The sequence below is a fragment of the Sarcophilus harrisii genome, chromosome 4 (assembly GCF_902635505.1).
Source record: "Sarcophilus harrisii chromosome 4, mSarHar1.11, whole genome shotgun sequence".
NCBI classification, from domain to species: Eukaryota; Metazoa; Chordata; class Mammalia; order Dasyuromorphia; family Dasyuridae; genus Sarcophilus; species Sarcophilus harrisii.
This window is the reverse complement of record NC_045429.1, coordinates 24414213-24682363: the sequence shown is the minus strand read 5'-3', so window position 1 is coordinate 24682363 and position 268151 is coordinate 24414213. Positions and strand designations below refer to the sequence as shown.

The following is a 268151-nucleotide window of genomic DNA, read 5'->3' as shown; positions in this document are numbered from 1 at the left end:
GCCAGGCTCTCCTCAGAACAAAGCAGCTCTCTTCATCAGGGATGCTCTAAGTAGGACACATTCTGGGAAACTGGAAGCTGCAAGTAATTAGGCTAAGAGTTTGGGGAACAGGAGAATTCCTACCTTTGTGTTGTAGCTTCTGTTTTTTTCAGGTTATGAAAAACTCAACCTCCTAAGGATCCTACCTGCTCTTTTTAATCACTCTGCCTCCCTGAGAGCATGTATTTCTACCCCCATCTGTGTCTGTGCCCATGCACAAAAATACAAAGCTTCCCCTTCCAAACCATGCCCCAGTTCTTTATGCCCCCCCTTCCTAACCTTTGCAGTCTGTCAGAGCAGAGCAGGGTTCAAGTAGATTTTGCCCCCTGAGCTTCAGGGAAGCTTGTTCCGTGGCCTAGCTCCAATATTCCCCGAGCATCAGTGACTGGTTACCAGTGCTTTCCTCCCCAAGGCAGGTCACGGCACTTCTGTGTGCAACAACCACCTCCTGAATTTCCCGACTCCTCTTAAAGATTTCACCCCTTTTCCCTTCTCTCAGCTTCATAATGTTGAGATAATTCTCAGTGTCTCACTTTCACCTCAAATAGCCAATCAACTGCCTGTCTTCTGTCTCTATTCCTACCACTACTTCTCTTCCTGTAAAAGACCAAGGTTTCCCACAGCATCCCAGGACCATTTCTAGTCATCCTAAGTTATATTTGGCCCCGGAGGAGAAAGTGAGGCTGGTGACTGAGTACAGCCCTCCCTCACTTCAGTCCAATTCACATACAAGTCATGGCATCATCTCCCAGATGCTCAGTCCTCTTCAAGAATAAAGGACAAACAACCTAACAATAAATTCCCATTCTAGATCAGGTTCTCATCATCTCCCATCAGGGCTATTGTGACAGTCCCCTCATTGATCTGTCTGCCACATGTTTCCTCTCACCTTAGCACACAGTCATTAAAGTGACGTTCCTAAAGTACAGGCCTGATCATGTCATAGTCCTACTCAATAAACTGCAGTAGTTTATCTCTAGGATCGAATACAGGCTGATCTGTTTGTCCAAAGAAAGCCCCAATGTTAAGGGACAGGTCAGTTGTCCAGGAACCTCCACAACTTTGGATCATAACATCTGAAGGAGTTGCAGGGCAGCCTTTGCCGACATAGGTGTTGCGGACTGGGAGTGAGATAAATTGGAGGCAGAGGAAGAGATGGGAGGTCAGATAATACAACGGCCTCTCGGTCAGAGAGGTCCGAGAAAAGCAACTGCCTCCCAGTCTCCTTGTATCATCCTCTCACAAGAGGAGATCCATTCTGCAGGTCTGGGTTGGGTCTCCAGCAGCCACTGTCAGGTGGCTCCCGTGTATTACAACACCCCAACATACCTTTCTATCCTACTCCCCTCCACCCACGCTGAGGTACAGCCGAACTAACCTCCCTGCTATTACCTCATACGTGGATCTTTTGCCTCCATTGGTCTTCTATGCTGGGAATGTATTCTCTCCTCACCTCCATGTTTCAGAATCCCTAGTTTTCTTTCTGGGTCACCTTCCATGAGATCTTTCTTGACACCTTCAATTGTCAGAATTTCCCCTTAAATCACCTTGTATTCATTTTATTAATCAATATACATGTACACACATATAGTATGTGTGTGTGTTTATGTATATGTGTGTGTGTGTGTGTGGTCTCCCACATTAGAATGTAATTTGGGGTGCAGCTAGGGGGTGCAGTGGATAGAGCACTAGCCCTGAAGTCAGGAGGAGCTGAGTTCAAATCCGACCTTAGACACTTCCTAGCTATGTGACCCTGGGCAAGTCACTTAACCCTAATTGCCTCAACAACAATAACAAAAAAATGTAATTTTGTCTTGGTATCTCCTCCAACCCCAATTCAAAACAGATGATTGGGAAATGTTCATTGATTGATGAATTAATTAGCAGACAGTTTCATTGACTTACTGGAGCCCAAAAAGCTCATCCTTAGGTGGGGGTCTCTCTGGGAGAGTTCAAGCTGGTCCTCAATCAATCCACAACCCTACTAGCTATGTACTAAGCAATGGGCATGGGAATCCAGAGTCAAAAATGAATCCGTCCTTGCCTTCAAGGCTTGTAGTCTAGAAGGGAAAGAATAGAAGAGAGGGCCAATTAGCAACTGGGGACTCCTCAGACACATAGTATGTCACTGGGGCCATATTGGGAGCCTTTCCAGCTTGAAGAGATAAACAGCCGTTACCGTTTGTGGTTTTCAAGTATCCAAGACTACCTTCCCACTAAAATTAGGCATCTGAGCAGAGCTCAGTGAAAGAACTCGGTTTGTAGGAGGATTTTTATTCCCTGGGTTAGTGAGGGGAAAATTAGGGAGGTGGATGGTTCATCCATCCACTGGCCCCAATCTGGGAATCTGGAAATATTAAGATCTTAGGAAGGATCTTAGGAAGAAATCTGAGGGGCTTTTTAAAGTATCTGTTTCATGCCTGGCAAAGGAGATAAAAGAAAGAACAAAACAATGAACTTACAAACAATAACCAAAGCATTTCCTCTGCCGGAGACACAGAGACAGAAAGGCAAACAAGCCCCAGCCCTCTACGTGGTACAGAGAAATTGTGCCGGACCTGATGCCCTACCTGCCCCCACCCTTTCTGCCCCACTATTCCTCGGGCCTAGAAGGCTAGCCCTCCTCACTTCTGTCTTCCAGAATTCCTGGTTTTCTTCCAAAGTTGGCTCCAATAAAGTCTTTGCTAATCTTCCCCCTCTTCCCAAAGGCTGGAGCTCCTTCCCTGAATCACTTTGTGTTCATTTTGTAGAAATTATGGATCTGTTTAGATCTGTACACATATTGCCTCCCTTTAGATTGTAAGCTCCTTGAAGGCAAGAATTGTCCTTTTAGTTTTGTATCCTCAGCATCTTAACACTATTTAAATGTAAAAAAAATAATATTTTAGTTTCTTATTTAATGTGGAAGAGGTTCAACATCTCAGGGCATTTCAGAGTTGGAAAGTACTTCAGAAGTGCCTCGTGTGAGCAATTGGGAAATGGCTGAATAAGTTAAGGTATATTATGTATACCTTATAATATTATATTATATATATATATATGTTATATATAATAACAATATTATATTATAAAGATATAATAAGGAATATTATGGCTCTATAAGAAATGGTGAACTGATTTCAGAAAAGCCTGGAAAGATTTATAGAAATGGATGCTGAGTGAAGTGAGCAGAACCAAGAGAATATTGCACACAGCAGCAACAAGATTCCGAGATGATCTCCTGGCATGGACTTGGTTCTTCTCAGCAATTCAGGGATTCATAGCAAATCCAATAGGGTGGGAATAGAAAATGCCATCTGCAACCTGAGAGAGAATTATGGAGGCTGAATGTGGATCGAAACATAGTATTTTCATCTTTTTGTTTGTTTTTTTCTTTTTCATAATTTTCCCCCTTTGGTATGATTTTTCTCATATAACATGACAAATATGGAAATATGTTTAAAAGAATTGCACATATTTAACCTATATCAGATTACTTGCTGTCTTGGGGAGGAGAAAGATAAGGGCGGGGGAGAAAATTTGAAACAAAGTCTTACAAAAACAAATGTTGAAAATAACTATGTATATTTGGAAAATAAAATACTGTTGATATTCTTTTAAATGAAAATAAAAAAAGAAGTATCTAATATATCTTTTTTTTTTTTGAGGCAATCAAATAATTTTCCTGGTATCACACAGCTAGTATGTGACTCCTGACTGAAAATAACTATGTATATTTGGAAAATAAAATACTATTGATATTCTTTTAAATGAAAATTTAAAAAAAAGAAGTATCTAATATATCTTTTTTTTTTGAGGCAATCAAATAACTTGCCCAATGTCATATAGCTAGGATGTGACTCCTGACTCCTGGGCTGATGCTCTATTCACCATATCACCTGCCGGACTTTAGTGTATTTTTTGTGCCTAAAATGATGTCACTTCTCACCTTAATATTCTCACCAAATGGTTATCCAGCCTTTTTTGGAAGACCACCAATGAGGTCAATAAGTCAGTGAATAAGCCTTTATTTAGTGATTATGCTCCCTTCATCCCAAGAAAGTCCATTCTCTCTGGGGCTGGTTCTAAGAGTTGTGAGAAAACTGTTCCAAATGTCTAGATGATTTCAGGGTTCCTGGAGGGCCTATAGGGAGGCTGACATGTGGCCCTTTAAGACAGACCACTGTCTCCTAAGGCGGGCTTTTTCCAGGGCCTCCTCAAAACTCCCTTAGTGTCAGCCCCAGGTCAGGGGCCTTAAGCCTTTGGTCCAGGGAGACCTCTGTTGCTCACCTTTGTACCCCTCTCCTCCACCCTTTTCCCACTCCCTCTTGATAAAAAGATTCCAAGTAAGTCTCCTCAGTTCTCAGATGTTCATTTGTTATAAACTGGTGCCTGTTTTCAGTGTTTTGCCTTCAAGATCCAGCCTAAACTCAGCCTCCTGGAAGCTGTCGGTTCCTGCAGGCTTCCCAAGGCTTTTTCTCCCTCGATTTCTAAAAGCCACATCTCACATCCAGGTCCCGTGGATCTTACCCCCTCCTCAGCCCCTCAGGGTCAGGCCCTCAGACAGACTCAGCTGGGGCTGGGAGCTGCAAGCCCATCTTGACCCGGTTCATCAGACATGCAGTAAAAAGCCAGAGTCAGTTGCCATGGAGATGGAGGCAGGAGGGGATACCTGTTCCGGGAGGTCAGGTTGCTCCCTCCAGAGTCTTGCCCAGCATCCTGCTCCGCGGCAGGTTCAGCAGGATCTTCCCCAGTCATGGATCACTACCTTGTGGGTTTGCACCAAATCTGAAGTGCACCTTCCTCTCCCATCCTCCCCTCCCACCCAGCTATATGACCCCAGTAAATCACTGAAACTTTCTGTACCTCAGTTTCCTTATTTGTAAAAATGAAGAGCTTGGACTTGATAAGGGGCAAACAAGGTGATGTAGTGTATAGAGGACTGAACCTGGGTCTAAAAGAACTGAATTCAGATCCTGACTCATGTGACATAATCCCAGGCAAATCACTTAAAATCTTTGTTTACCTCAGTTTATTCAATTCTAAAATGGGGATAATAAAAACATCTATCTCTCAGGGTTGTGAGTTGCCTTCAATGAAACATTTATTTTTTATAAAAGTTTTTATTTTCAAAACACATGCATAGATAGTTTTCAACATTCACTCTTGCAAAACCTTGTGTTCTAAAACTTTTTCTTCCTCTCTTCCTCCCCCCAAGACGGCAAGTAATCCAATATATGTAAACATGTGCAATTCTTCTGTACATCTTTCCACAATTATCATGCTGAACAAGAAAAATCAGATGAAAAAGGAAAACAAAACGAAAAAGAAAACAAAATGCAAGCCAACAAGAAAAAGGGAAAATACTCTGTTGTGACCCACACTCAGTCCTCCCTCTGGGTACAGATGACTCTCTTCAACGCAAGACCATTGGGACTATCTTGAATCACCTCCCTGCTGAAAAGAGGCAAGTCCCATCAGAACTGATCATTGTATAATCTTGTCTACAATGTTCTTTCTCTTGGTTCTACTCACTTCCCTCAGCATCAGTTCCTGTAAGTCTTTTCAGGTCTCTCTGAAATCCTCCTGCTGGTCGTTTCTTATAGAACAATAATATTCCATAATATCATCTACTGTAACTTATTCAGCCATTCCCCCAACTGATGGGCATCCACTAAGTTTCCAGTTTCTTGCCACTACAAAAAGGACCACCACTAATACTTTTGCACATGGGTCCTTTTCCCTTTTTTATGACCCAATGAGACATTCATAAAGTGCTTAACACCATCTCTGCCACATAGTAGGTACTTAATAAATGCCTGTTTCCTTCCTTTTTTACTCTGAAGCTGCCTTCCATAATTGTTGGAGTATAAAACTAAATTCTCACTTTATTTATTGAGTACACCCAGAGAACACCCACAGAAAGAAGACTCCGATCCTGATTAAGGATTTAGTCCCTGCCTAAAAATAAATAAATAAATAGTCATCAGTATTGAAAGCTCTCCACCCATACTAAAGAAACCAAAGTCCAAGGAGACACCAACCCGGCCTTGAGTCATCCTTCACGCTGTGGGGTGATTGGCCAATTCGGAAATTCTCTGGTTCCTAAAGCTGACTTGTGTTTAAAGGTGACAGAATTGGTTTGGTTTAATCCCAGAGGAGCTCCCCCACACCTGTGATTTCTCAGGTGTGGACAAAGAAGCTGTTATTTAGTCAGCCTGGCAAGACCAAGCAGCCAATGCCTATCCCTGGACACCAGGAGGCGGGGCAAGGATTCTGCCACTGAACTCAACCAGCGTAAAAATGTCAGGTTGGCTAGACCAAGGCTCTGGTCCTCCCGGACCGGCATTGAGCTGTGCCTGCTTCCTGGGTATGGGCAGCACCGGGCACCAGACCCAAGGTTGTGACAGTAATAGGGAACAACAATAATATTACAGCATCCCTGAGTCAGAGAGACACGGGATGGGCTGGATTTGAAGCTCCTGCTCCTGCTCCATTTTCAGTGGCTCCCCGGCACTTGTAGTATAAATTATAACCCCTTCATTTATAGTCATCCACCAGCTGGGCTCCCACCTACTTTGCCAGTCTTATTTCATATAAGCAGCTAGGTAGAACAATGGTTAGAGCAGCAAGACCTGAATTCAGATCCAGCCTCGAACACTTACTAGTTGTGTGATCCTGGGCAAGCCACCTAACCAATCCTGCTTGCCTCAGTTTCCCCATCTGTAAAATGAGCTGGAGAAGGAAAGGGCAAACCACTTCAAGTATCTCTGGCCAGGAAAACACCAAATGAGGTAATGAAGAATTAGACATGATTAAAATGACTCAACAGCAAACCAGGTAGAACAGTGGTTAAAGTAATGGGACTGTGGGAAGTTCTGAGTTCCAATCTATCTGCAGACATTTCCTAGCTGTGAGAACCTGGGCAAGTCCCATAGCTTCTGTTTGCCTCAGTTCCTCAACTATAAAACTGAGGCTACTAATAGCAGCCACTTCTTAGGGTTATCACAATGAAATATGTCAAGAGCCACACAAGTGGGCACTATTGTTATTCCATTACCTCCCTTCTTCAGCTCTCCATTCCAGCCAAAACTGGGCTGCCAGAAATGGCTATGGGAGCCCTGCCAGCTCCCACCGGGACCTTTGCACAAGTGCCTGCAATGCTGGTCTTCCGACATCCTCGTTTCCCCCTGGAAGATAACCCACGGCCCCCCTCCTGCCCCAACGTCTCCCAATTCCCCCAGTAATTAGTATTCTACTCCCGCACTTTGGATTATCTCACGATTGCCATTATATTGACCTAGTTGTAGCCAGGAGAAATCCCTAGTAGAATGTCAGCTCTATAAGGGCAGGGGCTGTTTGGGTTTGTAGCTGAAAAATATTCCTTTTTTCCATCCCCTTGGTCTTTTAAAGTCTCTCCCTTCCTTCAAGGATGGCTAGGTGGAGCCATAGTTGATCCAGTGCTGCCCTGGACCCAGGAAGACTCACCTTCTGAGCTCAAATATGGCCTCAGACACACTCACTACTGGTGAGCAGGTCACGTCGCCCAGCCTGCCTCAGTTTCCCTCTCTGTAAAATGAGATAGAGAAGGAAATGGCAAACCCCTCTAGTATCTTTGCCAAGAAAACTGCAAATGGGCTCACAAAGAGTTGGGCACAACCAAAAAATGATGAAATAATAATAACCATCTTTCCTTCCTCTGAGACTCCACTCAGATGCCATTTTATAGCACATACCCCCCAAACTGCAGCACCCCCTCCAACACCAGCGGACAGTGAGCGTGATCTGCCCTGCTTCCTATTTCTTCTAAGCCTTCATCTAGATCAGGGGTCCTCAAACTTTTTAAATAGGGGGCCATTTCACTGTCCCTCAGACTGTTGGAGGGCTGGACTATGGTAAAAAGAAAAACTTTGTTTTGTGGGCCTTTAAATAAAGAAACTTCATAGCCCTGGGTGAGGGAGATAAACGTCCTCAGCTGCCGCATCTGGCCGGAGGGCCGTAGTTTGAGGACTCCTGATCTAGATCCCCATTTTATATTCACCTCAGTTTTCTTCATATAAAACAGAGGGATGCCATGGATCTTAGTGGAGGGTTCCTGCCTGCTTTGGAGGTCCACCAGGGCAGCTAGGGCTATCAGAAGGAGCTGCCAGACACCATGATCTCCTGCACTTGGATAGTATCAGGAGGTACAAAAGAAAAGAGAGGAAAATTTTAGGGGAAGAAATAAGAGAAAGTATGAGGGAAAAAGTGGGGGAAGAAGTTCTGTGAATAAAGTTCTACTAGTTCATGAGCTCCTAGAGGGCAAGGGTTGACTTTGTTTCCTTTTGTATCCCAGTGCTTAACACAGGGTTCAGCACACAGTAGGTACTTAATCAGTATTTGGTGATTGACTGGTGGTATTAGATGTGTTTTGCTGAGTAGGAGATGCTACTCTTTATCTGGCATTTGGGGGGATTGAATTCTTTGAAATCCCTTGGGTGCCAAGGGATAATTTGTCCACATTGTTCACTGTGTTTTCCTTTCAGGGAAATGGGAAACAGAAAATGATTCTACTACTTTATTTCCTCTTATCACTTACATTATGTTTTTGTTTGAAATAATTTTGCTGTTGGATTTTTAGCTTTTGCGTGGTCTAAATAATAATTATTTGTAAGATCACAGATTTAGAGCTAGAAGAGACTTTAGCCAAAGGAAGGAAAAAAGGAATGAAGGAAAAAAGGAAGGAAGCAAGAAGCATTAAGTACCTACTGTGTGCACTGGGCTAAATTTTATTAATTTATTGTTATTATTTTATTTGTTAAATAAAATGAATTTTATTTCTTTTGATCCTTGCAACAACCCTATTATCACTCAATTTCACAGTTGAAGAAACTGAGGCATAAAGTGATTAAATGAATCATCTAATGTCACAAAGCAATTGTCTGAGACAGAATTTGAACGCAGACCTTCCTAACTCCAAATTCAGTGACATAAGCTATAATGTTAAATTCAAATAGAAAGAGATCTTTATGAGTAGCATGTTAACTTAAAAAAAACACAAATTAACACTAGGGAGTTTTGCAACCAATGAGTTTTATACCTCTGGTCTACCCTAAACCGAAGAAAAATAGCCAGGACTAGTTTTATCCAAAGCAACGGTTGCTAGAGTTTTCGGGAGCCCAGAGATCCACTTTTTAATCAGGATGGTGCCTTTGCCCAAGTGGAGAACAGATCTTTGGATCTTCAGCCCCCACCCCAGCTTATGGAAAATGGTGGGCACTTAATAAACTTGAACTACAATGGGTTCTCATGAATTCCCTTCAGCTGACCTTCCCTGGTTCTCCCTGTCACCCAGTCAGTTTCCTCATGTCAGCATCCAACATCTTGGTCTGACCAGAAGGTTAGGGCTATTTCATTGCCTTAGCCACTGAGCACACTGGAGGCAGTTCTGGCCCTTCTGGAAGGGCTCTATCAGCCATTTTTGATCTTTTTTTTTTTTTGCTGAGGCAATTGGGGTTAAGTGACTTGCCCAGGATCATACATCTGGGCAATATAAAGTGTCTGAAACCGGATTTGAACTCAGATCTTCCTGACTTCAGGGCTGGCACTCTATCCACTGCGCCACTTGGCTGCCCCTATTTTTGATTATTCTTGAGGCAATAAAAGAAAAAAAGGAACTGATAAAGAAGCAGATATTTCAGCATCCCTGGTGGGAATGGGACCTTAGTCTGCCATCTGCAATCAAAACCATCCAAAAGCCAGCTCTGGGGTCTGGCAGCAGCTTGGACATACTGCCACCTAGTGGTGGCCTGTGTGTCATCCCCTGGACAGAACCAAGTTCCAGAAATGGACTCTGGAGGCCCAGGGCAATGAGACCCCCAGTCAGGGTCACCTGAACGGCAAAGTTTCAACTCAGTGGGACCAAATCAGAGCCTCCTCGGCCTCCCTTCCCTTAAAGCCGAACATTTGGGAAACATTCACTTTAACAGACTGGGAGTGCTATAGCCCCTGTTGTCACCAGTTCTCTTACTGCTTCCCCCAAGATTAGAAGGAAAGTGCAAGGAGGAAGGGCACTGGCACTAGCACGGTGCCAGATGTGGCGGCCTTGGACAGCCGATAGACCCTAGGAGGGCTGCAATTGTGCCTTATCATTTGGGGGAAGCCCTTCCCATTCTGTCTGGCCCCTACCCAACTTTCTGCTCCTTCTTCCGTGGCTGAGCCCTGAGGGTGGAGGTCACACACACTCGCCACTGGAGCTTCATGTTATCTGACTTCCACTGCAGGGTCGTTGAAGGCTCCCTTCTGACTGGTTGTCAGGTTCCTCTACCTTTCTCGTTCCTCATCCCACCGACTCTCCCCAGAGAACTCTGCCTCCTCCATTTCTGGGAAGTCCAGCCCGTCTGTTGTGAGTTCCCCCATCCCCTCGCACCATTCCTCAACATTATCCCCTTTCTCTTCCTCCTTTGCTCCAGTTTCTGTGGAATAAGTGGCCCCTCTAATCGCCCCGTCTTGTGCCCTCAATCATCCCACTGCTTCTCATGTTTCTAGAAATGTGATTCTTCCACTACTCCCTTTTGCTTCTCACTGTGGATCCCTGTCCATTAGCAGGCCTGTAAATGCACCTGGGACCCCATCACCCTTAAAAACCTTTCCCTTGACCAAACCAATTAGAGAACAACGCCTTCTTTGTCTCCTGCCCTCCCTCCTCTTCACTCTACAGTTCCTTTCTCAGTGACCTGTTTCAACTCAAGATAGTCTGAATAAAAGTGACTAATTCTTATATCTAACCCTAACCTCTCCCCCAAGCTCTGGGTCTGCCCTACCAGCTTCCTGCTGTCTGAGGTGTCCATCATGGTGGGGCTACTGGGCTTTAGGGGAGGGTCTTCTCCCTCAGATGCTCTGCTGCAAAACCTGTGGAGTCTACTCTAGCCTCATGACTGCCCAAATGTGGAACATGTTCTCCGACTGTCGCCAACTGCATGCAGTTCTTGGTGATGGGGCACTGTGGGAGTGGGTGGGTCTTTCAGGCAAGATGCTCAGGCAGTACATCTCCTCTGTAGGCTCTGGGTAACTTCAGGAGCGGCAAGATGTTCACAGCACAAAGGCCCAGATTGGGGATGACAGGGCTCTGGCCGGTGTGACCTCTATTTGTCCTTCTCTCGACAAGTGCACCTTCAGCTCCGGCTCAAACATTTTCACAGCATGAAGCTAGAACAAAGTGCCCAACTCTACCTAGACAGAACTCAGGCCTTTGGAGTCCAAGCACCATATTCCATTTTCTCCACCTTATTGTCCCTAATCTGGCCGTTCGTATTCTGAAATGCATCGTGTGTAGGAAAAACAGCCCCCAGTCGCATCATTCTGGAAAGTGAATCACAATTGTGGGTAATTTGGTGCCCTTTCTAGGGCTGAGAAAAACTTTTCTAAAGTCCAAAGACTACCGGGCAATACAAGAATGTGCTTAAGTCCACCCAAGAGTTAAATAAAAGTCAGGACGTCAACATTTCTAAGAAAATGCCTGGCCCTTCCAGTTTACATCATCTTTTCTACTTTTGTCGTCACATGGAAGAGAAATTAGATTTGTTCAGTCCAGATGGCAGATGTAGGAGAAAGGGCAGAAGTCACAAAATTTGGGTTTAATGTCAGGAAAAGCTTCCTGATCACAGAGAGCTGTCCCAGAGGAGAATGAGCGGCCCATGGAGATGATGTGCTCTTCCTTCCTGGAGGTCTCTGAGGACTCTTTGTCAAAAAAGTAGACACTTGAAGAGGTATGGCCTGGACTAGGTGATCGTTGAGGTTCTTTCTAACTCTTAAGCTACTCTGGGATTCCTTATTTGTAGTCCTTGATAGGCTGGGCAAAGGTTAGGAGTCAGGAATGACATGTGGTACCTATGGCCTAGTCGGGGGCACCTTCTTCCCACCAAGGGGTCCCAGTTCTGGCTCCATGTGAACTAAGTTTAGTCCTAGGGGAGCCCGACTTCTAAAAATGGGAAGCGAGGGACTGAGATTCTTCTTGAAGGTCATAGTTCATTATTCCTTCAACCCAGAGTAGAATCCTCCTCAAAGTTTGTCAATTCAACAGTCTCATGTTTCAGGGTTTTAAGTATCAACTAGGTCTTGGATATACAAAGAAAAGATTGTAAAGATCTCTGCCCTTTAGAGTTTATATTCTAAATGTGAAGATAACACACATCTAAATCAGTTCCTACCAGGCAAAGGGAAAGCACTAGACTTTGGGGGAACCAAGAAAGGCCTCTTGGAGGAAGTGGCCTCTGAGCTGAGTCTTAAGGGAAACGAGAGATTTCATGAGGCAGATAAAAGCAGGAAGAATATTACCCTCCTACGAGAATATAACAAGAGATACAGATTATGATGTTGTATTTTAAGTTTTTGTGCATGAGTTTTTGTGTAGTTAGCATTTTTAAGTGAAAAATGAGATTTCATTACTATATTTATTCCTCCAATGAGGTCACTGATAAGAAGGAAGCTCCTATAGATAGCAAAATATTTTGATTTTAGAATTAGAATTAAGAATTAGAAACAAGGGGCAGCTAGGTAGAACAGTGGATAGAGCACCAGCCCTGAAATCAGCAGGATCTGAATTCAAATCTAGCCTCAGATACTTAACACTTCCTAGTTGTATGACCCTGAGCAAGTCACTTGACCCCAATAGCTTCAGAGAGAGAGAGAGAGAGAGAGAGAGAGAATTAGAAACAAAGTTGATATCTATCAGTCAAGGAATGACTAAAGGAATTGGAGTACATATATGTAATAAAATATTACTGTGGGATAAGAAATGATGTGTGTTAAGTGTGATAAGGACAAAGAAGCATGGAAAGATCTCTCTGAAATGGTGCAGAATAAAGGGGAGTCAAGAAAACAATATACACAGTAACTACAATAATGTCGATGAAAGAACAACCACACTCCCACAAAATTAAAAGTGAATATTGCAGAATGAAAATCGTCTTGTTCCCCTTTGCAGAGGAAGAAGGTCCACAAGTGATAAACATTGCACATATTATCAGCCATTTTTAAAGTACTAATCAGTCATCCTGATTTTTCCCTTTTTTTGTCTTTAAACGAGATGGCCCTGTAACAGCAGTGGGGGGGGGGGGGAAGGAGAAAGATGCTGAGGAAAACTATAATGATGTAAAAAATAAAGAGGCATCAATAAAAACTTGATCTTCAAAGCCCTCCGTCCTGTGCCCTGGGCTGAGGAATCCATTAAGTAACATTTGGAAAGAACTCTGTACTGGTCAAAGACAGAATGTAGCTCTCAGCTCCAGGGGGGTGGGTGTGTATGGGGGGCAGGGATGAGGAGGCTGCTGACTGGCATAAAGACTGACTTCATACACAACGTGGAGCTGAAATGACCCTCTCTCCCTACCCCATCCCCCAATTTTAAAATTCAGAAATGAAATCACATGGGCTTATAAAGTGAAAAAGAAATCAAAAGACTTACCCAAAGATTCTTTCCTTTATTGTTGGACACTTGGTGGTAAAAATTTAAATAATTGAACAAAAAAATGTATTTGAATCAAAGGTCTCATGTACCATTTGTGGCCAGAAGGAACCCGGAAGCACAAGTCAAGAGCACAAGCCCACTCTTTACTTGGTTGTCCTTAACTTCCTGGCACAGCACCCAGTGTCGGCCAAGGACTGTTTTTTGCCCATGCATTTCATGAGTGATATGTCAACAGTACATCCAAGGAGGACCACAGGGAGTAAGACTTTCTTAGACCATACAAGCTTCTTGAAGGCAAGTACCACCCCCTGCACTTAGCCCTGACTGCATACTCTCGGAGCATAATACATGTTTGTGGCCTTTGTGTTTGAATTGTTTTTAGTGTCCTACCAAGCCTAATTAACAATGGCCCATTACCTACTGACTATGAGTTACTAAGGCCACTACGATTATAATTCATCCTTTATGTCTGCCCTAGTGGTCCCATTCCCTCCTCTTGTCTCGTCTTCTTCTTCCTTCAGTTCTTTTTCTTTTTCCGGTTCAGACTGGTCGGCAAACTCTTCCTCCTCCTCCTCATCATCCGCCTCTTCCTCTATTGCATATTTCTTCTCTTCTTCATCATCAGCTTCCATCTTTTTTTTGGTCTCTTCTAGCTGTTTTCTCTTTTCCTCTTCTTCAAAGGCTTCCCTCCATATCCTTTCTGGGTCCTGTTTTAAATATGTAATTTCCACATAATTTAGAGGTGACATAAACTCTGGACACCTCTAATTTCCCCCTCCCCCCATCCCTGACCTTTGAGAAGTGACCCAGCTTTTAAGGTCAGGTTCAAGAAGCTTTCACTCTTCCCTCCTCCCCCAGATCAGAAGTGATCTCCTCAGACCTGGCATAGATCTTGTTTCTCTCTGGTTCTTTTGGTCTATATTGCATTAGAGTTGTTGTAAAATTATGTTCTACTATATTCTATGACTGCATTATTTCCCTTCTCCCCTTCCCCCACTATACATGCCATAAGGCCAAAAACTGTCTTAACTATCTTAAACTCTCCCCATACCTAGCACAATGCTTCCACATAGTAGATACTAGAACAAGTGGATTATTTAATAAATCAATGAACGAATGAATGACTCTAGATAATCCTGTAGGAGAAATTTTTACTCCTTGGCTCCATTTTATTTTTTATTTGTTGTTTTTATTTTTCAAGAAAAAGCAAAATAGAAAGACAGAAAAGGAAAATAAAACAAAACAAAATATTGTCATGTGTCCATCATTGCCTTATTACTTAACCTCCCCCCATCCGTGGACCCCTCCCTTATCTTCTTCCCTCACCCTTTCCTTCTTTCTTTATCCCATGCCTATTCATCTACACACCTTATCCCATTCCTGTTAAACACTCTTCTGAACCCCATATTGTCCTATGACATCCTTTCCTCTCTTTCCCATTAATCTGCCCTCCCTGTCCCATTCCCATCACTCTACACATCCTTCTATATCCCACCTTATCCTTTATCTCTTGCCCTTTGATCTACATACCTTGTCCCATTGCCATAAAGCTACACATTCTTCTACACCCCACCTTATCTTATTCCCTCCCCCTTATTTCTTTATAGATTGTGGAGGGTGCTATACCCTTCCTGATGTGTGCATGTTTATATAGTATTCCCTATTTAATTCATTCCCACTATCAGTAGATTTTTAGAATTATGAGCCCTCCTATCCCCCTCTAATGCCTTTGTGTCAGTTCTTCTGCACCTCATTCATATAATATAATTTCTAGTTTTATCTTTTCCTAGATAGTATTGTTTTTCAGAATTAGATCATACTCAATTCTTCCCCAATCTTTCTTTTGAGCTACCCAATTATTGATGTCAATTTTAAATATATGGTATACATTTCCATGTACAGCGCAAAAATAATTTGTCCATTTTGAGTTCCTCGAAAATAATCTTTGATATTAGCTTTTACTTGTTAAATGTTCTATTAAATTCGGGTTAGGTCAAGACAAAGTCCTGAAAATCTGCAAGTTCATTGAATGTCCATTTTTTTCTTTTGTTCAATATTATGGATATAATGTCTTTTATTGTGGCTGTTGATAAGTCCTGTATAATTCTACTGTCACTCCGCAGATTTGAATTGTTTTTTTGTTTGTTTCTTGGAACTTTTTCTCTGATGTGGGAGGTTTCGAAATTTGATAATGATTTTCCACAAAGGATCTTTTTGAGGTGGTGATTGGTGGGTTTTCTCTATTTTTATTCTCCCCTCACGTTCTATCACTCGAGGACAATTTTCTTTGATTATTTCTTGCATTGTTGTGTCAAGATTTTTTTTTTGTCACAACTTTCAGGTAGTCCAATTATTTTTATATTTTTCCTTCTTGATCTGTTCTCCATATCTGTTGTTTTTCTTATGTTTCACATTTTGTTTTATTTTTTCATTCTTTTCATTTTGTTTTGTTATTTTTTGGTCTTTCATAGCTTTACTGGTTTCCCTTTGCCCAATTCTAATTTTCAAATAATTATTTTCTTCTTTAAGATTCTGTGTTCTTTTTTAGTTGGTTAACTTTTTTTTTCATAATCTTATTTTCCTCAGATGGTTTTTGTCTTTTAGTTTTCCCTCAGTGTCTTTCACTTGATTTTAAAAGTCTTTTTTGAGTTCTTCTAAAAATTCTTTCTCAGGAGGTAGCCATTTAATGTTACTCTTTGGGGTAGAAGAGGCTTTTTTAAGTTTCAATGGCCATTCTTTGAAAAGATCCAGTTTTTTCAAATCCTGTATTAGCTTCGTATACTCGGAGTCATTGTCCTCTTCCTGTTTCTTTTTTTTTTCGTTCTCTTCTTGTTCCCTTTTTTTTTCATTCTCTTCTTGTTCCTTTTTTTTTTTTTTTTTTTAAATAAGAACTATTAGTATAAGTACCTCTAATCCTGATGTGGGAGGGGAAGGGAAGGATGCCTTGGCTACATTCTAAAGGGTCTGCACAACGTATTCATTTTGGAGAGGTTGGGGGAGTTGAAAGAAATCAGCCACAGGTGGCTCCAGGGGACAGTAATCTTTCCTTTATCATATTTCTTATAAAACTTACTGAAAATTCCTTTTCTATCTATCTCTTCTTCCCTTGTAGTCTATTATTATTATTTATTTGTCCTTCCCCTTATAAGTTCCTTGAGAGAAGAACTTGTATCCCTAGCACTTAACACAATGCATTTTATGTACCAGGCATAAGACAGTTTTTTAGTGAGTTGAATTGAGGTATCATTGATCACAAATTATCCACCAAGAGAGGATACGTTCATTCATTGTTGGAGAAATTGTAAACTACTAGAATCTTTTTGGAGGGCAAGTCGGCTTTCTACACACAGTTACAAATAAAAGTTATGGAAAAGTTTTGAAAGTAATGACATTTTTGACCTAGTGATTCCTTTGTTGGTAGTAGACTTTGAAAATGTAGCCAAAATAAGCAAAAATAAAAAACAGAACTATTCATAACAAGCATCCTAAATCATTATTTAAAAAAATTTCCAGAGCACAATAACCTGGAAATATCCTACATGTCCAAGGATAGGGAAATGGTTGAATAAATATGGTCAGTTAATGGAACAGAATAATGAAATATAACAGGATAATAAAATTCAAATAAGACCAACAGATGTGAGGAAAAGGAAGAAGTCCAGAAAGATTTAATTAAAACGATGCAAAACAAAACCAACAACAATAATGACACACACATAGGAAAGAGAGAGAGACAGAGACAGACAGAGAGAGAGAGATGGAGACAGAGAGAAACAGAAACAGAGAGAGACAGAGAAAGAGAGGCAGAGAGAGAGAGTCAGAGGGAGAGGCAGAAAAAGAGAGAGGGGGGGGGAAGAGAGAGAAGGAAGGAAGGAAGGAAGGAAGGAAGGAAGGAAGGAAGGAAGGAAGGATGGAAGGAAGGAAGGAAGGAAGAAAGAAGGAAGGAAGGAAGGAAGAGAGAGAAAGAAAAAGAGAGAGAAAGGAAGAAAAAGGGGGGAAGAAAGAAAGAAAGAGGAGGGAGAAAGAAAGGAAGGAAGGAAGTAAGAAGGAAAGAGAGATTAGCTGGCACAATAATTATTGAATATGAATGAGTGAACAAACTAAGAATTTTACTGAGGACTTAGGGAAAGTGATGGAAAAATTGTCACAATACTTATTGGAATTCATTACTTTGCCACTAACTACCTGACAAAAGACTCGAGACACAAAATGAGATGTGCACTTCTGACTGTAGCCAGTGGGAGCATTTATTCTGCTTGACTGCAGATTTGGGTATAAAGACTGTTTTTCTCCCCTTCCTCCCCAAGGATAGGATGAGGAGTGTGAGGGAGGAGTGAGAGGGAGAGAAAAGAAGTCTGTATCAGTTGAAAACAAAATAAATTCATTTGAATTTTTTAAAGAATCGTGTTAAACATAAATTGATCCTAAGCATATTTGGTTGACCACATTGACTCGATGCTCATCTTTTAATAAAAAATTAAGTGCCCCTTGGCTTACAAGGAAGGCTCTACGGGGGCTTGGAAACCATGCCAGTGGAGTCGAGTGTCTCCCTGGCTCTCCTTAGCCTCGGTGGTCTCACTGCCAACAATTAGTCACCAAACGAAGAATTCTTTGGTTACAACGAAGAATTCCAGGGCCTGGCAAGTGACTAAATTACAATCGGGTGATCCTGCTGGAATTAACCCGCGGCAGAATGAAGGCTCAGCTTACCTTTCTCACTCCCCAGGTCTGATTCCCAACTTTTTCTGCAAATTCCTCATCATTTGTCAGGAGGAAATTGTCAAATATTGATCCGGATTTTACCTGTTGAAAGAAAAGATGCTTGGAATAATTACCGTGAATTGAGAGAAATGGTTTTGTTTCCTTCTAAAGCCAACCTCTCTAGAATCATGGGACGGTGTCTTCGGTAGCTGTGACAGCGGCTCCGGTGCAGAGGACACAGCGTGCTGGACAGCCATGGCCTCTGCACTCAGGGCCCCGGCCAGATGCCCAATGTTGGCCCTCACATGCTCAGCTCCACTGCCCATGTGCCATACCGTAGCCAAACAACGCCATTTTCTTTCTTCTAATCTTTATGTCTTGGAAGACCTTTTCTTTACCGTCTTATCTGAGCTTGTTTTGGGGTCTTCCCTCCCTTCCAGGCCTCCTCGGCTGCTGCCTCTTCCAGAAAGCCTTCCCTGATTCTCTCCCCGAGCCATAAGAATGGCCTTCATTTGATTCTGGGACCCAAGTAGGAGGCACCCTGCAGCTGTCCACAAGGGGACAGCTGGGATGGTGAGACAGGAGATGGGCATCCGAGAGGGAGTTGGCAGAAGGAAGGGAGGGCGTTCATCCTGGAGAAAACAAGACTCAGGGCAACTTGAGACCTGAGAACCTCTTCAAGGATTGTGGGGGAGGGTATGTGGTCTTGTTCTGTTTGGGCCTCAGAGAGAACCAGGAGCAGGGTGTGTGTGCATGTGCATGTGCACATACATGTACCTAAATGCAAGGGTGCAGTGCACATGTGGGTGTCTGTTTGCATGCAAGGATGCATGTGTTGAATGTGGGTGCCTGCATGTGAGGATGCATATACACAGATGTCTAAATGCAAGGGACCACTGCACATGTGGGTACCTGCATATAAGAGTGCACATGCACATCCTGGGTGTCTGTATGTGAAGATGCATATACACAGGTATATTCTTAAATGCAAGGGTGCACCTGCACATGTGGGTGCCTCATGCAAGAGTGCACATGCATATCCTGGGTGCCTGTATGTGAGGGTGCACATGCACATGTGGGTGTCTGCATGTGAGGATGCATCTACAAAGGTGGGCGCCTGCATGCAAGAGTGCACATGCACATCCTGGGTGCCTGCATGTAAAGGTGCATATGCACATGTATGTACCTGCATGCACGGGTGCACTGCACATGTGGGTGCCTTGTGTGTTGTGCACATAGATGTATTGCATGCAGATGCATGCCTGTGTGTGCATGTGTGTATATGTTGTAGATGTGGGGCGGGGAGAGACCCACTTGGACTAGCTGACAAGAACCCATAGTTCCTTACATTATGAGGCTGTGTGATTCTGCAATTGATCTTAACAGTTGGGAGTAAGTATCTTATTCGATAATTGGCTAAGTAACCCTGAGCAGTTTCCTCATCAGACCTGATAGTAACAACACTAATAACATAATCAACATGCCCACCTCGTGATGTTACTGTAAAAATCTAGTAGAAAATGGCAAATTTTAATACACAAGGTAAATGCCAGCGTGGCTAAATGACAATTCATTTCAAAAAGATCTGGGGGTTTCAGTGGAATGCAAGCTCAGTATGAGCCCTTGATGTGTCAGAGCAGCCCCCAAAGCTCGTTGACCATAGGAGAACTCTCTGAGAGCATAGTGCCCAGCGCTGGGAAGGTGAGAGCCCTTCTTCCCCTTGCCCTGGCGAGGTTCAGCTCTGGCCACGGAATTTTCAGAAGGCCTTCGATAAATCGGAGAATGTCTAGAGAGACGGTCAAGAAGGGAAAGGTCTTGGTTGACAGCATATGGTAGACATGGGGGAGAGGGAGAAGATGTGAGTGCTGTCTTCAAGCATTTGAAGGACTGTCCATGGAGGAAGGTTGGCCTTTGTTCCACGTGGCAGATTTAAGCTGGATGGGAGGGGGAAACCCTAGCAATCAGAACGTGAGAGGTAGTGAACTCCCCGTCCTCAGAGTTCTCAGAGGGAGGTTATCAGAGCGATCGGCCAGGGATGGGGTGTCCAACATGGCCTCCGAGGTGTCTGAACGTCTGAAGTTCCAGCACTGATTTCTGGAGTCTATCCCACTGCACACAGTTGCTTTTTAATTTTTTTTAGTCTAATACTGTATTATTTAGAATATTATTATTTACTAACACATTGTGTATATTTTGAATATGTTAGTGAGTTCCTTCTTGGTATTTTAAAAAGAATAGCTCTGCTTATTGTGGGGCTTATTTACAATTCTGCCTCCCCTGCTTTTCCAGTTTTAAGCTTCCTCCTGAGTCAGGGGTGAAGCTGGCTCACAGGCTCTGCTACCAGAGGCTCCTGCGAGGCTGCGAGTGTTAGAGGGAGATGTTCTGTGTCAGCCAAGAACCAGCCTGGTTCCTTTTAGACAGCTCATCACCCTGCAGGCAGTGGGGTCCAGCAGACAGGGCTGGATCTGGATCTGGGGGACCTGGATTTGAATCTCAGCTCAGCCACTTCCTACCTGGGTAAATTTCACCTCCATGTGCTTCAGGTTCCTCAACTGTAAAAATGAGAGAATTACTCAACAGTCGAGAAGGTCTTTTCCCGTTCTAGAGCGAGAATGCTTTGATCCAGTTGGGCCAAAAGGCTTGGATCAGTCCCATCATTCCAGGCTATCCCGATCTTTTGGACTTTCTCCAACTAGAAAGTTGTCTGGGCAGACTTGGGGGCCACAGGTCAGAGATGCTGCAGTGAGGATTCTCCCATCAGCTCCATCAGTGTCTAGTTGTATCTGCAGCAGCCTCCCTGGGCTGACATTCCCACCCACATGGATTGCTCTCTTTGCACAGCTTCTCATCCTGTCCATGTCCATCAATTAATCCATACGCGTTTATTAAGTGCCTATGATATACCAGGCTTTCCAAAGCCTCTGGCCCTCTTGACTTTATTGTCAGCCAATTTTCTTCTCTTCTCATCTCCCATTCTAGTCCATTTTCTCGCCCTTCTCCAGGCTCAGCCCTTCCTTTCCTGATCTCTTACTTTAAAAAAAAATTCTGCCAGAAATGGTCTCGTCACTCATTTCTGCCAAATGAAATCTAACCTAGTCCCCCAAGGCCTAGCTCCATTCCACCTCCTCCAATAAGTCTTTCCTGATCCCTCTTCCCCCCAGCCAAAAATGTCGCCTGCCCCCAGGACTGCTGCCCTCACTGCCTCCTCTTTGAAACCAGTTTGTGTGTCCATGTTTGAACCATCAGAAGAGGAATCACAACCTGTTGACCTTGGATCCCTCCTGCCTCCCAGCACAGAGCTTTCCTTGCTTGTACCAAGAAGGTAATGGAGGGAAATGAATTTTAGAAGGAACCCTGGATTCTTACTTATGAATGTTACCAACTAGCTACGGGAACTTGGTCAAGTCACTGAAATTGTATAAAAGAAGGGTGTTAAGGGTTATCGAGCCTGCTTCACAAGGTTGCCACAAAGAAAGCACTTTGTATACATATCAAAACATATCACTGGAAACATGGGGCCTGTTGTCATTAGGGTTTATTGAGGGCAACAGGGAGGGATTCAGTTGAACAGTAAACAAGAAAGATTTATTATGTACCTCCTATGTGCCAGGATATAAAAACAAAAATAAAACCATTCCTGCCCTCAAGAAGCTTACATTCTACTGGGGAACACAACATAGTAAATTCAAAATTAATTAGAAAACATGAAATATGTACAATATAATTGGGGAAGGAAAGACATTGGTAGTTGGAGAGTTTACTTGAGGCAGACAGAGGGATAATTTCTATGATTTCATTGTTATCATAATTCCCAAGTAAGGAAATTCCTTTTACCAGTGGAAGCACCTTCTCTTCAACTCAATTTAGAGTTTCCTACGGCTACCTATGACTTGCTCAGAGTCATGTAGTCAGTATGTGGCCACAGGCAGAATTTAAACTGTGGCCTTCCTGACTTCAGGGGCTCAAGTCTCTATCCACAATGCTACACTGCCTTTCCACAGAAATGGGCAAATGAAATGAGGTCTTGGTTGCTGGAGCAGTAGTAATATCAATAATGACAATAATCCTTTATATTTGAAACATCTTTTCAACTTATTCACTCTAAAAATCTCATTTTATTATCATATGCAACTAAGAAAGCAAAGAGAACAGATATAATCATTCCATTTTACAGAGGAGAAAACTGAAGCTCAGAGAAGGAAAGAGGCATTTATGGGCAATCCAGATCTGTCTTAAACCTCAGGCTCTTTCTATCTACCCAGAAATCATTAACACCTTGGTCTGTTGCAAGGTTTAGCCTTGTTCTATTTGGCCCCGAAGGGCAGGACCCAGAGCTGGAGGAGGAAGCTACAAAGAGGCAGATCTAGGACCAAAATCAGGAGAAACTATTCAATCCTTCTTGACTTCTAAAAGTGGGACAGGCTGCCTTGATTAGTAAGTAGTCTGTTCTCTACCACTGGGGGCTCAAGTAGCAGAATGGATTCCTACTCATGTTTGATCCCTTTCCACTATAAGGTTCCGTGATCCTAAGTAATTGTCACTTAATTACGATGTGCCAAACGTATATGCATTTAATTACTACATACCTGCCAAATATCCAGGCCCAGGACACTGATGTTGTAATATCTGTAAATATTGGGATCTGGTTTATACTTCGGATTGTCGATTTCTGGATGTACCCACTCACCTTTATAATTCGGGTTATCGATTATTCGACGTTTCCACACACCCTAAAATGAAAATCGGGAATGTTGAACAGGAATAGCTGCATTTTTCCCAGCATTTCTAATTTCAAGCAATAAGATAACCCAAATAATTGAACTCAAATTCTCCTGAAATGTAGATTTGGTCCTAATTGTAGTAGTCTGTTTTTCATTTATTGAATCCTTTGTTGTTTATATTTTATAAATAGCCTTTATTCCAGAGTCCTGTATTGTTCCTGGTGTTTCTCAATTTGAATAAAGGGATGAATGTCAGGATTATCTCCCTGAGCTGAGAAGGCTAGCTTACACTCTAGAAGTTTATCTCAGGAGATAGATAGCAAGATCTTTCTGAGCTTAGAATGTTGGGCTGAATCGAAAGGAATTCACCAAGGGAACAATGTAGAGTCTTAAAGAGTAATGTTACTAAGGTAAACTGATGCTACTCTTGGATGGAAGGCTTTACACAAAATATGTACTGTATAGTGGAAAAGGCACCAGCATGGAGCCAGAGAAGCTCAGCTTGAGTCCCAGTTCAGACTCTTAATGGAGTTGAATTATTTATACTTTTACTCTATCAAACTCTTTTTTTTTTATTGTATCAAACTCTTAAAAGAATTTCCCTTCTTCTTGTCTCATGTCTCCTTGAATCCACGCTCTACTCAACTACCAAAATAATCTTCCTAAGGCAGAAGTCGGACTATATCACCCCTCTGATCAAAAATCTCCCCAGGGCTCCCTATTACCTTTATCTAGCATAAGATGTAGATGATCCCTTAGCTCTGCTCACTCTGATTTCAGACTCCTTTGTCAGCCCTATAGGGAACACCAATCTCTTCTCGTTTCCATTGCTCTGAATCCTTGTCTTCCTTTGAGACAGCTCAGGCATGAGGGAGGGGGATCCCCATCCTGCCTCCCAGCTCAACTGTGATAGTTTTAGGCTTTAGTCTTGAGTAATGAGGGTCTAATTTGATAACAAGGCATTAAACCTACACTAGAAGGCCTTTTTTACAAACCAATTTGATTGCTTTATTTCTCCCAAAATGTCTTTCTTGATCCAGGGTCATTTAGTTTTTGCTTGAATACTTCTAGAGTGGGGAACTCACTACATAACAAACTACTCTATCTTCCTTTGTAGGGCACCTTGGATAGTACATGCTCTCTTAAGCTGAGCCAATCTAAACTTTTTTAACTTCCTAAGGGGTGGATTCTATCTTACAGGCTATGCTAGAGGAGTGTGGATAATAATAAAGTGGTACTATGAATAATAATCAAAGCTGTGGTAGTTGTAGGGGTAATAGTAGTGGTGGTTATCATAATGTCATAACAATGATAATTAGTATTTATATTACACTTTTAAGGTTTACAAAGTGCTTTACCAAGCCTGCTACTAACTTCTCCTGATCTTTATTGGACTTGATCTAGTTGACTTATGGGGGGTGTCCCAAGAGAACATTTTGACTTTTTTCCAGATGAGAGACAGCCTGGTATGGTGGAAAACCCATTGCTTCTGAATTTGGAAAATCCAAGGTTCGAGTCCCTCTTCTGGCACTAAGTAAAGGTATGATCTTGGGCAAGGATCTTAACCTTCCTGAATTTTCATTTCATATGATCATAGAAAGAGAGGAAGAAGGGATGACAGATAGCACCTAGTTTAACCCCCTTGTTTTATAAATGAGAAAATCGAGTCCAGAAAGCTGAACTGCTTTGCCCATGGTTAAACGGATATTAAGTGTTAGAGCGATGATTTCAATGTAGGTGCTCTCACTACAGATGAATGAATGAATGAAAAAAGAATTTAAGTGCTTGTTATATGTTCAGTACTAGGGATACAAAAAAAAAAAAAAAAAAAAAAAAAAAGACAGTTCCTGTTCTTGAGTAGTTTATGTTCTATTGGGTTGTCACTCCATAGAGAAGGTTTCGGTTGCAAGTCAGATGGAAAAGTCCCATGATCCTAAGGGTGCAGCAGCAAAGCAGATGTCATTTCTATAGAGAAGATCTTATCAGTTTCTGATGGTGAACCATGGCACAGTACCAAGGACTTTGGTGGTGAGAAGGGATTTCAGCCTCAAGCTAAAGAGCACAAGCAATTCCACATGATTTTCTCTCTCCCTTTAGAAGAGGCCAAAATTCTTTTTCCATCCCTTCGCAGGAGTCCTCAAACTACAGCCCGTGGGCCAGATGTAATAGCTGAGGACGTTTATCTCCCTCACCCAGGGCTATGAAGTTTCTTTATTTAAAGGCCCACAAAACAAAGTTTTTGTTTTTACTATAGTCGAGCCCCCCAACAATCTGAGGGACAGTGAACTGGCCCCCTATTTAAAAAGTTTGAGGATCCCTTTGAGGATCAGAATATATGTTCCAAAGGGATCACCTCTATTGTAAGTATAAAGGTCGTTGTAAACCTTAGGTATTATTTATTATGGTTACTACTGCAATAATTGAAATCCAGAACCGGAAGAGAATTCATCTAGTTCAACCTAGAACATAAAGCCCTTTAATGTATAAAATGTCTGACAGAAGGTTATCCTTCTTTAGCTATTTGAACATCTTCAGGGACAGGGAGCTCACTGTTCCAGTACTGGACACCTCTCAATGTTCGAACGTTCTTCCTTAACCTTAAGCCAAATTCAGGTTCCCTGCATCTGCTACTTCCTCATTCTCCCCTCTGAAGCCACAGAGATGAATCGTAATCTTTCCTTTATGTGATAGAACTTTAAAAATTGAGAGGATAGAGTCATGTCACCCAGTTCTTTCTCCTACACACTAATCTTCCTCAGTGGCCTCAGCTGTCCCTCAAGGACATGGTTTGGCAAATCTGCCAGCTCAGAATCCCTGGGTCAGTCTCCTCAGTTTGCCTTTTTAAAAAAATTTATTTATTTATTCATTTACAAAGCATATGCATTGGGTAATTTTCCAACATTGGCCCTCGCAAAACCTTTTGTTTTTGTCCCCTAGCTGGCAGGTAGTCCAATACATGTTAAATATGTTGAAATACATGTTAAATCCAGTATATGTGTACATATTTATATAGTTATCTTGCTGCACAAGAAAAATCAGATCAAGAAGGAAGGACCTCAGTTTCCCTTGAGGTCATACAAACAGAAGTATGTTCAGACCAATGTGAGATAAGCCTGGCATCTTTTTTAGCCCGGTGCCCTCCCCAAACACATCTACCAAGTCTCAGAGATACTATTTTATCCATTAGAAGGTCCATCCATTTCTTGTCCTATACTTTGTTCTCTTTGCAAGAGAAAAAAAAATTCCCTTTACCTTATACTTTGGGTTTGGGATCAAAGGAGCTTCCCACTCGCCGTCCATTGCTGTATCCCAGTCATAAGGTTTCTTCACATTTGGATCCGGAATTTTTTCAAAATCTTCCCAGTCCTAAGATAAAATTCACCCACCATAAAGATTCATTAGTGGGTCAGCTAGGTGGTGCAGTGGATAAAGTATTATTAGGTGTCCAACATAGTTTGGTCCCCAGGAATACAAAGACAGGAGCCCCAGAATGAAAGGATTTCCAGATGTATATAAATATCTGCTAAAAGTGAAATAGTGAAAGGGTTATGCTTTCAATGGCTCCTAAGAGTCTTTGTTTCATTAATTAGCATCATTTGTAGATAGGGGACCAGGAACAGAACATGTTTACCTCTGGTTTTTTGTCATCGGGATCCTCAATTTGGAGTCGCTCATCCCACTTTCGAGGCTTCCTTGCATATGGATCTTTGATTTTTTTAGGGGGGAGAAAATCCCAGTCATCTTCTAAGGCCCCCACTATCACCAGTTCATTATCTATCTTGACTCCATAAGTGGAATCTGGACGAAGGATCAGAGTATACAGGTGAGTGTCCTTGTTGATCTGTAGGGAAGGGAGAACGGGAGGGAAAGAGCCAGTTCTGAAGAATTCTGCACCATTATCCTGTCTGACTCCCCTTGCAGGGAGTTTACCTGAGAGAGAACAAGAGGCTTGATTTGGGAATCTGAAGGGTCCCAGATGATGCTGACTCCATAATCCTAATCAAGCCAGCCTAGCATGGCAGAAGATCTGGGAGAATTGCAGAGGAAGAGCTTTCTTCTTGACTCTTTAAACTTTGAAAGGACAGAACCATGTCACCCCAGTTCTCTGTCCTACAGATGAATCCTCCTCAGTGGTCTCAACTTTCCTTAGTGCGGTTGGGTTGTTGTGCTGGGTAGAAGAAGGGCTCAGAGCTCACCTTCAATCAATGAACAGGACAAGGAGAGGAGCGTTACTGATGTCATTATTTAACAACAGTAACCGGACCAGGAGGAAGAGACAATGCATTTATCTGGGAGACATATACTCAAGGACCCACAACGATGTGGAGCAGGAACGTGACCAAGGAAGTTAAGTTCATACATCACCAATTCCATGCACCATTCCTGATTCTCTCTGCACTAGAATCCCTCAAATTACTTTGTGTTTATCTTGTATGTACTTCATACTTACATGTGTGTGTATAATCTCTGTGTATGCATAATATATAGTATATATTTGTGTGTATATATGTATGTTTGTATATATTCCTCTAGATAGACTACAAGCTCCTAAACATTTGAGACTATTTCATTTTTTAATAGTGTTTCCCCTTTTGTAAGTAAATTATCCATTTTATATGTGGCCATTTTATTTACTGAAAGAGACCAGTAAAAGAATATTTGTGTGAGAAAAATAGCTTCAGATAGTTGAGGAACTGAAAAAAGATTTCTCTGATAAATGGACTGAGGGAAAAGGTCTGAAAGTTATTCAGAGGCAGGAATGCTGAATAAAGGTAGGCATGGCTATCTGTCAGTTCTTAACGTATAACCTTATTCTGAGAATTTTGAAGGCTATTAATGAAATGAAATGAAAGAACTTATTGGAAACTATAAACAACTGTACATGGCACATTTGGTAGAACTGTGGGATTTGGGTTCTCCACCTGAGTTATAGATGAGTCACTGTTCATGAAGAAGCCTTGCTATTAGACCTCAGGTGAGTTGGTGAGAAGATGAGAAAACAGAGATCAGCAAGTACATGTGAATCAGCAGATAACAATGATGGAAACAGAGTGGAGGAGAATGTTTTGGAGTTTGGGGCTGAGTTGGCTGAGAATGCTGATTTAAGCCTCTGTGTCACTGGGAGCTCTCTGTTGGAGAGGTCTGTATTTCCATGAAGCTAAATGGAGTAAGTTGAATCCTGCTATGTAAAAAAGCCAACAGTACTTGTTTTTATTTTATTTTATTTATTTTGCAATGCAAATTTTATTTATTTATATTAATATTAATATTATTTATTTGGGGGTTAAGTCCAGGATCACACAGCTAGTAAGTATTAAAAGAATCTGAGTCAGGGTTTGAACTCAGGTTTTCCTGCTCTATCCACTGCACCATCTAAGACTTATTTTTTGCTCTTCAGTGCCATTGACAACCTCAGAGTGGAGAAGCCCCACAAGGGTGTGACTACCCTGCCCTGTATTTTTCTCTTTGATTTGAGAGAGAATTCCTCTGAGCCCAAAGAGCAGATCTAGGGGTATGCTTCTCCCCTAAATAATTTAACAAGGCTTCAGTACCCATCTAAGGGAGCAGACCTGAAAAACTGCAGACCTCAGGTTTAGGATTGCTGTTTCACTGAAGTGATTCTGTATTACTAAGAAGAGTTTAAATCTCCTGCTGCCCAAGAGTAGCAGAAAAGCAGCTTCATCCAGCAGGTCAGCACAGTCTCAGAAGAAGAACAGGTGTATGACTGTTGTCTAAAAGAAACTATTGACATTTACTCCTGCAGTTTAAAAATATGAGCTGACTTGGGCACATGGTTTCCTTACCTGTGAATGTCACTGCTATGTTTCTGGAAACGCTGACCTTCTCTTCCCCCACAATGTGTGTTTTGTTAGAGAATATGAGTCAAGTTTATGGATGAGCTGTTATGTTTTGATTATTATTATTTGGTTTTCTACTGTATAAACATTAAGGTTATTTTTTCTTTTCTCTTCTTGTTTGGTAAATGTTTCATGTTTAAGGGTCAATGGTATCATGAACTGATGCTGAGTGGAGTGAGCAGAACCAGGAGGAACAGCAAGATTGCGTAATGACCAACTATGATAGACTTAGCTCTTCTCAGCAATTCAGTGATCTGTGACAATTCCAATACATTTGAGATGGAAAACACCATCCGCATTCAGAGAAAGAACTATGGAGACTGAATGTCTATTGAAGCATGATGTTTTTACCTTTTGTTTTCCTTTTTCATGATTTTTCCCTTCTGTTTTGATTTTTTTTTCACAACATGGAATATGTTTATTCCATGGACATGGAAATATGTTTAAAATGATTGTACATGTATAACCTATTTCATGTTGTTTGCTCTCTTGGGGAGGGGGAGGAAGAGAAAGGAGGGGAAAAATTTGGAACTCAAAATTTCACACAAGTAATTGGTGAAAACTATCTTTATAAATGGAAATATATTCTACATAATTTCACATGTGTGATTGACATCACATTTCTTGGCTTCTCAGTGGGTAGGGGAGATCAAGAGAAAGGGAGAGATTTTGAGTTCCAACTTAACTATGTGATCCTAAGCAAGTTACTCCAATTACTTCCAAAACTAAAAAAATAAATAAAATGATTTATTCTGTTGCTAATAACACCCCTTAAAAGAGAAAAAAAAGCTCATAATTTCAGCATCAGCAGAATTCCCAAGGGACCATGTAGTCCGAACTGTGTGGTCCTACCATACTTTGTCTCCTACTTTCTATGATATCTGAATGCTGTCTCTGAATTTCTCCCAAACCTCCATGCCCAGGCCTGTGGACTTACCCTGCACTTGATGGTTTTATTAATTTCATGGTTTTTTCCTTTATAATTAAGGATGACATGTACCTTGTTGTTTCCCATTCCACAGATATCTGGGCCTGAAAATTAAAAACCCAATGACATCAGATAAGCTGCAGTATCACTGTTTAGGACCAGAAGCAAAGATGAATCTGCCCCTCGTGGTGTTAGAATCATGCAAGGTGAAGGGTCATCCCACTTTGGCCTGCAAGGGTTAGTAAGGAAGGAGTTTTTCTGTGGGGATCACAGAGTTTAAGCCTGGGGAGGCCATCCAGGCCTGACCAAGAGAGCCCCGCTGCCTGTAAGGGCCACTTCCAACTAGGATTCCAGCACCATCAGACCCTTGGACAGGGCCAGAGACCTTGACCAGAGAACTCACCAAACATGATGTAGTAGGATGAGTTGGAATGCATGTCCTCTTGGTCCAGGTCCTGAGGAAAGAGCTTAACGTAGCCTCCCCCACAATCAATCCCCTGCTCGTGTTTCACTGAGAACTGCAATACCAAACTCTGACCCTCGTTGCTGAAGGGCTCGAATCGGGCCGACAAGGCGTAAAACTTGGCATCTTCACTCGTCTGGAGACCTAAAGGGACAGAAAACACGGGCCTATGAGCTGAAATGGGTCAGCGGCAGAAAACCCCACCCGCCAACCAGAACCCACAGTACGTCAGAGACAGCCACACTGGCCGGCTGGGGGCCGGGGGGCAACAATAAGTGCCCCAAGAGCCAGATTCTGGCACAGAAAAGTATTGTTATTTATTCAACTCAGCTTTGTTGAGAACCAACTATATGCCGGATACTGCTGGGACTGAACAGAGAGGAGCCTCGTGGGGGGAGCCAGCTCCTCATCTCTGCCTCCCCTTCCTGGCTTCCATCAAGTCTCAGCTGAAGTTCCATATTCTTCAAAAGCCTCTCCTCCTTCCCCTTTTTCCTAGTGTCTTCCCAACCCCAATTGTCTCCAATTTATCCTGCATATATATCAGTTGGACAAGGAATAGAGAATTGGGCCTAGAGTCATGTCATGAAGATCTGAATTCAAATTCAGACTTACTCTGTGATCCTAAGCTTTTTTGCCAACTGAAAAAGGGTGATAATAATAGCATCCACCTTACAGAGACTCAAATGACATGATATTTGCAAAAAAAATGCTTAGCAAGTATCTGGCACATAATAACAATATAGAATAATATAAGATGTAAATATTATATTATAATATAATATTTGAATATTTAGTTTTGTTTCCATACCTCATAAAGACATGCTAAGGCACAAAACCAGGGCAGTGACTTTGAACCTACAGAGAGGTCTTTCTTCAAAAAGTCTCAAAAAAAAATAAAAATAAAAAGGACTTTCATTACTCTGCCTGACCTTGCTCCTGTTTCTGGTACTCAAATGACCCCGAAGCCATTTCTTTTACATCTAATCATCAATTACCTTATTTTATGTAACCAGTTTATAGTTTTATATCTTACTCCCTAATATGAGTACAAGTACTTCAAAAAAATAAATTGGCTGCCGAAAGGTAGCATCCTTCTGTCTCATATGACTTTTTCTTTATGAAAAGAGGCAAAGTCAATCCATCTTTCACTCCTGTCTCTATGTAGCCAGAACATGGCTTTCATCACAGCAAATATTTGACCCATAGATAGCTTTTGTGCAGTTCAATATATGATCCAATTATAGTTTTCATTACATTTGACACGTCTAGCACATGATATGCCATGGTCAACATATGGCATGTACATGGTCTTCACCATGAAACATGACCCATAGGCAGCCTTCATTATATGTCAATATATGTTCAGTATTTGACTTTCACCATGGTCAACACATGTTCTACACAAAGCCTTTCCCATGGTCGATACATGACCTTCACCTTGAATAATATGTGACTAGGACACAGCCTTAATCAAAGTCAATGTGTGGCTCACAAGTAGCTTTCATGCCAGTCAATCTATGTCTAGCCCTTAGCTTTTTCCTCTGCAAAATCTATCCAGAGCCTCCATCATGGATGATACGTTGCCATGGTCTTCATCATCTTAAATTCATGGAGCTTTCATCATGGTCAATATGAATCCGGCACTTAGTCTTTGCCACGGTCAACAATGGCACACAAATAGTCTTTACCATAGCCTTTACCATAATCAACACTCAGACATCAAATGAGTTCTAAAATGAAAATCAATGACATTTTATCTTGTTTGACACCAGGGCACTTGGGCTGATTGGGCTGGAATGACATTTTATTGAGGAGTTTTGAGTGAGTCTCATTATACCCAGTTCTCCAACAGCTTCCTATGCAGGGTCCATCCTAAGCACCCCAAAGTCACCACCTTGGTTTTATCTCTCAGCAGGTCTTTATGAGGGACAGAAACAAAACTAAGCAAGATGGAAGCTGTTGTAGTTGGGACATGATGACAAGCAAGATCTCCCTCCCATTTCTAGCCAGCTCTCATTTTCCTTCTTTCCATGAAGCTTTCATAAGGAGGGAGAAATTGAATAAACTCCTCCCAATGACTAATTTTTATTTTTTAACGAGCTCTAAAATTAGATTTTTGACAGTGGACTAGGAGATATGAGAGGGGGCAAAATTAAACAGCAAAATGAATGGGCTCTATTTATAGTGGACAAAGACTTCTTTGGCTCTGAGTGCCCAGGCTGGTGTTCCGATGACAAGGTGCCTTAGAGCATGTTGGCCAGACTTCAGCTGGAAGAGCCCATGGAAATCATCTCATCCTCATTGGGAGGCATCTAGGGGAAACAGTGGGTGAGAGCACTGGGCTTAAGTAAGGAAGAGTTGAGTTTAAATCCTTCCTCAGACACTTATTAGATGTGTAACCTGTGGCAAATATCTTAACCTCTCTCAGTCTCAGTTTCCTCATTTGTAAAATGGGGATAATAATAGTGTTGGTACCAGGATCAAGTGAGATAATGTACTTTGCAAATCTTCAAATATGACATTTATTATCATTATTATATTGATGGAAGAAGAACTGAGGGTCAGAGAAACAATTTTCTCAAAGTCATACCTGTTATGACTAACAGACTTGGGGAATGAAACCCAGAACCTCTCACTCTAAACTGAGCACTCCTTGCCCTAAACTGCTCTCTTAACCAGACAAGTCTCCCCTGCTAGATCACAAGTTTCTTGATGGCAGGCGAGCCTGACTTCTGTGTATCTGTATCTCCCCTGGGCATAGAAGAGAGATCCCCTTCCCACCCTCGTGTCCCCCACCCCTTGGGGGGGCTTCGTAACTATTTAAGAAAGGAAGAATGATTTACAGAAAATGCACAATAAACATAAAATGCCTACTATGTGCCAGGCACTGTGCCGAACAGTGGGAGTACTTGAAGGAAAGAGGCAAACAGTCACTACCCTTAAGGAGCTCATAATCAGTTGTGGAGGCAAGAAAACAAATATGTGCAAATGATATGTAGAATAAATAGTAATTAATAAGCAGAGGGAAAGCACTTGAATTGAGCAGTTAGGAAAGGCTTCCTTTAAAAGGTGGGATTTTAGCTGAGATGTGAAGGAAGTCAGGAGGTGGAGATGAGGAGGGAGAGGATTGTGGGACAGCCAGGGGAAATTCCTGGAGTCAAGACAAGAAGAGTTTTGTTTAGGCAACAACAAAAAGGCCAGCACCCTTATTTCATTCTTTCCATTTATATTGTGGTTGTTGTTGTGCTTCTTGGTTCTGTTTATTTCCCTCTGTGTCAATTCATACAGCTCTTTTCATGCTTCTCTGCATTCATCATATGCCATTTCTTATATCACAGTAATATTCTATTATATTCACATATCATTCTAGCTGTTCCTAAACTGATGGATGAATATCTACTTTTTTCCAATTCTTGGATATCATAAAAAGTGTTGCTATAAAGATTTAGGGAGGTACGAAGACTTTCTTCTTATTAATGGCTTCCTTGGTGGTTAAGCCCAATGGAGTCTCTGGTTCAAAGGGTATAGACATTTGAGTCACTTTATTTGTGTAATTCCAAATTACTTTCCAAAATGGTAGTACCATTTCACAGTTTTGCCAATAATCTGTTAAGGTGCTTATCCTTCCACAACATCTCTATTGAGGAGGACATTGAATGTTGTCATTATGGGGGTCATTTTTTGGCCAATTTAAGTGTGTGAGATGAAACCTCAGGGTCATTTTGATTTGCATTTCTCTTATTAATAGTGATTTAGATCATTCCCAAATATGATTACTAATACTTTGCAGCTGTTCTTTTGAGAACTGTCTGCTCATATCCTTTGATCAATTAATTGATCTACAGGATCCATTAGATCCTTTAATCATATCTACTTGATCTATTATTATTGATAGATCCTAAAAATCTATCAGTTACTTACACACATACACACAAATTACATACACATGTTTCCTGAGGTAATTTGTATTTTCTATTTAGTCAAACAATTCTATTATTTTTGAATCTCAATTATCTAGCCTGTTTTGCTGAACCTTCTCTTTAAGCAATAACAAATGACTTTGATGACTGCTGCTTTATAATACAGTTTGAAGACTGCAAATACTATTCTCCCTTTGTCCCCACTTCTTTTAATTATTTTCCTTGATGCTCTAGATCTTTGACTTTTCCATAGGAATTCCAAAAGTATTCCCTTGGTAATTTTATTGCTATAGCATTAAAAATGTAAATCAGTTTTGGTAGTATTATTCTAAGTAGATTCTTAATAAATATCGGTAGACAAAATAAATTAATTTCACCATAAGAAACTTTCTCAAAACTTAAGATGAATGACTCATTTTTTTCTTAAATATTCATATATATATGTACATAAATCAAATTTTATTAAAGGCAGTATACTAGATTGGAAAGAACACTACATTTAGAATAAGAGGACCTGGATTTAAATTTAAAATTTAAATTAAATAAGTAATAATTTTTAGCTTGAGACCTTGAACAAGTTATTTCCTTTCCTCTGGACCTCAGTTTTCTTGTCTTTAAAGTAAAAGATTTGGGTAAAATAATCTCAAAGATGCCTTCTAATTCTAAGTCTCAGGATTCTTTACTTCAATATTTTTTAAAGACTTGGACTTTCATCAGTGGTGGTTCTCACTCCACTATTGTAGATTATAGTTCTCTTGTAGTAGATTCTATGGTAAAAAAAAAAAATTCATTGTATAATGATCAACATCCTAATGAGTTTTGTGAGGCTGCTCCTGGGATACCACTGAGCACAGCCATCCCTGGATGTGAATTCATTTCAAATTGGAAGTGTTTGGGAGGACCAGCCAAAGGCTGTGCTTGCTAATTGACCCAAGTTTGAGGACTCCAGGCTCCCTCTAGTCCTTGGAGAGGCATCTGAGAAGGAAGGCAGAGAAGGAAATGACACTTTGTGGGATGAACCAATAGGACCATGACTCATGAATAGCAAAGGGACCCAATAATCAGAACTCTCCAGTCCAACCCACTTCCAGGGACAGTAACACTCACCTTTATCCTTCTCCTTGTCTCCATAGAACTTCCCAGCTGTCAGCTGGAATTTACCATATTCTGGCAAGTGTTTAGATTGGACCCACCGTTTTTTCCATCCATCTGTCAGGGAATGAAAGATATATGCAAAATTCCTTACATCTGACCAAGGAAGACCGAATCGAGGTGACAACATGAAATGCTAAGAGGCCACGAAATGCTCCTTGAGAGCAGAGACTGGTCCATTCTGGCTTATGCATTCTGGGTGCCTGGCAGACAGCAGGCATTTAATACTTGGTGAATAAGTGCATGAATACAGGGAAAGGTTACTGAATTTGGATTCGGAGGACCTATGCCAGCTGACATTTGTGGTTTAGAAAGACAGAATAAATATGCCATGAAATTCACTAAAACAAATGTGAGCGGCAGTGTGTCCTAAGGGAGAGATGGGAGGGGTTAGGATGAGCTGAGTCAAGTCTAGCCTCTGGCAAACCCACTAGCTATGTGATCCTGGGCAAGTTACTTATATTCCCATGCCTTAGTTTCCTCATCTATAAAAAGGAGGGTATATAAAAATGTAAAGTTAATACACAAAAAAGTCTAAAGTAGCAAAAATTATAAGGAAAACAATTAACTGGGCACAATTCTTGACAACAAATTTCTTTCTCTTCTTTCAATTCCTCTTCCTCTTCTATTTCCTCCTCCTTTTGATGATGATGATGATGGCTATGTTTCATCCAGGCAACATCTGTAGAAAGCTGATGTTCAGAAATCTCTCCCCTTGTTTGGCCCACAGAGGCAGAATGTACTGGACACAAACTCTGGGTGCAAACCGGGCCACTTCCCCTTCCTTAATCTTCTATCAGACCCTGATTCACAGGACCAAAGGCATTGTATTTCTTTATGTCTATTGCCCCCTGCTGGTGACAATAATCTTCATCTCGCCCACTTTTCTAGTATATTAAGGCTGATAAAGCATATTTTCTCAAAATAACTCTGGGAGGTAGGTTGCTCCAGTATTGACAGATGAGAAAACTAAGGCTAGGAGAGACAAAGTGAATTAGAATTATAGGTTTATTTTGTCTATTTGGGTTTTTTTTTTGAGATAATTAGAATTAAGTGACTTGCCCAGAGTCACACAACTAGTAAATGTCAAGTGACTGAAGCCCAGACGGGCTTGCCTGAGAATCCCCACCCCCAGATTTAGAGATAAAAGGGACCTTAGAGGTGATCAAGTCAAATGCTCTCATTTTACAGATATAGAAACTGAGATAACCTCTTAGCTTTCTATTTATTTCCCAAGAATTGAGAATTAAACTAATATTACCACTGATGCCATAAAAGGTATGATAATCAATTATCCTATGTCAGCCAGTCAATAAATATTTATTAAGTGCCTCCTATGTACCAGGCACTGGTTTAAACCCAGAAGATACCCAAAGAGACAAAAAGGCAGTCCCTGCTCTCAAGAACTCACAATCTAATGGAGGGAGAACAAGCAAACAACTATATACGAACAAGATAAGTAGGAAATAACACAAGGAAGATGTTAACATTGAGAGGTATTAGTAAAGGCTTCCTGTAGGAGGTAGGATTTTAGCTAGAGCTGCTCAGAATCTCTTGGAGCACCCCTCCCTTTCCTGACCACTGTACCCAGCTTCTTCATATCAATCCATGTCAGCTCTATCCCGCTGGTGCCCCCAAATCAAATAAGATAATACTTATTTCTTTTTATTATTAGAATTTAATTTTGGAAATTCTGGAAAAATGCAAATTATTAGTATTTTGCAAAGTGATTAGTATTTTGTTATTTCCATATATTTGCTATTTATTTTTCATTATTTAGTATTTTCTTTTCCCCCAGTTACATGTAAAACAATTTTTAACATTTGTTTTTAAAACTTTGAGTTTCAGATTCTCTCCCTTCCTCCTTCCCATCCCCTCACTGAGAAGGCTTGACTATACTCTTGACTGGATTTCATTGCCTAGTTATTTGACCTAGTTCACCTAATGCTTCTGAGCCTCAGTTTCCCTCTTTTTACAAACCAGTGACTGGTTCACCCACTCTTGATTATATTCACTTTGTGGACTTCTCCTTATCAGCTTCCTTCCCACTCTAGATAAATCTCTACCCTGAGACTGTGTTCTCCTGATTGGGGTTCCCCATTCAAACCACTATTTCAGTAGTGGTCCTTCATCTCACTCTCATAATGTCTCACTGACTACCTCTTGCTCCTCAACAGCTCCATTGCCCCTAAACAAATAATCTTCCCTATTTCTTTATGTTTTTGTCTTTTCCCATTAGAAAGTTAGCTTTTGGAAGATTCATAGTAAACACCCAATAAATATCACATCTCCATCCATAATAATAATAATAGCTAGTATTTACATATGTAGATATATAGAGATATATAGAGAGAGTTCTTTAAGGTTTGCAAGGCACTTATTAAGTATAATTTCATTTTATCTAGCAATCATTTGTCTCCCCAGTGCATCTCTTACAAGGCTGTTGTGGGGATTGAGCAGGAGTCTAGCGGTGAAGTGAGAGTCTGACCCAAGTTGTTATTTCAACAATGTTTATCAAAGATGGTCTCTTGCAGTTAATTCCCTAGGAGATAAATGGTTTTTCTGTTCCCTTCCCAAGGGTGGGTAGTACAGGTTAGGGCATGTTCCACGAGAAGGGAATCTTATAATGGGATAACAAAGAACAAGCCAAAGTAGTCAAGCGCTGCCTCTTCAAGAGGTGGCAGAGATATATAAGCTACTCTATTCCAAAAAGCACTAGGGTGTTGAATGGGGATCCATCCAAGCCCAGGCCTCCAGAACTGTACTTCCTGGACAGGGGACAGGATGTTGTACTCAGTGGAAGACCCTGTGATCTATCTTTAAAACCCCTCTCACATTGATCTCCTTCTCTTCACTCACATAGCCACCACTTCTGTATAAGACCACATAATCTCTCCCAAGAGCCCCCTTTCTGGTCTCCTTGCCTCAAGTCTATCCCAGTCCAGCCCATCCTTTATTCAGTTGCCAAAGTGATTTTTCTAAATCGTGAATCTGACCATATCATTCCCTGCTCACTAAATTCCAGTGGCTCCCTATTGCCTCCAGGATCACCATAAACCCTTCTCTTTGGTGTGTAAAGCTCTTTATTAACTTGTTCTTCCTAACCTTCCTGTCCCTTTACCTAGTTTCCTGCTGTTCAGCCATCCTAGTTTGTTCACTACTCCACACACGTGGTAGTTAATCTTCCTAGTATGCCTTTGCATTAGTTCCAGCTTGGAGTTATCTCCCTTCTCCCCTCTATCTCTCAGAATGCTTGCTTTCATTCAAAATTCAGCCTCCACATGAGATCCCCTTCATCATTCCAGCTTCTAGTGTCCTTATGCCCCAAGAGGCTCTGGGTTTTTTGCATGTTACATGTATGTATTAAGTATGTGTGGATGTTCACATTGTATTTATGAGAATGCAAGTTCCTTTAGGGAAAGATCTGTTACATTTTTTGTAGTTTTATCCCATTTATTTTATTGTACTCATTGCCTGATACTTAATAGGTGCTTAATAAATGCTTTTTGATCAATTTGTAGCTCTAACACTTGCAACTTTTGTAACCATAGTCTAGCCACTTCATCTCACTGAGACTCAATTTTTCCATCTGTAAAATAAAGATGATACAACTGATAATGTCTACCTCACAGGATTGTGTTAGAAAAAAATGTTTTGTGACTTTTAATGCCATGTAAGAGGCAGGTAAATGGTGCAGGGAATAGAGAGTTGGGCTTGGAATCAGGAAGACTTATCTGAGTTCAAATCTGTCTAAGATATTTACTAGCAAGTCACTCAACTCTGATTGACTTAGTTTCCTCATCTGTAAAATGAGCTGGAGAAAGAAATGGCAAATCACTCTAGTATCTCTACCAAGAAAACCCCAAATAGAGTAACAAAAAATTGACTCTGACTGAAATGACTGAACAAGAAAACAAAGACTTTTTGAGTGACCAGCCCTACTAGACAGTATAACATTAGCCGGTGAGTGGTTCAATAGAAAAGATAATTCAGAGTGCTGGATTCAGACTAAATACTTGGGTGTGAATCCAAACTTCATTACTTTTTATGTGTGAAGTCACTGAGTTACTTTCATCATCTGCAACGTAAAGGTATTGGACTAAATTACCTCTGAGAACCCTTCCAGTTCTAGCTAACTAGCTAGAATTTATAAAGTGCTCTGAAGTTTGTAAAACACTTCAAATGTTATTTCACTTGATTCTCACAACTCTGGGAAGTAGGTACTGTTGTTATTCCCATTTTACAGATGAGGAAAATGAGGCAGGCAGTAGTTAAGTGACTTGCCCAGGCTCACACAGCTTGTGTTTGAGGTAGGATTTGAACTCAGGTCTCCCTGACTCCATTTAATGTTCTGTGTATTCTAATTACCTAGATCCATGAACTGGGGGACAATGATTCCTTTCCTACAACAGGTCTATGTTTATAAGGTAGTCCCTCTTGCAAGCTACTTGGTGAAGTGTGGAAACTTCTTAAGTGCCATTTGGTCTTTTCAAACATCCCAGGATGCTAAGCAGCAGAGGAAAGGGGAAAAGAAAATGAAAAGCTGCCTAACTCCTTCAAAAGAGAATTGTTTAATCACTTATCCACAAGTTCTGTAGCATGTTTCAAAGTGAGTTTAGAAAGAGAGGGCCAAACCAGCTTGAAAGCTGATTGCCCTAATTGCTAGCTGTGTAACCTTAGATGTCACTTCCTTTCTCTGAGGCTCTTTTCTTTCTAAAGTTTTGGCATTGAACTAGATCCATCAACTAGCTTTTCTTAAGCACTTACAGTGAGTCAGGTCCTGTGCTAAGTATTGGGGATACAAAGACAAACACAAGGGTCCCATCCTCCAGGAGCTTCCATTCTACAACAGACCTGTAAGTTGTCTCCCAGCCCTGGAGCCTGTATCCTCCTATTTTTATGACTACTTTCATCTCTTCATTCTTTTGTTGGACTCTATCCCCTTAAGGAAGTGGTTGGATAGGATGAATTCCAAGATTCCTTCTAGACTAAATCAGTGAGCCTGAAATATATTCTGTTGACATGCAACTGGATAAGCCATCCAACCACACTGACATCCAGCTGAAAGTGGCCTTTGAATTCATCTCCTCCAACTCCTTTACAAAGGAGACTGACACCCCGAGGAGGGGGAGGGCGGGCTAGTAAGTGACAGAGTTAGAATCCAAATCCAGGGCTTTCCCTGATCCTAGACCCATACTCTTTCTACATCACTCTGTTCCGTCCTGGGATTTATTTGAATGTATGTGTTTCTCACTTTCCAGTAAGGTCACCTAAAGGTGACCAGAGACATTCAGATTATAAATGACCAAGCTGGGATTCAGACCCATCTCCCCCTGATTCCACACCCAGAACTCTTCCCAACCTGCTCCATCATACCAGAAGCTAAGGTCTTCACAGTACCTCCAGGGTGTGGACAGAGTCAAGGGTACCGGGCCCGCTCCTTTTCAAAGAAGGGAACAGAGCAGGAAGGTACCTGGATGTGTCCAGAGTAGAGTTCCTTCTACTAGGGTAGTAGGGAGGAGCTAGGACCTCTTGGGTAGGAGCTAGGACATCTTCAGCTTATTTGTGGGAAGGAGAAAGCTGAACGACTCTCCCTGGAGCCCTTCTGCACCGTCTCCTCCGCTTCTCTCCCCTCTCCCCCACCTCGGGGATCCCAGCTTTGCAATGTGTGAGGCTCATGCTACCCACAGCACTGCCCGCCCACCCAGGCCCGCGGTCACTGCCCCCTTACCGCCGTCTTCGAATTCTTCTCGGAAGTAGACGCGCCTCCTCCACTGCCACGGCTGCCCTGGAAAGGTGGCCGGGCCGTCGCCCCCGACGCCGGCTGTGGCGGTGGCCGGGGCCGGGGAACTCACGCCCTCGGGGTGCGGGGCCTTGGCCGTGGCGCTGCCCCCAAAGCGCTCTCCGCCCACGCTCGTGGGCTTTGTGGCCCGGCTGTTTGCGGCAGTACCATCCGTGCCGTCGGTGACACTGTCGGTGGTGCTGTCGGTGACGGAGCTGTCTGTGGGTCTGGTCTTGCCGCTGTCCGTGGTGCTGCCCGGGACTTTCGGTTTGTCCGCGAGCCCGGGGCTCGGACCCTCCTGGCTCTGGCCGCCTGCTGAGGTGGCCAGGAGCACGGCCACGGCCGCCAGCGTCGACAGCCACCTCATCGCCAGCCTGGCCGCCCCTAGTGCGCCCTCGTCTCTCCAGGTGGCCCCTCTGCCAATGGTTTCCTCTGTTTCGGATTTCGACTTTCACCGAGTGCGCTGGTGGGGCAAGGGGCTGGGGCTCTCCGGCAGCTTTACGTGAGCCCCGCAAGTGGCTGCTTCTCATTCGCCTAGACCCCGGGGTGATTGCGGGGCTGCAGCCAATGGCTAGGGGCACAGCTTGAGTCGGAGGAGATGGTGACCCCGGGGAAGGGAGAGAGCAGATGGAGGGGAGTCGGAGTCCCAGAGCAAGGCCCCAAGAGGAAGGAGGAAACTCTGCCTTCCTGCATCCTCCCCACACCCCCAAGAGACTCTGAAAGGAAGGTGGAGACTGAGGTTAAAGCAAAAAAGGTGGGCACTCTCTCCACTAGCCTACCCAAGCTTCAAAAACCCCTAACATTTGTATAGAATCTATCACGGTGGTAAGCACTTTACAAATATTAACTCATTTGATATAACAACCTGAAGAGAGAAATTGTATTATTATCCCCATTTTACAGATGAGGAAACAGAGGCAAACTGAGGTTAAGTGACTTGCCCAGAGTCACCCAATTAGTGTCTGAGGAAGGATTTGAAGTTAGGTCTGAATCCAGTTCCAGCATTCTATCCACTGAACCAGCTAGCTGCCTTCTGCATATTATTAAATTCTGCATGTTGCAGAGTGGACATTCTGTCTGAAATCAGAGGACCTGGGTTCAAACTCTTGCAACCTGGACATGTCATTTAGCTTCCCTGGGCTTTGGTTTCCCTATTTGTAAAAGGACAGATTCTGAAGTCTATGTCCATGATTCTTAAGAAAGGCTACACTCCACACCTAAGAGCTGCCTCTTTGTCTTTAAGGGTTTCTCTCAACTCTGTGACTTGGCTCAACTTCTCTCCTGATCAGTGGAATATTGGGTGACATCAATAGAAACACAATATGTCCAAACATACTGCCCTGTGCCCAGATCAAGCCACATCTGGAGTGTTAGGCTTATTTCAGGGCACCACATATCAAGGGAGACATTCAGAAGTTGTAGAATGTCCACAATAGGAAAAGGCCTTTAGTTTGTGTCTTATAATAATAAATTATAGATGGGGAGATTAACAGTGATTGGGGTGTTTTTAAGTTCTCTATTCAGAATATCATCCCATGGGCCCGTATGATTATAATGTAGCCTATCATTAGCTGCATTACCAGAGAAAGATGGCAGTTTTAACTAGCAGTCTTATGCTTTCTTACATGTGACTATAATTATTATAGTGTTCATTGACATTAACCACTGTGGGATGAAATCACTTGAAAAACTGACAGGCTACAAGATGCATTCATCACTCATTAAGTCATTGAACCTGCAATTAAATGGATAAAGATATGAAGCCTTTATAAGATTTGTGGGAACATGAGAAAAGAAATGTGGGACCCTCCCTTGGAATCCCTTAGGGATGAGCTCTGGATCAAACATGTTTGCAACTACCTAAAGAGTGATGCTATAGAGCCGATTCATATTCAAATTGAGCCCCAAACTGTCTCAGGAAAACTTGGACTGATTAGTACGGGGAGAAATATGAATTGGGAAGACTAGTTAGGAGGCTATTGCAATAATCCAGGGAGAAATTATGAGAATTTATGTCTGAGAGCAGAGAAAGATGTGAAGATAGAAACCATGAGATTAGACAACAGATAAGATATGGGAGGTAAGTGAGTATGAGGAGTCACGGATGACCCTGGATAATTGGAAAGATTGTAAAACCCTTGACACAAATAGAGAAGTTCAAAAGATCAGAGACTTTGGGGAAGAGGAAGAAGATAATGAATTCTATTTGTACATGATGAATTTAAGGTATTTACAATAACTCCCATGGGAAATGTCCAGAACCACAAGGAAATTAAAACTGTGTTCAATGTGTTTTTAAGTTAAATCAGTATATAAACTTCCTATATGCTCAGGGAAAGGCCATGATATAGCAAAGGAAGAAAGAACTTAAATATTTTCCTTTGGTGAATAATTCACTTAAAAAAACCTTTTTAAAAAAATTTATTGATATTCAAATATCCTCATTTCCAAATGTATTCCTCCCTCTAATAATAAATCCCTTATAACATCCCTGATGACAAATCTATGATTTAGAAAAGATTAAAAAGAGAAGAAAATATCTTACCCAAGCTAATCAATACCCAGACCAAATCTGACTGCATATGCAATACTTCATTCCCATAGTTCTCCACCTCTTCAAAGGAGAGAAGGATGGGCATTTTCTTATATTTCCCTCTGGGCCAAGCTTGATACTTGTGATCATATAGCATTCCATTGCAGTTTTTTATCCTTTCATTTACATTGTTGTAATCAACATGTCTATAATTTTCCTTAATCTATTTACTTCACCTTCATTAGTTCATGTCTTCCCACTTCATCATATTTGTTATTTGTTATCAAAAGTTGTTTAGTCATTTCCCCCAGTCAATGGCATCTACTTAGCAGTTCTTTGCTACCACTAAAAGTACTGTTATCTTTCTTTGTGGCTTCGATCTCCTTGGGATGTATGCTTGGCAGTGCAATCTCTGGGTCAAAGGGGAACATTGTTTACTTTTAACTCATATTTAAATCAATCAATTAACATGCATTTATTAAGTGCTTACTATATGTCAGGAACCATATTAGGGTGATGGAAATGCAAGGACAAAAATGGAACATGGAAGCGTTGGAGGTTTTATAAATTTTAAATCTGCCACAAAAATATATTTTAAAATTTTCATCAATATTAACAAATTCTGATTCTATATATGAAATATACAAAGGCCTAAGTGGATGCTTTCAGACCAATATGAACTCTAATACTAATCTATATTTTGCCTGCTAAGAAAGTACTACCCAAGCAAGAATGAGGGAAGAGGGGACTTTTCTGGCAATTGTAATCATTGTATCTTTAGGAGGAAAATTATTTGCATGCTTAGATCCTTGATTTATTTAGGGACAAAAGGTCCACAAAAGGAAAGAAAGTCTCTTTTGGAGGTTAAAAAATTCAACATAGCAATAGAAGGATTTATTCCCAGGTCATCATCACTACCATCATCATCATCATCACCACTATCAGCATCATCATTTATACAGCATTTTAAGATTTTTAAATGTTCTAAGCATATTATCTCATTTTATTCTCATAAGAATCCCGGAAAGCAGGTGCTGTCATTGTCCCCACTTTACAGATGGGCAAAGCAAGGTGGAGAGAGTTTAAGTGTCCAGGATCACACAACTAAGCATCTGAGGCTGGATTTGAACTCAGGTTTTTCTGACTCCAGGTGCCACCTGCAGAAGGAGGAAGGGACATAGACAAAATAAAAACACATGGGGAAGGATTTCAAATCCCAAAGTGAAATATTTAAAATTCTAGGAATATTTTAACAGCACAAAATAGGTTGAGAATTGAGAAAAGGTCCATATCTTCCAAATGTGACCTAACCATGATATGATGACATCAGAATTAGATGGGTGCTTTGAGATCTTCTAATCCAGCAACATACCCATATCTCCTCTTTGGACAGAACCAGAGCTTTGTAAATTATTTTGGACAATCTGCAAAAGCAGTGGCTGCTGACTTCTAGTCTGTGGACAGATAGCAATATGGAACTAGCTACTTCAATGAAAGCATAATACAGTTCAAAGGTAGGGAATTTAGGAAATTGCAGCCTAGAGCAGGGAAATTCCTAATCTAGAGTGACACAGCCAAAACTCAAATGGAGGGATCTGGTTCCAAATCTTTTCACCTATTTATTTTACCCATGTGCCAGTCATTGTACCCACTGCGCCATCCTGCCCACAATCCTGCCTACAATAGCAGTATTGTTGTGATTAAAATTCCAGAACTAGAAAGCAGGGGGAAGGAAAATGCTTGTGCCTTTATACATTGGTGTATAAATAAATATAAACAAAGTAGCTAGTGAGAAAGGGGTTGGCAATAAAGTAAAGTATGACTGGTAGCAGCCTCTACAGTTGGCCCCATGGGGCATTCATCAATTAGGAATCATGGGAAATCCAGAAGCAGCAAGGTAGTTATTGAGAAGATCAGCAGGAATCCAACTAAGGAACTTAGAAGTCAGGTTCTTCATCATCTAATACAGAATGAGAAATTGCCATTATGCAGCTAGCTTCCCTTTCATTGGTAAAGTGATAAATGAAATGTTATGGCTTCTGTCATGCAAAGGACGAGTGAATAATACTGTCTTGCGCTGAGTTCTGCAACTCTGTAGTTGGAGAAACTCTGCTATTGAGTCCCATTAATAGACATAGGACTGAAGAGATGAGTCCCAGTCAGACTTCTTGCTCAATGATCAATAAAGCAATTTTTATTTGCTTTTCTGAGACAGCCAAGCCATCTGATTTCCAGTCTGCTAAGATGTAGTGGCTGGAGGTAATTGCTACTGCATATAGCTAGTGAAAAATCAGGCAGATTTTTTTTTTCCTTTTCGAATTCTATGATTGAGAAAGGGGAAAGGAGGCAGAGATCAAATCTGTCTGATAGAGATCACGATCCAACTTAGCACTAGACATTCGCAAGAATTTCTGGTAAGGTTATGATGCTTTATTTTTGTGGTTTGAAAAACTTCTCTGATCAACCAAATCATTTCCAATGGAGCAGTAATGAACTGAACCAGCTACGCCCAGAGAAAGAACTCTGGGTGATGACTAAAAACCATTACATTGAATTCCCAATCCCTATATTTATGCCCACCTGCATTTGTGATTTCCTTCGCAAGCTAATTGTACAATATTTCAGAGTCTGATTCTTTTTGTACAGCAAAATAACGGTTTGATCATGTATACTTATTGTGTATCTAATTTATATTTTAATATATTTAACATCTACTGGTATTCCTGCCATCTGGGGGAGGGGGTGGGGGGTAAGAAGTGAAAAATTGGAACAAGAGGTTTGGGAATTGTTAATGCTGTAAAGTTACTCATACATATAACCTGTAAATAAAAGGCTATTAAATAAAAAAAAAGAAAAAGAAAAACTTCTCTGTCCAGGAATAAAAGCAATATAAGTAGCTAGAGAAAGATAGATAGGTAGTGAATACTTACTAAAGGCAACCAAGCTTAATAATGTATAATAAAGGCAGATATACTGTGCTGATGGAGAACAGTGACCTTGCTTCCTTAGTTTACCTTTGGTTCCGGTTCAAATTTATTTGCATTTGTATATGGACATTGACTCTTGTCTGGATTCCTAAGTTCTTTCCATTATGCTGTGCATCAGGAGTCGGGTAAGAGATGTGGCAGATGTGTTGTTTCAATTGTCATGTCCCCTGTCAGCCTCAACTATCCAATTAACATCATAGATGAGGAAATTAAGACAAGTCATGGCAGGTCATGGAGTCATAGGATTTAGAGTTAAAATTTACTTTAGAGATTCACCTACTTGATAATTGATCTGAGGAAAGTTAGGTCCAGAAAAGTGAAGAGAATTAGGGGGAGTGAGTGGGAAAGGTGGTGCTTCATTCCAGGTTTTTTGATTCCCACCCAGATTTAGGGCTCTTCCCAAGCCACTATGTGAGAGTTGGAAATGGAGTTTTGAACATAGAATATCAAAGCCGGGAAGGCTTTTAGGACAGAGAATGTCAGAGATGGGAAGGACATTAAAACATTAGAACTAGAATCTTGGTGTCATACCGGTTCCTCTCTCTTCTTCTTCCCAATATCCAATCAATTGTCAAATCATGTCTCCCCCAAATCTTTCCCATCTGTTCCCTTTTGCATCACTTTTTGCCAGTGTCACTTCTAATCGGTCTCCCTAATTCCCTAAATCAAGTTTGTCTTTCTCTAATACAATCTTCACACAGCTGACAGTTTTTTTTTTCTAAATGACTGAGTCTTTACCATAGTCAATAAACTTCAGTTCTCTCTACTGCCTCTAGGATCAACCACAGATTTCTCTGTTTGCTTCTAAAGCCCTTTACCATCTGACCCTAACCTACTTTTCTGCCCTCACTGTACATGAATCCATCCTGCATTGGTCCAGCCACACTGGCCTTGTTGCTCTGCACAAAAGATTCCATCCAGAATACATGGCAAACATCCTCCCCATCCTTCCATATCTTCTTTCAAGACTCAATTCAAGTACCATCTTCTACACAAGCCTTTTCTTATTTTCCCCCAACAAGATGGGAGCTTTCTGGAATCTACCTTTTGTTTATTCGGTAAATTCTTTGTAAATACTTAGATAACAGAGGGAGTTTCCCTGCCTCTCTCTGTGGATAGAGTCATAGAGTCACACTGCATGAGGTTTTAATGAGCAAACAAGGTGTGTCTATGCCCTGATCCCTTTACAAGGTGGGAATGCTTTTCTTATTTGGTCCAGAAAACAATCAACTAGCTAAGCAAATATGACAGCCACACCACTGGGGGCTTTAAAAGCTCTTGGTGACTGTGTGCAAAAGTGTTTGTGGCAGCCCTTTCTGTAGTGGCAAGAAACTGGAAATTGAGTGGATGCACATCAGCTGGGGAATGGCTGAGTAAGTTGTGCAATATGGATGTTATGGAATATTATTGTTCTGTAAGAAACGACCAGCAGGATGTTTTTACAGAGGCTTGCAGAGACTTACAGGAGCTGATGCTGAGTGAAATGAGGACCAGGAGATCAGTGTACACAAGAACAAGAACAAGATTATATGATGATCAATTCAAATGGACTGTTTCCAACAGCGAGGTGATTCAGGCCAGTTCCAATGACCTTGTGATGAAGAGAGCCATCTACACCCAGAGACAACACTGTGGGAACTGAGGGTGGATCACAACATAGCATTTTCACTCTTTTTATTGTTGTTTGCTGTTACCAGCCAGAATTTGAAACAAGGCACTAAGTGGAATTGAGGAGACAATGGTTAAATTTAGTTTGGCATTGATTTAATCCTACAACAAATAATGGTTTCCTAATGATGTAATGATTGGTGTATACTCAGTGTGGAGCATATAAGCTAGAAGCCTCAGACAGGATTGACAATTCAGACAGAAGACAAAAGACTGGCGGCAGGAGCTCAATCTCTTGGAACCAAGGAGAGAGAGTTAAACCTCTAAGAAAGCTAACGGGGCCCCAGGAAAGGAGATAAAAATTGGAAAGAGATAATAAAGGATTTGGACTTTAACACCTGGCTATACTCGTGTGGTGATTACTGAACTGAAATGAAGGCTGCTCGCAGAGACTCCAAGAAAACCTCAACAGAGAACATTACATTTTTAGAGAGAATATTACAGTTTGCTTGCTTTTTTTCTCATTTTTTCCTTTTTGATCTGGTTTTTCTTGTGCAGCGAGATAATTGCATAAATATGTATGCATCTATTGGATTTAACATATATTTTATCATGTTTAACATATATTGGATTACTTGCTATTTAGGGGAGGGGGTGGGAGGAAGGAGAGGAAATTGGAACACAGGGTTTTGCAAGGGTTAATGTTGAAAAATTATCCATGCATATCTTTTGAAAATTAAAAAGCTTTAATGATTTTTTTAAAGCCCTTGGTGAATTTCAGTTTATAGATTTATGTTCTATACAGGATTCTTTTTTTTTTTTTTTTTTGATTATGCATTAGAAGTTGCTATTGGAGTCAGGAAGACTTTCGTTCAAATCCTGTTTCACATACCTACTAGCCATGTCACTCTGGGCAAGACATATAACCTTTCTTGTGCCTCAGTTTCCTCATCTGTAAAATGGTAATAATAGCATCTATCTCCCAAAAGGTTGGAGAGAGGATCCAAAGAGATGCAAACCTTAAAGATCTTTGCACACCTTAAAGTGTCATACAAATGCTATTGTTATTATCAAATAGTCACTGAAATTCCAACTCTCAAGTCCTGTAATATTTTCTCATTTTTGGAGGGGTAACAATGTGTCTATGACATTTTCAAATCTTATTAGATTTTTTACTTTAATGACCTTAAATATGGATTTTCTCTTGCATGTAGGGAAAGGCAAGTCTGAAACAAGTCTTCCCTGGGGAAGAAACTTGGATGTGTTTGTACTACATATGTATGGATATGTGAGTATATGTAAATGTGTGTGAATATATGTGCGCTTGCATGTGTGTTTATGTGTGTCCACATGTGCATGCATGTGACTGTATGTTGATGGAGAGACACAAACCTCACCATTCCCTCTCCATTCCCTCTCCTCAGACCCCAGGTGGAGGCAGCTTAGGACTCTGCACCTGAACAGCAGAGCCCCATGCTCAGATTACCAACCCTGTCCCTGAAGCCATTATACAGGGGGGGTGACTCTTGTGGCCATGTGACCTGTACTTACCCTTGTTAGGACTACAGGCCCCATCCCGACTGAAGACCCAGAGAAGATGGTTCTTGCCTCCAAAGTTCTTGGTCCTATCACAGAGGCCATCTAGTTTAATTTCCTCATTTTCACAAGTGCAAGAAGGTGAGTTAAATGCTTCAACTTGTATAGGTATTAAATATCAGAAGCCAGATGGGAACATAAGACCTTTGACTTCAGTCTCTAACGCTCTTTCCATTGAAAGCGCCTTGAATCTCTCATAGACTCACAGGAGTCTTTATTTTATACTCGAGTCTGAGACTGTGGTAGTAGAGGCAGGAAGGAGTCAGATTTTGGGGAGATTATGGAAAAGATCAGATTCTGATGCCGACGCTATAGATACAAGCAAGAACCAAAGACTCTGGTTTTTTCCTCATTTGGGGATTTTGTGACCGTAAAGTTTAACCTGATGATCAGGATTCCTGGGAGGTTGGACTTGGTGGCCAGACTTCTGCCCCTCTCTGAAAAAGCACTGAAGTATGAGGGGGAAGAGAGGTGAGCTGCTCCCTCTTTGCTCTGTAAAATTTTAGTCGGTGAGTTCTAGACTGGAGAGGACATGATCACAGAAAACTCTTTCTAGTGACTTTAGAGTGGATGTTAGGAAATGGAGCTCAAAGGGACTCTCAATCTCAATGCCCTCTCTAATCTTTCCCCACATAAGAACCACATTGATATCCCTAAAATACACGTTTGGTTTTGTCACTCTTTAGCTCAAGAAGCTTCAGTTCCTCCTTATCACCACTGGGATCAAAAAACACAAACCCTTCTGCTGGACTTTGAAAGTCCTTTATTACCTGACTCCAATTTACTTTTATAGATACAGACCTTGCTCCTCTTCAAAGCCAGGTACAATACACAGAGAGCTGGACCTGCAATAAGGAAGGCCTGGATTCAAATGTGTCCTCAGACTGGCTGTGTAACCTTTGATGAGTCACAATCTTTATTTGCTTTGATGTTCACATTTGTAAAATGGGGATACTAACAGTTCTTACTTTCCAGGGTTGTTGGGTCAAATGAGACCTTTGTAAAATTTCTCAGGCAAAAAGGGGTCACAAATAGAAAAAATTTAGGAAGCCCCATAGTGCATCCCTCTCAACTTATACGAGATCATAATTAAAATAAATTTCAATAATATTTTATTTTTTATTTTATAATTTTTATTATAGCTTTTTATTTACAAGATATATGCATGGGTAATTTTTCAGCATTGACAATTACAAAACTTAAAATCCTTTAGCAATCCTAGCTCTGATTATTATGGCCTCTTTAGTTCAGCCAAACTAAGTTACTTTTTATCCCTTCCATCTCCTGCAGGTTTCTTGGATACCTCAAGTCCTCCCTTCTCTAAGAGCTCAACTCTTTGTTGCCTCCCAGTTGCTCATCTTTATGTCTTCCTCCTTCAAGACTCACCTCAAGCCTTCCCTCTTACAGAAATCTTTCCTGAACCCTTTGGGCACAAATTGATTTCCTCTCCCTGGCAAATGACTCTGTATTGACTGTGTATGTTTACATATTCTCTCAGGATAGAATGGAAGCTCTGTGATGGCAGGGCCTGTTTCACTCTTGTCCTTCCATTTCTATATATCCTCAGAGTCTAATAACCTTAACACTTGCTAGCATTTCTAGAATATTTTAAGTTTGCAAAGAGCTTTACAAAAATGACCTAATTTAATACCCACAGCAATCTTGGAAAGTAGATGCTGTTATTATCCCCACTTTACAGATGAAGAAACTGAGGAAGCTTAAGGTTGCACTGCTAGTGTCTGAACATGGCTTAATTAATTCAGGTCTTCTTTACTCCATTGCACCACCTAGAGTCTTAACATAGCAAGTGCCATTTAGGAGGCTCTTCATAAATGCTTGTTGATTGCTGTATTCAAAATTCTTAGAAGGCTTGGCCTCTGGGATCAGAACTTAGGGCAGAGAGATCGACTTAGGTTTCCTCGATGGAAAATAATCTGTGATAAAAAGTATCCAAGGGAGACACCGATTATGTACAACTCCCAAGCAATTCAACTACTGAGAGTTACATGAAGATTTTGGTTTAGGCTCAAAGTGAGGCTCATCTGGAGGAAAAGTTAGAGGCCAGAGCCTCCACTTCAGCAAACTCATATAGACCGTGAATACGTGAGCAAGAAGGGTACAGTGGGACTTAACAGAAGGTGGAAGGGCTGATGTTAGAAGGGTGAAAGACAGGGATTCTCCATCAGGAACTAGCTGGTCAAAACCAGAGTCTGAAGCTTGTGACTTGCTAGGGAAGTTGGTGCAGTGGAGGCAGCACACTCTTATCACAGTGGAGACAAGAAGTCTGAGTCACTTTGCTTTCCATGAGTCTTTGTTTTTATCTTTAGGGCAGCCAGAGATAAGACAGAAACTCTCTTGACATAATTCCTAACAAGTGGAGTTGTTCTGCTGGCCTTGGGCAAGCCCCTCGAATTCTATGTGGCTCCATTTCCCCACTTTACAGATGAGATGCTGACGTCCATAGCCCAGCTTCTAAAACTGTGTGTTATAACTCCCTATGGGTCTCACAACTGAATGTGGGGTTGTGAAATTATGATTTATTATCAGTAAATGTTTGATTTGCATATCTGTTTTATATACCTTTATGCCTAAGGTCCTGTAAAAATTTCTCAGGCAAAAAGAGGTCACAAATAGAAAAAGTTTAAAAAGCCCCATAGTACATCCCTCTCAGGATTGTTGTTGGACAACTTATACGAGATTATAATTTAAATAAATTTCAATAGTATTTTATTTTTTTATTATAGCTTTTTATTTACAAGATATATGTATGAGTAATTTCTCAGTATTGACAATGGTCAAACCTTTTGTTCCAATTTTTCCCCTCCTTCTCCCCACCCCTCCCCCAGATGGCAGGTTGACCAATACATGTTAAATATGTTAAAGTATAAGTTAAATACAATATATGTATAGCATTTTATTTTTCAAATTAAATGTAAAGATAGTTTTCAACATTCATTTTTGTAAGATTCTGAGTTCCAAATTTTTTCTCCCTCCCTCCCCTCTAAGACAGCAAGTAATCTGATATGTTATACATGTATAATCATTTTAAAAAATATTTTCATATGAGTCATGTTGGGAAAGAAAAATCAGAACAAAAGGGAAAAACCATGAGAAAAAAAATGCAAACCAAAAAAAAAAAAATGAAAATAGTGTGCTTCAATGTGCACTCAATGAAATCATAAACTTAAGAGTTTCAAGGACCTCCAGAGGTCCATCCATTTTAATCCCTTCACTTTTCAGATAGCGAAACTGAGGATCAAAATGAGAATATAAATTTTCTGAAGTCACACCGGGAGTTATTAGGAGGTATCAGCAGTAATTTGAAGCACCTATGTAGCATGACTCCCAATCCTGGATTATAGCCTATAGGAATTCATGGAAACATGAGTCAATGAGTGACTAAATCAACCAATCAAGAAGCATTTTTAGAGCATTTACTCCATACCCGTCGCATGTGCTAAGTGCTGGGGACACACAGGAAATCCCTGCCTTCACATTCCAATTGGGGGAGGTAACATGCTATGGACTATATCCATGTGTAACCAGTAGCTCAAAGTCCACTTGCATAGTAAGACTTTCCTTCCTAGTGGGGTTTGATTACTCAGTGCTCTGGGAGCTTGAGAAGAGAGAGGAGATCCTGGTCTTTTGTATTCAAGATTTGAAGGAGATTTTTGGTTCTAGATTCTCCTCAAAATAGAGGTCCCTGAAGGGAAAGAAAGACTCTAGAAAGAAGCTTGCCTGTAGGGAAGCTGTACCTTGATCTTGTACCTCCTCCCAGCTTATTAGAAGACATAGCCTGGGAAATTCCTTTTGAGGGAGATCTAGAATTTTCTATCTATGTTGAACTGAGGTATCTTTCTCTCAGTGGGAAAGTCTATGTATTTTTTCTGGCATATATAACTTTTCTGATTTCTGTTTGCTATTAAGACAAATGTGCCTATCTGGAATTATGCCCAAAAAGGTATCAAACTGTGCATACCCTTTGATCCAGCAGTGTTTCTACTGGGCTTATACCCCAAGGAGATACTAAAGAAGGGAAAGGGACCAGTATGTGCCAAAATGTTTGTGGCAGCCCTGTTTGTAGTGGCTAGAAGCTGGAAACTGAGTGGATGCCCATCAATTGGAGAATGGTTGGGTAAACTGTGGTATATGAATGTTATGGAATATTATTGTTCTGTAAGAAATGACCAGCAAGATGAATACAGAGAAGCTTGGAGAGAATTACATGAACTGATGCTAAGTGAAATGAGCAGAACCAAGAGATCATTATATACGTCAACAACGATACTGTATGAAAATGTAATCTGATGGAAGTGGATTTCTTTGACAAAGAGACCTAATTCAGTTTCAATTGATCAATGATGGACAGAAGCAGCTACACCCAAAGAAAAAACACTGGGAAATGAATGTAAACTGTTTGCATTTTTGTTTTTCTTCCCGCGTTATTTCTACCTTCTGAATCCAATTCTCCCTGTGCAACAAGAAAACTGTTTGGATCTGCACACATACATTGTATCTAGGATATACTAGGACATATTCAACATATATAGGACTGCTTGCCATCTAGGGGAGGGGGTGGAAGGTGGGAGGGAAAAATCGGAACAGAAGTGAGTGCAAAGGATAATGTTGTAAAAAAAATTACCCTGGCATGGATTCTGTCAATAAAAAGTTACTATATATAAAAAAAAAGAATAAATAGCATCTCACAAAAAAAAAAAAAAAAAAAAAGACAAATGTGCCTACAGTTACCCAACTGTAACATGGTGATAATAACAGCACCTTACTTCACAGGCTTGTTGGGAAGATCAAATGAAATAATATTTGTAAAAAGTGCCTGGCACATAATAGGCACTAAATCAATGCTTATTCTCTTTCCCCTATGCAGCCCTTCTTAGAATGTTTTCACAGGTTAAAATAAAAGACAAAGGATTAGCCAATTATACTGAAACATATATGTCATTCAACGTAAAATGTCAATGAACATTGAAAGTCTTCATTGTGGAAATGGCATTTGGTGGAAAGAGAGTCAAACTTGGAATACCTAGCTTGGGGAATTCTTTCCCTAGTAGGGAAACTGATCAGGAACTTTCCAACTTTCCCCTTAGACCAGTGGTTCTCAAACTTTTGTTTTCAGTCTCTTTATCCTATTAAAAATGATTGAGGATCTCTCCAAAGAGGTTTTGTTTATCTGGATTATATTTATAGACATTTACCATATTGGAAATAAAAACTATTTTTGAATTTGTAGACCCTCTAAAAGGGTTTCAGAGATACCCAGAATTCTCTAGACCATACTTTGAGAACCACCTCCTTAGACAATATTTAAGCGAATGAATAGATAAGATTCTGGCCCAGTAGTCCCTCTCTGAGGAGAAAATGGTGACCGGCCTCATGGTCTTTACTTTCCTATGGGACAGGCAGGAATCAAAGTCTCTTTTGGAGAAGGGTGGTCAGAAGAGACTTTAGAGACATTTATTCCTGATGACTAGCACCTATCGCGACTGATCCACGTGGGCACCCCATAAATGAACCCGTGTGTCCACATACATCACGGATATTCTACAAATACAAGATATATACAGAGAACATAATGCCGGAGGGAAGGGATTAGGAGTGAGGAGCGGGAGGAATGAGAGAGCCCCACAAAGTATGAAGTTTGGACTCTAAATGGGCCCGCGAGGGGAGAATCCTGGTAGAATCCCTCCCTTTGTGTCCCTTTTTCATTTTGCGTCCCAGCTGATTCTGACTCCAGAGAACCTTGCCCCTACGCCCCGGTCTGGACACCTTCTCCCCTTCTCCCCCACAATCTCCCTTTCAGCTCCCTATTGCACGCTAACTTTCTCAGCTAGACCGCAAGCTTGAGGTCTCGCAGAGTCTTTCCTTTTGCTTGTACTTGTATTCTCAGCACTCAGCACGCATCTGCTACATAGTAAGTACTTCTCCCGGCTGACTTCCGAACCTTGTTTCCTCATCTGTAACAGTATCAATAAGAATCCCTTCCTCGCCGACTTTACGGGGCTCCGCGGTTCTTCCCACGTTAGGGCTTGGGGGGCCTCAGTACAGCCTGAGCAAATTTAGGCCCAGAAAGGTAGTCTGGCCGGCGGGGGCTCAGAGCGGTGCAGGGCACAGGGGGCTGGGCCTGGGGAGAGCCAATCCCCTCGCGCGCGCGGGGGAGGGGGGGAGGGGCTGTGCGGCCTCGGGCCAGTCCCCGCGCCAACTCGCTACAATGTTTCTCGCTGTAAAACGGGCTGCGCTACAAACTCCTTAAGCCCGACGCAAACATTATTGCGGCCCAAGGGTTGGCGCCGGGTCTCCCCTGCTCGCCCCACGTGGCGGCCGCTACAAGACGTCGAGCTGGAAGAGACCTCGAGGCGGGCCATCGCGTGGGTTTCGGAGAGGAAGGAGTAACCTGAGGGACGCCCAAGGTTCTGAAGTTGGAGTCTGAGGCCTTGGTTCGGAACTTTCCATCGCCGTTTGCCAAGTCGGGAAGTCAACTCTAAAAAAGCGTTTCCCAAGATTCTCCTTCTTTCCCAACCTCGCTTCCACCGGGTTTAGGTCCCGCCTTTATCCAATGGCCACGCCTACTCCCCGCCCCCGACCCTAGCCACGCCCCTCCGGTCTCGAGCCTATATAGGCGCGTGACGTCAACTCGTTTGTTGTCATTGGCGGCTCCCAAGATGGCGTCCATCATGGAGGGGCCGCTGAGTAAATGGACCAACGTGATGAAAGGCTGGCAGTATCGCTGGTTCGTGCTGGACTACAACGCGGGGCTGCTCTCCTACTACACGGTGAGGAGGAGGGCGCCCTCCCGGACACGAGGCCCGGATGGGGTCCCGCCCGGGGTGTGGGGGGGGGGTGTTGCTGGGGAGTTGGGGTTGCTATGCTGGGGGCTCGGCGCGAGCCGGGGGGTGGGGCCTAGCGGCAGCCTGCCAATAAAAAAGGGCGACGGAAAGGCGCGACCAATAAGGAGGCAAGGACTTCGAGATTTATGGACCGGGCGTGGGCGTGGGGTGGGGTCCTGAGCCTGCCGGCTTAGGCGGGGCAGAGAGTGGCTTAGGGGGTGGGGGAGCCTGAACTTGGGTGAGGGGAGAGATGCGCGCCCCCTCCCCACTTCACCGGGCCCGCCACCTCCCGGCCACGCCCATCTTCTTCGCTGTAGAAGGTGTACGGGTGGGCTTGAGGGTCCTGGGCCCCCTCCCCGTCCCGATGCGAGGGTCGCGACCCCACCCCCACCCCGCGCTTTTCCGTGCGCTGAGTCTGAGAATCCGAAGATAGGTTCGAGGGCGGGCGCCTAGGTCACCTCGGGAAGCCACGTGGGGGTGGGGTGGGGGCAGCGCTTGACCTTGGACCACCCCGAGGCGATGGCCCCCTTCCCCGAGATGCGCTCCCCCAAGTCGTTGACCCTTTGCCCTTCAGGAACCCTTTCTTTCCCCCAAGAGCTCCTTCCCTTGGGGTCCGAGAACTTGGGTGGGGGGAAATGCCCCCTTTATTTCAGGATACTTGGCTTCCTGCGCAATCTTTTACCCTGTTGAAAGCCCTGTCCAGCAAGGGCTATCCACTTTCCCGCACTGCCAGCGGGTGGGATGAGCCCCCCAGAGGTCACGGAACTTAGTGGAGCGTCACCACCCTTTTTTGTGAATCGAGAGCCTTACTTAACGCTGTGATGTAAGCTTAGAGCTACGTCCTGGAGGACACTCTTCTAGTGACCGCTGTGCTGGCCGTGTGTTTTATGGGTCCTGCTAGGTGGACGCTGGGGATGAGGAGCTCAGTCATCGCTCCCTGCCACCTGGGACTTCTGCTTGGGAAAGGAGAAGTCCTCGGATAAACATATTGCTTAGAGGGGCGGGCTTGAAGTTCCCCTGAATGCTCAGGAAGTTTTGCAATTTTAATTTCTTCTGCCTGTAGGTAATCTGCCAGGAGAAAATGGTGGAGAAAGGTCATGGTTTTGGTTTATGAGTGTCAGGTATGACAGGAGCAGAGAGAGGGGTCTAGACAGAACACTGGTATCATCATCTGGGGGTTCTGACTCAGGCACTGGTTGTGGGGATTCAATTCTCTCCTGGGCCTCAGTTTCCTAAAAGGAGGAGTTTGGACAAGGTGATCTCTCTCGGAGGCCCCCTTTGGCTCTGAAAGTCAGGAAGTGGTCTAAACTTTTTCCAACTGTCTTTGACATGGATTTCTAGCTGTGGGCAAGTCCCTTAATTTCTGTATAATACTTCCTTTTCTAATCCTTCCCACCATTGTTCCAGTTGGTTAGTTGTGCTGGGAAGGAGAGATAATTCCTTCATTCTAAATGGTTCCATTTGTTGGGATTTTGCTCTGATTTTTAGTTTCTAAATACCCTTGAGGTCTTGGAAAGGAAGGGGACCTTGGGTTCTTAAAGACCTAGGAAAAGCTTCAAGAAGCCTGCGAGCCATTACTCTGTTGTCTTTCTCAGCCTAGAGTTCCTCCTGTAAAATGGGGATAATAATAGCACTTACCCCAGAGGGTTATTGTTTGGCTCAAATGAAATAATGCAGGCTGAGTACTTTGCAGACTTCAAAGAGCTCTATAAATGCCTGTGGGGATGTGATGTTATTAAGTTGATTGTCCTATTCAGCAAATCTTGGGCTGCTTTTTCTCTGTTAGGCCTTGGGGATTGAAAAATGAGAAAGACCTCGGGCCCTGTCCAATGAGGATAGGGTAGGTGGGCTAGAAAGACTGGTAGAGAAAGCTAAAAAACTTAAGTTACCTGGAAAGACGGAAAGTTGCAGGCTATGATTTTATTAGTAATAGTGAAATCCTGTTAATGTCATTAACTTGAATTTTAAGCGTGGCAAATCTCATACACCAGACTAAATGTTTCCAGCTCTGTAAAAGAGGCAGTGGGATTCAGTGGGCTAATTTAGAGAGAATTGTGGGTCTGCACTGCCAAATTTCTTCATTGGCAGTTTCTTTCCCGGGAGTTGCCTTTATCTGGGAAAGCCCAGGTCTGTACCAAAGAAGTTTTGCTTAGTGTGGTTCAGGTATCTATGCAACTGAGTCAAGTGAATATTAGGTTTAAAACTTGTCAGTCATAGAGATCAAACCTTTAGGGATCTGCCATCTTGCCAGTATCCTCCTCCAACACAGATTGCAAGCCCTCTGTAACTTAGTAGATGGTTTTTGAGATTTGCTGTGCTTGGAAAACCTCTGCCCTGTGGGTAAGCCTCTTTTTGCTGTGTTTTCCTGTCTATATTTAGCCAGCCACTTCTTGGGCAGCAGGCGTCCTGTCTCGAGGATTGCATAAGGGCCTGGCCAAACCCCGGCTTCCCGTAGATTTTCCCCTGCTAGATGGAACCTAGTCCAGGTTGCTCCCCCTAAGGCCCTGGGGTCGGACTTTAGAATGAAGAATATCCCATAACCCAAAGAAATTATCAGGTGATCTGTGGAAACTCAAGCCTGATGATAATCTGGAAATCCTTCCGAACCTGTCTGACCACTTGTGGGCTTTAAAATCTAGGTAAAGTTTTGGTCATTGTGTCTCCTTGTTGCCTGCTGCTTCCTTGCCTTGCCATCTCAGCAGTCGGGCTGAATAAATGTTTGCTAAACTAATGAGTGAATAAATTGTTTTTAGTAAAGGGCATGGATTGTGGTACTGAAATATTCTTCAGCCCTAGTGTATGCTTCCCGGCAGGCTTTGGCTAAATAGGAGGCCCTTCAGAAGACACTCCCCCCACCCCACCCCCGCTGGGATCTTTGAGATCTGCTTGCCCTGTCTGTGGATTCCAAAGGCCGCCAAATGTGGTGGGGCCCCTTGTCCTTTCTGTCTGTCTGCTACTCATCCTCCTTTCTGGGTTCGGAAGCCACAGGACCACCTTTGCCAAGAGAGAGGCAAGCTCACAGTCTTTATTAAAACCAAGAGAAGTTTTTCTTCCTTTGCAAGTGTTTTCTGCATTAAAATTTGGGTCTGGGGGAGAATGGTTGGAAATGTATTGTACCAATTTACTTTCCACCCCAAGTTACATTGTGCGCTTGTGGAGAGAAGAGGGGTCCGGAGGAGAGGTTGGACGACTTTGGTCAATGTTGAAAGCAACATATTCATGTCACCTCAGAAATGTTAGGCTTTGGGAAGAATCTTGGGCTACTTGTGGGTCTGTTCTGTGGTGCAGGTCTGTCCTGAGAAGGAGGAGGAAAAGGAGGATCTGCCTCAGGTTGGAGAGGAGACATTTGGAGTGGGAGTTGCAAGGCCTGGTTTTGAGCCCTGGCCTAATAAAGTACATGTTGGAGTGTGCTGTTTAATCTCTTTGGGCCTCAAATTTCCCCATTTGTAAAATGAATGAATGAAAAAGTGTTTAGTGATTATTCTGTGGGAGATCCTGGGAATACCAAGAGAGGTCTCAGCCCCCTAGGAGCTCCTTTCTAATATTGGGAAGCGCCTGGGGGGTGGGGGAGGGCTGTACCCTTAAAACATTTCTATAGCTCTGGACAGTTTACAAAGTGCTTTTTTTCAGATAGCCTGGCAGGTTGTATTATACCTACTTCCAGTCCAGTAGTCTTTGGATTGTACCCGTTCTTCTTGTCATATTCATTACTTTCTTAATCTATTCTAGGATATTCCCAGGGATCCAGTCAAGCTCACTTTTTTATAGTTTACAAATCCCATTCTCTTCTTTTTTTTGAAAATCAAGATCTTTGCTGTTTCCCTACAGTCTTTCAAATAAGGCTTATTCTTATTTCTGCCACTTTCTGGACCTGGAGATGTAGTTCATATTAGCCAGATGACTGAAATCCATCCAGACTGACCCCCTGTTTTTGGGTATCAAGTCATCTTGGTTCTGTCATTACTAATGTAAAGCCCATTGTTCTCAGCAGAAAAAATAGAAGCAAGATAAGATTTGGATTTGGACAAAACCAGCTCCTTTTGTTCTCAGCTTCTCCTTCCCAGCCTCAGCTCATTCCGGGTTCTGACAGGCTGATGGCATTCGACGGGCCCTGCCTCTCCCTCCCCCTTTATTCTGATATTCTTCTTATCTCATGTTGTTTTGTGTTCTGTACATTCCTTCTGAAGAACCAAGATAAGAACCTTATCGATCAGTTCCCTGTGTATTAAGATCGATCTCTTTGGTCACCGGAGTTATCTGCCTTTACCTTCAGATTTTCCATCTTGTAAGAAGGAGCTTGGAAGCTCCTTCACTGTTTTCCCCTGAAGACTTTTAGGTCATGGAGTCCTACTGTCCTTTCTTTGGATTCCTTTGGAATCTGCCTTCTCCCAGTCTGGGGGGCAACGGGGATGGGGTGGGGAGTGAACAACCTATGTCCCAGGCACTGTGCCAGCAATTTTAAAGGCTCTGAGGTGGTCCCTCCCCTGCACCCCTCATTCTAGGAGGTGCAGTTAGGGGTGATTTGTGTCTGGGGAGTCACAGAGGTGACAGTGGAGTCCAGGACAGTTGTCGGGCATGATCTTTCCAGGAATGATCACGGGCTTCATTGCTGTTGTCGGGGCAGGAGTGGGAAGGGAAGGCTGGGGTTCATCCTGGTGGCTCCAGATGCTGCTCCCCCTCCGGGAGGGAAGGCTTTGGGCCCAGCATTGGAGTGCCTACTGGGTATGTGGCAGCTCTGCCCACCTTTTTTGCCATATCACAGATTCTGAGATTCAGTTCTCATTTCCCCCAAGGGGTGACCTTGGGCATGGAATCTCCCTCATCTGTAAAGTGAGTGAAGTGGTCCAGATGAAGGCCCTCCCAGGTCCCTGCCCTAGTTTCTGGGATAGATTCAGGCCCTGCCATGGTGGCCAGGTGCCTGCAGTAGAAAGTAATAATTAGGAGAACATGAACACGAGCTTCCCTTCCTGCAGCAAATGGCACTTGTGAGAGAGATGTCATGGATCTAAACACAAATATCTTGGGCCTAGAAAAGAACAGTGTGAAAAGGACAGAGCTTCAGCCTCAGTCCCCCTCGCTGCCCACAGAGAAGATGGCACCATACCTACACCCACGGTCTCGCTTAGTTCCTTTCTCCTTGAAGCAGCTTCAGAGGCTGGCCAAAAGAAGGATTCTCTTACGGGTTTTGACTTGGAGTTTCCTGAATTCTTTGCTCTTTGTCTACATTACAGTATCTAGATTGTTTACAGCTATGCATCTTTTGGAGTTGAATTGGCTTTGGTTTTTATGGTAGCTCTATCTATTTTCTCATTTGTTTAAATATATATGTATATTGGTTTTATTTTTTGTTTTTTTCTTTTGTTGAGACACTTGGGGTTAAGTGACTTGCCCAGGGTCACATAGCTAGGAAGTGTTAAGTGTCTGAGATCAGATTTGAACTCTGGTCCTTCTAACTTAAGGGCTGGTGCTCTATCCACTGTGCTACCTAGCTACCCTTATATGTATATTGTTTTATATATATTTTATATATCTATCTATATATATATATCATAGGATAGAGAGTATAAGGTAGTAGTGCCATAGGGAAGGAAAAAGGAGAGAATTTGGAATTGACAAGATAAATTTGAATTTTAAGAAATTATGGCTCAAAAATCACATAGTAAGGGGTAGCTTATCCAGGGGCACATAGCTAGTGAGTGACGTAGCCAGGCTTGGAATCATATATTTAGTGCAGAAGCAACTGTAGAGGTCATCTGCCTGCAATTGTATCTTTTTACAGATGAGGACAGTGAAATCCTTGATTTGCTCAAGATCATGTCCATGAGAGGTCCAGACTCTCATTCCAGCTCCCTGCCCCCTGTACTTCAAATGTCATTTAGCAGCTATTAAATACCTACTGTGTACTGAACACTGCACTCAGCATTGTAGACAGAAAGAAAGGCCTGACCTGTTGCCAGTGTTGGAAGACCCCCCCTGTCTGTCTTTTTGTGCCCACCAGGACTGGACAAATGGCTCACTGTAAGGTTTTTGACTCTCCTTATTAGGCTTGGCTGTGGAGAACTTTTGTGTAGGGCCATTTAGAGCTGGCAGTAGGGCCCTGCCTGGAGTGATAGTGGTGGCTTCCATCTCTTTGGAGATTTTGAAAGAGGCTGGGGAACTTTTGTTGGGTATAATGGAGCTTAGCACAGTGCCTGGCACTGCTTTGTAAATGCTTTTAAATTAATTAGAATGGGCAGCTCTTTTTTATTTTTCTGGTTTTGGGGGGAGGTTTATATACATATGTATGTGTGCATTCTTCCTTTTTTTATATATTTCTATATGAGTCATATTAGGAGAGAAAAATCAGAACAAAAGGGAAAAACCATGAGAAAGGGAAAAAAAAGGAAGGAAAAGAAAGGTGAGAATAGGATGCTTTGACTTCCATTCTTTCTCCATCGTTCTCTCTGTAGGCAGGTGGCATTTTCCATCCAAAGATTATTGGAATTGCCGTGGATCACTGAATTGCTGAGAAGAGCCAAGTCTGTCACAGTCGATCATCACACGCTCTTGTTGCTTTGTATAGTGCTTTCCTGGTTCTATTTGTTTCCTGCATTAGTTCATGTAAATCTTTCCAGACTTTTGTAAAATCAGAACATTTCTGATTTGTTTGTCATTTCTTATAGAACAATAATATTCCATCACATTCATGGACCCTCATTCTACCATCCCCCACTGAGGGGCATCCCCTCAGTCTCCAGTTCCTTGCCACTACAAAAGGGCCGCCATGAACATTTCTGCACATGGGGGTCCTTTCCCCTCTTTTATGATCTCTTTGGCATACAGGCCCAATAGTGACACACTGGAGCAAAAGGTGTGGACGGTGTAATAGCCCTTTGGGCACAGGGGGGATTCCTTTCTAGATGATGTAAGAGAAGGCAGATACCTTCTAGCTTTTGATTTCTGTGACTCTGTAGAGTGTTGGTGAATGAGCCACTCGGCTTGACCCTAAGTATGCAAAGGCAAAGGCAAAATGAAGTAAGCGTAATGACAATAAAAGCTGACATTTATTTAGCGTCCACTGAATGCCAGATACTCGTTTGATTCTCACAGCCGCCCTGGGACTAGATGCTGTTATTATCCCCATTTCATAGTTGAGGGAACTGAGGCAGAATGCTGTGATTTGTCCGGGCTCATATAACTAATGTCTGAGGCTGGATTTTAATTCAGGTCTTCCTGACTCCAAGCCCAGATTATTTCCACTTTATGCTGTATTTATCTTGTTAATACATAGCTGTTTCTATTGTCTCCCCCATTAGATTGTGAGCTCTTTGAGAACAGGGATTGCTTTTTGCATCTCTTCCTATCCCCAGGACTTAGTGCCTTAATAAGTACATGCTTAATAAATGCTGATTTGAGTGACGGATCAACCCACTCAGCATTTTACAGTGAAAATCACAGCCAGCCCCATAGGAGACTTGTCCCTTGTAGGATGTGCTGGCCTATATGGCTTCTCCAGTCCCTTTCTGCTTTATATTACTGATCCGATTTGAATATTCCCTTTGTCTTTCTCCAACTCCAAGAAAAAGAAAGTCTTGGTTACTTTTCCCTACATTCTTTGGTCAGTAGCCTCGTAAAATGGGGCAGGCGATAGGAGAATTTTAGTTGGGTGAGTTGGAGGCAGAGTAGCATCATCATCTGGTGCCCTGGGAGCCCTGGAGGGCTGACGGTCTGTAGCCCTCCTTGTCTTCCACCCTGGTTGGTGGCTGCCAGGTGCCCTCCTTCCTGCAGAGAGGGTTAGGCGCTCGGGGCAGGGGGATAGTGCCCATTTTCTCTGTCAGCAGTCTGACTGCCATTTGGCACGGGGCCTTGGATCTCGTGCCCCCGGCGTTCCGTAAACATCACCGAGACTGCGCTTGTTCTCTGGAGGCAGCCTTCAGCAGGTCCCTTCCACAGCTTCCTGCCAGTGCTGAGTGCTGCACTGACGGCAGGCGCCAGAGCCGTCCTCTTCGATCCCTGCATCAACCTTTGCCTGTGTTCAGACATTTCACAGGTGCCATATTTTAAGCTTTTTTTCCGGCTGGTGAGGTGATCAGGAAATTGACTTAGAAATTTTCTTTTCCCTGTTTCCATGAGGAACAGAGAATGTCACAGACTCCCCCAGAAATGAAATAGAAAAGGCAAGTGCACCAGGACCCACCCCAGACCCTCCCTGTAAGGCAAGACCATTGGATTTGACCGGATGCTGAGTGTGCTGGCAGTCAGCTGAGGACGGTCCCGAAGTATCCGGACATGGACTCACACGTGGTCTTGTAACTGAACGTGAGGGTCATGAAGTCATGATTTGTTAGCAGAAAATTTGATATGTGAACCTATTTTACACACCTATATGATGGGGTGACAAGGATTCGGGAGTGGAAGAAATTTGAGAACCTCTGATCTCTTCAGACTCCCCTCCTTTCTGAGAATCTGCATCCTCCAGGCCTTGCCTTTGCCTCTTGGCTTTCAGTACCTATCTTTTCTGGGGGATTCTGATTTAGATAGAGGCTTCAGTCAGAACAGTCAGCGCACACTTATTAAGTGCCTACTTGTTTGCAGAACACTATGCTGGTTGAGGAAGGAGACACAAGGGTTAGGTAAGACCTCATCCCCGTCTTCATGGTTCTTAGAATTAGTGATAAGATATCAACATAAATACTTTACCCTCCTATTTTTTAAAGAAAAATTTTTTGAATGAGATCTCCCTTCTTTCCCTCCTGTCCCATTTGAAAGAGCAAGAGCACTCATGGGTCCCTTTTACACAGCATTAGCCAGTTATCTGGGGCGTTGGAGAAGAAAATGGTTTGGACGAGAGGTCCAAGTGGAAGGTTGTTCTTGACAAGGGGACAGCCTTGGGGAGAGCAGAGAAGGCCTGAATATTGTGACCTGACAGGAGTAAGAGTAAAGGCATGGCAACAGGTGAGCAGGGCCAGAGCCAGCCCTTTTCACGGGAGCGCAGGGGACGGGCACAAGGGCGATGGGGGCCAAGGCCAGGGAGTCAAGGAAGGCCTCAGCTGCAGGAACTCGAAGCATCCTTTGCCTCCTAATTCTTCCTTTTTCTTAAAACTCATGCTAATTATTTTAGGAAAACTATTTATGGGAAATCTTCAATTTTGAAGTGAAATTAGAGAGCTTCTGTGTCAGACTGCAAAGCAGTGCCCCTGTCACATAGGGAGAAGCCAGTGTGATTCCTGCCTTTTCTGCTCACTAGTTGTGAGCTAGTGGGCTCATCTTTCAAATGAGACAAATATTTGTTCATAGTATCCACCTCACTGGTTATTTTGAGATAATGATATAAAGTGTTTTGCAAACCTTAAAGTGCTGGGTAAATGGAAGATATTAGCTAGAATAATAAGAACAATAATAATATTTGAAGAACCTTGTCCCATCAATCCTCCAAGCCTTTGAAAGTGCTGAGGGATTCCTTTAAACATCTCCACAAAAGCCGTCCCGTCACTTCCCCAATTAAGCTTTTTTTTAATCAAATCCCTGAAAATAAGCATTTGTTTGTAATGGACTACTCTTGGAGCAACCTTATTCTGCTATTTTTCATTTCTAACAGGCTCTAGTTTCTGAGTTAAAGAGGCTTTTGTGGCCTTTCCTGGTACTCTTGGTAACCCCTTTTGCACTTGAACAAGCTCATTGATTTCCAAAGGACCTTTTTTGAAATTTGGAAGCCACTCACTGGGTTTGGGCTGGAGATAGTAGGGCCAGAATTTAAAACTCCTGTTTCCATCTTGTGCTCTAGTAAACTGGGTCAAGCTGTTCTATTTTGGCTAATGGAACTGCTTGTATAAAGTAAGGGATCTCTCTTTAGCTCTTTAAAAACAAATCCAAAAAAACACTGAAATACCCAGGAGGGTGCTGGGATGATCTTCAGCAACTTGTGTCTTTCTCAACCCATTATGAAGGTCTATACTTTTCCACTTTGATATTTTGCTTTCTGTGGTCGTCTTGTGATTTAGATGATGAAGAAGTCAATTAGAGTTGAAACTAGAATCTATTAGAAATGAAAAATGGCAGAATAAGGTTGCTTCAAGAGTAGTCCATAGCAAACAAATGTTTGAAGCTTTGTTTATGCTGAGTCATATTGGATGAAATAAAATAAATTCATATTTTTGTCTGGCATGGTCCCTGCTCTGCTGGAACCTAGAGTCATACATCCTGTTCTGTTCTTATTTCACGTCTACACATACATTCAAGAGAGAGGGATAGCCTTCTACACCATCTGCTGACATCGAGAAGGAAACGGGGAAGACCCTTGACATGTGACCAGATCATCTCTTTGCTAACAGAGAAGATCTTTTACTCCTGTTATCAGACTTTCTTATTTCTTGTGTACAAACAGTTGGTTCTCTAAGAAACAAGATGCTGAGTGTTGGTGGAATCTGGAATTGGCCACAATGTTTGTAGCCTCTTCCTCTAAATAAACGTGCCTTTTGGCAAAGAGCATGGCCAGGGTGATTTTATCACGTTTATTTGAACCTCGCCATGAGTACTTTCTCTGTCTTTCCCTCTCGTTCTCCTTTGCATTTCTTCCCTTCCCAAAATTTCATTCCAGCTATTGCTCTAATTACCTGCCGGCACTCAGCCTTGTTATTTAGCCAGATTCCAACCCTACCGGCTTCCCACCATTCGGTAGAATGGAACTAACTGGAGCATAATACACATTTTTGTTATCTAACCTCAACCAATCAGGCTTCATTCCTCCGTAACTGATTCCTCATCTGCCCATCCCCAGCCCTTTTCTCTTCAAGCCTTTCACAATCCACTGCATTCTACCTCCTGAGATGAAACTGTTATAAATTGTATGCTCCTTAAGGTACCTCTTTTTCTGTGCTTGGCATACAGTAGGTGCTTGATAAATGTTTATTGGTTAGACCTTTTCTGCCCTTCATCTCCAAGGCCTTGACATCATTCTTCCCTCTCTCCTCCTTTCCTTCAGTCTCTGACAATGAAGTGGCCCTCCTCCTTGCCAAGGCCAACCCCTCAGCCAGTACCCTGGATCCTGTCCTCGCCCTATATTGGTTGGCACACATTGCCCTTTACAAGCCTTGCCACCCCCTCCACCTGTGGTCTTTCCTTTCTCCTGCCCTCGATGGCCATGTCTTATTCAGTCATTCGTTTGTGGGTGACTCTTTGGGACTACGTGTGGGCTTTTCTCCGCAGTTAGGCTGGAGCGGCTCGTTTTTTCCTTCTCCAGTGGATTGTCTGCTGATTTGGCCAGGGTCATATGGCTGCCGGCTGGGGGAGGTTGGGGGAGGCTGGAGGAGGGGAGGGTCGTCCTGACTCCAGACCCAGCGTTGTCTGCCTGCCTCCCCTCACCCGCAGCCCCTTCTGGTCTGGTTTCAGATCTCAGGGTCCCCTCCCGTGGAACCCGCGAGCTCTCGGTTCCCGGATCTCATGGTCTGTCCTTCAGACTGTGTCCTTGGTGACCATCCACCGGTTCCTCCCAGCTGCTCACTGCTTCTGAGTGGGGGCCCTCCCTTTAGCCCTAGGAGTTGACTCAACCCTCACCATGGTGACACCCCAGTTGTTGGCTCCTCTCTCTCCTTGATGAGAGGGGATCCCTCTCATCGGCTGCCATAGGTTTTAATCACTATGGCTACATGGCTCCGGATCTGTTACCTGCCCTTTTCTCTCCTTGGCGCCCACCCCCATCACCAGCTGCCTTGGGATTGCTTCATTCTGGATGCCAAAAGCCGTGGCAAAGTCAAAATGTCCATAACAGGTCGCTGTTTTCTTCTTCCATAGTCACGTGGTGTTTCTGTCTTAGAGGACGCCCATTTTTCCAGTCTCCCCATTTCCTGTCTGACGGCCCCCGTATCTCCTCACTTGGCTTTGGACAATGTCCTCCCATTTGGGCCTCAGTCTGTCTCTTCAGCCTTCTCCGTTACATTTCTCTCTGCTGCTTTTGCCCCTTTCCTCCATCTCCTCAGCTTCATGCTGGTTGTTACATGCGCACTTGCTATGTGCAGTATTGGGGGCTGGGAATAGAAAAGCAGAGACTGTTCCTGTTCTTAGGAGCCCACTTTCTAAAGGGGAAAAGTTCTCAGATGGGGAATAAATAACATGGCCACGTTGCCTACCAGGAACTGGAGCCTTGTTTAATGTTGAACTGCCTTCAGCAATTCTGCCATCTTTTTAGCCACAGCTCTCACCCTCCCTATCAAAGTGTGTTTCTTCTCCGAGTCTTAGTTTCTTCATCTGTAAAATGAAGTTTGTACTAGAGGATTTCTAAGCCCTCTTTAGTCCTAAATCCTATGGCCATATATGTGCCTTCTTTCAGCAAATCTCATAAAATGGAGCTTACAGAATGTTAGAGACAAGTGTTTCCCCAAGAATTCTACAGACCTGCTGATGAAGCCAGAAAAGGATTTTTCTTTTACCTTCTTGCAAGGGCATCTAAGTTAGTGGGCACCAGTAAAATCAATAAGACATGCCTTTTTATGCTCTTTCCTGATTCTCCTTTCCTGGGCATTACAGCCTATCCAGCACGCCTAATTCCTCAGTGTGAGTGTGAATCCCCACCCTTTATTACATTTCCTACCTTATTTCTTATTCTAATTTATGGCTTCCCTCTATAAACCCTTTAGGTTTCAGTTTCATTTCTCTGGATTTCTCTGGAGAAGATGGCAGAGTGGGCCAGGACTATAACTTTACCAAATTCACCTCCAACAACTACAAAGTTTTGGAACTCTGTGGAAACAAAACTCATCCAATTTTCACACAAAATAGACAAATTAAGGGATGATTTTTTGTTTTTCAAAGGGATTTACCTACTTTAAATAGTGAATTTAAAACCTAATTGAATTTGTAATTTAATTGAACAGATATTTATAAACACCTACCATTTGCTGGATGCCAAAAACATACAGATAAATCTTGCCCTCAGGGAACTTGTAAGATGCTAAGAATATAATTCCTTACATTTTGTATACAATCTGTGTCTGTGATGTCAGCAAGCCACAGGTAAGATCCTTTGCTGCTGGGTTTTGACTTAGCCCTTTCAACTTTTCCCCATGTTCCTCCTTTTCTGAAATTTTCCTCAGAAAGTGACTTTGGCCTGTCAGCAGACATGAATTGCTTAGCGTGTATCTGGTACCATCCTGTACTTTTGGGTATAAAGAAAGGCAAACTGTAGCCTCTGCCCTGGAGAATCTCCCATTCTAATGGAGAGACTACAGGCAAGAGCTGTGTGTGCACATGCAAGTTATGCAGTGCGAACAGCTGAATAGCCATAGAAAGGCCACTTGCTGAAGATGGGCTTGCTCTGAGCCCTGCAGGAACACCAAGGAGGAGTTGGCATCTAGAGGAGAACATGGGAGGCACAGAATGGCCAGGACCATCACCATAACTTTAAGGACTGGACCTTCCAGAGCTGGCAAACTTGGATGTGTATCTAAGAGGGAGATGTCCTAGCTGCAAAAAGTGTGATCTGTACTGGATCTAGAAGCTTTAATTTGGGTTTTGTGGCGAAGAAATGGAGTATTCTGAGTTTGTATTCCAGGCACATTAAATGTCCACCCGTCTGCCCAGGGAACTAGCCAGACAAATGAGGGGGTTGTTCGATTCTAGTTAACTGTTGGCTATGACTGGTTGGTATGAGTCCTCGCTTCCTTGTCTCCTGCTTCTTTATGAAGGGTGACTCCTGGGACATTTTGCAGATCTCAAAAGTTGGTTAATTCTTCCCTGAGGTTCTGTTCTCTTTGAAAGTTAATCTCTCTAGATATTTGAGAAATTGCAAACAAAACTTTATAGATTGCTATCGGGGTCCTTGTAGGCCAGTTTCTTTTTTTTAACATTTAGTTCACTCCTTGTATGGTCAAAAGGATCTGGGTGAAAACATTTTATTAGTTCCCAAATAACTTGTGTTATAACTCCTTTTTATGTAACTTTTGCCCGACTTTTAAATTTAGATTAAAAGATATTTTTGAGATATCAAATCTGTTCTCCTTCCTCCCCCCCCCCCTTCCCCTCCTCCCCATTTTTGGCTAATTTTTTCCTAATTGAATTTGAAATATTACTCTGTTCTTTCTCATTTAATATTTGTACATTTGCAAGTACTGTACATAACAAAGGCCTCCACTTGCTCTGGTGCAGTTCTGAGCTTGCATTCTGTTGGATTGAGCTGGGGGTGGGGGTGGGGGGGCAGAGCCCTGCCTTAATAAAGGGAGGCAGCAGGGGTAACCATAAGATGCTGGATGCCCAAATAGTAACACTGGGTTAAATGCTGCTTCTTCCACTTAATATCATCATCATTAAGTATTGAAGAAAACTGAGGTCTGAAAGCATCTTGCAAATCAATCACTTTTCTTCGGATATCCTTGAGAGGAAGATTACTAGGTCAGCATCTCTGTTTTGCAGAGTAGACAAGTTTGGCTTCCTAGTTGTGAGAATTTAGGGAGGTGACGTCTGGAAAACATGCTCTCCAAGCGGCCTGCTGCTGCTTTCACCATCAGTACAAGTTAAGCTGCAATTTGTGCTAGGGATGCTCAGAGAGGAGGCTAGGGCAGGCCGAGAAGCCCTGAAGGAAAGCGGGAAGGTTTTCTATGGGCGGAGACTGGGGCTGCTTCCCTGCCCAACCTTTTGACTCTGAATGAATGAAAAGCATTTATGAAGCCCCTGCTATCTACAAAACCCTGAGGATACTCAGGGATCCTGTCAGGGAACCCCTTGTGTGATGGGGGACGTTTCTGGGGCAGATCCATTGGAAAGGCTCCAGTGGTCCTCAGAGCACCGTGGCAAGGGCTCACCCTCACCACTGTTATTTTTCATGAAGAGCTATCTTTTTCTCATGTTGAGGGTTTCCCACAGCCAGGTTCCTTTTGTTGTGGCTGTTGAGGTGTCAGGGAGGCCTGTGGGGGCAGGTGCCAGTTCTCCTCTGCTTAGACTGTGGTCAGGGTGGCAAACAGCTGTTCTCTCCTTAAGAAAGCCTTTCTCTTTCAGCGAGGTCGACCGCTGCATGGGCGGCAGCTCCTAGTGGCGTTGGGCCTGGTGGGCTCTGGCCTCCTTTGCACAGCAGTTGCTTCCTTTGATAATGGCTTGGGAATTTAGACTGGTAGAAGGCATGCTTCCTTCTGGAGCCCTTGGGCTTACTTTGTCTTCCCATAGTAGTTGGACAGTAACTGGCAATTTTCTTAGCTTAACAAAGTACCTGGTTCATAGTAGGTCCACATTGACTGACTTAATGGTTGAGGACTGTGGTGGTGATTTGCTTCACCTAGTATACAGTCTATTTTAGCTCGTGAAGGTCTCTACAGGAGATGGTGAACCCTTCCAAGTTCTCCCAACATTTCTCTCCCAGCAACTTTAGAATAGCACAGAAAATTGAACTCTGCAGCAGCATAACCAACAAAAGGTTGGAGCTAGATCTTTTTCCAGCCCAGATACACTTAAGAGGTCAAAAAGAAAAGTCTTTGACATTGGGATGGGGCCCTGAGCATATGAGATGCTAGCCCCAGCTGTGAACCTCGGAGGGGGCTACAGCAACCTTGGAAGCTTCTGATGAACATCAGAAAACTGGTCAAAAAGAGATTAGAGGGGCCTCCCGCTTGGGGCCTGGGCGCTGCCAGACAAGGCTCCCTGGACACGGTTCCGGGGTGGAAGTTCTGAGGTGAGTGGGGGTCCTGCTCCCAGTCCTGGGGCAGAGAGGAGCACCGGCACTTGCAGCTGCAGGGGAGCAGATTAGAGCACAGACCAGGGGAGCAGTGACCTCACTTCTCCCCAGATCACACTCCCTGGGAAGCACCAGTAAAGCAAAGAACCCTCCAAAACTAACTGGGAAGACAGCATTGTGAGAAAGCCTGGAGCTTGGGACAGTGCTCCTCATCCCCAGGTCCAGGTCAGCTGAGCCCAGCTTTAACCTAAGTTAAAGTCAAGAAATATCTTGGAGAAATAAATAAATGGCAATAATTACAAAAGAGAATCTGACTGTGAAAAGCTGCCATCAGGAGAGGGAACATCAAGACACAAACTCAAAAGACATGAAAACAAGTACAAGCAAGGTCTTGGCAGGAATTGCTGGAAAAACTAAAGGAAGAGCATAACAGTAATTTTTGATAATCAGATAAGAGTGGTAGAGGAAAAACAGGAAAAAACAAATGCAGTGCAAGAAATTATGAAAAGAAAGCTAACAACTTAGTAAAAAAGAAAAAAACAAAAAACATACTAAAGGATATAACACCTTAAAAACCAGAATTGGCCAAGTGGAAAAAGAGGTACTAAAGCTCATTAAAGAAAATGATTCCTTAATAAATAGAAATGGGCAAGTAGAAAGTAATGACTCCATTGAGCATCAAGAAACAATAAAAGAAAGTCAAAAGAATGGGAAAAAAAGAAGAAAATGTGAAATATTTTTTTAAAAAATATTAGAAAAACAGCTGACCTGGAAAATAGGTCAAAAATGGCAAATTTAATAATTATTGGACTATTGGACCTAAGATGGCAGAGTGGGCCAGGGCTATAACTTTACCAAATTCACCTCCAACAACTACAAAATAACTTTGTACTGAAATGGTGTGGGGAAGGGGGGTCTTGGGGCTGGTGTTACTCTGAGATCTGCCACGGGGATCTGGGCTGAGACCATAGGGGGTGGGGAGAAGGAGGTTCACCTGGGGGGTGGGATCAGGGGAGGAGGCCGAGCTGCCCTGATGCCTGCTATTGCACTGAGACCTCAGGGTTTAGGGTTTAGATATGATGGTGATAATCATAAGCAAATTAGGGGAGCATGAAAAATTTTACCTGTCTGATCTTTGGATAAGGGAAGAGTTAGTTTATGCTTAACCAAAAGGGAAGACCATAGGAAATAAAATGAGTAAATTTTGATCACATGAAATTAAAAAGATTTTATACAAACAAAAACCGATGGAGCCAAGATTAGAAGGAGAGCAGGAAACTAAAAAAATTTTATAGAAATTTTTTTTGATAAGGACCTCATTTCTCAAATATTTATTGAACTGAGTCAAATTTATAAAAATGAGTAATTCCCCAGTTGATAAATGGTCAAATGATATGAACAGGCATTTTTCTGAAGAAGAAATCAAAACTACCTACAATCATATTTTAAAATGCTCTAAATCACTTTTGATTAGAGAAATGCAAATCAAAATAACTCTGAGACACCATTTCACACCTGTCAGATTTGCTAACCTGACCGAAAAAAGAAAATGGCAAGTCCTGGAGGAATATAGAAAAGTGTGATGTACATTTGGTAGGGTTTTGGACTCCATTCATTATGAAGAATTGAAGAGAATTGAAATGGGGAATTGAAATTATGCCCAAAAGGCTATTTAACTGTGATGCAATAATACACCTACTAGATCTGCCATCTCAAAAAGATCAAAGAAAAGGGAAAATATAGAAATATTTGTAGTATCTCTTTTTGTGGTAGTAAAGAATTTAAGGGAATACCCATCCATTGGGGAACGGCTAAACAAGTTGCTATATATAATTGTGATGGAATACTCTCATGCTAGAAGAAATGATGATGAACAAGTTGTTTTTTAGAAAAACCTGGGAGGACCTATATGAATTGATGCAAAGTGAGGTGATTATACACAGTAATAATAACAGTATTGTATAATGAACAAATCTGAAAGACTTAACTGTTCTTATTAATACTGAGCCAAGATAATTCTAGGGACTCATGATAAATTATGCAATCTACTTCTGGACAGATGAACTTTGAGTGCAAATTTAAGCATAACTACTTTTTTTTTTTTTTTTTTGGTAACTTGTTAATGTAGAAATAGTTTTGCATGATTTCCCATGTATAAGTGATTTTAAAATATAAAGTTTAAAAATTTTTTAAAGAATAAAAAACAAATTTATTTTTAAAAAATTATGATCTGCAGGAACTCTTGCCTTATGAATAGAGTCATGTGCATTATAAGATTTCGTCAGATGCCTTGATCCTAAAACTCACCGGAAACTTAGAGACTAATGTGATTCAAATCTGATTTTACAGATAAGGCAATTGAAGCCCAAAGAGATAGTGAATTTACTGAAGTCACATGGGAATTGTTTACATTTATCATTTGCAAAATACCCTTCAGAAGAAGCTTTCCAAATACGGAAATATAAAAATAGATATCCTTCCTCTTTATCTTGTGTTTTGTGCCATCTTTGTTTTTCTTCGTATAGAAAGGCACATACTAAGGGTTAGATCCCTGGCCCTTTAGTAAAAAAAAATGCTGTTTTGATCTGATTTGTTGAGTGTTGTGTAACTTAGAAAAGACACGGTTCCGACTTCCCATTCCTCTCTTGCTCTTCACCATTGTTCCAGATTGTTCTTTCAGTTTTTCATGAATTGCATTGCTCTCTCCATTTCAGTAAAGAAATAGAGAGTTGCATGGGTTGGCAGATTTCATTGTAGTATTTTCTGGTATTGATGACTCAGTAGGAGGGGAAGCTATTTCTCCTCTCTGTTATCACTAGTCTAATTGCCATTATTTCTGAGTAACGCTGCTGTGGGTTTATGTTGCAATAACTCTAAGCTATGCAGTTTTTATTTTAAATTTCTCCTGAAGAAGATAACTTCCCCGACTCGCTTCTTTGCAAGATGTGGGGAAGACAGGTCTGCAAATGTGGAACATGGAACATATGGTCAGGCTTTTTCAATATGCTAATTAGTTGTGTGACTTTTTCTCTCCTTTTTGTTTTAAGGGGAATAGGCAAAGGATTTCAGGGAGTGATTTAGGCAATCTAAAGTTTTTTCATGAATGATAGCTTATGTCGACAAAGCATGTTCAGGTTTACAAAACTCTTTCCTCACAACCTTCTCGGAAGCCTGTGAGCCTTCTCTGCTCCCTTTTACTACTTTAAGTGGTGATCTCATCAGCTCAGGGATTCTGTAAAAGTCAGGTTTTTGCTGCTGATAGTCAGATCTGAGGATCCAGGTCTCTGCTGCCCTGCAGGCTCCTCTCTCCAGCTGCCTCCTGTACAGGACCGAAGGCAGCCTGGACCGTGGAGGGGAACACCACTCTCCAGGTCCCACAGGTCCTCACCCCGGGGTCGTCCGCAGTTTGTCACTGTCTCCTTGCCCAGCTCCGATCCGCCCGGGCAGTGTCCCCTTATTCAGTTCCGGTTTTCCCCCGGACACCGCGGGGGGGGGGGGGGGGGGGGGGTGTCTCATCACCTCCCACCTGCGCTGCTGCCATAGCCTGGCGGCAGCTTGCTCCATGTCACAGCTCTGGCCATGTCAGTCACTCCCTCTCATCACCAGGATCAGATATCAGATCCTCCGCTGGCATTTGAAACCCTCCCAACCTTTCCAGCCTTTTTATGCCTTATCCCCCTCCCCCTAGACTCGGTGACACCGGGCCCAGTCCCAGAGTGCTCCTCCTCCTGCCTCTGCCTCCTGGCTTCCCTGAAGCGCTAGCCCTGCAGTGAGCCTTTCCTCCTCCCTTTCAGTGGGAGCCTTTCCCTCTGCCGGTCATCTGCAGCCCATCCTGGTAGATCTGGTTTCTTAGCGTCCTTGCCTGCTGTCTCCCTTTTCAGCTGTGGTTTCTGGAGAACAGGGACATTTTTTCTTTGTGTTCTCAATGCCTTGCACAAAGTCAGAGCTTAAGGCTACAGGTATTATCCTCCCATTTTGCAGCTGAGGAAAGTGTGGCTCAGAGAGGTTCAGTGACCTTGCCAGGCCTCTGAGGGCAACTCCTGCCCTGTACACGCTCCCTGGACAGATCACTCACTGACTCTTCCCAGTCCGAGTTTCCTCATCGGTCAGACTTTACCTCGCAGTATTTGTTGTGAGGATCAGCTGACACAGTATGAAGTACTTTGTGAACCTTCAACCACCAGATAAGTGTTTGTTATTGCTGTGACAGCTTTTCCTAAATGACTAGTTTCATGAACTTCACTGTGGAAAGGCAGTGTGTGTAAATGTCCAGGCTTTCCCCTTCTGAAGCTTCTCCTCCTCTGTCTTTGTCTCTCAGAGAAAGAAAAGGGAGTGGGAGCGGGAGCGAGAGTGAGAGCAGCCTTCTGCCGTCCTCCGCCTTTAGAGAGCCATGGCCAGTTGGTTTGTCCCTGCACTGACTGGCTTAGTTTCATGGAGTCCACAGGCCTGGAGATTGAGAGGAAGAGGCAGTTTGTTGCCAGGGAGAGAATGCTGGCTTTTGCCCTAGAACCTAGTTTCCTACACAGTGATGAGAAATTCCACCTATGAGGATGTTAGAGAGGAATGGGAAGACCAAATTACTGACTTAGAACCAACAAGCTGGAGCCCATGTTTGGCTGGAAGCACTGAATTCAGCCCACATTCCTTGCCCTGGCGATCCCCAGCCTTTGCAGTCTGACTCTCGCTCCCCTTCCCAGTTGGCCATCCAGCATGAGACCACCCTTCATTTACTCCGTGCTCCCCACCAACCAGGCTACCGAACAGTCCCTCAGCTGTGAGGGATCTTTCCCACCCCGGATCTTGACTCGCTTGGATAATGTCCTATCTTCTGCTGTCTGGCCGGTAGAAACCCTTCCTATCACTCAGAGCTGCTTCTCTGATGCTTTTGTCCCTTAGTGTTCCCTTTTACTCAGAAACTATTTTTTATTTCTTATAGATCTTTACACCTTGTGTATTCTATTTGGGAGAAAGAAGACTTGTATAGAAATAAGCTCCTTGAGTTTAGGGACAATAGTATTTATTTTTATAGACTGTGAGAGTTGCCTAGGAGAGGGTGAATGATTTGCTAAGATGACACAGTTAATATACTTATTAGTGAGACTTGAATTCAGGTCTTGTCTCTTAAGGCCAGCTCTTATCTACTAGGTCAAACTTCATCTTTCATAGTAATATTTGATGAGGTTCGGCGCAGGGCAGAGAGTTGTGGGAACCCCCTCTGGTCGGTCCCCAGGTCCTTCGTAAAAGAACTTGTGAACCCAAAAAATTAGACTGGCCAAAGAAGTTTATTGTTGGAACTGAGAAGCCAGCCTTTGATAGGACAGAGGCAAGGTAAAGTCCTAGCAGAGAAATCCCCACAGAGAGGTAAAGAGGAGTGTGGTCCTGTTAATGAAATAGGTGAGAGAGCTAAAGAGGGATCAACACTGAAAAGAGAATGTCCTCTCAGCAGGCAAAGGGTCCTCAAAGACAGCTATGCAAGAGAGAGGTTCCTTGGCATGATTCCTGCTTTTGGCCCTCTGCAAGGAATGAGTCCCAAGTTGCCCTTTCTTATAATTTGAGACTTTAGCTAGGGCCTGGGTGCAGGTTGTTGAAATCTTGGCAAATTGAATAGAAATTTTCCATTTGAATGAGTGTCTCTATACTAATTTCCAACTCATTAGAGGTCCATAGAAATCTAGATCTCTAGCTCTGGCTAAGTTGGAGTGGTCCTAAACTCAATTAGTCCCACCCAGATAACAGAATGAAACCACTTTATCTTGATTCCCTAGAGCTGGTCTCTCAGGGGAGAGCTTCTCCGAGGGTTCAGGAGTTTCTCAAGTTTCCCCCCAAAGTCAAAAACAGAGAGAGAGAGTGTGTGTGTGTGTTTCAGTGTTCCCCCGTCATATTCAATAGATGTAAAAGAATGAACTTCTACAGATACTAGTTTTATACCCTGAAAAGTTTTGGATTTTCTTGTCTTAGAATTCACTCTCTTTTCTGGCAGGGTGTGTGGAAATCCAGCCCATTGAGATCTGGTTCATTTGAGCTTTGATTGAAATTTTACTATAACGGCATTGTACAAGCCTTAAAATTGTCAGAGATTTTGAGATCTGGACTCCAGCATTGTCCCTGCCTGACACCGGGATCCCTGGACCTGTATTTTCAAGTTTCTGAGCCTTATTAGTTTAGTCCTTTGTAAACTAGGAATCTCACAGGATTGTCACGAGGAAAGAGCCTTGTCATAATCTTAAAATGACTACAAAAAGCATCCCATACTCACAAGAGTAGTTTCAAATCCTAATTTTTAATTTCTTTGTCTTTTGTAAATTTGGTGGGGGAAGGGGGATAGCGATATACAACTCTAAAATCTTGTCTTTTCATCCCAAGATATTTCTAAAATACACTATAGTTAAAAAAAAAAAAAATCTTGCTCATAATAACAAATAGGCCAAATTTTATTTGTAATATAAATATTTTATGGCATGTTTTTGTTTTTCTTTCAGTCCAAGGACAAAATGATGAGAGGTTCCCGAAGAGGCTGTGTTAGACTCAGAGTAAGTAGCTTTCTTTCTCTCATTCTTTCTTTTTTTTTTTCCTGGGAAGGCTATGTTTCAGAGAATGCTAAAAAATGAATGTTTTGGATGCTCTGATTTCAGAGCATTTTGTCAAGTCCTCTCTATCCTTCCCCTCAGAGGCCCCTTCATTGTAGACAGGCCCTCCAGATTGGCTGCAAATGTTTTTCATTCTCACTTTAACATCTGTCATCTGGGTCCATTATACTTTCTCTCATAGCTCTTTCTTTGTTTTTCTTTGCCATCTTCTTTTAGGCTTAGTGTTATATCAGTTTTCGCACAAAGATGCTAGACTATAAGATGAGTACGGTCAGGCAGATGAGACTTCAGATTGGAACCCTTCAGAGGGAGGAAAAAAAAGATGCTTTCAGATATCTTAAAAGAGGTTAACATCCATCTTTGGTGATCGTCATGTGACTCATTGAGACTCCTCAGATGTACCCATGACTTTGAAAGGCTGTTATCCTGGTCATTTCATTCATTCATTGATCTTAATAAACTCTTTTTGTATACAGTAGGTGTTTAATGTTTGTTCACTTAAATGTTTCTTGAAATGTATACCAAATCACCTTGGATGAGAATAAACTTTCCCAAACTTTATGCCGTAGAGGGTGGGAGCATGACCCTTGATCTTGAGATGAATCAGTTACCCAATAAATATCTATTAAGCACCATCTGTATGCCAGGCATTGGGTTAAACTGAGAGTCAAAGATTGGGTTTGAGTTCGGGATCAGCCACTCACCAGCCGTGTGACCGTTGCCAAGCTCCTTCCCTCTGTGGTCATAGTGAGGGTCATAGAGAGTCATAACTCTTCTTGTAGGGTTGGGAAGGAATAATTGTAAAATGAAGTGTTTCAGTGGAGGCCACCTGGTTCTCTCCTTTGGGCTATTGGCAAGGTGAGGAGAGTCTGGAACCTAAGGAGCGGCATAATGTCCCGGGAGTGAGTGCTCGACTCGGATCCCGGAGAACTGGGTTTTCAGCTTTATCACTTACCCTCGCGGGCCTCTGTTTTCTCCCATTTGCTCAGTGATGTAAAGAGGAGGGACTAATGTGGCTTTTAGCTTCCTTGACCTCGTGACCTAGCAAATGAACAAAGAGGGTAAAAGATAGATTATTGGAAGGCAAACTTACTAATATACTGCAAGTGGAGCTTCAAATCGGGCCCTACTGGTTCTAGAAAAGAGTTGTAAATTAGCAGTTCCCTCACAAAATTACTAAAATGTCCTTACCCAAGAAGGTTGCTTTTGTTTCTGTGCTAACAGTCCAGATGGATGAGAAGGCCCCACAACCACCCAGACCTTCCCAGCAGGACTGTCTGTGAGAGCAGAGACCTGGAAACAGTGGAGGCCACTTGGCTGGGAACCAACATGAGGGAATATGGCCATCCTGGAGAAAGCACAGATGCCAGGAATGCAGAGAAACTTGAAAGATTTGTATGAATTAATGAATAGCGATCTGAGAGAGCCAGGAGAGCACCCGGCAGCCATGTCCACAAGAATAAAAGACAGGAATTGAGATCTGTGATGTGACTGCCCTCAATGCCCCTGGAACTTCTCCTGGAAGGAGGCACATGGTTATTGTCTTTAACTGCCCCTTATTCCATGGAGGGGGCAGATGGGGAAAAATCCAAATGACCCTCAAGGCATTTCTGACCCTTTATTTTAAGAGAAAGGTTACAGGAGTAACAATGAGCAGACCCTTAGATCTCAGTAGAATTTGATGAGAGAACTGACCATCTCCTTTGTGGGGCGGTTCTCTCTCCCTAGAATTACTCAGGCAGGGACCAGCCAACCACCCGAGGAGGCTCAGAGGAGGGTTCCTTCGTTAGGTGCCAGGCTGATCTGGATCCCTTCCAAGTGTTCATAGAATACTCGTTTGCCAAGGAGGCCCTTTGGCAGGCAGGTATCAGCTGGAAAGAATCAGGCTCAAGAAGTGGTACCAAAGGGCCTCTCAGGTAGATGGTGCCTGGAAAGGTGATGGGGCAGTGCTGAGAGCAGGAGATGGAGAAGGGCTTGGAGGAGCAAGCCTGAGCTGAGGCGCTGAAGAGGGCTTCCAGCAGACCCTGGGTCTCTGATGCTCACTGCTTACACATTTCCCAAGTTCCTTCTGAGGCTTACGTCCGGCTTTTAAAAAACTTCCTTCGGTGGGATCCCCAGATTCCTAGACACCTGTGGAGATCTAGAAGGGACCTTAGATAGTCCTTGCTCCGTCTCCCCCTTCCCCTAAGGGGTGCATAGGAAAATTGATGGAGGGGAGAAGCCCTAGCTTCTGAGGTCACCTAGCCTCGGCCCTGCATCCTTGGGCGATACCGCTGAATCCCAGATCAATGGGGTGGTTTAGAAAGGGAGAATGTGCAGAGGGAAGAGGCGAACCCACTTTTTCCAACTTCTTGTAAAGGCCTATTTCCTCTGCAGCACACTGCCCTTGCCTCTCTGTGCTCTGCAATGGCTCTGGCTTCTTAAAGACTTTTCCAGGAGTTTGCAAGCTTGGGGAGGTTCTACTCTACCATGGGCACCAGTGGTCCTTAAAGGTCAGCCATCAGCCGATGACCCTTCAAACTGCAGAGATTCAAGATAGAAGCAGAGATTTCCTTCTGTTTCCTTGGGAGGTAGCCCTCATGTTTCCAGATAGGTCTGTATGCTTCAAGAAGAAAGGAAAACTTTGCCTTACCTTAGTATCCCAGGCCTCAGTCTAGTGCCTATGCTTGGAGAATAAATATTTTAAAGAAGTCATTAACTAAATAATATTATTTATTATATTAAGTAAACAGAAGAAATAATGCTGAACAAAATAAAAATTCACAAAAAATTAAACTTTCTCTAATAACTCTTTCTGCTTTGACTTTGGTTTTGCCTGCTTGTTATTCTCCCTTGACCTCTTTAGACTTCAGTTTCCTTGCCTAGAAAATGAGAACAATAACAGTATTTATATTCCCTTTCTTCTGAGAGAGAGTCATAAAAACCCAGGGAGGAAAGACATATCTGCAGGGTCTGGGGCTCCCAAGGCCAGGGGGAAAGAGCCCTCAGAAAAGACCATCAGATTTTATCAGGAGAGACTCTTGCTAACCTGGGAGAGAGCCAGGGTATCCTTAGTAGGAGATGGTTGCAACCATCACTCATCTGGGAACGCCCCTCCTTTTCTGTTGGGAATGTCTTATAAGGCCTTAGCTGAGCTTGACCGTCCTGCCTTCTGCCACTGCTTGTTCAGCAGCTTTGACTTCTGTGCTCCTCCTTTCCTTATAGCTCTCTGCTCAGCAGCGCATGTTTCACCCCCCCCCCCAATAGTATTTTATTTTTCCAGATACATATAAAGAATTTTCAGCATTCATTTTTGTAAGACTTTGTGTTCTAAATGTTTTCCCTGCCTCCCTTATCTCCTCCCATCCAAGAAAGCAAGTAATCTGATATAGATATGTATGTACAGTCCTTTAAAACATATTTCCATATTTGTCTTGCTATACAAGAAAAATCAGAGCAGAAGGGGGAAAAAACCACGAGAAAGAAAACAAACCAAAAAAGTAAAAATACTGTTCTTTGAACCACATTCACTCCTTGTGGTTCTTACTCTGGATGCATTTGGCATTTTCCATTCCAAGTTCCTTGGAACTATCTCGAAGCACGCCATTGTTGAGAAGAGCCAAGTCCATCATGTCATTGGGTACAGTGTGTTCCCAGCTTGGCCTGCTTCACTCAGCATCAGTTCATGTAGGTCTTTCCGGGTTTTTCTGAGGTCAGCCTTGAGCAGCACATTTTCTACCGAGGTCACAGGGAATATGGGAAGGCCCATGTGGCTCAGGCGTGCCCCAGAAACTCCAGCGTTGGCCGTCAGGAGCTGGGGCAGATGATGCCTCTGCTTTCTGGTTCTCAATAATTCTGAGCCCCCTTTTCTCTAGCATTCTGGCATTTACGTGGCCTTCATTTTCAGAACTATTCCTCCCCTTCCTGTCTTCCTAGGGAAACTTCTCTTGAATATAACAAAGGATGAATAAAGGGGGAAGGGGGGAAAGATTCACCAGGACTAACCCAGCAGCCTAGTCTTGTGGTGAGAGAATACAGGAAAAGTCTTTGGAAAAACTTGAAGATTTTCTGCTGTTGTTCTCCTGCTAGTGGTTCAGCCTGGGATAGAGCCTGGGACCTGGAGTCTGGGAGAGGAGTTCGAATTCCGCCTCTCCTGCTTCCTGTGACTGGTACATTGGGCTGGGGGATCCTGGGCAAGATGCTTCACTTCTCTCCGCCTCAGCACTCTCATTTGTAATACGAGGAGAATAACAGCACCGACCTCCCAGGGAGGTAAAATGAGATTATTTGCAGGGTGCTTTGCCAAGTGCTGTCACCTGTGACGGGATCCCTGAGACTTTTCACGTGTTGTCAGTGTCACCCCATCGTCTTGGGCCCCTGCGATGGAGTGCTTGTTAAATGCTGCGCTCCTGGTCCTGTGTTGGGGACAAAGGTGCAGAGAGAAGCCAGACCAAATCGGTTATCCCTGCCCCTCCTCCTAAGGAGCGGACACTCTGATGGGGGAGGGAGCTGACAGTAGTGGGGAGGGAAGAAGGGAGGGAGGCCAGAGCTGGGAGAGAGAAGACACCTGCAGGATGCAACATGAGCAGCCGGGGTCTGACCAAAGGGAGGCTTGGAGGGATCTCCTCTATGGGGAAAAAAAAGGGAGCTTTAGTTTTTATTTCTTTGGGGCCAAAGTTGGTCAATATGGACACCAAAATATTCCTTTTTTTTTTTTTTGGCTGGGGGAGCCGAGGAGGAATTCTTTTCATTTCTTTTGTCCTGTCTTTGGCTGCTGGTTCTGTCAGCTGGCTTCTGCCTCAGTTCACAGGAGTCTTCCCAGAAGCCTCCCTGCCATTGTAGCACTCTTTCTCTTCATTTTATTGTTTCATTACATTCACATGCCACCATTTGTTTAGCTCTTGCCCAGCCACTGTCTCCTAAACCAGGACTTCGTTTTTTTTCCCCACTTGTGACCCTTTTCATCTGAGAAATTTTTATGTGACCTCTGGTATATAGATCTGTAAATTAGGTGTGCAAATCACACTTGTACGAGGATAAATCATAATTTTGGGGCTCCCATGTTCAGTTACAAGATCCCATATGGGGTTGTGACCCTCCGGTTTAAGAAGCTGGCTGCCAGACTGCTGCAGGCCTCTTGGCCTCTCAACTCCTCTCAGTGTATTCCCCTGGCATACTCCCCTGCCAGGGTCAGGACAAATGCCTTTTTGGCATCTAAAGCCCTAACCTGACTCCAGATAGGTGCCCATGTGTGCCCGCTGGCCTTCCAGACTGACACTTCTCGAGAGCCCAACCCCTTTTCCTTCCTTGCTTTTTTTCGCACAATACCCAGTCTCCCCCCTTGGGCCCTCACCCAGACTGCCCCTCCATGCTTGTGCCCTCCTGCTCCTTACCTCCCCATATTACAATCTTAGCATCCATTGAAATGCAGCTTGCACTGCCTCTGAGCGGACTCTCCCTCTTCCTCATTACCTGGCATTTACTGGGTGACTTCTTCCTGTTGTGTGCAGGCCGGTTTCCCTGTTTGGACCTTTCAGGCAAGGACTAGCATTTTTAGCTTTTACAGCCCTGCGGAAACTCCCGTTGACTTACCATTCCAGCTTCTTGGGATGTTACTCCCCCTCTTCCCTCTGCCAGCCATACTGGCCTTCTCTGTTCTCATGCAACGGCAGGCCATCTCTCTTCTACAGGCCTTTGCACTGGCCAGCCTGGTTACGTCATCCTTACTATGCAAAAGCCCCTTCTCTTTTAAGACCCAGGAAGGTAGCTCCAGTGTTCAGAACCCTGGACCTGGGAGCTATGGGACTCTAGTTCAAATCCAGCTGTAGACCCCTAGAAATTCTGTGATCCCCCCAGGCAAGCCAGCTGACTTGTCTGCCTTGGTTTTCTTAACTCTGAAATGGGAATAATCATAATGCTTCCTCCCAAGTTGTTGTGAAAATCAAATGAGATAATTTGTATCAAACTCTTTGTAAACTTTTTTTTTTTTTTTTTTTTTTTTTTTTTGCTGAGGCAATTGGAGTTAAATGATTTGCCCAGGGTCACACAGCCAGGAAGTATTAAGTGTCTGAGGTCAGATTTGAACTCAGGTCAGTCCTCCTGACTTCAGGCTGGGGCTCTAACCACTGTGCCATCTAGCTGCCCTTCTTTACCAACTTTAACGTTAAATATTATTATTGTTACATGAAGCCTTTTCCGATCCCAGCAACTGCTAGTGCCTTCCCTCCTAAACCTTAGGTAACCACTTTTTAGCATTTTTTTTTGTGTGTGTTTGTATACACAAATATATATGTATATGTTTCTGTGTCTGTATATGTATATTTCTACTTCTTGTTTCCCCAGTATAATGTAAAGCCCTTACAAGTAGGTTTTCATTCTTTGTCCAGAATTTCCAATTACAATTTTTAACATCCATTGTTTTGTTTTCTTTTTAAGTTTTGAGCCAGGAACATAGTAGGCACTTAATGGATGCTTGTTTTTCCTTCCATTTAATAGTGTTCTATTTTTTTTCCAATACAAGTAAAGATAGTTTTCAAGATTCATTTTTGTAAGATTGTGAATTGCAGATTTTTCTTCTTCCTGCCCCAAGACAATAAGCACTCCGATATAGGCTTCTCATACAATCATGTTAAGCATATTTCCATATTAATCATGTTGTGAAAGAATCAGAATAAAAGATTTTAGCCACAAGAAAGAAAAAACAGAAAACAGATTTTTTTTAGAAAGTAAAAACAGTATACTTTGATTTGTATTCAAGACTCCATGGTTCTTTTTCTGGATATGGATAGCATTTTCTATCCTAAGTCTGTTGGAATTGTCTTGGATGATTATTGCTGAGAAGAGTTAAGTCGGTCATAATTGATCATCACATAATCTTGGTGTTACTGAGTATAATGTTCTCCTGGGCTCATTTGTGCTCACTTTACTCAGCATCAGTTCACGTGAGTATTTCCAGGTTTTTCTGAAATCTGCCTGCTCATTATTTCTTATAAAACAACAGTGTTCCATTATATTCATACACCGCAATTTGTTCAGCCATTCCTCAATTGATGGACATCCCCTAACTTTCCAATTCTTTACAATCACAAAAACAGCTGCTATAAAATATTTTTGCACATGTGGGTCCTTTCCCTCCTTTAAGATTTCTTTAGGATACAGGCCCAGTAGAGACACTGCTGGATCAAAGGTCATGCGCTGTTTGATAGCCCTTTGGGTAGAGTTCCAAATTGCTTTCCAGAATGGTTGGATCAGTTCACAACTCCATCAGCAGTGCATACGTACCTCAGTTTTCCTACATACATTCCAGCATTTATCATTTCCTTTTTCTGTCTAGATGCTTGTTTGTTGATTGATCAGTAGCTTAGGCCGTCTCTGAGTTGCAGTGGGCCCCGATGACAGAAATCCTGCAAGCTGTGACCAAGCTGGGTGACCAGGATAGTAGAGGTGTGGGGATTCATTCTCTAGGTTGGATGTTGTGACCTATAAACTTTTCTGGGAAATCATTTTGACCTTACAGGCCAGAAAAGCAGTGTATGGCTGGAGGAAGAGAAAACTAAGCAGTCGTCTTTTGGATTGTATCAAAAAGACAATCATGAAGTTATCCAAGCCTGCATTAATCATTACAGGACCACACAGTTGTTTTAAGAAGTCTGTTCTTAACATAAAGTAAAAAATTTCAAAGGAATTAATGGGAACAATGCAAACAAAAATGACCTAGCTGTACCAGATCTAAAACTATTTTATAAAGCAATGGTCATCAAGACCATTTAGAACTGGCTAAGAAATAGAATAGTTAATCAGTGGAGTAGGTTAGGTTCATAAGACATAATAGCCAATGACTATAGTAATCTAGTGTTTTACAAAGCCAAAGAGCCCAGCTTTTGGGATAAGAACTCACTATTTGACAAAAATTGTTGGGAAAATTGGAAATTACTATGGCAGAAACTAGACATTCACCAGTACCTAATATTCTTTATCAAGATAAAGTCGAAATGCTTTCATGATTTGGACATAAAGAGTGATACTATCAGCAAATTAAGAGAACAAGGGACAGTCTACCTCTCATATCTGAAGAAGAAAGGAATTTATGGCCAAAGAAGAACTAGAGAATATTATGAAATGCATGATTCTGATTATATTAAATTTAAAAAAAAATTTTTTGTCCAAATAAAACCAAGCAGCATGATTAGAAGGGAAGTGGAAAACTGGGAGAAAAGATTACATTCAAGTGTTCTGATAAAGTCCTCATTTCTGAAATATAGAGAATTGATTCAAATTTATCAAGAATTCAAACCATTCTCCAGTTAGTAAATGGTCAAAGAATGTGAACAGACAATTTTCAGACAAAATTAAAGCCAATTCTAGTCAGAGGAAAAAATGCTCTAAATCACTAATGATTAGAGAAATGCAAATTAAGACAACTCTGAGGCACCACTATACACCTCTCAGATTGGCTAAGGTGACATGAAAAGATAATGATGAATGTTGGAGGGGGTGTGGGAAAACTGGGACACTAATGCATTGAGGGTGGAGCCCAAAAGGCTATGAAACTGCTTACCCTTTGATCCAGCAGTGTCACATTGGTTCTGTATCTCAAAGAAATTATAAAAAAGGGAAAAGGACCCACATGTGAAAAAATACTTGCAGTAGCCTTTTTATAGTGGCAAGGAACTGGAAATAGAATGGATGCCCAACAGTTGGGAAATGGCCGAATAAGTTATGGTGTAATGAGTGTTATGGAATATTATTGTTCTATAAGAAACCATCATCACGGTGATTTCAGAAAGGCCTGGAAATACTTACAGGAACTAATGCAGAGTGAAATGAGCAGAATCAAGAGAACATTGCACACAGCAACAAAAAGATTATACAATGATCAATTTTGATGAACATGGCTCTTTTCAACAGTGAGGTGATTTAGACCAAATCCAATAGACTTGTGATGGAGAGAACCCTCTGCATCCAGAAAGAGGTCTATGGAGCTTGAATGTGGATCACAATATAGTACTTTCATCTTTTTTGTTTTTGTTTGCTTTTTCTTTTTCTTTTTGATCTGATTTTTCTTGCACAGCATGATAAATGTGGAAATATGTTTAAAAGAATTGCACATGTTTAACTGTATTGGATTATTTGCTGTCTAGGAAAGGGTTAGGATTAACGTTTTACAAGGATGAATGTTGAAAACGATCTTTATGTATTTTGAAAATAAAAAACTATCATCAGAAGAAAAAAAAAGAAGTCTATTCTTAGGTCCATATTTATATCTTACTCTTTTAGCCTTGGGTTTATCATGTCCTTCCAGGATGCTGTGGGAGTGGGTGTGGGGAAAGGGGTCACATCCAAGTTTTGTGATGCTATATGTGTCAAAACAGCTTTTTTTGAAAATTTTTTTCATTTTTCAATTTGTTGTTACACTTTTTTCCTATTTATGTGTCAGAGACCTTTTGTTTTGGTACTGGGATTCTCTCCACTGATGAGTTCAAATAACTTATTCTTTGCCATGTAGCATGTCCATGTCAGAGGTAGGATGGGAACCCAGATTTTCCTCATTTCAACACCAGATGACTACTCTTGCAGTTGTATTTCAGTGTCAGAATTTCTTGTAATTTGAGTTGTAGCCTGAAGGTCATATGTATGTGGATATGCAGAAATCATTTGGTTATGCTATACCATGATACATAGTGCCTTTCACATGAAAAGCACTTGAGAAATGATTGAAATGGTTGAATGAAAATGGTTGAATTAAATTCCTAAATGGTTTTGAATAGAAGTTCTGAAGTTGTGTTCCAAGTTATCAGGTGAATTTTAGATAATTCTGGCCACCTTAGGCTTTGGAGTAGTAAAAAAATTCTGATTTAGTGCATAAAATTGGTTTAAACAGAAATTTCTCTTACACTTTTCTTTTTTTTAAGATTTTAGCTTTGGGGCAGTTTTCCACATGCTCGACTACATTATTCTTCAGTTAGTAGAGATTTGGGCTCCTGTTGTCCTTGACTTTTTCTCAACCCTTGTGAACTCAGCCTACTATGCACTAATTTTTTTCCTCCTGAAAAGTATTAGTTTAATATAAAGCAAAATTACTGAAGCAAGTTCACATCTCTTAAGCATAAAATATCAGCAGAATGGCTGAGTATCTGTTTTACTACTAGAGGAATATGAACTATTTAAAGATGAAGACTGTTTTTCCCTTTTTTCTTTTGAATTTTTCTCCCTTTCCTTTGCTTTCTTCTGGGATTTGTTTCTTTTGTTTTAAGATATCTTCTTCAGTCAAACTAGATGGATAAGACAAGACCTTTTCCTTTTTCAGTTTTTCTGTTATTTAAATTTAAATTTAATTTAATTTAATTTTCTGTTATTTCTTTTCTTCTTCCTCATTTGTATCTGAACTGTCTCTTGAAGGAAGCTAGGGTTCCAAGTGCACCTCACAATATATTATTTTTGGGAAAACACTCCACTCTACCCGCTCTCGGCTCAGCTGCCAGTGATGGGGGTAGCCACAGGACGGCACTGCCCAGCCCCCAGGTTTGGGGTCAGAACCCTTCCCAGCTCGGCTCTTCCCCATGTTTCCAGCCTTTGTAGCTTTAGATTCCTCTCCCTCATGTGATTTCCTACCCTCCCAGCTCGGTGACCTGGGCCTTTTCCCCCGGCAGGCCCTCCTGGCTGGAATGCGTGGCTTCCCTGCCTTTCTTCTGTTCTTGCCCCCCTTTCCTTCTGCAGAGGCCCCTCCAGGGCTCCCCCTTCCCAATGTGTTCCTTCTGAATGCTCCTTCTCCCTACTCTCTGGAAGCAGTTGTTTGCGTCTTGTTGCCCTCCGTAAGCTCCTGGAAGGCAGGGGCCAAGTTTTTTCTCTGTACCCCTGTAACCTATCACAGCCTCAGGCACCCAGTAAATAATAACGGCCTATTAGGGCTCTGAGGTAAGGATGACTCTTGGGTGTAGTGGGGAAAGATAAGATCTGAGATCTCTTGGTTTCAAATCCTCTGATTTCTAGGCTTCCCCAAAGCAGAAGGTGATTGCTCCTACGGGCTCTGCTTGGAGGATGCCCACGTTTGGACTTGTTGGGGAGCGCAGAGGTCACTTCGTCTAGTCCTAGCCAGGAGCCAAAGCCCAGATGTGGGTCACATTTGGGCTTGACCTCCCCCTCGGGCGCTCTGTGCAAGTGAACCGTGGACCACGGATGCCTCCTCTGTAGGAGACGGCCAAGGTGGCCTCCAGGAGGGCCTGCCAGGCCCCTTCCAGCTCCGACAGCTGAGGCATTCTTAAGTTTCTGGGGGACTGAGCCCACGGCAGCAGAGCTGGGGCCTTTGACTCCTAGGACCCCCTTTCTTCCGTCCTGTTTCTCCAGTATGTGTGGGTGCTCCTAGGATTAGTGAAGTTGAGAGTCATTTAGAAGAATGAGTAAATCCAGTCCCGAGTATCCCAATCCTAAATTTGGAGTCCATCGAGTCAGGCCCTCTCGCTTTAGAAATGGGAAACCCCAGTCTTAGATCCCTCCCATAGAAGAGCAGAGCTGGAGATTGCCCCTAAGGTCTTTGAGCCCAAATCTAGAGTTCTTAAACCTGCAGGGATTTGTTCAGATGGAGAGGAAGCCGGGGTAATTTGATGTATTAATTTACTGTTTTTCAAGTAATTGTACTTGCTCCAGGAATACTCTAGGTGGCAGTGATTAGATAGTTTGGGCTTAATGCTCAGGGAAATGGACTTTCTGATCTTAATCTTGTACGTGGCAAACTTTTTTCCTTTTAATTTATTTCTATATTTAGGCTTGGACATAAACCACAGACCTGAAATTATAAACCATAATCTACATATATAATTTGATTATTTAGGAATATAGATTGGTATTATCTAGTCACTAATAGTAACCACAGACCCGTTGTATAGTCTTGCCAAATCTCAAGCAAGTCCCAAACTAGAAAATATGAACAAGATGGTGAAGTAAGTCTGACAACTTTTGGCTCTCCAGAAAAAGACAGAATATTGCCTCAGAGAGAATGTAGAGCAGGCTTTCACCATGTCAGGTGGTCCCAAATCCAAAGAACTTCATAAGAACTTTAAAAATAAGAGAGATTGAGGGAAGATTAGGAGAAAAAAACTGGGAGCAATTCAAGAAAATTATGAAAAAGTCAACCAACTTGAAATAGAGAACCAAGAACTGAAGAAAATAATTCCCTAAAAACTAGAATTGGGCAAAGGGAAACCGATGATGTTCTAAAACACACACAATAAAACACAATCAGAAGAATATGAGAGTTAGGTTAAAGCAGTTCTTCTCCAAAGACTACCTAATACAACCTCTGGAAATACCTGACCTCTGGGGCCCAGATTGGGGCACAGTAAAGGGCAAATGCCTCCAGGCCAACTCTGTGGCATCAACAGCAACCAGCCTGGGGGCAATCTGCTGGGGGAGGCAGCCTCTGCCTTAGAAACTTTCATCTCTGGGACTCTGATGGCAGAGGAGGAAGATTCAAAGACTGGTATGGCCAAGCACAGTTGTGCTGACCAGACCCAGAGCCAGGGGGTAGGGGGTGACTCTAGCTGTGGCATAGCAGTGGAGAGGAGGGCCCAGGATTGCGTCTCAGAACAGACCTCAGAAAATAACAATAAGAAGGACCTGGGGCATTATTCTCTAGACTTTAAGACTGGAACTTGATCATACTAATAGCTGCTAAAAATAAAAATAAAAAATGAGCTAGCAAAGGAGAAAAAACCTAGCCATAGACAGCTACTATGAGATTCGAGAAGATCACTGTTCATATTCACGTGAAAATAATGGAACTAAAAATAACATTCCTTTTCCAATGAGGAATGTCAAATAAGACCCAAAAGATTTCTTAGAAGAACTTTACAAGGATTTTAAAAATCAAATAAGGAAGACTGAGGAAAAATCAGAAAAAGAAAATTTAAAATCAGTCAAGAAAATTATGAAAAGAAAGTCAACCAACTTGAAATAAAGAACCAACAACTTAAGAAATAATTCCTCGAAAACTAGAATTGGGCAAAAGGAAATTCATGATGTTCTAAAACACAAATAATAAAACACAATCAAAAGAATGAGAAAAATAGAAGAGAATGTGAGATCTCATCAGAAAAATAATTGCTCTAGAGAACAGAATTGATGAAGAAAAATAAACCTAAGAATAGTTGAAATTTATGTCTGAAAATTATGATTAAAAAAAGATTCTTGAAACAGTAGTACCATAAATTAATCGATTAAAATTGCCCTGAAGTTCTAGAATGAAAAAGGAAAGCAGATATAGAAAAATCTGCCATTCACCGCCTAAAAAAGATCCCAGGAGCAGGAATTATCATAGCCAAATTTCAAAGCTCCCAGGGTAAGGAGAAATATTGGAAGCAACAAGAAAAAAATTAGTTTAAATATTGTGGAGTTACCATGAGAATTATACAAGACCTAACAGCTACTATGCTGAAGGATCATAGGCCTTAGAATACTATATTTCATAGAGCAAAGGAGCTGGGATTATAACCAATGGTAATCTACCCAGTAAAGTTAAGTATGATCCTGAATGGGAGTGAGGGGAGAAATCATTTAATGAACTGAAAAATTTTCTGGTTTTTGTGACAAAAACAGAACTGAAGGAAAAATCTGACATATTATCTAGGAGAAATATAAATGTTAAAGACCAATTATGAGAGACACAGTATGGTCAAATCATTTATTTCCTATATATGGAAATATCTGTTCTTTTTATGACTATCATTTTTATATGGGTAATTTGAACGAAAGGCTTGGGTTGAGCCGATTAATATGGGATGAGTTTAAAATAAAACTCCAGGGAGAGATAAAAAGGAGAAGTTATTTCATACAAATGAGGCAAAAGGAAAAGTTGATAAAGAATAAGTTAGTAGAGGGGATGGTGGTGTTAAAGCTTTACTTTCACTGGAAATGGGTTAAAAAAGAGCAATATGTATTATATTTATAAGAGTAAAAAAGTTTTCTAAATTCAGAAAAATAAGAGGACAAGGAAATAGCATAGGAGAAGAGGATGAGGGAAGGGATTATTGGAGGGGTAGATAGGTTAAGGAATACGAGGGCAAGGTAAAAATAGAGGAGTGAGAAAGAAAATAGGAAGGAGAGAACTATACAAGGAGCAGTTTAGAATGTGAATGGGATGAATTTATTTGTAAATTTAGTATATTAAAATTTTGAACTCAATATATTGCTTTCAGGAAATGTTATGAAAACAAGAGACATAAAATAAAGATCAGGAATAGAATTTATGATGTAAAAATAGTAGGGGTGGTAATCATGATCTGGGACAAAGTTAAACTAAAATAGATTTAATCAAAAGAGAAAGACGGGGAAACTACACCATATGTTATTCATATTTCTTGGTGTTGTTTTAGACTATTTAAATTGAGAAAAATAGGGAATGATTCGGGGAGGAAGAAGTAGCTAGCCACCTTCAGAAAAACAGGACAACTGAAAATAAGCATGGGATGGTTTTACATGTATGCACATGAATGTATATGCGCATGATTATAGATATCTATATTGTATGCATATGTATGTAGAGATATGTACACACATAGAAGGGTGTGTGTGTGTGTGTGTGTATTACATATATTCACGCTTAATTGTAGCCTTGGGGTGGGTGGGGATGAGAGAAGAAGGGGAGAAAATAAAGTAAAAAATACACAACAGAGAACTTCGAGAAAACAAGGAAGCAAAGAAAAGATGGACAGCTCTGAACACCATGTGCAGTATTTATTACATAGAGACTTTCTTAAAATGGAAATTTTTTGCTTATATTTTGAATCCCTTCATGTTTTGCTGTACACATGACACATTTTTCATTTCAAATTTTGTATTTAAGCTTGAAATTTTATGGGGGCAGCTGGGTAGTACAGTGGATAGAGCACCAGCCCTGAAGTCAGGAGGAACTGAGTTCAAATTTGGCCTCAGACATGTGTAATACATCCTAGCTGTGTGACCCTGGGCAAGTCACTTAACCTCAATTGCCTCGGGGGGAGTTTAAAATTTTAAAAAGATTTTTAAAAAGAAAGAAAATTGAGAACCATCCAAAAATATGAAAAAGATTATTTCCCACAAGAAGGATTTGCATGTTGTGCATATTAATGTAACATATAGTGTCAAAAGACTAAACTCTCTTATGTTTTTAATATATTAAGTTTTAATTATTGTCTTTTACTTTTTTAGGGCATCATAATTTTCCCCAGTATCTCTTCCCCCCCCTCCTACCAAAGAATCATCTCATAACAAAATGGCATTTTTTAAAGACTAGGGGGAAAAAAAAGAGGAAAAAACCTCAGAAAATAAAAATTAGGAAACTGAAGCTCAACAAAATATAGTGCTTTAAGAGGTAAAATGATTTGCTACTAAGTGTCAGAGGGAGAATTTGAGCCCACTTTTCTTCTCGCTCGAGTCCAGAAATCTTTTCTAGTGAATTATCAGAATAAGTATGTAGGTGGAAACTTGTGGATAGTTGAAAACGAAGCTCTGGAATTGAGGGGAGAGAGACCTGGTCTGGCCCAGAAAGGCTGAGGGCCTTGGCCTGGATGCTACAGCCAGGATGAGCAAGTACACTGTGGAGCCCAGGCCTGCTGATGTGGAGCTGGTCCTAGGGAGCTCTGTTTTACCAATGGGGGATCTATGTAACAATGGGGAAGGGCCTGCAGAGGGATTCTGAGAGAAATGGTCCTTTCTGTCCAGTGTTTAGTAACTGCTTATTGAATTGGGACAGCGGTTCCCCTCCTCATTCCTCCTCATTCAGAAATCAGTCCCTGCTGGTGATGCGGGCAGACTTGGGGGTGCTAGGCTGATCCCGAGAGGGAGAATCAGGTTTGGGGAAGTGGGGAAGCATTGAGTGGGTTCTGTGAGGGGTCTTGGGTGGGAAGGAGGAAGCCAAATGACCCTTTTTTTTTTTGCTGAGGCAGGGGGTTAAATGACTTGCCCAGAGTCACACAGCTAGGAAATATTAAACTGGTTTCAGATCAGATTTGAACTCAGGTCCTCCCGACTTCAGGGCTGGTGCTCTATCCACTGTGCCAGTTAGCTGCCCTGACCATTCTATTATTAATACTATGCTAGCATTATTAATAAGAGATTACCCAGAGACTCTCTCCATCATTTTATGTATCATAACTCAAACCCAGGTTTCCTGCTTCTAAGTCCAGTGCCCTCTGGGGGAGAATACAAGAATTGCAAAGGGAGAAATTTGAAGAGAAGTCACCTGATAGATCAGTCTGTCGGTCAGTGGGTAACAGGAGGGGTTCATGGATCAGGAATCATCTGAATTTCTGCTTCTTAAAGGAACAGAAGAATTTCAGGGGCAGCTCGATGGCACAGTGGATAGAGCACCAGTCTGGACTCAGGAGGACCTGAGTTCAAACCCAGCCTCAGACATTTAATACTGCCTAGCTGTGTGATCCTGGGCAAATCACAAAACTCCAGTTGCCTGAGGGGGAAAAAATAGCATTGCAGTGAGGGGAGCAGTGGAGGAAGGGTATTCTAGCAATTGCACAAAGGTAGAAGAAAGTAGTTACAAGGAAGTAGGAACTTAATGTCCCCAAAGACTCGCACATGACCAGAGCAGCACAAGGTGCACAGGCAGGAGGGGGAGGCTGTGGGTAGGATTTGGGGTGATTATGGATTATTATCTGAGTTAGCGAGTTTTCATGAGATCCTTGTGTGCTCGGCCCCAGGGCTACGGAGGCAGAGGAGGCTATGTCAGTGTATATGCGATGCCCAGGTACACAACTACCCATCCACAAGGCGGGGGTGGGTCCAGGTGTGCACACACTGAAGGTCAGAGAGAAGGGGGGGACAGGAGGACCTGGGATCGCGCCTGCCCACGGCCAGAAGGGCCGCCTCTTCCTGGGAAACAAGGGATGCTGAGACTTCAGAGGGAGAGGAGCCAGGGAAGGAGCCCTGGGGAGATTTCTGACCAGTGATGTCCCTCGCTTCTCGAGTCTTCCTCTGAGGGGGACGAGCATTGGCCGGCTTGAGGTTGGACCAGTCTGATGTGGTGAATGAGGACAAAGTGGGGGGCAAGATGCCTTGTGGCAGCCAGGACCCATTTGAGATAGTGGGACAGATTCACAGTCAGCACCTTTTATGGTTTTTCCCCAGATTTATTCAGCACGATAGGTTGAATCCCATGACCTAAAATTCTCTTGAGAAATTCGCTCTCAAGAAGGAAATTCCGAGAACTTGAAGAGAAATCATTTCAGTGGGGAGGGGAGGGGAGAGGAAGGAGACCAGCATTTATTCAGCACCTGCTTTGTGCCAGGCACATATGACCTCGTTTGAACCTCAGTAATCCTGGGGGGTACATCCTGTTTCCATTTTACACTCGAGAAAACCGAGGCAGGGAATATGTGTTTGAGATCAGATTTGAACCCAGACCCGGCTCTGTATTCATTGCCCAGACTCAGTTCTTTTTTCATAGCCATTTAGATGGTTAAGGGGTCTGGGAGCACTTCGCCAATGCAGAATTCAAAAAGGGAGAAAAGGGTCGTTTAGAAGCGTCTAGAAGAGCAGTCCCTGAGAGCAGCGAGCCCTCGCCACATGTGGGTCAGTTTAATTCCGGAGATGGTGACTCAGAGACTCAGTCTGTGGGCCTGTTCTGTGGAAAAGACAATCAGAGGGCCCAGCTAGGGATAGTGGAGGGAAGCTTCCAGAACAGCTGCCAGAGAAGGGCCGAGCGCGTACAACCCCTTTTCCTTGGAGGATTCTAAGCACTTTCTCTTCCTGAGTCATTTAAGCAAGACCAGAGTCAGGGCTGGAGTCTTTGTCTGACCAAGCTCGAAGTGCTCCAAGGGGTCTGCTTCATGGCCATTGGAACAAACTGTTCTCTTCTGCCCTTTCCAGGGATGCTTGGGGTGCACACCCCTAACTCACTGTTGGATCTGAGGCCCTTCAGTTACCCTCAGCATGTTTTGCCAGGACATGTGGCCTGTGCTTAGCCACGGGCAGATGAGCCCACACCAGCGAGGCAAACAACTCATCCTCCTTCTCCCCTAGACTTTCTCAGTGTCTGGATGTTCTCCATCCTTTCAGTCAGAGTAGCATCCTTGTCCCACCCCACCCCCGTCACTTCTGGGGTCTTGTGGCCCTCAGTGGCCAATCACAGGCTCGGCTTAATCATTTCCTCCCCAAGATTGTTCACAAGCATTGTATTCTTTGCAGTTGTGGCCACCACTCTAGGGAGAGAGCTAGCCTTTGTACAGGCCTCCTGGGCAGTGAGCTGGCCCAGTTGGAGAGGGCTGGGCCTGAACTCAGGAAGACTCCTTCTCGTGAGTTCAGATGTGTCTTGAGACATTATCTGTGCGATTCTGGACAAGTCAGTTAACTCCGTGTGCCTCAGTTTCCTCATCTGTACAATGAACCGGAGAAGGAAATGGCCAGCCACTTCAGTATCTTTGTTAAGAAAACCCCAAAGGGATCACTGACTATGACCAAAAAACAGCTGAACCACCAAAAAAATGCTCTGTGCTAAGTTCTACAACTGTGATCTGTTTGGTCCTTGCTACAACCCTGGGAGCTGGGGCTGTTATTAGCCCCTCTTTATAGTTGAGGAAACTGATGCAAACAGATTCGGTGACTTGTCCAGATCCACAGTTAGCAAGTTTCTGAGGCTGAATTTTGAGCCTTCCAGGCCAGCTCTCCCCACTGGGCCAGTTTGCTGCCTCTGGGTTATGTTCTTGAACTCTCGCCTTACTCCCATTTGATTCCCTTTGTATCTAGGCTCTCCAGGCTGTCCTGCCAAACTGATACTCCTCAAGTTTGGGTCTAACCATGTTCTGCAGTAGCCCCAGGCTGGTTTTGTGGGATGAGCTCCTGGCACCCCCCTTTACTCACTTGGTTAAACTCACCTATTTTCTTTTTGCCTTATTCCATCTCCTCCCTCTTTGATTTGGCAGAAGCTGACCTCTGATGTTGAAATGTTTGCATTTCTCCTTTCCACTTGGAACTCAGTATTTATTCTTCAGAGTTCGGCTCAGGAGCAGACAGGAGGGCCTGGGATTGAGCCTGCAGGCGGAAGGGTTTGCCCTGGCCAGAAGGACCTGTTCTTCTGTGAGACAAGGGATGCTGTGACTTCAGAGACAGGAAAGAGCCCGGAGGAAGTTCCTGGCTAGTGATGTCCTTTATTTCTTGAGTCTTCATGTGAAGGACACAAAGCTTGACTGTAGTCTTTGAGGGGAGTGTCCGACTGTGAATGTGCTCTCTGCTGCTGTCCAAACGCTGCAGTCCGCTGACCGCCTCCTGTCCCGCTGGCTCCTCCTAGGAGATGTACCACTGGCTTAGAGCCCTCCAGCTGGCTCTTGGGGTCTCTGGGAGATGTCATTGTGAGGATCAGGGAGTGGAAAGCCCTCTGCAGCTCTTATTTCCAGTGTTATTTCTGGGTCAGCCCCATCATTCACACATGGGCAGCCGCTCTGAGGGCTCTCCCTCTTTTTCTTAGTGACCCCGGTTTCCATGGGCTTGATTATCCTCCGTGTCACCAGCGCGGCGTAGTCAATAAAAAGCTGGCTTCTAACCTGGGAATACCCTGCTTGGCCCTCTATCCCTCCAGTTCAGGCTGGGCAGCCATCACACTGATGTCCCTACGACACAGACCTGACCATCCAGTCCATTTTGATGCTTCTGGGATCAAACAGAAAGCCCTCAGTCGCCATAGACCAGTGCTGTTCCTGGAACCTGACCCCAGATGTTTTCATTGGCTGCTCTCCGTGCTTCAAACTCTCCTGGGCCTGGGCTTTCTTCATGGCTCAGCTGGAGCTCCATGTTCTGCATAAAGCCTTCCCAGTCTAGGCTGTCTGTCTCATTTGTCCACAGTGATTTGCATTTTGCTTTTCCTATTAGGTTGTGAGCTCCTTGAGGGCAAGGGCTGGTTTTGGGTTTTTTTTTTTGTATTTTTGTCACTTAGCATAGTGCCTTCACCTGAGTGGCTGCTCAGTGAACCATAATGGACTGACTGACTGACTGTTTAAGTCTATATATCTCTAACCTCCTGGGCATTAATTCCTAATTCTGTATTTCTTGCCCTTATCTTTCTCCCAAGCCCTGGGCCGGCCTAGCCAAGTGCCCCCTGAACATTTCAGAAGGGATGTCCTGTAGATATTGAGACTTGCACATGTGTAAGATGCCTCTCTCCCAGCTTGCCTTGGGGCATCCCCACTCCTCTGCTTCCCCTATGTGGCCAGGCTGCTGCCCGGTGTTCCATGAGCATCTCTCTCCATGCACACCCCCTATTTCTCCTTATCTGTTGCCTCAACTATTTCAGCTGTTCTGAGGGGTCTCCTGGCCTCGGGGGCGTCTCACCTTCCACATTGCCACCAGCTTTATCATCCTTTTCTAAAGCTCGGTGACCTCAGGGGCTGGTGGTCATCCCCAGGATCCATGCCTTTGAAGCCCTTCCCCACCTGGCTGCAACCTGACTCTCCGTCTGTCACATCGTCCCCCGCTCCATGCACAGATGACCTTCTGGGGGTCCTGCCTGGCCCCTCTCTGTGGCCAGCAGTTGCTCCTACGAGCTTGTAGCACTCTCCAAAGCCCCAGTTTTCTTCAGGGCTCAGATCAGACGCCGCCATCTACATGAAGCTTTCCCTGATGTCCTTAACTGCTAGGGCCATCTCCTCAAGATCACCCATGTCTTAGTAGGCACATCTTGTCTCTCCTTCCCTAAGGGCAGGAATTGTTGTTTTTGTCTTTGTATCCCTAAGAGTTGGCAAACCATGGGTTCCTGATAAATGCTTATTAATTGATTATGGTTGATTTGTCCTTCTTAAAGAATTTATAAAATGTTTCTATTTTATAACTGCATTTTAAGCCATAGAGACTGTAGTTTTGATGGGAAGCGATAAAATTAATTTAGCATCTAGACTGGGCTTATTTGGTTAAGGAAAGAAGGGATTGAGATGCTATTCATAATTCCTTTTTTGGGTGGGGGTAAAATCACTGCCTCTCTTTAAACTTGGCTGATGTTTTACTCTTCTTGTCTCTTTTTTTGCCTTGTTTTTCTTAAGTGCTGCTCATTCTGAATCATTTTCTTTTTGAAATATTTACTGTTCCTCTTCACTCTTGCACTTTTTGTCTCCTGCCTCAGTGACAGGTTTTGCTTGGCTAAAGTTAGCAGAGACTGTTTTTAAGTGCAAAAGAGACCTTAATAAGTTTGAAGCTATGTTGTTGACACCTGTAATTAGTTAATAGTGGTAATTAGATTGCCAGTTAATGACTGATTGAGTGCTGCAGTTTTCAGAATGGATCAGATGGACAAGAATACTGTATTTGATGAACTTTCAGAGATCAGTCTAGCTAATACAGAAATACAGAGTCTGAGAGTTGGAATGGGCCAGGTGTGAAAGAATATTTATTACTTATGTGACAGACAGTTATCTAGTCTCTGCTTGGACCTCCAAGGAAAGGGAGCCGAGTAAACTTTAGGGTAGTTTCATTATGCACTTTTTTCTGACATCAGACCCTTTTTTTTTTTTTTTGGCCATTTTGCAGCTTCTGTTCTTGCCAGGTATTTTTATATAGAAGGCGGTACTTGAGCTGAAACTTGAAGGAAGCTAGGAATTATTCTAATTTTCTTTTGTGTTTGTTATTTTAAATATCATTTAACATATTTTTTGAAGTTCTGAATTCTCCCAACTCTCCTACAACCCATTGAAAAGGCAAGAAATGTGATAGAATTATACATGTGAAATCATGCAAAATATTTCCTCATTAGCCATGTTGTTAAAATAAAGTGAAAAAATTATGTTTTAGTCAGTACTGAGATGCCATCAGTTCTCTGCAGGTGTTTGACCTTTTTCATCTTCAATTCTTTGGAATTGTCTTGAATCGTTGTATTGATCAAAACAGCTAAACCATTTATAGTTTATCACTATACAATGTCACTGTTACTATGTACAGTGGTTCTACTCACTTCATTTTGTGTTACTTCATATAAGTCTTTCCAGGTTTTTTGAAACCGTCCTGGTTGTTATTTCTTATTGCACAATAGTATTGTGCAATAGTATGGAATAATGTTCCATCATGGTCATAAACTATAACTTGTTTAGCTATTTACCAATTTATGGGTATCCTCTCTATTTCTAATTTTTTTGCCACCACAAAAAGATGCTATTAAATGTTTTTGTGCTAATAGACCCTCTTTCCCCATTTTGATCTCTTTAGGTTACAGTAGACGTGGGACCTGGTAGTTGTGGAATCAAAGGGCAGTTTTATAACCCTTTGGACACAATTCCAAATTTTCCTCCAAAATGTTTGGATCAGTTTACAACTCCCCCAGTTCTAGTTTTTCCACATCCCTTTCAAATATTTGTTATTTTTCTTTTCTGTCATATTAGCCAATCTGATAGGTATTAGATGGTACCTCAGAGTTTTCAATTTTCATTCCTTTAATCAGTAATAACGAGGAACATTTTTTATATGACTATAGATGTCTTTCTTCATTGAAAATCTGCCTGTTCATGTTGACCATTTATCAGTTGGGAATGGCTTGTATTTTTATAACTTTGACTTAGTGTTCTATATATTTGAGAAATAAGGCCTTTATCAGAGAAACTACCTATAATTTTTTTTCTCCCACTTTCCTGTTTTTCTAATCTTGGCTTCATTAGTTTTGTTTGTGCAAAAAGTTTTAAAATTTAGTGTAGTCAAAATTATGCATTTTACTACTTGTGATCCTCTCTGTCTCTTGTTTAGTCACAAATTCTTCCCTTGGCCATAAATCTGACAGATAAAGATTTTCATGCTCCCCCAATTTGCTTATGATATCACCCATTTTGCCTATCTTGTATGTGGTGTGAGATGTTGGTCCATAGCTAGTTTCTGCCAAATTTCTTTCCAGTTATTTTTGTTAGATGATGAGTTCTTGTCCCAAAAGCTTAAATCTTTGCATTTATCAAACGTTTGATTGCTATTTATTTACTTCTGTGTATTGTGTACCATATCTATCCCACTGATCCACCAGTGTGTTTCTTAGCCAGTACCAGACTGTTTTTAGGATTGCTGCTCTGTAGTACAGGAAGCTAGGGATTCTCAGAAGCGGAAGTGCAGTGGAAGTGGGTCCTGGGTGTCTGGGACAGCCAGTGCAAAGGCACTGAAGTGGAAAGTGGAGTAGCCTAGCCACAAGACTGCCAGTTTGGTTGGACGTGATGGAGCAGAGCCTCCAGGTTGTAAAGGTCCTTAAAGCCCCACAAAGGAAGCCGCGGGTATGTGGGAGAGACACGGTTGGGTGTATGACATCAGGAAGATCCTTGGGTTGTGGTAAGGGTCCTAGCTGTGGGAATGGAGAGACAGGTCACATATGAGAGATGCAAAGATAGAAACACCATGTTTGGGCTGTGAGCTGGAGTAGGTGATCAGGAAGGAGGCACCAAGGGCGACATGGAAGTGGCAAGCCCGGGTGACCAAGGATGAGGGTGCCTTTGACACAAACAGAGCAGTTCCGAAACGGAGGGTGAATTCAAGGGAAAGAAAATGTGCTGTTTCCGTGTGGCTTGACATCCAGTAGGCACTGGTGTGGATGAGAATCCCCTCAGTTTCTAATTTTTTCCCACCATAAAGAGAGGCCGTTAAATGTTTTTGTACTAACAGGCCCCTTTCCCCACTTTGATCTCTTTGGGTTACAGACCTAGGATCTAGGAGCCGTATTGTAGAATCAAAGGTAGGCAGTTTTATAGCCCTTTGGGCACAATCCCACATTGTTCTCCAAAAAAGTTGGATCAGTTTACAACTGCACTAGAAGACGAAGTAGGGTTGGATATACTTGCTAAATGGGGGCATTTGCCATGGTGGAGATGGTGATTAAACCGGTGGGAGTGGTGCTTGGTGTGGTGATGGGGTGATGATTCCAGGCCATAGTTAAAGGACTAGATTCTCTTCTTAATTCTGCCACTAACGAGGTGCCTAGGCCTTCGAGGGGTGACGTATGGCCCCTCGGGACTGAGGAGGACGAGTCAGGCAGTTATGGAGACTGAGACAGTGCATTTCGAAGTGACTGAGAACTATTAAAAGTGTTGTCTGAGGAAATGTCCTTTGTGCATCCAGTGTGTCCTCCCTGCGCCCCCTCGGGGTGCGGGAGCTGAGGGTCCAAAGGCCTTTCCCAGGGGACTGTGCAGGCACCACTTCAGCCTCCCTTCCCCCTTGGGCCTCACTCTCTCTTCTCCCTCCCAGCCCCAGGGGAGAAAGCCCCAGTAGGACATTCTGCCTTTCCCTTTTTTGAAAAACATGCCATGGTCTGGCTGGTGTGCTGTCCCTGCGGCAGGGTGCTTGGCGTAGGGGTCGTGCTGAGACGGTGTTTGTTTTGTTCTGCAGTCAGGCTCCTGCCAGCCTCATTGCTCCCTTGCTGCCTCCGGGGACTCTCCCCTTCCCGGGGGGCCTCCTTCCTGGCTCCCTCTGCCTTTCCCGCAGTAAGTCACCGGGGTTGAGCAGCGAAGGCTGGAGACGTGGCGTGTTCCTGGGCCTCCCCTCCCCTCCCTGTCAGGCCGGGGGAGCAGTTCCGCTCGCTGACACAAAGCCAGGGCTCGGCTTACGGGCGGCAGAGGCTCCGCTGCTCCCCGTCTCGCCGCTTAGCATTCCCGGGGTGTCGTGGCTGGGGAGGTTGCTGATGTCACTGCCTGCCTTATCAGGATTTTGCTCTTTGTTTCACAGGGAGCTGTGATTGGTATAGACGATGAGGACGACAGCACCTTCACAATAACTGTTGATCAGAAAACCTTCCATTTCCAGGGTGAGCTGAAAGAAGAGATTCTTTCTTTTTGCGGTCGCCTCTGCAGGGATCTTCTCGCTGGGGGTGGTGCTGGCTGGATGCCCCAGATGGCGCGTGAAGGTTGAGCCCGGGGCGGGGGGAGCCCCGGTGAGAGGGGGCTGCTGCTGCTGCAGGGTAGGCTGGCTTCTCTGCCATGGCGGCACACGTAGGTATCTGAGGAGGCTGTGGCTCTGCGGGCAGCGAGGGCTGATTAAAAATTAAAGCCCGAGACAAGTCTGGGGAGAGAATGACGGACTGCCAGGGGGCCACCTCCTTCCTCGGAGGGGGCGGGCTGAGGCTGCCGAGGCAGCTCCTGCCCAAATTTGAGGCATTGCTGTTTGGGGGTCTCGCCTGGCTCCAAGGGGGCGCTTTGCTTCACGGACTCCCAGCTTGCCCTCGCCACCTGTGTCTTGTCCGCCAGCCGTCCTTTCTCTGCTCCTAGCCCTGACCCCTTCCCTTAAGCCAGTGCCCTCTGCCCCTGCCATGGTCTGGCATTGCATGCTTTGGCTCTCGGGTAGGAAGGGTGAGGTTCCATGTGTCCCTGAGCCCTGGGGACCAGCCCTCCCGACCTGGCGGCTTCAGGCTGCTGTGGGAGCGAGGCTTGGCCGGCCCTCTGCCCTGGTCCCAGAGCCGGGAGGAGCCTCACTTGGGGGGCTGTGTGACCACTTTTCTGGCAGGAGCAGAGTCCCAAAGGGGCTCTTCTGGGGAATTGATCCCGAGTTGTGTTTTTTATTGTGAAAATGCTGTGGTGATTGTGGAGGAGCAGCAGTCCTAGTTGTTCTTGGTCAGATTGAAGGGAGTGTCCCGATGCCCATTGTGTTCTAGGAAGGGGGAGCTGCGGGTTCTCCCTGGACTGGGCACAGTCTGGGCTCTGGGATTGTGTGAATACAAGGCTACAGCCTGCCACCAGGCTGAGCCCCCTGAATCCTCATTTTTTTTCCTCTGCTGAATCTTTTCTGAAAGAAATAAGAAAGAATAAATGTTGAATGCCCGTGCTGAGCATTTGTTGCCAGAAGGCTTGAGCTGATTCAAGCTGGACGCTCCAGCGGCTCCTGAGTGCAGGTGTGGATGCAGGTGAGGACTGCCAGACTGCAGTGTGGAGGGTGCCGCTCTGCAGTCACTCGGGCAACTCCCCTTCTGCGGCTCTCCCCTGTGGGGTTCTGGGCTTGTGTCAGGAGGAGCAGGCCCCCAGAGGACCTTTGGCTGTTAGATGGAAGGCCTTTCCCCTCCCCACTGCCAGCCTCGGCCTGTTCCCGTGGCTTCTGGTGACAGGGCAGCTTAGGAAGTGTGACGGCTGTAAGAATCGTTCGGACTTGGGACCTCCCAGAGGCTCGGAAGGTCCCGCCGTCTCCCTTCAGCAAAGAGACGGGACTGCGTAATTGAAGTTTTGTCCCCGGTGGCTGGGATTCGAGAGCAGCTGGCTAGGCAGATGGGAGGGAGTGGTGGGGATTTTCTTATTAAGGATGGTGCTTGCATCCAATCAGAAATCTCTGCGTATTTGAGAAAAAACAGTTGAGATGCCCAACACATTTTTTGTTTTTGGTTTGTAATATGGTTTTTGGGTCCAAAGGTCCCAGTGGGAAGGCCCCTGGTTTTATGGATGGGGAAACTGAGGCCCAGACCCCCCCCAGGTCCTGTCAGAGGTGCATCCAAACCCAGACCTTCTGACTCCAGAGCTGGGACTCTTTCCCCTTTACTCCAGTTGTTCTGAATTTGTGTGTACATTAATGAGCCTCACGTTGTTAAATGTCCTGTCCTTGTCTTTTTGAACAAGACGCATTGTGGTGTAGTAGGATTTGCCCTGGTCTTTGAGTGAAAAGACCTGGCTTGAATGTTGACTTGGAGGCCTAGGATGCTTACTGGTAAAGGAAGGACAAGAGCACCAGGTGAATGTCCTTCCCCAGCAGGGCTGGAGTATCAGCAGGAAAACAGTAGTGGGTGTTTGCTGTAGAACCCTGAGCCAGGGTGATTTAAAACCAGCCCAGACTGCCAGGGAGTAAAAGTCAGCTTCACCTTCAGGCTCCTGCCAGATGTCCTGAGCCAGCCGGGCCTGCAAGGCACTGATTACTTTCATCAGTGTTCCTCCTCCTCCTCCTCAGCTGTCAGAGAGATAGTGCAAAGGGGTGGCCCAAGCCCCCAGGAATCCCCTTTCACATGTCCCGACTAGGGCTCCGAGGTGTCAGACAGGTGCCAGTGCCCTGATAGAGGGAATCGGCTCCGTCTGCTCGAGAAGTCAGGTCCAGACCAAAACATCCTGACCACTTCCGTTAATAATTAGTCATCCCCAAGTGTGGAGTGGAAACAGGCAGGCAAGACACTTCCTCCTTTGGGGCTCCCATGTTCCCCTCCATAAATCTGGGAACTGCAGTAGGTGGATGGCCCCAGAGGGCCGAGCTTTCCTCTCAGCCATTTCTTTGTAGAGAAGGAGAACATTGGTTCTGACTGGTAGAGGCAACCTTGGGCCTTTGAATCTGGACCTACATTCCAGCTCTGTTCTCTGAGTGGCCTTGGACAAAGCCCTGCAGCTTCTCTATCCAGATGGGCAGTAGGACTTGTAGCACCTACCCACAAGGACTGTTTTGAAGAAAATGCTTTGTAGCCCTTCAGGTGCCAGATAAATCATTATCTGCAGATTTTACTGAGACACTAAAACTGAAATGCTGTCCCTCTCGTGCATAAGTATTTCACATTTTCAAAGGACTTTGATTCCCAGTCCTGCTTGTGAACTCTCCCAGGATCCTCAGAATCTTAGAGACTTCAGGTGAGAGGAAAGGGACTTTGAGAGATGAGATCATCTAGTTCAGCCTTCTCATTTTTCAGAGAAGCAGAGATGGAGTAACTATCCCGGTGTTGCACAGACTATCCTGAGAGGCTTGAGTGATGTCATGTTAAAATCACCTTAATTATATAGAATTACAGAATCTAGAGGTATCTAGTGTAATCAAGTCTGGCTGAAGAGGCCTTTCGAGACCCAATACTAAAAGCAGCCATTCAGGTGTGAATTGAAGGGCTCTCGTGCATGGGAGCCCATTCTCCCTGAAGCAGCTCACGGCACTCTTGGAAAGCTCTAAATGCTGAGAGCTTCTTTTCTCTCCTTGCTTTATAGCATGGAATGCTCCTCTTTAGAAGGAGCCTAGAATGGAGCCAAAACTCGTACCCCTATCAAGAAGAAAAAGTCCAGTTCTTCAGATACTTGAAATGAATGGGAAAAAATGAAATTGGGGGGAATAGGGTTAATGAAGGGAAGGTAGGACTTCTGAAAGGGTGGAAATCACTGTTGTGGTTCATCCTTTTTTGATGTGAAGTGGGAGCACTCGGGTGAGTGTGGGTTGTGGTAGGCAGAGAAAGATCCAGCTTCCTGGGATGGAGGAGCTTGGCAGTTGTATTCAGAGACATTAAGATGTAATAGAATGAGGACTTTATAAAAGACACATTTTAAAAGTGTGGTCATTTAATAATACATAAGATTCTTTTTAATCTTCCTGATGTTGTGTACATGTTCATTTTATAGCTTATTAGTTTAGAATTTTTTTTACTTTTAGTAGTATCAGTGACAACTCACATTTTTACAATATTTGCTTAACATCACAAAGGGCAGCGGCCCCTCCCCTTTAAAAAAAAACTTTGTCATAACAGGCAGGCAGGACAGTTATTCCCATCGTATAGAGAAGGAAACTGAAGCCCAGAGCAGGCAAGCAGCTTACTTGGAGCCACATGGGTAGCACATGACAGAGTGAGAATTCAGACCCAGGGATTTTATCCCCCCAACCCCTGATCAGTGTTTGCTCCATCCCATCGAGCTTTTGAAAATGTTTTCAAGAACCATACTCCTCTCCCCCAAATCTTTGGTTATTGTGTAATAGCAGAACCTTGAAACTCAACTTCTCAAAATGTTTGTTTAGGAAGAGCCATTTTCAATCAGTGTGTTCTTGGGTTGAGTTTTAAAGGTGGGGTTAGGTTTAATTTTAGAAAGATAAATCAAGAAACTACTGTCAGTATCATTGAAGTAACTTTTTAAGGCCTTGGAATAATGCTGGGCCAGTGTAAGCCTGAGCATTTTCCATCGAAAAAGAAACAGCTCAGTATTAGCAGAAATCATCAGGTTGCTTTGTTTTTCTGGCTTCCGAGTTTGCCATCATTCTCAAATTCAATTTCATTGACATCTTTTTTCCCCATTATTTATAAAATAATTTGATGTATCGTGTAAAATAATTTTAAACATTTCTGAGTTCTGGATTATCTTCTTTCCTCCCTCCTCCCCTTCCTCCCCTCGAAAAGCCACATGTGAAATTAGGCAAAATACACAGACATCTTTTTTTAATTGGCTTCTTGCGACCTCATACTCCTAGTTTTTTTGAATGTCTTGAAAACCTGAACATGCATAAAGACATACCCCGCTTGAAATCAGCCCAAGGAAATAGAAATAAATTTTGGAAATCGTTCAGCAAATACTCCTTGAGTGTCTTATGTGGGATAAATGGTGTGAGCTATAATTTGGCATATTCTTCCGTAATATTTGGGACCCCTGGGAATGAGTATTAACTACAGAGAAAATGGAGGAGCGTGTGAATAAATAGAACGACAACATCCGAGGAGCTCAGAGTAAAGAAAAATGTCATTTGGGGAATCTCCCCCAGAAAAAGAGGATGGGCTGGCTTCAGTGTCAGGGTGGGGGATGTTATGGATGAACCACCCGGGTGCTCCACTAGTTGGTACCCTGGAGATGTCAGAAAGAACAGAGGAAGATCTCCATCTACTATGCTGGGTTCCCCAGGCCTCTGGGAGCAAACTCTAAGGGGCAAACAGGGCTTGGCAGGCTTGGGCGGGCTGCGAGAGGCGCCCGTGGAAGCCACGCGCAGATTTGTGTGATCCCAGAGGCGTTGGAGCAGTGAATGTGTGAGACAGACAGTGCAGGTCCTGCCCCCTCCCCGAGCCTCTTATAAAATGGCAACAAACATGTTTGTACCCTCCCCAGGGCTGTTGTGAGGAAAGGGTTTTGTAAAGCTACAATTAGAGACTCCGTTTCAAAAGCATGTGTTCAGTACTCGGTGTCCCAGTTTTGGATGCTGTGCTAGACACACAAAGAAGAAAAGCAGCGTCTGACCCTCAAGGGGCTTGCGTGTAGTGGTCACAGCTAGAGAGTTCAGGAGAGGCTCCAGGGAGGCCGGCGGGGGGCCTGAAACTCCGAGGCCGAGGTCAGGAAGGGGTGTGCTCTGCCAGCAAAGTGGCAAGAGAGGAGTCGCCCGTGGGTTGGAGCAGGTGGCCCGGGAGCCTCGCTGCTGGGGTGCCAGAAGGGCTGGAGTCCCCTGAGCACCGGCAGGGCCCTCCTGGGCCAGAGCTCCCCGGCTCCTTGGTTTCGGTAAAGGTGCCTTTCGGAAATAAGAGCCTGGCCAGGCGCCTCTGACATTTACTCAGCATCTGGCTTTCCCACTGGCGGGGCTGTCGTCCTTCTTTGTGGCTGCCTCAGTTGTGGTCCTGTTGGGTTCAGGGAGTAAGAGGATGGAAAAAAAGGGCAGATATTTCCCATTCCTTCACTTTGCCTCCCCCCTGGCCTCCTGCAGATTCTGTCTGCTCTCCCCTCTTTCCCCTCGTTCTCCTTGATCTCCCTTGAGCTGCTGGGCCATCCCGTCCAATGGCCTTCCTGACTTCTGCACCATGTGAGGGTTTTATTCCTGTGACCTCTCCCATGCATCTCATGTCAGTTTATCTGATTCCTGTACCTAAATCACATCTGCTAACTGCCCCTGGCCCTTTGACCTGCTTGCCAGGCCAACTTGGACCTCTTTGGGGAGGATTCCAGGGGCAGCCGGATGCTGCAGTGGTCAGAGCGCTGGGTCTCTCCTTTGTCCCATAGAACCCCAGCCCTGCTAAGCTTTGCACCCGAGACCTTTCCTGATTTCACAGCTGCTGATGGTGTCTTCCCTGGAGACCGTCAGCTTCTGGAGAGCAGGGCCTGTCTCACTTTAGTTTTTGTGTCCCCAGTGCCTGGCACATGGTGGGCATTGAATAAATGGTGGGGGACTGATTGAAGAGCCCCCTAACTGGATTTCTTCTCCAGTCCTCCCCTCCAACCTACCATGTAGATAACCAGCCAGTCCACAAATATGTATAATTTATAATATTTATAAATTAATACTTACTGTGGGATACAAGGACAAAAGGGAGTCAGCTCCTGCCTTTGAGTAGCTTATGTTCTACTGGAGATAAGGCCCTTGATGCTAGATAGAGTAGATACATGATAAATACAAAATAATCGTGTACTTATTGAATGGAAATAGCACCTGGAGCAATTGGGAGGTGACACTGAAACTGAGCTCTGATGGGAGTGGAGAGAAGCAAGAGTGAAGGCAGAACACCCCAGGAATGGGTACTCAGGGGTGAGGGAAAGCATGTTATGTAGGAAAAGCAGACTGAGGTATAGAATGAGTGAAAGGGAAAGAAAGACATATACTCAGGATGATGGAGCCAGATTGTGAAGGGCTTTAGGTGCCTGAAGAATATGGGTTTCAACCCGAGGAAGTGGGGAGTCACTGAAGCTTTTTGAGCAGAAGTGTGGCTGATTAAGAGGAATATCATCCTCCTAAAACGCTGCATTTGTCCATTCCAATCCAACAGATGATTTCCTGAGCACCTACAATGTGTGCACCATTGTGTCTTGTGTCAATTCTTAGCTATTTGATGTTCATTTGCCTTAGCTTTAGAATCAAGTGTACTTTTCTCAGCCTGGAAGAGGAAGATAACCAGCTATTACCCCCAACTCCTAAGCATCAATCAGTCATTAAGCATTTTGTAATTGTGAGGAAGGCATGATAGAGAGGCCTGAATGAGACTTCTGTATAATTTCTAAGTAATTCGTCATATATTAAATGTAGCTTCAGAGATATTCATGTTTTAAATTTTGACATCTGAAGCAACTTTCCAGTCATTTTGCTGCATATATATATATATATATATATATATATATACACATATATGTAATTAGCCTGCAAGACACTCTTGCTGATTTTTCTTTAATAAAAATGTGCATAAGAAGAAAACTTTAATCCCTTTTTAATTCTGTGAAAATAATTTTTCTTAATTGTGTTTCCATTAATTTGTCCATCATCAAAAGCTGTTTCATTTTATCTCCATCGCTTAGCACAGTACCTGGCACATCTAACAAATGCTATTGTTTGAAAAGTGTCAGAGTCCTGACAGGTGTGCAGAGTGTTTACGAACCTTGGTAAAACTGCATTTTATCATCCATAAGTTATTACAGAATGTTGCTCATATTTTGAGTTACATATAAATTACAGTCTGTGAAACTTGTAGCTGTGGATTTGCAGCTGTCAGTGAACTGGTATTTATTTAGCAACCTACTGTGTGTTAGTAGTGTGCTAAATACTGTTTATAAAGACCGGCACAAGACGGCCGTCCCTGCTCTCAAGATGGTGAAATATTTGGAAGAATAGCCTGGAACCAGTTTAATTCAATCAATTTAAGAATCATGTGGGACACTGTGTTTGGGGGTTCTTAAAGCTGGGGATACAGAAACGAGGCAAACGACAAGCCCTTCCTTCAAGGAACTTAAAGTCTAATGGGGGAAATGATGTGCAAACATATACACAAGCAAGGTATATACAGGATAAGTAGGAAGTAATCAACAGGGAAAGCACTGGAAGTACGAGGGGATGGAGAAGGCTTCCTGGAGAAGGTGAGGTTTTAATTGGGATTAAAGAAGGTCATTACTCAAAGCAGAGAAGAGAGAGCATTCCAGGCATGGTAGAAAGCCAGAAAAAAATGCCCAGAATCGAGATCCTCTATTACAAAGATCTAGAAAAAGCATCGGAACAAATTCTTATCAGGAATCTAAGAAAAAGTCACATTGAGGCATTTTTCTGGCCAAGATTGGTTTAGGGAGACAGAGAGGTCTAGGGACACTGGCAGGAGCTTGCCACATCGTATGCATTTCAGTACCCAGAGTCTGGCAGAGGGCTGGGCCTGGACACCAGGACGAGAAGCACTGAGACAAGAAAAGATCCTAAGAGCTATCTGGACTAGCACAGCATGCGGGACAGGTGGTTCTATTGTTTACTATGCAGTTCTGGATCACATATCCGGGATGGACTGAGGAGGAGACCTGTACTCAAGAATGGTGGAGAGGAGGAGTAGCAGTGACTTGCCCAGGGTTACACAGCCAGGAAGTATTAAGTGTCTGAGGGCAGATTTGAACTCGGGTCCTCCTGACTTCAGGGCTCCACCTAGCTGCCCCTATTTAAATAGTTTTGATCATGAGATCAGATAGAGATCTCAAACCCAGTCTGAAGCTTTCAATGGAATAATCAGGCTGAGAATTCCAGACCAAAATGTGCATAAATGCAAAGTCAGGAACTAAACTGGCAGAGTGAACAAGCAAAAAAGGTATTCCATTGTACAGAGATATTATGATGACAGGGAAGCTAAAGGCAACAATGCTCCCCGCCGCACTCCCCCTCTCCCCCATAATGACTTAGAAATATCTCTAAGTGAAACCTCAAAACAAAGCCTAACTTGGACACAGATCCAACTAGAATTCCCAAAAGAGATATAAGAAGGACTTTTAAAAAAGTACTAACGAGTATTTATACACACACACACACACACACATACAAATAAGAGTGATAGAGGGGGAAAATGGGAAAAGAAATGAGAGCCATAGAAGAAAGATATATATAAAAAAGAACTAATAGCTGGGAACAAAATATTACTTTAAAAAAATTCCTTGAAAATTAGAATTGACCAAATAGAAACTAAACAACCCAGATCTTAATTGAACCAGAGATCAGTGGAAATAAAAGAATCCACTGGTCACCTCCTAGAAGGAATCTTAAAGTGGAAACTCTCATAAATATTATAGCCAAAATCCAGAGTTCATAATATATTGCAAGCAGTTAGAAGGAAAGAATTCAAGCACTGAGGAGCCAGGCAGCATCACATGGGATTTAGCAACAACCAAGTAGAAGGAACAGAGAGCTTGGAAAGTGATGTTACAGAAAGCAAAAGATCTAGACTTACAGCCAAGAATTGCTTATACAGCAAAACTGAATGTAATATTTCAAAATTAAAAAAAAAAAAGTGAAAATAGAGGGTTTCAAAGCATTGTTGATGAAAAGACCCAAATTGATAGAAAATTTAACATAGAAAGGAGTCAGAAGCAAATGCTTATTTCCTTTGCTTTCTCCTTGGTGCTGGAGTGCATGCCCTTCTAATAGTCTCTTGACATAACAATAATTAGCATTTTAAAAAGCCTATTCCTGCCCCACACTGGGCTAAGTACACTACAAACATGATCTCATTTGATCCTCACAACTCTGGGAGTTGGGTGCTATTAGTATGTCCCATTTACCTTGGAGGAAACAGATAGGTAATGGTTTGCTCAGGGTTGCAGGTCTAAGGTTAGATTTGAGCTTCCTGACTTGCGGCCCATTGCTCTCTGCACCCCCCACTCAGGCACCCCAATCCTCATCCCTCCACAGTTCATCTCTTGCTCCATGTTCTGCCCCCTTACCTGCTGGTAGCTGCCCCTTCTCCGCCATGTACCTCTGTATTTGCCTGTTTCTTTCCCTGTTAGAAGGTGAGTTCCTTGAGGGCTGGAGATGTTTCCCATATGTCTCTGATCATCCCTGGCATGTTTTCTGGTACGTTGTCCCAGCTTAGGAATGATGGGCAAGTCCTAGAACCGCTCTGGGCCTCAGTTCCCCGAGTGTAAAGTGAAGAAGGGATTAGATGTGGTGTTGTAAGGTCTTGTCCAAGATGTGAGTCCTTAATCTGATGATTTCCAGGGCTCTCCTCTTTCCTCTCAATTTCTCTGATCTAGTCCAGGATTTCCCTTTAGGCCCCATTACTAGGTCCCCTCACACAGGCTACCTCCTGCTCTCCTACCTCAAGGGAAAGCTCAGTCATCCTTTAAACACTCTGGTCTCCACAGAACTTTGAGCTTCCAAAAGGGTCTCCCCAATGGCCCCCTGAGAAGAAACACGAGACACAGATGAAGCAGTGAGGCTCTCAGGATTTGCTTACGGCCAAACACAGCCTCTGGATTTACTGAATCTGGGGCCCAGACTGGGGCCAACGCAGTGCTCATCGCACTCTCCCAGTAGTTCCCTCTCCAGATGTGGCTCTGCCCTTCACTTATCCTAGGGCATTAGGGTCATCATGGCTACTCTTACCGAGATGAAAACACAGAGGAGCTGGAACCAGAGACAGGAAGCCCGGGGTTAAATCCTGCCTCAGACCCGGACTAGTGCAGCCTGGGCACTTCACTTCCTCACCTGTCAAACAGGGTTCATTATAGCCCCTCCCTCCCAGGTTGTGATGAGGATCAATTAAGATGCTATTTGTGATACCCTTTGTAAATTTAAAGATGAGCAGTGCCATGAAAACATTAGCTTGTTTCCTTTGTAATAACAGGAGTTAAATTTGGGATGTCTGATTAACTGTTGGTGGAATTAGGGAGATTATTGCATATACAGTTTGATTTAGGATTGTATGAACCCTCAGCGAATTGCTTTGGACCAAACAAGTTAACACCTTAAATCTCACTTGAACAGAATGCTTCGTCTTGTCTGGGCAGCACCCAGTTGCCCAACCCCTTGTTTACTCTCTGATCGGAAGGAGCACAGTTACTTCAGAGAGAAAAGCAGAAGTTTTCTGGGAGAACTTGTCTCGTAAATATTTGTTCACAATCACCAGATAAGTTTTGGTTGCAGTCCAGTAGCAGATCATCAATGATGAAAGAAACCAATGTCTCAAAGAGTCTGTAGATGAATAAAAAAAAGCCTCCATTTGCTAACTGGTAAAAGGATATAAACTGGATGTTCTCACAGGAAAAATCCCAAGTTGTCGGTAGCCACGTAAGAAATAATGGCTGGCATTTATAAAGTACTTTAAGGTTTGCCAGACACTTTACAAATATCTCATCTTAAATTTATAACCACCTTGAGAGGTAGATGATGATGTTATTCCCATATATCTATATCTTATTTATAGATGAGGAACGTGAGTCAGATGGTAGTTAAGTGATTTGGCCAGAGTCACATAGCTAGTGTCTGAGCTGGCTTTTGAACTCAAGTGATCTTGACTATTAAGTCCAGTGTCATTCTGGAAAGCATTGGAACCATGTTCCCAAAGTCACTGATCTTTGATCCAGCCATACCACCACTAGGCCTCTCTACCCCAGAGTGATCCAAGAAAAAGGGAAAGATAAAAATATTCTTTTAGTGCCGATAAAAACCTGGAAATTAGCTATGGTCCAGGAATAGGTTGGGAAGTTTATTATTCTGCAAAGGATGATGAAGAGAATGGTCTCAGAGAAACCTGGGAAAACTTGTATAAATTTATGAAGGGAACAGAACTAAGAGAGCGATGTTTATAACCAGCAACATTGTAAAGATAAACAAATTTGAAAGACCCAGGTGATAATGTAATGATCTGCCACAGTTCAGAGAATAATGATGAAATGTGCCGTCAGCTTCCTGCCAGAGAGGGGATGTACTACAGATGCAGAATGAGAGGCACATTTTTGGACATGACCAATGTAGAAATTTGTTTTGCTTGACTATGTATATATTTTTTAACAAGAGTTTTTGTCTTATTTTCTTTTTTTTTTCCATTGAAGGGGAAATCGAAGGGAGAGAAAAATACTTAATTGAAGATAAACTAACATAAATTTTTTAAAGTAAACAGGTGACCATTGTTAATAGGAAACTATTAACAAGTACCATAACTGTTAGCTCATTATTCAAGTAGCAATTTGATATCTTATTTCCTTGATCAAAATAATTATTATAAAACTACAAAGATAAATGTCACCCTTGCTACCTGATAATGTTGCCTCTAGGTCATGTGGCAGCCATCGATCACTGGATTATCATTCAGACTTGATTTCTAAGGTTTCTTATAACCCTTAAAATTAGGTTATTGTCAGAACTTTGGACAAGTAAAGATCAAAGCAGCTTACCCCCCTCATCTGAAACTCTTGCCCCTCATATACCATATGTGTCCCTCAAATTGGATTCCTCCTTTTGGATTTTTATTCTTTTCTCATTCCATTCCTTGTGACTTAAACACTTTCCCTCCCAGAGGAATAAATGAACCTAAACAACAATGACAAGGACCCTCCCAATCAAATTTTCCTGTGGAAGTACCACAGCTGCTTCTCCAACTCCAGGTGCTTGGCTCCATTTCCTTCTGTGACTTCTTGGAGTGCCTCACTCTTAGCCCTTCTATCAATCCATTGTGTTGGTCTATGTGGCAGCGTGTCTGTGGGCACATTGCCTTGTGAGCCGCCCTGCCCCTTAGAGTAGGGCCATTCTGGTTATCATTGGCTCTTCTGCAGCCCACAGAATACTTTCAGGCCTGTTGACTCAATGGGTGATTGAAAATGCCCCAGGCCGGATGCAGTCTACCCCCCCAACCCACCCCCCACCCCCTTATCTGCCGTTACTGCTACTGCTATCACTACAACTACTATCACTACTACTACTACTACTACTACTACTACTACTATCCCCTACCATGTATACAGTGCCAGGCACTGTGCTAAGTATTTCAAAATTATTCTCTTATTTAATCCTTACTACAACCCTGAGAGGAAGATGCTATTATTATCCCCGTTTTACAGATGAGGAAACTGAGGCAGAGAGCTTAAGCCCCTTGCCCAAGGTCACACAGGGAGGAAGCATCTGAGGCATTATTCAGATTTAGGAGTTCCAGGCCTAGCATTTTATCCATTATGCTATGTAACATAATATTGCTTAAGATTAGAACATAACAAATGCTTATTAACTGACTAGGCAATGATAGCTGAGGGGGCAAGTCACTTTACCTCTTCCTACATGAGTTTCTTCTGCTATAAAATGGGGATAAAAATGATAATACTTGCTTTGTAGGGTTGTTATGAGTGCGTAGCCCTTCTTCCCTTCTTCCCCTTCCTCCATGCTTTTTTCCCTCAAAAATTAAGTTATCGTCAAGTTTAGGGATTTGACATCCTATTTGGGGGAGCTTACATGTATACTTATGAATACAAATGATGTGCAAACTCAGTGCAGGAGATCCTGGCTGTGGCTGAGGTTCTAACTGCTAGAGGGAGACTCTCCCCGAGTTTTGGAGGCCTTTGAGGTGAGCTTCGAAGGACGCCATGGCTTCCGAGGGAGTTGGAGACAAAGCCAGGGGGTGGGGGATGGAACACTTGGTTGGGCTGCTGGAAAAGGGGGGTGAAGAAAAATCAAGGCTGGAAGAGGAGGCTGGGATCCAGGGCTTGGTTTTCCTTCCAAACAATGGCAGCTCTAGAACGTCACCTTCACCATGTTTGTTTTAAGTCTTCAGGCTTATCACTGCAATATATGCCTAAGATTTCAAAGCTGAGCTTATGAATTTCAAAATCACATTTTAAAAACGTCATTGCTTCTTGTATCTCTGTGAGGTGGGACTGATATTTAGGTCCCCAGATACGTTCAATGCTGTCTTCATTTTGGGGACTGTGAACTTCCCCCAAGATCGGACCTGAATATGAAAAACAAGCCTGCTTGTAGCTGAGGTTTATTTCTTTCTTTTAACTTCTGGAAAGTCTGACACTTGGGACCATGGGCCTCTGGGAATCTCCTTGATCCTTGGGAAGGTATAATTTTTTGCTTCTCTTCCCTGCCTCCACTGGTGCCATTTCTTCTTCCCTAGGTTCACACCAGTTTGGGATGTTGCTAGGACAGTGAGTCCAGACAAGGGGGCGGTTTCACGGGGTTTGTGTTGGGTTTCTGGACACAAGTCCGGGCTCCTGAGGCAGCTGTGGTCGCTTGACTTGCCCTTCCCACTCCCCAAATTCCTCAGCGGCTAGTTGGAGCTGATTCCAGGCAAGTTTCTGGGGCCCAGGGTTTGAGCAGTATTGCACCCTGAACTTGTGTCACACACTTTGTCTCCTTCTCCTACTGAATAGTCCTGAGGCTGTGGATAAATGTGCTTTCCATTTGCCCTTTGAACTTTTCTCCTGTCCTATCCTCTGTTCTGCCTCAAATTACCAGTATGCCTCAGGAAGGCCTTGGTCAAAGGCCCAGAAAGAGGAGTGGGAAGGGAACCTCGGCCGAGATCCTGCTCCAGAGCGAACAATCCCCAGTGTGGGAAGACCAACAAAACCAGGCTCCCCTAGGCCCTGAGCTGCGACTCCCACCCCCGCCCTTCCTGTAGCAGGGAATCAGGGCATCCCCACGCCCCCCCCTTCTCCCCCCCCCCCTTGCCCCTCGTAGAGTGTGACAGTCTGTTGGGCTGTTGTCATGGCCATCTGGCCGCCACAGCACCTGGCCATTCTGGGGCCTGATGAGGAAGCCCCTTCCAGAAGGGCCATTGGAAGGTGGACCAAGCCCTTGGATGGGGCGGGGAGGCGTTATCCACTTGGGGTGAGCTCTCTATGGCAGCTGAAGAGTCAGTGCCTAGAGGCAGGAGCCACCTCTTATTCTCCCTGGCACCTACTGCCCCGTCTTGTAATTTGTTCAGGTGTCGAAATTCCCAGGATGGAGACTTTCTTCTTGGGGAAATTGGCGGCTCCTCTGATGTTCGGCCTCAGGGAGCTGCCAGGCCACCGGGAGGTGTGCCCTTGGTCACATGGTTAATGGGTCAGCGCTCTTCTTCCTTAGCTCTCATACTGGTGGCTTAATAGGCATTTGTCAAATGAGTAGCTCCCCTTAACAGAGCAGAACAGTGAGCCAAGTCTCTGAAAGGCCAGACTGTCGTAGTAAGTATAAATCCCATGCTTTTGGCTTAGGATGATCACACTTAGAATTGGAAGACTGGACGGACTCGGCTGGAAAAAAAAAAACAGGACTTTCAGTGGAAAAAACAGTATTCTCACAAAATCTGAGCAAAAGGGACGTCAGGGGAACTCATTTAATTCAGTCCCTAGGAACCCTTTCTCCACGTGCCTGCCCAAGAGCTCCCCTGGCTTCTGAGATGGCCCTCCCACTGTTCCTGGGGTTGCCCTTGGGGGCCAAGCAGGATTCTTCTCCTTCCCAGGATAAGCATCCTCTGTCTTTATCTGTCTCCATCATTAACCAACCATCAATTAAAGAACATTTTGCATTTGGAATGTAGCAGGAACTAATTGGTACCTTTGATGGCTCGGCATCCTTATCACTCTTCTCCCCTCTCCCTGTCATTGGCCCTCCTCTCTCTCTAGTCTCTCAGTTGTGTCCTCTTGAGCTTTGTTATCTTTAATTAACATCTTTCTACAGAAGACTCTCAGATCTGTGTATAACTGAGCTGGTCTCTATGTCTCTCCTTCCTCTCCTCTTTAGTCCAGCATCACCTACCACCCAGAGGACTTTTCATTCCAGTCATTCCAGGTATTCCAAAGTAATCTCAAACTCAAGATTTCTGAAACAGAATTCATCATCTTTCTCTAAAAACCCATCTCCTTATTAACTGGCCTATTTATGGTGCAAGTGTCAAAATCCACTCCCAGTTTCCTTCCTTAAGCAATAAATTGCCACCAATTAAGGTCCCGAGGGAGGGGTGCATTTTAGGAAGGGCATTGGTTAGATAGAGTGTCCTGAAGGATGGTGGCTAGGTGTAATGTCTGGGCTAGCTCTCTGGAGGACCTTGGGATCATCCAGAGTCCTTGGTCTTAGGGTGGAGAAGTGAAGGAGGCAGGAGAGCCACCACGTGGCTAGTCAGAGATGGAGACTGGAGTCTGGAGCCTGAAGTCTTCTCTGGCTGAGAACTCTGTGTCCCTCCCCGAGCCCTTAAAGCCTTCAGTACAATTACCTCACTACATTACATTGAGCATGTGCAGCCATAAGCACCAGGTTGGGATTCAAGTATACCTTTTCAGAGTTCCAGCCGCTACAGCTGGGGTAGTAAAGGATCTGAAGATCATGGCATATGAAAGAATCTACCCCAAGCCTAGAATGAGAAGACTTACAAGTGTTAAGATAGCAGTCTTCACATATACAAGGGGCTCTCATGTGGAAGAGGTTGATTTCATTTTGTCCCACAGGGTAGAACTAGGAGCCCTAGAGGCCGATTTTTGTTTAATAGAAAGCGCTGCTTGCTGATTATTTAGGCTCCTTTTCATTTTCAGTCTGCCAGTGCAGGTTGGATGGCCACTGTTGGTGTGGGGGATAGGGTGGTATAGAATGGTACTTGTAAGGTTCTCTAGTTGACCATTTTACAGCTGTTTCTTCCTAAGGCTAGTAGGCAAACAGGGAGGTTGGAAAAGAGCTTTTTCCTTTTTCTGTCTCCGTGGTACTTGGATAACCATGATTGATGAGTTGGAGGGAATGATGTGTGACTTAGGGCCGGGTTTATAGAAAATCAAGATCTAGGCTTCCAGAGGTGGCAGGGAATCATTCTTTGGTCCTTTTTTTATAGTTATTAGTTAAATTTTATAAAATCAGATCATATACCTTCAGAGAGGTGGGTTCATTTGATTCCAGTGAAGGGAATACTTACTAGGATGAGATCACACCTGCAATATTGAAGGAAAGGAAACAAATAGAAATGATTGTTGTAGAAGAGACTGTAAACTTCTTGAGGGTTTGGACTTTTAATTTTTGTCTTGGTATTCTTTATAGAATGCCTGGCACAGAGTATGTGTTTAATAAATGTTGATTGATAGATTGTGCATAAGACAAAAAGAGGTGATTTCTTAAAATTTTAGTCATCTTATCCAGAAACTGGTCCATGAACTGACAGTGGCTTACTGCAGGTTTTGGATTGTTTTAATTAATTCACAAAACTCTTCCTCTCTTTTAAAAGGTTTGTATTTTGGGGCCACTGGGTAGCTCAGTAGAAAGAGCATTGAACCTGGAGTTGGGAGGATCTGAGTTCAAGTCCAATCTCAGATACTTAACTCTTCCTAGCTATGTGATTCTGGGCATTATTTATTTAACCCCAATTGCTTCCAAATTTTTTTTTAATTTTTAAAAATATTTTATTGGTATATAATTTTCCCAATTACAAATAAAGATGGTTTTCAATATTCATTTTTATAAGATTCTGAGTTTCTTCTTCTCTTACTTCCCTTATCCCCAAAATAGCAAGCAAACTGATATAGGTTATATGTCACAAAACTCTCTTTACCAAAGGTCCTTAACTTCTGAAAACCTATCAGCTGAAAACATCTCTTCTCTCTGCATTCTGTTCTTTTGCTCCCTGACTCCTTCTTTGCCTTTGCTTCTGCTTCCTAAGATTACTTCCCCATTACTTTGAGCCTTAAAAGAAACTAGGATATTCTAGGAGTCAGACATAAAAGAGTATGTGTGGTGGCTTTGCAAAGGTTTGCAGGTGGGAGATTAAGTAGTGAGTTCCAGAAGTGTAAAGGCGAGCTCAGAGAATACCTCAGTGGAGTGATACGAAGTCTGGAAAAGCCAGAGCTAAACTGAGAGCCATTGATGATTCTTGAGCCCAACCAATATGCTTTAAGAGTGTCAGTTTGGCAACTGTTTGTAGGATGGATCGAGAACCTAATTAGGAGGCTGTTGCACTAATCCATCTGAGAATTGATGAGGACCTCGACCACACACAGCTTTGTGCCTGGGGAGAAGGGGAGATACGTGGGAGAAATGTGGTAGATGTGTATTAGTGACCCACTCACTGATTGCACACTGGTGAATGACAAAAACTAAGAATAACTTCTGTGTGACTAGAGTAATGATGGAGTATCCTCAAGAGAAACTGAAAAACTTCTAAAAGGGAGGGAAGTATAAAGGAAAAGAGAATTTGAGTTCAAATTCAGTTTTGGACATGTTGGATTTAACAAGACCTAATAGGACATTCGGGCAGAGAAATTCATATGGGATGAGAAGGGTGATTGGGCTAGATTTGGAGAGCTGCATACTTGGAGACATGAGTTGAACCCCTGGGAGCTAATGAAATAACCACCAAAATAGAGAGAGAAGTTGAGAGGACGCAGGCCAGAACTGAGGAATTGGGATAGGTGTAAAGGGGATGTCTAGCTTTTAGGAAGAGAACTGAGATGTGTCAAAAAAAAAAAAAAAAAAACTGGGAGAAGGAGAGCTTGCTCAGCAGCATCACATTGTTACAGAGAAGTTGAGAGGGATGAAAACTGAGGGGCAGAGGGGAAAAATGTTGGATTAAACAATAAAGAAAGTCATTGGTGACCTTGGGGGGAGTAGTCTTGAGTGAGTAGCAAGTCAGTTGGACCATGAAAGAAAGGGGAGATCTAGGGCAACAACTTGAGTGGATTTCAGTGTTCAGTAAAAATGTTTACAAGATAGGAGTGATCTGGGCTTGTTTGGAGGCAGCAAGACTTGGCAACTGATTCACTAAGGGAAAGGGAGAGTGGGAAAGGTAGAGCAAAGAGAGGAGAAAGAATTCCAGTTTGTGGATCTGTTATGGGCAGGATCTGGACAGAAATAACAAATGGATTGGGGCAGGGGCGGGAGATAATGAGTTTTATTTTGGATATGTTGAATTTAAGATGGCAGTGTTTTATCCAGTTTGAAATGTCCACTACACATCTGTACTGAGGTCTGAGAGTCAGCTGTCATGGAGTGGAAGGAATCATCATTGGAAAGAAGATGGAGAGAAAAAAGCAGAAGGCCCAGACCAGAGCTGGCTAGGGTCAGGGGTGGGAACTGAACCAAGATGAAGCTGATATTAAGGGTCAAGAATGCACAAGTTAAAAAATGAGACTGGAGCTGGAGTAATGGGACCAAGAGAGCAGGGGAGATGCGAAATGAATGAATGTTGTGGAGGAAGATCATTGCACCCTTGATTCCAGGGTGTGAGGGAGCCTCAGTTTGAAGCTCAAAGAAGTTGTGACTAGCACAAAGAAGTGGTTTACTGTTCTGTAGAGGACTGAAACGCTTGAGTCTATGCACTGAGGTCAGGACAGCCGAGCACTTGAGGCTAATTACCAGTTGGACAATATTCTATGGGCATGTGCTTGGGGAATGGCCCTTCCCACTATCCTAGTGCTGGATTGATGATTGGTGTATACAGAGGATTGTAGGAGGGACTGGGGGGGTGGAGTAAGACTAGCAGAGTCACTTTGGCCAGGGACTTGGAAGAAGGTGGTTGCGGAGATCCTACTTCCATCCCCCTTTACTTCTACCCCTAAAGACCAAGAATAAAGACTAAGGACTTTTGCTTATCCTGACTCCAGCTGATTCTAAGGTATCCAGGGGGCTAACGTGGTCGGCACACTCTTCTCTCCACTTCTCTGCTGCCCTCTGCACTCTGGCTTCTAAAGGCAGATATCAATACCTTCTGCTCTTCCTTCCAGTTAAACATCCCACTTCTCCTGATTCACCATATAATATTATTCCTAAACAAACCCTTCACCATTCTGGGGCTTTCCCTCCCATTTAAAAAATATAGTATTTTATTAAATTTATTAATTATAGCATTTTATTAAAAATAGCATTTTGCATTTTTCCAATTATGTGTAAAGTCAATTTTTAATATTCTTTTTTCAAAAATAACAATTTTGAGTTCCAAATTCTTTTCTTTCTTTCTCCCCTGCCTAAGACAGTAAGCAGTCTAATATAAATTATTTTGTGAAAGAAGAAACAGGGCAAAAGAATAAACTAAGAATAATATGCTTCAATCTGCATTTAAATTATAGCTCCTTTCCCTTTTATGCGTTTATTTTTTTTTCCAACTAAAATAGGCCCCAAAGTCTGTAATTTTTGTTTAATCAGGCAAGGGATACTCAGTCAGCCAACATTTAAGTGCCTACTGTGTGTCAGGCATGGAGTCACCTCCCTTGATACAGACAGTGTTTCTGTTACTCTAGCCTACAATTGCATCAGTATTTCAGCACCTGCATCTCACAGTTGGCCCAAGGGCAACAGTTTTGCAATTAATTTCTGCTATGGACATATTTTTTGTTTTTAAAAATAGAACCCTGGCTCCTTAGGGACAACATTGTCTTAAGAAAACAGGCACTATCACCTGACTCACAAGTGGTTAGACAAACCTGAGCTCTTATAGTATTGGTATTAATGTAATTCAGCAAATTCTTATTTCTCCTACTGTGTGTGTGTGCGTTTGATTAAACAGCTATTATTTCTCAAGCTCCTGTTGTATTCCAATCATTGTGCTCTGTGCCAAGGGTACAGGAGCAGAAGCATCCCTGCTACTGGAGCATGTGGTGAGGGTTTGAGTGAATACAATGTGTATGTTCAGAGGTATAAGTGTAATGCAAGAGGGATTTAGCTGCAGAAGAAAGGTCCATCTGGCTTGAGTGCTATGAGGAACTGAAGAAAGAGGTAGAATTGATGGATTGAGTGCTATTGGAGTGGTACCGAATATTATTGGGGGGAGGGGGTGGAGAGATCGCTTCTACCTGGGGAAGTTAGACAGGAAAGTCACTGGCCAGACAAGCGTAGGTCTGGGGTAGCGGTGGCGTGCTCCCAGGGGTCTGTAAGATGATTGGGGGAGGGCTCAGCCAGTTGTGGGATTATCCAAAGCTGAGGGAAGCCCTTTCCCACTGGATTTGGAGCCAGCGGACTATCCGTGCTGGGCAGTGGAGGTGGAAGCTTTGGCAGCATCAGCTAAGGAGGCAGTGCAGCACCCAGGGTCCCTCCTGATGGCCAGCTGATTCTTCTTCCCTCCATGTCCTTCCAAGGTCGGTGTGGGGGCAGTGGAGAGGGGGAAGGCTGATAAAGGCTGAACAAGGGCTGGCCAGCTAGGAGGAAGTAGCAGCGAAAGGCTGGCCTAGCAGAGTAGGATGAAGATAACAATCAGTTAGCAAGCATTTATTAGGCACCTGCTGTGTGCTAGCACTGTGCTAGGTAGACATGGTGGGTAAACCCTTGTGTGGTTCTTTGACAGTCACTGGAAGAGACAACATGTTCATCTGTTGGTATGTACCAAAGGGCTGTGAGGGAACTTGGGATGGGGCATCTAGGTGGGTGGTGGATCAGGAAAGACTTAATGGATGACTGGTTTCCTGAAGGAAACCAGTAAGGAGGGTGGTCCACTGCTGGGGAACCAGGTCAGCTTAGGAGCCACTGTTCTGGACAAAGGGAATTGCTCTAAGTGGCAGCAGCATCCACGGGCATTATAACGTGCCCATTAACTTTGTAAAAGTACGACATGAACCATCTGTATGTTTCCAGACTGATGGGAACTGCTTTGAGTCCCAACTAAATGCCTGTCACCTGTGGGAAGCCTTCCCCAACTTCTCCTAATTCCGGTGCTTTTTTCCTGTGGATTATTTTCTCTTACTCTATCTATAGCTGGCTTTGCCTGTGTTTGAGTATCGACTCCTTCCTTAGATTGTAAGCTCTTTGAGGGTTTTTCGTTTTTTTTTTGTTTTTTTTTTTGGCTGAGGTACAGGGTCACACAGCTAGGAAGTGTTAAGTGTCTGTGACCAGATTTGAACTCAGGTCCTTGCTGCCTCATTTTTTGCCTTTCTTTATATCCTCAGCACTTAACAACCCTGCACGTAGCGGCTTTGCTTTTGCCTTTCTTTGTCCATCCCTGTTCTGCCCTTCCTCCTCCCTCCCCCAGCACTCAGCACATAGCAGACTGTTAAATGTTTACTGAATGAACAAGATGATTCAGCCTATTCCTTCAGAGAGGCAGGGAGACCCCGGGGAACAAATCGGAGGATCTGAGCTCAAAGCCTTTCACTCCCCATGTCACCAGGCTGTTTCCTCATCTGTGAAATGAGGGAGGGCCCTGGACTCACCGCTTCCCGAGGCTTCTTCCTTCTCCAAACCTATGATTTTTTGGCTATGGAGACAAAAAGTTAAGAGGAGGTTTCGGAATGAATGCTTGAGACTCCCCGAGAAGTCAATAAGAGGGAGATGCTCACTGAGCCGTTCTTCCCTTGTACTATTTTGTACGTGCCGATAGATCTCCCCAGATAAAATGGCAGCTCCTTGGGGACAAGGACCATTTCACTTTTGTCTCTGTATCCTTAGCACCGGGCATAGCGTCAGACATGAAATCGGGCTTTCACAAATGCTTTTTGTTGTTCCTTGGTAAGGGACTCTTGCCATGGTAGCAGTTCTGTAAGAGGGCAGCAGTTTGCCCCACAACATTGTCTGTGTGCGGGAACAGAAGCCAGCAGCCCCTTGAGGAAGGACAGAGCCAGGGCTCTGAAACTGTGCCAGGAGCATTCGGAGGCAGGCGTGTTGGAGCAACTGTTACAGTAAATCCTTTACAGTCTGTAGTTTTGTCTGTATCAGAAAATGAGATCTTTTCAATGATTTCATAAATTCTTATTGAAAGCAAAAATAATGACAGGAAGTAGGAAGTATGATTAGACAAATGTGGACAAGAGATAAAGAAGCTAAAATTAGAAAATACTTTTGAAAAACAGTATTTTCTTGGAGGGACATTTTGTTTTTCTTTTAAAAACATATCCTGTGTGTTGCCTTATATGGTCAGCACTGCAGGGAGTGCCCTAGTATTTCCTTTCCTCATAATCTAGCCCTAGTTTCATTGTTCAGAAAGCTACTGGTAAGCTAAAATTTCTCAAAGGGTGGAATCTAGGGAGACTTCGAAAAATATCAGAATAGAGTTGGAAGGGCCAACTTTACTTAGCTTTATTTCCTCCGACATTTTCGTTTTACAGTTAAGAAAACTGAAGCTAAATAACCGGTCAAAGAGATTTCACAGAAATTCAAACAGGATTAAAGGGAGACCTGAAGGCCATATAGTCCTCCCATTCCTGAGCAAGGATACTGATCCACCCTTTGCTTGATGACCCCTAAGGGAAAGCCCATCATCCCCCTTGCCCCAAACTAGATCATTTCAGGTTCTGATTGTCAACAGGTTTCCCATGATCAGACCTAGTCTGTCTTTTTCCACCTTCTCCTTGCACCTAGTTCTGGCCTCTTTAGTCACACAGAACAAGTCAAAGCCCTCCTGCAGGTGGAGCCCTTTGTATCAATGAAGAACACTATGGGGTTTCTCTTCATTCTTCTCCAAGTTAAATGTCCACAGTTCTTTTAGCCAATCTCATCACCCTGGTGCCCTTCTCCAGACTTCTATAACTTATGGATGTCCTTCTTAAAGATGTAGGGCCTTGAGAATTGGTCCTACCAGGACTAACCATTAAGTAGCAGGACTAGGATTTTAACCCAATATGAAATTTGAACCCAGATATGAAAAAGATGAGAAGAGTTGGAGCTTTGGGGACTGGTGAATTCTGGGGAAGAAATTTTCTAGCATGGGAAGAGAGCTGGACTTGGAGTCAGAAGACCCAAATTTGAGTCTAGTCTCTGGTATTTAGCATCTGTGTGATCTTCCTGTTTTCATGTTCCTCTCTAAAATGAGGAGGGGCAGACAAGATTATCTCTAAGGCTCCTTCCAATTCCAACCTTCTGTGAGGTAGGGGCTGGTAGGACCAAGTTGGAGACAAAGCCCAAAGGCTGAAATAGAAAAAGTTCTCTCAGGGTCAAACTCATTCAGAACTTACTTGATCCTAGTCTTGAGGTATTTTGGATCTTCCAGTTTCCTTCAGCGCCATTCATGGTAAAAGGATTTGGTAATAGCAATAAGCCTAAATTGTAAAGTTTGGATCTCTAAGATGAAGCAGGAGCAGTACTTGGGTAGCCTTCATGGAACGTTCCAGGTAAAAATTAATTAGAAAAGCCGCTCAAATGTCCCTTGGAATGTGGCTTGGCCCACTGGAGCAGTAAAGTGAAGGAATAGCAAGATAAAGAGATAAGTGGGGAATGTGTCTGATTGGGGCAGGGAGAGAGCGTGTGAAACCCACTTCCATCAATCCCTTCGATGACCAGCTGGAGAGGGCAGCAGGGTAACCCACTGCAGTGATCTTTGCCTGGGCACCTTCATGATAGAGAGGGATGAACAAAGAGATGGTTGTAGAAAACAGATCCGGAGGCTTGGGATCAGCAGGAAGAGTCAGGGGATGTGATAATAAAGGCTCAAACATGATCTTTGATTTCAGATCTGTGAATATTAAGCACCTACTATATGTAAAGCAAATTGCCAGATACTAAGGTGGTTGTCTTTCCTGCTCAGAGGTCCAAAGTGACATCACTGTTGGGGTCAAGGTACAATGTTTCCACCTGTGGCTGATGATCAATATGCACTTAGCAGACTGCCACAGGCTGGGCACAGAGTCCATATGATTATTTAGGGTAGAGATGGCTCTCAATTTGAACATCTCATGTTTCTTATAAGCTCCTTTGATGAGGGCACGGCATGCTGGGCGGTCCTGTGCCAGTTCCTCCTTTGTCTCACACTTAAATCCAGAGTTCTTCACAAAGACCTTGCGGGTATCCTTGTATCACTTCTGACCTTCACAAGAGTGTTTGCCTTATGTGAGTTTTCTGTAAAATAGTCTCTTAGGCAAACATCTATCTATCATCCACACAAGGTGGCTGCCCATTGGAGCTGCGCTCTCTGTAGTAGAGTTTGGATGTTCGACAGTTCGGCTCTAGAAAGGACTTCGGTGTCTAGAACCTTACTTGCCAGGTGACCCTTAGAGTCTTCCTAAGACAGTTCAGTGGAAGCAATTTCCTGGCACAGCACTGGTAGATGGTCCAAGTTTTACAGGTGCCCAACAATGAGGTCAGCACAGTGGCTCTGTGGATCTCCACTTTGGTAGGCAGCTTAAGACCTCTTCTCTCCTACACTTTCCTTTAGAACCTCCTATACACTGAGCTAGCTCTGGCAGTGCTTGCTTCAACCTCATCATTTATGTGTATGTCAAGAAAAGACGCTGCCAAGGTAAGTGAACTTAAATTCAGAATTTCTCCATGTACTGTTACCAGTGGTTCAATATATGGTTAGGATGGTGCTGGGTACTGACGAACCTTCTTTTTCTCGGTGTAAATACAGTCAGGCCAAAGTTAGTACAAGCAACAGACCAACAATCCATGCTTTGTTGCATCCCAACCTCAGAGGCTGCATTGAGCACCCACTCATCACCCAACAAAAAGTCGTGCACCGACCCTCCCTCCTCTTTAGCCTTGACTTATAGCCTTTTTAAATTAAGTAAGTTGACTTTGGTACTTTTTTGTCTTTATTGAAGGCGTCTGATACCACTGCTGGAAACCTCTTGCTAAAAAGCAAGTGCGCAGCCCTTCTTCGCTCCAATGGGGACTAAGAAAGTGTGAGGGCATTGTCCATTATCCAGAACCCCTGTGAGCACACCATCATGGAACTGACATACAATTCCGATTTGCAGTGACCTTTAACAATTGCTCATGATAGTATCAAAGACTTTGTTCGGATCGACTCATTGTTTACAGACCTCTGTTCCGTTCTTGGCATTTCCTTGGAGTTGTCAAGCAGCAAACACCATATCAACTGTTTGTCAGCCCTTTTTTAGGCCACGCTGCCTGTCAGTTAGATGGTGGAGGATTGGACTATTAAGAATGATTTGGGCAAGAATTTTGCTGGCAGTGACTAAGAGAAAGACCCACCTGTGATTGTCATAAGACAATCTCTTTTTCCTTACAGAAATGGACAATGAAGGCATCCTTGAACTCTTGGGGAATGACTTCCTCTTGCCACCTAACACAGAAGATTTCAGTCAACTTTTGTATGAGTTGTGGACCCCTGTCTTGTAAATCTCAGCTGGAATAGAATCAACAACAAGTGCTTTGCCATAGGAGAGGAGCTTAATGGTATTCAAAACCTGTTTTTCAGTTGGAAGTTTTGACTAGAGAGTTAGGTTTAATTTCAGTTTGATATACATGGTCAGTAGCTTCAGCATTTGGTTGATGACAGTGTTGAGAACATTATGAAAGTGTTTAGCCTGTCTCTTCAGAATCGTGTCCTTAATATTAATCAATGTGGCTCAATCAGTGTTGAGTGGTTGAGATGCATCATAGGTCTTTGACCAATAAGTAGCCTCGAGGGCATCATAAAAGCACTTTGGATTGTTACTATCAGTATAAAACAGTTTTTTTGCCTTTTTACTGAGACAAGAATCCTGCATCTCCCTAAGCTTCATTCGTATCTTACTTTTCATAAAGTTAAATGCTGCCTTCTTGATTATGAACAAATTATCCTGCTGGTAAACTCTGTGGAATTCTCATTTTTCATTTAGCGACTTCTGAATTTCCCCATCATTTTCATCAAACCAATCCTGATGTTTATGAGTATTTTGACCCAGATGAGTAAATGCAGTGCCGTACACCTGAGAATTGCTCATTTTTTTCCTGTTTCACTGTGAGTTGGCTTAGCCTTCCCTCCACATTAGCAGCAAACTTCATGCTTGGAAAAGTGCTCTAGTTTGTTGACATTAAACTTTCTGGTGTTCGTCTTGCCTTGCGGCTACTGCTTTTGTTGAACGTGAATGTTTAGTTGCAGAGGATATTATGATTAGTCCATCATTCTTTGCCAAATATCGCATTCGTCACTCTCACATCCTGTCTGTCTCTAGTGTTTGCTGTGAGGGTGCATCCATGAAATTTTATGGCATTAGGTAAATGGAAGACAGTGTTGGTGATGGGAAAGTCACGAGACACATGGGTCTTCAGTAGTAAGTGACCATTGCTGTTGCTGATTCTGTTCCTCCCAAGGACTCTGCCATTTCTGGTAGTCTGTGCCAACTCTTGTATTAAAGTCACCCCGATTGCAAGCTTTTCCTCCTTCAGTACATAGATGATGAAGATCTCCCAGATTTTTGTAATCTTGTTCTTTGACCTCATCAGGATTCATGACCACCCATCAGTGGTGGAAGCACAGCACTCATGATGATGGCATGGTGTTTTCCTGCAATTGGCAATTGCATTGTCATGAGCTTCTCTCCTGGTTCTCCTGTCTGTCTACCTGCTCTTTCTCATTCTCCTTTGGTAGATCTTCATCACTGTCTAACAGGGAGTGTTCTTTTCTGGGTTCTCTTCTTTACAGATTTTGATTTTCTCTTAAGCTCTCATGAATTAAATGGTCATCTCTATGCAGATGAAGCATAGATGTATTGTCTACCTGTTGTCTCTCACATCAAAATATAAGCTTCTTGAGAGTAGAAACTGTGTTTTCTTGGTATCCCCAGGGTTTTGGGCACCGTGCCTAGCATGTAGTAACTGCTTAATAAATGCTTTTAACAATTAATTATTTTATTGATTTCCAATGAGTAAATGTATTTTCCTGGGGGGTGAAATTAGAGCAGTGAAATCCATTCTTAGGATTGTGAAATCATAATATAAAACCAAAATGTTGGACTAAGTGATCTTAAAGACTCCTATTCTAGCCCACAATTTTTTTTATCTTTTTATGTTGTTATTAGAATAAGACATTAGAGACCATTTCTAGTCTAATGCTCTAATTTTACATATGAGTTAAATATGAGTTAATCTAATTAATAATGAGTTACATAATGAGGTCCAGAGAGGTGAAGGGACTTTGCAAAGTTTATGATGATGAGAAATGGATGGATGGATGGATGTAAACAAATAGGTGGATAGATTTAGAAAACAGCTAATGGACTAAAATGCAGACTTCTTGACTCCTCTTGTTATACCTTCCTTTTTAAAAAAATTGAATTGAATTTTAAAACTTAGGATTACTATAAAGCTTTTCAATCTTTTGAGGCTGATAAGGAAGAAATAGGTAAACTCAGGAGCAAATATGTTTGTTCTTCCTGGAGTCATGGGCTCCATAAAATGGCCCACGTGCCATAGTGGATAGTGTTTTGGGCCAAGAGACAGGAAGGAGAGAAGGAAGTTCAGATCCAGCCTCAGACATCAACCAGCTGTATTTGCCTCAGTTTCCTCATCTGCAGAATGAGTTGGAGAAGGAAATGGTAAACTACTCCCAGATCTCTGCCCACAAAACCCCAAATTGGGTCACAAAAAAAGTTAGTTGTCGTTTGTTCTGCATTTTCAGAGGACCATGACGTCAGGTAGCTGATGCTGTGATATACAAGTGAGTTAGTTTAAATGAAGGAGGACTGGGCAAGATCCCCTGCCTTGCTTTTTCCCTTCCAAAGTCATCTGGGTCTAGTGGCCAGAGAAATCAAGACTATAGATGGCCCTGGATGAAATCGGAGACCTAAGCCTTTTAAAACTAAGGTCTTCAACAGAGTTCAGTTTGATTGAAGCTGCACCCATTCAGTGATTGAAGCTAGGTGGCAACTGAGGCAAAAGCTCTCCTTTCACTGAGTCAAAAAAAGAAAATGAAAATTAGAAATCTAAGTAAATGAATCTGGGAGGGGAAGATCAAATGGGGGTTGATCTAGGACTTAGTGGTGTCCAAGAAGAATCAGATTGATTTTAGTTTAAGGTTTGGTCCTTAAGCATCAGATAAGACTGAAAATGACTAAACAGCCATGGCAACAAAAGGACAGGAGTCCAACCCCTTCATTTTGCAGATTTGCACCTTAGGAGGGAATGTGCAAACTTTCCAAAGGGGGTTAAGTGGAAGTGAGTTAGCCACTCCAGATTCCAGAGTTTGAGAGGGCAGAGCCCAGAGTCTGTTAAAATGAAATTCTGTTCTAATTGGAACATCCTATAACATTGGTGCAGAAGATGTGAACTTGTGTGAGCTTGTAATGTTAAAAAATGTATTGTTGATGGCTTAAGGCAATAAAAATATAATCTTCTTTCACAGCTCGAGATGCTGATGAGAGAGAGAAGTGGATTCAGGCCTTAGAAGAGACCATCCTCCGGCATACACTTCAGCTCCAGGTAAGGCCTTTTCAATAACTCCGGGGCTCCAGGACATGGAATACATAATGGGGACGAGGCGGTGAGATTATTTTGTATTAGTGCTTGGCTTCTTCCAGTGTATCATCATAGATCTGATTGATTGGACTATTGAAGGTTCTATGATGAAAATGGAAACCTCCTGTTTAACAGCTATCTGTAAGTTTATAGTGGAAAATGTGTGACCAATGAAATCCTATAAGAGCAGTCTATCTTTTTCATTGTTACTAAGCTGATGTCTTCATTTTGGGCCCTTGGGATGCCTGAAATAAAAAAAACCACACAACGGCCTGATGCTTAATGACCACGTCTTGGAAAGCCAGCTGTGGGTTGGCGATCATTTCCCCAAGGTTATAATCATAGATACCTGCTAATTATGATGTTTATGATCTGGATCACTAAGTTAAGAAAAAGAAGATTTTTAACAATCTTTCTCTTACTGCTTTGGTCATACTGTAGCAGTGTTTTTTTTAAAAAGCACCATTGATATTGATTCCTAATTTTGGCATTTTTGAGGCACTTCTGAGTGACAGAAGGAACAGCACACTTCACTTTGTTTCCAGTTGGTAGTGAAAAGGATCCGAGGGAGAGAGAATACGCCATTGTCACGTAGCCTGGCTTCAGCCTTCTGGTTTGGCTTCTTTGCTCTGAGTCCCCGCTGTGCCAGCCAGATTTGTACGCTCCTTGTTCTTTCTTGCTCCTCATCCCTCCACAAGTGTCCTTTGCTTTCCTGTAGGCTGTGTTCCGTAATACACCTCCCCGATGTGAGCTGTATCTTTTTGGCACCACTCATTCAGGTGACCCTTTCTTGGGGTGGCTGGCCTACTGTACGATGGAGCTGTTTTTTTCCTTCTCAATTCATGCCGCTCATGGTCCCCCCCAACCATCTGGACTGTGTTGTATACTTACCTTGCATTGGACTTTGTGTGGGTTTTTCCAGCATCACCCCCTTAAAAGACTTCAGTCTGTTATTGTATCTCCTTGGTAGCATAGATCGGATTGGTTGGACTTTAGAATGTGTCAAGTCTTGGTGAAAAGAAATCTGATTTTGAACAAACTTCCTTTCATTCTGGATCCTTTCCTCTGTCCTTTCTTTCCCTAAGGCCTCCCTCCGTACCACCTAACACAGTAGCCCAGAATGAATCATCCTCTTTACCATCACTTAATAATGAGAAGTGGCCAAAGGACGGGGGCTTGGATCGGGACAACCAGACACTTACTACTGCCTGGGACATTCTGGGCCGATCACTTAGCCGCTGTCTTTCTCAGTTTCCTCAACTGTAAAATGGCAGTAGTATAGCATGTGGCTCCTAGGATTGTTTTGAGGATCAAAAGAAATCCTGTTTATAAAGACCTTAGCACTGGGCCTTACATATAGTACATGCTCAGTAAATGCTCTTTCCCTCACCTCTCCATAGACAGAATAGTGGCTGTTTTCTTCCAGCCCTCCCTTTTTTAGGGAGTTCAGCACCTTGACTCTGTTTTCCTCTTCTTCTCAACTCTTGCCCTTATTTTAGGAGATTTCAGAATGCATGTGAAGGCTCCTCCAAACTTAGCAGTTTTTCAGTCTCCTCAAATCTGTGACCTCTTAGCTATCCCCTCAGTCACCCGTAGGAGTGATGATGACACTTTGATTCTCACCATTACTCATGAAGATTCCACTTCCTTAATCAAAAGCTCTAACATTTCTCACGTCTCTCTTTTTTAATATTTTATTTTTTAAAAATATATGCAAAGATAGTTTTCAACATTCACCGTTGCAAAACCTTGTGTTCCAAATTTTTTCTTCCTCCCACCTCTCTTCCCCCTCTTTTAGACAGCAAGCAATCCAATATAGGTTAAACATGCCTCATATCTCTCTGATCCCAGCTTCCCTATGTCTTCCCTTTCTAAATCTTTAGACTTTTCTTTAGCTTCATTTCCATCTCCAATCCCTCTATCCTTCTGTCTTTTCTCAGGCCTATTATAGAGCAAACACTAAACAAAAGTTTAGTCTTTACTATATTAAATTTTTTTAAAGGATAGTACTTAGAGACAAAATTAGTTATCTGATTTTTTTAAAAACCAGACACAACACTAACAAGTTTTGGCTTTTACAAATGTCAGATAGCATGATGGAGAGCTGACTATTGATAAGTTTGTCACTTGCATGCTGAGCAATGACAAAAAAAAAAAGTCTTTGAGGCAACAAGGGTATAATGCATGTCTTGAAAAATAGCAGCTGCTTGTCAAGTTGGGGTACTAAGTGCAAAGTCCTGCTGGCCACAACTTACACAGGCCAGACAGTCAAAGCGCCACCATCACTGGCTTCCCTCTGAGCCCCAGAGTCTCAGGAATAGCAGTGTCCTGCAGCCATCCTTCTGGGAAGCGGCCCCCATGGCCAGGACGCCTCCGGGGCTGCAGCCACAGCTCCCAGAAGCCAGAAAGACAAATTTCTCTTCCCAGTCTTTGGCCTTTTCAAATCAAACAGGATTGGAGATGGCACAAGAGAAGAGGCCAGTGCTGCGGACCTCTGACTCGAGACTGAGCCCTTCCCCTGAACTGGGGGCTCTGGACTTTCTGTAGCCCTAACACTCCCCACAGGCCTAGTCTTTTACAAACATGGAGGGGGAGGCCTGGAGCTGAGAAAGGCTTGCCAAGGTAGTAAGTGGCAGGGCCAGGAGGCCAAATTCTGTCTGCTTGTCACCAGATCACGCCATCCGCTGAGCTAGGAAGGTGGTTCTTTTCTGAAGTCAGAGACTTGCAGGACATATTATAATAACAAGCTTGTGTATATAAGAAAAATAAAATGCCAACTTTTAGAATAAGAACCAAAAAACCATATACCTTTTAGCTTTTATTCTAAAAGTTGGCATTTTATTTTTCTCACATACACAAGCTTGACTTAAAATGATATTTACTGAAGGTCTCTTGATCACTAAGCTTTAACCTTAATCCTGAACCAAAAAAATCCTCCCCCAAAATAAACAGAAACCTCTGTAGATATTTAAATAACCACTGTTACTTAGGGAATAGATTACTTTGAGAAAAATTGCTTAGAATTCCCATAATTGGCCATTTTAAATGTTTGTTATCAAGCATTTTGAGCAGCGACTGTCGAACGCATCAGAAGCAGCTCTATTTTTGTTAAAAGCTGCAGATTATTTGATCAGAATGATGAGGTCAGGGTAGCAATTCCTAGTTTGAAATAAACTTGTGACAAATTCACAATGACCGTTCTCTTTGCCAGAAGGTAGGTTTATTTAGGGGAAGTAGTTAGACAAAATGGAGAGGTGGAATAGTACACAAGAGGAGTGGCAAATATGAAATAGAGTTGGAAGAGCACTATGGTTATGGGAGAGCAATGGAAGAATCCATTAAAGGAATATGCCATGAGATGGGAGTTCACCATTGACTGGAAGGTTAGATCACAGAGAAGTTTAGCAGACTAAGCAGAGTTAGCTATGGGAGAAAAATACCATTGAAAGGAATGAGGAGATAGAGAAAGTACCTCATAACAGGCCTAGGCCTGGAAAGGACTTAGCATCTTCATTGTGGGCACATCTTTTATAGGGAAAAAAATATCCTTGAGGATTTTTTGGGGGAGGGGAAGTGCCAGGGAGCTCAGAGGGATGGATCAAAGAGGAGCTAGGTGGAATACCTGGAATCAGATCCCAGACCTGTCTAAAGATATGCTAATCAATAACTCAAAGGTTGTTTAAAGATATCCAGACGTTTGAGGGACAGACGATGGAGGCTGGGAGAATTTCAGCCTCACCATTACTCTACATAAACTGGATAGTCAGAGACTTGGTAATGCCAGATAATAGCTGGTTGCCAGATTTTTACTCTGGATCGATACCATTTTTTGGTATTCACTAAAATTACCTTTCCAAGTTATGGTTTTATGGCCTGTAGTTTTAAAAGCAGCCTGTCTTAAGACACGGTGCCTTCAGAATTTGAGGGGGTCTGATATCTGTGAGTTAAGTGGAGCCCTTCAGTCGAACTTACATGACTTTAGAGTCACAGTAGGTGTTCAGATCACTGGGAACCAAAGGAAACAGATTTAATGCCAAAGGAGAAAGAAGAAGCAAAGTGTTAAGTGGAGGAAAAGGCAATTTTAAGGATTTAGATTCTGGCCTGGAGGTGACTGTCTTCAGGTGTTCAGGTATGAACAAAAGCAGAGGACAGAGGCATGTGTAGCAGGAGTCCTTTCTGACAGGGTGGCAGCTCAGCTGGGAAGTTGAGACATCGTTTTAATGGTCTGGGTGGAGGTGATGGAGGTGCTAAGTGGTTGGCAGTAGGGATGGGAAAAAAAATCAGACATGTGAGAATATTTGGAAAAACAGACAGAACTTGGTTGTGGAAGAGAAGCCACAAAGCCAAGAGGGTTGCTACTATGGGCAGTTGTCTGAAGGATGGCACAGGGGAATTGGGCAGTTGTGAGGTTAACTGGTGTTTGTGATTCCTCTCTTGGCTATCATACGAAAGCCTTAGAAGTTCTCTAGTCTCCCATGCAGCTGTTTGAATGCAATAGATAACTGGATAGGAACATTAATTACATGTGGTCAAAAATACCACACATAAGAAATTTTATGAACCATTCTTTTTTCTAATTCTGTAATGCTTAAGTCTGTTCGTAAATAATGAATATATGCATGAAAAAGCATTTATTAATATTTTCTATGTGCCTGAGAGGGCTCGAGTCCTGGCAATTGCCTATATCCACTAAAAGCTGACCAAATTGAAGTGTTTGGTCTGTGTGAAGGCAGAGGTGGTTAAGTGACAAAACCATTCCAGAAGCCCTAGAATGGTGGATGAGTTTCCAGTGGAAAGTGTGTGTGTGTGTTTGTATATGAGGGAAGAATGGGGGAGAGAGGAGAAAGAAAGATTGAGAATCAGTCCACAAGAACTTAGGAGCCTACTTTATGAAGTGTAAAATGTGATGTTTTAATTCTCAGTGAGCTGAAGGAACCTTAGGCAACCCCTCCACTTTTAACACAACTTAATTATAGGTTACTCGGACCCTACACAGCTAATGTGTGTGTATAGCAAATGCTTGAAAGCCACTGGTGTCAGGTGATTTGTTTGAATAGGTTCTGTGTGGTACATTTCCTAAATGGATTTTTTTTATTAAAGGTGAAACTATCAGATACTCATGTTGTCCATTTTCCAAAATTAAAATGAACTTTTCTATTTTATTCTAAAATTTTCATGATCCTGCCTTTTCCATGATTTATAGATTTTGTCAGTATATTTTGCGTCTCCACATGGACTTGTGGTCAAGTTCATTTGGGAAATGCTGATATAGAACAGTCTCTTCAATTCTAGATATGCAAGTGGAACAAGAAGCAAGATGTCATGTCTGAGGGCTTTTGAGACTTAAAATAATCTTCTAAATTACATGGTTTAAATTACATACCATGTTTTTAAGTTTTTTGTCTTTGTATTTTTGCTGAGGCATTTAGGGTGCCCAGGGTCACACAGCTAGGAAGTGTCTGGTTTTTTTAAGGGAGCTATATGAACAGTATGTGTTGGTTGATTAGATATAGAAGTAATTACTGAAAAAGCAATTATTAGTGGTTAAAGGATTTGGGGAGCAGTTAAGAAAAAAATTGTTTTGTTAATTTATTTTTTGTCTATAGTATCAAGTTTCTATTTATTTCCAAAAGCAAATCCTTTTTTTAAAAATTCTAAATGTTACTTCATATATTTAAGATTTAAAAAAAAAAAAGACAAACTATCTTCAGAATATTCCATTTAAGAGTATTGCCAGAAGGCCTTATTTCTCAAATGTATAGGAAACTGAGTCAAATTAAAAAAAAAAAAGTTGATAATTGATCAGAAGATATGATCTGTGCCCAGAGGTTACAAAACCATGCATATCCTTTGACCTAACACTACAAGGTATGAATCCCAAAAGTGATTTTTTTTTTTAAGAAAAAGGAGTCATACTTGCAAAACCATTTGTATCAGCTCTTTTCTCAGAGCAAAGAATTCAGTTAGGAAATGTAGGAACAAACTGTGGTATGGAATATTATTGTTCTATCAGAAATGATGAGAAGCTATCAGAAAAACCGGGAAAGTCCTCCATGAGCTCAAGCTAAGTGAAATGTGCATAGTAACGGACTAAGTAATAGCAATATTGTGGGATGACCAGCTGTGAATGATTTTGCTATTCTCAGCAGTACAGTGATCCGAGACTACTCCGAAGGATTCATGATGAAAATGCTGTCCATACCTAGAGAAGGAGCTGATTGTGTCTAAATAGAGAAGCAGACTTTTTTTTTAACTTTCATTTTTTCTTGATGGTTTTTTGGGGGGAAGTGGGAGACTTTTTTTTTTTTGCAACATGCCTTTTATGAAAATGTTTTGCAGAAGTTCACAATGCCTTCTCAGTGGGAGGGGGGAGGGTGTGGGGAGGAAGGGGGAGAATCTGGAACTCAAAATTTTAAAAACAAATCTTTAAAAAATTGTTTTACGTGTAACTGGGAAAAATAAAAATATTTTTAAAATTTTAAAAGGGTATTCCCAGTTTTAGATTTCTCGGTCACACATAAACCAAACGCCGCTGCCCTCTCAGTCTTCGTTCCGCGGTTCGGGGGTAGGGACCAGCCGGTGCAGCGGGCACAATGCGGCCCTCATATCGGCACGATCTGAATGCAAATCCAACGTTATCGGTGGGTCCCTGGGCAAGTGACTTCACCTCTGGCCGCCTCAGTTTCCTCTTCAGTAAAATGGGAACTAGAACCGCCCGGCCCGGGAGCCGGGGTCCAGTGAGGCTCGGAGAGAAAGCCTAAATGCGCACGTCTGTTGTTACGTGCCCGTGGGGTGAATCCCCTCCTAAAAGGGCGGCCCGGGGAGGGGGGAGCGGCTAGTTCGGACTCGGGACCTCCGGGACCCTGTGGTCCGAGACTGATCTTCAGGTACCCAAGAGCTCCCGGGGCGGGGGGGAGGGGCGGGTCCTGAGGTCGCCGAGTGCGCAACTAGGGGAGTTCAGCGACTCTAGGCTTGTGTCATCCCAGGGCCTAGAACGCGACTGAGGGGGCCGGGCTCCTGGCAGTACTGAGGCCCAGTCTCGGGCTGTGCCGCCATGTCGGAAAAACCCGAAACCCCGGGGAGTGGGGGGGAGGGGCGAGGTGTTCTCACAAGCGTCGGCGGCTCACCAATGGGCGGTGGGGGCGGTGCCCTAGCATGGCCCTGACCAATAGCCAGGCGCGTCTTTTCGGCCTCAGCCAATGGGGGCCGCGCCCGCGGGAGGAGGTGGCGGAGGGCGGTCCTTGGGGTGGGAAGGGGAGGGAATGAGGGAGGGACGCGTTCGCGGCGCGAGCCGCTGGCTCCGCGTCCTCGCCTTCCCCCCCCTCGGCTGCCCCCGCCCCGCGCCGCCCTCGGCTGCCCCCAGCCGGTCGGGCCCCGGACTCGGACTGTTTGAGGGGCGCCTCCGTCGCCGGATGGATCTCCTGAAGGTCTCCTGCAGCGTGAGTGCCCGCGGTGGGGAATCCTGGGGGTGGGAGGGTCAGAGCGGGGGTCGGGGACGGGAGGAAGCTCCTCTGCGTCCCGAAGGGGCCGCGCGCGGGGTCCCGGAGGCCGAGTTGTCCCGTCCTTCCCCCCCCCCGCCCCCCCCAAGTTCTCGGGCACCTGCGCCCGCGGGGGCGGAGGCGGGGCCGGGGCGGCGCAGCCTGGGCCTTCCCCTCGGCTTCCGCTGCCACCCCTTTCTTGGCCCTTGGGCCCAGGGCCCGAACCTCCGAGGCCGCGGCGGGGCGTTCGCTCCTAGAGGTAGAAGTTGGTGAGGGTGACTGCCCGGGGCGCCACAAGTCCGTGCAGCCCCTTGGTCTGGCGGGGTGGCTCCTGCGGCCGGACTCCCGGACTCCCAGGCTCCCGGACTCCCGGGCTCCCAGACTCCCGGGCTCCCAGGCTCCCTGACTCCCGGGCCCCCGGGCTCCCAGGCTCCCGGGCTCCCAGGCTCCCGGACTCCCAGGCTCCCGGGCCCCCGGACTCCCAGACTCCCGGACTCCCGGGCTTCCGGGCTCCCGGGCCGTGGCCGCAGTCAGAGCGCAGCCGGGACTTCTGCCCAGTCTGGTGAGGGGTAGCAGCCTCCGGCGGGGGCGGGAGAGGAGGACAGGGGGACCTGACTCCCCAGACCGTGGGGGCGGAGCAACACTTGGTGCCATGGAGAGAACCGAGAAGAAAAGTCGGCAGTGAGCACCGGTGAAGTGCTGCTGTAGACCAAGCCGCTGAGTGTTGGGACCAGAGGAAGCACCTCTGGGCGGTTGTGCCAAGTCCCGGAGGCGGCGGGTTCTTGTCGGAGAAGGCGGGTGCGCGCCGTGAGGGACAGGCCGTGGCCCCAACGGGTGCTGGGAAGGGATTGTCTGACACGCCTCCCTCGGCCTCACCCGAGACGAAAGGTGAAACTCGGGGCGACCTTTAAAGTGGGGCGGCATTGCCGGCGGATTGGGGGCGCGGGTCTCCTCTTTGTGCACCCCGTCCCACCCAGGCTCCTTCTGCTCCATAAATCGTTGCATGGGTCCGAGGCTTAGTTCTCCCCATCAGGACATAGACTGGCCCCAAAGGCCTGCAGCAGAAGAGCCCGGAGAGCAGGGAGATCCAGCTGGGTGCAGCCTGGCAGCCCCGCCGGAGGCCCCCTGCTGCCAGTCTCCAAGCCGCCACCTTGTGCAGAGCCGGGCGGGGTGGGAGGCTCTGGTGCAGTCGGGAGCATGTCTCCAACCACTGCTTTGTGCCAGGCACCGTGCCGAGAGGCCCCGGGTACACAGACAAAGCAGCTCGGCCGCGTCTCCTGCTCTGGGAGATTACTGGGAGAGATGTTGGGCAGCGCGTGTATGTGTGTGTGCACTGGCGTAGGACCTGCAGGGAGTATTGTTGCAGGGAGTGGAGGGAGTATTGCTCTCCTGACCCCAGGGGACAACTTGGGGTGTGGGTTTCATCGAGTAGACCAGTATGGCTGGATCCCAGTGTGTGGGGAAGAAAGTAATGTATGTAAGATGATTGGAAAAGGGGCCAGATGGCGAAAAGCTTTAACTATCAAATAGTACTGTGTCCTGAAAATAATAGGTAGCCACTAGAATCTGAATTGGGGGGTGATAGGCCCAGTCCTGTGCTTTAGGTAATCACCTCTATAGAAAATGCATGTGGTGCAATAGATTAGTCCTTTTTTGCAGAAGTTGAGTATGTAATGTGAATGAGCAACTTTGAGTTTGAAGTGTCCAATAGGGAACGTTCAATGCCATGTCTAACGAGAGAGTGGGATTCGGGAGAGCGACTGTGAACCATAACATGGTTCAGTGAAAAGGACTGGGAGGGAGTGGTCAGTGGGGAAGAGGAGAGACAACAGTGTTGATGAAACCCAGAGAAGTGGTGTCTCCAGGGGAGTCAGGGGATCAGGAATGTTCTGTGCTGCGGAGTTGTCCAGAAAAATGGGAGTTTAGAAGAAACCACAAAATTTGATTGATACTATTTAGGGATTCTATGATTTCTCATTAACTTGGCAGCTTTTTTTGCCTTGTGATTCAATTCCCTGGGGAGAGAAAATAGGTTTTTACTGGACCCTTGTCCCAGAGTAAAAATAGGCCTCTGCCACCCTACCTTGTCTCTTGCAGCTATCTGCAGGGGAGGGGGAGAAGTATGTGCAGGTGCGAAAGGAAAGACTTTGAAAGCTGAGAAAGTAGTTAAGAGATTATTGCTCTGTGTTGTCTGTACTAGAGTGGATGAGGAAGAAGTGGGGTGATGGTGGTCATTTGAGTGGGAGGTGTGTTGGGAAGGGATGGATAGGACTTGGAGAATAGGAGGATGCAGAGGGTGACCACAAGCTTATCTTGCCAACATGAAAGAAATGTGGGAGTTGTAAGCATGGGTTTACATGGAAGAAGGCCTGTGGAGTCTTAGCAAAAAAGGTCTGGTCCAACCCCCTTCCTGCCATTCTTGACCATCACCCCAAGTTGAGCCCTTCTTGGCTTCTCTCCTGGCCTCTTTCAAGGGCCTCCATCCTCTCTTCCCTTCCCTCTCGCCTTTTCTCCTAAAGCCCCAACCAGACCATGTCCATCCTGGACTGGATACAGGCTCCTTTGCTCAGCATTGAAAGCACTTTGCAGATTGATTTCAGCCCACCTGCACATTCTCCCCCCACCCCCACCCCTATGCACCCCACGGTGCTGCCATGGTGACATCATCTCCTGGTCCTCTCCCTCCCTGCTTTTGTCCTTTGTGGGAAGCCCAAGGTTCTGATCCCTCCCAAGTACTGGGGGGGGGGGGGGGGGAGGGCACCTCACATTTCCTCTCATATGCTGCTCCTTTGGGACCAGCAAGTATTTTATGTTAAGCTTGGGAGGCCACAGTCCCTGGAATCTAAGCAAATGTTTGACATTTGCTTGTTGGACAGGATTTAGAAAAGGATCCAAGAAGAATGAGGATCTAGGCATTGAGACTAGTGTGAAGGGGAGCCAGGTTTGACTACAACATTCCAGAGAGAGAGGCCATGGGAGTTGTCAACCATTGGGACTTCTCTTAGGCCATCGCCAGGGGAGGGTGCTGGACATCTGCCCATGGCTTGCTGGGCTTCTAACCTTTTCACTGCTGATGAGAATAAAGGCAAAGAACGCCCATGTGTCCAGCGTGCCGCTGACACAAAGCTGGGATCCAGAAAGATCATTTCATCAAGTGACCACTTTATGCCAGGCCTGGAGATAGCAAAGGTAGAATTGAAGTGGACCCCATTTTCAGGAGTTTATGTGCTAATGGGGGAGCCTGCATGCTCATAAAAAGGTATACACAAAGGTGTGCCCAAAAGTAAAGTCTGTCCTGCCCTTCTCCCCTTCTCACTAAACTCCAGCTCCTTCCTATGGCTTCCAGGATCAAGTATGAAATTCCGTGTTTGGCATTCGGAGCACTCTACATCTTGGCCCCTCACACTTTATACCTGCACTTCCTGGTACTTTGCAATCCAGTTAACTCTGTTCCTCTCACATGAGACTGGGCATCTTCACTGCCTTGCCTTGCTTTCTCTCCCTCCTTATTGCTTCTTTCCTGGCTCCCCTGGCTTCAGTGTCTCAGCTAAAAGCTTGTGTTTGCAAGAAGTCTTTCCTAAGTTCCCTTAATTCTAGTTCCATATCTCTAAGGTTATCTCCAGCTTAATCTTTATATATCTTATTCGTACATAATTCTTGGTATGTTCACTTACCCCTTAGACTGCTCCTCAGGAGCAGGAACTGTATTTGCCTTTCTTTCTGTCCCTGGCTCTTAGCAAATAGAAGGTGTTTAATGAATGACTGTTCATTTGAAAAGCTTTAAATGTCAGACAGTTTATATTTGATCTTAGATAGAATGGGATCTGCAGTAGTTTATCAGTAAAGTAGTAACCCACACAGTCTGGGAATGCTCTGGCTGCTCTGCGAAGGACAGAAAGGAAGGGGGAACCAGTCAGCCATTGCAGTGGCCCAGATGAGGGGTTTTAGAGAGCTGGAACTCTGGAGAAGTATTCTTGAAACAAGGTGTTAACTCAGTGGAATTGATGAGATGATGGGTCTCTAGTTCCCATATAGACTTAGTACTTAGCATGGTGATGTCATGGTTCTCTAGTTCACACATATTCAGTATTATACTGTAATGATGTAATTGTAATAGGGTATTTAAACTGGGGACAAAGTCAGACTGGAGGGAGACTGGTTAAGACTGGTAGACTGCTGGAGGAGACTCGGTGGGACTATGATACACACAGACGCTGTAAGAGACATTAAAGACTTTGGACTCTATTCTTGTCCATTCTCGTGGTGTCTATCCTGCTGAGACCAAGGCCCTCCAGAAAGGTAGCCCGGAAATTACAGGGGGTAATGGGCCTGACTAGTGAGGCAGCTCTTTGGAAATGGACTGATGTATGAGGAGAGTGAGAGAGACCTGAGAAGTGGGGGCCTCTCTAGGACATACATGAACTGTCCAATATCATACTGTGCAGCTGGTGTGCAGGCTACAGATAGGGATCTGCAGATGTCTGAGAACAGAGTCAGCTTGTCCTGGCCACTGATCCTCTTTCTGGACACCACCTCCTAAATGTGGTGTGTAGAACTGAACAGGGACTACTCCAGAGATGATCTGAGCAGGCCGGAAAAGATTTACTACTAATCCCAGGCATCTGGGTTAGGGTTAGGGGGAAAAAGTTCAACAGAACCAGTCACCTCATCTGACAACATATACAACACAATGCTGTTCATCTTGGTCCTTTTCCATATTTCTGCATCAGTTAATGAATCTTTCCATATTTCTCTGATTTCCATACATTTGTCACTTTGGGGATGCAAAATAAATTTTCATTGTGCTTATGTGTCATAATGTGGTTAGCTATTTATCCATTTTAATCTATTTTAAAGTAGTCCTTCCTGAATGAAGAGCCTGTATATATTTAAGAAGAGGGTGACCAGGGAAAAAGGAGACATCTCTTCATAGATGGTTTTTGCTTCTGTCACTGAAGTCAGTTTAATTCAGTGTGTATTAAGTGCCTGATTCTGAATGAGGCACAGAGGTGCTAGGATATAAAAACTAAACCAATCTGCTCTGAGAAAGTGTACAGTCCACTGGATATCATTTTCCATGATTCCTCTCCACCCAACTTAGTGTCCAAGTTGGACAGAATGATAACTGGGTAGATAGTCCTTGAGATTGACTATTAAAACGACTTATCTAAAATGCACTTTTTTTTTCTGTTTAATTCAGCAAATCTACTTTTTAACACTTATTTCTTCTGTGACTTTGTAATTTCTTTGCACACTAATTTTCTCCTCTGTAGTCCTATTCAAGGGATTGGATCAGCTGGCTTCTAAGATATCAGCTTTAAATCTGTACTCCTATGGTCCTATCTGACTGTCTGCCTTGGGCCTAGCCCTGTGCCAGATGACAGAAGGGTATCCAGAAGCATGTTTATGATCCCTGGCCGTAAGGTGCAGAGTCTTCTTGGAGACACAGTATGTAAGTGTAGGACAAATAAGGAGCAACAAAAAGCACTCTAATCAGTTCCAATATTGGTAATCCCTTAGGATCTTAGAAAAAGGGGGGAAGGCTGCAGGTTAGAGAATGGATTTTAGAGTTGGAAGACACCTTAAAGACAAACCCTTCCTTTTAAGCTGTTGTCCTGTGTTGTGCTTCCCCACTTCTTTTCCTTTTCTCAGCTCTTTAAAATTTGGTTTCTAAAGATATCATGCAACTGAAACTGCTCCCCCAAGTTACTAGTGACCTCTGTAATTGTCCGATCTGATGTCCTTTCTCAGCCTCTCTGTGTCATCTGCTGTCATTGACCTTCTGTATGCTTTCTCTTGATTTCTGTGAGGCAATGAGGGCCCAGCTGCTACTAGCGTGGAGTCCCCCGAAGTGTTAGCATTAGGCAGATGGGCGCCGCATCAGATTTCAAACTGCCTGTGCATTCAAGTACGGGCAGCCACTTGAGGAGGATTTCTTATTCATGTTCATTGGAAACTGGCTCTCCTCCTCGTCTGACAGCTCACTAGTCTCCTCAGCCATAAATCTCGTGTCTCCTTTCTGGGGCTGTACCCCAGCTTGTGTGGGGAATTCTGCCCTTCTCTCTGCATCCCTTTGCAGAAAACTCACAAGCCCAGCCAGACATCTGCAGCCTGCCTATGTGATAGAATCAGCCAAATGTACCACAGAAAATCCAGACTCAATAAGTCCAAATTTTTTCCCCAACCCCATGCCTTTCCAAAGTATACATGTGTGGGGAACACTATTTTTCTAGTCATTTCCCACTTGACTGTACTATGAACTTCGTGGTCATGGCCATAAAACCAAATCAACCTTGCTAGCAGAATGACCTTGGACAGATTTCGTTAACATTTCTGAATCTGTTTACTCTTCCAGCAAATGAAATGAAATTGGACTAAGTGACTTCTTTCAGCTCCCATCCTTGACCAAATTATCTGGTGTTTTTCCAGCTGAAGAAGTGATATCTCTTTGGTAGCTGCATGGAGACTAGATTGGAGTAGGGAAAGACTTGAGGGTAAGAGATCATTTCAGAGCCTATGGGGGCAGTGGCCATGTCAGAGAAAAGATGTGAATGGATAGTTTCGGTCACCTGAAAAGATAAGTGGGATGAGGAAGGTGAGTCCAATTTATGGTTGCAAATCCCGGTGAGTGAAAGTGCCTTTGGCACTGATGCCACTCACCTTTGGCAGTTAGCCAGGATGGCCATTGTGTTCCTCCTAAGTCTTATCCTTAAATGTCTTCCTTTGAATCCTCCTTATGTGACATGCCCTTCTGTTTGCTCTCTTATCTCAGTGTCTTACTTAAAAATATGGCATTTCACATAGAATGGGGGGAAGGCCGAGTTGGGGCCCCGAAGTGGTTGGAGCAGTCCAAGGAGAAACCAACTGTCACTCCCTGATTCCTGAACAACCTGCCCTTTTTAATGGAACTATAGCTTCCAGGCAGTGATACCACACTTTGGACTCATGAAATTTGAATTCCACTAACACATGAAGATCTTTCTCAAAAGAAATGTGTTGTAGCCACACTTGTCCCAGCTACTTCTTGTAAAGTTGACTGTTTTTCCAGCCTAAGTGTTAAGATTTAATATTTACTATACTCTACCTTATTAGCTTTGACCTAGTGCTTTAGCATGTCATTTTTAAATTATAACTCATTCTGATTATAAAACTAGAATTGGGATGTTTAAATTCAATTAAACATTTTTTTCCTTCAAAGATATTGCCATCAATAATGGCTATCATCTAAGGTATTATAAATATGATCAAAATAAAAATAAGATTGATATGGATGTAGTTTCTCAATTTCAATCCTCTACCCTTCACTTTTCTCAGCCCATCCCCCATTCACATCCAGGGACTCTTGGTCATTCATTTAGGTCTAGAGGTGTTTCATTTTTATCTGGTATATATCCAGCACTTGGCCCATAATAAACATTCATTAAATCATTTTTGGTTGATCTTGTTTCCTAGCTGGCCATTTTAGACTTCTGCTGCCATGCCTTCCTCTCTTACATCCTTGGAACTAACCCTGCTACAGTCTTTATAACAAAACAAATTCACCCAGGTTGACACATACTTGGAATAATTGTTGATTACCAATGGACCCTACTTAACCTGGTACAGGAATGCAGAAAGATGATAGACTTGTGTTTTCTTGATTTATTTCAGATGAGGTTGAAAGCCATTATGAAAACTAATGATACTTAGCTACCCTTAATTGGACCTATTTGGATGAACACAACTTTAGTACCAGGGACATTGTTTTTGGATTTGACCCATGGGGGGATAGTAGTTGCAGGGAGGTCTTTATATTGTAAGCTTCCTTCTAGGAATCTCTGCCTGAGAGTTCTTTAACGTGGGTTCTGCTTCTACCTGCCACAAATCTCTGCCTCCCTTTGAAAAATTGCTCTCCCTGTGGCAAACCTGGGTTAGGTGATGATGAGACTGGGATAGTGACTGGTCCATCCAAGTTGTACTTGAGTGACGCGGGCTCTAAAGTATTAAGTCAACTTCAGCTTTTGAGGGTTTACCCAGTAAAAGGAACAGAGGGGCCCAACAGACCTTGCAAGATCTTCTCAGCTCCAAGTAAAATAATGAGTAGGGTTCTTTTTTGCCTCTGTAAGTATATCTCATGTTATAGAAAGATCTGATGTCAAGTTTCTGTAGCATTTACTAGTTTCCGTTGCATTTTATAGTTAGCTTTTCATAAGATCTATTCTCTTGAAGTCTCCTCACCCCTTATGATTGTTGAACCAGATTGTCACATGGAAAATTAAAGAGTTCCTGTGGATGCCTTTTTAGCAGCTGAAGGTTTTATGAATTCTTAGGACTCTTTTGAGCTGAGAATTTACTAATGTTTGTTTGTGGGTCTCAATTTAATGGAAGGAGATGACTCGGTTGATTGAAGGAGGTACACTAGAGGGTTCTTCCACTTGTCTACGTCAGAGTGGAGTCACTGCCTAGCTTACTTAGAGCATCCTGACCACATCATGTCCTGAAGGAAAAATTGCTACTGATCATGATGTCACATGGGGGAAAACTTTGCTCTGTTAGGTGGTACAATGTGATTCTTTGTAGATTTTCTTTATTGGCTGCTGAGTCATAATCATCCTGGTGAATGTTGGCAAAAGGAACATGCAGAAAAAAATGGAAGTCATCCATTTGGTTTGTCACCTCATTTCTTAAGTGACATTCCTGTTGTGTGGTTGAGAAATGGTGAGGGGTCACCATTTAATAATAAAAGCTGGAGAGATCTCTAGTAGCAAAGCAAAGTTTATTATACCTTTTAGGGAGAAGGGCGACTCACTCATTTCAAAGGGAGAAAGTACCTCCTAAGGGCAGGGTTATTAACACTTTAATCTCTATCGCAAATACCCCCTCCCACCACTGACCCTCATCCTCTTTGGCTGAGGGTTTTACATTCTAAATGGGAATTACTCAAGAAATTGAACTTGACTCCTAAGTACATAGTTGCCCATATTTGATTGAAACAGGGAGAAAATGATGTCATGGGAATATAGCATGAAGAGGACTTAAGTATGTCCTTAAATCAATGCTCAAAGTCCTTCAGGCTTACTCAAACTCTGAAGTAGATGAAGCCTTACTCGATTTTCACCACTATCTTGAAAGCTCTCACCTCATCTCGGTCACTATTCATCTAGAATAGATGGTGTCGGCTAATTTTTAAGTGCTTCTAGGATTATTGTAATTGTAGTTTAAATTCAGATTAGCAAAAAAAGTTCCTACTATATCCAAGGTACCATGTGAAGTCCCAGGGACAAAAAACCAATGTCCCAACACTACTCTTGCTTAACAAGCTTACAAAGTTCTAATTTGGGGAAAAATTGTAATGCCAGAGAAACTGAGCAAGATAGAGATTAGAGAACAATTTAATAATTTATTTAATGGAGAGAGTTACTGGGACCAAATGGATCCATGGTGAGACTATCCTTTCAAAGAATCCAGCATGGATTGTGGGATACAAGATTATTTTATAGGGTAACAAGAACAATTACATAATTGTGGAGGTACCTGGATGGGGATGACCTAATTGAGGGAGGAACCTCGGATGAGGATGACATAATGAAGGGTGATACTGGAGAGGCTCCTGATATTCTAATAGTCTAAAATGGATAATGACCTTTATCCCATCAAACATTAAGAGGGAATAAGTATAGCCTAAGGTCTAAAATGTAAGACCTTTATCCTATCTGACTTTTAGAGGGAATGATTATAGCCTAAGGTCTAAGATATGACCTTTATCTTAACATTAAGAGGGAGTGGTTATAACCTGAGGCAGAGTAACTGAATAGGACAATTAGGGAAACTGGGTCAAGACATTAAAAGAGAACTATGGCACAACAAAATAACTGGTATAAGGGCGAACTTTGGGTTAAGACTATGTTAGGCAAGTGCTCTGAGAAATTTGAAGAATGGGGAAAGAGATTACTGAGTTTGGATGGGATAATGTGACAGGGCAGACTTTATGAAGGATGTTGGGGGGGAAGGAGTTGATCTCTGGAGATGAGAGGAGAGTTCCATACCTCGGGGCTGGTATGATAAATACATGTAAATGGGAGATAAAGAACCCCCTGGTTTCTCTGAAATGTACAGAATACAGCTCAAGGTGGTTGGAAAAGTAAATTGAAACTTTAGATTTCACAGTTGGGAATCTGGATTTTATTCAGTCTACCGTGGAGACACTGAAGATTTCTGAATAAAAAGTGTGAGATAAGAGCACCTAGAAAAATGAATTTAAATTACATTTCCTTTCAGTTAGTTGGGAGGTGTACACCAAAGCCAGGTGCAGAATATCTGCAAGAATTTCATCCTTTGGAAAATACTTTAATTTTAAAACTAATGATCATACACAAGTGTCTTTAAAAAATCTTTCATAAATTTTACTCTCTTAAAATACATTTATATATAACTTTTCTATTGTGCAATTAACGAGTATTAGTTTATCTTATGAATTCTGAGCTTATTTAAATAAATGAGTATATGCTACCACATACATTAAGATAGTAGAATTCAGAATTGGTGCTTTTGCTGCATTTCTGAACTTTTTTTGGAACGCCTCATATAAATAAAGTCCTTATATATTTTTTTTCAACAATTTAAAAATTGATTGCTGTGGAGAGAGCCTGCCCAGAGCTTACTTTGCATGATAATAATTAGTTCTTTAAAAAAAAAATGAATTGTTGATAAGCAGCTTTGAAAGCCTTAAGAGTTCTCTGAGCTCTGCTTTGATCTAATATGCTTCTAAAGGAAGCATAGTGTGAGAAAGCAAGTAAGTGTGCCACCCACACTTCCTGACAGAGAGATGATGGACCCAAGGAGCAAGGAGATATCATTTTTGGAAGGGACTGATGGAGGAGTTTGTTTTGCAAGACAGTTATGCATGTTTGTTAAAAAGGGGGTTGTTTTGTTTTCAGTAGAGGGGAAAGTGGGGGGAGGGGTGAATAGATTTTTTTTTCAATGAAAAAACAAATTTTAAATTTTAGAATGATTTAAATAAAACGAAAAACAGTATAAACTTCTGCCCCGGCAGCCCTGTCCTCAGATTGCTTAGTCCCTTAGGCTAATTATCTCTTAGCTAAATTAGCTCTTGGGCTAAATAATTTGAATTAGCTAGCATATTGGAGGAGCTATATATATATATATATTGGATAATTTGAATTTCTGACTAATTGTATGTCTATCTCTTGGTGTGGAAAGTTTCCAATTTCTACTTGACTTATAAGAAATTCAGAGTTTTTTTCATTAGTTATCTTTTTTGAAAAGTATTGGAGTTTTCAATATTTGTTATTCATGAACATTTATTCAACAACCCTCCCTGTGCTAGATTTTCTGCTAAACTTGAACATAAAGAAAAGAAAAAGATAGTCCCTGCCCTTGGGAAGTTTAATGGAAGAGGCAACATACAAGCAACTAGGTACAAATCTAACATTTAAGAGTTTTTATTTGGTTAAAATTAAGAACTAATTTTTTGTTTAAGTACCTTAAGACAAAAAAAAAAAAAATCCCTCTTAATCTTTGATCTGTTATGCAGATATAAGTGCTGTTCATGATAAAATGAGATTAGCTATTGGGCACAGTTTGGAGAATCGAGAGATCCAGAGCCATAAGACCTAGGTTTATATATAGTTTCTGTTCTATGTGATTCTGAATGAATCACTTAAATATTAGTTTGGCATTTCCTCCTCTGTAAAGTGAACTTGTTATTATTGAATACTTTCCTGCTTCTTCTCCAACTTGAAATTGGACCCTTTGAAGTTATAGGATTTTGCTGCTCAAGTCTTCATTCTGTTCAGAAAATGTGCATTCTCGTGGAGCCATCTGTTATCTCTAGAACACAGATACATTTATCAGAAAAGAGGAAAATCTGAGCAGGTGATTATCTTGCCCTTTATTTAATTCCCAATAATACCACATGTGATTCAACTAGAATTTATTTAGAAAGGATGAGCACTTCCCTTTCTTCATTGTGGTTGAATATTTAACCAGCAAGCCAGTTACAGACTCTGGGAGTGCAGCAAACCCGAGAGGCCCAAAGTGGGGTTCAGACCTGGCTGTTCAGTCGTTTGGTACAGTGGATGAGTTGGCTCAGGCATTTTGTCTCTTGTTTAAAATGAGATAATTCCTGGCCTGTTTACTTTAGAAGATGGTTTTGAGGCCCGGGTGAATGTGCAGGTATTTAGTAAATTGTAAAATCATTACCTCCTTGGTATTAATTCTGGTGAATAGAAGTACATAGATGTAGAAATGGGGAGGAACAGTAGAGGTCATCCAATCCATTCTTCTCCTTTTTACAGATGGGGGAGACCTTTAAAAGGGAAAGCGACTTACTTGCCCAGGTGTCAGAATCAGTTTGAATCTCTAAACTCTGTAATCTCAAGGGAAAACTCTAGAAGAAGGGAGACAAGTTTCTGCAAGACAAGTCAGCCAAGCGTGTATTAAGTGCTTGCTGTGTGCTGGGCACTGGGCTCCAAAGAAAGGCAACACTACCTCCCTCGTGCTCGCACTCATAACAGGGGAACCCATATTGAAATACCTATGTACATGCAAGATAAATTGGGGCTAATCAGTGGGGCAAGGGCACTTCGAACACAAGGAATCAGGAAGGGCTTCCTGGAGAAGGTGGGAATTGAAGAAAGCCAGGAGGTGCTTGTTGATGACTGAGGAGAGGTGATATGGAGAGAGATGTCATGGAGTGGTCAGCGGGATTCGGCAATGGGTTGCATATGGGAAGCCCCTTCAGCAGTACTAACTAAGCAAGTTAAGAGGAAGTGGAATGGGTTTGAGGAAAAAGATGAGTTCAATTTTGGAGTTGCTAAATTGTCCACAGGCCATTTCAGTTTGAGCTCTTTGACCAAGAAGCCATTGGGGTTGCAAGTCTGGTGGACTGGAGAAAGAATAAGGCTAGTAACATAGGAGAATCATCAGCACAGAGATGAGAATTGAATTCATGGCACCTGATGAGTTGGAGAACGGCTGAATAAGTTATGGTGTATGGATGTTATGGAATATTATTGAACGATTATAAGAATGATCAGCAGGAGGATTTCAGAAAGGCCTGGAGAGACTGACATGAACTGATGCTAAGTGAGCAGAACCTGGAGATCATTGTACACAGCAACAAGATGATGTGATGATCATTTCTGATGAGTTTGGCTTTTTTCAACAGTGAGGTGATTTAGACCAAATCCAATAGACTTGTAAAGGAGAGAAGCTCTCTGCTTCCAGAAAGAGGTCTATGGAGCTTGAATGTAAATCACAATATAGTACTTTCATCTTTTTTATTGTTGTTTTTTTTCTTTTTGATCTGATTTTTCTGGTGAAGCAAGATAATTGTTTAAATATGATTTACATATATTTTTATCATGTTTAACATATATTGGATTACTTGCCATCTAGGAGAGGGAATGGGGGGAAGGGGAAATTGGAATACAAGGTTTTGCAAGGGTCAATGGTGAAAATTTATCCTTGCATATGTTTTAAAAGTAAAAAGCTTCAATAAAAAAACAAAAAAAAGAAAAATTTCCCTCTATACACATATAATTTTTAACATTCATTTTTACAAAACTTTGTGTTTCGAATTTTTCTTTCTCCTTTCCCTTTCCTCTCCCCAAAACAACAAGCAGTCCAATATACCATTCTAATCTAATAAACATTTATTAAACATCAATAGGTTTGTGTTGGAATCTTTACAAAGTGTTAAGTCATTAGAATTGATAGAGAAAATAATTATCTAATTTAGCATGGTTCAATATGATTGATCTGATCCTACAAGAAGATGTTATGCGTCAGAACTTGAAACAAGGTACTAAGTGGAATTGAGGAGACAATGTTTAAATCTAGTTTAGAATTGATTTAATCCTACAACAAATAATGGTTTCCCAGTGATATAATGATTGGTGTGTATTCAGTGTACAGCATATAAGCAAGAAGCTCTCAGGGCCAGGCACAGAATCCCATTCCATATTCCACCTTTGTGCTGGCTGGAGACATTCGGAGGGAGCTAGGGACTGAAGCTCAAGACTTTGAAAGACATAATAAAGGACTGGATTTTAACTCCTGGCTGTATTTGGAATGATTATTACATTGAACCGAAACTAAGGCTCCCTCCAGAAAACCTCCCCAAGAAACCTGCTCCCAGAGAGAACCATTATATTATAAAAAAGAACACCACAGGTTTGGGGCTACAACTGAGAGAGAATTTTTGCCCTCAAGGAATTTATAATCCAAAGTGGAATACAACTTGGGGTCAGAGGGATGGACATCAGAGGCAGGACAGCAGGTATCTAAAGGAAGGTGGTTTGGTACTCTGCCCTTCAGTCATAAGGGGAGAGGAAGGTGATGTCCACCAGGACTTGTGTTAGCAGCTTGCTAGTGAGTTAGAGGTGATGAGCTTGTCCTAGGAGGGGCACTTTGTCCGATGGATTTGAAAGCAGGCAGAGCAATATGAATGAAGTTCTAGCAGAGTACCAAGGAGGAGGATCAAGAGAAAGGCCTGTGGAAGGTGGGCTTTGGGCCAAGTCTTGAAAACACCAGAGCAATCTGAAATTGAGAGGGCATAGGAAGCATTTAAGCCTTCTATTTCCTGCAAACTGCCTTGTTGATGCAGTAATGAATAGTACCCTGCTTTAGATTCCAATTCACATGCAGTTTTTGCTTGTTTAGATGGTTTAGTGTGTTCAAACAGATTCTTAAATAAATGAATAAAAAGCAGTTAAGTTGTTCTTCAGTCACATCTGACAACAATTTCCCAGTGCTTGAGTTCTCTAAATTGATAATTTTTCATGGCCTACAAATGATATACCAAGGCCCTTGGCAGGAAAAAGATTCCCCACCCCTGCTATAAGGTAATCATGCTATATATTATAAGAACTATAATAACTGTGGGCCTTTTAGAATTGTGAGATCTTACTTTCTCTAAGTTAAAACACTTTCAAGGGAGAAATTTCTTCTTTTTTGCCATGATTCTTTGTGATATACTGAGTCACAGTAGGTACAAATTACCAGCATATTAATGAATGAACTAAATATCTAGCATTCAGGAATTTTTTTCTACTGCTCCATGAAACTGGGAAAAAATAATTTTCCCAGGAGTATTGTACCTGATTTTATTTTACTGTTGGATGTCTGGTCTCTTGTCATCATCATTCTTCAGATTTCAGTAATGTCAAGTAAAATGAAGCCTCCTCTCCCCCAATTTTGTATCTTTCTTGTGTTTGAGTCTTGGGCTGAATCTAATAAGATAAAAATCACTAGGGATAAATGTAAAGTCTTGAATTGGGATTCAAGAAGTCAACTTCACAAGGCCATGTGAGCCACATTTACTGGGGGAGGTGGGGAGAGAGGTAGAGATAGATCTGGAAATTTAATGGACTGACTATAGGCTCAGAATACATCAACAGTGATATGGGAAACTAAGCTGCTGCAGTCACAGGCTTTTAAGACAAAGACACAAATAATTTCCAGGAATTAAGGAGGAAATCATGCTTTGGGCTGATCCGCTTCAGAAGTATGATGTTTGGTTCTGGGTGTGGCAACATCAGAACAACAAAGTGTTTGAAGTTGGGCAACCAGGATTGCAAAAGACTGTAAGTCCCCGTCATAGGAGGATTGAAGGAACTAGGAGTGTCTGGCTTAGGGGACATGATCGATTGAGGTCTTCAATCATTTGGCCATTCATGGAAGACACTAGAACCTAAGAGTAACAGGGAGAAGGAGGTTCATTGAGGCCTAACAAAAATTAAACCAGAACTGAAATAGGGAGGTAGTGAGGTTTCATTGTGAGAGGTCTTCAGGCAAAGGCTGGATGACTGTTCCATGCTGGGGATTTTTTTTCCAGATATGTATTGGCCTGGGACATTGAAGTATCTTTCAGTCCCACCATTCTTTGAGTCTGTAACTTTGCTTTGCTCTTGTACAATAATGGCCCCATGGAATTTGTTCATTTATTTTATACTTCTAACCCTTGGTGATCCCATTGGGGGTTTTCTTAGCAAAGATACATAAGTGGTTGGCCATTTCCTTCTCCAGCTCATTTTACAGATGAGGAAACTGAGGCAAACAGAGTGAACACACAGTTAGGAACACACAGGCCGGATTAAAATCAGGTTTTTTTGGGTTTTTTTGTTTTTACCTCTAGGCCTAGCACTATCCATTACACTACCTAGCTGCCATGATCTCCATTATCTGAGAGTCCCAAATTAGCCATATATCCCCCTTGGAAGGGCCTGGTTCACTTATTAACAGCTTCAAATGATGATATGTATTGCACGCATTCTTAAGAAGGGGTTATTGTTTCAGAAGGAATAAAAAAGAGTGAATAGTTTGGTTTTTTGGGAAACAAGAATCCCAAAAGATCCTGCCTGATTTTCTATGTTTTTCATTTATCAGAAGGAACCTTAGTCTAATATTAGAGTTTATGCAGTTTCAGTTATTATCTCTAACTTTTAAAGTCACTTTCCAATCATTGTTTTCTTAAGTTTATGGCATAGTAGGCCAAACAATATGTATTTGTGCTTTACAATAAATTTTAATATTCTAATAAGAACAAAGCTATTTATTTGTGAACTGTGTCGTTTTATTCTTTAAAGCTTCCCATTTACTACTGATTTATCTACTTTTATCTGTTCTAGATATTATCAGTGTTTCCCCCCCTCTTTATTATTCCATTGTTTGTTTATTGCTGTGACTTACAGAATGGTAACTTTCTATTCTCTCTTTCCTTACCTTTATTGAAGATCAGTACCACACTTGCTTTTTTCCAGTCCTCTGGTATCTCTCCAGTTCTTGAATTTTCAAAAATAATTGTAAGTGATTCAGTAAGTATGTCCTCTAATTTTCTTGGGGGTAATACTTTCTCTGTGATGCATGACATCTTGAGCTGCTATTTTGGTATATACACTATCCAAATATTCTCATCTCTGCTTTATCATTCCTGCATTTTTGAAAGGCTTTCATTACTTTCTCATTCTGGAGTGTTTGTGTTTTGCTTGGCCAATGAATTTAAAAAAAAAAAATTCTGTGTCTTGTACCTATTTCCATGAGATCCATGTCATTTACTATTCAACAACTTGTTTTCTCTACCGTTTTCTTATTTGTTAAATTTTAAAGTTTACCATTTCACAGTTGTCCCTTCTATTTTCTTGGTGTTTGGTACTTTTCTGAGCCTTTACTGATACAGTATGTTCTTCATATTCTTTAAGTTCATTTTCTGTATATTTTTGGTCTCTATATAAGAAAACATCCAATATAGAAAGAACTACTTATCCTTCCAAATTTTAACATTAAAATAAAAATTTTTTATGAAAAAGTACTTATTTATAATACTTGTCAAAAGGCTGTCCTAATAGTAAATCTGTTGGTTTAAGAATTTTTATTTACATGTTGCATGAGGGCAGTTATCTGAAAAGCTGTTACCTTTGGGATTTCTTTTTAAATTGCTCATTTTAATTTAAAATCGTTTTCAAGGTAATTTGAAGCCATTCCTTTATGATAGTGTAATTTAGATACCACAGGTAACAAATATAATTAGGTGTCAGTTGCTGAGAGAAAAATATTTACTTGTGCAGGAGAACTATTAAGCATTGCTTCTTAAATGAACTCTTCTAGTCACATAGACTGTGCTAAAAATGCAAACCCTGGCCAATATGTCATCATTAATTGAAGTGGGTAAATTTTGTTAGATTTTAGAACTAACGCCATTTATTTATTTATTAGATAAATTTAAAGAATGTCATTCATATACATAAAGGCCAGCAATTATTAGCACCTTATTTTCAGTCTTTGCCTATAAAGTATCCTAAATGTATTTATTCTGAATTCTTATAAAGATATTAACAATGCTGACAGATATCAACATATTTAGATTGACACACAAACATACACACACATATGCATACCAACATAATATATATGTCTGTATGCCATCTTCATTTCAATATTATATCCCTTTAGCTTTAACTGAAATCCTGGAGGAAATAGATTTAGTTTTATTTTCCCTTGTTGCTTTGAAACTTTTAGTCCAAGAGATAAATCAGGCACATTATTTTGGAGATGAAAGAGTAGTGCTGGCCATCCCTGCTGAGGCAGTTAGATCCTCTCCCACCTCGATTTTAGGTGAGCCTGGTAAGTTCCTTTTGAAACTCTTTAGCGGAGAAGGTGTCTGCTCCTCCCTCTTTCAATGCTGAGTAATCACCAGCAGCGCCCTTGCTGGCTCAGTAATAACAGTAGAACTGCACTCTGAATTTACTTCTTCAGGGAAGGCCTGGGGACTTGGCATTTTTCCTTGGGCAGTGCCCTCTTTTGATCTTGGCCCTTTACAGAGGAGGCCCACACTTGCTTATTTTTGGTAGGAGGTCCCAGGTTTTGTTTTTGCACAAGCAGGATTTGTTTCATGTTTTTTTTTGTTAGCCCAGTCTCTGGCATAATTTCACAGTGCTCTGGCACATGGTAGGTACTTAATAATTGATTGTGACTGTGCTTGTGTAAGGCCTGGTCATTCCCAAAGCCACTCCTTCCATTGTGTTTCCCCTGGTCTCTATGAACCATCTGCACATTTTGACTGAAAATGTTTGGAATTTTCCAATTGTAGTGCTACTTTTTGTCCTAATATGTAGGGCTTATTGATCTAGGAAATCTGGGGCCAGGAAGCTTCTTTATTTCTGGCTGCCATCAGTGTTGCCAAGCCATGCCCGTAGACATACACAGAGAAGGAAGGAAGAGAGTAAGAAAAGAGAAGCTCAGATGATGAGTAGAATGTAAGAATGCCTGGCTTTAGGGCTGGCTTTATTTCTTTAGACTTTAGCCTTCATTTTCTTTTCCCTGTTTTTCTCAGTCATTAGGAAGGGAGAAAAGACCCTGTCTTTCAAATTTTCCCCTAAAATGGTAAAGATCTGGAGGTATTTGTGGGGAATGAGTCATCCTTTTATTTTAAATTAGATTCATTTTTCTATTCATGATGCCTATGATATTCTAAGTGGTTAAGCTAAAAGGGTATGGGTTGTTGTAGGTTATGTTTTTCTGTGGGTAGGGGCATCCCTTTGTTAAGGTCTTAGAGAGAGGAGACCGAGTAATCTGATGTAGAAGACTTGGGCCCTGGTGCTGCAGCTTTGTAGTCTACACTCAGAGAGGTCTCTTTTGACTCTGCATCCACTGATTCTGTGTAGTAATTAAATGTTTATTAGCTTTATAGAGGCTTTGTTTTATTTGTGGATTAATCTGTATTTATATGGGGGACTTTGGGGTGGATACAGGTGACTGTGCAGATGAATAGCACTTATAAACTGTGTATTTAATCAAGAAGGTGAAATAGAAAAGTTAGGTAAATTAATGGGAATGATGGAAAGGATAAAGTTATTCTTGGAACAAATGGAAGAAGATTTAGAGAGATGAGAAAAGCTCTTATAATTACAGCCTCAAGAGGTGACTGAAAAGGAAATTAATATGTGATAATCCAGTATGAATTACTTGGATTTCAAATCTCTAAGGACTAGAGGAGGGGATCTTCTGAAAAGTTTAAAAATAAGTGGACCTTCAAACTGAAAAGGAAAGGTGGGGGACTGACTGGGGACTGACTGCCTGCCTTCTGGTTTATTTTCCTACTTAGTTATCAGAAAAGATTCTTAGCCTGGAGCTCCCAAAAAGTTATCCTTGTCTAGATTTCAAGGGGGGAGGGGGAATTGCATGTTAGTTTTCCTTAACTTCTAACTGAAGTTTAACATTTCCTAAATATTTAAAAACATTATTCTGCAAAAGGGGTTGTATAGGTTTCTCCAGACTCCCAAAAGGGTCTATGATCCAAGAGAAGTTTGCCCTGTATCAAGAGAGTAGAGCCAATGTAGTACCCTCAGGAAGAGATCTAGCCGGCCCATTTCATTCTAATCTGAGGTGTGCCTTGTATACTTTCTAATTCCCTGTGACTTAACTGATTGGCTCTAAAAGTGATTGACCCCTGCTCTCTAGTACTACAATATAGTTTATAGATTTGCCATTTACAATAATATAAAGAAGGTATGTTTATCTTCACAGATTTTTTTTTTCTTGGCTATCTTTTTGCATTCCAATTTTGTAATGGAGCACTATCTTAATCTTCCAAATAAAATTGGTTACAGTTTTATAATCATGCTTTGATTATGAAAGCTTGTTCTTTTTACCCTTGCTTTTCTTTCTGGCACATATTACTTCTCTACCATTCCCCACCCCCAAATGATAACAACATCAGCAAAGTTCTTTATTGTAAACAATGGAATTTACTAAAATAGCTAGTACCATTTCTTTTTTTTATTGGGGGAAAAATTAAAAGCAAATGAATTTAATTTCCAGGTGAACTAAGATATGTAACTGACAGTGTTTAAAATTCTTAAATTTTCTTTTATTTGGTTTAATAAGTATTCAAACAAACAGGGATAATACTTGCTGTATTCAAATATTTTAAAAGTTGTCATGGAAAAGAGCAATTCACTTTGTTTAGTTCAATTCAACCCATGAAAACTGTCCTAGGGAAGACAAATCAAGGGTTTAGCCTCTGTGAATAGGCATGGTCCCTTCCTTCCCTGTTCTCTTGGGGTTTTGCCCTTCACCTTATGTCAGGACTCTTGTAATTTGTAAGGTGGCTCTCAATGGGTTGTGAGACAAATTCTGTTTTTGTAACCCAACATCAAGACAGATTTACACCTAGGGCATTAGACAAATACAGAATATTTAACAAGCTTATAGATTAACCACCAATCCTATACATAAACACCCCCAATACACAGGATAAGAAGGAAGCTCAGAGGATTTCTTGAGAGAACATTTTATTTTTGTTCAGGTTGGGAAATTAGACAATGTGGGCTTTCAGAATTTTGTGGAAGAAGTGGGAAGAATGTTTGGTTAGTTTTTTAAATGACTGGTATCACCATTGAACAGAATTTAAAGACAGAAAATCAAAGAGTGACTTAGTAAGGACTCGGCATTGGGAGGATCAGAAAATGGGGCCACCGCTAATTTAAGCCATTCTATTAGTAGAAATTCTTTGAGGGTAAAGAAATTTGGTCTGGGCAAGAAGGTGATTGGAAGCCAGAGTAGGATTCTTGAAGAGAAAAGTTGCTCAATCAGCAGGTTCCCGAGTATTGTTAATAGGAGTATATGTTGCAGGTAATATAGAAGAAATATGGATGCCAGGTGAATGATGGTGAAGAAGAAGTGGTACCGTTTCCTTAGGAATTTATCCTAATGTATGTAGTTTGGGTGTTAAGGGACCCTCACTTCATGAGAAGGATGTTTGCTGCTTTTGTGCCAAGGATTCCTAGGGAATTTTCAGTCATCCTTTCATAGACATTGGGAAGTGATCAGCTCCCAGATCCCTTTGAGTATTCATAGACATTACCTGCCATCAGCCACTTTGCTTCTGAGATGTTTTCATGAATGAAGGCTAAAGCATTTTCTGTAATATTAGTGTTTCTTGTGTTTAAATAACAATTCTTATATGATATGCATTCTTCTTTCTTTTTTTCTAGGGTGTAGATTCTGGATTTGTTCCCAGCGTTCAGGACTTTGATAAGAAACTGACTGAGGCTGACGCTTATTTGCAAATTTTGATTGATCAGCTTAAGGTAGGGCAATTGAAATTGAAGACTGAGGTGGTGGTGGGTGCACAAAGTGAACTAGACACTTGGGGATCTCCACTTCTCAGTCAGGCATTGTTGCACTGGACATTTCTGACTCTCCTGCCAGTTTAAAAAAAAAAAAAAAACCTTCAAACCCTTCTCTAAACTCTAACTCTTCTTTGAAGGGAACTATTTCAAAGATTTCTCTCAGTAATCTGATTACTTTGACAATAATAAGCAGATAAATTATGATGGTTTATACCTTTTGTGGTTATAAACATGTACTCACATATCTAGACAAACTTAGAAGAAAAAGTGAGATCTGAAAGGACTTGGCCATTTTTGATTGCTGTGGAAGCAGGTGAGTTCCAGAGAAAATTTATTTTGGAACCTCCCTGTTTCTTTCCTCATTGTGCCCTTTCCTTGACATTTAAGGGGCTACAATTTACAAACTTAAAAAGCTCTAGGCATTTTTCCCTGCCTTGTTTCTCCTATTCCCTTTTCTTTACAACAAAACACAAGTAGAAGTCCTGTGGGGCTGACAGAAACAAATGCACTAGTGAATGTGGGGAAAGTGCCTCCCTTGGCTTTAGAGAGAAGCATTAATGTAACTAATGTAAAGCTATAAATGGTTAGAAAATCACTAAGTGCTAGAACTTAATAGGCATTTCTTGGATTGGAGGCTTACCACCCAGAATCGCTAAAATCACAGCATTGGCTTTTAGTTTGTCTTTATAAACAAAGTTTTTGTGTGTGTGTGTTTTTAAATAGCTTTTTATTTTCAAAATACATGCAAAGATAGTTTTCAGCATCCACTCTTGCAAAACCTTGTGTTCCAAATTTTTCTCCCTCCCCTTGACAGCAGGCAATACAATTATGTTAAACATGTGCAATTATTGTATACATATTTCCATATTTATCATGCTGCACAAGAAAAAAAGGAAAAAAGAAAGCAAACAAACAAACAAAAAAGGTGAAAATACTATGTTGTGATCTACCCTCAGTGCCCATATTCCTCTTTCTCTGGATGCAGGTGGCTCTCTCCATCAAAAGTCTATTGGAATTGGTCTGAATCATCTCACTATTGAAAGAGCTGTGTCTGTCAGAGAACAAACAGCATTATTGCAATAACTTAACTGCTGCATATATCTTTAAAAACTCCAGTTTTCTTTTGCAAGTTGAATAAATGCTGTTTACATTTTTATTCTATAATCTTTGAGTGATGTATGTTGTTTTGATTTTATAGCTCTTTGATAACAAGCTTCAAAACTGCAAAGATGATGAACAGAGAAAGGTAACTCTTTTCTCCTTAAATTGTTTCTTCCATATTATTTTATTAATTAAAACAATGTATTAAAGTCTGTTATTGTGATTAACTTCACATCTTCAAGTTCACCAAAGGGGGTTTTGTGGGCCTGTGAATGTGTTTTGAAGGCTCACTCCAGTGTTTCCTGGGAATCCCTATAGGGTTTGTGTCAGCCCTGTTTCATCCAGATTCTCTCTGTAACACAGCAGAGCAAGGCTGCCCTTGGCTCGGGGGTTCAGCCCAAGCCTCATCTAGGCTAGAAGAGGGTTGTCCTGTCATCCTGGAAACATTTTTTTTGATCTCACAGAAAAGTTCAGGGTGCATTCTTACTTTAGAGGTTGACGTCAGGGAAAGCAGAAGAACTTGGATATTAGTCCTGAAATCTTGGGCTTTGGTAGCTTGTGCCTACTATTTCCCTGGCTTGGGATTTGGTTGGGTTTGTATTCAGAGATTTTTGTTTTTTTCTCTTACTCTAGTTTCTTTAGGGCAATAAATCAAATCAGCTTATCAGCTTTCCCTTTACTTCTTTTATAATATATTATAGCTGACTATATCCTTTGTCCTTAATTTCTTTCTACTCTTAGGTTCTGTGTTTTGGTTCTTTTCCTGTGGGTGGGGGGAATAATGAGCTTAGCAAAATGTTTCATTTTAAAACAAGCCTTTTTTGCATTTTAAAATTATAAATGTAAACTATGTAAGATGAGAGAGTAAGCACATTGAAATCATGACCTTTTTCTGATGAACTGGAAATCCAAGTGGTTTGGGACTTGTTTATAAATACAACATAAAGTCTGTCATAAAGGATTTTGGTTAATAAAGTGCATGTGATCTTTGTCTCCAATTATCTGGGGCCTTTGAGTGGTGGTCACTGCTGTTACTGAGTTTAATGATCACTTCTAGGTAGAGTGGTGAAACTGGTGAAACTGACAGGCCTCAGGTTGAGCCTGGCATTCATTGACCTGCTTTTGGAAAATCTATACAAAATCTCAGTTTTGTCCACGAGGGTGATCATAGAGCCCTATGAATAAAATACCTTAAAAGACTATATGGTCATTACAGTATGTAAGCATAATTTACTATAATTAGTATTGACAGTTGAAAATTTTTTTCCTGTATGCTTCTAATGGTTTATATTTTGGATTTTTTTTTTTTCACAGAAAATTGAGACTCTCAAAGAGACCACAAATGTAAGTTTTGTGTTTTGCAAAATTTGCCCTTCCTTTGTAACTAACTACCTGATCCATTCAAGTTATTTTTAGCAGTGATAGTTGAGTGTTCATTTCAAGTTTCAAAGAGTTGTCTCATTAAGGCTGTTTAGAATGTTAACATAAAGTTAGGGTTGAAAACTGTTGCCAAACTGACATTCACTTCAGCTATCATACCTTATCCATTTCCTGTCTTAGAGGTTTGAGATCCTTGTGAAAGTTGCTGTGAAAGAGAGAGAGCAAGAGCATTGTAATTGAACATTTCTGAATTTCCTTACGAATGTTTTAACCTTTTGTCATTATATAAAGAGCAAGCCATTTTGAATAGCTTGTCTTACTATAGAAATAGTAAAGAAATACATGAATAATAAAGTTTCAGGCCTACCATACTATGAGAGGGTCTTTTCCACTCCCTATTTCTATCTAAATCTTCTATAGAAATTTCTCTGTAACTGAGCCTATTTTAGAGAAATAATGTTGACAGAGATCTAATAGCTTTAAAGTGAATTCTTCCTCTCTATTCTGGATAGACACTCACTTTTCTGGTGTATATATGATAGGTTTAAAAATTAGTTTATATTGTTTTCAGTTCAAAAGAAATGATTCTTTTTGATGTTGCAGGTTCACTTGTTCTTTAGTCAACACAGCTATTTACATTCTCTTTGCATTGAAAGGTTCAGATTGCCATAAGTGACTTCAGACTTCCCCAGAGTCAGACAGTATTATTTGCTAATATCATATGACCATCTTAATTTTAGAAGTCATTTGGGTACAATCCTAAAATCACTGTTTTGTTTTTATAGAACATGGTAGAATCAATTAAACACTGCATTGTGTTGCTGCAGATTGCTAAAGTAAGTAAATTTTGCTTTTGATTTGCTTAACTTAATGGGGATTTACTGTTCAATATGATGTCAGCTTTTCTTAAGGGGGCAATAACATGATGAGATCTGCTTTCAGCTTAGTAACTTTCTGCAGGAAACTAATTTGGTGGGATTCCCTGTGCTGTGGAACAACACTTTGGGCCTAGCTAACACTTTGCCTGCATGGGTCTGCTGTGGTGAGGTCATTTTTGGTGGTGGTGGGAAGGAAAGACGGGTTTTTCTGGGAATTCCCTCTCAAATTGAATCTATGACATTTGCTGCAATGAAATATATCTCGGGCAGGTGTTTTATTCTCATAGGAATAAAGAAAGGGAATATGGGGTGGGTAATTCCTTTTCCTTAAGGAAAAAAAAGAGCTAGCTAAAAGTTGGAGTAGAAATTAATTAAGAGATTATTTTTGTTTTGGATTTTTGAAGGTAATTTTATTTCTAGTTCATTTAGTATGGAATTAAATTGAAGATTCAATTTTTTAAAAAATCTAGACCATTGGGACATCACATTAAATAAAATCAACGTTCTGAATAATTTCAAGTATCTATGACTGGTAAAATCTTTGAAAGTTAAAAACAAAAACAACAAAAAACCATCACAACCTTTCTTAACATTTTTGGTTTCATTCAGAGCATTTTTCAGCTGTTGAATTTTTGGTTTGCTTTTTTTTTGTCATACAATATTGGTTGAGCCAGTGATTGGTTGTTGCATTTTCATAATTTCTGTCTTTGTCATCCCCTTATGATGGCAAGGTATTAGGGGTTAATTGACTGGCCAAAATGGTGTTTTGCATGCCATTTCAATTACAAGACTACTTTCATAGTTAAATGGCATTTGGTCACTTGCCTATTAACTTTATCACCATTGGCAAAGAAGGGAATCAAAATCAAACTCTTTTATACTATGTAGGACACTATAGAAGCAGCAGGACAATACCTTTGTGGCCTTTGAGAAGATGCTGTTAAAATTCAAGGCTCTTGCCACTGTTGTGTAGGGAATAGAAAAAGTAGATTTCCTTGAGGAGGTTTATAGAAGGCCATATGCTGAATTTAGAATTTTCTCATTCTCTCTTAGGATGCCTATTGTTCTAGTAGTTATCTATTATTGAATCTAATTCTCTTACCTTCCTTCCCCCACCTTTTTAAATAAATATTTAATGTAAAAGATTTTCAAAGAAGATCCTTGGGAGAATGATTAGGACTTTTCTTGGCTATGAAATCACAAGACACATTGTACTGAAGTTGGCTAATAGCCTATGCATTCAGCCAGTGGCTTTCTCACAGTCCATATATTGTTAAAAACAGACTGTGGCCAATTGCTGCTTCCATTTTTATGTCTTGGAATTGAGGGAGCAAAAGAGCCTATTATGTTTGGAATGTTCATAAATATGCAACCCTGTGGCAAGATTATCTGGCCTAAAGACACACAGATTCAAATGGTGCTTTTAGTTACCTTGCATTGCTTCATTGGTTCTTCCTTTGACATGTATTTAGATTCAGATGACTTCACCCAGATCTAGACTCTCCCATCATTATTAGTCTTCCACTGACAAGTTATTAGCTGTAGTGCTTAAGCCCAGTTGGTAAACCTATATTCGCAGTCTTTTGGCATAGAGATCCTGGATTTAATCATTTACTTTCAGTTAAGTTTTCTTTCTTTCTTTTTTTTTTTTTTAAAACACTTCCTAGTTGTGTAACTCTAAACAAGTCACTTAACCTTTATTGCCTCACCAAAAAAAATTCATAAATAGGGCCTGAATATTAGACATTTAGGCCCAGGGCATTAGTTCTTTTTTGTTTTTTAATCATTGCAGGTATTTTATTTTATTTATTTTTAATATAACTTTTTATTGACAGAACCCATGCCTGGGCAATTTTTTTTTTTTTACAACATTATCCCTTGCACTTACTTCTGTTCCGACTTTCCCTCCCACCACCCCCTTCCCTAGATGGCAGGCAGTCCTATACATGTTAAATATATCAGAGTATATCCTAGATACAATATATGTGTGCAGAACTGAACAGTTGTCTTGTTGCATAGGAAGAGTTGGATTCAGAAGGTAAAAATAACCCAGGAAGAAAAACAAAATGCAAACAGTTTACATTTATTTCCCAGTGTTCTTTCTTTGGGTGTAGCTGCTGCTGTCCAGCATTGATCAGTTGAAACAGTTAAGTTTTCTTTGGGATAAAACTGTTAGCTATCAGTTGTTGGAACTCTATTATTAGGCTTAATGGTGATAAAGAGGAAAATGGAAGTTTGACATCATCAAGTAGCATTCTATTCATTGGAGTAATCACATATTTAGAGAGGATTTAAAGACATTGGAAGAAGTAAATAGAGAAGCAGAAATCTTGTCCTGTCCGGGAAAAGTCCTGGGTTGTTTTTCACTTAAGAAAGGAATAATTCACTAAGGAGATTGCTGATAAAGGAATGAAGTATTTTTATACAGGAATTGCCATGCACCTTTCTTCCATGTTAAGGAACAATGAACAAAAAAAATGGGCATGTTTAAGAACAAGGCCAACAAGTTGCTAAAACATTAGAATTGGCTTTTTGAGAGAGATTGTGTCCTCTTAAATACTCAAAAAAAGCTAATGGACACCTGTCTCTGTGACTGAGTTTAATCATTCCCCTGGCCAAAGAAGGGGATTAAACCCATTATATTTTCTTGGAGTCTCTCTCCTAAAAGCACTATTAGAAATTTTAACTCTGACATAAATAGGTAATAGAATAATAATCCCGGGATTCTCAGCAATTATAAAGGCTCTTATAGAAACTTTCTCTACCTAAACTTTTTTAGAAACCAAATGGGAGGTTTGGGGAAGAACCTTAGAAGTCCAAGACTCTGGCTGAGGAGTGAAAAACTCCAGATTGTCTTGGATGATATTGCTGCCATATTAGCTTCATTTGTCATGTGCTTCATTATTGAAAGTGGTTCCCCTTCACTCAATAGTCTGGTCATCATCTGGAATCTCAGGGAACACCAACATGACGAGTTTGGCAGATTATTTTGAAGCTTTTGTGCCATGATCTATACCTGGTAAAAACAGAAACTGGAGTTTCATGAAATCCCACATCACGTAGATTGATAAATAGAGTTTAAGAATCTTTGACCTATATTTTTTCATTGTTTGGATAATGGTGATGTGGCAGCCCTGAGTTTGATGAACATTTGTGTTTAGCAGTTGACAGTTACTAAACACTTGCTCTTCAATGAAGTGGCCAATTACATAGAATTGCAAATCTCTATTTTTGTCCGCCTGCATTTTTTATTTCCTCAGGCTAATTGTACACTATTTCAGAGTCCGATTCTTTTTGTACAGCAAAATAACTGTTTGGACATGTATACTTATTTTGTATTTAATTTATACTTTAACATATTTAACATGTATTGGTCAACCTGCCATCTGGGGGAGGGGGTGGGGGGAAGGAGGGAAAAAGTTGGAACAAAAGGTTTGGCAATTGTCAATGGTGTAAAATTACCCATGCATATAACTTGTAAATAAAAAGCTATGATAAAAAAAAAAAAAAAAGGAGAAGAATTTAGATGCTTTAAAAAAAAATGAAGTAGCCAGACTCGTTATGAACTTGTTAGATAAATAAGAAATCGGAAGCACAGAGAAGTCCTGATCTTTCTTGGCTAATTCAGTTGTCATGTTCTTGAAGAGACCTTCCCTTCTCTCCCACCTCCCCTGCACTGGGGAAGAACGGCCTCTCTTTTCCTTTCCTCAGCCTCCTATTCCCCCAACTACTTTAGATTTATGTTTCAATTCTTTATCTTTGAGCAGGTCATTTCTCCCTAGAATAGTATTTGTTGGTTTCTTGAGATGGTTTTAAGTTTAACCAAAAGTAACCCCTCTTTTTTTTTTCTACATAGTTTTTCATTAATTTTTTTTAATCTGTATTTAGAATTTTTATTATTCATCCTGCTTGTCAGTCTAGAACCCTTAGGCTTAGTGACATTTAAAGAAGAAATTCAGGCAATGTTCAAGAGAAATGTATGACACCTAAAAATAATCTAAATAACTGATTCAAAGTTTACCATTTAGTTTGATTGTTTTGTAATTTTGTAATTGTAATTTAAAGTGTCTGATTTAAGATGAAATATTGTATTTTTACGATATTTAGAGAATCTGTATTTTCCTCGTAATCTCCATTATTTAGCTTCACGATTTGGAGAAAATTGACTCCCTAGAGGTTCTCCCATTACTGTAGGTGTTCAGGGACTGGCTGGCCTTCATCACGTTTAGCCTAGAAAGAGAATCCTTTGTGAACTAGGGGATTGCATATGCTGAGACTAGCCAGTCCCTTGCTACACCTTCATTAGTTATGGTGTGATTCCTATTTCCAATTGCTTAATTGTATGTATGTGCATTATTTTCCGTGTGAGTGGGGCAAGTGTCTTACACTTGATGAGGACTCCCCTCCCTGAGTGTGACTTAGCACCTGGCCACCCTCCCAGCCATCTGCGGTAATCTCTGCTTTGTGACTTCACCAGCTCGGCTCTCACTTCCACACAGAGAGTTCCTAAATCTGTAGGGCCAGCTGTAGCCTCTCCCTGGACCCCAGCTCTGGGTCCTGGCTATGTCGTGCCTCCGAGCATGCTCAACTTAGCTCAAAATGCCTCAAATGAGAGGTGTCCTTTCCCTTCAGACTCCCCCATGTCTGTTAGGGGAACCAGCAGCCTCATAGTCATGCTCCCCTCCGCCTCAGCCCTCTCTATACCATCTTTTTCCATGTCTTGACAGCTCTGTGACCTCTCTCACATGTGGCTCTTTTTCCTCCATCACACAGCTACTGTGATGATTCACACCTTCCTCACCTTCCTAGACTTCTCTATTGGCCACAGATGCGGTTCCCTGCCCATAGCCACCCAAGTACTTTTACACTGGCATAGATCTGACAGTCACACTGCTCAGCATCCTTCAAGGGCCCTCATTGCCTATAGGAAAGTGCACAAACTCTTTGAGACTTGGCCTTTTAAGGCTCTTCATTCTGGATCACATCTCTGTCACATCCCCCAATCTTCCCCTTCATTATTCTTCTTGACATACAGTAAATGCTAGTAATTTGTGAAATGTAACGATGCATTTGCCCAAGGCCCCTCTTACTCCTGGGGTGTTCTCTGCTTTTTCTGTGTGTATGAGAATACTTGGGCTTCCTTCTAATCCTGAGAGTCGCTCCTAGCTGGTACTGCTGGCAGCAGTCTTCTCTCCCACTTGGTATGCCCCATCCAAGTTTCTTGAGCATAAGGACTCCGTCTTTCATTTTTGTCTTTTTACCCTGGGTGTTAGCACAGAGCAGGCACTTGTAATGCCTGGGAAGAATGTGAATGTGGGAAGAATCAAATTGAATAAAATCAACTCTGTTGAGCTGTAAGCATATGGTATCCTGCCCTCCTAGCTCTTTCCAACTGATGGCAATTATGGGATACAGTGAAAGCAAAGTGTCTTCACACAGAAGAAGAGAGGGGAGGCTGGGAATAGAGAGAGCATCTTTAGTCTGGCCAAGTGGGGACATACAATTTTAGACTGAGAAATCATCAATAATGAGTGTTTCCTGTACAATATTGACTTGAGTCCTTGGCATGAATATCACTGTACAGTTCAGGGTCTACAGTTTGTATTTTCTGAAAGACTTTATTTAGAAGACTGTTGGCACTTTGAATAAGTAATAATCATGCTGATAGTGGTGGTTGTATTCACAGAAAGAAATGTCCTTCTGACCACGGATGCTTAGGTGGGATTACAGTTTGCAAGGACATTGAGTCTCCAGTTGGTCATATTGATGGCAGCATCAGCTGCTCCTTGAGCCTTTAATCAAAGACAAGCTGCTATTCACGTGGGGGGAGGATGCTTTCTGTGACTTGTAAAAGATTGTTAACATATTGAACATTTTTCCTTAAGGACCAAAGTAATGAGGAGAAGCACGCATATGGATTGATAGTAAGTTTAATCTAATCTTTAAAATTCCCTTTACCTCTGCAGAGCATTAAAACCCATCATCTTGCAGCAGAGACCTGAGTTTCCGCTCATTTACAACTTGTCTTCTCTTTTCAACTTACCCTTCTTATTCTATTCTGGTAACTTTCTTGAGCCTCTGAAATTGGCCATCTTTCACTAATCATTTCACCACGAATTCGGGGTGCTTCTTGCTGATTTAGGATTTTAAATGGCAGTCTTATAAATTTGCTTTAAGAATCACATCATCTTGCATGCATTAAATGATTAGGGTGTGGAAATCTACCTTTTATGGACAAATGTAGACATGAAGTAGAGCTGTCTTTAGGGAACAATTCCTGAGGGTTTAAATATCTTCTGTAGTAGCTATGTCCAATTTGGACTCCACTCGAAAGAAACTAGGAAACTAACAGAACTGTGATCTATCTCTTTCTTTTTTTTTTTTTTTTCCCTTAGAAACTGTAACCAGTTCTAGATAGGTTTTAAATATTTTATGTTTTTCCTACATAGCTTGGTATTGTGCTTGTGGTATGTTCTGTGATTTTGTTGGAACAAATTCCAACCAGCCTGTGTCATGTCATGGACTCAGCCAGCTCCCATGCTATCAGAGTGGAAGGAAGGCGGGAGAGATGCTAAGCTCCCACCTCAGTTCCACCAGTATCCTGGCCCAGAGTACCTCCCTTCTTTTTGACTTTTCTTTGCTCCTCCTTCTCAATTATCAGCCTTCCTCCCTTCTAGAGAAGGCAGAAGGCACTGGTTATTTGGCAGAATCTTAACCTTTTGAGTCTAGAAGTGAAATTTAAAGTATGAAGATTTGCTCATTTCATTAATTTAAAATTGTCCACTAGATGATTCCAAGTACCTCATTAATATTAATGTTCAATAATAATTAAATTGTAATAGAGGAAATGCAGGGTTTTTTTTTTCTTTGAAAGCAGACAAATAACAATACATCTGCAATTAGAAATTCATGAAAGCTGCTGGTTCAACTTATCATAAACATAACCTCCTTTTCTTTATTTTGATTTGTGACATACAGAGATATCTAGGGAGAACAGAGGGAGTAAAAAGGTCACTTTCCTCCACTTTATAATTCCCTGCTCCTAATGGCTGGTTAGGGGTCATTGTAGTGGGACACAAACCTTAGTGCTTTTTTTATATAGATCAGTTTTCATTTATAAGCCTGATCTGAAGACAATCTAGGTAGAGAATATTTTGAATAATTGTCATTGTTTTAAAAGGTCTGTTCTATCATTGATATGTGGAACCCACTGATTCATAGCACCTCCCACCATTGTTAAGATCTTCCCAGTTTCCAGAATTCCATTGCTGGTCTCGGGCTTGTGCAGTGAAATCACACAGGACTTGTGAATCTTGTGACCTTGGGCAAGCCACTGGGGCACTCAAGGGAATTGAACTAAATGACCTTAAAATGCCCTTTCCAGATTCTCACAGCCTTTTCTTCCCAAGCCTTTTTAACTGGAAGAGAAAGTGATAGAGCAGCTAGTACCCTCCAGGGCTCTCCAAGGAAGAGGGGAAGGAACAACCTTGAGGAAGGGGAAGGAACTGGCAGCTGATATTGGCAAAGATGCTTCAGAGGAAGTTTGTAGAACATTTCTGGGGTGCTTTAATTGTCTAGGTGGGGTGCAGGGTAGTGGGGATATTTAGCCATTTTCTGTCTTGTGCTCAGGCTACTCTGACTTCTGAATAGCCTTTACTTTGGGGAAATGTAAATGGTGGCTATGAGAGGCAGTGGAAAGAGCTCTTGACTGGAATCAGGAAGATCTGTATTCAAGAGCTGCTGTTGATACATGGTAACTGTGATCCCATGAACAAATCATTTAATGCTCTGGGCCCCAGGTGACTCTTTGAGATTGCGTACAGACAGACTGGTCTTTATTTTGTGGAGGGCATTTCCCCATTGGGAGTTTTATATAAAATCACAGATCAGGGGACACTCTCCAGTAAAGGTAGGAACTGTGACAGCAAGTCACAGAGTTGGCAAGAGTGGAATGGTATGAGTTTTCTTGGGGGTATTGGGGCTGCTCTTATTTAAAACTTGAGATATCTTTGTATTTTTGCCTGAAACAGAACAACAAAAAAGAGTTATGGAGTATTTGATTCATTTTTTTCATTTCATTAAAAAAATTGTGGTTACTTTGTATATGTAGAAATGTCTAATTAGAAGCATGTATCACTGCCTTCTATCATTGCCCCCCATGTCTTTTGTCTTCCGCTATACACAATTATAATGGGCTTGTCTCTGCATTTTCTGCTTGCTGCTGAAGAAGGTGTCGTGATAAGGGGGCTGCAGACAAGGACCTTTGGGCTGGTTTCCTAATAGCCCTTATTGCTACGAGTTGAAGGTCAAGAAAAAGGGATTTCCTTGTCTTTAAGGATGTTCCTAAGGCTCCACTAAGTGGAGCATTGATTTGTTGGCAAAACAGCCAAATCCTTGAACAGAATGAAACTTGGGGGGAGGGGGGAAAGTAAATTTAGGACAAATAAAATGAAATCTGGCAGTTTCACATATTAGACATTCTGTTTATAAAGCTTTTTACCTCCAAGTTGAAAATAAAAACTTTTCCCCAAATGGTTTAGTGGTTGATAAAGGCGTAATGTACCAAAGGGGGCCAGAAAGTTTGGGAGGTTGATAGTGTGGGAACCATCAGATCTCCTCCATAAAATTATCCCTTGGTTCCCCTTTAGCAAAAGGGATACTGTGTTGAGTGAACCATACCCAGGAATATAGGTGTCTGAGGGATGTACATATCTGGAATGTGCTTTAAAATTTATTTAATATTTAATTTAATATTATTTTATTTATCCCTCTTCATGTTGAGAGCATGCATAGGAACATCTAGTGTTGACAAGCATATGTTCTCTTCACTCCAGTCCCTCTCCCACAAAAGCAGGGATTTGTAACTTGGGGTTTATGGATAGATTCCCGGATGGGGTGGCAGTGCCATTGAACTTGTTTGGGGAAAGAATTGCATCTTTATTTCATTCAGTTTTCCTGGTTTCCTTTGTTTTTCATTTTATATTTGACTTCCATATGACTTCCTCATCTTGTCATCAGGAGCTACACTCTCCCCCCTAGCCTCCCCCATCTTCTCCCAGGTGGCCCTCAGGCGCTGTGATTGGCTTGGTCCTCCCTTTACAACTGAACACAGAATCAGACAGAACCCGGATAGAGCATCCTCCTGGGCCAGGGGAGCCTCTAGTTGATTGTGGACCCTTGGAAAATCCTGGAAGAGCAGCTTCCTCACGGCCAATGTGTTGGGGGAAAAGATGAGCGCAGACATCTCCTAGATGTAGTCATGTCTCTGGATGTGCACAGCAGTAGTGCCCCAGTTGGGGCAGGAGAGATGCATAAAGAAATTGGATTTCTCCAGAGACCAGGGCCCAGTATAGGGATGCTCCTGCAGGACTAGCTCTCAGGACAGGCAGAAGTTTAAGTCTATCTTAGAGACTTGCTGACCCTGACCCTGGGCAAGCCAGTTTACTGCTGTCTCCCTCAGCTTCCTCATTTGTAAAATGAGAATAGGAACTCCTCCCTGTCTCCCAGGAAAATAGGAAGTTTTGAATGGGAACACATGGGAGGGTTGACTTTTTTACCCTTCATATTTTGGAATGAGACATCCCGAGTCTAAAGAACTTGAATGTCAGTAATTTCAGAGCAGAACATGGAACGCTGTAGAAATGCAAGGAGTTGGTTTTATGAGGACTTGGGTGTTTATTTAAATTAGCCCTGCGGCCACACCAAGGAGCTTTTCTCTAGAAAGTTGGGGTTTTGCTTTTTTGTTTTTTGTTTTTTTAATTTTAAGAAATAATAACCATTTAATTCTATAATGATGTAAAATACAAAAGATAAAAATAATAATAATAATGAAAAAAATAGCACCAGTGGAGCTTCAAAGATCCCAAAGCAAGAGGGAAGCCATTATGATTCAGTCTGGATTGATTTTGGCTTGCTAACCGGGTTGATTTTTAGATATATAATTTTTGTAGACTATATACATTTATTTCTTCTCCCTCCTGAAATTTAGAAAAACATGTCTTTTTCTTCATTTCAAAGATTCATGTCTTCTGCTCTTCATGCTGAATTGCCTTCTGCAGCTTAACACTATACATCCGATAGGATATTAGGAACCAAGTGTGAATCAGTCCAGCTGCACTAGTTAACTATAGCTGTAGATTAAGGCAAGAAGGTATTAGTTGTCCAGAGATGTTGCAGCAGAGTGCCTAGAGACCTTGGGATGTGTTTAGAGGCAATATCTCTTTAAATGTCCCAAACCCTCTTGTATGTGATTTTGATTCCCTTTGAGTATACTGATTTGTGGTTCCTCCCTCCCCCCCCCCCCTTTACTATGCTTTCCTTAAGTATAACAATTGCTTGGGCCTCTGTGTGGAAAAGGGTTTCATTTCTTCTTTGCTCTCTTGTAAACTTGTATCTGTGTAGCTGACAGTAGCATCTTTGGGGATATTTCTTAGTGGGAAAGGCACAATGTGGGCAATATATGGTTAATCAAAAATGACTGTTTGTTTATCTCAGAGTACCATCAACCCTGTAGATGCAATATATCAGCCCAATCCCTTGGAGCCAGTGATCAGCACAATGCCTACCCAGACTGTCTTACCTACAGGTACCGTATTTGGCAAAGGTTCAAGGGCATCCATTAGAGAAACTGGTTTTGTATTTCTGTTATATAGGAAGCTAGCACAAGCTCACTCTTGCCTAGGTAGAAAGGATTGGGATGGGGGGGTTAAATTGTATTTGATGTTCCACAGCGTTATGGCTTTTAAGGAAGCTGGGTCCAGAGGAGGGCAGGGGCAGCTAGCGGGTCCATTGTTCCAAGTCAGAGTGGTCAAGCTCACAGGTAGCTATTTAATCAGAATTTTACTGCCAGGCATCCTTTTGCTGGGCAGAAGTAATGGAAGGGGAAGAGAGCGTCCTTACTATCTTCAGAGGTCATTCGGAGAGGGATCTAGCTGCTGTACAAGATGCCCGGAGTGATTGTTATTGAGCAGAAACCTTGGACCGAGGCGGGATGATGGGTCATTATCAAGCATTAGCCTGGGTTTAGGGAAGTAGTAGTCCTGTATACCCAGCTACTAGTGGGGATGGGGTGAAGAGGGAAGCAGACAAGGAAGATTTCAAGCTGCTCATATCTTTCCGTGACACGGTTGCCAGCAACTGATCTTTCTGGGATAGACGTTTTTAAAATTGTCTAAAATCCAAAAGAAGAGTGCTCCTTGACATTTACAAAGGCTTAAGAGGTTATTCTGTGAATTGTCATCTTTAGAGATTAAAAAAACAACCAAAAAAAAAAAAACAGCCAACATAATGAATACCATGTCCCAGGCTTATCAGGAGCCAGTCTTGGGGGAGCTAGCAGTCTTCCTAGAAGAGGACCTGCATGTTGACCTGCCATTCACAGACCCCAATTTGAAAGCGCTATGTGTATGTGTGTGTGTGTGAGAGACTTTTTTTTTTTTTTAATCATCCTGTTTTCTCCCTTGTTTCACTTGTCCAAATTTCTCAGAATCTGACCCATCGTGTAAATCAGAGCCACGTCCATCCTCCCTACCTGTTGGACCTGGAGTCACTGCTTTGGGACATCCTCAGACCCCAACACCCAACAGCACAGGTACAGAAGGGTTTAACCTGTATCTTTCCATTTCATGTCTTTCTTCCAGTTCATTTGTTTGTCTTCGCTAGAGAAAGGAGGAAAGGAAATTTGTTATCATGGCTGACCTGAGACGTTTTCAGTTGTGCCACTTTCACGCAAGACAGTTGAATAGTTGAAATTGATCATTGTACTTGAACCCCCAAACTTTATTTAATTATAATTTAATTGCAATTTTGCAACCTTTCAGGATGTGGCTTGGTGTGGTCAACTTGGGGGAATCCCCTAACATTGTGATAGTATTTTTCTTCATAATTTTTCTTCATTTTCTTCATCTTGGTTATTTTCTGGGGTTTTTTGGTTTTTTACTGAAATAAGAATTCTAATTTTTAATGGCTTTTTTAAAGTGCCGAAGAGCAAGTTGTGGTTACTTTCACTTTTGAGGCTTAGCCCTGAGCTTTCTCCCTTTTTTTGTGGACTCGTTTTTCCTTTGACTTTCAGAATTTTATTCTATAGGATTTCATATTCATTTTAGGTTTAAATGTGAGTTATCGTACTTTTCTGGAGCAAATGTTTCACTGTTGGGCCTCTACAGTCTAAACCTGAGGGAAGCCTGAAGCCTCCTCCTCATTCACCTCCATTGATTTGTCCTTTGCCGAGGCTGCATTGATGACTCTCCTCAGTAAGAACAGCCTGGATTGCCAGCTCTGGGCATCCTCTTGCTCAGCTTGGTTTCCCTGTGTCACAATGTACACAGTTGTCCTCTAAATTTCAGAATGAAAAAAAACTCTGGGCTGAAAAGCTCAAGGAAATCCTTACAGATAATTTAAAGCATAAAGGGGAAATTTTTGGTGTCCTCTTTGTTATGGATAATATTTATGTAGATTTTTTTTTCAAGACTGTTAATGATATTAAGTTGACATCTCAAATCAGTTTCTATATTTTGAAAGAGGAGAACTAGTCAAGATTTTGCATACAGCAGGCTTGAGTTTCAGGTTTAAATGACAAGAAGCATGTAGATTGCTTTCATTTCTTGACATGAATTCATCTTTGTGTACGTTATTTCAGTTTGTCATGTGGTTTGACTTTATTTCTAAAAGAGAAAAAGACAGATTTCCAGTAGACTAAGTTAAAGAAATATATTGGTAATAGATAACCAGTGAAGCATTGATCCCAACTTCTGAGTTCTTAATTCAATAAATACAAATTATTGTCTCCTGTGTCTCAGGTCTCGTGCTAAGTACATTTCAGTTAAGTGAGTTAAGCGAGATTGTGAGAGCTTTTCTTTCGTCAAACAAGTATCGTTAAATGTATACGGTGTGCCAGGCTTGCAGAGACCTCTCAATGTGGTGTAATTAGATTTCCACTGGCAAACTTTTCTTCTAGATGGACAGGTTGGCTGGTTTGCTCTCTGCATCATGGGAAGGAGGGATCTTCCAAGTCATTGAACTCACAGGTCCATTGGAATTGAGCTTGTCTTCCAGGCATTGAGCATACAAAGACAGAGAATCATTTCTTGCCCTTGTGGTTTTCTGGACTTCTATTCTTTCATTTTGCTCCCTCCTACTCTTTCCTTTTGCCTCCCTTAGCACTCCCCCAACCCACAAACAAAAAACAACCCACTGCATATAAGTTAAGAAAATAGTTTTTCCTCCATTTAAAACATATAAGGAATATCATTAGCAAACAAAAGGGAAAATTCAAATCAGTTAATTTGAATCCCATTCAGTGTCACTTGACATATTTCAAGTGCTTGGGCATTTATTTTTGTCTATAATAAATAGTTCCATGATTTTCAGGTTCTCTCTGGCTTCTCCTTTGGAAAAAAAGATTCCTTAGGGCTCTATTGACAAAGGACAAGTTCTGACCACCTGTGGTTCACTTTTGAGATGGAATTTCAACTGCTGACCTATGTCTCATGGGACTTGTGATTTTAAAGAATGTCCTCATGGCTGTGGCCCCTAAGAAATGACTTTATTGAAGCTTGAGGTACTTGGCTAGTGGCCACGACCTTTCCCCTTTGGTATGAAGTGCTGTATCCCAAAGCAGCTCATGCGATGGTTTTGTGGGCCTGAGTGGTATATGAAATGTTCTGATCCCACTCTCCAGAGTCCCACTGGCAGAGCCCAGCCCGGCTTCAGAAATGTGCAGATGCCTGGGAACTAACTGTCATGCTTCCTTAGTCTTGCTGAGAGCTCCCCAAGAAAGAAAAATAGAAAACATTGCTTAGGGAATGACTGTGATCTTCACAACTTTGAGAGACGGAGGCTTCCTTCTGACCTGTCCCCTCCTCGTTACTCTAGTTTGGGGCCTGACCAATACTAGCTTCAGTTGTTTCCATCTTCTTATACTTTCATTCCTTCCATAGGTGGTGGCTTCAAATTGTGGCTGAAGATGGATAGGGTTTTATGGTGGTTTGGCTTTTTTGCATACCTGTGTTTGTTTGGGGTCAGGAACTATTTATCATTTGTGGGGAACTCTTGTCTTGCACATAAGTAGAGTCTCTTAATGAATAGGCCAAGAGATCTTTAGTGTGATTAATAAATATGTTATTCCCAACTTAATCCTCAGTTTTAAGTTGCATAGTGTCTATCAGAGAACTCCCATTTTGCATTTCTTTGGGGAATACGTAGCTCCTTTTTTAATCATTTAAAACTGTATGAAATGAAAGCTGGAATTTCCTGCTACTCTTAAGACAGTAAATTTCCACTTGCTTTCTTGGAGTATAATTGAATTGAATGATCTGTTTTCCTGTGACTGAAAAAGGAAATAATCTTTGATTTTTTTTTTTTCTGAGGTGGGGGGCAGAGTATTTCAATGATACCATTGTGAACTGTGCTGTGAGCTGCAGAGGAGAAGCTCTGGTCTTTTCTTACTAATTTTGTTTACTCTTCTTTGCCCAGTATCAAAGCTGTTTGATTTTGGGTGCAATTCAATCAAATTCTTCTACTCTTTTTGTAACTTACCCAAATCTTTCCCAACTTTTTCCTAACTCAGTATTGTTTACTCCCTAGGAAGTGGGCATTCAGCACCTAGTAGCAGTCTGACATCTCCAAGCCATGTCAACTTGTCTCCAAACACAGTTCCAGAGTTTTCTTATTCTAGTAGCGAAGATGAATTCTATGATGCTGATGAATTCCATCAAAGCAGCTCATCCCCAAAGCGCTTCATAGAGTAAGTAAAAATGGAAAGGAGATGGTCTTGAAGTAGTTGGCTCATTTTTAAATATTTGGATGGTTGGGGAGTTTTTTGGACAGTTCTCCAGTTTGTTGGAAAATGGAGTGAAACACTTTAGTCTCAGCTGATTTAATCCTGCAGCAGCAGTGTCAGTTCAGTGTAACCCAAGTAATCCAGATTATAGAAGAAAGGCCACCTAGAGATGAGGTTTGAAAGGAATTAGGGTTTATCAAAGCTCCCCCAGCCCCTTGGCTGATGTCATGGATCCTGGACGTTGGTGCACCTTCTTGGCAAGGGCCTCACACACCCTCTCCCATTTCCTTTTCACAACTGTGCAAGGCAAAGAGGAAGTACTTGGGGTCATGTTTTCATTTTGCAGATGTGGAAGTTCCAAGTGATGCCCAAGGTCACAAAGAAAATCACTATCATGGGTAACAGTCAGATCTATGTCTTTCTAGCTTCAAGCCCAACTTCTGTTCATTATGTCCCATTGCCTTTACTGGTGTCATGAAGAGAAAGTGAAAGTCTTCTGCTCAGCCTCAGAGAGCAAAACTAGATGGAAGAGGAGTTACAGAAAGCTTTGAATTTGGAACAAACTTTCTGAACGGTTAAGAGTTGTCCAGGAATAGTTTAGAATATTTTGATAAGGAAGTAACTGGCCTAATGGGAGAACTTCAAGGGGAAGGCCAAGCTGCTGAGTGTTGGTAGTTGGGAGAGGGTCTGGACTGGATGACCTCTGGGGGTGACCCTAGGATTATTTTCTCAGAAAGACTTCCTCTGTTAAATGACAACTAATAATCATCAGATAATCTTGAAAACTGACATTGATCGTATTAAAAATGATGTAAATTCCTGCTTGCTGTACTTAGCATTTTCTGGAAAACAGATGAGCAGATCTTGTGTCTGACCATGGCCCTCTGGCTAGAGAACCAATTCTCAAAAGATAGTTGTTTCATGTTGCCTGCTCATCAGTAAAATTGAGAGAATGTTGATATTTCAAAGACCCACCTTTGTTTCCAAGGAGAACTTTAGGTCACTTGCACTTTCTAAGTTATTCCCCTCCCATTTTCTTTCTCTTAATCAACTCTGAGCCCAACTCATTCATTGTATTGTCTCTTCTAAGAATACTCCTTAATAGATTGATTGGCTCTTTAGGTCACCCATCTAGATAAGCATAGGTCAAAACAAACAGGGCAAAGCACACTGCTCATCCATTTGATCTTTTCTTTGAGTATGGTCAGAACATAGCTCTAAAGAGCAATTATAGATCTCTTCAAAAGATTTCCATGTTCTGGGTCTAGATATACAACCAATAAATAGTGTCATCTGCAAAAATACCAAGTGGGAAACCACTGGGCCCTCTTCAGCCATCCTCTGTTTTAGACCTCATGTGGCCCAGCTATGACCTTTGGTGAGCAGACATCTCCCTGTTTTATGTCTTCCAAGGAATCCGGATGGAATGATTATAATGTATTACTGGGAAACGCCTTCCGTAAGGGAGCCTTAATTCTTGCCTTCTCACTGGTTTGGGAAGGAGGGGAAATGTAGAACTGGAAATGAAAAATTATCTTGAATAATGGAAGAGCATCTTTTGAGGCAGGGTTTTGCTTTATTAGAGCAAATAGTCCAGGAAGGGGGGGGTTGTAGTGGATAAGGACTAAGCACAGTCGTGGTTTGTATCCTTTGCACCTGGCTTCCTTTGACTGTATCCTGCTTTAAAGCCCATGGACCCATCTTAGAAGGACACTTGAAATGCATCAAGTAAAAGACCTAGGATCAGAGGAAACCTAGTCTTTGAAAAAAGAATCAATAAACTGTTATGAGCCAGTACTTGAAACAAGGTCTTTAACGCTATGGAATTGATAGAAACAATGCTTGTGTTTATACCTTTGAGAGTCCACACATTGGCTCACACGTTGGAGATCACAAGTCAGGAGATATCAAAGTTTACACCTCCTACAATCCCACTCTCTCAGAGGAGGAGTCAACCTTTAAGAGATCCTATATAAAAAGCTCTCAGTCTCAGCAAGAGTCAGTTGGAGATATTAGAAGCCAGCATTTGGAGTGATTATTACTTGGAACTGAAACTGCCTCCAGAAAACCTCCCCAAGAAACCTGCTCCCAGAGAGAACCATCATATTATACAAAAGAAAAGAACACCATTACATTTTGGCATCTGAACGTGGACTGACAGGACCCTGATCTCAGATCCTGATTTCAGTGGAAAAACCTCTGATCCTGAATCCTGTGGAAAAGTCTCCTCAACCCAGAAATTAGGGTGAGTACAGCAAAGAAATTTTGTTAAAGAGTTAAACTAGAATTTCAGCTAAGATGGGACAGATGTTTAGAAAACAGCCTTCTGTTTCTCTTCAAGGAAAATGTTTAGAGAGCATTGTTAAGGTTATGAAAAGCCAAGGTTTGATTATAATTTTGGAGCAGATCACTGAAACTGTAAACTGTAAAGAAACTGTAAAGCACATATATATGTCCTTGTTTCTCTTTGGAAAAAGGAGAGGATCTTTGTCAATTCTACAATAAAAATGGATCTGACTCAATTTCCAAAGACACATTTAATACATATAATTTAATACAACTGGCTTTAGGAAATTATGTGTTAGAATAAAGAAAAAGAAGAAAGAAGGAGGGGGAGGTGCCAACTAAACTAGGTGAAAAGGATGAAGAATCAGATTTACAGCAGGAGAAATTGGATCTTTCCTCATCTCATGACCCTCCCCCCTCAATTAACCCTTCATGGGTGGAGGAAGGAGGAGGAGGGGGAGAGGCAGTAATGCAATCGGAACCACCTATTAAGGAGCCTGTGGCAAGATTAGAAAAGGCTTTAAGGCAAAAAATGAAGGACAAGATGTATTTGATTTTATAAATGCATACCTTGTGATTGAAAAGCTTGACTCTTCAGGTCAAAAGGGGAGAAGATACATTCCTTTTAATTTGGAAAAAATTAAGGATTTGAAAAAGGGTTGTATTCTTTATGGGGCTACATCATGTTAAGATGTTAAGATATTACTAGATAGTTTGTCTTATGAAATCTTAACCCCAAGTGATTGGAAATCCATAGAAAGGGCTGGGACAAAACCTATTGTCAAGGCTTTTGAATTATCATGAATCATGTAGGATTTGAGCCCAACGAAAACGAAATAGGCAAACAGGAGTTAATGTACAAATCACTTTTGACCAACTAGCTGTTGAAGGTCTATATGGAGAGAATTCAGAACAGATTTATTATCTCATACCAGTGTATGAGCAAATTTCTAAGGCTGCAATAAAAGCTTTGGGGTTCCCTCCCAGGACAAAAAGATCGAGGGGAAGCCTTCACAAAAATAGAGCAAGGTCCCAGTGAACCCTTAGTGGATTTTGTGGGATGTTTGCAAACAGCTGTCATAAACCATTGGAGAGAATGTAGCTACAGAAATAGTGACCAGACATCTGGCTAAGGAAATTGCTGAAGGTTTGCAAAAGAATTATATGGGGACTAGACAAAGATGCTTCTTTAGAGGAGATCATAAGATGCTGTGCCACAGTGGGCACAAATGCTTATTATGCTCAGATTGTGATGAACATGGAAAGGCAGGGTCCCTCTTGGCAAGGGACTTCTAGAGAAACTCGTTGATGTGTTCAGTGTGGAAAAGTTGGACATTTGAGAGCTCATTGTAGATATGGAGTGTGAAGACGGGGTGAGAGAACCTAAAACCCCATGTCCAAAATGCAACCAAGGCTTTCACTGGGCCTCTGAATGTAGATTGACCCAGAGAAATGAGAGGCAGGGCGCAGCTCCAAGTATCAATCAGAAGATAGGTGGGACATGATGGCAGCTGAGGTCACACCTAGAGAATCTTTAGAAATTCAGGATTCTGATGTGATCAATCAGCCTAAAAGTAATCACATGGCAGAAAGAGATTACAGTTGGGGAGAATACAGGCTTTTTAAGCTAATAGGGCAGTATTCAGTGCAAGCAGCTCCAATGTAATTGCCAGTTGATGAGGAGAAATCCCAAAAGTGGTAAATAGAAGGGAATTGGGTAGGTTAACTGCCTGGAAGATAGGGTTTCCTTGTGTTCCTACAGATAGAGAAGGAAATAAGTGGAGAAGGAAACAGATGGGTAGCAACAAGCACCTGGAGAGAGACAGAAAAACCTCAAAATAAAGGAGATTTAAGAAACATCTGACACTAACAGAGCATGGCTGACAATTAGACTGTTAAAAGAACTTTAAAATCTTCAGGAATCATTGGATTCCCTAAAACAAGATGAAAATGTTGCAAGAACTTGAAAATCAGCAGGAATCATTGAATTCTTTGAAAAATTGTTGATGAGACTATTGCAGTACTTCAAAGCTGGCAGGAATTATTGGATTCCTGGCACATGAACTAATGGATAATGGATTCCTTTTGGACTATTTCTAGGACTTATGGACATGTGTAAATTCTCATGTTGATTCATGTTATTTGTTATATTACTACTAGCCTGTGTTATATTGCTGTGTGCTTATGTAATTATGTGTAATGCCTCCCATATTGATGGGTTTATGTATACCTGTTTCAGGTGAGCCCCTTTAGAAACCCACTAATCTGATTTGATTTCCCATTTCCTTTGGTGTTTTCATCTCCCTTCCTGAGATATCAGGGAGGGTGTGACCACCACCTTTTTATGGTGTTTTCACTTCTTTTTTGAGCAGTCAGGGAAGGTGTGATCACCTTCTTTTTGGGGTTCTCACCTCCTTGAGACATCAGGGAGGTCATGACCACCTTATATTGTATACTAAACTTTTTAAACATCTTTGGCATCTCTTTTCCCTCCTTATACTTTGTATCTTGATCCCAAACTGATTGATTTTCTTTGTGTTATCAGGAAACACTTCATTAACTCATAACTCCATTAACACTTACAAACACTTCCAGAATGGGTAAGAGAAAGTATTAGAAACCAAAGTGGGTTTGTTTTCTTTTGTTTCTTTAATAAATGTACACTGTCCATTCCATACACGAACCTCATTCTGACATCCCAGATGACTGGTTGTCTAGCCTCTTCCCAAGGATCTCCAAGGAGTGAGACCCCACATTCCTTTTCAAGGCATCCCATTTCCCTTGGAGACATTTGTGATTTTGAGAGAAGCTCATTTTCTCTCAGCAGCTTTGTTACCCTGCGAGCTCTGGAGGTCCTGGAGAACATGGTGGTCCTTTCTTCACGAGAGGACCCTTCAGATACTAAAGTTGGCTATTGTCACTCCCCAGGGTCTTCTCTTTTCCAGGATAAACATGCTCAGTTCCTTCAGCCCATCCTTAAAGGTCCGTTGCCTTCCTCTAATTTAGAACTTGGCTTAGTAATGTCCTCCCTGATCTACTTAGCATCAGTCTGCTTGCTTGTCATCCTGCAGTCCTGTGGCCCCCTTTCCCTCTGACCACAAAATCTCTCCACTACCACAGTCAGTATCTGTCCAGCATCTGTTGGTTCTTTGAGTTATCTGGATTGGGCTGCCTTGTGTCCATCAATCCTTGTGTCCTTTGGCCTCGGGTCTCCGTTCCTGTTAGGTGCAAGAAGGTCCTTCTCTGACAATAAAAGGAAAATTAAGCTAGGGAGAAAGCATAAATCTGGGGATCTTTTCCCAAAAAAGTGTGATCGTGTTCTTTACACTCATCTTGTATTACTTTGCCTTCAATTGGCCTTCAAAGTTCCATCTATCTGCATTGGCCTCTTCAGACCAAGCCAGTTTTTTCCCCCGGATTGAAGTTATTTCCTAAGCTAACCACAGTCCAGAGCACTCTGGATGAAACATGTTGTTCACTTCTGGAGTCTGCCAGTGGACTCTGGCAGTGCCACGGCATGTGGTCATTGGTTTTGTTTGATCATATTGGTTTTTTTGATTTCTCAAAGAGAAGGAGAGGTGGAAGGGAGAGAATCCAACCTTGAAAATAAAATAAAATGGAATGTTTTTTAAAAGGAAATTATTTCCCTTTGTCTTTTCTGAATTTTATCCTAACCCTCTTGGGCTAACCACCCTGAAGCATTTTAGCCCCTGAGAACTCGCTTGTTTTTCTTGTGAACTCATTGCAATCAGGTTTTTCTAAGTATGGAGTCCATGTTGTACTCTTCCCTGCCTCACGGGCCTTCGTTCTACCCTCTTGCCTTCACTCAAAGGTAAGGTATGGAAAGCAGGCCAGAACAGAAAGGAAGCGGCTTGTTACCACACTGGCCCAGAAACTTGATCTGATAACAGCCAACAGCCAGAGCAGGTAATCATCTTGTCTTGCCTTAGCAACATTGTCATCCTTGAAGCAAAGGGAAATTGTGTTTGGGACCTGATTTTCACTAACAAAGGGGCCACTCTCCTAGGTCGTCATCTTTTTTAAATTTGTTGTGATCTTCCTTGGGATTTTTGGTCTTTAGCTCTTCCAGGTGAATTTTGATCTTTTGTCCAGATCTCTAAAATAAAGCCTTAGTCATTGTGTTAATACAGCACCAAATCTGGAAATCCGTTTAGGTTACATCTAATCCGGCTTCCTTTTTCCTTTCTCCTTTAGTGTTATTTCTATCTCCCTTGAAGCTCCTGTAATATTTTAAAAATACATTTTCACTGATAATCTTGACTTTTTTATATTTTCTGGTTTCCCCCTGTTTATGCCTATCTTTGCGTTTCCCAGAGAGCCGTCTCTTAGTAAAAAATAAAAAGTGAAATCAAAAAGACTGGCCCGTACATTTTTAAAAAACCCTGATGTTGTTTGTAATATTTCACACCTGTGGACCCCCTCCCCATGTGACTCTGGGAAGCAATGGGAAGTGTCATCTGTTTTTTTAGGGCTCCCCTTATCCTTATCCTTGAACTTTATTATTTATTTTCAATTGTGAACTCCTTATGCCATCACTGACAAGTGATGCTTCAGTCTTGACATGAAGGTCCCTGGGGAAATCCACCAGTCTACTTGGCTTTATAAATGGATGTGTCTGTGTCTATGCACTTCACCTTCTCTCTCCCCCCATCAGGGGCCTCCTCATCTCTGCCCAACCTTTTCCTACATTTGATGTAAAGTAGAGGGCAACACTTTGCACAATGCCTGCCACATAGTAGGCACTTTATAAACTTTCTCCAACTGTGCTTTGTGGCAGTGTTGCAATCTGTCAGCCCAGGGGGGCCGGGGTGAGGGGGCAGGGAGAGATTAGGTAAAGGTTCTTGGCCCTGTGAATTTGGAGCTTTTTCTCTTGACTTCTAGTCTGCCTGAACATAGAGTTGCAGATTCCTCATTACAAGCCGGCTCATGCCAGAGACCTTCTTCTGAGCCTTCTCCCCTACTTGCCCTGGAAAACCAGATTCATTTATTTTTCTAGACTATTTATTTTAAAGCACATTGCTTTATAAATCATATTGGGAGAGAAAAATCAGAGCAAACGGGAAAAACCATAGAGATTAAAAAACAGAAAAAAGAAGTAAACACAGAATGTTTATTTACATTCAGTCTCCTTAGTTCTTTTTCTGGATGTAGATGACTTTTTCTGTGCAAAGTCTATTGGGATTGCTTTGAATCGCTGAGAAAGAACCAAGTCTTAAATAATTGATCATTGCTTTACTGTGCACAATGTATTCCTGATTCTGCTTGTTTCGCTCAATGTGAGTTTATGTAAATCTTTCCAGGCCTTTCTATAATCAGCTTGCTCTTCATTTTTTGATGAACAATAATATTCCATTACCTTTGTGTACCACAGCTTGTTCATTCATCCCCCAACTGATGGGCATCCATTCCTGTTCCAGGGGCTCAAAAAGAGTCCCTGCAAACATTTTTGCACATGTGTTTGTCAGTTCTCAAGAAGGTGCTGGGCTGAGCCTTCTGGTGGCTAGGCCCAGGCCCAGCCAGGAGAGTGGAGCCTTCTCTCCCGGGCTGGGAGAGGTGGCTGGTCTATGTGCAACCTACTTGAGAAAAGTAATATAAACTTGCGCTTATAGAGCAATTTTTACTAAGCATCATACAGATGGCATCTTAATGCTCACAACATCCTTATGCAACCAGTGCTCGTTATCCCCTTGTTTACAGATGAGAAAACTAAGGCAAAATGTAGCTTTGGTGTTTTTTTTTTTTTTTTGAAGCAGTCGATTTAAAATAGTTTTATATATTGTAAGAGCCCCAAGTCACTTGGTGTTTTCTTAGTTGCCAGAGGTCGGTGATTTTTCCCGTGGTCCATAGAAATGTTTACAAATATTGATCACCGATTTAATAAAGGTGTGGGAATACTTGATAAGGGGAAGTTAAAAACATTTTTGCACAAATATAGCCCAAAATAAGGTGTGATCACCAGCAGGCCTGAAGCAGACCGTCTGTCTTCTCAGACTGTGGGATGTTGGCCCATCTGTAGTCAGTTGCTTTGTGTGTGAAACATGATTTAGGATTTGAAAAACTACGAGGAGCTTCATAAAGCTAGAATTGTTGTTTCATTTCACTTGTTTTCCCTAGTCCCCGTGATTTGCTCTGATGATTATGACGCCAGCAGAGCCGGCCGATGCCACGTGCTAAGACTTGGTCTCGGGTCTGCATTCATGGGGGCCGCTAAGGCCCTCACTTGGGAAGTTGAGTTTGGCTGTGGCCGGCCCCTTGATTAAGCTTTCTTTGAGCACTTGGTTAGAAAAGTCTCTTCCCTCAGGAGCTTTGGCCAGAGTCTGAAGTAGATCCTGCCTGAGGGAGTCCAGCCTGAGTCGGGCCCTGTCTCCTGGGGTCTGAATAGGCAGCAGTTCCCTAAAAACAGCTTGTTATTTTTCAGTTCCTCGGGATCAGCCTCCGTCTTGACCCACAGTAGTTCAGGGAACAGTTTAAAGCGCCCTGACACCACGGAGTCCCTCATTTCCTCCATATCCAATGGGATGAGTGATGCCGGTGAGTGAGCCCTGACTGAGGGGTAGCCACAGGGACATCATGGGAGCGCTGGGCAGTGGGTCCCGGTTTTTGGACGGTCAGTGAGTGCGGTTTGCTTTTCAGACCTGTTTGACTGCCATGATGACCGCGACGATGATGGGGAGGCTGGCTCCGTGGAGGAGCATAAGAGCGTCATCATGCATCTCTTGTCCCAGGTCAGGCTGGGAATGGACCTTACTAAGGTGAGCCCGGGGCCCTGAGTGCTGTAGCATCCCCTGGTAGGGAACAGCGGTCCGGCTTTGGATCGTGGCTGTTTGGGAGGCTGGGCAATACTTTGTAATGCATGCCCTGCATGGGGGAGGATGGGATAGGACAGAACGTAACGAGTATCAGAAAGTGATGATTGACAGAGGAGGGAAAGGAAGCGTCAGACCCACATCCATGGGCTTTGCAGTTTTAGTGGCAGAAAGGTATAAATGGCCGGAATTGGGCAAAGGAAGAGAGAGGAAAGTGGGGTGGAGAGACTCCCTGGCCAGGCTAAGGTAGCTCCGGGCAATGCCGCAGGGGCAGCCTGGCCTCCAAGCCAGCTGAGCCCTAGTCCTCGGGTCAGATTCACCTGGGGCTGCCTGGTGTAGCCTTTGGTGTTGTCACCCACCCGTCACTCATAAGAAGTTGGTTAACAATCAGTTCTTAAGTGCTTAGTGTTTGAGCCCGCCTAGAAGCCCCTGTGTATTTATATTATGACAGATGCCCTGGAAGTAGAAGGTTCTGGTCATGGGTTGTGCTGAGAAGGATCTCCTGTAGGAGTGGGGGGAGGTTTGAGCTGAGTTTTAAATCTAGGAAGCAAGGGCGAGCCTTCGGCCTGGGGGATAGCTAGCAGACCCTTGAACTCAGGGCCCCTAGACAGTCACACTTCCTCAGGACCTCCTGGATAGCCTCCTGCCCTCACCCCAAATCACTGCTTAGTGAAAGATGGCTGCTTCAGACTCAAGAAACCCCCCCAGCCATCAGCCCCAATGCTCCCATGGGGCCCCTTGCAAGACCCAGGGCCCAGGAAAGCGTTCTGTGCGTTGGTGATGGAGCCTGTCTTCCTCCCGCCTCCCCAGTGCCGAGCCCCGGCCGCCGTGCAGGCTCTGACCTGGTCAGAAGCTGTTTGTGGGCTCATGGCCCCTCACTCGCCAGACATGGCAGTGGAACGTTTTCTTTCTCCTTGATATTAACCCTGACCATTACACAGTTTGGGGGGGTGGGGGGTGCATGTGTGAGAGACAGAGATAAATGGGAAGAGAGATACCGGAGGGAGGGAAGGAGGGAGAGACAGAGACAGATAAGGGGAGAGAAACCGAGATAAGGGATGGGGATGGGGTGACTGACATTCTGTGTCTCCCTCAGGTGGTTCTCCCAACATTCATTCTTGAAAGAAGGTCCCTTTTGGAAATGTACGCAGACTTTTTTGCGCACCCAGATTTGTTCGTGAGGTGGGTCACAATGCTTGCTAAGTCTTTCCCATCTTTAGCGGGGAGGGGGTGGGAAGAAAGTATCCTTAGCAGTCTATTGTGCACCAGGTGGCCACCGGGGCCTTGTGCCAACGGTCTCCCGTTTGCTGATCGTTGCAGCCCTGAGGGCCGGCAGAGAGGACTCGGCCCAGAGCCAGAGAGGCTTTGGGCTTCAGTCTCTGGACCCACGTGAGCCCAGCATGTCACGTCTCCCACCTGCCTCAGTTTCCTCATCTGTGAGACAGGCTGGAGAAAATGGCCAGGCCTTGGGACACGACTGAAAGATGCCCAGGTGGTGCAGTGGGGGTCCCAGGGGTCTTGTCTCTGAGCTGTGAGATTGGCTGTGGCTCCACAGCGTGGTGGCCTCAGGCCATGCCAGCATGTTTTGTCACCTTTTCTGCTACACTGGACTTGGCAGAGTTGGGATGGCAGCATTGGCATTTGCTCCTCCATCCTTCCCATGTCTCCTCGTGAGCCCCTGGGCCTGGAGCCCTTGGTGATCACTGTCTTGTTAAAGCTCAGCCGGGGTCCGAGCACTCCTGGAAATGGCGGCGGCCGCAGCCGGCCCAAGACAGGCTCTCCCAGGAAAAGGGGCCAGAGCCAACCTCTCAGAGGTCACCCTCCCATGGGGCCCCTCCCCCTTCTTCAGCCCCCAAACATGAGACCAGGCCCCACCCACCTCCTCCCTCTCCATCAGCCTCTCGGCTCCCCAACGAGCCCCTCCCATTTTCCAGGTCCTTGGAGCAGGTCTCCATGTCCCACCAAAGGGGTGAAGGTAATGGACCTTTCCCAGCTTGTGGGGGGCTTTCCTCCTCTCTGGGTACTCGACCAGCTTGATGGCGTGGCCCCCAGGACGGTGTCGTGGCCTCCGGACTGTTCTGCTGATTCTGAGCTGAGCAGCCCGGGCTAGGCTCAGCCTTTGCTGGCCTTGGCCTTGGGGGCTGCTCAACATGGAGGGTCCCGTGTAGGCCGTGGCTGCTGCGCATCCAAAGGGTTGGGAGGGGAGTTCTGGATTCCCAAAGCCGGGCTGAGGCCTGGGAGCCTGGTGCTCCTGGGGCCTTGCAGCACGAGCCTCCTTCGAGGGGACACCACCGACCACTGACATTCATTTTTTTCCTTTCAGCATCAGTGACCAAAAGGACCCAAAGGACCGAATGGTACAGGTCGTAAGATGGTACCTTTCTGCCTTCCATGCAGGAAGGAAAGGGTCAGTGGCTAAAAAGCCATACAACCCCATTTTGGGCGAGATCTTTCAGTGCCACTGGACTCTGCCCATGGAAAATGAAGAGAATGTGGTGAGTGGCACAGACTCTGAGGCCTGCAGAGTCCCAGGCCAGCCGGTCACTGAGCCAGTCACCGAACAGGGCCCAAGCTGGGACTTCTGGCCCACACAGTGGGAAAGCTCCTGGTTCCCTGCCTCCCCAGGGGCTCACCCAGGCACTAGCTCCCCCTCCTCGGGATCCAGCTGAAGCCTTTGAGGAGTGAAGATGAGCTCACAGGGGCCCCCAAAGCAGCCTGAGGGGTGGGTAGAGATGGCTGAGGCGAGGTGGTGACGGCCTTGGGTCTTTGTGCTTCTCTTGGCAGGAACCCATGTCTGAAGGCCCCGTGCCCTGGGGTTCCAAAAACTGCGTGACGTTTGTGGCAGAACAGGTCTCCCATCACCCACCCAGTAAGTGGCAGCTGGGACCTCCCTGGGGTCAGAAGAGTTCTTCCTTTGGCCATGTTGAACCGCCCTCAGATGGTCACAGCTCTTGCAGGCTGCGTTGGTGGCTCTCCCTTAAGGCCCCTGGTGCCCCTTGGCATGGGAGTAGGTGGAGGGGCCTTTGTGCCAGGGGCAGCAGGCACTTCCCAAACGCATTCCCCGTTCTTCCTCATCCCCAACTCTGCTCCTTTGCGGGGTTCTCCCCATTCCCTATCCCGAAGGTGGCTGCTCAAGGGCTAATCGGGTTTTCCTTGCCTGTGCTGAGGCTGGCACACTGGGGTCAGCGGCTCCTGGATGACCAGACACAGCACAGCCCGCCCTGGGGGCTCCTTAGTGGGCCAGGGCAGTGAATCTGCCCAGATCCACCCATAGCCGGAGAGGGGGGTGAGGGAGAGAGCAGAAAGCAGGGCCAGGGCAGTCACCAGAGGCTGCCGGCTTAATTCTGGAGATAAACCGTCCACAGGCCAGGCCGTCTGTGTGGTCCAGCGTGGTGAGGCTCAGCCCATGTCTGTTCTCAGTTTCAGCTTTTTATGCCGAGTGCTTTAATAAGCGCATCCAGTTCAACGCCCATATCTGGACCAAGTCCAAGTTCTTGGGGATGTCCATTGGCGTGCACAACATCGGACAAGGTGAGGGCGGGGCTGCCCGGGGTGAGGGCGGGGCTGAGCCCTGGCCCCTGGGTGGGGCCGTGGTGGTGTTTGAGGCAGATGGGACCTTGCAGCCTTTGCTCTATACCCCATCTTGCCCCAGGAGGTGGGCAGAACCTCCGCTTTTGGACATCTGTGGGCGCAGGACCCGGTGCCCGTCTCATTGTGCTCTCTGGCCTTCTCCCCACAGGTTGTGTCTCTTGTCTCGATCATGATGAGCATTATATCCTCACCTTTCCCAATGGCTACGGAAGGCAAGTAAAGTGGCTTCCTGCCTCCCTCCCTTTCCCCCCAACCAAGCCCCCCAGCCGTCCCCGCCAGCACCCACACGCCTCCTGAACCCCGTTTTGGGTTTTGCAGGTCTATTCTCACAGTGCCCTGGGTGGAGCTGGGAGGAGAATGCACCATCAACTGCTCCAAGACCGGCTACAGCGCCAACATCGTCTTCCACACAAAGCCCTTCTACGGGGGCAAGAAGCACCGAATCACGGCGGAAATCTTGTAGGTATCTCGCCTGGCCCTTGCAGCGGGCACTGTCTGTCCCGGGGCGCCAGGCACTGTTGGTGCGGCCTCCGAGGGCCACAGCTGTTCCCTCCTTAGAGAGGAAGGAACAAAGACCTAGCCAAGGTCTCAAGAAGTTCAAGTAACTTCAGCAGGGGAGCCTCCGAGTCTTCTGACCCCTCACCCCTTGGGACCCCTGACCTGGAGGGCACACTCCCCCGCTGACCCCATCCCTTACCCACCCCACCATGGGGCTCCTGCTGACCAGGCCCGTGTCTTTGCTCTTCAGCCCCCCGAATGACAAGAAGTCCTTTTGCTCGATCGAGGGGGAGTGGAACGGTGTCATGTATGCCAAGTTTGCAACAGGGGTAAAGTACCCAGCATTCTTTGTTTCCCCCGCGATTTCCCACTATCTCTGTAGGCCTGGGAGCCTTCTTCCCATGGGGGGAGGGGGGTGTAGATGTGGACCCGGGCCCAGCAGAGCCTCTGTCCCCCAGGAAAATACCGTCTTCATTGATACCAAGAAGATGCCTATCATCAAGAAAAAAGTCAGGAAGCTGGAAGACCAGAATGAGTATGAGTCACGCTGGTAAGGAGGCTCCTGCCCCCACGGGGGATGCAAGGGCTGAGGCGGGGAGGTGGGGAGGCAGGAGAGAAGAGTCCCCGCTCCTGCAAGGAAGGGTTATCCTCCCTGCTGGGGGCTTTGCGGCCTGGCTGTCGGTCAGGAAAAGCGTGAGTGACCCTGAGTGGCCTCCTGAGGTGGGCAGTGTGGCCAGGCCTTGAAGGCTACAGGATAGCCCCCTGTTCTATATGAAAGCATTCCCATGATCCCCCTGGGTGCCAGCTCTGCTAGAAAGCGCCCTCGGGGCAGCAGATGGGTGTATAATTCCTGGGGGCCCAGGCCTTGGGATCTTTGGGTAGAGGGGACCGGAAGCCCACCCACCCACCAGGGAGGGAAGCCCAACTTGGGTGCAGGCATGGGCTGGGACCCCCCCTCAGCTAGGCTGCAGCCCTTAAAAAGACCCCCATGGCTTGGCTCCCGGCTTCACTGCCAGGAGCCTGAGCCCCGAGAGATACTTTAGGAGGAAGAAACTGGGGGGCCAGAGCCTGGGTTCAGCTTGGGGTCCCATTGGGGTAAATGTTGGGGGCTGCCTGAAAACCATTAGGACGTTAGGCAGGCCCTGCCCTCATTTTAAGGAACAGGCCAGAGTGGGGGTGGTGGCCATGGAAACTTCAGGTTAGCCAGAGCGGCCAGAGGAATCAGGTGGGGTGTGCAGCCCCCCTGAGCCGCAAAGTGGCACCTTAATGGTGTCAGGGTCCTCGGCCACCTTCCCCCGCTGCCAGGAGGGTGCCGAGGTTGGAGGGGTGCTCAGCGGGCAGGCTTGATGACAACGGCTCCGTCTCTTTAGTCTCTGGAAGGACGTCACTTACAACCTGAAGATCCGAGACATCGACGCGGCCACGGAGGCCAAGCACAGGCTGGAAGAGCGGCAGAGAGCAGAGGCGCGCGAGAGGAAGGAGAAGGACGTCCAGTGGGAGACCAGGGTGCGCCTCAGCTGCTCCGGGCTGGGGGGAGGGGGCAGGGGGTGGGGAGTGGGGCCCAGAGCAGCTCTGAAGGTCCCTCCTTTGTTCTTGTAGTTATTCCACGAAGATGGAGAGTGTTGGGTGTACGACGAGCCATTACTGAAGCGACTCGGGGCCGCCAAACACTGACGGCGCGCTCAAGTTGCCCGCGGCGCTGGTGCCGCCCGGCTGGCCCGAGTTCTCCCGACACCCCCGAGCAGCGGGGGACTTGTGGGGGGAGCGCCCCCTTCTCTTTGCAGTGGTTCCTATCTCAGGGATACTGGACTTACTGATGCAGGTGAACAATTAAAGCAGGACACGGTTCCTTCACTCTCGGTGGCGGTCACTAGAGCTTGACTTGGGTTGCACAGATCCGTTCTAGATCTGGGGCTCCAGCTGCGTGTGCGTGGCCCTGCGCGCACCTGGGGATGGACTCTAGTACCGCTGCCAAAGTACAGGTCTGAGTCTGGGCTTCTAGCTATATATACATGTTATATACACACACACACACACACACAGCCACACGCCCATATCTAAACAAGACGACCGACGGACGGACATCTTCACTTGACATCTGTATAGATTCCTTTGGACAGACAGACGGATGGACGGACACTTTATTAGCAAACTTGCCTATCAAATGTTGCAGCATTTGATTCTCAAAGTTGGCTGGATTTTTATTTTTCAATTGAACTCCTGAATTCTAGCTAACCCTTAGCTAGCTACTCTAGTTCCACTATGGGCGGCATCTTAAGGCTTCATAAAGTAATTTTCCAAACCTTTTTTGTGGTTTTTTTTTTTTTTTTCTTTGAACTCGGCCAGAGATTGACCGGCCCCAAAATAGCCAGTTTTAGGTTAAGTAAGCCCAGTCAAATGGGTCGGTTCCCCTTGTCCCTGTTAAGGTAGAGTGGGATGGTGCAGCTAAGGCCCAGCTGGGGGCTTGTGGGAATCGCCTCCCCCCCATGAAGGTATAATTGTTTTTTTTTTTTTTAAATGAACACCAATTAAAGGTAATACAGAAACACAAAGGGCTGTCTTTATTTAAAATCTTTTTTGAAAACATCATTGTTCCATCCATCGGCCCTAGGCTCTTCGAAACTTTACAAGTGAATGGGGATGGAGAGAAGTTCCCCGTCGGGGTCCCCCGGGTTACACGTGCACCCCTTGAGGTCTGTTAGTCTTGATTCAATCAAAAGCCATGATGTAGCACACGTTCTCTGGCGGTGGAAGACTCCGTGGGGTCGGGGTGCTGTCAGACATACAAATACACACTGCTCAGGCCAAAGAGACTGCAGTTTATTTGACTATTTTATGATAGGGGAGAAGGTTAAGCGTCGATGTGAAAGCCCTGATATCAGTAATGGGGATAGTTGCATCTGCCAGCAGAGGAGAGGTTGGCAAGTAGGTCAGCTGCGCCACCTCGTCGTATGAGGAGTTGGAGGGTTCACACGTGGCAGAAGGGTCCTCGTCTTCCGTCTCATATTTGCCGTAGCCGACAACCTGGAAGGGAGTGAGCGCCGGTGAGGGGTAGCAAGACCGCTGCTTGCGCCCTGAGTTCTCCCAAAGGAAAGATGGGAGGAAGTGGGGGCCGCTGTACTCACGTGCACACTGACTATTTTGCTGCCATTTCCTCTATGAGACTTGAACCAGTTCACCAGGTCTACTTTGGAGAAAGACTTAAGAGCTTGAATCTTTGCCGGGGGGAAAAAAAGGAAAAAATCAAACGTGAGGATCTGTGTGCTGGACCCGGGGTCTGCCCCAAGGTCAAGGGAAAATAATAGTGGAGGAAGTGAAAACGGGCAGCCTTGGCAGGAGTTGGGGGAGGGGGTCTGGGAGAGGAGCTCTGAGAATCATGGGAGTTGATGACAAGAGGTGACCCAATGCTCCCAACATTTCCCCTAGCCTTTTTCAGAAATAGGTCATGGGGGTGGCCAAGGCCACTTCTCCAAGAGACCCCAGAACATGAGAGTGTTCATCCATCATGGTGGATGGGGGTGGCTCAACCATGGGGTGGATGCAGCTCCTCGGGATCACTGTTTCTGGTTTAATTACACAAATTCTTCTGAAAACTGCCCTTCTACCCCACAAAGGAGTCTCTGACTTAAGGAGCTAAGACAACCCCCAGCACATCCATGCACCTATAAGGTGCCAACCACACCCTCCTTTGGCTGGCGTCTCCAATCTCAGCCCCCAGACTGCACCAGAGCCAAGCCCTGAGGATCTTTGGGACATTCCCCTAAACTGGTTTCATTTGCCTCCAAGGCCACATTTTCACCCCAAGTGGTTTGGGGAATCCCCTGTTCCCACCTCACCCCCCACTGCTGTGGTCTCTCAGCTACCCTGAGAAAAGCTGTCCCAACCAAGCTGCTTCCAGCCTGGGTCTGACACCTGAGGTGCTCCTCTATCCAGAGAGATCCCCTGCCCATGAAGCCCGGTGGTTTTCCTGTGTTGTGGATCCCAAAGCGTTCCACTAAACCCGGACCTGTTAGCTGGGGGCTTGGCTCCTCTGCCCCAAACAGAACTTGCCTCATCCCCCTGACCGAGCTGCTCTATTTGTGCCCCCATCCCTTCGGGCCATTCCCTTCCTCAGTTCCTGGGCCCGGCCCCCTCCCTCCCCCCCAATCATTGGACAGACAGGGAGGCAGCAGTTGGCCTCGGGCCAGAGGTTTTCCACAAGTGCCCACATCCTGGCCACGCTGGATCGGCCCCTGGCACAGCCCACCTGCCCCTTGGAGCCTCGGCTCCCCAGGAGGGGCACTTCAGAATCCCTCCCGCACTTGGCACCAGAGGCCGCGGGATCTGGCTGGTCTCCATCCTCCAGAGCTGTTATCCCGTCTAATCCTGGAGCTACTCTCGGTCTAGTCCAGGGCCTAATGAACTCACCAACCCGGGTGAGGCTCCGGCCTCCCTACCTCGTGGGCCAGGCGGTCAAAGAGGTACTGCTGGGTGGCCACCTCGTTCCAGTTGCGGTCCACCTCCTCCCCGAGGTGCGTGTCTTCACACTCCTTCAGCTTGATCAGAGCCACGACCTAGGGCGGCGAGCGGCGGCCCCTGAGTGGGGTGCATTGGGGAGCCCTCCCCTCCCCCTGCCTGCCCTCTCCCAGGTCACAAGACGCCTTATTCAGGGGTGTTTGGGGGGGGGGGGGGGGCTCGTCCCACCAGGCCCATTACCTGAGTATGAAAAGCATCTTCGGTTAAGTTCTCCATCCTTTCTTCAAAAGAAGAAAGAAATTCCTCTATTTTCTTATCGACGACTTCAGAGCTGAAAATCCATTTTAAAAGCAATCTCAGGCCTGGGCAGTTGGAGCCAGAAGTCCCAGGTCGGGGAGAAATGGACTCGAGTCAGGTTCCCACCCTGCCCCCCACCCCAGACCTTGGCAGGTCGTTTCCTGTGCCTCATTTTAGTGCCTGTGACAGGAAGCGGCCGGACTTGGGGGCCTCGGTGCCCCTCATTTCTCATTTGAAGAAACAGACCCCAAAGCCAGCAGGTAGGCCTTCCTTGCTGTCACCCCAAACTCGGCACCTTCCAACTGGTCCCAAGACCAAGATTCCCTCAGATCTCAGGAAATGACCAAGGAAAAAGGGGATTTTTCTGAGGGCCTCCCAAGGGGCGGGTCACCTCCCATGCTGGTCAGGAGCGAGAGCCAGGCCCTGGGCTACTCCTGCCCGCTCAGACCCTCCCATGCCTCCCCTCATTTGGGAAGCAGGAAAGCGCTTTTCCAGGTAAGGAAGCAGGTTCCAAGAAGGGGGGCCACGAGCAAGTCCTGGGCAGAGGCTCATGGGGCCGACCACCACCAATCCAGGAACGGTGGGAAGCCCAGGCCCACCACTTACTTGAACTTGGTAGCCTGAGTCCCCACGGTGACGGAGAAGCCCAGAATCCCCGATGTGTTCCTGCAGGTTGGATAGACGTGATACCTGCCCCGAGGGGAGGCCGTGGTCAGGGCCTTCGCCTCTGCTGCCCGCAGGTAGCCCAATGCCCTGCCACACCCCCAGCTCCCTGGGAGACCCCTCCCCAGTCTCTGCTGGGACCCTCTCGCTCACCCCAGAGTCTGCTTGGTTCGAAGAAAGTCAAAGCAAGGCTCTTCCATGTGCATCTGCAATCCAACAAGGAGGCCTCAGGCCTTGCCCTGGACCTGCCTCCTCCCCAGCTCCAAGGGCCCTTCTCCCTGGCGGGCCCCACCCCGGCCCACACTCACCACCAGCAGCTCCATGAGGGTGTACTCCTTCAGGCTCCGGGCACCTGACTGAAAAGAGACGCACGTTAGAATACAGCTGAGTGGCTCAGGGCCGGCTAACGGGAGTGCTCTACCGGGCCCTGATGGAGACAAAGTTGAATCCTGGGACGAGGCTGGGGGCCTCCTGTCACGACTGCCCCGATATACCCTCCTGCTGCCCAAGACCAAGCGGGTCAGAGGAGGGAGGAGAGCCACGGACTGATGAGTCTACTTCTCCCTGACCAGTGGACACCTTCCACCCCCCCCACCCCCCCTCTCCGTCTCCCTAGGAGGGACAAGGAGGAGGCTGGCAATGGCTGCAGGAAGAGACCGGGGAGCCGGGCCTGGCGCCTCCATCTCTCCAGGGAGAGCATTGATGTGAAGTGATGGTCCTGGTCCCTGAGCCCATCACGGAGGGGCTCCCATTCCAGGATGAGGCCCCCATCCCCTCGCTCTGGGCTGTGGCCCTGGGCAGGTCAGCAAGGCTAGAGTCACCCCCAGGGACAGACGCCCATGGAGACGGACCTGGTAGTAAACGGTGACTTCCGAGTTGGCGTCCCCTTTGTTGAGGGCTTTCACTTTGCACAGGTGGTGGGCGCCGGGCAGCTCAACCACGCGGAACTGGACAGGGATCTCCTTTTCCAGGGGCTTGAAATCCAGCTTGCTGGAGGAGAACACGGCCAGTGAGGCCGGGTCCGGCAGCCGACCCGTCCCTGTCTGCCCCAGAGGCTGCGGGCTGAGCCCCGCGTGGCCCCCAGGCCCCTCCCACAAGCCCCATCGTGCCCACGGTTTCCCAAGAAGAGGCTCCAGCACCAGATACTCACTCAACCACATACTTCAGGAAGTCCATGGACTCCTGGGGGGGAAAGGATAAATACTTGGCAGCTGCCCCTCCCAGCAGTCCCCCTCGGACTTCACCAGCCGCAGCTTCTGCCACGGGTGGTACTGGCCCCGCCAGCCACCCTGCTCTGCCACGGGCCACTAACAAAGGGGACAGGGGTCCTGTCTCCAGGAGCTTCTGAGTGACTTTTAGGGCAGGGCCCTGGAGCATCCCCATGAACTTCAGGATAGCCCTGTGCCAGGCTGGGCTCTTAGGGGTCCCGGGGGGCAGACTGTAAAGGCACTGAGGGCACAGTCCAGAAGGGGGAGAAGACAAGATGTATCCTGGGGTCTGGAAGGTGGGAAGGCCCGAGCAGGGCAGGGGAAGGCTGGGCCGGGGCCGCTCGCACCTTGCTCGTGAAGTTCCCCTGCACCAGGCCCTCCACAAAGAGCTGGGACTTGAACTCCTTCACGAAGTTGAGCAGGGCCTCAATGGTGAAGCCCTGAAGAAGAGCCTGGTACTTGTCGATCATGGACCATCGAGAATATTCCAGGATCAATAGCCGCACGTCTCTGGAGGGAGGACAAAGGAATCAGAGGGATGGCATCACGCGGCCCTCAGGCAACGAGCCCGCCCCTACTCGGGGGAACGCATCTGGGGGAGGAGGGGACACATCGGATCATCTCGCCTGATGCTGCCTAAAGCCGATCAGGGCCAGGGGGATGGGGGGGAAGCCAAGGGGGTCGGGGACCAGGACAGCCTGACCTCCCTGTCACACCCAAGCCCGACTCCGAGGTGACGCTCACTTGGCCAGCGTCTCCGGCTTAATGAGGATGTTGAAGTAAGTCTTCTTTAGCTGCTCTGTGATCATCCCAAAGACGGCGGGCGTGGAATCAAAGTCAGCCAAGTAGTCAATGATAAGCTGAAACAGCAGCTGAAAGAGACAGAGAGAGCACGGGATAGCCAGGCGACCAGGCCCAAAGCGACAGGCCGCCCGCCCGGCCACAAGGCAAGCGGCTGTCCCCCTGTCCCGGGGATCCCCAAGAGAAGCCGAGGGGGGCTCCGTCCTTCTGCTCAGAGCTAATCTTTCTCAAGCTGCCTTGTCTCCGCTTCCTCCCAGGCCTGCTTTAGAATCAGGGAGAGGGCAAGCAGGGCAAGGCCTACTTGTCAGCATTCTCAGCATCCCCAGGCCTGGCATACAGCAGGTGCTTAATGCTTGTTGAATTCAAGTGGCTTGCTCAAGGTCACAAGTGAAGGTGGGCTTCCGGTCTCCTAACTAGCCCGGTTACATTTCTGCCCCAGGCTCCTCCCATAAAGGAGGAGCCTGGAAGTCCACAAAGTTCTCTCTGATAGGGCCAGAACTTTCACTTGGGTTGTCTGCTTTGGTTTTTTCCTAAGACAACGCCTCAGACAAACTGCCTCAGGCATCCTCTTGGCTCACCCTCCTTGGGCTCCGGCTCCCCGGCCTACCCCCAGAACCCGTTCAGACTCTGCATCGCCCCAGCACTTTCCTTCCACTAACATTCCCTGTCTGTCCCGCCTTGGTCCGTATCTGATTCCTCATAGTGTTTCCCATTAGACAGTGAGCTTCCTGAGGGCAGGAGCATGTTGCCTGGCACACAGTGGGAGCTTCATCGATGGCTATGACTCCACGTCCTGCTTCCCTCCCTCTGCTGCCTGTCGATGATGCTTCCTCTGTCTTTGCCGCAGGCAGTCGCCAGCCCTGCTGCTCTCTCCTGGCCCCCAGCGGCCCACTACTCTGGTTTCCTCTGCACTGAGCGCCGTCCCTCATGGGCCCCTTCTCCTTTAGCCCCTTTCCCAAATTCCACCTTCTGTTGTCCGTCCCACGTTTCTAACTGCCCACTTGGGTACTAGTGGGACCCCCAGCTTTTCGTCCTTGCATTCCCGGCGCCGAGCACAGAGCTTTTCAGAGCAGACTCCGAAGGTACCCGAGCTCCTGGGGAGGTGGGCTAACAACGGCCAAGGTACCTGCCCACCCTCAGCGAACCCTACAGTGCTCGGTCAGTGTGGCTGCAGCTCCTGCTGGGGTCTCTGTCTCTGCGGACACAGCAGTCTCTGGCCTCCAGAGCTTCCTCCTTGACTTGTTCCTCTTCCTCATCTTCCCCTCCCTGTTCACATTCTCCTCCTCCCCTCAGAGCATGGACCAGGCCCCCTCAGCTGCCAAAAGCACAGGTCTAACCTTGCTGCCTCCTCACTGAAAGTAGCTCCCACTGCCACGAGACCGAATCCCAACTCCTCGGCCTGGCCTCCAAGCCCTTCCCGATGCCCCTGTTGGCGCTGGCGCCAGGCGAGTCGGGTACTCACAGGTAGCTTGTGGTTGAACCCTTTTACTCTCACAATCAGGCCGTGCTCTCCCGCCACCAGCTTGTACTCCAGCTGGGCCACGTCTGCCTCGTAGGCGGGCTCGGCCAGGTTGTGGGTGAGGATGTTCACAAAGATGTCAAAGAGCACCACGCTGAAGGGGAACAAAAAGGGACACGCAGGAAACACGTCAGCCTCCGATGCCATCAAAGGGAAAGCCACCAAGCAGCCCAGCCGCCAGGAGCCGCCCCACTCAGCTCTGCCTTCCACAAGTTATCTGATCACCGCACTTCCAGCAGTTCACGCATTTCCCAAGTCAGGTCCTGTAACCTAAGCCATTACTTTGAAGTCGAGTCTTTGGACTCCAGGGCTGGAACCTCCTGCACTGCGGGGCCCTGGTCTTTGGGGCGACCTCCTTTGTCTGTGACTCCGGCCTAGTCACGGAGGTCCAAGGGGGGACCCCGGTTGTGCCATGACATCCACAAATGTGAAAAGGGTCTCAGTCACCTCTGCACTGACAACCAGCCAGTCCTTTACTGGCCTTTATGTGCCCCCCTCAGGTCTTTATTGACTGAGCTTTTAGTTAAATATCTATTTTTTTTAAAGGAGCAATTAACATTCTGGCTCAGCCCTCTGCAGGCTGCATGCCCCCGACAGTTTTTTCTTTAATTCTCCCTGGGCCATCCGACCTGCTGCAGTCGCTCCGAGTTCACTGTGATCAGTCAGCGCCCAGGAAGAGGCCCCTGGGAGCAGTAGCCATCACCGAGAATTCCAGCAGCACCTGTCAGCAAACCACTTCCTCCTTTTCACAGTGTCTGTTATTACTCTCATGATTTAAATAAAACAAGGCCTACGGCGATAGGTGATCACTCCAAGATTAAAGTGAGACAGGGCGGGGGCAGGAGGTGTCTCACTGGCCAAAGCAAGTTACTCTAAAGGGGAACCCCCTGCCATTAGAACCTCCTCTTCTCCATAATCAGAGTAGCCATGATCATGTTCTATTATTAATTAAGTGAAACAAAACCATGCCCTCCCCCTACCCCCCAGGAAAAGAGAAGTGGGCTTACTTGGAAGCAGACTTCTGGATCAAGGGCGAGATGAGGTGAAAGCGGATATAGGCTGGAAGGAAAGATGGAGATCAGATCAGTCAAGGAGAATGGCTTGGAGCCTCGGACATGATTTTCATCAACACCCAATTATCGAGCATCTATTTCTTAATTCCGAGTAGGCCGTGCTCCCCTTGACTAACCCATCAGGCCTCAAAGGGGACCCAAGACCCTCGACATTTGGGCCAACGTAGAGTGAACACATCTTTGGGGGTGGCAGCAGCAGCACCAATGGAGGAGGAGGAGGAGGGAGCAGATACTGACCTCTCTAGGCACTTTAAGGCTTGCCAAGCACTGTGCAGGCCATCTAATGACCCTGCACCAGCACATGGGGCTATGATCATTATCAGAAACCTGAGGCTGAAAAAGGGTCACCAGGGATTTGTGTCCAGGTCGTCTGGATGGTCCTTCTAGCACGTGACCAAGTGCACTGAGCTCCAGCACAAATGGCTCATTCCCCGAGTGGTAGCCAAGAGCTGACCTCCTGATTCTCTGGCCAACAAGGACAGTGGCCTTTGGCTTCCGCGAGGCCGGCACAGAATCACGCGGTCCTTGGACTGCCCAGTAACAGTAACAGAAGCACTGGTAGCCTAAGTGTGAGACCCTTGTCTCCTGACCAGACTCAGAACAAGAATGGATGAACTGACACACAAATACTGCCATTCTCAACAGAAATGAAACCACGAGATGGAAGGTGAACATGGCTGAATGGAAAGATGGCTCTTCCCTGGAGCTCAAGAAGACACTCGACACTCTTAGAGTCAAAGAGACAAAAGCGTGGAGTGGTTGCTTCACTGTACAACCCAGCACTTGGTGCTCTCACAATGGGTACAAACAACCTGGCTTCTACCCTTATCCTTTAAGTAATCCCCACTCTGCCCTCCCACCCAACAAACTAATAGTTCTCTATGCTCAAATCTAAACTAGGCTACTTGGCATTTCAAGCCTGGCTCCAATTTACCGTTCCTGCTTATTATGCATTTCAGGCTTAAGAACACATTTTCAATCCAGAAAGTGAAAGAAGTTCAAGGGGCCCAGTATTAACAGTCCAAGCTTAAAAATTTAATTCAGCTGTAATGAAATGTGCCCCTCTTCAAGTTGTTTAATAATAATTTATTATTTATTATCTAACTTAACGACAATAATGCTGTTCTTTAGCCTAACCAAAAAGAGGGAACAAGGAATCAATATGGATCAGAAGATGACATGTTAAGTGAACTTGCTTTGTAAAAAATATTCCAATCAATGGAAAGCTCAGGAGCACTGGTTCCCCTTTTGTGGAATCCTATAGGTTTACTCTATCTGAAGCACTTAAAGATCAGATTCCAAGAAGGGATCCACAACTAGGTCTCCCCAGACTGCTCGCCTACCAGAGGGGCTCCGGATAGGAGACACACAAACTTGGAAATGGTCAATGGTGATGGTCAACTGTAAAGCTTTCTCTTTTTAAACTAAGGCGTCCCGATCATAGATACAAAGGGAATGTGCTGTTCTTGGATCCTAAGATGACTTAAGGCTTCCACAAATGCAAACAATAAACTTGGTAACCACAACCCTCGGGATTTTTTGTGCTGTTTTTTAAAAAAGAAGACACTTGAATAACAGGCTCAATTCTCTCAGGAGCAGCAAACCCTGGACTGAATTCCACCCAACTGAAAGGAAAACATTTGAAAACAATTTGCTTCCATAGCAGCGGCCTTTGTTTACTTCCTGGAATCTGTTTTCCCCAGTAACTAAGAAAGAGCACTGCCCCCAAACCACAGGTCCCTGCCCACGTCACCCTCTCTGGGGCCCCCGACTCTATTTAGTTCCATGACTGGCACGTAGGCAGAGAAAAACATTCACGCAAGGCACCTGGATGAGAAGCTCTCTAAAGAACAGTTTCTGGACTGGCTGGCAAAAGAGTCAGGCAACCTGAATGCATTTCAAATGGAAATCTTCCTTCCCCTTGCCTCCTAAGCCCTGAGTGGATGAACAGGGTGTCCTGTGGACTTTTTAAATGCCTCCTTGCCCGGTCTGACTTCCTCCTGCTCTCCCACTTTTTCAATCCGTGCCCCGCCCAGCCGCCAAATTGACCTTTCCAAGGCCCAGGTGTGATATCCAAGCCCAGTGAGTTTTGCAAGCCCTTGTTGCCTGGGAAGGAAACTACAGACACCCTGTTGGGCACTTAAGATTCCAACTAAACTTCCCCATTTATACAACTCTTCCTCATGCAGTCTGCTGACTGTTCCCAGGATACAGTGACAAGGCATTCAAAACACCGCCCGCCCCGAACAAGGGAGACTGAACAAATGGGCCAGAGTTCTGCTCCTCCTGGTCTGAGCAAGAAGATGGCTGGTCCTTATGGAAGCTGACCCTTAGGTGGCTCGGCAAGGAGCACTGAGGAGGAACACACAGAGAGACCCCTCAACCCTCATTTCCAGTAACCAATTCTGTCCATTCATTTGACAAAAACATATTTAGGCTAATGAAGTGCTGAACAAGAACATTAATATTGCTATTTCCAATGACAGCACAGTACTTGGCACATAGTGGGTGCGTAATACTTGGCTTACTATTTCAGAATAGGCCCTTCTAAGCAGAATGACAGGTATGGGAAACTAATAAATGGTAAAGAATACTGTGTCGGTGCAAGACTTGAATTACTGAGGCAAGATAGAAAGCACAGAAACAATGGGTGAGCAGTGAGCAAGGGAAACTTAGAGGGTGTCGACACGATCCAGATGGCTTCAAAATGAAAACAAAAAAGGATGTGGGAAAGAGGACAAGGAGGGCAAAGCAGCACCCAGAGAGATCACTGGCCAGATCAGGAGAAAGGACAAAAGAGACTCCCCTGAGGGTGAGAAGGCCCACAGTCCCCGGTGCATGTGGAACCTTCAAGGTATCCCTGAAACCCACAAGCTGGGATGGATGATTGAAATGTAACATTGGTGGAGCACCCATTACTCAGAAGGAACGGATTAGTTCAAAGGCAGTGGAATGCAACAGTACCTAAAAGAAACACAACTCTCGGACTCCCCTGACTCAATAAATAGGCAAAGATGCCAAAAGATCAGAACAAGCAATGTGAGAGAGGTTAGGCAAAGACAGGCCCCTTAAATGAGTTGTTGGAAGTGGGAGTTAATATAATCATCCTGGAGAGCAATTTAGAATTATTCTAATAAAGCGTCTATAACATCCACCTCTTGGCCCAGAGAGCCGGCCTGTATTTCTGTCGTCGCTGACACACACACCATGTATTGGCGGAGGCACCTTCTGCAGTAGGAAGGACCAGAAACAAAGCATTCCTTGGGAAATGACTAAACAAATGGTAAACCATGAACAGACTGCTGCTCCATAAAAAGTTACTAGGAAAAATACAGAAGCACAAGAGGGCAACAAGAACATGCTGACTACAGCAAAAGTAAATGGAAAGGATGACCAAAAAAGAGAAATCAAATCTTAAGTAATTATACTGATAAGAGAGGAAAATGTGCCTTCTTTCTTTCCTTCTTTGCAGTGGACCATGAATGTGTCGTTGCATATTCTATCAGATGATGTGATTAGTTTTGATAAACTGCTTTTTTTCTCTCCTTTCTTACTTTTTTATTGTCTCATTTTTTTTTGTCTCATTTTGTCTCATTTCTTGAGATAATGTTGTTTTTCAGTAATGTTCACCTCCCCATGACCCCATTGGGGATTTTCTTGGCAGAGATACTAGGGTGGTTTGCCATTTGTGTGTCCAGCCCATTTGACATTTGAGAAGAAACAAAGCCAAACAACATGAAGTGACTTGGCTAGGGTCACACAAGCAGTAAGTGCCTGAGGCCAGATATGAACTCAATTCTGGCACTCTATGAACTCCACCCACTGTGCCACCCGGTTGCCCTTCTTGAGAAGACAAAAAGGATATATATGGAAATGCAGGTAGTGGCTGGAAGCAAGTGATGAAGTTAATACCAACCTTGAAAGGCTTAAGAATTCTAATGCAATTACACTGATGAATAAAGTAATCAGCCAATAAACATTTATTAAGCATCTCCTAGGTGCCAGACACTCTGCTGAGTGCTAGGGATACAAAAAGGCAAAAAGCAGGGCCTACTCCCAAGGCGCTTATAATCTATTTCATGAGGAGACCACCTGCAAATGAATAGAGAGCAAACTATGTGCAGGATGAACAGGAATCAATAGGGAGTAATGGGGAAGGCTTCCTGAGATTTTACTTGGGACTTAAAGGAAGCCAGAGAAGGCAGTCCACAGAAAGGAGAAGGCCTCATGTTTTCAGACATGGGAGGCTGCAAAGAGAGATAGCACTACATTGCCTGAAAGATGAAGGGGCTTGTTCATGGGACGGTCGGGAGCCCAGTATCACTGGATCATAGAAGACATACTGGGGAATAGGGTGTAGGAAGCCTGGAGAGGGGGGCTCAGGACAACCACTGGGTTGTGAGCGTAAGGGACTGTGGGCATGTTGGTCCCCTGTCCATCAAAACGGAAGAGTAAGTGGGAAAGATAAAGACACACTGTATTTAAGCTTTTTCCTGGATATACATTATGAGAAGTTTGAAAGGCAGGTTGAGAAGTCAACAGGGAGACTGGGAAAGGAAAGGTAGATTTGAGAATCACCTATGAAGAGATGGTAATTCAATCTTTGGGTGCTGAACCGAACGAAGTAAGACAGAGGGAGAAGACAAGAGGGCCCTGAGGGACACAGACAATGAGGACAAGAATTAAGAAAAGGCCATAGAATTGGGCAGCTGGGAGATCATGAGTAACTTTGGAGAGAGCAGTTTTGACAGAATGAGGTCAGAAGCCAGGGTCAGAAGGAATCAAGAAGAGATGGAGGTACCGGCTGTAGACGCCTTTTCCAGGAGTTCCAACTACAAAGAGCAGAGGAGATACAGGACCAGAGCAGGCTGGTAGCATGAGGGGAGGGTCTGATCAGCACAGAGGCGGGGGGCAGGTTGGAGAGAAGAGGCGGCAGGATGGTGTGGGTTTCCTTGTACAAGCAGAGGTTTTGGTCTTGATAAGTTAGGCCGCCTCTTTGTGTGAGACAGGAGAGAACAAGGAGAGAGAAGCAGAAAGCATCTGAGAGATGTAAGAGAAGGAAGAGGGAGAAGGGGCTCACAGCAAATGCCTTCGTTTTTTTCTATAAAATGCAAGGTCAAGTTCTCTGAGAGAGTGGAGGAAGGGGGACTAAGGGAGGTTTGAAGAAAGCTGCCAAGGTTTGGAAGGGCTGCTAAGGAGAGCAAGAGAGTAATTAAGGGAGGCAGAGCAGGACAGCTAAGCAGCAGGGAGGGCCCCACTTCCTGACAAACAAGCGATGGATTGACTCAGAATGAAGAATGACATCCATTTTTAGACATGGCCAAAAGAGGGATTTATTTTGCTTAGTTAAGTTTATGCATATTTGGTCTAAGACCTCTGGTTCGTTTTGTTTTAATTGGGAGAAAACTATAAAATGGAAAGGGAGGTCAGAGATATGGCTAGAGAGAAGAGGATCGCTGATCATTTTTTAAGGATTTTAAGAGGATCATTTTTTAAAATGCACAGAACGGGAGAAAGAATGACAGATGACATCTTTTTAAAGTTACACATGGAAGTTATTATGTACCTAAGGAATCCCTGCAAGCAATGACTGTTGTGTGCTATTGACTGTATTCTTGGAACCTGGTGTAGAAGGAGTGATGATAACTTGACTGATTGACTTGACTTTAGAGTCTCCAGTTTCCTTCCAGCTTCAGGTTCAACTCCAGAGCCACCTTCTGTTCAAGGTCTGTATAGGTCCAGCCTAGTGCACGTTGCATACAGTAATGCCTAATACTTGCTGACTGACAGATTAAAAGGAAAGTTCCAGCTGTACTGTTTCTATGTATAATTCTCTTTCACTTCTACTTTGCTTTTAGAGATAACTTTTCAATTTAGTGCCAAATATTCATTTTATTTGGTAATTAAATTCAGAATGATTATTTGCTTTTAATATTTTTTAAAGGGGGAAATGATGAAAGTGATGAAATCTTCAGCACCTCCGATTTTATTTTTTTATTCTGAACTTTAAAACTCAAATAAAAAGAATATTTCTATAAATGCTGCAGAACAAGAGAGGGTTGCGCATACAACAGCAAATGCCTATATGTAGAGCTGCAGAGGCCGAGTGTCATAGGTGCCGAGGATACAAAAAAACTAAAGGGTTTTGACCTGGTTCTCATGCAAAGACTGGATACTATTTAATCAACAGTAATAATAGTAAAAGACCCCAATTTCTCACTGGAACTCAAATTCTGGGAAAGAGTGGGGGTAGCTGGTGTGTTTGCCTGCTGGGTTGTTTGTGGGATGGAACGGAGGGAAAAGAGGTGAGGGGGGGATGAACAAACTCAAGTAGAGAGGGGACGGCTGGTGAGAGTCCGTCAGAAGGCCCCTGGGAACCCAATACTTGGCTTTCCCACATGCTAAGCAAAAGACATTACCTTTGGGGATTTTGAACTTGTTGTCTTTCTTGTACCACAGGCAGCCTTGGGTAGTGTCCACGATCTTAACAGGATACTCCGTCTCAGGGCAATCAAAAGGCTTCAGCGCAAAATCCGTGGCTAACAGAAAAAACAAAAGAGGGAATATCCATCATTCTTTTCAATGGAATCCGCCTGGAATGGACAGGAACACTTTCACAGCACAAAGTCAGGCCTGGTTCAGAGCCACGGCTGGGTGCAGGATGGTGGGAGGCATGTGATGCATCCCAGAACTGTTGCTTGGGTGACATGGAGACTTAATGGAGCCTGGAACCCGTAGCTCCTAAATCCTGGCCTATAAAACCCAGATCACGATCCTCATACTCCTGACTTCATTAAAATGGTCATGAAGGACCCTGGTCTAATACTTACAAGTCCTAGAAAAGAGGGCCTTCCTCCATAACTAAACTACAGCTATTGGGCCAAAGGGACCCGGCCTCTGGTGCACGACACACAATGCTTGTTCCTGAGCACTGGACATCCCACAATGGGACACGAGTAGGAGCTAAAGAAATAGGGACTAGGGTGTGGCTGGCAGCTCACAGTCTTTGCTGCCCCAAAAGGCGGTTCTCTCAGGTGACTGCTCTAGACGTTCGAATGCACAGTGCATGAGCTCATCTCACTCACCAATATATTTGTTTTCAGCAGGAAGATGCAAATCAGGATTTAATTCAAAGTCACTGTTCCACAGGTCGGCCCATGTTTTTTCTATATCTGTATAGGAAAAAGTCAGATGAAGGAACCGTGCAGCTTCCTCACCCCTCCCTGAGGCCTCCTTTCTCTTCACCCCAAAGCCATTCAGAAGTAAACTGCCTGGCCAGGAGCTGACAAGTGCAGAATACCCCACACTGATGCCCAAAGGATCTTCCTCCTGTCTGTGGGTGCTGGGAGAACCAGGGGCACAGCTATGGACACCCTATCGCTCAGTGATCCCCCTTGTCCCCCCCACTGACTGAACAGGTACAGCAGCACAGTGGCAGCTTCCCAGGGGCAGGGGGAGGTAATATGGCCAAGGCTTACAGCTGTGAGTGAGAGTCTGGGGTCAGAGAAGGGAAAGGGGAAAACCTGGGGGGTGAAAAGTCTGCCAGAATGCTGTAATGCACTGAATACCCCCTTCCCAGGGCTAGGCTAATGCTCCAGACTAAAATCAGGACGACTTTCTATGAGAAAGGGGAGAGGAAGGGGCCTGTTGGGCTCCGTCTCAGGCAGCGGGCCCCCTTACCTTCTATGCTGTAGTGAGTCCCAAACCATTTCTCCCTGAGGTCACACTTCCCCTCGTTAGCAGCAGATAGGAGGACAAGATTGGCTTTTTGTGGGATTAGCTGATTAAGGGCATCAGTAATAATCTACAGCCACAAAAACAAATAAATCTTTACTTTAATACAGAATACTCCTACTAAAGCTGGCAGGCAAGTTCCCACAGACTCATCAGCCCAAATAACCTTCATAACCTCTGCTTTCCTCACTGGCATCAATAATTAACATAATAAATGCTTGTTGACTAATGATGCTGTAGGTGAGGCAATGTGGCCTAATGGACAGTGGCACTGTGGGCATAGCCCACAGTATCCTTAATATCGCAGGCATCCCTCTGAGCAGGGATTGATCAGGTGGGACAGGGAGGCCCTGGAGGCAGTTGCCTAAACTGATAAAGTCAGCGCTTTTTACAAATGATGGTGTAATCAATCTGGATCAAATGCACAGGGCCCAATTTTCCAAAAGCTCATTTATAAGCTGGTAATGAGAACTAGGAATTTTAATGATATCAGTAGTCATTATGGTTCTCTAGCTAGCCCACAAAGACTGACACCCAAAGGGAGCAGAAATTAAGTGAAGACTTTCCATTCTGGGAGGACCTACTGAAACACTTTACCCAAAGGGATCTTGTTCTAGAATTCTGAATATTTTAAGGTTTCAGTAGGTGAGCCTAGGGAATAAAACATCGCTGGCAACATAAAAACACAATTTCCAAACAAAAATGAAGCAGCACCAAGATGTGACTCAGGAGACTTTCACTCTGCCCTCAGTCACATGGAGGACAGAACGTGACATCCAAATGCAGGCCGGTCACTGATCCCCTCTGCAAGCGGGGTTCTGGGTTGTGGGATCCTCCCCATTATGGGCAGGGCCTCTCCCATGGGCTAGTAGCTACTCTCTGGAGCTTAAAATTCAGGGACTCATTGCACTTGTGCCCGAGTATTTTTACTGTTAAACTTCAGATTTCCCCCAAGCCCAATTTCATTCAATTTCAACTGTACAAGATCATAAAAATAAAAGTTCTGAAAGATGGAACACTGGGAAAGAACTCAATTGAGGGGAGACAGCAGTGCAAACTTCTTATTCAAAAAAAAAACAAAAAACAAATATTGGTCGATAAACTGTTTCAAAAGTCTTATCAACAACAACAAAACCCCTTCTGATAATTTTGCTGTTTCCCCATTTCTTCGGGGAATTAGTGTTTCCGGTCACCCCCTCCCTTACTCTTCCCGACCCCCTCTCATCCCACCAAGTAGAAAACATACCTCTGGCTTATATTCAAATAGAAGCTGGTCCCCAGTGAGGAAGTCTGGCAAGGGGTACAGCTGCATGTTCTCACACATGTTTTCCACATACTCAACTGGATCTGTCTGTGGACAAGCAGCACTTTTACTGCCAGGACATCCCATCAGTAACTGCCCACAAAGTCTCCCCAGTATAGGAAGGAGAACTCACTGTGTTGTAGATATAACCATAATCTGATCCCTGACCCTCCCAAGCAAACCTCTGCCCATCCCCTGATGGTAAAGGAGTTGCCACACTGGTGCCGGATTTTTTCTGAAGTCTCTTAGGGCACTTGGGCTTCCATGCAGAAATGTCCTGCTCTTTGGGCCCAAGTTCTAATGGGATCTCAGACCCTAACTAGGCTGTGACACACTGTACAAGTCACTTCACTGCTGTTGGCTTCAGTTTCCACATCTGTTAAAATGGAGAGAACCTACCTCCCAGGGCTGGCATGAGGGCCAAATGAGAAATACTCTACAAACCTCAGTGTGCCTCATAACTGCCAGCCAGAATTAGGAAGTCCTTCTGACTGGTACCCCTCAGCACTATCTTTTTGCATGATAGTGCTACACAAAAGAAATTGGTCTGCTCTTCCATGTGAGTCTATTAGAAAATCTGTCCACAAAGGAAAATAACTGCAATTCCCCTCACTGTTGATCAAAGTTATGATTTTCAGACTCCTAAACATCTTTATTCTACTTTGGACCCAATACTTGAGCTATTATTAGCTTCTGCCTTGAAATAATACCCTACCCTGCTTAGCAGCCCAAGTGCAGCTTCTGGGTGACCTCTCTGGCCATTCCCAGGCCTGGAGGTTCTCCCTCCTCATCCCTGTCCTCTCTAGCCCTCTTCATGTCTCAGCTGAAATCCCACTTTCTGCAGGAATCCTTGCCCAATCTTTTGGTGTGAATGCCTTCTCACTGTCAATTCTCTCTAATTTAATGTCTATATATTATTTGTCTGTGGTTATTTGTACACTTGCATGGACTTTCTATCCCATGGTCAGCATATGATTTTGTCTGGCACATAATAAATGTTTATTGATTGATTATAGTATCACGTATTCTGCTGGTTCTAATTGTTTCATTCTGCATCAGTTCTTCTGAGACTTTCCATGTCTTTCTGACACCATTTATTTCCTCATTTCTTCCAAAACATTCATTTAACACAACTTATTCAGCCATTCCTTAACTACTGGATATCTTCTTGGTGGGCCGGTGTCCTGCCACCACAAAAAGAGCTAATAATTTTGTATATCAAGGACTTTTCCCTCTTTCTTTGGCATATTTAGGGTACAGACCTACTGTGAGGCAGGTGAGTCAAAAGACACATCCTGTTTAGTCACTTTATTTGCCCAATTTCAAAATGCTTTCCAAATTAGTTGTGCTCAAGTTGCTGGTTATAAAATAAACCCACATAAGTCATCAGCATTCTTATATATCACTAACAAAATCCAACAGTCAAGAGTTACAAAGAGAAATCCCATTTAAAGTAACTACTGATAGTATAAAATATTTAGGAATCTATCTGCCAAGGGAAAATCAGAAACTTTATGAGAAAAACTACAAAACATTTTCCACACAAATTAAGTCTGATCTAACTAACTGGAAAAATATTAAATGCTCTTGGATTGGGCAAGCAAATATAATAAAGATGACAATATTACCTAAACTAATCTATTTATTTAGCGCTATACCAATCAGACTTCCCAAAAACTATTTTGATGACCTAGAAAAAATAACAACAAAGTTCATATGGAAAAACAAAAGGTCAAGAATTTCAAGGGAATTAATGAAAAAAAAATCAAATGAAGGTGGCTTAGCTGTACCAGATCTAAAATTATATTATAAGGCAGCGGTTACTAAAACTATCTGGTATTGGCTAAGAAATAGACTAGTTGATCAATGGAATAGGTTAGGTTCAAAGGACAAAACAGCCAATAACCTTAATTATCTAGTGTTTGACAAACCCAAAGACCCCAGTTTTTGGGATAAGAATGCATTATTTGACAAAAATTGCTGGGAAAATTGGAAATTAGTATGGCAGAAACTAGGCATTGACCCACACTTAACACCGTACACCAAGATAAGGTCAAAATGGGTTCATGATCTAGGCATAAAGAATGAGATCATAAATAAATTGGAAGAGCATAGGATAGTTTACCTCTCAGACCTGTGGAAGAGGAAGGAATTTATGACCAAAGAAGAACTAGAGATCACTATTGACTACAAAATAGAAAATTTTGACTATATCAAATTGAAAAGTTTTTGTACAAACAAAACTAATGCAGGCAAGATTAGAAGGGAAACAATAAACTGGGAAAACATTTTTACAGTCAAAGATTCTGATAAAGGAGTCATTTCCAAAATATATAGAGAACTGATTCTAATTTATAAGAAATCAAGCCATTCGCCAATTGATAAATGTTGAAAGGATATGAACAGACAATTTTCAGATGATGAAATTGAAACTATTACCACTCATATCAAAGAGTGTTCCAAATCATTGTTGATCAGAGAAATGCAAATTAAGACAACTCTGAGATACCACTATACACCTGTCAGATTGGCCAGAATGACAGGGAAAGATAATGCAGAATGTTGGAGGGGATGTGGGAAAACAGGGACACTGATACATTGTTGGTGGAATTGTGAATACATCCAGCCATTCTGGAGAGCAGTTTGGAACTATGCCCAAAAAGTTATCAAACTGTGCATACCCTTTGATCCAGCAGTGTCTCTACTGGGCTTATACCCCAAAGAGATACTAAAAAAGGGAAAGGGACCTGTATGTGCCAAAATGTTTGTGGCAGCCCTGTTTGTAGTGGCCAGAAGCTGGAAAATGAATGAGCAAATTGTGGTATATGAATGTTATGGAATATTATTGTTCTGTAAGAAATGACCAACAGGACGAATACAGAGAGGATTGGTGAGACGTACATGAACTGATGCTGAGCAAAATGAGCAGAACCAGGAAATCATTATATACCTCAACAGCGATACTGTATGAGGATGTATTCTGATGGAAGTGGATTTCTTCAACAAAGACAAGATCTGAGTTTCACTTGATCAAGGATGGACAGAAGCAGCTACACCCAAAGAAAGAACACTAGGAAATGAATGTAAACTGTTTGCATTTTTGTACTTCTTCCCAGGTTATTTATACCTTCTAAATCCAATTCTTGAGCAACAAGAAAATTGTTCGGTTCTGCACACATATATTATATCCAAGATCCACTGCAATCTATTTAACATGTATAGGACTGCTTGCCATCTTTGGGGAGAGGGCAGAGGGAGAGGGGGAAATGGAACAGAAGTGAGTGCAAGGGATAATGTTGTAAAAAACTACCCTGGCATAGGTTCTGTCAATAAAAAGTTATTTAAATTTAAAAAAAAAATTAGTTGTGCTCATTCATAGATCCACCAACTGTGAGTAAATGTAAGAACAAATTAGGGTCAAAGAAATTTGCCCATCCAGTCCTGACCTTGAAACTCACTCACTCTGCCCCCACCCCAACATACATACATGCATACATACACACACACACACACACACACACACACACACACACACACCCCTACCTATTTCCCACAATAGCCCAAGGCTGGTGAAACCCTTTGTCCCTTGACCTCTTGTCATCACCTTCTGCTTAGTCTTCCTCCCTCTGGTCTCCTCCACTCCCATAAAGCATGGTTCTGGCCGAATCACCCTCCTAATCAATAAATCTGCAAAAGCTCCTTACTAAAACTCTGAGACTGAATATAAAGTACCACTTGCCTTTAAAGACCTTCTCCCCTCTGCCCCCTTTTACTTTCCAGTCTTCTAGAAACCGTGACAGTCCAGCCCCAACAGGCTCCTTGCTGCTTTTCAAACACAAAAACTCACCCTGGACTCCAAGCACCTCCTCTGCGGTGCTCCTGCTGGCATTTTCTCCCTCCTCATCAAATCTCAGCCACAATCCCACCTTTCCCATACGGCCTGTATTGTGCATGGAACGAGTCACTCTTGTGTCAGCCCATTAGACTGTGAGCTCCTGCACAAGTCACTACATAGGTCTAGGCCTGGGTCTCACCTTTCCTTGTACCCCACCACTCAGCATAGAGCTTGGCACACCATGAAGGACTTAATAGAGGTTCAGGAAATGACCGACAACTTCTAGCCCCTGACCATCTGCGGCTGCCTCCCTGAGACAGTAAGAGGAGGTGGAAAAGAAGCCAACTGGTTCACCTACGAGTTTTCTCTGCCCTGGAGTGCCCCACCTCTTTGGCCCAAAGCCCCTCTGCCCTTCTGAAACCCCAACTACCCTGGGTCACTGCCACCAACAGCATTTTTCCTCCTGGATGCCGCTGGAAGTGGGGACACTGTCTGTCCGACCCCTCCAGTTATGTTCTACAATCTCTTCCCTCCCACACATTGCTCCTTACCCCCCCCATCCCACTGCCCACAGAACACCAGTCCCAAACCTGTGCCCTACTCTATTTCTCCCCCACCTCAGAACACCTGTCTTCTCTTTCACCATCCTCTGTCATGTGTTCTTTCCTCCTGTCCCCCACCAGCTATCACCTTCCTAGCCACTTCTCCTTTGCTCCAAAAGGCCAAGCTCGCCCCTCTTGGGGCCCTGGACCCCTTCAGTCACTCACTCTCTATCTCCCCTCTATCTAGATCGAGATCCACTCTATTTTCTCTCCCGAGCCCTTGCTCCACATCACCCAGCTGCCTACTGAACATCTAAAGGGCATGTTCAAAATTTAAGTCATTAGATTTCCCCACAAACCATTCCCTCTTTTCCACCATTTCCCACTCACTTAAGTTCATCAGAACCTACACTTGATGCTTCACTGTCAAGTCCTCTTACCTCTACCTTTCAAGTAGTATCCCTCCCAGCTGTCCCCCAGCCCCTTCCCCTCACTCTTGTGACCACTGCCCAGGTCAAAGCTCTCAGCTAAATCATTACACCCACTTCTACCCTGGACTGTCTCAGATTTCTCTGATCTACCTTTCACAAAGCTGCCAAGTAGATATTACTAAAGAATGGGTTTATCATAGTGTTCCCCTGGCTCAAGGAAGCTGTCTTTCTTATTTTCTCCAGATTAAAATAAAAAGAGCCCTTCAGAACACAGCTCCAGCCAACCTTTACAGGACTCAATGCACAGGGTTCTCCTTTGTACCAGCCAAACTGGTTTCTTCACAGTTAAGGCCCTCCTCTCGTCTACCCCTTAGGATCCTTCACATCCTTCCCACCTTGGCTTCAGTGTCCCCTGCCATGGGAAGCCTATCTATGAACCCCCAGCTGCTAGGCTATGGCTCCCCTTTCATGGGACTTTGTACCTATTTACTCTTCTAGAATGGAAGCTGCTTGAGGACAAGGATTGTTTCATCTTTGTACCCCCAACATCGAGGCTAGCGGGGATCTGACAGTACACACTGAATAAATGTAGGTCAGTTAACAACCATTTATTAAGTGCCTTCTATGTGCCAGACAATTTGCTAAGGAAAAGACCTTGCTCTCATAGAGCTCACAATCTAAGGACAATGTGCACACAAGACATGGCCAGAGAAAACTGGAGATGATGAGCAGAGGGAGTAGCAAACAGATTAGGAGAGGCTGCCTATAGAAAAGGGGATTTTAGATGAAAAGAAGTCAGGGAAGCCCAGAGGCAGGAAGGAGGGAGAGCCTGGAAGGTGGGAACTGGTCAGAGAAAAGGCTCAGAACAGAAGACAGGAGTGTGAGGAGAAGCCCAGAGGGTGGAGTCTAAGAAGATGGAGAAGGAGGAGGGAAGGGCCAGGCTCTATTTTATCCTGAAGCTAATAAGGTGCCACTGGAGTTTACACAACAGTGTGGGTGTGTCATGGCAAGGCAGGCAAATGGCAGCAGAGTGGAGGATGAATGGCAGTAGGGAAAGGCCAGGCAAAAAAGTAAATGGAGGGACTACAGGAGCTGCTGGACACAGGAGGGGCAAGCTTGAGGGATGGCTAGGTCATAAGCCTGGCTGGCTGGAAGGACAGTGACAGGGGACACAAGGAAGACCAGTCCAGCTTCAGATGTCTCTGGGATACTTAGTTTGAGATGTCTAGCACTGGGAGATAAAACTAGCAATCAGGAGAGGGCAGACCTGGATTAAGAAGATCTGAAAATCAGTAGCAGAGATGTCAAATGAAGCCATAGGATCACATGGATCACAAATCAAAGCATACTGGTTTTCATTTTATTTTGTCTTGGGGGGAATCTGTTTTCTTTCACAACATGACTAATAAGGAAATATCTTTGCATGATTACATATGTATAATATATATCAAATTGCTTGACATGTCAGAGAGAGAGGGGGAAAGAGAATTTGGAATTCAGAATATTAAAAAACAAATGTTAAAAAGTATTTTTACACATAATTGGAAAAAAACATTATTTTAAAAATAAATAAGTAACATTCTGTTATATGGGATGATACTTGAAATAATTATTTGATGTAAGAAATAGAAAATATTCATAAATTATACATTTTTTAAATTTTGGGGGGGAAATCCTCTTATTATAGCAATGTGAATGATGACACTGAGTTAATCAACCCAGAAAAATATGGAATGTAAGTTACTTGAGGAAAAGAACTGTCTTTACATTTGTACTAGCATTCTCAACATTCAGTACAGTAGTTGACATTACAGTAAGCACTTAATAAATGTGTTTTTATTCATTCACTTGCTTACGTGGAAATCAGCAGTATGAGGAAAGGCTAGAAAGTTCAATGGTTCTCGATGGTATAGGCCTTGGATAATGTCACAAAGAATTGTTAGCACACACAATACAAAAAAGCTATCAGAACTGGAAAGGAATTAGAATGTAGAATGTCAGAGCAAGAAGGTTCTTAGAGCATGGAAGATTAGACATAGAGTGGACCTCACCTGTCCAAGAGTCTTATCTACCAGGTGGAACCAGAGCCCATCTTATTCAACTCCCTGACCAAGATACTTTACCACACCATACGACTGGCCTCCTTCCTTCCAGGGTGACCATTTAAGATGGTAAGTGTTTGCAGCACCATCAATTCCAAGCTCCCTAGGGTCCTAGTCACCATCCATTTAGAAATGATACAACTAAAGCCCCACATAGTGTGGTTACTGCTAAAGTCAGGACTAGAACTCAAGTCTCCTGGTGGGTTCATTCTACTGAACTGGTAGAAGTATCTCCACAAACATCTAACATAGGATATTCCAAATCATGCTGTCCTTAATCCCTTGGGAAAGTAGTTGGTGTTGTTCTTTGTCCTTTGTTCTCAAAGAGGACCATGACATCAGGGAGCTGATGCCATGACATTTGAGTGAAGTGGATTTAAGTGAGGGAGGGCTGGGCAAGGCCTTGTCTCCAGAGTCCATTGGAACCAGGTAATAATACTAACTCACCTCGTATACAATCAGTTTTCAAAGCACTTTGTTCATCCTCAGCCTGGTAAAAAACTAATTTAAGCAAGTATTATTATCCCCATTTTAACAAAAGTGAAATCAGAGGAAAGAATTGTGCCTAACCTGACATCACCTAGATATACAGAATCCACCCCTCTGACACAAGACTCTGAGTCTAGTTCCTCAATCAATTAATCAGAAAGCATTTATTAAGTACGTTACATGACCAACACTGGAAACACAAATGAAAAAGGGAGATATACTCCTGCCCTCAAGAATTATCCATTCTTCTCCCTACCCGCCCACGAAAGGAGATCCAAGAGATTGTATGGAAGTAAAGACAAGATTTTGGGACTGATAGAGGTGGGAGGTAGTGGAGAGCTGGGAGGTTCAGCTAACCCCAAGACTGAAAAGCTGAAAACCCAGAAAGATGGTGCTGTTTTCAAAAGGAACAGGATTGTGAAAAGGGTCGAGTTTGAAACAGATGGTGATGGGGCACTGATACCCTGGATAAACAGGAGTTGGGATAGGGCAGAGCTGGAAGAGATCGGTCAAAAAAAAAGAATAAGAGCCACAGGCATTGGTGGCGTCACCAAATAAGAGTAGAGAGCACAGGCAAGAAGAGAGGCCTAAACAACTAGTCACTTGTCCAGTGTCACAGCACATCAACGTGTCTCTATTACTTATTTTAATTACATCATCTTTCAGATATCAGTGAGGTTTAGGGAATGACACTTAAAATGCCAGTAAAGCTTTTGATACAATGCAATAAGCATATGAGGACAAGGGCCAGACCTGAAAAAAAGTTTGACTCACGGTACCTGTTCTTGGTAATGAAATTCATTATCTTCAATTTTCTGAATCTCTTCAAAAATTCTGTAAAAGAAATTACAGTTAGAGTGCATCATATTGTCACATTTTCAGAAGAATACTTAAATTCTTATTAGAATACTAGAACAGCCCCACCTAAGCAGAATTTTAAGACCTTGGTCACTGTAAGGAACAAGAAGTATGGATACATCTCCCTCCTACCCCCAACACATGTATACAATCACACTCACACACACACACACACACACACACACACACACACACACACACACACACGTGTTTTCCCTTTGCCTGAGCCTCTTCTGTCTGTAAAATTACCATTTCCTGTCTCCCATATTGAAAGTCTGGGACTTTCCCAATTTTCTCAGACTGTTCTCACCTATATCTAATTGTTACCGAGTCCCATCAGCGCTGTTAACAAGCCTTCTCTGTACAGGAACTGTGCTAAACACTTTATAAATATTCTCTCCCTTGATTCTCACAATGGCCCAAGAGGTAGGTGTGCTATGATCCTCCCTACTAAGTTGCTGAGGATATCTGTAGATGGACTCCCTGACCACCATGGGGGTCCTTGCCTGCTGCTTCCACATCTTTCACATCCTTCAAAGTTACCAGCTCTAACCGCTTTCCCCTTTTCCCCAGTGACCTCTAGATTCATCTTCATTCAGTTTTCTTCCTCCTGTCTAGACTAACACAAGGCTCTTCCTGGCCCCCTCTATTGTTCTTCAGGCTTCAAGCTCCCAACCTTCACAATGGATCATGGTTTCTATTTCTCCCTTCCCTGCCAACATCCGGCCAGTTGCCAAGCTTTGTCCAATTCCAGCACCGCTCCCAGTTACCAAGCATGCCTTGTTACCCCCCCTCAATTCAGGTCCCCCAACACCTCTGGCCTGGTCAACCAGAAAAGTCTCCCCGTCCCATTTTTGCCAACGTGTTTCATGGGAACACTAACATGCATTTCTTCTGACTTCCTCTGCCCTACAAACAAACAATGCTCATCATGGCATTCAACATCTGCAAGAGCTCTTCAGGGCTCATGAAGTAAAGAACAGATTTCCCAGCCTGGAATTCTACAAGCTGGCTTCAACCTTTTGCCCAGGCATTCTCCAATCCAAACTGGTTTTTTCTTCTCCAGGCCCAATCATTACTCCCCCATGTCTCCACCCATTTCTTCCCCAAATTTCTATTACAACCTTCCTTTCCTTCCTTCCAGTCCAGCTCAGGAGTCATCCCATCAAGTTTTTCCCAATGCCTGGTATAATCAAGCATAATATCAGGTATAATCAGGGGTTCTTTGTCAAACTTCTTACAATATTCTGGCTGGACCTCTCCTATACAGAGGTATCATGTAATAGATTAATTTGCAGATTTGTCTTATTATCCCCACTATACTAAACTCCTTGAAGATGCTTGGTCCTACTTTATCTATGAAACATAATGTACTTGAGCAGGGTGGGGGAAGAGGACAGGGAGAGGGCAGCTGGGTGGCACAATGGGCAGAGTCTAGAAGACAGAGTCCAGAAGACTCAAGTTCGAATATGACCTCAGACAGGTGACACTAACTAGCTGGGTACGTCACTTAACCCCAACTGCCTCCCCACCCCCCCCCCAAAAAAAAGAAAAAACCCACTACATTGACTGAGGCATAACAAAAATTGTTAACACAATTTAAACAATTCATAGATTGTACTGAATACTTGGTCACGAAGCAGCTAAGTATGGACAGCAGAGTGCTGAATGGAAGCTGGGGATACAAGGGCTATTTCAGGCGCTCAGAACTTTGTGACCCTCTCAGTATCACTTATCTTTAAAATGAGGATAAACAGCACATGCCCCCAAGGATGATGGGAGGCTCACTCTGCAAAGAAGCCCCAAGCCAGCCCCATCCTATTCCCTTCCCCGCTCCCTTCTGTCAGCCCTTCCACCCTTCCCTTCTCCCCTGCTTTATTTCCTGCTGCTTGGCAACACAGCAAGAGTTCCATCATCTTTTAAAAGCTGACTTGACCCTTCTGTCCCTCAGGGCTAATTTCTGATCTCTTCTGCTCCCAGAAAGCTCTAACCACTGACCGTCCACATTTGTATTCTTAAAATAGATGAGGATGAGAAAAGAGCACTCAATTTAGCAAGAAAGAAATCACTGGTGACCTACAAGAGAGGAGTTTGCATTTGTGTGGTGGGGAGAGTAGGAGAGGGAGGTGAGAGCTGAGACAGTGGGCAGCTTTCTTTCCAGTACTGAGCTGCTGACCATAGCCTTCTCCTGCTCAAGAACTAGTACCTGTGATAGTCTTATCTGTAAAGCCCTTCACAAGCTGGCTCTAGCTTATGGGTATGTTCTTCTACATTCCTCTCCAGCCTAACTGGAACTACTGTCTATCCTTGGTGCCTGAAATTCTGCCTCCACCCCTTAGACCACCCAGTGTTGCCCCCCTTTTCCCCCCTCCACCCCCACAAGGCTCAGCTCAAGTGTCACTTCCTGCCAGATTCCCATCTCTGTTAGCTGACACTGCCCCCAGAGTATATCAGGTGGCTTTCCTACAGAGGATTTAAGAAAAACAGGAGCAAGAATTGTACCAGATAAGAAGTAACTGAATTCAATTCACCGACAGAGCTTCAGTGAGTACCAGCTCTGTGCCAGGCCTGTACTGGCAAAAAAGAATGGGAAACATTCAGGTGGCAGAAGAGGCACAAAGGTGCTCAGGAAACAGCTCTAGAGGCAAGTGATGGTGCAGGCTACATAAGTCAGAGCAGCTGAGAGGATGGGACAAGAATGATCAAAGAACAAGACTTGGAGAGATTATAACAGTAAAAGGAAGGGACATTCACCTGCCAAGACTAGGAATAAGTGGAGCTCCTGAGGAAAAAAAAAAAGCTGCTCCAGAATGAGTGGGCCTCTGGGCCCCTCACCGAGAGCCTTCCATGTCCAAGGGTCTCTTTCACCCATACTCAGCACTTCTATACGGGGGCATCCACTACTCTGGAATGTGCCTCTTAAGAGAGGAAACGGCCCCTCTCAAAAGTCGGTTCCTCTATTCCTCTGATGAGGACTAATTACCTTTTATCAGGACCTAGTTGCTGCAGCATTTTTAAATACTGGAACACAGTATGAGCAACCTAAAAACAAAATGCATGATGAGTTTTTTTGAATAGGATAGTTATACAAGAGAAAATGTATTTTGACAATGAAAAATTTTTACCTCATTGAAGTGTTCATAACCTTCATCAGTCAATGTAATAGAAATACTAAAAACTGAATATGTAGAATTTTGCTCAAATCCTGTCTCACCATTCCCACCAAATAATGCGAGAGCCCAGCATCTACAATAAAAGAAATGATTCCATCTATATCAGAGAAGTAGTAGCTTGTGATGTTTCCATTGGCTAACTGAAAGGCTTCCAGACATAATAATCCCAACCATTAATAATAAAGAATGACAACTAGAGTGGACCAAGGCTAGCCTGGAGCCAAAAATCTGGCACATCATGTCAGTCTATCCACTCCATGCCAATGAACTTACAAACTAGAGCTAAAAATATACAAATAAAGGGAAGTCAGTGTGTGAATTTGGAAATAAAACAAAAAGACACATAAGAAATATTTCTGAAATCAGGCAGAGGCAATCAATTAAATCATCAATGCAGGTGGAGGGTTGTAATTGAGAGCCAAAGGACCTAGACGATCCAGTCTGTGCCACATATACAATTAAAGCAAACAATGAATGGCAAAAATGGGCAGTTGGTCAAAGTGCCTGCCTACACAGATCCACTTGAGTACCCTGAAGGATCTGGTTCATTCCTCCTGAGAGGATACTCCAAGTTCTAGATAGCAAGTCAGTAGAGGCCTGAGACTGAAGCCAAGTTTCCCACATTCCCCATGGTTCTTGAAGAAATCATTCAGCCCCACTCAGTTCTCCAAACAAATGGGTGAGACCAAATGCTCTCTCAGAGCCTTTCAGTCTTAAATCCTGAGAGCCCATCTGCCTTTATTGTAATTATTCATTAAACAAACAATCTTGTCCTTCCTAGCAAGACAGAACTTTATTCTTCACTGGATTCATCCTTCCCTGACTAATCCTAGAATCTATGTCTATTTCAATATTAAAAGAGATGATTCTTATAAACACAGAGCAAGTGCTTTCTAAATACTTCTTCCCTTCCCTTCCTCTCCACCCCCTCCCATTTCAAAGACCACTCCACAGGACATATGAGTTAACAGAACACTTACTTCTTTCTAAGAAAGGACAGGATGCTGCCTTTGCCTTCATGTCCCACTAGCCAGGAGATATAATGAAGTGGCTTTACCCTAAGAGACAAATATCCATCAGAACATATTACAGAGATTAACAATTCTAAATGAATTCAGAAAGCAAGGATTTACTACACATAGTTCAGAAAACTGATTCCCACATTATAACATGTTTAGGAAAAAAGTTAAAATGCACTTTTGTCAGTGGAAGATTTACTTACACAAGTACAAGTATGGCCTTGTAGGACCAACACAAGCAGAAAAAAGATTTTACTTCTATCTGAAATCGCCAGAACAGCATAAAACTCCCACTTCACTTAACTGCTTCCAAGATAGAGATTACCTAGAGGTGATGGTCACATTTTTCCACCTTACCTGTAATGCTGTTGCTGGGGAGGAAGAGCCCAAGTGATGGTCAAAGCATGCACCTTCCTGATGGGAACCACTAAATGGGAAGAGATTTTAAATATATTATTCCCAAGGCCTTGACCCTTTAAAAAAGTGTGGGTATATTATAAAAAGGAACTTAACCAATTAATGAAAACAGGGATTGGTAGAAAAAGTATTCATAGTAGAAGCCAGTGATGGGAATGGCTAAGCTATTAGCATATAAGAATACTATAGAACTGTATAAATGAAGTGTACATTTTTAATCTTCCACTAAAGTCATCCTCCACTTTTTCTTTCTTGCTCGGAGGCAGAAATAGGTTTTAAAAGGTTAGGCCCCAATGGAGCACAGCCTCAGCTGGGCCCACAGGAAGGTAGAAACCGGGGACACTAAGGTCATTGGCCATCTGGCTAAGGATTGAAAGGCTCACCTATAGAGGCTGAGCACCAGGGGTGGCATTTTGTTGCCCAGAATCACTCAGGAAAACCAGATAAGTGACAGAAGAATCCTAGTAGATGCTGGAAGAGGAGCATCTCCACCAATAATACCTGCGACTGTTTTGCACAATGAACCATATTGGCCATACTATATTAAGGTACTAAATGAGAAAATCAAAACACAGAACATCCATACCCATATACCGATGTAAAGAAAATTGAAAAGAGCACTTTATTCCACACACATTAAGTTCAAAAAGAGTCACAACATAAAAATTAACAAGAGGATTTCACAGCTCTCAACCATTAGTGGAACAACATTTTAGTAGGGAGAAAAGAGGATCAAGATATGTACTTTACTGAACATGATCTGGGGTGAGGGATAATAGATTTTAAACATACAAAGTTTGTTCTACAACCAAATCTCTGGAAGCTAATGAAATAGATTGGATTTAAAAAGTAAATTAAAGCAGCAGTCTTTAACAAAAAGTTTTCTTATACTTTTTGAGTTAGAATTCATCAAAACTAGATAGTTCAATTTATCTATAAAGAGATTTAATTTGGGTAGTTAAATGAATTTAGAATTTTAAATATAGAGATCTGATAGCCCCCCTCAAAAAAAAAAAATCAAGGGAATTGATATATTTTTTAAAGAGATATTTGCCAATAAGTAAATAATCAAAAGATATGGACTGATTTCAAGAAAAGAAATGCAAATAACACTAATGAAAAGTGTTAAAACTGCTAAGAACTGCAAATGGCAAAATTTCAAGTATCAACTCACCCCAAACCAATTGGCAACAGTAAAAAAGAGGAAAACTTCCCATCTTGGGGGGCTTTGGGAGAGTAAAAAAAGAATTCCAGCCATTTGGGAAAACAACTTGTATTTACACTATAAGACTGACAAAATTGTTCATCCAGCAAATTCCCACAAATGGACATACTGATTGCAAGATTACCAGCAGCAAAGGAAGCCCTACTGGTACAAAAATTCTCGTGATTGTGCTATTTGGAATAGCAAAGATTATACTGTGAGCTCCCTGAGATTAAGAAATGGAGTCTGGGGGTTGTTCTGAGGTACTTTTGTATCCCCAGTGTTTGGCATAGTTCATGGCACAGGGCAGGTCCTTAATAAATGCTTGACTTGCTTCAAGACTTGAAAAGGTCAGAAGCTGTCTGCCCAGTTAACTGAAGAAGGAAGCTGGTAGTGCTCTGGAGGGAGTGCTCAACCTAGAATCTTAGAAGGACCTGAGTTTAAATCCAATCTCAGCAATTTACTAGTTGTGTGATCCTGAGCAAGTCACAACTGGTATCTGCCTCAGTTTCCTCATTTGTAAAATGGAGATAATAACAAGCATCTACCACCCAGAGTTGTAGTGAGGATCAAATGAGATAATATTTGCAAAGTTGCTTGCAAACTTTAGAGTACTATAGAAATATCACTATTATCATTGTTCTTCTAGAGCTAAACAAATTTTTTTATATGTAAATGTAGCAAAATGTAAATATGAAAAATTCAAAGAAACAAAAAAAAACCCCTGCTACACTGGGAAAATATAAATAAAAATATGCAAAATAACCACAACAATGTAAATTAAACCTTTATAAAGAAAGATACAGATTCCACGTCAATGGACAATGATGCCAGGAGCAATAGCACACACTTCCTTTCTTCTGGTCATGAAGGGAAAAAAAGTTCTGTTTTACAACACCCCAGAAAGACCATCCAAGGGACAGAAGAATTCTGCATCTTGTTGTTTTCAGGGGGATTTGTGACTCTAGGGGCTTTGTCTGAGATGTGATGAAATAAACTTTATCACATTAATAAGAACAGAAAAGAGTAACATAAATGAGTTTTCTGTTCACTGGGATTTTTTTCCCTATGTAGACCCTTAAAGTTTATCCATTCTTAAAAAGTAGTAACAATGCAGAACACTGCCCACTCTGTGGATGGCAGGCTAAGTCAGCTTCCAGATAGAGGTAGAGCCAACACCAATTGTACAAACAGACTCTGAGAAGGGACAAAAAGGGGAAGAGAAGCCAGGCAAAGACTTTGTACAGCCTGCTTCAGGAAGAGAAAAACACTGGGGAAGTGAGAAGGTACATGCTAACAGGAAAACAGTTAAGCATCTAAACAAGCTAAGAAGTTATTTTCCCCTCCAAGTTTATTCTTGATAAAGTTTGTTTAAACACACCAGACAAAGCCTAGAGTCATGAATCTCACCGAAAATTGCTAAAAGGAGAGACGCAGAGACAGAGATGAGTTACTTCACTTTTTAAGCACTTACTAGGGCCACCGAATATCAGGATGCCAGAGCCAATATCCAGTTAGTGAGAGACAGATAGCTTTTAGTTAGTGTTGAGTCCTAGTGCCATGCAATTTTCATTTCCATAAAAGAACTTATAAAAGTCTGAAAGCACATGCTAAAGAAATTTCACAAACCTCTGTACAGTTTGTTAAAGGCTGGCGTGTCAAACGGATCCGTTAAATGGCCAAAATTTGGCTTAGGCAACCCACTGGAATAAAAAACAAACAAATCTCTTTTGAGTTTAATGGCAAAATCTTTCTAAACCTAAGGTTCTTAACCTATTTTGTGTCCTGGATCCCATTAGGCAGTCTGTTGAAGCCAATGGACTCTTCAGAGTCACATTTTGAAATGCATTAAGTAAAACACAAAAGAATCACAAAAGAAAAAAAAAAAAAAAAAACTTTTAAATACACTTATAAAAACACCTTAATCGATTTTTATTCACATTCCCCAGGTTAAGAAGCCCTATTCTATATAATTATTTCCAAGCAGTTTACCCCATCCCTAGCTATTGTATACTATATTACACAGGAGAAAAGAATTCCTCTTTCCCTGAATTCTCTCTCATTCCCTGAATTCTAATAACTCATAGGTGAGTCTCCTTATTTTCATTCTAACCTCAGGCCCAATGCTCCCACCATTTCAAAATTAAGGGAAGGCAATGAAGCTCATAATGGATATTTTCTAATCAAATGGTTATTGTTCATAAAGGTTGTTTAAAAATTATCCCCATGTTATAGCTATTGCAACTGGATCAAAGTGAAGTGATCTGTCCAAGTTCACAGAGCAAATAAGTTTTGGCGTCCAGGGAAACCAACACTTTCAATTCAATTATTTCCCCAATCTCCTTCCATCTACCTACAAAGAGACCTACCTATAAGGAGAAAGGTTATGGGCTAACTTTTTTCTTGCTGTACTGACACAAGGCATTGCTGGGCTTGCATTTCCCTGTCAGTACAACAGAGAGAAGAGGGTTGACTATATAATTTTTAAAGCCCCTTCTGGGGCTCCAAAAATTGAGTGGGGGAGACAAAAACTATTCTAGAAGGTGGCCCCGGGACTGAACTTTGCATGGAAGCAAGATCTATTAAGTGCAGAGGTAGAGGAAATCATAGCTCATAAATCGTGATTTCTACCAAATTTTCATTCAACAAACTTTTCCAAATCCATATTCCATGTAAGAGCTGTGTTTCATATAATGGGCAAGGACAAAGATTTCTAAATCTTAGTTTTCCAATATATTATTTAAATATACATTCTGATAAGGGAAATAATCTTTAGCCTCAGACTCCTCATCTATAAAATGGAAATAACAATAGCATCTAGTTCAAAGAATTGTGGTAAGGATCAATGAGATATTAGTGAAGTTTTGCAAACCTCAAAGCATAATAAAAAAGAGGAGATGCAGGCACCACTATTATCATCACCACGGTTATTACATGTGCATACACACTGAAGCAGTTCAGTGAAGTAGCAACTTAGGCCTGGCCCTTTTCTCCTGAAGCTAGAAGCAACCAAGAAGACAGAAGCTATTTGAATGACTGAGAAAACTGCAAGCATAACCATAAAGCTTCCCCAAGTGCCTCAGAACAGGTACACAGATGCACACAGTTCAGAAGCCACCTTGGTCAGTGTACAGGCCTAGCAGAGCTGACCAGCAGCTAGGTAGGACCCATATACCGTCCCTGGGTTGTCTAAAGCCCCCCTAAAAACTACTTTGACATTGTTATAAGTTGAACTGTATACTGGGTTTCCCACTGTGGGATTCCAGACTCTCCTGGATACTATACATATACCAATGTCATAAGTAGTTTTTAGATTCTGTAGCACAATTTGCAAATATTTTTACAGTTCAATTGCAACATTATAAAACATTTTAAAAAATCTTTTCTAAAATATCAGCTTACTCTGCTAATCATTTCAAAAACAAACAGGCAACAGGGCTACCCAAACATCATTTATAAAACTATTCTATGAGGAAATAAGATTCTTACTTCTAAACAAGTAACTGACTAAAAACAAACTTGGAATACAACCAACTTGTAAGCTGTCAGTATGACATATGTATATACATACCATGCCATTTGGTAACTTGCATACCACCCAATCCATCACTCCGTACGGAACACTAGCTATGGTTCAGTACCCAGGCCAAGACAAACACCTCCACAGCCAGCTACACAGTGTGTGCAGTATGCCCTTGTAGGGGTCAGGGTTCTCCTGTGGAGGGGGCGGGGAGGGGCATTCCTTCCAACAATTCAGTTGCTGTGCATCCATCCTGCTGCTACTTAAATCTTCCCATAATCTTCCATAAGGGTACCAAGCCTGTAAGGGGCCTTCCTCAAATTGGATGAATATCAATTTGGCCTCACTTTGTCAAATGCACCATGGTGAGAAGAGAAATGACCATTTCAAAAACCAGATGAGATCTTTCCATGAGCAATCAGTAATGTCTCCCAATTTACAGTTATCCTTCTATAACACGGACCCGTGGAAAAGCACCTGGCCTTAAGAGCAAGACAATGAGCAATTCATCTTCCTTTTGGGTCCTGGATTCCTCCTAAGAAATGAGGGAGTTGGGCCAGGACTGGACCTATCAGTTCTAACTATGAAAAGAAACCTCTTACTTGTTTGGGATGTTGGAGAAGATTTCAGTCACCCACTTTTCCAAGGTATCGAGCGTTTCTGAAAGGAAGAAAAGAGACTTGAAATGGAAAGTATTTATTCAAGGCAAAAGACTGCTTGTTACTGCAGAATGGATTTGGAGGCAGAGACTTTCGGCTTAGATCTCAGCTCTGCCAAAAACTGGCTGTGGGACCCTGACCAATTCACAACCTCTCTAGGCCTGTGCTTCCTTCTTCCTCCATTACACAAATGGTGGTGGAAGGATAAGCATCAAGGCGCTGACTTAGTTTCACCTTCTATCAGACTCCTACTCAAGATGGATCTTAAAAAATGAGTTTTCTGACTCTGAAAGGACTGGTTCAGCCAAATATAACTAGAAAACCCTGATCCAAAAGTCTGGATTGATTGAAGGAAGACTATGGGAAAATAAACTCCAACAGAAAAGACGCTTCCTTTTTTTTCCAGGAGAATTTCAAAGAAGACATGCTAATTTTATACCAAATCAAGCCTTAACAGTCCAGGGAAACCCAATTGTGTTAATTGCAGTAAAAAGGCAGGAGGGAAGAGACTAGTGTTCAGAAGGAAGGTGTTTTTTCCTCTGGTCAGGAGCCCAGTAAAGATTTAGAAGAGCCCAGGCACTCGCCATAGAAAAGCCACAAGCTCTCCAGATCTCCATTTCCATTAAAATAAGACTGGATGATGGCTCAGCACAGAAAGGCTACATTTGCTCCACATTAATCCATGCCATTCAAAACTCTCTCATGCAACCTGTGGTTTACCTCATCCATGTCTTCTTAGTGAGTTGCAAAGGAGGATAGCTACCCGCCTTCTACCCACCCTGGAGACAAAAAATGGACACGAAACTGCAGCAGCAGCTTCATTTCACCAATACTTGGCCAAACTCAAAAACCAAATTTGTAACTGAATATGAGAAGTGTTCAGTACAGGAAGCCAAGAGAGCCAGCACCAGAGCCAAAAGGCAATACGTCACAGAGCTTGAACTGGGCAAGGACAGGGCACAACAAAGCTATCATGTGAGGGTCAAGAGGCCAAAAATACAACATCCAGGGCTGATATTTGAGGGATATCTGGAGAGGGCACGGAGTAGAGACACATCTCACGGGGAAGTCTGCTATCCTGAGGGAAAATTGGATTCCACCTGTGTTTACTCTACTGATTCTTTCCCCCCACCAGGGGCCACATGGGCTCAAGTTAATGCAGATGTCCTAGCAGGGGCACTAGAGGATGATTTGGCAAATAATTTCTCTATTTCACCAAATTCAGTGTTGCAGGAGAGACAAACAATTCTACCCCCAAGGCAGGGAAACAGACTGATCCTGGTAGCCTTGGTAGATGGTTCCTACCTTCCCATTGTCTCCCTGTAGCCCATCCTGAAGCCAGGGTTATATATCATTATTGTAAAACAGCAGAGCAGCCATCTTCCTACCTTTCGATTGCACCACTAAGGTCATGTAATGTGCAGAGTAATAGTGCAGCCAGAATTCTCGAAGTCTGGCATGGGTGTCAATGTTGTTCCTTTTCGGGTCATGCTTGAGGGTCTCTGCGTTCCCTGGGAAAGATGAAGAAGTGAGTAGAGTAATAACAGACTGCTAAGATACTGTCTTAACACCAATCTGTATGTTCCAATTTTTCATGAATCCAAAGAAATGTCATACTCAAATAACTCTGCTGCACTTAATCAGTCTGATAAAGAAACCGGGAAACCAAACATTCAGAGCTATTTATCACTGTCAACAGTATAACTAGTAATCTAAGCTGCAATGTTACCTTTTATTATATGACAAACTTACTTTCAAATGGCCAGATTCTGATCCCAATTAAGTATTAATAGTTACATCTAAAACCCAGATAAAATGACAGCTCAGTGAGAAGCCTGGAGGGAACAAAAGGCTTCTCATGGAGCTATCTCCATGGCACTATATTCCAAGAATAACTGGAAGGATTTCCTTAGTCTTTCAGTAACGAAACCCCTTTGAATGAGCCAGAACCTCGCTCATCCTGGCCACAGACATTCTATAGGGAAGAATTTGTCTCCCACCCTCTCTAAGACATCTTTAGGTGATCCCCACCTCTCTGAGGCGCTGCCAGTTCCCAAAACCATCTGGAAAGGTTCCAAAGAAGAGAGAGCAAATTGGGGTCAGCCTAAGCCTAGCAGAGCCCCCAGCAGGGCATTCTTTATAAAAAGGGAATTATTAATTCCACACTTCCTCCTATTGCCTTCTCAGGTCACATCTGTCTTGACAAACAAGTCAAACAACTTATGACCACTATTAATAGCAGACTGATTGGAAACAAATAAACATAAGAAAAGATTTCAAATTACCTAGTGGGGGGGGGGGGGTTTGGGCTTAGATTGTATGGTTGGTTTTTTAGTGTCTCCCCATGAGGGCAGATCATTCCTTTGTAAAAAGAACTATATAATCTGACATGACAATACTCCCTTTAAGCACTCAGACCAAGAGCATGACAAGTAAATAACATAGCATCTAGCACCCCCTTCTAACCCACACTGCTGTCTCTAGGGGATAGGCTCTAAAGCACTTAAAGGTGACCTCAGAAACAAACTGTTTCTCCAATATAAAAGGTACTGCTCTTTATCAACAGACAGAGAAAAGTCCCTGGAATTATCCCTCACATATATGAAATGAATTTTCTCTCAAGGTTTAAAACAAACCACAAAGCCAAACTATCAACAATATTTCTAGAAGGGAAAAAAAATGAGTCAATTTCTTTTCAATGGACATCCATAACAACATCCAGGGCCTAACCACACAATACCTCCCACACAGTAAGCATTTAATACATGCTTGTTCAGCTTCTAACTAAAGCTCTTTTCCCACAATAGTCAAGAAGACTCACTAGAAGATGCCCTGAGGTTTAGTTCACTCCAAAGCACGAGGCACTCCTTGTGTGTCTGAAGTGTTGTGCTACAAAGTCAAAAATGACAACACTGTCCTTAACAGGAATGAATGTGATAACACAGTCAAGAAAACAACACCAGCCACGATACAACAAACGAACAGGTTCCTTCCTCCAATAAGCTCGGTCAAACATTGGAGCCACATAAAGGAGGGTGTGCTCTGTCCCCATGCAGGCTCATTCTATCTCACTCTCCCGTCATCAGTGTTCCCAAGCAGGAACTAAACAGAAATATTTTGTTACTAAGCTAACTCCTGGCCCCGCCATTAGGAACAAACCATACCAGAGGTATAGCTAGGGCATGTGGGGACCTATTGGTCCAAGAGCTTTCCACCCAAAGGGCATGGACTTCATGAGAAGATCTGAAATAAAATATTTAGAACCCAACTTACCCCAAAAGAACTTCCCCATAGGATGCCCAGGTCTGGCAAGGCTTCCAAAAAGCATTTCCTTTCTGTTTGCATCTGAAGGTCTTGCAAGTTGATATTCTGTGAATCATAAAAAAGAATGAGTAGAGAGAACACAGCCAGAGAGCCCTCCTGAGAGCCCATGATGACAACACTACACGTAATCTCAATAGAAGCAACTCTCGGCATCAGGCAAGTCACACTTAGAGAAGGGACTGAGCAGATTCCACGTACTCTGTGTCTCAGATTTTCAGAGAATCTTCAGTACAAACATATCCCTTATTAGATACCAGCACCTATTAGCAAGCAAGGTCCCCAGCAGTGACTAGGGAGCAAACGGAGGGTCTCTCCCTTCTCCCCACCACCCCCAGCCTGTCTCCCTTCCCCCACAGTACTGAGTCCAGGGTCACATACAGGCTCATGCTCAAATGGGACATGCCTTCCCTTTGCAGGTACCATCTGATTTTTCATACCTCTTAAACAAGGTTTTTTAAGGCATTTTCAATATTGCCCATTTTAGGATATATCGCATGCTTGCCTGACCCAGAAGACTAAACACAATTTAATCTAAAACAAGAGCATAATACAGTGGAAAGAGCACTGTCTTCAGAAACAGATGAATTGGGTTCCAATCCCACCCTGGACAAATCACTTGGTGTCTCTCAGGTCCCATCTGTGTAACAAAGAGGCTGGAGTCACTGGCCTTTCAGGCTCCTTTCAGTTCTAAACCTCATAGTTTCATTATACCACTACATGCAGGAGTTACCAATCAATGAGGAAATGAAGTCACTAAAGGCTGACTTTTGTAACATAGCACAAAGAATCCTAGAAAGACCAGCACAAGGCCCAAAGCTCCCAAAGGAAAACCCAAGCATCAAAACAAAGAACAAAGAAGGCTCCAGAAAATGAACAAATCACAATCCCTTCACTAAAAATACACACCATAAAATATAGGATTAAAAAGGAAAACAATTATCAAAATATTTTAAAAACCACAAAGTCACCAACTGTAGCTGAAGAGCTATTAGGCTAACCCATTGCTCTTGAAGGAGATACACAGTGTATAAGAAGCTCTGAGTGTGGCATCTTGCTGTGTGAATGTAAGCTCCTTGAGGGCAGGTAATATGTCACTTCTGTCTTTACATCCACAGCAGACAGCACAGTGCCCATACACTAAGTACCATAACACAACCCATGCATTCCTAATCACCACTGCATAATTCAAAACCTTGGAGGCTTATGGGAAAAGTGGAGTGAAGGGCACAACATTCAACCTGCACATGGGCATTTCTTTTTGTAGGGTTATCTCTGACAGTCCACTAGGTGGCTTCCATTATGCCTACTTCTCAGGAGGTAGCACATGTTCTCTCATTTCTTTCAAAACCCTTTATTTCAGCTATCTCCTCAATATTGAAAGCTTTGCTTTGGGATGAACTGCTTGACATTTGTGAAGCAAAATGTTTTAAAAATGCCTGAGACCTTGAAGTGATTTTTCCTTATAGAAAAGTTCACCAATGTGAAAGCACGGCAAACACAACTTAGCATAATGAACTGAGGCAGCTGGCAGTTGTTTGAGGGTTATGTGTGTGCTTTATATATTCCTACACTGCTCAGCTTAGCTGGGTGCAGATCTGTGTTTTCACTTAGGTTTGTCGAAGATGAAATCACACAAAAAGCAAACATGAACTTCATGTTACTTCTCACATTACAACAAATTCATGTTTTCAAAACCATCATTACAATAGAACTGACTGTACTTGTTGACTGATGGAAGTGAATTGATTCCCACAACATATCCCTGATCCCCAAGTACACAATTTTCATCATGCAAGTACATCATCTAAATTTCACCCAAAAGATTAAAAAAAAAAAAAAAAAAAAAAGATTTCCCCCCCCCTTACTCTAACAAAGAATTAAATCAATTTCTTATAATGTATAGCTCACATTATTCATCTGTAAAAACAACAAATTACATTTTGGGGAAATAACGAGATACTAATAAAAGTAGCTGAACTTTCTATAAAGCTTTACAAACACTATCTCACCTGATCCTCAGAACCACTCTGTGAAATAGGTAGCACAAGATGTCCAAAGAGGAACGGTACCTTCATCAAGCTCCCACTGCTGTAAGAACTAGAGGAGAGTCTGAATTTGGAATTCCAATCCAAACCCAGAAAGTGTTTTTCCACTTGGCCACAGCTGGCTCCAAAATAAGTGAATCCTAAAGTGCCTCTGAGAAGGGCATCAAGGCATTAAGACCCATGACAGAAAGGCAAACCACTGCTCCAGATTGCTTTTCACAAAAAAGAAAATCATGAATCCCTTGACTCTCCTTCTAAAGAGCATCCGGGCCAACCACTCCTATGATGCATATTTGAGCAGTACCATCACATGTAACTGAACTTCCTGACTGTGCCAGAAAATACAGGGAAGGAGTAGCAGGTCTCTCTCCCAATGCCTGAGGCCCTGAGGGATTCAAAGATATGCCTATGTATGTCAAAGGCAGGACCTAACCCAGATCTTCCTGACTCCAAAGGAAGCTCTCCAGTCACTAGATTTGTTTCCTCTCAAGTATAAGGTGCACTCAATGAAAATGCAGGTGGAGCATCACCAGTATATGATTCTCAGAATCCACTTTTTTAAACACATGGCTCACTTACCACTATCAACAGCCTCCACTTCTCGGTCAATGGCATCTCTAATCATCAGGGGATGAATGAAGAACTGCGCCCACCTGAGGAAAATGAACAACAATTATGTTTGCACACTAATAACATTTAAGAAAAGTTTCTTTGGGGCCACTAAATGGAGCTATGGCTAGAGCACCAGCCCTGAAGTCAAGAGGACTTGAGTTCAAATTTGACCTCAAACACCAACTTACTAACCCTAACTGCCTAAAAAAAAAGTCTCTTTGCTTATCAGTGTCCACACCAAGCAGGTGTGATTCTAATGCGCCTAGAAAGTGAGAGAAGACCTGGCATGGAAAATCTCTGCCAAAGCCCATCAACACTTGCTCTGCAGTTTCCAGCCTTAGAGAACCACCTGGACAGTGAGAGAAGTGAGGAACTTATATCTAAGGCCACATAGCCAGTACTGAGCAAATACAGAACCAGAGCTGGGTTTTCCTGATTCCAAGGTCACTAAGCCACATTGTCTTTCCTAGGCCTAGATAGACCTAAATAAGGCTCTAGATGCTCACTTTGATCTCAAGATCACAAAATGTTTTATAACTAATCAAAGCATTAACTCAAGATCAATAACATGTTATTAACATTGTTTAACAAATTTCAGGGAAAGTGGTTCTCAGATTATAAAAAGATCAAGAAACATAAGCCAGGTAATATAATTCTTCCTCCTAAACAAACCCTGGTAAATTTTTAAATTTCACAATATATTTATTTTTAATTTTTCATAGCTTTTTTATTTTCAAAATAGATGCAAATACAGTTTTCAACATTTACCTTTGCAAAACCTTGTATTCCAAATTTTTTCTTCCTCAATCCCTATAGTCCTCTCTGGACGCAGAAGACTCTCTCCACCACAAATCTATTGGAACTGGCCTGAATCATCTCATTCACAATATATTTAAAGATACATATGAACTATGAGGCTGCAAGCTGGTAGATCTGTTAGACTTTGTCCAAATATTAAAACAGTGGGAAATTCTCAACTATGCCGTACTGCCTTTCAAACTAAACTTCATAAGTATGGGTTGCTGTTTTTTTTCCCTAAGCTATATGTAAGAGTCAGATTCATATACAATTCTCTTTCTATTCTTTTTAAAATATGAAAATCTTCATGTTTGCCAAATTCATAATTAAAGAAAAAAATTTTTAACAGGAATTCAAAAAAATTCCATGCAAAAGTCCTTTTCCTTCTCCTCCTCCTCTTCCCAGGGAGATATAGGCTGAGATCTTGCAGTATTAGTACTCTGAGTGCCAAGCTCCTACTATACTTGTAATACTATTGATAACATCCACCAGAGTCTTGTATTTCAGGGATCAGGTAACTTGCAGATGAGAGACCTCAAAGTCACTCCAGTAACATCACTTTTCTGATAAATTCTGGTGAAATATTCTGGAATAAAGAGGTGAGATGGGGGTGAGGATGGAAGCGGGAAGCGGGTACCTTCTGATCACTTGAAGGCATACTAAGAACAAGAGTCTGCACCATGAGTGAATTCAACTATTTCAAACTCAGCAAGAGCTTCTTATTGACTTCTATAGGCAATAAAAGAACAAGATTTCATAAGGCCAAGTCAATCGTATGAACTACACCAAGAAAAACAAACTATGAGCTGAATTCTCTTTCAAAGAAGTCCTTCATATGCCATTAAAACAGGAAGGATCCTTAAGAGGTAATTTAGTCATTCCTCACTTTAGCAAAAAGAGTCAGGGGAATCTTATGTGACCAATAGCCATCCATACAGAGGGGGCTAATGATCTCACTTGAATACTAAAAGAGAACCATCTCTTTCCTGTATACTCTGTCTTGTATAACCTTGTATCAAACCTATCAATGTACTATACTATAAAAAACTCAAAAACATAACAACCAAATTTTCCTAATTGCAGATCACATTTAAAGATTAAAAATCCCTTCTCAGAGAATCATAAAACTGGAGGGCTGAAAAGGATACCTCAACAGCATCTAGTCCAACTCATACAAGAATCCCCAGCTAGATTTTACAAATAATCACCAGTATCTTACTGAAGGAGGTAGGAGGGTGATTCACCAACCTCTTTTGAAACTTAATCTGCTTTTATAACAAATGAGTCAGTTTCTGTTACTACATTCTTTTCTTATCCCAAATGATCTCAATGATCTTGAGATAATTCAACAGAAATATAGTACCTTATAACTCTTAAAGGGACAAATGAGATCATATTTTTATAAATGCCAACTCTCAGTAGAGGAAGGAACAGAACAAGGGGACATCTCAGATATGACAGTAAAAAGCACATGCTTTCAGCTCATCCTGTTGAAGTGAATCAGTTACCTATCAAGTGCCTCCTTGAAGTATTTCCTCTGGACATCAAACTGGAAGACTGTGCGTTCACAGTCTGTTGAGGCGTTATCACTCCCCCCGTGCTTCTTCAGGAAAGCATCAAACCCATTCTCATCTGGATACTTCAGGCTGCCCATGAAAACCACTAGGAAAAGAAACAAAGCTTCATTTTCAGAGGATATCCCTAAGACAAGAAGTCAATAGACCCATATAAAGATAATTTACAGCTAAAACAAAGTTTACACAAAGCACATGTCCCTTTCTCCTCTGCTAACCTGTGCATCTAGAGGGCAAATCATTCATTGTTGTCTTCCATAAATTCCTAGTTATCGGGACCCAGATTTTCATGATAGTCTTTTTAAATTAAATACTTGATAATCCTCCTTAATTGACATTTTCTACCAACCCAGTAGTAAATCTTAATCTAAAGTGAATTATTAAAAAAAATTTTTTTAAACTGGACTTGTGCTTTCAACACACTAACTCCCAGTTGAGAAACTTCCTTACTAATACAAATCAGGAGCTTCTCCGCAACTTATAATTTAAGAGAGTTGTCTAACATCATATATTTAAAAACTAGTCTTTGGCATCTTATAACAAAATCTCTTACTGTGCTCCAAAAAATGTGCCAGCCCAGGGAGGTCATCTGGATCAGCAAAACTTCCAACTCCAACACAAAGGGCAGCCGCAGACTAAAGTGAGAAGGACACATGCCAACAGTAAGTCATTTTTTAGAGAACACCAGCAGCATCTCATCTTCAGGACACATTTGCAAGTGGCCTTTCCAACAAGAGGCCACAGTTCTTTCCCTGAGTATCAGGAGGAGCAGCAAAGTGAAACTCACCAGAATTGTGTCAGTTTCACCCTGCTGCTCCTCCTCTTGTCTTACTCTTACTGGCAATTTCTGACCTCGGGCGGACCTAGGGAAAGAAGCAGAAACAGACAGAAAAGGAAAGAAGGCGGACTGGCCAGCCCACCCAATGACCATTTAGAGTCAGCACCCGAATTCCGGCCTTCTCGTAAGAGACCTGAGCAGAATGCAAAGGCAGCATTCTTTTTTTAAAAGAGAGTATATGATTTTAATAATTAACTGAATGATGACACATATTTAAGGTACCCTTAAAAAAAAAAGCAGGGGCAGCTAGGTGGCGCAGTGGATAGAGCACCAGCCCTGAAGTCAGGAGGACCTGAGTTCAAATCTGATCTCAGACACTTAACACTTTCTAGCTGTGTGACCCTGGGCAAATCATTTAACCCCAATTGCCTTAGCAATAAATAAATAAATAAATAAATAAATTGGTGCATCAATTGTGTTTTTTCATTGTTCACCTCTTCTTTGTTAGTTTCAAGTTGTTTTTCATATCAATGATTGTCAATAAATCTAATTAAACGGTAAAAAAAAAAAAAAAAAACTTCAATCATTCCATTTCTCTGGGTAAAATTGGCTTAATCAAATGCACAGTAGATACTTTATTTTGATATAAATAAAACCAGATATGATCTATAGACAATAAACAATATGCAAGAAATCCTAATCATAAATCTCATGATGGCCAAATGAAATTATTTAGATGAGACTGTATGATCCCTAAACCACATTCAATTTTGCCTATCACAAATAATTCCTTTTCAGGGCCACAAATAAGCTGCTGTGTTCATAATCTATTTGGTATAGGATGGTAGCAGGGTGGAGTTTTAAGAGTACTGAACTAGAAAATTAGGATATCTAGTTTTGGATCTTAGGGTAGTAAGAAATGACATTAAACAAATCATTTAAGTTTTTCAGGCTTCAATCTCATTTGTAAAACAAGAGAATTGGATGAAATTTGCCACAGTCAGCATTCTTAGCTCTAGGGACAAAGGAATCACAGGCTTATTACAGAATATCTTGTGCTCATTTATCCTCACTCAGCCAAAGGGGGAGGAGGAGAGTCCTTTCAAGGAGTGATTCATGAAGATTTTTTTTCTTTTTAAACAAAAAGGAACATTTTTTTTAAAACTGGAAATAACTGGGTCAACGATAAAACAAATGGTTTTATCTGATGCTTAGCTTGTTAAACAAAAAAATGTCTTCCTGATTTGAAGGAAGCTATGAATTAATCATTTGTTGTCTATGTCATTATATAGAATGTTTACATGTTACCATTTCTCCCAACATTTCAGGGAATTCAAAAAAATAATTAGAAATTAAGATAGTTACTAGATAGCCCAAATGGAACTAGAACTGTCAACAATAAGCCACTGTGTTATGCTTCTATATAAATTTAGGATACATGTAAAAAGATGGGGAAACAAATGTTTAAAATACAATCTCCAAAACTTATGAAATAAACCCAAAATTTTATAACGGAATTCATTTGGCTGAACTTATCTTTCCTCTGACTACTCATTAAATAGAGTAATTATCTGGTAAAGATTGCTTTCTAACAATGCTAATGAGCACTAAGAAAGCAAAAGAGCTACATGTAAAAAAAAAACAAAACAAAAAAAAACCCAGGCTCACTTGACACCAAAAAGGGTGTCTTACAAACTCTTAACTCAGGATATAACTTGGCTAAGTGATATAGGAGGCATTCGGTTATATGGCACTCTTTGAGCCAAAGCCTGGGCTGTTTTGTATGATAAAATGGCTGCATAGTGTGTGTTCGACCCCACAAAGCATTCCTGCCTTAAACATCAGGAGTGAAGGAAAAGTGAAGGAAAGTCTAAAAAAAGTGTTCTAACCCACAGGCTATTGGATAGCTCTGGGCAAAGCCATCTAGAGGCTCCCAGATGCTGCTAGAAAACAAATTCACACTTGAGTCTACCCAGACTGGATTAATGAAGCCTTAACTAAGTTATCACATAATATAACACTTAAATTTCAATTTTCTTTATATAATGATAGTTTACAATTGGAGAAGACATCTCCCTTTGGGAAGATATAAAGGGAAGAGGAGTTCATAAAATTTAGGAACTTGACAATCACATTTATATGAAAACTATTCCAAAAAGGGGCAAAATTATTTTCTTCCTATTTCCTTATTGATTAATGTTTATATTTATCTTAAACAATACTCACAATGTCAAATCAGATTTAATAGATCTCCCACTATATTCTTAACTCATTTTCCTCCCATTACCTGATTACTGTTTTCTAGGTTTTACCTCGATTTTCTCCAACCAATCCAAATGATATGCTATGGTTATAGCCTTATTGACTTCCTCAAGGTCCAGCAAGCCCCTATCCCCAAATAACTACTGCTTCAAAATCAAAATCCACTAACTAACCTTGCCTCCAACCATTCTGCTTTCAGGGTTCCTGCTCCTCCTTTTAATTACATCGAGAAAAGGAATGTGGAGAAGATGCAATGAAAAAGGAAAAAAATAAGAAGAAAATAAGGGAAAAAATGGAAGAAAAAAAAAAGAAAAGGCTCATAAGATTAGTGAGATTCAGAAATGAGAGGAACCATCATTTCAAGATGGCAGCATCTAAGTTATATAAAAAGGGCAGCCAGGTTCTGAACCTGGGTCCTCTGATTCTAAAATGGAGCTAGTTTGTCCGCTGTACTAAAGCTGCCTCCCAAAGTAAAGCTAAAATATGAAACAGCCTTTTTTTACAGGTTGTTTCTAGAGAAATGAATCAGAAACATAGAACTCTTGATATAGCAAACTTTTTTTTTTTAATTTTAAAGGTCTGGCTAAGTCTTTTGATATGTATGTAAAAATATTTTTTGGTAAAGTGCTCAGGGGCTAATGAAATGCAAAGTAACAGATTAATGCTACATCAGTTTTCAAATGTTCATAATGAAAGTCAGGAAAAACCAAGTGATAAATCAAATCCCTCATAATCTTCAAATGGTCCTTGATTTCAAAATCTCCGACTCTATTCTGTCATCCCACAGAGCATTGCATGACCCATTCTAGTAAAAAGATATATCTGTTAGTCTAGGACAAGTTAAAGAAAAGAGAGAAGAAAAGAAACCAAAAAGCAAATTAATTATTCTCAATCAACCTTCCTGCCATCACTGTGGTGAGGGCAGCTGTCTCACTGTGGTAGTATCCCATCATCTACTTTCTCCCACACCCCAGGCAGCATAGGCATGATAAGTTACAACTCACCAACAACCAACATTGATTAAACACCTATTGGTTCCAGAGCACTGTGACAGGAAATATACCGAGCTGAAATAAGTCTTGATCCATGCACTCAACAAGATGAGTGCAACTTAAGAGAATAGTCTGATATGCAAGCCTGTACAATAATAAGCACATCAGAAAGGGACAGTAAGTCTAAAAAAGTTGATTAGCAACTGGGAAATCAAGGAAGGCTTCATGAAGGAGGGTAGATTGGGCATTCAAGGACCCACAGAAATTCAGAAGGGGAGGAAGACATCTATTTTGGGGAAGGAGGAAAATAGTGATGATTGAAGACTGTGGAAAAAAGGTTGCTCAATCTGGCAAGAGTACAGTAGGGAAGGAATAACAGAAAATAAGTTTGGACAGTCAGGTGGAAGTAGGCTGGAGCTGCACTTAGTCCAAAATGGCAGGCAGAGGGCTAGAGAGAGAGAATTGATATGACCAGTATATAAGGATACTGATGTATCCTTATCCACTGTATTGATACAATCTGTGTTTAAGGAGGATTGTCCTGGCAACTGGTGAAAGATGGACCGGAAGAAGGAGAGAGTAGAGAAAACATGGAAGAACCCACTGTGACTCTCCAGCAAGGTAGGTGGTAACCAAATCCCATATTAGGTTGGTGGCAGTGAGGATACAGAAGACAAGCCAGATGAGAGAGATGTAGTCCACCCTCTAACAAAATTGGAATTTAAGCCAAACTATTAACAAGACTTAGAATAAGCTACTCTAGAATGAATGCCACATCAAATACTAATATGAATCAACTAATCACACCAAACCAAAAGTTGTTGGATATTTTTACCAAAAGTTTTTAAAATAGAAAAAAAAACACAGACACACAGAGATTAATGAACTTCCATAACATTTTCTAAAATTGAATCATCCATTTAAAACATTTATCAGCCAATACAGCTGGGCTGAGCACTGTGAGGTAAATAAATATGAATAAGGCATTTAACCAGGTACCACACACTGGGCAAACAAACCAGTCTAGGGTGGAAGCAGCAAGATACTCTGCTCCAGGTAAGTCACACCACCCACAGCCTACCACGTGTCCTCAGATTCTGCTGGGGTAGCCTAGCCTGCTGCCCCCAAGAGCCATGTGAGTAGCACTGTCTCCAGCCCAGGACCCTCTATCACCATCCTGGAAAGCAGCGTTTATAGGAAGGCAGCCTGGCAACTGCTCTTCCAGGGGGTTCTGTCACAGCTACCAAATGCCCAGAAATAAAAACTTTTGCCACCAAAATTCTTAGCAACATCAATGAATTTAACACTAGAAATGACATAATTTTATCAGTGGAAATGACATTACCGAAGGAAAACAGCATCTGTTCCCATAGTGTGCTTGATACAAGGGACATTCCCTCCTGATTTACAGGGGAGGCCTCCTATACAGGGTTGTCTCCTCCAATAAATATGAGTACATCAAGAACAAGGTCACATAAGTGCTGAAAACACACCTTATTCCTTCACTCCAGATAGAGTCCCTATGCTCTGAACTTATATGCAAGGGACAGAAAAATAAGTATTTTCTGCTCAATACAATCTCAGAACACATTCTATGCTTTACCCTGATTACCCTGAACCTTAGAATAGGCTGAATTGGATATGTGTCAATTCATTCAACTAAAAAATTATTCACTGAGGAGGATCTACCATAAACAAATAATCATGGTTATTTGTAACACAATGAAAAAAAAAAATCCCCTGCTTTTCATGGAGCTACATTGTACCAGGGATACAGCAACATGTACACAGATAATTCAAAATATAAACAAAGTAACTACAAAGTAAGTTTTAGAAGAAAGGGGAACAGTAACAACTTTGAGAGGGGAGGCAGATCAGGGGAGAATCCTGAAGATAAGCCTTGAATGAAGCTGAGGATTTTAAAAGAGAGAAGCAGAAAAGCGAGGAAGAACAAGTTTATACAGGGACATGGAGCAGAAAATGATGCACAGAAAGGCACATGGAAGCAGCCAATTTGACTAGAAACGTGAGTAAGAAATAATGAAAAATAAGCACTGACGGTAACACGGGTAAATGCCAGGGTTGGGATCTTCCATTTTAATCTAGAGACAAAGGGGAGCGGAGTGGGTAAAGAAAGCATCTCTCCCCAACTCCTGCACCAGGTGGTGTAGTGATAGAGCTTGGGACTAGGAGTCAAAGAAAAAACCAACCAAATACAAAAACAAATCCTGCACAAACCACAAAGATTCCCTAACTTTGTGATCCTAAACAGGTCATCTACTCTCTCTAAAAGCAGCATACATTTATTAAGCACTTAGTATGTATTAGGCATTGTGCTAAATACTAGTGATACAAGGAAAAGCAAAACCGTGGTCCATGGCCTCAAGGAGCTCATATTCTAACAAAAGAGGTTACAAGGAGAAATAAGATATCCACAGTAAACTGGAAAAACTCTCAGAGAAAGTGCCAGCATTAAAGATAAAAAAGTCATCTTGAAAAAAATGGAATTGCTGCTGAACTTCAAAGTAAGTCAAAGCAAGGAAAAAGCAGAATCAAGGATGAAAAGTATTCCAGGAATGAAGGCCAGTCAATGAAAATGCCCAGCCAGTCAGGACTGGCACAAGGAACAATAAGCCCATTGTTTCCGCTGGGGGAGGCAAGGGTGGAAGATAGAAGAGAAACAAATTATAAAAGCCCTTTAAAACCCAAACAGAGAACTTTATATTTAATCCTGGAAATAACAGAGGTATTAGAATTGACCGAAGAGAGAGGTAACACTTAGAAAGATTCCTTTGATTTCAGAATGGAGGATGGATTGGAGTAGGGAGAGACTTGGGGCAAGGAAACCAACCAGCAGCTATTGCAACAGTCCAGGTGTGAGGTGAGAAGGACATACACCAGGCTAGGAATAGCATTAGTCAGAGGAAAGAAGGGTCAAGAAGCCACAAAGGTAGAGTCTAGAGGACTTAGAAAATGATTAGACATGGGGTTTGACAAAGAGGGAAGAGGAGAGGATGACATCTAAGTTGGGATGATGGTATCAGTAACAGGAAAGTTTTATAAAACTAGAAAAATAGAAATTCATCTAAAAGAACAAAAAGTCAAGAAAATCAAAGGAATGAGAAAAAATCAAGGAAGGCAGCCTAGCAGTAGCAGATTTCAATTGTAAAGTGGTAATCATGAAAACAATCTGGTACTGGCTAAGAAACAGAGTGGTAAATCAGTGGAACTGATTGTAATTGTTTAGCAGATTAGTCCTGTTTGATTCTTCATGACCTCCTTTGAGGTTGTTTTGGCAGAGACTGGAATGGTTGGCCATTTCTTTTTCCAGTTCATTTTACAGATGAGGAATTGAGGCAAACAGAGTTAAGTGACTTGCCCAAGGGGACACACAGGAAGTGTTTGAGACCAGATCTGAACTCAGGAAGATGAATCTTCCCAACCCTAGGCCTGATATACTATGCAATCTATCCACTTTATGGGCTAGCCACAGACCCAAAGATATCACTCCTAGGTCTAGACCCCAAAGAGATTTAAAAAAAAGGGGGGGAAGAAAACCTATGTGTACAAAAATACAAGGAGCTCTTACTGTAGTGACTAAGAATTGGAAAATGGGGGGCTATCCATCAATTGGGGAATGGTCGAACAAGTTATGGTGTGTGACTGACAGAATGCTAGTGTACCATAAAAAATAACAAAGGGGACAATTTCAGAGAAAGCTGGGAGATCTTGTATGAACTAATCCAGAATTGCATGAGAAGAACTAGACGATCTACATATATAATACTGTAAAGACAAACAACTAAAACACAATATCCAACCACAATTCCAAATGAAACATGCTGCTCATCTCCTGATACAGTAGAGAGCTGATTCAGAATGAAAACTGAAACATCTTTTTTGGACATGGCCAATACAGGGATGTTTCACTTGATTAGACACATTTGTAACAAGGGTTTTGTTTTTCTTGCTTTAATGACAGATCTGGGAAATCTCTGAAAATAAAATAAAATGTTATTAAAAGCAAGAGTGGGGATGATAGTTGGGAGCAATCTGCTGGGAAGGAGGTAAGATCAAGGGTATGCGAAGACTATTTTGTTTGGCAAAGACTACCACCTTATCACAGGAGATGGGAGGAGAAGGAGATAGTTGGCAAAAATGCCTAAGTAATATGAGATGAGGAAAAAGAAAAAAGAGGGAGTTCTCAGCAAATAGCTTCAATTATTCTGCAGTATGAAACAAGTCTTCAACTGAGTGGGAGTAAACTAGGAGAGCTTGATAACAAGGTTAGAAAAATCCACCGTGGTAAGTGGGAAGGTAAATTGATTACGGAGGTGTAAAAGTATAGCCTTGAGAAAAGTATGAGAATTGTGTGACCCGAACTAAGTTTCGCTTTCCCATAAATTTCACCTGCTTGCTAATCATGGGAATTAAGTGACATTCTGCTTTATATTGAGAAAAGTTAATCTGCCCACTCTCCCCCTCCCAACTCTCAAAACTCATTCATCCCCTTCCCAATCCAGAAAGTCCCTAATATTTCCTCCAATTAGAAAATAGGTAATCTAATGTTGTATCTTGGTTTATAGATCCAGTTAATTGTTTTCTTTTAATATATAAAAATCTGTCTCCCCCTGTATTTACAGTCCAGGGACAATGCAAATGGCATGCACTGCTTAATAAATCAACATGCTGAAAACTTTGTTTCTTCAGTTATTTCAGATTTCACCTGTTAGGACCCTGCTACAGTGAGAGCCCAAAACAACAAATCTGTAGTAGAAATCCAGTTTTGTGATTTTCTCCCGTTCTAGCTCCTCGTAGAGTTGAGATATCAATAAATCGTGGGAATTCAAAAAATCAGAAAAATAATGAAGGGGATTCCCAGAACCTTAAAAATCTTATCAGGGAAGAAAGATTTGTGTAATGGGAAGATCTAAGCGATAAAATTCCAATGAAGACAAAGAGGATATTTGTCCTTATATATGTGGCAAAGAATTCTCCAGCCAAAAGGTTTTTAAAAGTTACTAAGACAAAATGGAAGGATAAATAAAGCAAGATGAATATAAAATGCACAGTATAATTCAGTAAAAAATGTGTCAAATGCTACTGAGGATGGTGGTGAAAGTAAGGATAACAAAAATGAAGGTTTTTTTTCCCCCCAAAGAAACATGAGTTTTGATCAAGGGAAACCACACAATGATAAGTGACAATGAAGAGAAGGAAGAGCTGCTCAAATCTTGCTTTTCTGTCTTTCCTATCCACATAGAATCTTTAAATTCAACAGGACAAAACAGAGCTAATTCAAAATTGACAATTAAGAGAACCTACCTGCCCCCTCTTGAGTTCAAGTCACTAGGCCCAAATGAAGTACATGCTTAGTTACTTTAAGAACTGGCAAATGTGACTGTTGAATCAGAATCACTGTCCACTTTGAAAGATCATAAAGACCTGGACAAGTGAAAAACAGGGAAGGTATGACATGCCTGTCTAGAAAGTTAATATAATTTCAAGTTTCATTAGGAACAGATTATGTTCAATAACAAGGGAGATAATGAGATGCCATCAGTAATATTGTATTTAATTCTGGGCACCACACTTTAGGAAGGCAAGAGTGTTCAGGTACTCAGCCAACATGGTTCATGGTCTTCATGTCATAGAAGGATTTTAAATTGAAGAACTGGCAATTAGCCTATTGAAGACTGGGGGAGTGAGGGGGAAGGGAGAGGATGACCAAGATAGCTGTCTTCAAGTATCTAAAGAGTTGTCAAAAGGTGGAGGGAATCGAGCTGTTCTACTTGGCCTCAGAGAGTAAACAAAAATCAGTGAATGCATGGGAGGTGCAAAGAAGCAAATCGAGGCTTGGAATTAGGAAAAATGGCTAATTACTGGCACTCTTCAAAAGCAAAATGGGCTTTCCCCTCACTGAAGGTCTTGGAGCAAAGGTTAAGCAACCACTTATCTGACTCATTATGGCGGAGATTCTTTTTCAGGAACTGATCAGACTAGAGGTAGATGGCATCTGAATTCTCTTCCAACTCAATGATTCTCTGTCCACATTATTTCTCAAAATTCCTCCAGCTTTGATGCTTTCTAGTTCTAATTAAATAACAGTCTGCTTCTCTCCTCTTCTTCCAATTTTCCTTCCTTGATAGTTCTACTCTTTACCTATATAGCACTATTAATCTTTCTTACAAAGTCGTTTAGAAAAAAAAATCTGTATTTTTTCATATTTATGATTGGTGCCCCAGTTATAAAATATCAAGAGCCAAAGGCGGCCTTCTAGGGGTTATCTAAATCAATTTCTGAAAAAAATTTTCTTTTAATTACAAGATTTTATCTGCTATGTAACTATTATACAAAGCAATATGACTTACACCCCCCCTCCCCACTAGCTAACAAACTTGTTGAAAGTCAGTCACAAGCTTTTACATGTTTTTGGGTTTTGCCATAAAACATACTAAAGCTCCATATAGAAGCTTGCTGAATAAATGTCGCAAAATAATCTCATTACTTTTCTTTTTTAAGTCCATTTTTTAAAACCACTTCTCCAAAGACTGAGGAAGATAATATAGCTGCTCAGTCAAAAAGTAATCATGGTTCCCCCTGTAAAAAGGGAGAAAGGTTCCAGAGGAATCAGAAGTTGCTCTATAAGACTCAGCAGAAAAAACTATTTGCTCAGAAAGACGAAAGGTAAATCTAAAGAAACACGTTAGGTCATAGGAGTTATCAGTAAGTTGCAAAGAAATATTCACATGATATTTAAAGACTAAGAGTTTTCTTATCAACTAAGACGGCCAAAATAATAGAAAGATCAAAAGAAACTGAAAAACAGTGTTCAGTTAAGTGTCACAGTCTATCCATTTATTCATTGGGACTTTACAACATTCTTATAAAACAGGTGCACAGTTGTTAGTATTCTCATTTTATCTGTGAGTAAACTAAAGTTAAGAAAAGCAAATGATAGTTTGAAACAGAGTCAGGACTAAAATTACTCTCTTCTCTGTAGTTCTGTGATTTTTTTTCCCCTCATAACAAATTGACACTCTATAATAAACTGAATCCCTAATAGAATGCTGAAGTAACCAGTTCTGGAAACTCAGTAACAGTTGCTGTAGCAGAGGATAAAGTATTGACAAGGAAAATGTATTCAAAACCACAGACTTGAGTTAATAAGCATAACCACTAAATTTCTGTTCAGAGGTAAGATACATACACACATCCCTGCATTAAGAAATATGTTTTCCCCAACGCATTCTTAAACTTATAAAGACCGCAAAAGACTCGGCTCGCACCTGCTTTTCTGTAGTTTTCTTCTTTCCTTCTAACCTCTCATCTAATTCTTCCAATTCATTATCTTCAGTGTCAAGATCATCATCATCATGTTCATCTTCATCATCAAAGTCATCTTCATCATCAAGCCCTTCTTCATCATCATCTTCTATTTCAGCTCCTGAATCTTCATCATCATCATTGTCTTCTTCCTCTTCCTCATCATCTGTTGCCTCCCCAGATTTACTGTCCGTATTACTTAGGTCTGAAATCAATAGTGCCTGCAAGCCATTCCGTAATTTGATGTATCTGCAAAAATCATAAGACATTTTGAAACAAAGGTTCATTAAATGGAAAACAACTAAATATTCAACTGAACAAAATGAATTCCAAAACATTTTTAAAGAATAGTATTTTCCAGTTTCTAATTTCTTCTTCTTCTTCTTCTTTTTTTTTTTTTTGGGGGGGGGGGGGGGGCTATTACACAAGGTCTGAACATTAAAATCCTAGATCCAGAACTGGAAGAGACATTTAGAAGCCATCAAGTCCAACTCCTTCAACCTTTTCATATTATACAGATGAGAAAACATAGTCAGGTGACTTGCCCAAGATCACACAACTTGGAAATGTCTCAATCAGGATTTGTATTCAGTTCTTGACTCCAAAGCCAATCCTCTATCCACATTCCCTGCCATTCACCCTTCTCCCAGAAGACTGGAAAAGTAGGAATTTGCCACTGGACCAAACATTTGGTTGCCATATTATCATGGAATTGTATAACATGGCATAGGTGTAGATTTTCATATTTAGAAGATATGGAAAGAATATCAACATTTAGGTCTATTTAAAAGAAAATTGTAAATTTAGAGTATCAAATCTATTTTATAGTGAAGGAAAAGGGGAAAACACGACAACAGAAAAAAGCAAGTCACCTGAGTTAAAATGGGACTACCCTAAGTCAGATATTCATCACGTGCCTAGAAGCTGCAACAGTCTCCTAACTGATCTCCTTGCCTCAAGTCTCTCCTCCACCCATTTTTTCTACTGTTCATTTTAGCCAAATCTATCTTCATAAGGGTAACTAGGTGGTGCAATTGATAAGAGTGCCAGACCCAAAGTCAGGAAGACACTTCCCTGAATTCAAATCCGGCCTCAGACATGTAGTAGCTGGGTAACCATGGCCCCGTCACTTCACCCTGCCTGCCTCAGCTATCTCATCTGTCAGATGAGCCGAGAGAAGGAAATGGCAAAACACTCCAGTACCTTTGTCAAGAGAACCCCAAATGGGATCAGAGAGCCAGACATAGCTAAAATGACTAAAAACCACCTTCATGAACTATTATTTTCATCATGTCACCTCCCTATGTAAGGTGCACAATGCTACTCATTGCTTACAAAATCAACTTAAGTTCTCCCCTTAGGATTCCTGAGATACTATAATCTGATTCCAGTGTATCCAACCCCTTCCCACCATACAGGCACTGATCTTCTCCAAACATACGCTGCAGTACCCATTCACTCAATCTCTTCCTAATGGCTAAGTGCCCTCTATCCTCCTTTCTACCTCTCCAAATCCTCCTTATTCTTCAAATGACAAATGTCTTCCTCATTCTTCCAGGAAGCCTTCCTGGGCTCCTCCCATAGTCTTCTTGGCTTCTCTCTCCCAAGTGATCTAAGTTGTTGTATTAACACACTGTAACACTTGATTCACAGGTCCAAATCTGTTCTCTTTGTTAAGATTAAGCTCCTTGGAGTTAGATGGCCCAGTGGATAGAGCATCAGCCCTGAAGTCAGGAGGACCTAAGTTCAAATCTGATCTCACTTAATACTTCCTAGCTGTATGACCCTGGGTAAATCACTTAACCCCAAATGCCTCAGAAAAAAAAAAATTAAGCTCCTTGTGAGAAGTTACTATACTTTATATGTCTGTAGTATTCAATTAGTTACTCAATTGTTCAACAAGTGTTTACTGAATACCTACTACAAGGTTTAGTTTTACTTATTCTGATTATGGTATTCTAATGCAAAATAAATAGGTGACAGTCATAGTCCTCACTGAGATGACTATCAAAATGGGAAATAAAATAATAAGCATTTACATGCAAAAAGACAGGGTCTGACCCAAACATGAGTGAATAGCTAATCTGACAACATGTAACTCCAGTGAATTAAATCACTAACCCAGATGAACTCCAGCCTCTAGCAGTAATTACAGCAGGCATTTAGTGAGCACTCGACAGCTAGCCAAGGGTTTACTGACATAATTTCACTTAAGTCTCACAACCACCCGTGATTTAGGTACTGTGGGTCTTATTACCCACTTTTTTGCAAATAAGTAAACTGAAGCTAAAGAGCTGAAAGGACTTAGGCATAGTTACATAGTCAAAGGCAGAATTCAAAATCTAGCACTGCACTGACTCTCTATACCAGATCTGTCCAATCTTTCTCAGATCCTAGGCTCCCTGCCTTTAGTTTACCTTCCCAAACTGCCTCCTTCTGCAACATAAAATGAAACATCTTAGAATTTAAAGAGATTAATTTCAATAGGAGAATATAGTTATTTACCAAACATTTCCTATATACCTTTGACAAACTTTACTAAACATAGCTCAGGCTGGGAATCCTGCACTCCACTGGAAATTACCTGTTGAGCTGTTATCGGTGATCTCTGAATATTTGGGACAACTGAAAAGGTATCACAGCACTAGAAAGGGGCAAAAGTTGGTACTATTTTCAAAAAAGGGCTACAAAGTATAGAACACATTGGGACTTAATTCATATTCCTGGCAAAATTCTAGAACACATCATTAAAATAATGGCATGAAAACTGAAATTCAGCAAGAGAAGAAATAATTATTTAAAAAAAAATCTTCATGTTTTTTCAAGAATGATCATACCTGATTAACCTCATTTCCTTTTTGACATTAACAACTAGCCTGAGATGACAGAAAAATGTTGTATATCATACATCAAAATGTCATATTTAGCAAAGTATGACAATCTCATGCTATCAAGTGAAAGAAATGTGGGGTAGCTGACAATAGTTTCTTGGATTTGGAACTGGGTGAATCACTAGAATCAAATAGCGTCCAATTTTCACAGAATCACAAATCAAAAACCTAGAGCTGGAAGGGTCTTCAAAAACCCACTAATCCAATCCCCTTAACTTTATCAGTAAAGAAAATAAAGGTGGGAAAACTACTTGCTGAGGGTCATAAAGAGACACTCTATCTAAATCTTTGTCTCTACTAAATACCAAATACATGGCATACTCTGTATATCATGGTTCAGCATTTTTAATCAATAGTTTGTATGATAGGATTGTCAACTCTGCAACACAAAGGTAGGAGGGACAGCTAACAACACAGAGGAGTAAAGAGCCAAAAGAGTTTCATATAGTTCAATGATGGGCCAAATGGAGGCATTCAATAAGGTGAAATTAAAGTTCTATATTTGTATTCCAAAAAGTCAACTTCTGGAATACAAAATAGGATGCATGATTAATAGCTCTTAAAAAAAAATCTGGGGTTCTAGGATGAGTCCATTGCCCAAGTGAAATGGTAAAAATCGACAAGCCTGCCAACTAGTCCTTGATAAAAATATTCAATGGCACAGGCTTAAGGACAAGTTTTTAGGACATTACATCATGTTGAGGGAGGTCAGAGTTCTACTTTATTTTATTTTGGTCAAGTAACACTTGTAGTGCTGAATATTGTTTCTAGTATTTCTAAGTACCACATTTATGGAAAAACAAACAAAATGGAGCATTTTCTTCATCTACTTCATCCCTCACCCAGTTCTCTCTTTTTACAGGCCCCCAAAGAACAGGTTCCTTGGTAATGGTTGCTAATCCTTGCTAATGTGGCCAGGACTCAAACTGAGTCTCCCTGCCTCCAAATCCAGGCCTGTTTCTACTGCAGCACACTACTGTGGTCCCCACTCCCTTGCACCTTTTTTCCCAGGCTTACCTGAACTTGTGGTTGACACTATTTTGTAAAGGAAGACTTTATCTTTCATCCACTATAGCTTTGCTGCCCAAGAAAACAGAATTCTACAGAATCAATTCTGTGCTCAAGAACCAAGTTATCCAAAGTTTAATAGCTGTACAGAACAGCAGACAAGCTGACAGAGGGAGCCCCTTGGACTGTTGATTCATTGGCTCTGCTGTCATAGATTCAAATTTCATCCTCATCAAGACTTTCTGATTAACAGATAGCATCCAACTCCTAAAGTACTTCTAAAGAAGTGAACACCAGCCCTGAAGTTAGGAGGACTTGAGTTCAAATCTAGCCTCAGACATTTAACACTTAGTAGCTGTGACTCTTGAGCAAGGCACTTAATCCCAAATACCTTGCAAAAAAAAAAAAAAGAAAGAAAGAAAGAAAGAAAAAAAAAAGAGTGAAAGGAAAGAAAGTGGAGGCATGAATTGTAAACAGTCTTCTGGAGGAGAGGCACAAGAGGTACAAGAGCTATAGGCAGATAACAGGGATGAACAGCTCAAGTGCAGATTTTTCTGAAGATGGGAGAGACGAGGGCATTTTGAAGCTTCAACCAAAAGACTTCTGGGGTCCCTTCCAACTATAAGGCAAGTAGGAGGACTGAGCCCTAATTGACTCACCATGTCACTCACAATAAGAGATTTTTCAAACCATTTTTCAACTCTCCAAAAATCTTCCATTGCTTCTCCATCCCCTAAGCTGTCAACTGACAGCCGTGTCTCATATTTTACTGAAAAACAATTGAAGATAAACACCAAGAGCTTCCTGTTCTCTCATCACCATTTCACATCATTCTTCCATCACTATCTCCTCCTTCATCCTTGTTCTCTTTGCCAAGGTCAGCCCCTCTACGGGCACAAGTGATCCCATTTTCTCTATCTGACTGCTCCCTCTCACATTCCCATTGTCTCATTTATATTCAATTTCCCATGTCTATTCACTGCTTCTCTACTGTCCATAAACATGCCCTCGTCTCTCCCATCTTCAGAAAAATCTGCACTTGAGCTGTTCATCCCTGTTATCTGCCTATAGCTCTTGTACCTCTTGTGCCTCTCCTCCAGAAGACTGTTTACAATTCATGCCTCCACTTTCTTTCCTTTTACTCTTTTTTTTTTCTTTCTTTCTTTCTTTCTTTTTTTTTTTTTTTTTTTGCAAGGTATTTGGGATTAAGTGCCTTGCTCAAGAGTCACAGCTACTAAGTGTTAAATGTCTGAGGCTAGATTTGAACTCAAGTCCTCCTAACTTCAGGGCTGGTGGTGCTCTATCTACTGTCCCACCTAGCTGCCCCCCTTCCCCTCACCCCTTTCACTCATTCTTAACATATAGTCTGGCTTCTAAATGTAATCACTCCACGGAAACTGCTCTCTCCAAAGTTACTAATAGTCTGTTAATTGCAACATTTAAAGACCTTTTTTCTAATCCTCATCCTTCTGGACCTCTCTGCAGAGAAGAAACACCTTCCACCACCCTCTTCTCCTTGACACTTTTTTCTCTAGGTTTTCAGGCTGCTGCTTTCTTTTAATTTTCTTCCTAGCTGATGTTTCTCTTTTCCTTTAATGGCTCTTGGACCAGGTCCCACTTACTAATTCTGAGCATTATAATATCTGAGTGTGTCACAGGGCTCAGTCCTGACATGTCTTCTCTTCTCCCTCCATATTCTCACTTGATGAACTCTTTTACCATGGAGATAATTGTCAATGATTCTCAAGTCTACTTATTCAAACTCTTTATTAAACTGAAGACTTACTTCCAACTGCCTGTTGAACATCTCACTGGATATCCTGTAGACACCTTAAAATCATTATGTTCAAAATGGAACTCATTATCTTTTCTTTGTAAGCCTTCAACTCTTCCTAACTTCCTTATGACAATCAAGGGTAGCACCATCCTCCCAGTTACCCAGGCTCAAAACATAGATGTCATTCTGGACTCCTCACTGCTTCTTAGCCCCTCTCCCTCAATCCAATTTGTTGCCAAGGCCTGTTAATTTTACATTTGTAACATATCTCACCTTTGTCTCCTTCTCTCTTCTGCCATTGCTACTACCATCACCATCACTTCACACACTCACTACTGAAACAGGCTGCTAGTTGACCTCGCACTATTCCAGCCCACACTGAGCTGTGAAAGTGATCTTCCTAAAGATCAAGTACCCCCCCCCCCATTCAATAAGTTCCAGTGATTCCCTACCACACACCTTCAGCAACAAATATAAAATCCTCCCCATTGAACTCAAAACCCTCTTGATCCCCCTTAATTGTACTGTCTTCTGCTGACTTATCCAAAGTATCCTATATTTATATCTTGCTTGTTCATAGTTGTTTGCATGGTGTCTCTCCTCTGTTAGACTGTAAGCTCCTGAAGAGCAGGGAGGGCCTTTCTTTGTAATCTCAGGACTAAGCACAGGATTAGGGACCCAGTAAATACTTAATAACTTTATTATTAACCCTGACTCGCCCTGATGGGTGAAGTATTTATTAACCCTGACTTACACTATTCCTAATTCCTGAAAAAATTAGAAATTCCTTCCCTTCCCTTCTTTGCTTGTGGCATTCCCACCCATCCTTTGATGATGAAAACTGAAATGTCATCTTCCCAAATTACATTCTGCTTCCTCCCAAGAAGCAATCTTAGAACCTCAACTTCACACAGCTTTCCAATATTGGGTATTATAACTTTCTGTGTCTCTTAGTCCCCTTAGTTGTCAGACCATAAGTCCCTGAGCCCAGAGACCATTGTTTATACCTACCAATACTTGCAGTGCATCCACACCACAGCAATTAACTACATAATAAATGTTTGCTGTATTTCTAAAATAAATTTGTCTTGCAAGACCTGTACTCCACAATTCTTTACAGTCATTTACGATCAAAAAGTCCCTAGAGATCATCTTGTTCCATTCATTTATTTTGCAAATGAGAAAACCATTCATGAGGCAACTATTATGAACCACCAGCAGTGTCCCCTTTCTCAGAGAAACTATACGTAAGCAGAATCTGAGAGCCTAAGAGCCTTGGGTTCTAATCCTGTCTCTTATGCTGCCCAGCCATGAAAACGAGCCAGTCACTACCCTGTTGCTTCATCTGTAAAATGGAGACAGTAGTACTACACCTTCTTAAGAAATTAAAGATCAAAGATGATAAAATGAACGTAAAGCACTCACAAACTCTAAATGAGTAGTAGTTATTTGTTAAGATTCATGCCTTCTTCTAGGGAAGCTACAGAAAGAGGGAAGAAGGGAGGATCAAAATGAAAACACATTTTATCAGAAATTGAACCCCACATCTTGGGTGGCATCCATCCTAACTTCCCGGTCAGGAAAAAGAGGCTTCTTTCTGTCCCCTGTCATTCTACCAATAATAATCATTATGCTGGCTATTCCCATTTACAAAGTGTAAATGGTTTTTTTGCAGCAGATTTAATATCTCCATTCTACAGATAAGTTAACAAAGGCTCCAAAGTGAAGTACTAATAGTCAATCAACAACAATAATAACAACAACAATGATGGGGGGGAGGGGGGAAAGGAAAAGTGACTACATCTTAAAAGTTTGCAAAGCACTATACATTCAAGATCTTTTTATCCTCACAACCACCTGGGAGGTGGGTGCCATCACTATCCCCATTTTACAATAAGGAAACTGAAGGATGGGTGAAGTGTCTTGCCCCCTTTAGCATTGATGGTATCTGAAGCAGGGTTCAAACCAAAGGCCAGCCTGATTCTGAATCCAATACTCTTATCTAGCAACATTTATTAAGTTACTTAATAGCAACTACCTGATGGAGATAAAGGCAAAAATGAGACAGTGTATTAAGCAGCTTACAGATCACTGGGGAAGTTATAACACGCCTTAGTTTCTTTCTAGGTATGGTCTTTACTATTTCACTGTGGAAGATCCTTCCAACTCTCAAATTTCCTGATTCTGTGACTTGCCCAAAGTGACACTACTAGTATTCATGAATCCAAGTGGATCTTCTGACTCCAAAATCTAACCTTTTTTCTTCCTACTGATAAGGGCCGAGAAGGGATATATGATTTAAGGCAAGGCTAAGTTTCATATATAAAGTGGGAGTATGAAAAGTCTCCTGATTTTATGGATTATCACTTAAATATTTATGACTTAAAGTTTATCCTTTTTAAAAAAAAAAAAAGGCACAATATATTACAGTGGGGCATTGAACTTCCTGGGTCTTCGGGCAAATCATTTCTTTCTGGAGCTCAGGTTCCAGCTCCATTAAAGGAACTAGACATCTGTGGCCACCTCCCCTGAGAAATGCACAGTAAGGCAACAAGATTAGTCAGAAGACCTGGGGTCAAATCCTGTCCCCGATTACTACCTGGGTAACTTCTGGCTAATATCTTCGTTAGGAGAGACCAGCAATAGTAATAGGGACTGTGCCTAGAGCCAGGAAAATCTGAGTTCAAATGCAGCCTTAGATACTTACTAACTGTGACCCTGGGGAAGTCGTTTAAATTCCATCTCCCTCAGTTTCCTCAACTGTAAAGTGGAGAGAATAGCACCCACCTTCTAGGGCTAATGAGCATCAAATGAGATGTTTTTAAAGCACTTAGTACACCGCCTGGAGCGCGGTGGGTACTTAATAAATGATTGCTTCCTTTCCTCTCTCTGCAAAAGTTGGAGGGACCAGGGGACCTTGAAGAACCACCTCGGCAGGACAGCCTAACATTAGAGAAGTGGCCCTGCCCACCTTCCCAGGGGAAGCGCATGGGACCAGAATGGGCTAGCACCAGCTCCAGGCCTGGCGTGCAACTGGGATCAAGTCTACCCAGCACCGACTTATTCCGAGGTCTCGGACTGCAGATGCCCGCAGCAAGAGGCCAGCACTGGGAAGCAGAGGCAGAGGCGGCGGCGGCGACACCTTGTCTTCAGTTCCATTCAGTCGGCGTTTGCTAAGCACCCCCTCACGCATCATCCACACACACGCGGGATCCCGTGCCCATGCACACAGAAAGCCTAGGGACACGCGCGTTCACGAGGCTCACACACAAAGACCAAACCGCAGCAAGAGGGACAGCTCCAGCTCCACTTCCCTGCCTCCGCTTCCCCGTGGCACGCACACGGCAGACAGCGCTCACGATGTGCTCGGACCCCGCAGCCAACGACTGACAAGCATTCATTAGGCGCCAACGCGGTGCTGCCATACGGAGGAACCCCAAGACGATGAATGGGGTGATCCTGCGAGCTCGAGGCGTTGACGTTCCGGGCCGGCCGGGGCAGCGGCTGGACAGCGCCCCGGCCTGCGGTCTCCCCGACCCCCTCCCCCGCTCCCTGCCGGTCCCGGGGTCCCCGGGGCCTCACCGGTACTGCTTGGGGTCGCTGGGAGATTTGATGATGGCAGGGTCCCCGACGTTACTGAGCGGACCTCCCCGGCGGCCTCCCCCCTCCTCCTCGGACTCATCTGCGGCCAAGTGGGCGGCCCGGCCACTCTCGCCGGCCTCCTGTGCGCCCGGCTGCAGGTCCGGGCAGCTGCAGGTGTACTTGGCCTTGTTCCTGCCCGGCATAGTAAAACTGGCGGCGGGACTGGCGCAGGGGCCCGGAGCAGCGACGGCGGCTGCGGCGAAGGCGGCTCTGGTTCCGGCTCTGGCTCCGGCGGGCCCCGGCCTCCGGCTCCCTCTCCTCAGGGCGCCGGGCGGCGGCGGCGAAGGCGTCCCGGCCTCACGGCACCACGTCCTCCAGGCGGCGGCAGCGGCTCTCCTCAGCATCCACCGGGGAGCTCGCCTCGGACATCCCCCGGCCGCAAGGCCCGCCTCCGCTCCCGCTGCTCCTGCTGGCCCGCGGTGGCTCGGGACGCGGCGGACGCGGCGGACGCGGCGGCGGCCGGAGCTGGTGCTGCCGCCGCTGGACCGACAGGCCGGAACCCCCTCCTCACCCACGGGGGAGGGCCGCGGCCCACCTCGGCCAATCACGGCCAAGGACCTGTATCACGCGCGCTCACTCGGCCAATCACAGCACATCTGGCGGGGTGGGGGTGGGGGGCGCATGGCCGGCCTCCGCGATCGCCGGCGAGCCCCCCCGGGGGGGAGGGGCGTGGCCGCACAGACCGACGGGAGAGACGACGCGTGGGCGGGGTGCGCGGGGACTATGACGTCACCCGCACAGAGGGAGGGGTTTGTTGCGGCTCCTCCGCCTCCGGCTCTGAAGCTATGCGCGGCTCCGCCTACCACTTCCCACACTCGGAGAGCCAAGCATTGGGCGGAGCTGATCGGCACCCACCCCAGCTATCAGTTCATTGGCCAAGACTTCCCGCCACTCATAAAGCTTCGCCCCAATCGGCTGAGGACTGGTTCCTCTCCTCCTCCCTCCTTTGCTCCTCTCTCCGGTGACTCAGCAGAGGGGGGCCTACCCCGCTGAATCTTCGCAGACCTTTCTCTGTTCGCCGGAGCCGGAAGTCAAGCGTGAGCCGGAAGCAGCTGAGGGCATTCGGGAAACAGTCGTTTGACTCCGCCCCCGAGCGCAAGACTTCCCTCCTGGCTTCATTTGGCGCGAAATGCCCACGTGGTTTGGGGAGGAGGAAGGTTCCCGGAAGGGCCTGCGGCGGAGGTGCTGTGAGGGTGCGCACGTGCGAGCGGGACCTTCGGGGGCACGTGGAGAGCGGAACAGCTCGCGCTGCTTGAAGACGAGCAAGAGCTCGGGGCGACCCCACACCCCTTCCGGGGGCCCAGTTTAATGTACCCCCCCCAGACCTTCCCATGCAGCCCAAGAGCCTCGAAGGCCTCGAAGCGACTGGTGTCGGTGTCCGGCGGGCAACTCCCTGCGCTGGGAGTCCTTCGGGCCTCCGCCCGTGGTTAGGGCTGAGCCTCTGGTTTCCAGGCCGGCTGGTTCCTGTTTGCCAGAAGTTCTCGGTCTTCCCGGGAGGCTTGGCGGGTCGTCCGGGTAAATGACCCTTTGGAGACGCAGGATGACCATCCCCCGAAGGTTTCCAGGCTCCCCTCCCCCCAGAAAGCTGCCAGTCAGTGTTGGTCGGGCTGGCACGGGCCGGTAGAAGGTTCATGGTCTCGAGCTCCTCCTGCCATTAGCCAGAGGAAAAATCTGGAGGATGAGGAAAAGGGAGGAGTTACTAAGGTTACTCAGCTGGGTCTTTGGGAGATCCTCCCCCGAGGGGGAAGAGAGCGTTAGAGATGGGGAGGGAGACAAGGAACGAACATTTGGGGCAGCTGCCGCCTCCCCCCGCCATGGGGCTGGCACAGACACCTCCGGAGTGGGTCGGGTCAGTCGTTCAAAATGTGGCCCAAAAATCAACGCCCGGGACACCCCCCAAAATGGAGCCCAGTGCCTGGAGTGTCTCCGGATCGTGCATTCCGCCTCTTGAGGAAGAACCAGCCTCTCCCCCTGAGCCCTCTGCTTCCCTCCCCCAGGCTCCTTTGGGGAGCTTTGCCCCGGTTCATTTCCTCTCTGCTCCCCTCTAGTTCCTGGCATCCACCCTGGCTTCCTGCAAACCTCCCTGACCCTCCCTTTAAGCATGGATCCCATCCAAGGCCTGGGTCTTCCACCCCCATGTGCAGTTTGATCATTGATTGCCTCTGAGGCCAATGAGCCCAACCCACCCCTGATGGAAAAGTCTCTGATCCTCCTCCACACACCCCGTAGCGCCCTCCTGGCGAAGGAAGTCCATTCCCCCCCACCCCAGGATAACTCACTAGCAAGAAAGAAATTTTCCTCCCCTGGAAGCTAAATTGGCTCCTACTGCTCTTCTGTCGGTGGGCCAAGCTCTCCTTCCCCGCCACAGCCCTTTAAGTCCTTGGAAGGCAGCTTTCTTGTTGTCCCCCAGAATTTCTCCCTCATCTCATGCCTAGGGCTGATGAACTGCCCAGTCTGGTCTGCTCTGCTTATAACAGCACTTCATTTCTCAGGGTTATTCTGAGATTCAGAAGAGATAGCATGTGGAAAGAGCCTTAAAAATATGAAAGTGCTGCATGAATGTGAAGTATCATTACTGTTAGTTGCTCTTTTAATTTTTTTTTTCATTTTCAAGCATTTATTTTGTCTCCAACCTTCCCCCATATACATCAAGTTGGAGAGAGACCATCATATCATATATAAGCACAATCAAGGGAAACATTCCTACCTTGGCCATGTCCAAAAACATTTCTCATTCTGCACCTTAAGTCTGTCTCCTCTCTGTCATGAGGTGAGCTGCACAATTCACTCTCTCTTTTTTTTTTTTTCTATTTTTATTTTTTATTATTTTTTTATTTAATAGCCTTTTATTTACAGGATATGCATGCGTAACTTTACAGCATTAACAATTACCAAACCTCTTGTTCCAATTTTTCACCTCTTACCCCCCCACCCCCTCCCCTAGATGGCAGGATGACCAGTAGATGTTAAATATATTAAAATATAAATTAGATACACAATAAGTATACATGACCAAAACGTTATTTTGCTGTACAAAAAGAATCAGACTCTGAAATATTGTACAATTAGCTTGTGAAGGAAATCAAAAATGCAGGTGTGCATAAATATAGGGATTGGGAATTCAATGTAATGGTTTTTAGTCATCTCCCAGAGTTCTTTTTCTGGGCATAGCTGGTTCAGTTCATTACTGCTCCATTGGAAATGATTTGGTTGATCTCGTTGCTGAGGATGGCCTGGTCCATCAGAACTGGTCATCATATAGTATTGTTGTTGAAGTATATAATGATCTCCTGGTCCTGCTCATTTCACTCAGTATCAGTTCGTGTAAGTCTCTCCAGGCCTTTCTGAAATTATCCTGTTGGTCATTTCTTACAGAACAGTAATATTCCATAATATTCATATACCACAATTTATTCAGCCATTCTCCAACTGATGGACATCCATTCAGTTTCCAGTTTTTAGCCACTACAAAAAGGGCTGCCACAAACATTCGTGCACATACAAGTCCCTTTCCCTTCTTTATAATCTCTTTGGGATATAATCCCAGTAGTAACACTGCTGGATCAAAGGGTATGCACAGTCATTCCTCTGAAACCTTGGCTCCCCACTGCACTGATCAGAAGTTTTCTCTTCGCAATATTGATGTTGTCTAAATTGTCCTCATTCAGCTCACCTAACTGCATCAGTTCAAATAAATCTTCTGAGGTGTCTTTGAAACTGCATGACAGTTTTCTGTTGCAATTGTGTACCATGATTTGTACCCTCCTTTTTTTCCCCTCTTTTTCCTGCTTTCTTCCTCCCTTTTTCCCCTTCTCCTTCCCTCTTCACTCCTTCTTTCCTTCCTTTCCTCCCTTTTCTCTCTCCCTCCCTTCCCTTTCTGCTTTCCTCCATTCCTTCCTTCCATTCTTTCTCTGCATCTCCCAATCTAATCCTGGTTAGAAGTAAAGCAGCAGCTTGTGAGCCTTGTTCCAATACTAATGGGCTTTGGCTTCCTGTTCCTGATCTGAGTTGTCAGCACCTTCTTAGGCAATCTGGTGACTCCAAGCTGCCAGAGTCTGATCCAGTACTGTAGACACGTGATCAGTTTTCCCCCCATCTCCACTGTCAAGATACTCCTGCTAAGAGATCTACTAGCCTCAGTCTCCATATCTTCAATTAGGACCTAATTCAAATCCAGCCTCCAATACTTGTAAGTTGTGTGACTCTGGACAAGTTGTTTTACCCTGTTTGTGCCTCAGTTGACTCATCTGTAAAATGAGCTAGAGAAGGAAACAGCAAGTTTCTCCAATATCTTTGCCAAGAAAATTCCAAATGGGATCACAGAAAGTCAGACATGACTTGAAAAGGATCGAACAGAAAGTTTGCCAAACTCTCTACAATCCTATTAATATGATCCTTTGGAGTAAGGACTATTTCTCTTTGCAACACCAGCATTTATTAAGAAATATGTCTCATTCAGAGGCTCCCAGGATCACCATTCTAGAACTAGAAGGGACTTCAGGGATCATTTCAATTTACAGACAAGGGAAGAGAGGCTACACATGCAAGAGACTCTGAGGTGGGGTTTCCAGAGCACTCCTGTATCCTCTCTCCCTCTGGTCTCCCTTCTGGCCTGAGATTCTACACCTGCCAATTCCCAGCTCTGTCACTGAAGTGTGTGATTTATGGACATTATGGGGGAAAGAAAAGCATTACAGGCTGACATCAAAAGCAATGATGCTAATAAAACAGCAAGAGTCTTGAAAATTCCTCACATTTATAGAGAACGTTGAGCAATCGTTTGATTCTTGCCACAACCAGAAAGGGCCGTATGCTATGAAATGTCTCCATTTTATAGATGAGGACACTGGAATCTATGAGAAGTGACTTGCTAGAATCACACAGTCCCCCCCACCAAATTATAGCAGCACATAGAGATATTTGGAAGCCAGGTGGTGCCATAGTGAATGGAGCACCTAACCTGAAGTCAAGAAGACCCAAATTCAAGTTTGGCCTCAGGCACTTAACAGTTGTGTGACCCTGGGTAGGTCACTTCACAATTTGCTTAGTTTGCTCATCTGTAAAATGAGTCGGAGGAGGAAACGGCCAACCAATCCATGTCTTTACCGAGAAAAACCCCAAATGGGTCCCAAAGAGTCACAACTAAAACACCAAATTTTTGAATTGGACAAAACAATAGAATCGAGAGCTTGCTTGGGCAAAGCACATTACTTCATTGATGACAATGATAAGCAGGCCTTTGAAGGTAGGAGGGCTTTTGTAGTAGGGAAAACCCTGGCCTGGGTTCAGAAGAGGACCTGCTCCAAGGATTATGGCCTCATCTATCTAAAGCTCAAAGGCACCTTCACGGTCACCTAACCTATGAGATCCTCATTTTTCAGAGGAGGAAAGTGACAGATGGTTTCAACTTCCCCCAGTGTTTGCCCCATCTTCTACATCACAGGATTATTTGGACAAATGCTCTCAAAAAGCAGCATGACAATCTGGGAGGAAGGAGGCACTTCAGTTTGTAAGGGAAAGTTATTGAGAAGGAGATAAAGCTTGACTCCAAGAGCTTAAGCCAGAATGCTGTTTAGGTGACAGAAACCAGTGGGATTGGATTTGACTTCTTCCAGTTGGGAGAGTTTTTCAGTTCAGCCAGCCACACTAGTGAAGATGCCAAGCAACTACTGGCTGCTGCCCCCCAATCTATAGAGGTTGGGCCTCTATACACCACCTGGGGCAGTCCGCCAGGAAAACGTCCTCTCACCTTTGGCCTTGACCCCTTTTGTACTTAAGTCTATAAGGAAAGCAATATGGTGCAATGGAAAGACTGATGGGTTTGGAACCAGAGTCTTAGATTTAAATCTTAGAATGCCACTTAGAATGACCTTGGAAAAATCATTTAATCCCTGTTCCTTTATCTGTAAAATATGCATTTGCTTACGTCTATAGGCCCTTGTAGCTGTCTGCAAATTTGATTTGTCCAGAAGAGCCAGGCCCTGAGCATGTTGCTTAATTGGGGAACCTTGACACCTGAGGATCCCTGCTGCAAAGATTTGTCCTCCAGTTTTCCTCCCTCCTGTCCTAAATTCCTGGCTGGGGTGGGAAGGGTCAGGCTGCATTCCTTCCCTTCCACCAATTCCATGTCTAGATTTCATCAAGGTTTTGAGCTAAATCTTCAAACCCCACCCAATTGGAATGACAAAATGGCATTCCTTATACTCTTTAGAGACCAAGGTCTCTATAGACAGAATGCAATCCACTTTCAGTCCAGTAAGTCTTCAGTCTTTCTGTGAAGGACACCCAAGGAAGGGATTCCACAAGCCTGTCTGGGGACAGCTCTCATTGTTGGGAAATAGTCTCTCAAGTCTGTGCTGGCACCCTGGCTCCTGGTTCTGTCCTCTGGGGCCAAACCAGGGCATGGCTGGTACCTCTCCCTTATGAGATCCTTTCTAATAGTTGAATGTGACCATCACAGGTGCTACTCATTTAGGTCAGCTATTCTCATTCCCTTTGATCAGTTTTTAGGTGGCATAAGCCAAAGGTGCCCCAGGATCCTGCCTGCCTTCCCTTAGACATCACCTGGCTTAATAATGTCTTTTTCTTTTTTACCAAATATTTTTTTTCCAATTACATGTAAAGATATTTTCAAGATTCATTTTTGTAAGGTCTTGAGCTCCAGTTTTATTCTCTCCCCTCCCTCTCCCCAGGATAGCAAACTATCTGATATAGACTAGACACACAATAATGTTAAACATATTTCCTTATTAGTCATGTTGTTTTTTAAAAAATTAGAACAAAGGGGGAAAACCATGGGAAAGAAAAACAAAAAATAAATTTTTAAAAAGTGAAAATAGTATGCTTCAATCTGCCTTCAGATGTCTCCATAGTTCTTGCTCTGGATGTGGACAGTATTTTCTATAATAAGTCTTCTAGAATGTCTTGGATCACTGTCTTGCTGAAAAGATCTGAATCTATCATAGTGGATCATTGCATAATGATGCTGTTACCATGTACAACGTTTTTCTGGTTCTGCTCATTTCACTCAATATTAGTTCATATAAGTCTTTCCAGACTTCTCTGAATTAAACCTGCTCATCATTTCTTACAGAACAATAAAATTCCATAACATTCATATCCCATAACTAGTTTAGCTGTTCCCCAACTGAGGGACATTCACTCAATTTCTGATTCTTTGCCAGCACCAAAAGGGCTGCTACAAACATTTTTGCATGTGGCTCCTTTTCCTTTTTTTTTTTTTTTTTTTTTTTTTGATCTCTTTGGATATAAACCCAAGAGTGGAACTGCTAGAAAAAAAGGGTATATACAGTTTTATAGCCCTTTGGGCATAGTTCCAAATTGCTCTTCAAAATAGTTCAATCAGTTCACAACTCCACCAAAAGTGCATTAGTATCCCATTTTCCCACATCCCCTCCAATATCATTCTTTTTCTGTCATTAACCAATCTGATAGATATGAAACAATACATTAGAATTGTTTTAACTTACATTTCTTTAATCAGTAGTGACTTAGAGCATTTTTATAGGATTGTAGATAGCTTTAGTTTCTTTATCTGAAAACTGCCTGTTTATATATTTGACCATTTATCAACTGAGGACTGACTTGAATTTTTATAAATTTGATTCATTTCTCTTATTTTAGAAATATGAGGCCTTTATCCGAAACATTAGCTGTAAAAATTGTTTCCTTTCTGCTTCCCTTTTAATATTGGTTGCATTGGTTTTGTTTGGGTTTCATTGGGGGTTTTTTTGGTACAAAAACTTTTAAAATTAATGTAATCAAAAGTATTTTGTGTTTAGAAAAATTGTACGTTTAACCTGTATTGGATTACTTACCATCTAGGGAAGGGGTGAGGTGGGGAAGGAGAGAGAAGAATTTGGAACGCAAGGTTTTGCAAGGGTGAATGTTGAAAACTATCTTTGCATGTATTTTGAAAAATAAAAAGCTGTTATTTTTTAAAAATATTTTGCATTTCATAATGATTTTATATCTAAATCATGAACCCATTTCAACTTTTATCTTGATAGGGGTGTAAGATGTTGATCCACGTCTACTTTCTGCCATACTATTTTCCACTTTTTCCAGCAATTTTTGTCAAATAGTGAGTTCTCATCCTAGAAGCGTGGAGTCTTTGGGTTGATCAAACACTAGATTACTAAAGTTATTAACTACTGTGTCTTGTGTACTTAACCTATTCCACTTCTCCACTACTTTTTGTCTTAGCCAGTACCAAATGGTTTTGATGACTATCACTTTATAATATAGTTTTTAGGTCTGATATGGCTAGTTGCTTTCCTTTGCGTTTTTTCCCCATTAATTCCCTTGCTATTCTTGACCAGATGAATTTTGTTATTATTTTTCTAGTTTTACAAAATAATTTTTTGGCAGTTTGATTGGTATGGCGCTGAATAAGCAGATAAATTTAGATAGAATTATCACTTTTGTTGCATTAGCTCAGCCTACCCATGAGCAATGATATTTGATAATGTCTTTCTTAAAACACTGGTATGTGCCAACTGTGGTCTGAGCAAGAGTAAGGATGGGGCAAGGGTTTCACCTCCATGTTCTAGTCAGTGGCTCTAAAGTCAACATTAAGACTTCATTAGTTATTCTAATGGTCATGCCATTAATTTGGCTCTGACTTCAAAATCCAAGTCTTGGGGGCAGCTAGTTGGTGCAATGAATAGAGCCCCAGCCCTGAAGTCAGGAGGACCTGAGTTCAAATCTGGCCTCAGCTACTTAACTTGGGCAAGTCACTTAACACCTAACACCCATTTACCGTAGGAGGAAAAAAATACAAGTCTTTTTCTTGTGAATTTGTCCATCTTTTCAATCCAAGTATGTGGCATAGTAATTAACTGCTTGATGTGAAGTCAATCCTGGCTCAGTCATACCTCTAATCCTGTTTGCCTTGGTTTCCTCATCTGTACAGTGGGGATAATAACAGTATCTCCATCACTGGGTTGTTATGAGATAATTTATGCAAAGCATTTTGCAAATTTAAAGAGCTATATAAATGCTTACTATTTTCATCATTACTGAATTGGAGGAGGGAATGGCAAACCCATTCCCGTATCTTTGCCAAGAAAAATTCCAAATGGGGTCACGAAGAGTTAGACACAACTAAACAGCAACAAGAATGTAAATCATAGCTAACAAATTATTTGGAGTGACAAGACACCCACATATTCAATGGTTAATTATCACTGCAAAATAACATCTGATTGTGATAATGACA

The 268151-nt window shown here is 43.1% G+C and overlaps 3 protein-coding genes and 1 long non-coding RNA gene across 11 annotated transcripts; 1 reads left to right on the top strand and 3 right to left on the bottom strand.

The window, feature by feature from the left end:
- Positions 1–13467: 13467 nt before the first annotated feature.
- Positions 13468–41357, bottom strand: LOC100926396 (calreticulin-like). Its single transcript, XM_031968550.1, has 9 exons — positions 40940–41357; positions 35164–35265; positions 30077–30280; positions 29683–29777; positions 26519–26728; positions 26140–26253; positions 22753–22896; positions 18176–18268; positions 13468–14172 (listed from the first exon to the last, which is right to left on the bottom strand). The coding sequence occupies exons 1-9, from the start codon at positions 41355–41357 to the stop codon at positions 13915–13917; spliced, it is 1638 nt and encodes a 545-aa protein (XP_031824410.1). The 3' UTR covers positions 13468–13914.
- Positions 41358–56354: 14997 nt separating this feature from the next.
- Positions 56355–195114, top strand: OSBPL9 (oxysterol binding protein like 9). 7 transcript variants are annotated; one of them, XM_023501554.2, is made up of 25 exons: positions 56355–56502; positions 78670–78720; positions 103405–103483; positions 132017–132093; positions 156344–156412; positions 161102–161197; positions 162438–162485; positions 163655–163684; positions 164506–164556; positions 170484–170522; positions 175093–175183; positions 176084–176188; positions 179182–179341; positions 188103–188215; positions 188318–188436; positions 189587–189672; positions 190814–190985; positions 191275–191359; positions 191911–192021; positions 192230–192293; positions 192400–192540; positions 192830–192908; positions 193038–193129; positions 193950–194085; positions 194179–195114. In XM_023501554.2, the coding sequence occupies exons 1-25, from the start codon at positions 56392–56394 to the stop codon at positions 194251–194253; spliced, it is 2280 nt and encodes a 759-aa protein (XP_023357322.1). In that variant the 5' UTR covers positions 56355–56391; the 3' UTR covers positions 194254–195114. The 7 variants fall into 7 exon arrangements, with proteins under 7 accessions (XP_023357322.1, XP_023357323.1, XP_003767199.1 ...); XM_023501555.2 differs by lacking the exon at positions 170484–170522; XM_003767151.4 differs by lacking the exon at positions 156344–156412 and having other exon boundaries at positions 56356–56502.
- On the bottom strand, positions 151105–154835 carry LOC116423756. Its single transcript, XR_004234282.1, has 3 exons — positions 154709–154835; positions 151809–151914; positions 151105–151436 (listed from the first exon to the last, which is right to left on the bottom strand). It is a non-coding gene; the product is annotated as an uncharacterized LOC116423756 (long non-coding RNA).
- Positions 195115–259531, bottom strand: NRDC (nardilysin convertase). Of its 2 annotated transcripts, XM_031969132.1 has the most exons (32): positions 258851–259531; positions 249556–249841; positions 239022–239141; positions 238788–238869; positions 238169–238322; positions 235830–235903; positions 233155–233250; positions 231270–231392; positions 229825–229882; positions 227332–227405; positions 224439–224508; positions 224043–224120; positions 223015–223135; positions 222873–222931; positions 219811–219865; positions 211576–211680; positions 210276–210399; positions 209681–209767; positions 209015–209134; positions 202530–202581; positions 201466–201616; positions 199947–200074; positions 199550–199712; positions 199145–199176; positions 198846–198984; positions 198303–198350; positions 198148–198200; positions 197938–198021; positions 197275–197365; positions 197016–197132; positions 195705–195794; positions 195115–195603 (listed from the first exon to the last, which is right to left on the bottom strand). In XM_031969132.1, the coding sequence occupies exons 1-32, from the start codon at positions 259252–259254 to the stop codon at positions 195400–195402; spliced, it is 3642 nt and encodes a 1213-aa protein (XP_031824992.1). In that variant the 5' UTR covers positions 259255–259531; the 3' UTR covers positions 195115–195399. The 2 variants fall into 2 exon arrangements, with proteins under 2 accessions (XP_031824992.1, XP_031824993.1); XM_031969133.1 differs by lacking the exon at positions 239022–239141 and having other exon boundaries at positions 258851–259254.
- Between the last annotated feature and the right edge of the window lie 8620 nt (positions 259532–268151).

Coding starts and splice junctions, on each gene's coding strand:
- LOC100926396 (XM_031968550.1), bottom strand. CDS start 41,357: ATGAGGTGGCTGTCGACGCTGGCGGCCGTGGCCGTGCTCCTGGCCACC. Junction 29,778..30,076: donor ATCCTACTACATCATGTTTG/GTGAGTTCTCTG, acceptor TTTAATTTTCAG/GCCCAGATATCTGTGGAATG. Junction 18,269..22,752: donor TGGGCCTGGATATTTGGCAG/GTATGTAGTAAT, acceptor TTCTTTCAACAG/GTAAAATCCGGATCAATATT.
- OSBPL9 (XM_023501554.2), top strand. CDS start 56,392: ATGGCGTCCATCATGGAGGGGCCGCTGAGTAAATGGACCAACGTGATG. Junction 103,484..132,016: donor GAAAACCTTCCATTTCCAGG/GTGAGCTGAAAG, acceptor CTTCTTTCACAG/CTCGAGATGCTGATGAGAGA. Junction 162,486..163,654: donor AAGATGATGAACAGAGAAAG/GTAACTCTTTTC, acceptor TTTTTTTCACAG/AAAATTGAGACTCTCAAAGA.
- NRDC (XM_031969132.1), bottom strand. CDS start 259,254: ATGCTGAGGAGAGCCGCTGCCGCCGCCTGGAGGACGTGGTGCCGTGAG. Junction 249,842..258,850: donor AGCGACCCCAAGCAGTACCG/GTGAGGCCCCGG, acceptor TGATTTTTGCAG/ATACATCAAATTACGGAATG. Junction 231,393..233,154: donor TATGGGGAAGTTCTTTTGGG/GTAAGTTGGGTT, acceptor CATCTTTCCCAG/GGAACGCAGAGACCCTCAAG.